This window comes from Rana temporaria, chromosome 7 (assembly GCF_905171775.1).
Source record: "Rana temporaria chromosome 7, aRanTem1.1, whole genome shotgun sequence".
Classification (NCBI taxonomy): Eukaryota; Metazoa; Chordata; class Amphibia; order Anura; family Ranidae; genus Rana; species Rana temporaria.
The window spans coordinates 66,711,132-66,999,489 of record NC_053495.1 but is presented as its reverse complement, the minus strand read 5'-3'; the positions used below and the strand labels follow the sequence as shown (position 1 = coordinate 66,999,489).

The 288,358-nt window shown below is 44.3% G+C and overlaps 2 protein-coding genes across 2 annotated transcripts; both read right to left on the bottom strand.

The window, feature by feature from the left end:
• Positions 1-54,084: 54,084 nt before the first annotated feature.
• LOC120945398 (proteasome subunit beta type-1-A-like) lies at positions 54,085-54,926 on the bottom strand. The gene has a single exon (XM_040359542.1). It carries the CDS (start codon positions 54,846-54,848, stop codon positions 54,126-54,128), a length of 723 nt encoding a protein of 240 aa, XP_040215476.1. The 5' UTR covers positions 54,849-54,926; the 3' UTR covers positions 54,085-54,125.
• Positions 54,927-157,773: 102,847 nt separating this feature from the next.
• BAIAP2L2 (BAR/IMD domain containing adaptor protein 2 like 2) lies at positions 157,774-282,579 on the bottom strand. The gene is made up of 14 exons (XM_040359541.1): positions 282,442-282,579; positions 281,990-282,065; positions 247,489-247,575; positions 215,983-216,044; positions 210,222-210,293; positions 197,332-197,448; positions 192,283-192,429; positions 189,619-189,753; positions 185,305-185,416; positions 171,362-171,590; positions 168,045-168,101; positions 165,324-165,459; positions 159,474-159,511; positions 157,774-158,316 (listed from the first exon to the last, which is right to left on the bottom strand). The coding sequence occupies exons 1-14, from the start codon at positions 282,490-282,492 to the stop codon at positions 158,241-158,243; spliced, it is 1,395 nt and encodes a 464-aa protein (XP_040215475.1). The 5' UTR covers positions 282,493-282,579; the 3' UTR covers positions 157,774-158,240.
• Between the last annotated feature and the right edge of the window lie 5,779 nt (positions 282,580-288,358).

The following is a 288,358-nucleotide window of genomic DNA, read 5'->3' as shown; positions in this document are numbered from 1 at the left end:
CTGCATTTGATGGGCACAGTGGCTATGTTTGAGGGCACAGTGGCTGCGGTTGAGGGCACAGTGCCTGCGGTTGAGGGCACAGTGGCTGTGGTTGATGGGCACAGTGGCTGTGTTTGAGGGCACAGTGGCTGCGTTTGAGGGCACAGTGGCTTCATTTGAGGGCACAGTGGCTGCGTTTGAAGGCACAGTGGCTGCTTTTGATGGGCACAGTGGCTGCGTTTGATGGGCACAGTGGCTGCGTTTGAGGGCACAGTGGCTGCGTTTGAAGGCACAGTGGCTGCTTTTGATGGGCACAGTGGCTGCGTTTGAGGGCACAGTGGCTGCGTTTGATGGGCACAGTGGCTGCGTTTGATGGGCACAGTGGCTGCGTTTGATGGGCACAGTGGCAGCTTTTGATGGGCACAGTGAGACTGCAATTGTTTTTCAGTTTCAGTTTCCGAATTTTTCAGTTTGCTTGCACCCCCCCAAAAATTTTGAGCACCAGCCACCACTGGTATATATGTGTGTGTGTATGTATGTTTACATGACCCCCTATTTGTGTACAATCAGAACCGATTTTTTTTTTTTTTTTTGCTTGTTCATAGTACCAGCAAAAAAATGCTTTTCCACTGAAAAGCGATCCATGCTCAGAACGCTTTTCAGAGGCATTTGACAGCCGGTAAAGAGTCAATATGTTGCCTTCTGACCGCCTGTTTTAACCCCTTAAATGCATCATCTCTATGCTGCAACTGCATGCAATGCACACACTTGCAGGGTGGTTGCAGTGCAGCCGCATTCACCTAGGGCAGTGATGGCAAACCTTGGCACCCCAGATGTTACATCTGGGGTGCCAAGGTTAACCATCACTGACCTAGGAGTATACTTCAAGAGTGCCCTGGCGTGAAAAATATTGAGAAACACTTGCATAGAGGAACCAATCTCTCCATTTTCCTCCTACAGCAGCTGAATGCCTGCGGGAGGGAGAGGAGGAGAAGCAGGGGGAATGGAGAAATCGGTTCCTTTATAAGCAGCCACCATCAGCTGGGCCAACAGTTCCTATCAGATCTGACTCCACACTATTTACCTAGACGCTGTCTCCGCTCAGCCGACAAAGCCCTAATCATGGGCAACACCGACAGGCTAATTTCTATAGGAGGATAACGGATTGGCTCCGCGGGGGCTACTCTCTGGAACCAAACCCCTCTTAACATTCGTATCTCCCCAAGCCTTTTTATGTTTAGGAAGAAGCTGAAGACTTGGTTATTCTGCCAAGCATTTCAATCATAGGTCTATTTTTCTACGCTCATCCACTCACTGATCTCTGTCTCTTTCTCACTCCTCTTTTTCCTTTTTGCCTCCTCTCTTTTCTCCTTCATCTCACCTCCTGCTCCTCCGCAGTTTCTTTTATTTATACTACCCTCGCCAGAACATCTGGGCTATCTGTCACAAAGCGCTTTGGCACCACCGAATGGTGGTATATGTGCGCTTCACAAACAAATGGGAATAAATAAATAAACCAATGCTAACCATAGCACAACATTCGCAGAAGTTGCCCAAAAGGTGGCGTTTAAGAGCTGAAAAAACATGTAGTTTCGTGTATGTTGGCTGATAAAGTTTTGCCATCTGTATGCATACCAACTTCACGGCCAACGCACTTTGCACAAAATTCCACGCATTTGTCCGATGGAAATCCGATCATGTGTACGAGGCTTCAGAGGAGAAGGGGGCTGTGATGTGAAGGACTTGAGTCTTCGTAAAACATGCAATTCGAGCCTTTGCTGGGAGAAAATTTTACTGACTGAGCCTCTGTGAATTTTAATTCAATACCTCTGTTGTAGGCTAATAGGCAAGAGATTTTCAAACAAATGGCATTGGGTGGTTGGCTGGGCACTGCTCTGGGGAATATGAACAAAAGCAAAAAAATGATGTACTCCAAGAAAAGGATTTTACAGATAAGCTGTTTAAAAAATCCTATTTTCTTTTTTGTACATCACGGGACACAGAGCTCTGTTAATTACTTAGTGGGAAGTCCCAGATCAATGCATAACTTGAGGAGAGGGAGACACAGATCAAAAGCAGACCGCCATAGGATATGAGGACCTATACTGCTGCCTGCAGTACACTGCACCATAAGGCGGTATCCTCATGCCCCCTTGCATTCACTTGGTAGAACTTTGTGAACGTATGGATCAGTGGCGGCTGGTGAAGTTTTAGGATGGGGGGGGGCGCAAGACCCCGCCCCTCCATGTTTGGCCCCTCCCACTTCTTATAAGAAACATCCCTTATAAAATCCACCTACTCCGTCCCCTGTATTCCACTTGCTTCCACTCATAGTTTCAGGAGTATACAGCTCAGCATCACAGGACAGAGTATATAGTCCCAGCATCACAGGACAGAGTATATAGCCCCAGCATCACAGATCATGGTATATAGCGCAGCCTTACAGATCGGCGCAAACAAACTAAAAAAATTACACTGTTAGTAATGAGGGGTTCCCTCCATAATGAGGGGTTCCCACCTGTAAATCGCACATATCTGCATTCTGCACCCTGTAAATCGCACGTATCTGCATTCTGCAACCTGTAAATAGCACATATCTGCATTCTGCACCCTGTAAATAGCACATATCTGCATTCTGCACCCTGTAAATCGCACGTATCTGCATTCTGCACCCTGTAAATAGCACATATCTGCATTTTGCACCCTGTAAATAGCACATATCTGCATTTTGCACCCTGTAAATAGCACATATCTGCATTCGACAGAATCTTTAAAAAAAAAATCAATTGTTTTTTCGACTCTTCATGTCTCTCTATGTCGAATCTTCATGTCTCTCTATGTCGAATCTTCATGTCTCTCTATGTCGAATCTTTTCTCTTTATGTAGAATAATATTGGACTAATAGAATTAAGGTTAGGCACATTCGACCGCAACGAAAACGAAAGCATTTGTTTATGTCGGATCTTTTGGTTTTCGTTCTCTGTGCTTTCGTTATCGTTTGTTAAAAACGATAACGAAAATACCTGAAATTCGGACGAAAATGCATTCGGACAAAAACGAATGCACGTGTCTAGTAAATAGCACATATCTGCATTCTGCAACCTGTAAATAGCACATATCTGCATTCTGCACCCTGTAAATCGCACATATCTTCATTCTGCAATCTGTAAACAGCACTTATCTGAATTCTGCACCCTGTAAATAGCACATATCTGCATTCGGCAACCTGTAAATAGCACGTATCTGCATTCTGCAACCTTTAAATAGCATATATCTGCATTCTGCACCCTGTAAATAGCACATATCTGCATTCTGCAACCCCCCCAATCAGGTCAGCTACAGTGCTACACTTTACACATGGCAGGGGGGTGGTGGACACAGCAATCACCCCCCCCCTTCCCAGACTAACACAGGGTGGCAGGGCAGACAGACACACTCCTCCAGGCTCCAGCCTCTTCTTCTTACAAGTACAACATTACTACAAGTCCCAGCATTAAAAATAAAAAAGGCATGACCACTCATCCTCCTTGTAGTTCTCCATCGTCTCCTGGGGCTCAGGTGCATGCTTTTTCCCGCCGCAGCGGGAAAAAAGGACAAGCGAGTGCCCCCCTCCTGAGCTGTACCAGACCACATGCCCTCAACATGGGGGGGTGGGTGCTTTGGGGCAGGGGGGCGCCCCCACCCCAAAGCACCTTGTCACCATGTTGATAAGGACAGGGCCTCTGCCCGACAACCCTGGCCGTTGGTTGTCGGGGTCTGCGGGCGGGGGGTTTATTGGAATCTGGGAGCTCCCTTTAATAAGGGGGCCCATCATACCCCTACCCATTTACCTGGAGGAAAAGTGTCAATAAAATAAACACACAACACTGGTTTTTAAACTAATTTATTAGTCAGCACCGGAGGTCTTCTCCGCCCTCCGGGGGTCTTCTTCTGACTTTGGGGGTCTTCTTTCGTCTTCTCCGCTCTCTGGTGTTGTCTCGGCGCTCCCCGGTTCTTCTCCCGCTCGCTCTCCGGTGCTTTCTTCGAGGCTGGCCGCCGCTATCTTCTTTGAAGCTCTTATACTAGCAGCGACCAGCCCGGCCTTCTTTGTCACCTTCTGCCTTCTTCTTTTCTTCCGATGTTGACTCGACGCTCCCTCCCCCGTAATGTCGGGTGTGCGGTGCACAGCGATTTATATAGGCCTCTTATGATGTCACAGTCCCAGCATGCTTTGTGGGTCCCGACATTACAGCTGGAGGGAGCCTTGAGTCAACATAGGAAGAAAAGAAGAAGGCAGAAGGCGACAAATAAGACCGGGCTGGCCGCCGCTAGTAAGAGAGCTTCAAAGAAGATAGCGACGGCCAGACCCGAAGAAGGCACCGGAGAGCGAGCAGGAGAAGAACCGGGGAGCGGAGAAGACGAAAGAAGACCCCCGAAGTCAGAAGAAGAGAGCGGAGAAGACCCCCGGAGAGCAGAGAAGACCCCCGGAGCTGACTAATAAATTGTTTTAAAAACCTGTGTTGTGTGTTTATTTTATTGACACTTTTCCTTCAGGTGAATAGGTAGGGGTACGATGTACCCCATACTCACTCACCTAGGGTGTGGGACCCGTATCTGGGGGCCCCCTTATTAAAGGGGGCTCCCAGATTCCAATAAGCCTCCCGCCGGCAGTCCCCGACAAACAACGGCCAGGGTTGTCGGGAAGAGGCCCTGTCCTTATCAGCATGGTGACAGGGTGCTTTGGGGTGGGGGGAGGCGCAGGGCCCCCCCCTGCCCCATAGCACCCACCCACCCCATGTTGAGGGCATGCGGCCTGGTACGGCTCAGGGGGGCAGTCGCTCGTCCCTACTCCTTTCCTGACCGGCCGGGCGGCGTGCTCGGATACGGGTCTGGTATGGATTGTAGGGGAACCCCCTTGCCGTTTTTTCGGTGTAGCGGGGGGTTCTCCTTACAATCCATACCAGACCTAAGGGCCTGGTATGCTCCTAGAGGGGAACCCATGCCAGTTTTTTATTTAAAATTTAGCGTGGAGTTCCCCCTCATGATTCATACCAACCACCGCGTCTAGAATTGGCGGGAATCCAAGTCGGATCCCCATCGCTTCTATGTCGAGCTCACTGGAATGTGCTTTTCCTATTCCAGCGAGTGTGAGATGTTGGCACCCTGTTGCCGGGAATCAGCGCGATGCCGTCGTGCTGGAAACACATTCTCGCAGACAGGTACTGTAAGGGTTAAACAGCAGCGTGGTCAGTAAACAAGCCAAAGGATCAATCACGAGTGGCTACAGGTTGGGAATCGAGCAGTAGAGTAGTCCAGGAACAGGCAGAGGGTCAGACATGGTTGGGTGCAGGTACAGATGGAAGCAGGAAAGACAACAGCAAGGCACTGGCAGGGAAGGCACAATAACCTGGCAAAGAGGAAGTGCTGAGACAAGGCTTTTATAGGAAGTTCATGGGAGGAGCAAGAGGTTCAAGGTTCAACAGCAATCAAGACACCAAGCAGAGTAGTCTAATGGATCAGATAGGGAACTATCCAGCATCCCGGATAGCTCAAGGGGTGGGAAGAGTCAATGCCAGACACAGAAGAGGTCCCAGGTTCAAGCCCAGGTCCTGACACACTTACAGTTCTGGTCGAGTTTGCTTTCACATGTAAAGGAGGAATTTTCTTCTTCAAATCATAGGCCTGAACAATAACTTGCCGAATCCACCTATAAATAGTAGATTTTGACGCTGCCTGGCCCTTTCTTGGACCTTCTGGCAGAACAAACAAAACATCAGTTTTCCTATCTGAGATGTTGCTTTCAGATAGAACTTGAGAACCCTTACTACATCCAGAGAATGCAACAATCTTTCTTCCGCAGAATGCGGATCTGGATAAAAGGAAGGTAGGACCACATCTTGATTCAGATGAAATCCTCAAACCACTTTAGGCAGAAAAGATGGATGAGGTCGCAATACCACCCTATCCTTGTGAACAACTTAAGGACCCGCGCACGACTATTATTTTTGAAGAAGGATATCTTGGTAACGACAGCAGCTGCTGCCACAACCGAGATATCCATCTCTTCACACGCCGGTCCTTTAAACGGTAATGGTGGTCTGCGCAGCGTATTTGCCACAAGATCACCATTATCGGCGGCGGGAGAGGGGCTTCTGCCCCCTCCCACGCCCTATGCCGCTTACCGGAGCCGTCGGCAGCGGCGGAGGGGATTGTTAGCTCTTGTGGCAGATGCGTTTTCATGTAGTGAGTCCACACCTGTCAGAACCTGTACTCACCGAGACCGAGATGCTGAGGGCGGCTCACCTTTGCGACCCTGTGCAGACCACTCCCTGGAGTTGGGACAGAGGAGGGACGGCACAAGGAGGCACCGGCGCCGGGAGCTGGCAGGAAGACTTGGTGCAGCTGACAGAAGCAGGGCAGGTGCAGAAGACTGGAGACAAGTGTTGGTCAGGCAGGAACTGGTAGGTGAGTCTGGTAGGGTCCACAGGAGATGAGGGCAAATCCGAGTCACAAGCCGAGGGTCAAGGGCAGGAGAGTTCAGAGGGAGTCCATGAGAGCAAGCCAAGGTCAAGGGGCAGGAGACAACAGCAATCCAGGTAACGTTAGCCAAAGGGTCAGAGGTTCCAGGTGAGAGGAGAGTCGTCAGGAATTCCGGGTCAAAACAGGCAGGTACGGCAACAGGTAAACACATAGGAGCTGAAGACAAACCAGCAACCTGTTCAGGGAAGGCTGCTGGTTTAAATAGGAATGTCCGGCCTCTGATTGGCCCCAGGGTTGCCGCATACGTGCACGTGCGCGCTTCCACGCACACGGCGCGCTGCCGTACCGCGCGTGCGTGCGCGCAAACCACGCACAGGCATGCGCCGAAATGTCATTCTACTGGGCATGTGCGGGAATCTGTCAGAGATGGAGCTAGTACCCTGACAGTGCCCCCCCCCCCCCAAGGGGCGGACTCCGGACGCCCAAACTGGTCATTAACTCCGGGTGTTCCAGGTGAAAGGCCCGAATCAGGCGAGGGGCATGGAGATTCCGGGAAGGCTCCCAAGAGTTATCTTCAGGGGGATATCCCTTCCACTTTATAAGGTATTGCAACTGCCTTCCTCTTTTCCTGCAGCTCAAGATAGCCTCCACCTCAAATTCTTTTTCACCCTCAATCTCCACTGGTGGAGGTGGCAGTTCTTCTCTACCGTTGAAGGGGTCAGACACAACGGGCTTCAGCAGAGAGGCGTGAAACACAGGGTGGATCTTGTAGGACCTGGGTAAAGCCAACTCAAAAGCTACTGGGTTGATTTCTCGCCTGATCTCAAATGGCCCGATGAACCTTGGACCCAGCTTCCGAGAGGGAATAGGTAACTTGAGGTTGATGGCGGATAGCCAGACCTTCTCACCCACTTTGAAGACAGGGCAATCCTTCCTCCCCTTGTCATGGAACCTCTTATAGTCCTGCTGAGCTTGCTGCATGCTTTCCTGTAACTTCTGAAAGTTTTGCTGGATGCAGGTCACACGTTCCTGGACCGCTGGCACAGATGTTTCCGGGATGGAGTCCGGCAAAAAGGAAGGGTGGTAACCGAAGTTAGCCCAGAACGGGGTTTGGTTTGTGGAAGAATGTATGGAATTATTGTAAGCGAACTCGGCTGTAGATAACAAGGAGGACCAATCGTCTTAGGAGACTGAGCAAAAGCATCGTAGATACTGTTCTAGCGTTTGATTAGTGCGCTCTGTCTGGCCATTACTTTGAGGGTGATAGGCCGAGGACAGACAGATCTTCACTTCCAAAGCTCTGCAAAGTTCCTTCCAAAATTTGGATGTGAATTGAGTACCTCTGTCAGATACTATGCTTTTGGGCACTCCATGGAGCTTGATAATCTCTTTAAAAAAGATTTTGGCTGTGTCTGCCGCGGAGGGCGTACCCACCATGGGCAAAAAATGCGCCATCTTGGACAGACGGTCCACCACGACTAGGATCGTGGTAAACCCGGCTGAAGGAGGCAAATCGACAATAAAGTCCATGGAGATGTCAATCCAGGGCCGTTCTGGGATAGGAAGGGGTTTCAGCAGCCCCCAGGTCTTCGTGTTTGGCCCCTTACTCCGCTGGCAGCGAATGCAGGAAGAGACATAATCCTTGCAGTCGGACCTCCATTTAGGCCACCAGAAGGAGCGAGAGATCAGTTCGGAAGTTTTACGGGTACCAAAATGGCCAGCCAATTTACGATCATGGAAGGTGCTGAGGATTAACTGTCTTGCCTCTGTTGGAACAAAAATCTTCCCACGAGACCACAGCAGGTCGTCCTTTTTCTCCAAGGAGGAAACCTCATGATCAGGGCACCGTTGGCATGCGGTCTTTAGAGCAGTCAACAAATCTGTTTGAGGGAGAAGCAAAAAATGTTGAGGTGACAGGATCGTGCTGGGCTCGGAAGTATCGGGCGTCTCTGGAAACATCCTGGAGAGGGCATCAGCTTTTCCATTTTTTGCGCCAGGACGATAGGTAATATGGAAATTGAAGCGAGCAAAAAAAAGAGCCCAACGGGCTTGTCTGGGCCTAAGGCGTTTTGCAGACCGTAAGTATTCCAGGTTCCTGTGGTCAGTGAAAATGATAATGGGATGCGCTGCCCCCTCCAGCAGGTACCTCCACTCCTCCAGTGCAAATTTTATGGCCAGTAGTTCTCTATCGCCTACATCGTAATTGCGCTCAGGAGGACTTAGTTTCCGAGAGGCGTAGGCTACTGGGTGAAGAAGCGACTTCGGTCCCTGTCTCTGGGAAAGAATAGCGCCTGTAGCAGATTCCGAGGCGTCCACTTCTAGAACAAAAGGTAACGTAGAATCCGGATGACAAAGTACAGTTGCCGAGGTAAAGGCCGTTTTGAGTTTGATAAAGGCCTCCTGAGCCTCTTGTGGCCACTGGAAGCGGTGCCCCTGGCGGGTCAACTTGGTGATGGGAGAAACAATTGATGAAAAACCGATGATGAATCGTCTATAAAAATTGGCGAAGCCAATGAAGCGCTGAACGCCCTTTTTGTCTGTTGGAGGTGCCCACTCCTGAATAGCACTGATTTTCTGGGGATCCATGGCTACCCCATGCACAGAAATGATAAATCCTAAAAATTGCACTGATGTCTTTTCGAACTCGCATTTTTCTGATTTGAGATAAAGCCGGTGTTGTCTCAAGATGGTGAGAACCTGCCTGACATGTTGCCGATGTAATTCTTTTGTGGCTGAAAAGATGAGAATATCGTCCAAGTAGACTACGAGGAAGTCATCTAAAAATTGTCGAAAAATGTCATTGACTAGATGCTAGAAGGTGGCGGGCGCATTACAGAGCCCAAAGGGCATGACCAGATACTCGAAGTGCCCGAATCTGGACCTGAACGCAGTCTTCCACTCATCTCCTGCCCTTATTCGGACCAAATTGTAGGCGCCCCGGAGGTCCAATTTAGAAAAAACCTGAGCTGATCGGAACCTTTGAAAGAGCTCGGGGATTAGAGGCAGCGGGTACCGGTTCTTGATGGTAATTTTGTTTAACTCCCTATAATCAATGCAGGGTCTAAGCGATCCATCTTTTTTCTCGACAAAGAAGATCCCCGCCCCCGCTGGCGAGGAGGAGGGACGGATGAACTTCTTACTTAAATTTTCTTCAATATAGACCTTGAGGGTCTTCAACTCAGTCTCTGACAAGGGGAATATGCGCCCAAAGGGAATTTCAGATCCGGGCAAGAGGTCAATGGGGCAGTCATATGACTGATGTGGTGGGAGACAATCGGCTTGTTTTTTGTCAAAGACATCCTTGAAGTCTAGGTAGGCTGGAGGAACATGCTGTAGGTCTTCAGGTGGAGTAGCTAGCGTGGAGCAGGCGACTGGAGCGGGTGCGAGACAGTGCTGGGAACAGTAGGTGGAAGAGAAGCTGACTTCTTTCTTGAGCCAATCAATGCAGGGCAGATGAACTTGTAGCCAAGGGAGACCCAGAATGATAGGGAACATGGGGGACGGGATCAAGTCCAAACAGAGGAACTCCCGGTGCCCAGAATCTGAGATGGCACAAAGAGGAAGGGTTTCCTTGGTAATCAATCCGGAACGGGGAAGAGAGCCATCAGCCAGATGAACTTGCAGCTGAAAATCCTTGGTACGGCAGGGGATACGCAGCTTTTGGGCCAAGGATGAGTCCAAGAAGCAGCTGCAGGCCCCGGAATCAATTATCGCCGGCAGACGTGTTGCCCCTTCCGGGAGCTGTAGGGAAAGAAAGAGGATAACATAAGTCTGAGGCAAACTGGTAACAGGGAAATTGATAGCAGATGGAGGTTTCGACTTACAAGGCCTTACTGGGCAAGTGCGCAAAAAGTGTCCGGCGGCTCCGCAGTACAGACAGAGGTTAGATTGACGCCTCCGGAGTCTTTCTTCTGGAGTCAGAGGGGCCCGTACTATACCAAGCTGCATCGGCTCTGGGTCGGGTAATGAGGTGTTTGGTGGAGCTGGGTGAGGCGGAGGTACTGGAGCATATCTTGGTGGAACCCAGTTAGGCCGGTTGGACTGGAACCTCTCCGAACGACGTTCTCGAAGGCGCCTATCCAGCTGAGTGGCGGTTTGGATTAAATCCTCCAGAGAGGCAGGGGGTGCCGACCTTGCAAGCTCATCCTTTAGGTTCTCAGAGAGGCCCTGGCGGTATTGGTACCTGAGGGCCAACTCATTCCAGCCTGTGTCAGCAGACCACTTTCTAAATTCGGCGGTGTAGTCTTCCACCGGCCGTCTCCCTTGATTTAAGCTGTGCAGAGTACCCTCTGCGGTGGCTGCACGTAGGGGGTCGTCGTATAATTTCCCCATGTGGGTGAAGAAGGTGTCCATAGAGTCAAGTATTGGACTGCGTTGTTCCATTAAGGAGTGTGCCCATGCTTGAGGCTCCTCAGAAAGGAGAGAGATTACGAATCCAACCTTAACAGCTTCGGTCGCAAAAGTTCTAGGTTGCAAGGCCAGGTAAAGGGAACAGGCATTCTTGAAAGCCCGATATTTCCGGCGGTCGCCTGAGAATCGCTCGGGCATGGAGACCCGGGGTTCGGGATTACTCCCCATCATGGCAGGGCTTGCAGGAGCTTGGGCAGCAGAAGGTCCGGGTGAAGAGGCTAGGGCCGCAGTGGATGGACCTGGGGAACCGGCCAGTTGTTGGAGGCGGCCATCAATCTGGAGGTAGCCTTCCTGAAGCTTCTGGACTGCCTCTGTTAAGGCGGAGACCTGTTGGCACAGCGTCTCAAAGGGTGAGCGCGCCCTGTCGGTCTCAGACATCTGGCTGGTTTGTACTGTCAGAACCTGTACTCACCGAGACCGAGATGCTGAGGGCGGCTCACCTTTGCGACCCTGTGCAGACCACTCCCTGGAGTTGGGACAGAGGAGGAACGGCACAAGGAGGCACCGGCGCCGGGAGCTGGCAGGAAGACTTGGTGCAGCTGACAGAAGCAGGGCAGGTGCAGAAGACTGGAGACAAGTGTTGGTCAGGCAGGAACTGGTAGGTGAGTCTGGTAGGGTCCACAGGAGATGAGGGCAAATCTGAGTCACAAGCCGAGGGTCAAGGGCAGGAGAGTTCAGAGGGAGTCCATGAGAGCAAGCCAAGGTCAAGGGGCAGGAGACAACAGCAATCCAGGTAACGTTAGCCAAAGGGTCAGAGGTTCCAGGTGAGAGGAGAGTCATCAGGAATTCCGGGTCAAAACAGGCAGGTACGGCAACAGGTAAACACATAGGAGCTGAAGACAAACCAGCAACCTGTTCAGGGAAGGCTGCTGGTTTAAATAGGAATGTCCGGCCTCTGATTGGCCCCAGGGTTGCCGCATACGTGCACGTGCGCGCTTCCATGCACACGGCGCGCTGCCGTACCGCGCGTGCGTGCGCGCAAACCACGCACAGGCATGCGCCGAAATGTCATTCTACTGGGCATGTGCGGGAATCTGTCAGAGATGGAGCTAGTACCCTGACAACACCAAACAGGTATATATTGTTACGGCCTGGTAGCCCAGGTTTATTAAATGAGGAAAAACAAAAGTCCACTCAGGAATCCCACGCAGGGGTTTAAACGACATTTAGAGATAACTGAAAATACCAACCCACCTGGCTACTCTTCAACAGCACTGCTGCCATAGGTATTGGTCCCTCAAACCACCAGCTCCTCCAGGTCCCCAGTCTTGGTTGCACACGGCTTTGAAGTCCTTCAACGCACACAGCGTCTATCCTCACACAGAGACACTAGCAGCCACTGCTCCAACTCAACCTTCCTCCACACTGTTCAAAAACAAAAGAAAGAAAGCACCACCAGGTCAGGAACAATGTGATTTTAAAGTGGAGTTCCACCCATAAATATAACATTACATCAGTAGTTTTAAAAAAATGTCATTAGTCCTTTACGAAATTTTTTTTTTTTTTAGATGCCTTCAAAGTGTTGTTGCTAGGCAGAATAGTTAATCTTCCCACTTCCTGCACCTAGGTGCTTAATGCTTCCTAACCTACACCGCACAGACTCCTGGGAATGTAGTGAGTGTAACTTTCCAGGAGTCTGTGCATTCTCCAGTCTCAAAGAATCATGTGACTTGGACAGCACAGGTGCTGAAACCTGATCTGACACTGCTTGTGCAGCACTGAGCATGTGCGAGATTTGCAAGGCTGAAATCCAGGAAGTCATACAGTCTGGCTTCATGATGCCCACACTTAAGATGGCCCCAGTCAATTTCTATTTTATAAAGTGTCTAAATGCTGTAACAACCTAACAAAACGGACCTTAGTTTACAGACTAACTTTACTAGAATACATTAAGCTTGTGTATTACAGGGGTATTTATATTTAAAAAGTAAAATTGTGGCCGGAACTCCGCTTTAATTTTACAATAGGTACATTATCCACTTACATTTAAAATTAGAGAATTTGGCATACAAGTCCTTGCTGGCCCATAGGTGGCGATCCTCCGCTGCAGATGTAAGCTGTGATGTTACTCTATCCCCTGGGATCTTCGTCAGCTGGGAAACCAGGAAGTCCGAGCGATGTGTGCACCAAGAGTGAGGCTTGAGACACAGACACAAACAGCGTGTGAGTGCGATGATGTCACACTGTTCTATCCAGTCCCTCATTATATGGGCTGTGTGCACCTGGGAACACAACCTGCTGTCTACAAGATCCGGACACAGGGTTGGAGATCCCGTCTGTAGGGGTGCAGACTGGCGCTGATTAGGCAGTCTCAGTGTGTTTGATTCGGGTGGCCACCCTTTGAGAGAGACTTCAGTACAGGAATAATAAGACACAGACACCATGTATCTAAAATCATTCTCTGACTTTAGTGATAATACTAAGGCTAGGGGCGTGTACGCTGATTTACGCCTAGAAATATGTAAATCAGCTAGATACGCAAATTCACAAACTGTACGCCCGGCCGACGCAGTACAGATACGCCGTTTACGTTATGCATTTCCCGGCGTAAAGTTACCCCTGCTATATGGTGGCGTACATGCGGCGTACCAATGTTAAGTATGGACGTCATTCCCAAGTTGAATTTTGAATTTTTTACGTCGTTTGCGTAAGTCGTCCGTGAATGGGGCTGGACGTCATTTACGTTCACGTCGAAACCTATACGTCCTTGCGGCGTACTTTGGAGCAATTCACGTCAATCACGTCGGGTCACAAGTTATTTACATAAAACACGCCCCCTGTTCCAAATTTGAATTAGGCGGGCTTACGCCGGCCTATTTACGCTACGCCGCCGCAACTTACGGAGCAAGTGCTTTGAGAATACAGCACTTGCCCGTCTAAGTTGCGGAGGCATAACGTAAATAGGATACGTTACGCCCGCACAAAAATACGCCGATCTACGAGAATCTGGCCCTCTGTGTACAAGGCCATTTAGAATTCTACTAAAATGAGTGAAATATTATTCACTCTGAAAACCTCTTAACCCCTTACAACATATGTAACAGTTAAGGAAGCACCCTAGCTTCAGAACCTTAACCCCTTACAGTTCCCCTCTTAAATCACAAATGTAATTTCTCTTGAAGAAGTGGGATCAGGGTTACTGAGGGCCTTTTCCACCCACCTTAGATAATGGGATTCTTCTCCCTTCGTTGTCTGTATCTCTTAATATATTCAGCGTAGATTGATGGAGTGGGATCAAAAGGGGATATTTGATCAGGGAGTAAGGAGGGGTACATGGAGAGATTATCAATTCCTTTGCTGAGCATCTTCCTTAGACAAGGGAAAAGGCAGCACACTACGATACCTATAACTATAAGTATGATCACTATAATGATCCCTAGCTGGATAAGAGCTTATTTCCAGCTTGTGACCCACCCAAAGTATTGGTCCCAGGGGTTGTCTATACCAGAGTTGTTTTTTAACTCAACTGACAGATCTTCCAGTTTTTTTATGGCTAATGTAACCTTACCCTTATGCCGCGTACACACCATCGTTTTCTGCGATGGAAAAAAGCGACGCTTTATGTGCTTTAAAAAAACGTCATTTTTCAAACTTCAATTTGAACAACGACGTAGCATACACACCATCGCTTTTTCACAACGCTCTAGCACAGCGCAGTTCCGTCAATCACGCACTACGTCACTATAAAGGGTCGTTTCCATGCGGAAGACGGCCTCTTTTGCTGATATCGTGTTGCTGCGTGTTAGTAAAAGTTTGGTGAGATACGATTCGTGATTTTCAGTGACTGTGCTTTAAATTTCGTTTTCTGTCGTACAGTTTGTCTATTTGTTGTCGGATCTGTGATACAGTGCTTGTACTAAGGACGTATTTGTTTAGGCATTACGTTTGGTGTGCACGGTGCTGTTTAGCAGGTCGTTCTTCAAAGGCCATTCTTTACTTCAGGGCGTAATTTTTAGTCTGATCTGATTTGACGACCGTTTTCTAGCCATGTTGCGGGTACGAACTCGTCGCCGAGATCGTGCTGTGCTTGTTGTTAGGATGTGTGCTGCATCCCAGCGACGGTCCATGAACAGGGTGAGGAGGAGGTTGTGGACCAAGAACTGGTTGCTACGCAGGGACCAGTTCTCTCATATGCCTCTGCTGCGGGAGATCCGAGAAAATAACCCTGATGATTTCAGGAATTTTCTTAGGATGTCTGACCCCGTATTTCAGCAGCTTTTGGCTTTGGTGTCGCCATATATCACCAGGCAGGACACCGTTATGCGGGAAGCCATCACTGCTGAGCAGAGGCTAGTTGCTACGTTGCGCTACCTTGCAACAGGGAGAAGTCTGCAGGACTTGAAGTTCTCGACGGGCATCTCCCCCCAGGCTCTGGGCCTCATAATCCCTGAGACCTGTTCGGCCATCATTCAGGTTCTTCAGGAGGACTATGTTAAGGTAAGTGGTGTTCTTTCAATGGTCAAACTAATTCCCAAAAAAAAAAAAAAAAAAGTAATAATTTTCTAATATGCTCAGAATGCTCACTTTGTCTCTATGTATGCTGTTCTACACAATTAGTAAAGCCCTACATGTTTATTTAATTTAGCCAACCTGTCCATCATTCTATGTTGTGGGCAAACCCACCTAGCATAGTCCCTATCTTCCCGTTTATTTGTGGCCTCCATTGTAGTGCTGCATTTTGTGTGTCCCTATATCCCCGTTTATTTGTGGCCTCCATTGTAGTGCTGCATTTTGTGTGTCCCTATATCCCCGTTTATTTGTGGCCTCCATTGTAGTGCTGCATTTTGTGTGTCCCTATATCCCCGTTTATTTGTGGCCTCCATTGTAGTGCTGCATTTTGTGTGTCCCTATATCCCCGTTTATTTGTGGCCTCCATTGTAGTGCTGCATTTTGTGTGTCCCTATATCCCCGTTTATTTGTGGCCTCCATTGTCCAAACCCCCCCCCCTAGATTTTTGAAATACATACTAATAATTATTTTTCTTATTTAGATATTTTTTGGGGGGTTGTTTCTCATCTCATCTTGAGCCCCACTCCCCCTAAATATATTTTTTAAACATCAGAGGGGGGTGATTAATATGCTTAATTGTTCACATTTTTTTTTTTAATACTAACCTTTTTTGTTGAATTGTTGGTGGGATCCCTTGTAATTTTAGCTATATTCTGTTTAAAATCTTTGTTCTAATGTTTTTTATTTTTTCTTTCTATCCAGTTCCCCACCACGCCACAGGAATGGCAGACTGTGGCAGCGGACTTCTCCCAGCGTTGGAACTTTCCGAACTGTGGAGGAGCCATTGATGGCAAGCACATCCGCATTGTGCCCCCACCCCATAGTGGATCCCATTTCTTCAATTATAAGGGATTCCACAGTGTTGTTTTGATGGCGGTGGTCTCAGCAAATTACGAGTTTTTGTACGTGGATGTTGGGAAAAATGGCCGGATGTCGGACGGCGGTGTCTTTGCGGAGACGGAGTTCGCACAACGGCTTCGGTTGGAGGACCTAGGATTGCCACCTGCGGAGGAGAACGAAGAGGGTCTGCCCTTCGTGTTTGTAGCAGATGAGGCTTTTGGTTTGGGTCCCCACCTCATGAGGCCATTTCCCGTACGCACCCTCACCCATGAGAGGAGGGTTTTTAATTATCGGCTGGCCAGGGCAAGACGTGTGGTAGAGAATGCCTTTGGAATCATGGCCAGCCGATTCAGATTGTTTTTAACAGCAATAAACATGGCGGAATACAAGTGGAATTATATTATACTATCTTGTTGCATTTTGCACAATTTTTTGAAAAGAAATTCTCAAACGTACCTGACGGTATTGCCTGATGAGGCTGATCTTGTGGCTCCGGAGCCGGGACATCAGGCTAGCCATAGAGGCTTGGCCCCCCAAACCGCACGTGCAGTGCGTCAATCCTATGTGGACTATTTTATGGGGAGGGGGGCCATTGCAATGCCTGATCTTGTTTAAAAAAATAAATTTACTTTTTGTTTGATGAAACAGTGTTTATTTGTTTGATTTTAGTTATTTGTAAGTTTTGGGGGGTAATGTTTCTTTTTCGTAGGTTCTCATCCAGCCATGTGTTTGGGATGTAATAAATTCCCATGAGTGTTAAATCTTAATAACTCTACAAATATGCCTGATTAATTTAATGAGTCTGCATTGATACCAATAACTACACACAAATTGTTTGGAGTCCAAAATGTTATTTATTTGTTACTTTTTTAGTTTTGATTAGTACAACAAATCATTTTTTTTTTTTTTTTTCGTCTTTTTTGATTATTTCAAAATATAAAATATTTTTTTTTTTTTTTGGTCTTTTTTGATGATTTAAAAATATAATATATTTTCTTAATTTTTTTGGTCTTTTTTGATTATTACAAAATATAATTTTTTTTTTTTTTTTTTTGGTCTTTTTTGATTATTTCAAAATATAATATATTTTCTTTATTTTTTTGGTCTTTTTTGATTATTACAAAATATAATATTTTTTTTATTTTTTTTGGTCTTTTTTGATTATTTCAAAATATAATATATTTTCTTTATTTTTTTGGTCTTTTTTGATTATTACAAAATATAATATTTTTTTTATTTTTGTTGGTCTTTTTTGATTATTAGAAAATATAATTTTTTTTTTTTTTTTTTTTTTTTTTTAAATTCAAGGAAAAAAGAAAATACACCAAAAATTAAACCCTCCCCAAAACATTAATAAAATTTTTTAGCTGCCGTTCCAGCGTCTTGGCTTTGTGGCGTATTTCACGGCAGGCCAGACGTATGTCCTCAACTTGGGCCCTGCAGGTGAGAACCTCGCCGATGAGGAGCTGGGCACTATACGTGTCCAGTCCCTGACCAGCCCGATTTCCTCCTGAAATGTGGAACCAAAACATGTGTTAAAAGATTGTATGCCTATATCTATATTCACAGAAAATGTGGTAGATGTTACTTTACCGGATGTTGAGGCAGGTTCCTCTTCCTCTACATCCCTCGGGGGTGTGGCTTGATTGGCTTGTGCCTCCTGCCTTTGTGCTTCATTGTGCCCTACAAGATTGAAGAAAGGGAAAACATGAGGTTCAACCATTAAGAGCGGCCTGAAATGACACCCAAAAATTAAAAAATGATAAACAAAAGGTCACTATTGTTGATTTTTAAACAATTATCAATAAAATAGACCAATATTTAATCCATTCACAAAGTAATCTCAAATCAGTTAACACAATTTTTACGTTTAGATATGTAAGCTAAACAAGTCTCCCCTGGATCTGCTCACCCCTGTGTGTGACCCAACATAGGTTGTGATTGTGACAAACAATTGTGCTACTGAGTACACATGTTCAATAAAAAAAGGAGTAGCAAACGCTCCTTTTTGTGAATCTCAAGGTATTTACGTTTCTTCTAAAATAAGCTGAAACACATTTCCATCTAGTCCAGAATTGAATACACCTTTTTTTTAAGCCCCAAAAATGTCACAACTTTCATATTTGTGTCGACTAATTGGTCATAGGAGTCGTCGTTCATTCGCCCACAATTCCTCAATTTACGATTTTTGATCAGATACAGTGCTTCAACTCCCCTTTGCACATGCCAACTAGGCATGATGCCATTTCTCGTTAATATGGTCTTGGATTATTGAAAGTCACCGAATGAACGACGACTACGACGACTGCATCATGCGTCCACATTCATAATATTCATTTTATGGTCAACCTGGCACAAAAAAAAAAGGGCACAAAGAACACACAAAAATAATTAAATACACATGGAAAAAACTTACTTCTTCTTCGAATCACCTTATTAATTCGGTAAAGTTGGTGGGGTTCCCTTTTTTTCAAATCCGACCACCTTTTGCGCAGGTGCTCTCTGCTCCTGGTTTTACCAAACTTCCGCTGGAGCCTACGGATGACCTTCTCCATAATTTGTGCTTTTACTTTATTGGGATGCATGTAGGGGCCATGCTTGGCATCATAGTCCTCCCTCCTCAATATGGTGACCATCTCCACCATTTCATTAAATGACATGTTGGAGGCTCTGCAGCGGAATCTGCGGCGTGGTTGGGCCTGGCCTGCCTCCTGGCTTGAGCTGGAATACACCTCCATGTTGTCCATCTTTTCTCCCTCACCAAACGACAGAGAAGGGGCGTGGAAAGGACGATACCGAACGTCAGGGGCGGGGTGTCGTGCGGAGCGTCACGCGTGCGTAGTGTAAAAGGGATGGGACGTGTTTGGAAACGGCCTGCATAGTCTGTGGAAGAAGTCGTAATTCCCGATCTTTCCTAATAACGACGAGACGTAAGTTTTTAATTCCGACTTTATTATAGTGAATAGGGAATGAGTTTGTGGGCTAGTTAGGGGAAGTAAGCTAGTGCCTTTAATTACATTATGTTTTGGCTTCTGTTTCATGTGCAGAAAGAATGGATGCCTTCAAGGATGCGGACTTCCTGACAGACTTCATCCAAAAATGGAAGGAACATCCAGTTCTGTGGCAAACCAAAAGCACACTAAATAAAAACAAAGATGCCAGGGAGAAAGCTAGACAGAGCATGCTTGTTTTTGTGAAAACAAGGGTCCCCAACGCCACAACAGCCACTGTGAAAAATAAAATCAATTCCATCAGGGGCACCTACAGGGCCCAACGGGTCCAAGTCCTGGCCTCAATGAGGTCTGGGGCTGCAGCTGACTCCATCTACAAACCAACCCTGTGGTACTACAGTCAGCTGCAGTTCCTGGACGACCACATAGAGACCAGGCCATCCCTGTCTACCCTTCCCCCAAGAGGTAGCTCCCAGCTTCCCAGCAGCCAATCCTCCAGTCTTCCCTGCAGACAAGAGCAGACAAGCTCGGAGGAAGAGGAAGAGTTCCTGGAGGACCCCAATTGTGAGCCGTGGAGAATGGTATGTGTTTTTTGTTTGAATTTAGTTAGTATATGACAAGTATAGTAATAATGGTAAATGTATGTTACTATTGTTCTAAATTCTATGTGAATCTTGTAAAGTTTAGGGATAGGATCAATAGTCAGTAGTGGGAAAACATGATGGGGTCAAAATGGGCAAATTAATAATGTTGATGAAGGAGTGGGTGGCATTTTCAGATAGGCCAGTAGGGGGGGAGTAACGCAATACACCTGCAAGGGGTCCCAGATGGAAGACACCCTTTTTGAGTACTATCTAGTTGACACTAAATTGATTAACCTAATTTTTGGGTAAAAGGCCACTTATTTACTAAATTAGGCATGCAACAACCCACATAATTCCAGGGGGACCATGTCTGAAGGTGTTTAAGGGGCCACATAATTAAGGATGGCGACCCTGTGTGTAATATATATTGACATTCAATTTGCATCACTCATGATTGTAAAAATGTGTGTGATTAATGACAAACACAAATAACATATGTTCCTTTTTTTCATACACAGGCAGACCCAAGCCAGGAACAGCCAGGGCACACAGGGAGCCAGGAACAGCCAGGGCCCACAGTGAGCCAGGAAGAGACAGGGCCCACAGGGAGCCAGGAGGAGCCAGGGCCAACTGCAAGGCAGGAGGTGGCAGAGCCCACTGGGAGCCAGGAGGTGGCAGGCCCCAGTGGGACCCAGGAGGCACGCCGGCGGGATACCATCTCCCGGATCCCTCCATTCCGCAATCCCAATAAACGGCTCAGGAGTATGCGACAGATGGAGGAGGAGACCCAGGGCCTGCTTCGCCAAGCTACTGCAGCCATCCGAGAGCCACCCAGTGAAGTTGAGGGGTTCGCAGCGCTCATTGCAGCCAAGCTGTACAATCTGGAGCAGAGCCAGCGTGTGCGCTGCGAACTCCTCATGTTCGAAGCCATAACCATGGCATCCCTGGGGCAGCTCGATGACGACACCCACATTGTGCGGATTGCTCCTCCTGTCCTTGCTGCTCCTCCTGCTCCTGCTCCTGCTCCTGCTCCTGCTCCTGCTCCTGCTCCTGCACCTGCTCCTGCTCCTGCTTCTCCACCTCATGAGGCTGCTATGGCTCCTGCCACCTCATCTCCTCCAGGAACCCAGCCCCCAAGGACTCGGGCTTCCGGGAAGGCTGCAGGGAAGACTGCAGGGAAGGCTGCTGGGAAGAAAAGGGCGAAGAAATAATACGGTGCCCCTGATGGAATTTTTATGTGGACTCACAGGCTGTATTTGTGGCTTCGGGGACCCTTGTTTTCAGAAAAAAACAAGCATGCTCTAAAGTGCTGCCTACCCTGGCATCTTTGTTTTTATTATGTTGTGTTTTTGGTTTGCCACTTTTTTTTTTTCTAAATTTTTATGAAGACTAAAATAAAAATTTAATTTTCAGCCAAATTTAAACATGTTTCTTTATTGTAGATTTGAGAGATCAGTATTGAGTGGGCAGACCCATGACAAAAAAAATAATGAAAACATTAACAAGGTAAAAAAACATGCTTGTGGGTGAGTAAACTAAAAAATTAGGTTGTTGCATACACTTCACACACTCCTAAATAAAAAAATAATAGAGATTACTAATCAAATTGGTGAGAAAAATTTTTAAAAAAAATAAAAGGTGGACCAATATATATATTTAAAATGTTTAAGATGGAAGATACAACTAAATAACAGAACACAAACATAAACATTATCAAACAAGAAAGAAACTAATTAAAAGCTTGTCATAACTATGCAACAAGATCAGCCGCAACAAACGTCCATTTCTGGGTAGCAGTTAAAAGCAGGGGTTAAAGATGCGGTTTATTTTCTTGTCTATAAGCTGAAAAACACCTTAACGAATGTGCTGATTCCATTCTGAACAGTCGTTTTACATGAATGAGCGCTGCCGTCTCCTAACTTGCTTCTGAGCATGCGCGGGCTTAAATCGACGTTTTTACGTACACACGGTCAATGTTTAGAACACAGAAAACGACGTCGGCCAAAAACGACACATAAAATTGAAGCATGCTTCAATTTTTTTCTGTCGTTTTTTAGAAGACATAAAACGACGTTTTTGCCCACACACGGTCAATTAAATTGACGTTTTTGAAAATGACGTTTTTTTCCATCGCAGAAAACGATGGTGTGTACGCGGCATTAGGGCCAGTATTGTCCGGGATGTAAGTGCAACAGCCTTCTACCCGGTCAATGAATTTACATGCTCCCCCTTTTTCAGCAAGGATCATATCTAGGGCCATTCTATCCTGGAATGTCATCTGAGAGGTGGCCTCTTACTGTTCTGCCATTCACTTTAGAGCATCCCTTGTGTAACCACTTCCAGACCTTAGGTGTTTTTCAGATTTGGTGTTTGCTAGACTAAAACAGTTTTTTCTGCTAGAAAATTACTTAAAACCCCCAAACATTATATATATTTTTTTCCTAACACCCTAGAGAATAAAATAGTGGTAATTGCTAGGCATGTGCATTTCGTTTCTTTCCGAAACGAAATTCGTACGAATTTTTCATTATTCGGACATTCGGATGCATACGAATTCCCGAATTGCAATATTAACGAATTTACCGAATCCGAACAAACGTTTATGATTCCAAATCGAAAACCCGAGGACGAAATTCGATCGGAATTCGAAAAAAAAAAAAAAAAAATATTCGAATTGAATTCGAAAAAAATTCTATTGGAAAAGAGACTATTTGTTTTCTAATCCGGTCTAAATATTTTCGATTTCGACCGGATTTTTCGAAATTCGGTCGAAAACGAACGAATTCAGAAAACGGTCAAAATATTTTAGAGTTCGACCGGATTTTTCGAAATTCGGTCGAAAACGAACGAATTCCAAAAACGAATTCAACACATGTAACGAACCTAACTTAACTAAATTAATTAAATGACGAATTAAAATGAAAACGAAACGAAACTAAACTATATAAAAAAATTTCACTTTTGCACATGCCTAGTAATTGCAATACTTTTTGTCACACCGTATTTGCGCAGCGGTCTTACAAGCGCACTTTTTTGGGGAAAAATTCACTTTTTTGAATTAAAAAATAATGTTGTTTTTGATTACAATTGCCCTAGGGTGGTAATCAAACACCCACTAGTAGATATGTGCCACATCCTTAAATATATGGATTTATAGAGAAAGACAAAAATGTCTTACACTAGGAGAAAATGGACTTTGTAGGCACAACCCAATAAAATTATTAATATTTTAATCAGAAAATACAAAAATACAAAATACATAGCAATTGCACTTGATACAAAAGGGAGAAAGAAAAAAACAAATAATGATAACAGAACCCAAATCCTATCACTCTCTGAAAAGAACCGCTTAATAGCCACAGGGCTGGATGTAATTGATACACTGAAAGCGCTGGGTGGCGTTATAGTTTCAAAGGATGATGTTGGATGAGTTCTTGAGTGTTAAAAAAGATTCAGCTCGACATGTTTCGCGACTTCGTCGCTTCTTCGGGAGCTTCTGAATATTAAAAGACAATATATAATGTTGCCATTAGATATACATATACACAAAATACATATATACTACTACTAAAGAATGCCTGTACATATAGGCCTCCAAGCGACTAAAAAATGCATGTATCCACTATAGTCACAGACACTCGCGTATGCGTTCGCTTCTGCGCGCGAGCTCGTCGGGACGGGGCGCTTTAAAAAAATGTTTTGTTTGTTTTCTTATTTATTTTTATTTATTTTATTACTTTTTACACTGAAAAAAAAATTTATCACTTTTATTCCTATTATAATGAATGTAAACATCCCTTGTAATAGAAAAAAGCATGACAGGTCCTCTTAAATATGAGATCTGGGGTCAAAAAGACCTCAGATCTCATATTTAGACTAAAATGCAAAAAAAAAAAAAAAAAAAATTGAAACTGTCATTTTTTCAAATGACAAACAAAAAAAAAATGTTTCTTTAAGACGCTGGGCGGGACTGACGTTTTGACGTCACTTCCGCCCAACAGAGCTATGGGGACGGGTGAAGGAAATTTTTCCGATGGCAACGGTAAGCGGCAGAGGGCGCGGGAGAGCGGCGGGAGGGGGGGGCCCTCTCCCGCCACCGATAACGGCGATCTCGCGGTGAATCCGCTGCAGAGACCGCCGTTATCGTTTACAGGACCCTTAGCACTAAAGATGGATACCTCGGTTGTGGCAGCAGCTGCTGCCGTTACCGAGATATCCATCTTTAAAATTAGGACGTATATATACAGTGCAGGGTCTGGAAGTGGGTAATTGACAAATCTCTGTTGATTGTAATAAATGTAGTTAATCCAGTCTACTTTTTAATCTATAGTTACCAGGGGAAACAGGGATTCAAAGCCTGCCACAACTTGGTCTCTGGCTTTGAATTCATCTGGGACCCCTCTTGGCACCCCTATTGCATCTATGTATATATGTGGGTCAAAGACACACGTGATGAGGACGTGACGTGTGTGTGAGGGTGGGAGGTGCGGAGCGCTCCATGGCTCGTAGCGGCGGGCGGTGAGGATTCGACGAATCCGGCATCGGACCGGTGGATGTCAGCGTGAGAGGCTGGCCCCCTGAAGACCGCGAGGAGACTCAGCTCCGCTCAGCCCGGTGCAAGACCCGACGTACGGAGGGGACTCAGGACGCAAGGAAGTCCTCAGGCACCTGACCGAAGGAAGCCTCACGATCCCCCTGCTTTAAGATAGATGCTGGCGGGGAGCGGTGGCCACATAGCCGTGCAGCAGAGAGAGCAGCGGGTCACACAAAGGGATGTCCCATGGAGCTTAAGCAAGCAGCTGCAGTGGGACGAAGAGAGGGTCCCAAGGATTGGTGAGACGCTCAGTTGAGCCGAGTCGGGTCGGCGCCGTCCTGCCCCCCCCCCCCCCCCCTTCCACCGGACTCCCCCCCCCCTTTTTTTTTTTCCCCTTGTATATTCTATATGGGTGTACTTTAGATGCTCGGCTCTGGGAAGAAAGCTGGGGCAATGAACTACAGCGGAAGCTGTTAAACTAATCCAGAAGTGTCAAACTATAGAGAAGGAAGTGCACTATCATATTTGGTTGTCTGCTTGAATCAATCTCTTCTGGTATTTCTGATTTAAGTTCTGCAATGTACTGAGAAACCTGTGGAAAAACCCGGGGCTTATGACATAAGGGCCAGTGAAGTGGACTATCAGATTTCCATACACATTAACATACCTTTTGCTCTATGATTTTCAGAGGAGGCGGGCCCCCTATCTTATGTGTATTGAGTTGATCTGATGATACACAGGAATGCCTATGCATACCTCGCTGGGCAATAAGGTTAAATAGAACAGATGCGCCGCAGAAATGTATTTATTTATTTTCTCCGGGTATATGAACGCCCTTTATACTTGATAAATCTACATATACTGTGGGCATTTCCTATTGTATTGATAACTAGTGTTGAGCAGAATATGCCATATTCGATTTCGCGATATATCTCGAATATATATTCGAATATTCGAGATATATTCGCTAAATTCGAATATTCGTGATATTTTATCGAAATTAATTGATTGCGATTTTTCGCTATTGCGAATGCGAAAATAATTGCGATTTTTTTAATAACTGCGGTAGGAGCGCTCTGATTGGCTTAGAATATTCGTGATATTTTATCGAAATATCGCAACATGCGAATGTGATATTTATTGCGGAATTTCGAGATATGCTGGAGGAGCGCTCTGATTAGCTCAGAATATTCGTGATATTTTATCGAAATATCGCAACATGCGAATGCGATATTTATTGCGGAATTTCGAGATATGCTGGAGGAGCGCTCTGATTGGCTCAGAATATTCGTGATATTTTATCGAAATATCGCAACATGCGAATGCGATATTTATTGCGGAATTTCGAGATATGCTGGAGGAGCGCTCTGATTGGCTCAGAATATTCGTGATATTTTATCGAAATATCGCAACATGCGAATGCGATATTTATTGCGCAATTTCGAGATATGCTGGAGGAGCGCTCTGATTGGCTCAGAATATTCCTGATATTTTATCGAAATATCGCAACATGCGAATGCGAAATTGATTGCAGATATTTCGAAAACTGCTGTAGCAGCACTCTGAAATCGAATATGTATGATATTTTAACCAAAATACATATTGCGATTGCGATTTTTCGATCGCGCATGCGCAATTGCGCGAACAACACGCGACCATTTCCTGGAGCCTTGCCAGTTTCCAACTTATGATCGCAGCGCAATCACACAGCAACATGGTTGGAAGCAATTTCACTAAGTCTGAGGAAAAGTTGCTGATTTGTGTAAGTATTTTGACCACTGTTATTTCATCATCTTCAACTGCATTTTAGTCTAGTTTAAAAGTTAGTATATATGATCAGATATTAGTATTTCACAAAAAATGTGTCTCCTGCTTTTACAAAACTACAAGTCCCAGCCCAGCCCAGCATTTTAGTCTAGTTTAAAAGTTAGTATATATGATCAGATATTAGTATTTCACAAAAAATGTGTCTCCTGCTTTTACAAAACTACAAGTCCCAGCATGCCTGGACAGCTGCAGACACCCTGGTTGGCAAATGTGTATTTAGGCACTTTTCCTTGTTATTTAGCATAATGAATTTAAAAATTTTTTGGACATAGGACGTATGCGAACGTCCTGACTTCAGTGTCCTCAAGGCCCAAGGACGTTCGAATACATATTGCCCTTTAGATGTTGCAGAACTACAACTTCCAGCATGCCTGGGAATGCTGGCACTTCTAGTATTGTAAGTTCTGCAGGCCCCCATTTTTCAGGTCTTTATGCACGGGTCTCTAAACTGTGGCACCCTAGATGCAGCAAAAGTAAAATTCTTAGCATGCACTGACAGACCGTGGCTGATGGGAGTAGTAGTTTTGCAACAGCTGGAGGTGGACTGGTCTTGAAACCCAGAGTTAGGTAACAAACCCGTAGTGTTTTGCAACCATTCTGCCTCCAGCTGTTTTTTTCCTGTTGAAAAGCCTGTGGCGTGCAAAACACAACCCAAAAACTCCACCCGGATGCAGTGAAAAATGTGCACACACCTAAAGAGTGACATCACAAAAAACTGCGACGGGTACATACGTCAGTGGCCCTCCGAAAAGGTCCCGTCTCTGACCCCCGGGGCGTTAGGCTCCTGACAGGGAAAAGAGTTAGCAACGCATATCTCCCCTATACGTGTATCCTGTGTTGTTAATAATATATTCATAATTATGCAAATGATAATGGCTGCTATATTTATGCAAAAAAGGTGGCGACCGAAATGGCAGGATATAAAATCTTTCATGTTACCCCTGTCATTGATTAATAAGGCGAGAATGCTTCCAATTGTTGAATAGCATACATTTACGTCATATATCCATAAGGCTGTCAACAGAAGTATTACAATATACTTTGTTCTTCATCTTGCAGAAGTTCCTGGAAACAGGATACGATAAGCTGCGGAGGCAGCCAGAGAAAAGGGCTGTGGTCAGCGCCCTAATCGCTGACTTTGGCGGCCAACACGACCACAATGCAATTGTCAAGAAGTGGTCTGACCTGAAGAGGCGCCAAATGGATCAGGTCAGACGTCTTCGGGCTAAATATCATCCAGGTAAGTTATTGTTGACAGTTATGTTTTTTTTTTAAAAAGTGTATTTTGTGCGTGAACTCGAAAGAGAGAGGAGCCGGCCTGCAGGAGTTGGGAGGCCTCCCCCAGAGGCAATCTGCCACCTTTCTCCATGCCCCGGTTGGCAATGGCGGGTGTGAGGGGGTCCTCCCAACCCAACCTCGCATAGCACACCCACCAGGGGCGGGGCTGAGACCACCAAACGCAATTCACAGGTAGCCGAGAGCGGGATCCGAACCCCTAGCTGCAGAGGTGAATCACTTGTCAGTGCAGTGGCAATCGCGTGGAGCCACCGCAGCTCCTTTGGTGACAGTTATGTAAGGTCATATGTAATTCATGTAAGGTCAGATGTTGTTAACCAAGATGCCATGTTGTGCTAACATATATCAGCACCAGCCAAGGTATTCATAGTACTGTTGAAAAAAGACATGGGACAGCAGACAGGAACACAGAAGTTATGTGGGAACATAATTTTCCCATTGCTTTGCATGGGACTTTAAAGAAAAACCCCGACCATGGCAAGTGGGGGTGGGTAAGGTTTAAACCACCTATCCTATGTTTGTGGCTGACATATAAGTAACCTGTGTGCCAAGTTTCATATAAATATCTTTAGCCGTTTGTACGTGATGCTGGAACATACATACATACATACATACATACATACATACATTTATGCACACACACACGTTGAGTTTTATATATATAGATTACCACTAAATTCCTGTGTTAGGAGTGGGGTTGTTATAGTAATCCCGTGTGCTCCATCAGGCCCTTTTTTTAACATGAGATGGTCTGAACAAAACAAAGGAGACAAAAACAGCTCATTTTAACATGGTTGCATCCCAGCTCACGCTCAGTCCCCTGTAGTGCCCACAAGACCCTTTAATATAACATTGTCCCATTGGTTAACTGTCTATATAAATCAATTTGTATTCATATACAATACAGCAGAGTACACAGAATTTGCATACGTCATTAGAAAACATTTTTATAATATATGAACATTGTGTTATTATAGGAGCTCCAATGCCAGTTGTCCGCGCCAAGCGCAGAAGGCGCCAGGCCGATGAGGAGGAGGAGGAGGATGCGGCAGAGGAGGATGCGGCAGAGGAGGAGATGGATGAAGAGGAGCAGCCAGGGCCCTCCCACTCCCCAACCCCAGCTCCTGCTGAGGAGCAAGCTGAGGAGCTTCCCCCCCCCACCACCCCAACTTCTCAAGCAGAAGAGCAGGAGGAAGAGAGCGGTCCTGTGAGCCTCGTTCAGGAAGGTAAATATGTGCACAATGATTAATAACATTTCAACAATAAAATGTAGATATAAAAATGGACAACATATAAAGCGCACCTGTCAGATTGTAGAACCATAATATGGTATTGATGCTAGAAGTATACAGGTAGTGCATAATTATTAGGCAAGTTGTATTTTTGAGGATTCATTTTATTATTGAACAACAACCATGTTCTCAATGAACCCCAAAAACTCATTAATATCAAAGCTGAATTTTTTTGGAAGTAGTTTTTAGTTTGTTTTTAGTGTTAGTTATTTTCGGGGGATATCTGTGTGTGCAGGTGACTACTATTACTGTGCAGAATTTTTAGGCAACTTAACCAAAAAATAAATATATACCCATTTCAATGATTTATTTTTAAAAGTGAAACCAATATAACATCTCAACATTCACAAATACACATTTCTGACATTTAAAAACAAAACAAAAACAAATCAGTGACCAATATAGCCACCTTTCTTTGCAAGGACACTCAAAAGCCTGACATCCATGGATTCTGTCAGTGTTTTGATCTGTTCACCATCAACATTGCGTGCAGCAGCAACCACAGCCTCCCAGACACTGTTCAGAGAGGTGTACTGTTTTCCCTCCTTGTAAATCCCACATTTGATGATGGACCACAGGTTCTCAATGGGGTTCAGATCAGGTGAACAAGGAGGCCATGTCATTACTTTTTTTTATTTAATACCCTTTCTTGCCAGCCACGCTGTGGAGTACTTTGACACGTGTGATGGAGCATTGTCCTGCATGAAAATCATGTTTTTCTTGAAGGATGGTGACTTTTTCCTGTACCACTGCTTGAAGAAGGTCTCTTCCATAATCTGGCAGTAGGACTGGGAGTTGAGCTTGACTCCATCCTCAATCCGAAAAGGCCCCACAAGCTCATCTTTGATGATACCAGCCCAAACCAGTACTCCACCACCACCTTGCTGGCGTCTGAGTCGGACTGGAGCTCCCTGCCCTTTACCAATCCAGCCACGGGCTCTTCCATCTGGCCCATCAAGACTCACTCACTCATTTCAGCAGTCCATAAAACCTTAGAAAAATCTTTCTTGAGATATTTATTGGCACAGTCTTGACGTTGCAGCTTGTGTGTCTTGTTCAGTGGTCATCGTCTTTCAGCCTTTCTTACCTTGGCCATGTCTCTGGGTATTGCACACCTTGTGCTTTTGGGCACCCCAGTGATGTTGCAGCTCTGAAATATGGCCAATCTTGTGGCAAGTGGCATCTTGGCAGCTGCACGCTTAACTTTTCTCAGTTCATGGGCAGTTATTTTGCACCTTTGTTTTTCCACACGCTTCTTTTGTTTGATGATCACGCTTCAGAAGCTTTGCAACTTTAAGAGTGCTGCATCCCTCTGCTAGATATCTCTCTATTTTGGACTTTTCAGAGTCTGTCAAATCCTTCTTTTGGCCCATTTTGACAAAGAAAAGGAAATTGACTAATAATTATGCACACCTGATATAGAGTGTTGATGTCATTAGACCACACACCTTCTCATTACAGAGATGTACATTACCTAATATGCCTAATCTGTAGTAGGCTTTCGAGCCTATACAACTTGGAGTAAGACAACATGCATAAAGAGGATGATGTGGTCCAAATACTCATTTGCCTAATAATTCTGCACTCCCGGGATGTGTTAGACACATAACAAGTGTATACACATGATAATGATTGATTAATAAGCAAAAAAAAGAGTATGCTGACTTCCTGGTCGCCCCTCCCCCCTCAATAGGTTTCCCCTCCCCCCCAGGTCAGTGAGGAGGAATATTGCACTGAGGTCAGGAAAGTGATTTATGGAAAGAAATAACATTACAAACGCTTTTAATTCACATATCTAATACATGATTTAAGCCTCCAAACAAAGCTTAATAAATCCTCAAACGTACATGCAATTGATACAACGACTACACCGTTTGAAATACACGGCCCTTGTAAACGCATCGATATGAAATTTATGTAGATAAACTTAAAAATGTGGCCATGTCTGCGATTTAGAAAAGAGCGTCTTTGTGAGTTCTGCAGCAACATTTTTTAGATAATTTAACATGAGAGTCTATGAGACATAATTTCTGGCTGTTGCTCCAATAACTAAAACTAAAATACGTATCGCAGAATTGATCACATTGCCATAAACCAGACAAGCATAGCTACGTTTTGATATAAAAGTTGTGTATGAAAAGTAGATCTTGTGGGCGTGAGACCAATTTGTTTCCCCTTTTTGTAAAGATATTTTTAATTACAAAGATCTCCAATGTTAAGGTCACATGACAGACTCTAAATCCCCTCCATAGGATTACATTATAACCGATCGCATTTTTGTGAAAAATTCGCAAAACGTAAATTGCGTTTTCACCAAAAAATTGTAAACGATAACGATCTGAAAAGTCATAGCCGGATAGCTAAATATTTTGTGACCGCTTTACAGTTTTTTCAGTGTCTGTAAGTGAAAGTATGAAGTAGCTGAAACTTTTGGCAGGGCATGTGAATTCAAAGGGGAAAAGGATGTTCTCATTGACTTCAATGTTAAAAAAAGGGTCTAAAAGCTTAAAATTTATAAAAGTGTAAAAAGTAGGAAAAAACTTGAAGAAGTCCCATCATTTGCTGAAAGAGACGAACATTTTTACAGTTGAATGGTCTCAATAGCTGAAAGTATGCCGAAGTTACGCAGAACCAAAAAACGTAAGGAATAATAAGATTACTAAATTTACGGATATCAATACTGGAAATGTTTATTAAAGCATTCACACTAATTAAGATTAATACATTTACGGGTATCCATACTAGGAATGCTTATTAAAGCATTCCCACTAAGTATCACACAGGCACGATTTACAAGCAGTAGTGGTAATAGTAATACATAGCATAAAAACACTTGGGGAATACTTTACAGCATCAGTAGTGGTCATAGTAGTCAATAGTGTACCAAAAAATTGGGACACAGGTGTCTTGACTGAGCTGTAATAGTAGTAGTAGACATTGACAATACAGTGTCAAATCACTCGGGCAAGAGGTGCCATGATGAACAGCAGTCTTAATAAGAGTATATAGGGTGTGAAATAACTGCTGACATAGGTGTCTTGACTGGGCAGCAGAAGCAGCAGTAGTAGTATTAACAGTAGTAGTTGATACAGAGTCATATCACATGGGCAGGAGGTGCCATGATGAACAGCAGTAGGAATAGGAGTATATAGAGTGTCAAATAACTGCTGACATAGGTGTCTAGACTGGGCAGCAACAGCAGCAGAAGCAGCAGTAGTAGTATTAACAGTAGTAGTTGATACAGAGTCATATCACATGGGCAGGAGGTGCCATGATGTACAGCAGTCTTAATAAGAGTATATAGGGTGTGAAATAACTGCTGACATAGGTGTCCTGAATGGGCAGCAGAAGCAGCAGTAGTAGTATTAACAGTAGTAGTTGATACAGAGTCATATCACATGGGCAGGAGGTGCCATGATGAACAGCAGTAGGAATAGGAGTATATAGAGTGTCAAATAACTGCTGACATAGGTGTCTTGACTGGGCAGCAGCAGCAGCAGTAGTAGTATTAACAGTAGTAGTTGATACAGAGTCATATCACATGGGCAGGAGTTGCCATGATGTACAGCAGTCTTAATAAGAGTATATAGAGTGTGAAATAACTGCTGACATAGGTGTATTGACTGGGCGGCAGCAGCAGCAGAAGCAGCAGTAGTAGTATTAACAGTAGTAGTTGATACAGAGTCATATCACATGGGCAGGAGGTGCCATGATGAACAGCAGTAGGAATAAGAGTATATAGAGTGTTAAACAACTGCTGACATAGGTGTATTGACTGGGCGGCAGCAGCAGCAGAAGCAGCAGTAGTAGTATTAACAGTAGTAGTTGATACAGAGTCATATCACATGGGCAGGAGGTGCCATGATGTACAGCAGTCTTAATAAGAGTATATAGGGTGTGAAATAACTGCTGACATAGGTGTCTTGACTGGGCAGCAGCAGCAGCAGCAGAAGCAGCAGTAGTAGTATTAACAGTAGTACTTGATACAGAGTCATATCACATGGGCAGGAGGTGCCATGATGAACAGCAGTAGGAATAGGAGTATATAGAGTGTCAAATAACTGCTGACATAGGTGTCTTGACTGGGCAGCAGCAGCAGAAGCAGCAGTAGTAGTATTAACAGTAGTAGTTGATACAGAGTCATATCACATGGGCAGGAGGTGCCATGATGAACAGCAGTAGGAATAAGAGTATATAGAGTGTTAAACAACTGCTGACATAGGTGTATTGACTGGGCGGCAGCAGCAGCAGAAGCAGCAGTAGTAGTATTAACAGTAGTAGTTGATACAGAGTCATATCACATGGGCAGGAGGTGCCATGATGTACAGCAGTCTTAATAAGAGTATATAGGGTGTGAAATAACTGCTGACATAGGTGTCTTGACTGGGCAGCAGCAGCAGCAGAAGCAGCAGTAGTAGTATTAACAGTAGTACTTGATACAGAGTCATATCACATGGGCAGGAGGTGCCATGATGAACAGCAGTAGGAATAGGAGTATATAGAGTGTCAAATAACTGCTGACATAGGTGTCTTGACTGGGCAGCAGCAGCAGAAGCAGCAGTAGTAGTATTAACAGTAGTAGTTGATACAGAGTCATATCACATGGGCAGGAGGTGCCATGATGAACAGCAGTAGGAATAAGAGTATATAGAGTGTTAAACAACTGCTGACATAGGTGTATTGACTGGGCGGCAGCAGCAGCAGAAGCAGCAGTAGTAGTATTAACAGTAGTAGTTGATACAGAGTCATATCACATGGGCAGGAGGTGCCATGATGTACAGCAGTCTTAATAAGAGTATATAGGGTGTGAAATAACTGCTGACACAGGTGTCTTGACTGGGCAGCAGAAGCAGCAGTAGTAGTATTAACAGTAGTAGTTGATACAGAGTCATATCACATGGGCAGGAGGTGCCATGATGAACAGCAGTAGGAATAGGAGTATATAGAGTGTCAAATAACTGCTGACATAGGTGTCTTGACTGGGCAGCAGCAGCAGAAGCAGCAGTAGTAGTATTAACAGTAGTAGTTGATACAGAGTCATATCACATGGGCAGGAGTTGCCATGATGTACAGCAGTCTTAATAAGAGTATATAGAGTGTGAAATAACTGCTGACATAGGTGTATTGACTGGGCGGCAGCAGCAGCAGAAGCAGCAGTAGTAGTATTAACAGTAGTAGTTGATACAGAGTCATATCACATGGGCAGGAGGTGCCATGATGAACAGCAGTAGGAATAAGAGTATATAGAGTGTTAAACAACTGCTGACATAGGTGTATTGACTGGGCGGCAGCAGCAGCAGAAGCAGCAGTAGTAGTATTAACAGTAGTAGTTGATACAGAGTCATATCACATGGGCAGGAGTTGCCATGATGTACAGCAGTCTTAATAAGAGTATATAGAGTGTGAAATAACTGCTGACATAGGTGTATTGACTGGGCGGCAGCAGCAGCAGAAGCAGCAGTAGTAGTATTAACAGTAGTAGTTGATACAGAGTCATATCACATGGGCAGGAGGTGCCATGATGAACAGCAGTAGGAATAAGAGTATATAGAGTGTTAAACAACTGCTGACATAGGTGTATTGACTGGGCGGCAGCAGCAGCAGAAGCAGCAGTAGTAGTATTAACAGTAGTAGTTGATACAGAGTCATATCACATGGGCAGGAGTTGCCATGATGTACAGCAGTCTTAATAAGAGTATATAGAGTGTGAAATAACTGCTGACATAGGTGTATTGACTGGGCGGCAGCAGCAGCAGAAGCAGCAGTAGTAGTATTAACAGTAGTAGTTGATACAGAGTCATATCACATGGGCAGGAGGTGCCATGATGAACAGCAGTAGGAATAAGAGTATATAGAGTGTTAAACAACTGCTGACATAGGTGTATTGACTGGGCGGCAGCAGCAGCAGAAGCAGCAGTAGTAGTATTAACAGTAGTAGTTGATACAGAGTCATATCACATGGGCAGGAGGTGCCATGATGTACAGCAGTCTTAATAAGAGTATATAGGGTGTGAAATAACTGCTGACATAGGTGTCTTGACTGGGCAGCAGAAGCAGCAGTAGTAGTATTAACAGTAGTAGTTGATACAGAGTCATATCACATGGGCAGGAGGTGCCATGATGAACAGCAGTAGGAATAGGAGTATATAGAGTGTCAAATAACTGCTGACATAGGTGTCTTGACTGGGCAGCAGCAGCAGAAGCAGCAGTAGTAGTATTAACAGTAGTAGTTGATACAGAGTCATATCACATGGGCAGGAGTTGCCATGATGTACAGCAGTCTTAATAAGAGTATATAGAGTGTGAAATAACTGCTGACATAGGTGTATTGACTGGGCGGCAGCAGCAGCAGAAGCAGCAGTAGTAGTATTAACAGTAGTAGTTGATACAGAGTCATATCACATGGGCAGGAGGTGCCATGATGAACAGCAGTAGGAATAAGAGTATATAGAGTGTTAAACAACTGCTGACATAGGTGTATTGACTGGGCGGCAGCAGCAGCAGAAGCAGCAGTAGTAGTATTAACAGTAGTAGTTGATACAGAGTCATATCACATGGGCAGGAGGTGCCATGATGTACAGCAGTCTTAATAAGAGTATATAGGGTGTGAAATAACTGCTGACATAGGTGTCTTGACTGGGCAGCAGCAGCAGCAGAAGCAGCAGTAGTAGTATTAACAGTAGTACTTGATACAGAGTCATATCACATGGACAGGAGGTGCCATGATAAACAGCAGTAGGAATAAGAGTATATAGAGTGTGAAACAACTGCTGACATAGGTGTATTGACTGGGCGGCAGCAGCAGCAGAAGCAGCAGTAGTAGTATTAACAGTAGTAGTTGATACAGAGTCATATCACATGGGCAGGAGTTGCCATGATGTACAGCAGTCTTAATAAGAGTATATAGAGTGTGAAATAACTGCTGACATAGGTGTATTGACTGGGCGGCAGCAGCAGCAGAAGCAGCAGTAGTAGTATTAACAGTAGTAGTTGATACAGAGTCATATCACATGGGCAGGAATTGCCATGATGTACAGCAGTCTTAATAAGAGTATATAGAGTGTGAAATAACTGCTGACATAGGTGTATTGACTGGGCGGCAGCAGCAGCAGAAGCAGCAGTAGTAGTATTAACAGTAGTAGTTGATACAGAGTCATATCACATGGGCAGGAGGTGCCATGATGAACAGCAGTAGGAATAAGAGTATATAGAGTGTTAAACAACTGCTGACATAGGTGTATTGACTGGGCGGCAGCAGCAGCAGCAGAAGCAGCAGTAGTAGTATTAACAGTAGTACTTGATACAGAGTCATATCACATGGGCAGGAGGTGCCATGATGAACAGCAGTAGGAATAGGAGTATATAGAGTGTCAAATAACTGCTGACATAGGTGTATTGACTGGGCGGCAGCAGCAGCAGCAGTAGTAGTATTAACAGTAGTAGTTGATACAGAGTCATATCACATGGGCAGGAGGTGCCATGATGAACAGCATTATTAATAAGAGTATATAGGGTGTGAAATAACTGCTGACATAATTGTCTTGACTGATCCAGAGGAGTCATGGGAGAAAATCATGTGGTCAGATGAGACTATAATATAACTTTTTGATCATAATTTCACTAACCGTGTTCGGAGGAAGAATAATGATGAGTACCATGCCAAGAACGCCATCCCTAATGTGAAGCATGGGGGTGGTAGAATCATGCTTTGGTGGTGTTTTTCTGCACATGGGACAGGGTGACTGCACTGTATTAAGGAGAGGATGACCGTGGCCATGTATTGCAAGATTTTGGGCAACAACCTCCTTCCCTGAGTTAGAGCTTTGAAGATGGGTCGAGGCTGGGTCTTCCAACATGACAATGACCCAAAGCACACAGCCAGGATAACCAAGGATTGGCTCTGTAAGGAGCATATCAAGGTTCTGGCGTGGCCTAGCCAGTCTCCAGACCTAGACCCAATAGAGAATCTTTGGAGGGAGCTCAAACTCCGTGTTTCTCAGCGAGAGCCCAGAAACATGACTGATGTAGAGAAGATCTGTGTGGAGGAGTGGGCCAAAATCCCTCCTCCAGTGTGTGCAAAGCTGGTGTAAAACTACAAGAAAGGTTTGACCGCTGTAATTGCAAAGAAAGCCTACTGTACCAAATATTAACATTGATTTTCTCTGATGTTAAAATAGTTATATTCAGCACTGTAAATACATCAGGTCCGGGGCTTCATCAGGGAATGCATGGCAAGGGACCCTTCAGCGCCCTGAACCGACGACGGGTGCCAGAAAGTCACCGCCGATCCAGGACTCATTCATCTTTATGAATGTGAGTCTGTCCACGGAGTCTGTGGACAGACGGGTCCTCTTGTCCGTGACCACCCCACCTGCCGCGCTGAATGTCCGCTCAGATAGTACGCTGGAGGGGGGGCAAGACAATAACTCCAGCGCATACTGAGCGAGCTCGCGGCAGGTGTCCAATCTGGCAACCCAGTACTCCATGGGGTCGTCGGTGCTCATACTGTCAGAAGCACCGACGGACGCCATGTAGTCTGCCACCATGTGGGCCAGCCGCTGGTGGTGACTGCTGCTGCTGCTGGTGCTGGTACTGGGTCGCTCGGTTTGGAAGAACATCCTCATCTCTTCCATTAGGTCCCCTGCTCGGCTGCAGCTGGGTGCAGCCACCTGCTGGGTGAGATGAGGGGGGACAACTGGAGGCCGGGGAGTTGCCTGCTCCAACCGTCTGACAATGGCTGCCTGCAGTTCCTCCATCCGGTGCTGCCTCCGGCTGGCTGGGATGAACTGCTCCAGTTTCCCCTTGCACCTGGGATCCAAAAGGGTGGCCATCCAGAAATCATCCCTCGTCTTGATGGTCTTAACCCGGGGGTCCCTCCTGAGGCATCTCAGCATGTGGGCAGCCATGGGGAAGAGCACAGCCCGCTGTGACTCCTCAATGCTGGCCAGGTGAATGAGGTGCGACTCTTCATCCCTGAGGCGCTGCTGGTCAAACTCAGACATGCCCAACCCCCGGACTATCGGTGCCCCCAACACCGGCTCTCCCTCCTGACCAGGCCCTGACTCCGGGACGACACCAGCAACCACCTCCTCCTCCTCTTCATCATCATCCTCCTCCTCCTCCTCCTCGTCCTGGCCCTGGTCTCGGTGGAGCATTGCTGACTCCTCCTGCTCCACCAAGGCACTCTCCCCAGCCTCGAGCAGGCGATCTAGTGTCCTCTCCAGCATGAACAGTATTGGCAGCACGCTATTGAGGCCGATTTGCTCACTGCTGACCATCTTGGTCGCCTGCTCGAAGGAGGACAACACTTGGCAGACCTGGTTTATCTGCCCCCACTGCGCACAGGCGATGAAAGGGAGTTGTGGTGAAGCCCTCTCAGTGCCTAGTTCCATCAGGTACTCCCTCACCGCCCTTTGCTGCTCCCACAACCTCTTCAGCATGTGGAGGGTGGAGTTCCACCGCGTCACACTGTCCACAATCAGCCTGTGAAGGGGCAGATTGTACTTCCGCTGCAATTTGGACAGGGACGCGGTAGCGGTTGGGGAGCGCCTGAAGTGGCTGGCAATCCTACGCGCCTTTGCCACAATGTCACTCAACCCTGGATAAGTGCGCAGGAACTTCTGCACCACCAGGTTGAGGACATGTGCCAGACAGGGCACGTGGGTCAGACTGCCAGCACTAAGGGCGGCGAGTAGGTTGCTGCCGTTATCGCAGACAACCATACCTGCCTGGAGCCTTCGGGGTGTCAGCCACTTCTGGACCTGAGCCTGAAGTGCTTTCAGCACTTCTTCTCCAGTGTGTCTCCGGTCCCCTAAACTAACAAGCTGGAGCACGGCCTGACAGCGCACGTGCCCCACACTTGAGTAGCTACGGGGGCGCTTGCTGGGAGGCTCAGCAGCTGCGGAGACAGTGGCTTGAGGGAGACCAGCAGTTCTCCCCTGGACACCCCGGGGCGGCACCACAAGATCGGTTGCCGCCGATCCCTCACCGACGCCTCGGAGGGAAACCCAATGGGCCGTGAAGCTGATGTAGCGCCCCTGCCCATGCCTGCTGGTCCAGCCATCCATTGTCAGATGAACCCTGTCGCTGACAGCGTGATCCAGCGACAGGGTTACATTCTGCACAATGTGCTGGTGTAGGGCAGGGACACCAGTCCTGGCAAAGAAATGGCGGCTGGGGACACGCCATTGGGGTTGGGCCTGCTCCAACATCTGCCTGAAGGGGTTGCTGTCAACTATGTTGAAGGGCAGCAGATGTTGGGCAATAACCCTTGCCAGGAGCCCATTGAGGGAACGCACACGTCGGTCTCCAGGGGGGAAGGGAGTGGTGCGGTCAAAGGCGTCTGAAATCGACGCCTGGCGCCGGACGGCAGTGCGGGACACAGACGCGGAGGGTGCTGTGGAAGTAGAGGTCTGGCTGCCGGTACCAGTACCTCTACTAGAGGGAGCGGGGGGGCATGACCTGCTGGAAAGAGATGAAGATGTGGCAGGGGCTGCTGTACCCTGCTCACTTGTGGTGGTGGCGCTGCTACCACCACCACGCTTCATCTCGTCATACACCGCCCAGTGGTTTATCCTCAGGTGCTGGTTCAGGGCTGTGGTACCCACCCGAGCCAAACACTTCCCTCTCTTCACCCTCACTTTACAAATCCGGCAGATGGCCACGGTAGGGTTGTCTGCCACCAGGGTAAAGTAATTCCAGACAGGTGACTTCAGCACCGCCCTCCTGTCAGATGGGGTGACGCTTACTTGCACCTGCTGGGACTCGGTGCGCACAGGTGGAGCTGCCTGCTGCTGCTGCTGCTGCTGCTGCTCCTCCTCCTGACACCTCCTGCTGCCATCACCAGTGGAGACCCTGACGATGGTCTCCCTGGTGGTGACCTGGCGCACCGTTTCACCAGGGTGCCTACCTTCCCCGTCGTCACTGACGTAGTGAGCCGACGCGTCAGATGGCAACCATGATGGGTCACCCTCTTCGCCCCCAGAGATGTCAGACCAAGGGCTGAAATGTGTTGGTCTGAGGGAACCACCTGACATGGAGCCTCTAGCCTGGCTCCGCTGTCCCCTCACCCACGCCTGGGTCTGACTAGGTGCTGCTGTTTCCTGCACCAAAACAGCAGCACCAGTTTGAAGGGATGTCTCTGGGATACTGCCAGCAGGTATCCCATCCTCCTCATCCATCCCTTCAAAAAGGTCCTGACCATCAGGACAGAGCTGGAGGTCTGCCTGATGCATGGCCTCCCCCAAGAGATCCCTCTCACTGTCGCTGTCGAACAGTAAGATGCTGGACTCTTGGGGGCTGGGGGGGGGTAGTACAGGCACCGGTGTAATGGTGGTACTACTGTGAGTCGGGACCGACGACTCAGTGGCACTGCTGTGCCCCATGTAGTCCACCACTACTTGAGCCTGAGATGGCAATATCGGGCGGCTGCCCGATGGGAAGAACTCCCGGATCAGGCGTACTCCCCTTGCACCCGATCCTCTACCACTAGTAGGGGCACGAGAGGTACCCCGTGCTGGCAGCGATCCAGCACTGGGAGTAACTCCCCTACCCCTGCTGCCACGGCCACGGATGCCGCTCATTATTGCTGATATGTGTGTGGGGGGGGTAAACTTTATTGGGGGGGGGGAAATGTGAACAAAATGTGTTTTTGTGTATTTTTTACAAGACAGGCACGCAGACAAAGACGTACACAGACAGCTACTAAACTATAAGAAAAGTAGTACACCAGACAAGGACTACAAAATTAAAGAAAAAAAAAAAGCACTAAACAAACACTAACTTTTTTTTTTTTTTTTTTAAAACACAAAACACAGACACTAAACACACACTAAGCTAAGCTAGATGAAATAAATGTACACTAACAGTGTGTACACTTACTACACAAAATTTAACTAAACTGAACACAAAACTTAGCTTTTATAAAAGCTCTTTAGGAAAAACTAAACAAAATGTGAACTGAGATGCCTATCAAATATCACTGAACAGCGAACCTGCAAGATCTAACAGTAACACAAGATGAACAAAACTTAGCTTTTAGAAAAGCTCTTTTAGAAAGCTCAGCAAAATGTGTTCTGAAATCTCTAGCAAATATCACTGAACAGCGAGGATTGCAGGATCAAACAGTAACACAAATGAAAAAAACAGCACAAAACAGCACAAAACGTAGCTTTGAAAAAAGCTCTTGGGTCTATTGCTTTGAAAAAAGCAGTTGATATACTGGAAAAGATCCACTGGAATCACTAAATAGCAATGCTGGTGATGATCTAAATCAATCAAGAACAAAGACACAGGAAACCAGGAACACAGAAACAGCCTCCACACTCTATAGCCAGCTTCTGAATCTGCAATGAAATGGTGCTGGGAGTGAGCTTATATAATGTCCATGCAGGCAGGTTCCTATTGGTTGCTAACCTCTGACGAGTGTGGAAGGAGAACTCTGATTGGCTCTGATGCAAAAGGGCGGAGCAAATAATCGCGCAATATTCCTATTGCCGAATATTCGCATTGCGAATATTCGGCAATATAAAATGATCGCTTCAGCTACTCGGCCCAATGGCTCTAATCATACCAGCAATGCTTTCATACGTCTATGGAGATCACTAGGATGTGATCTGTTTTAAAAATGAAACTGTAAAAATCGCTCTGATGCGGAAGATCGGGGCGAGGAAAGTAATCGCGCGATATTGCGTTTGCCGAATAATCGCATTGCGATCTTTCTGGAAAATTCAATGAACGCTTCAGCTACTCGGCCCAGGGTCTCTAATGATACCAGCAATGCTTTTAGACGTCGATGGAGATATCTAGGATGTGATCTGGTTCAAAAAAAAAATTGTAAAAAATCGAATATTCGGAATTGCGAATATTCACCGCGAATTTCGAAATATAGCGCGATTTCTCGAATATGCTATATTCGAGTCGAATATTCGCAATGCGAATATTCGTGAGCAACACTATTGATAACTCTGTAGTCACAGCATATCTGTTTAAAACTAGAAGATGCGCCGTGGAATAGAGGGGAATTGAATAAGCTATTCCAGGAAAACAGGATTAAACGGCCATGAGGTAGAGGTGTGCCCTTTTTTCTTTCTTGTTCCCCACTCAGTAGGGTCAGTACGCTTGGTATTGGGTGCTCTGAACGCTGTTATCGGCACAGAGCGTAAGACAGCCAATACGGTCTGACTGCCTGGGGTGCAGAGGGGAAAAAGGAAAAAAAAAGAAAAAGGAAAAAAAAAAAAAAACAATAAGAAAGAGAAAAATTCACACAGGCCCTTGCCCAGTGGCTTGAGCAAAGACGTTACAAAGAAACACAAATTTTATTCAAATATTCTCAAACTGGGGAAGAGAATTAGACTCACAAACAAAAACAAGATGAATAGATCAACGAGGGGCGTCGCCTCAAAAGTATCTAAAAGCAATGCTGGGACTAGCTCAATACAGCAGTATATGACCCAAGAAGGGAACCCCAAAAGCCCAGGACTCGTAAAAAAAAACGAAAAAAAAGAAAATTGAGGCAAAAAAGGGAGAAGGTAGTTCAGATGGCTCTAAAGGAGAAACGACAATAGAAAGTGAATACGAGCACAGTAAATTTGAAGAGCATGTGCAAGACACACAACCTCCCATGAAGGCAGAGATGAACGCTATGTTACTGAGGATGGAAAATTTCATAAAAACAGAAATTAACAGGATAAGAACAGGACCATGAATTAAATAAACTGAAAATGCAAGTCAAGGTCATGGGCGATAATCAAAGAATGACAGCATATCGGATTGAAGATCAGGAAAATCGCAACAGGCGACAGAACCTCAGAATCCGTGCGATAGTGGAAGAAAAGGGTGAAGACCTTAGAGCAATTATGAATATAATATTCAACCCCCTGCTAGAGAAAACAGCAGAGGTGAAGCCCCTCAAAATTGAAAGAGTACATCGCGTGGGTAACCCCAAACAGACAGAAAGATACGGCCCAAGACATGTCATTGTTCGTTTCAGGAACTATGAAGATAAGGCGGAAATCTGGGGAAGGCTTAGGGGGAAATCTCCCTTGAGATATAGAGAGACTGAGATACAAATATTCTCCGATCTATCGAAAGAAACATTAGCAAGGAGAAGACATTTGAAACCTTTATTAGAGCTGATGCGTGCACAAAACATAAAATACCAATGGGGTTTTCCTGCATGCCTTATAGGCCTAAAGGGGGGTAAAACTGCATGATTAAGACACCCAGAAGAGCTAACGGAATTTTGCCATAAAATGGACTTGACAATACCTGAACTGCCGGACTGGGTAGATTAATCTAGTCTAGAATTGGTCTAGTCAAGTCGGGCCTAGTAGGGGGGGGACTGGGGAGGGAGGGGGGTGGGGGGGTAGCCAGAGGAGCGTCCTGGAGTACCACCACTAGGGAGGAGCCGATGGTGAAGGCGAGGAGGCTACCAATAGCGGCTCCTAGGCCAAGAGTGGGCCAGGGGAAGGGAGGGGGAGGTGGGGAGAAGATTGGGGGGGTGGGGGGGGGTATTAGGAGAGGTGGGAGGTGTGGGGGGGAGGGGGGAGGGGACCATCTCGGAGACTCCACAAAAAAGAGGTAAATTCACTTGAATTTCCCGTAGATGACTGACATTAGATTTCTCTCATACAACGTAAGAGGGTTGAACTCTTATGGTAAGAGACTCAAAATTCTTAAGGAAGTGGAGCACTATAAGGCGGACGTTGTCTTCGTACAGGAGACCCACTTAACGTCAGAGTCCAACATTAAGATGTTCTCCCCCAATTACCCCACATGGTTCTATAGGGATACAATATCAAAGAGGTCACGGGGGGTTGCTATAGGATTTGCTAGGGATGTACGGTTTACACTGGGTGATAGACTGACTGACCCCGAAGGAAGATTTTTATTTTTGAAAGTTAAAATAGGAGGAGTGGATTTCACCCTGGCAAACATCTATGCCCCCAATGTGAATTCAGTTAAATACATAAATAAAATCATTAGGAAATTAAAAGATTTCGAGGAAGGACATGTGGTACTAATGGGGGACCTCAATTGCTGTATGGACCCTATACTCGATAGTACGTCCCGGGCACAGGGGACCAATGGTGAACACTTAAAAGAACTGAAACAACGAATGTCACATAATCAACTGATAGATGTATGGCGAATTCTACATCCCAAAACCCGTGACTACACTTTTTATTCACCTGTGCACGGGACGTACTCGAGGATAGATTATATCCTCATAGACCATAGATTACTTGATAGGGTAATCGATGCAGGGATTGAGATCACGACAATCTCTGATCATGCCCCTATAACTATAAAAATTAGTACATCACTAAATAAATCAAATCAACCGGTGTGGAGATTGGATGAAAGCTTACTTGAAGATGAAGAGGTTGCAGGGAGAGTCCAAAAGGAACTGGAGTTTTATTTTAGGGACAACGATACGGAGGAGATCTCGGGGGCATCACTATGGGACGCTCACAAAGCGTACGTAAGAGGGATCTTTATTGCGAAGGGAGCAAGGAAAAAGAAAGAAAGTACCAGGAAATTAAAATCTTTAACAGAAGAAATTTATAAGTTAGAACAAGATCATAAAACACAGGGCCAAAAGAGAGAAACTCTCCATGCTCTGACCCTAAAAAGGGATGAATATAGAGCTCTCTCTGAGCAAGAAACAAGGAGACTATTAAATAGAAGGGATAGAGAAAAATACATTTGGGGGAACAAACCCAGTAAGCACTTAGCTCGAATGGTACAAAAAAAGAAAACCAGAAACTTTATTGAAAAGATCCAAAAAAAGAATGGGGAATTAGCTAACTCAACTAGGGATATAGCCAAAGTTTTCAGAAACTACTACGAAGGCCTATATGCTGTACAACAAAAGAAGTGGAACCCCGGAGAGAAAGAGGCAAAAATAAGAACTGTGCTACAGAAAGCAAACTTACCTAAGATAGATGCTCAAACAACCGCTAAAATGGAGGAGCCCATAACTGAGGAGGAGGTTACCCTAGCCCTAAAAAACTCAGCTAAGGGGAAAAGCCCAGGCCCAGACGGTTTTACGACCTTTTATTTGCAAAAGTTTGGTACCATTTTGATACCTAGACTCTGCCACTACTTTAATGGGTTGGGGGCTGAATATGAGATGAGTCGGGAGGCACTGGAAGCAACAATTACTGTTATAAAAAAAGAGGGAAAAGACAATACACTTTGCTCAGGCTTCCGGCCCATCTCATTACTAAATGCAGATACAAAATTGTATGGCCGAACGCATGAAGGGGCTAATGACAACTATAGTGCATCCTGACCAGGTGGGCTTTATACCTGGCAGAGAGGGTAAGGACAATGGGGTTAGGGCTCTCCTCCTCCTTCAGCAAATTAAAGATAGCGGATCCCCCGGTCTACTCCTGTCAGTGGACGCTGAAAAAGCGTTTGACAGGGTAGACTGGGGGCTCATGATTCAAACGTTAGAAAATATAGGCATAGGCCCGAGGATGGTGAGGCGGATTAAATCTCTGTACCACCACCCATGCTCCAGGATTAAAATCAATGGGTCCTTATCCACTCCCCTAGAGATGAGGAATGGGACCAGGCAGGGGTGCCCCCTGTCCCCTCTCCTCTTCGTTCTTTCGCTGAAACCCCTTCTGGCAATGATACGTAATAACTCTGAGATTTTGGGAGCCAAAGTTGGAGGAGAAGAGCATAAATTGGCCGCCTTCGCGGACGATATCCTATTCTTCATAAGTAGCCCCAGAAACACACTCCTGACTCTAATGGCAAATATTATACAGTATGGTGAGGTCTCAAATTTTAAAATGAATGTATCCAAGACGGAGATCCTGAATGTCAATATTTCTAAGGTGGAAAAACGACACCTTCAAATGGCATTCAATTTTTCCTGGAAAAAAGAAATAAATTATCTCGGCATAAAACTGGTAAACTCTCTAAAGAAAATGTATAGAGTCAACTATATCCCCTTGTTAAATGAAATTAAACGAGAAATTAAAACTATTCATGGTTCGGTAGGATAAATGTCGTAAAAATGGTCTTAATTCCAAAAATAATCTATAAGTTTCAAATGGTCCCAGTAGCATTGCCACAGACGTACATCAAAATATTAAACTCCCTCCTGATGAATTACATTTGGAAAAATAAAAAACAGAGGATTTCTGCTCAAGTTTTAAAACAGAGTAAGAAAATGGGTGGACTGGCGGTTCCAGACATCAGCAAATATTACGTTGCAACGGTGCTCGCACAGGTAATAGAGTGGGCCAAAGAAAACCCAGACAAAAGATGGATTAATATTGAATGCGCACTTGCAAGGGCACAATTGGGGCGAATAGTTTGGAATCCACCACAACATAGAACCTTAGATACTTCTGCACACTAAATAACATTTAATGCACTGCGGGTATGGGATAGATTACACAAACAATTGAAATCAAAATTTAATTCCCCACTAATGGACCTTAAAGATAATGAATATTTTGCACCTGGGACTGAAGGGGTGGGAGGGAATTGGATTATAAATAGAATCCAGGTTAGGGATATAATACAAAGGGGTAAGATATTGACACTTCACGAGATTAAAGCAAAGATAGAATCCATGAGGCTGGATGAATGGCGATATATGCAGTTGGCGCTTTTTATTAAGCACCTACCGCTACCTCTTTGACCAGGTGAGGATTATACACCGATTGAAAAACTCTGCATTACCGATAGCTCAAAAGGCAACATCTCCAAAATTTACAGGTTTCTGTTTAAAAGGGAAGAGTTAGAGATCCCAAAATACATCCTAAAATGGGAAAGAGAATTGGAAGTACCCAGAGGAAAAACGTCGGTAACAAGATTAATAAAAATGATCCATACCTCTGCAATAGACGTAAGGACTGCCGAGATGAATTTTAAATGCTTAACGGGGTGGTATGCTACCCCAGACAAAATCAGCAAATATAAAGAAGGGCAGTCGGCAGACTGTTGGAGAGGGTGTAAAGTAAGGGGGACAATGGCTCACCTATTGGAAAATAATTTTGCCACTGATTAAGGTAATAACCAAGAAAGTGATAATAGAAGACACATGGGTAGTTCTGTTCCATGGGGGGGGAGAGAGTATAAAAGCATATAAAAGATCTCTGACGCCCCATCTACTTAATGCAGCCAAACGTCTGATACCAAAAAAGTGGAGGGAAGCAGAAAGCCCACAAGTGTGGGAGTGGATGGAGTCTGTGGAGGATACTTACAGGAGGGAGGAGTGGAAGGATGGGGCGAACGAGGAAAACGTTGACCACAGGGGCAAATGGGCAAATTGGATCGAGTTCAAAAAAACTAGGGGATATATGGAAAACCTGAGGGAGATATAGAAAGTTCAAGTAGCATCTGGGATAAATTAGTAAAGTGGAGTCACGAGATGGTGGGGTGGGGGGGACTAGGAGGTAGGGAGGGGGGGTAGGTTGGGCTTAATTTATGTAATCCCTTATTCTCTTGTTTGGTTGTAAAATGTATTCTTTATAAAAATAGATAATATATATTTAAAAATAAAAAAAGAATAGCATGAAAAACTTATAAAAAGGAATCATATATCCGCAGATGATGCTAAAACTTCTTCGGAGACGATGGGGGACCATCTTCCATGAGAAAGTCACCAAGAAAGTTATTGACTGAGCGAAAAAAAAAAAAAAAGTAAAAAAAAATATATATATATGTGGGTCAAAGCTACCTATAGGGACTCCTCTTTTCCTTCTTGAATGGGAGTCTGGATGAGACTCAGCCTGTCCTTCAGAAAGGATGTGTAGGGGCATAATAATTTTAGCCAATGCACACTCTCCCTTCCAAGGAGTATCTAGCCTAGTTCGGATTTTCATATCACCACATATCCAGTAAATGTCTCCCAATGATCGGGTCTCATTGGCTATGATTGTTTTTCTATATTCGAAGCAGAACCCTGAAGGAAAAGACTTAAAGGGTCACTAAAGGAAAAATTTTTTTTTGCTGAAATGACTGTTTACAGGGTATAGAGACATAAAAGTTAACTGATTCCTTTTAAAAATGATTAAAAATAGATTAAATTCTATCATATAATGTGTCTCTAGTTTCACTTTCGGTTTTAAACTGGTTTCATGTTTATGTGAAGTAAAGAGTCCCACAGAACAAAAACAAACAAATCCAGGGCAGTGTTTTGTTTTTTAAAATTAATCTGATTGGTTCTGAGGAGTTTTAGACACACAGCTTAGACCACAGTGAGAAGCTCCCATGAGTTTTTTCATAAGGAGCCAGACAAGCAGGAAGTGTGGAGATCACAGCAGAATTACAGCAACTTCAAAGCAAAAACGAACAATGAGGACATGAAACCAGTACTGCAGTAAGGTAAAGGAAGCTATTTAGCTAAAAAAAAAATCCTTTAGTGATCCTTTAAGGTCTCTGCCCCTCCTTGTGTTACTCACGTAGCAGGTGTAATTTCCTGGATATCTTTCTTGACTCTGGTTCCTCTGACTTAGGGCCCCTGCATACCAGTTTCACTCGAGCAGCATAAATCCAGGTGAGACTGTGTTCAGTTAGGATTGCAGTTCGGGTTGTTGCTACCACAACGGTTTCTGGACCATAAGCGAAATCCTGTTGTTTCTTTCCCTTCTTCAGCTGTTTTATCACCACTACATCTCCTTCCTTGAAAGGGTGAGTGTTGCCCTGTGGAAGAGACCGAAGCTTGCGAGTAACATTGTCTTCGGTTTCAATTAAAATTTCAATCAACTTTCTCACATATTCATCCATAATGTTGTCAAGATTGTCTTGTGTCATGAATGTGCGTCTGGCCCAAGGAGTTGGGAAAGGCCTACCCATCAGGATTTCAAAAGGAGAATATCCTAGGGTTGCATTTGGTGTCATTCTTATCTCAGCAAGGCTAGCTGGGAGGTATCTTTTCCAGTTTTTAAACGTACCTCCTGTAGCTTTCCTCAGCTTGTCTTTGACTGTTCTGTTCACCCTTTCCACTATACCTGAACTCTGTGGATGGTATGGGATGTGAAACTTCCACACAATCTGCAAGGCCTTTGAAAGTTCCTTTCAGATTTGGAAAGTAAATGCTGGGCCTTGGTTTGAATTTATTTGCAGTGGTATTCCCCACCTGGGGATGATTTCCCTTGTGAGGATTCCCACTACCGTTTTAGCATCTTCCCTTTTAGTGGGAAACATTTCAGGCCAGCGGGAGAACACGTCTGTAATCATACAGACTGGTTGATGTTGCCCTCCTTTTGGCTGTGAAATGTGGGTGAAATCAATTTGAAGGTGTGTGAACGGGGTTGTGGGGTAGAGTAAATGTTGGTGTGCAATCCGATGTGGGTTGTTGGGATTACTCCTGATGCATGTAATGCACCTTTTGACATAACTTTCTACCAATTGCCTGGCATCTGTAACAAAAAAATATTTTAGTAGTTGTTTTAGAGTATGTTTCCAACCTAGGTGTCCTATCCCATGATGGTGTTCAATGTATATTGGGGCACTACACTTTGGGATGCATGGTCTCCCCTCTTTGCAGATCAATCCGGTTTTAGGAGTTTTCTGCAAAACAGGATAACACCAGTCCTTTAGTTCTGCATGGGACGCTGAGCGCTGGAGATCAGCGACCAGTTGGGCTTCTTCTGGGAGAATAGGGACCAGGATGGGCATTTGCAACAAGGTCTCCCTTCTTTGGGCCGCTCGCTTTGCCTCCTGGTCAGCCAAGGCATTCCCTTTGCTGATCTCATCAGTACCCCTAGTGTGTGCTCTGCAGTGTATAACGGCAAGTTCACTGGGAAGGGTGATGGCTCTGAGAAGTTTGTCAATGAGCTGTGAGTGGGAAATTCTTTTCCCATCAGCTCCTACGTATCCCCTTAGGGACCACAGTACCCCATGATCAAAGACGACCCCATGCGCGTATTTCGAGTCAGTGTAAATAGTCACTGGTTGGTCTGTGTAAATTTCACATGCTCTGGTGAGAGCAATGAGTTCAGCTGCTTGAGCCGACTGGTAAGGGATGGACTTGGCTTCTAGAACCACATCAGGTAATTTAACTACTGCATACCCTGCCAGGTAGGTGTTGTCATTGGGCCTGGTACATGAACCATCCACAAAGACAACATCTGCCCCAGGGATGGGTGTGTTCATCATGTCCAGTCTGGGGGAGGTCACCATTTCAATTGCCTCCATGCAGTCATGACAGTCGGGTCCTTTATCCTCAGATGACTTCATGCCTAGAAGTGCATTTAGGATCATGGCCGGGCCCGAGTTACTGGCACTATACCTAATGTACAGCTGTGGATTACTGAGGAGAATAACCTCATACCCACTTAGTCTCTGACACTTAGACACTTTATGACCACACTTGCATAACCATAACATCAGTGATTCACTGTCTGTCTGACAGGCCTCCCTAGACTTAGTACAGACCATCAAATCATTGACATACTGTAGTACTACCGAACCTTGGGGGGTTGCCATGGCCTGAGTGTGGACTGAAAAACAATACTGTATACCACGGGGGAGTCCACAAATCCTTGAGGCATTTTCATCCAGGTTAACTGGCGTGTGCCATCAAAGGAAAAATAAAAAAAAGAAAGGTCTGGTCTCCTTGTCAACAGGGACACTAAGAAAACATTCTTTAAATCTATAACAGTGAAATGTGTGGCATCATGTGGTATGTTGGTGAGCATGGCATGGAGGTCAGGAACCAAGGGTGCGATAGGTATTACTAAATCATTAACCGCCCTCAGGTCTTGTACAAATCGGTAGGTCCCATTAGGTTTTTTAACGGGATTCACCGGTGTGTCGTAAGGGGAAATTATTTCTTCCAGGATTCCTTCCTGGAGGAATTTTTCCACCATTGGCTTGATTCCCTCTATCTTTTCTTTAGAGAGGGGATACTGTTTGTGAAAAACAGGAGATGCGTCAGGTTTCAGAGTGACCCTGTAAGGGGTACAGGAGATTAGGCCAGTATCATATTCTCCTGTGGCCCAAACATCTTCAGGCAGGTCCGGAAGATCCAGATATGCCTGTATGTTATACATGGTCACAATGTGTGATTCAGTGAAAGCTTCAATGGGTAATACTGAGGATTCAACAATTAATCCCCCTCCCTCCTTTCTGGGGAACGGGTTACAACTGCCCATATTTTTTGGTCCATCCACTTAAATTGTCTATGAATGGGTTAATTAAATAATAATCGGTCCCACAAATGCGGGCCACATAATCTTTACAATTTTCACCCGGTTGGGGTGGACTAAGCTTAGATTTTTTAGCGCCCATTATTGGGACATAAAACCGCTAAAACAATCAATGAACAGTTGTAAGTGAACCAGAGTCTGTCCAATGTAATCTTTTGGTACAGGGAAATGGCAATTAAGTTTATATAATACTTGGTTTTTGCAATAGCGTTTTGGGTGGTCTATTGTAGCAGAAAATTGGTGTAAGTTATATGGTCTCTCACTAATATGTCTAATAATGTGTAAGTTATTGTCAGAACCTGTATGTAGCGCTACCCCCGAAGGAGCCATTGATTTGTTGTTGGGATCGGCATATTAAGTTACCTTGATGTGGTCTAGGGGTGTAGTTGGAGAACAAAGTAATGAGCGAAGGTCCAGACAGTGAATAAAGGTTTTTTTCAATGCTTTATTTCCAGGCCAACACGGCCAACATCAAATTCAAATGGAAAGAAAAGGTTGATGAGGAGAAAAGGGAGAACTTTGCAGTATCAGGCCTGGATATGAACCGAGCAATCCTGCTCACAGTAGCATCAAAATATTGTTCGTCGCCACTCCAGCCAGAGTGGGTGAAGTGCCCCCGGACAGACCCCTATCTCAAGCCTGACAGCCGAGGTGTCACTTTAGGTTACTGGGAGGAACAGGTCTCTCTCACAGGCCTGGCTCTAGGGCCTCTGCCACAGGCCTATTATTTTAAGCGAACTGAATAGATGAATGGAGCGAATCCTCCCAGTAGATTTCAACAAAGGTCACCGGATGACAGCAAAACGTACCTGTCAGCATTCCGGTCACCAGATCCCCGATTGGTTCATTCAAGCCCTGTTGGACAACCTGCCTCCGGGTTCTCCTCAAGCCGACCCCCCAATTGAACGGCACCCAGCCTGGGATCCTCTCAATAGAACTGGGGATCCAGTAAGTCACTGTAGTCCCCTTTTACCTCCGGATGAGGTTCTGTGTAGCTTTAAATTTTGGCCAGGTGGGCCACGCCGGCGGGGTCCATGGATGCGCGCACCCTGAAGAGCAGCCCTGGGGTATTCACTTACACGGCGCAGCATGGCCGTGTGACGTCAATTATTGTAACAACCTGGCTGCCATGGAGACGGCGGAGTCCACAGTAACCGGACCGCCGGTACTATAAAAGAATGCAGAGCTGCGCCGCCAGGGTGGAGAAGATGAGGACAACACAAATGACGGGGGGACGGGTGCCTCGCCACGGACACAGACAAATAGAGGAGGGAGAGGAGCACTCTGGCGCTTGAGCGCCTCCACGCCTGTGGCGCCTGGGTGAACTGCACCCTGCGCACTCTGCTGCTGAAGTGCTGATTTTCCACCCTGTTCCCTGGCTGACGCTGGCACCGTAAGGCAAGTGCCCGACTTGCCTTGCGCTAGCGCCGGCCCTGCCCAACAGAGAGCTGGGAATTAGAATTGAATCAACCATTACCAGAAACCATGAGAAGTAAAGTTTTAGAATATGTTCACTCTACATCTGTAGATACACGGATAAAAGAAATTAACTTTAGATTTTTAATTAAGTGGTGTTATGTTCCAGCAAAATTACACATGATAAACCCCCAAGTGTCACCTTTATGTTGGAAGGAGTGTGGAGGAGTGGGAACCCATGCCCATATTTGGTGGCAGTGTCCTAAGATCCAGTTATATTGGATACAAATATTAGAATTAATTAAGGAGATCAGTGGAATCGAGATCGGTCTGGACCCCTGCAAAGTGTCTGGTCCATGCAATAGCTATCCCTAGGAAGAAATACAAAACAGCAATTATCCCAATCCTATTAAATGCAGCGACGATAGTGATCCCGAAAAGGTGGAAGGAAAAGCAAGCCCCGTCGATACAGGAATGGTTGAGGGAGGTAGAAAGGACACGAAACATGGAGGAGGAAATATCCCAACATAAGGAACCTAACCAGGAAGAGGTCGGGACTTGGAGGGGTTGGGCGGAGTTTAGACAATCCCTGGTCTATGTAGATTACATGAGTAGGGAAGATAATATTTAGGGAATTTGGGCTTTTCCAGTTTAACTCAGGAATAGTGGGTTCCCCCTTCCCCGGGGGGAGGGGGGGTTAGAGAGGAGGAGAAAGGAGAGGGGCAGGGGGGGTTTGGGGGGGGGTTTCACATGGAGATTTTGAGGCAAAAAGGGGATATTTTATGCCCCCCTAAAACAGAAACAATTAAAGGATAAGACATGGGAAAATGTGCACAAAACACTTTAAATAATATAGTAGGGGAGGGAGGGCTTAGTCCCCCCCCTTCCTTCAGTGGGGTCTTTTTTTTTTCCTCTTCTCACAAGAAGATTTTGAGGTAAAATGGGATATCTCTCTGTCCCCCTAAAATAGTAACACTTAGAAGTCACAGGGAATATTTAAAAGATAAGACATGGGGTAAACGCGCACGGAGCACTTTAAATAATATAGCAGGGGAGGGGTGGTGGGTTTAGTTACCTCCCCCCCACCCTTCCTTTTGGTTTTTTTTTTTCCTCTTTTCTTCTCTCTCTTGCTTCCTCTCTCTCTCCGGGGGGAAAGGTGGGGGTCAGAGGATAAAGCAAGGGAGGGGTAACCACACGAGATAAAGGGAAAGGAAAAGGAAAAAGAGAGGAAAGATCAGGAGGTATAGGATAGACCCATGTTGTTAATGTTATTTTTGTTATTTATGTATATGTAATGTTTGTATTTTAAATGTGATCCTTTTTTATGTATGTTTTTTGGAAATGTAATGTAAAGTATATCTGTGTTTCTTAAAAAAACTTTGAATAAAAACAAATGAAAACAGATAAAGTAATTTCTATAAACTTACTGTCTCTTAAAGGGTCACTAAAGGATTTTTTTGTTAGCTAAATAGCTTTCTTTACCTTACTGCAGTACTGGTTTCATGTCCTCATTGCTCATTTTTGCTTTGATGTTGCTGTAAAACTGCTCTGATCTCCACACTTCCTGGTTGTCTGGCTCCTTATAACCATCATACTGGGAGCTTTTCATGATGGTCTAAGCTGTCATTACTGTGTGTCTAAAACTTAACAAAACCAATCAGATTCATTTTAAAAACAAAACACTGCCTTGGATTTGTTTGTGTTGTGTTCTGTGTGTCTCTTTACTTCACATAAACATGAAACCAGTTTAAAAACTTTCACATTTTTGTTTATTTTATTTTATATAAATCAAAAGGGGAAAAAAAGACCAGCGTACAAGTTTAATAGACTTATTAAAAAGACACAATCTAATCTTTTCTCAGTGGAATCGACTCTTCTTTTATGCCATCCTTGGTGACAATGGAAATTTTCAGTGCATCTCCTGTGTACACATCTCTCTCAGCTGCAGAAATAAATACATCTTTGACAAGCTGCAGAGCCTTCTCCAGTGTCAAGGGAAGGTGCTCCACATTCTGCATGTTCTTGTAGCCAATCTGATTGTCCAGAAGGGGCTGGAGTATGGCACTTGCAGAGCCACCAGCTTTGTATGCATCTCTCTGATAGGATCCTACTGGATCAAAACTGTACACAGCACCTTTGCCTTCTTCATCGAGGCCTCCAATGATATTGTATACATAATATGGAAAGAAGCGTCTTGAGTAGAGAATTGTGGAGAGCATTGCTGCAATTGCATTACTGGTCATGGTCTTGTTGTTTGAATGCTTATACATCTTTAATCTGGCTTCAATTATTTTGGTGAGGGTAAGGCAGTCTCCATGGAATCCACTACATCCAAGAACGGTTTTGTCTGTCAATTTGTAGCATTTTGGTGTGTTTCTGCTGTGGATTGAATAATCCTCACTGAGTCGAGTATCTGAAGCAACAAGTGCAAAATCTTCACCAGCAAGAGCCAATACGGTACCTCCGTTGAAGGTGTAAGGGCTGAACCTCTGCTGCACCGGCCCCGTGTAATGGTAATCCATCCCCCTGTACATTTGCTCTCCAGCCCGGGACTCTGCAGACATATACATCCTGATACACGAACTCAACAAACGATCTAACACCCGGCAATCCGCTCTGCTGTCTCACTGCCAAGATGATTATTTTTAATCATTTTTAAAAGGAATCAGTTAACTTGTATGTCTCTATACCCTGTAAACAGTCATTTCAGCAAAAACATTTTTTTCCTTTAGTGATCCTTTAAGCCGTGTACACACGATCGGTTTGTCCGATAAAAACAGACCGTTGGACTGTTTTCATCGGACAAACCGATCGTGTGTGGGCCCCATCGTTTTTTTTCCATCTGTGTTAAAAAATAGAACATGTTTTACATTTTTCCTATGGAGAATGGGACCAGGAGATGAAATGGTGGCGACTGCTAGTACCACCTGAACCAATAACTATCACCCAGAAAAAACTTTTTTTGATGGACTTTCTCGGTACTGATGACAAACAATGAATTGAGTAAAAAATAATTTATTATACATAAAATGATACATGTTTAAAACATATAAATCAACTTCACAATAAATACAGCAGTGTGTTATTAACGGGTTACCCCGTACAGTGTCTGTTGTTGTGAGGAATGATCAAAGAGACCTCTACCGGTTTTGCGGGGAAAACCGCTTCTTCAGGAGGTATATCTGTGTGGTGAATAACATCATAAAATAACTAGCAGAACATAAGTATGACATTACATACATAGAGATACAGTATTAATACAAAGATTGCAGAGGATCATTGTAAAGGAATCATACAGGTCTGCTTACCAAGGCACGGCCAAAGACCACCCTAGGGCTCACTAGAAGACCCCCCCCCCGCGGAGAACAAGGGTGAGGTATGCCGCTCTCTAATGAAATAATAATGTATATAGTGTTTAGAATGGTTATTCATAATAGGGCAAGGACACCATGTGGGGATACAGATTGGAGTTGTGAGGGAAAGTGTACAGAGACGGGGAAGGAGTGAGGGGGGGAGGAAGGAGAGGAGGGGGTGAATAAGGGTGTTTCTGTGAATTTGGGATGAATTTAATTCATATAATTTAATATCTTTCCCTCCCTCTAATTGGGATCACCATCTGGTCCCCAAATCACAGAAATCAGGAGCAGCAGCAGAAGACATACATGTCCCTAAGCTGTGATACTCCAACAAACTGCATCTTCTGGCCGAGCAGCTTGAAGCCAGGGAATCACTTTCTGGTCTTCCTTGTAGCCTTCCTTCCACTGCTCCCTGCAATGTTCCCTCCACGCTTCCCTGCAGTGTTCCTTCCACGGCTCCCTCCACGCCCCCTTGCAGGCTGAGGCTCTGGTGGTGGGAATGTGGCAGGAGGAGGAGAAGGATGGGCCATATCACACAGATGTGTGGCCTCTGTCAGCTGGCCCCTCCCCGCCCTGTGAAGCACCGTAGAAATAAGCTACTCAGAGAGGGCACGTTGTCCCTCCTCCACTTTATGGAGCTTATCGGCCAGGTAGCAGCCATAGGCCTCTACAGGGTTGAGGGGGTCCCTCATTTTGGCAGCTGCGTCCCTGATGATTTTCAGCGGATCCTCCTCCACCTGCATCATCCTCCTTGGTCTTTTGGGTCTGACGTGGAGGGGAGGCACCTGGGAATGGGTGTTGCCACTTGGCCTGGGCACCTGCTGACTGCTACTTTGTCCTGCCTCCTCCTGGCTGCCACTCACCCCTGCCTCCTCCTGGCTGCCACATTCCGGAGCCTCGTCCTCCTGGCTGAGCTCATCCTGCTTATAAAAAAGGGACATAGTTTTAGTTTTTGGTTTATCAATCACACACATTTTTCAGCTCATGACTGTTGCAATTTGAATGTTAAGTAATAGAAAAGACTCTCATTCTGGCCCCAGCAGTTTTCATTCTTTTCCCAATCATTTCTGGCCACTACTGTCTTTTTTTCAGTTTTTTTGTAATTATTTAATTTGGGAATAACAACATCTACTGTAGTTCCCAACAATAATTCTAGGCCAATAAATATGTTGTAAGATTGTATACCTGGCTATAGATGTGCAGATCCGGCTCTTCCAGCTCAGGTTGCTCTTCGTCACCCTCTGCAGGGGTGGAAGGAACGCTGGAGGGAAGGGTGGAAGGAACGCTGGAGGGAAGGGTGGAGGAAAGGCTGGAAAGAGATTCCCTGGCTTCAATCTGGTCATCCATAAAACGCAGGTGTTTGTAGTACCACAGCTTGGGCACATGTACTTGGTCTGCTGCTGCTCCTGATCTCTGGGAAGCGCGGACCTCTTTGTACCGCTTCTTGTAACTATTCCTCATGTTATTAATTTTATTGTTCATCATGGTATCTGGGATCCAGGTCTTCATATTCAGCTAATTTCTCAATTGTTGCCCTTCACACCACACTGTTGTGGTATAAACTGTTTTTGACCTCCCATAAGTTTTTCATCTCTCTATATTTTTAGATAAAAGCAAGCATTATATCTGGTTCCCTTAATTTATGCATTATTTCTGCAAGATAAAGCACAAGACATAACCACTAGCTTAGCTTAAATTGTCCTAATCTTATACCAATATAGGCCTTTATAATCATGAATCAGTATAGGCCACTGATGGCCCAAGTTTAATTTTTACCTTCGTTTGAGTAGTTTGGCACTTCCGGTCATTCTTACTCCACGCACACAACGTAGTTATGTCATTATCATTATATACCCTTTGCATGCGTGAAACTCCGCCCACGTCGCCTGCCCATGACGGTCTTTTTTGAATATTCCCCGTCCCTTCTCGTTTGGCGCGCAGTGGGAGACGACGACATGGCGGTGACACAGGTGCATGTTATACAAAGTACCGACGAAGAATGCCCGTAGGCGGGAACATCCCGATCCAGGAGAAAAAGATACAAAGCGACTAATATGTAATTTGCTGAGATGGTGGAGATGGTGGACATCCTGCGGAGAAAAGATTACGATAGGAAGCATGGGCCATACAACACCCCTAATCTCAGGAAGTCACAAATAATGGACAAAGTGGCAAGGAGTCTGTACCATAAATTTGGGGTCAAGAGATCCAAGAAGCTGCTCCGTAAAAGGTGGTCTGACCTAAAACTGAGGGAGCCGGAGCAGTATAGGAAGATCAAAAAAATGCTGGAAAAAAGTAAGTATTTTTCCTGTGTTATTACTAATTTGATTATTATACTTGCATGTTTTGCTCCATGTGCTTGGATTGACTGGTTGTACATTTGATAATGGCAACTTTCAGGTTAGTGGCCCAAGTTTATAATCATTCGTAGTAAACATCGATCGTCAAAAATACGTTGTTTTCCGCAGATCCAGGTAAACCACATGTGGTCATGCCTATTTGTATTAAAACAATGTTTATAAACATTGTTGTCTAGATGATGTGTTTGTTACTAGAATGTGAAATACAAACTTGATTCAGTGTAAAGGAGAGGACACTCAGCAGCTGGTTACACATCTGGACTCAGGAGCACTAGTGTGGGCCACCAAAAGAACCTTTTTAGGGTGTCCCACAAAGGTGCTACAGTGTATACTTTGGGGTGTCTCCATGTGTGTAACTTTGAAAAAAAGGTAAGTATTCCAGCTTTGTTAAAATCAAAAAATCTTGTGTTCGTTTTGGAACTCTGCCAAAACAGACAATTGTACCCGACTTCCAAGCAATGCCGAGTATACCTTTTGTTTCATTTTCGTATGGTATAGAAGATTGGGAGGACACCAATCTGAGGAGGCTAGGAACCCCACACCTCAGCATGTGGAGGAAGCAGAGATGGAGAAAGGAGAGGTGGAGATTATCACCACAACAGGTCAGTGTCTGTCACCATAGCTTCAGGTAAAGCGATGTAGGCCTGCATATTTATATATTTTTTTAGGGGATGAACATGGTGATGTTGCAGAAACTACTACTACTCCTTTCTCAAGTGCTAGTGCACAAATCTTGATTCAAGAAATAATGGAATGTAGTAGTGACATTATGAGAAATAGGATGAATGTGATTTTTGCACTTGATATTCCACAAGCCAAAATTTGAAGATGCACACAGTGTGTTAATATGTGCCATCTGCCATCACAGGATATCTATGTCCGTGTTTTTGGGGTGCAACCCCTTCCTCGCTGCTGATGGCAGATAGCACATGTTGACATTTGGCATGGGATCAGGATAAAAATACTCATTTTGCCACACAAAACTGTGTGCATCTTCAAATTTTGGCTTGTTCAGGGGTGACATCACCCCATCTCATGTTTTTCAAAGGTTAAACTTTGTAAGTTCCATTGTTTTTATATATTTTCTTGTTTAAACCATGCCTGTTTATGCAAATCCCCCCAAAAAATCTAATAAAATAATGGTTATATTTTTCTAAAATAAATGTTATAACGCACAAGTTGTGCACAGAGTAAAAATACATTTCTACTCAACAATGTGTGGCTTGTTCTTTCTATGCTCAATACCAGTTTGTAAATTTAAAAGTTCTTGTTTACTGGGACAATTGTGGTTATTTACTAAAGACAAATCCACTTGGCACTACAAGTGCATTAGAAGAAACTGGGAGACAGATAAAAGAAACACAAGCAATAATGACAAAACAAGTTTTTAAAAGGTACATTTTTGGGGTTTATTTAAAAAAAAAGAATCAGAGATTGCTTGGCATAGCGATGGCCCCCTACCCGTAAAGTACTCCACGTATTTATCACGTACTTCACAGACACTTTGGGGGGCCAAGCCAGTATGGCCAGTGTCCAGGCCCGTCAATGTATTGTCCGAAATTCCGGCCTCAGGTAGATAATTCGTTGCATTTTGGCGAAGAAAGTTATGCAGGATGCAACAACTGAACACAATATGGCTGAGTTTGTATTCCGCATTGTGCATGGATGTCAGGAACAGGCGGAACCGGCTGGCCATTATCCCAAAGGCATTCTCAACAACCCTCCGGGCTCTGGCCAGCCGGTAATTAAAAACCCTCCTCTCCGGGGTGAGGGTCCTCTGGGGGAACAGCCGTATCAGGTGTGGTCCCAGCCCGAAAGCTTCATCCGCAATAAAAACAAATGGAAGTCCCTCCACGTTATCTGCATCAGGTGGCAGTGCCAGGCCACAAGTCCACAGACGTTGGGCAAATTCCGTCTGTGCAAAGACTCCCCCATCTGACATACGGCCATTCTTTCCGACGTCCACATACATAAAATCATAGGCCCGGATTCAGATAGACTCGTCTATTTGCGGGCGTAACGTATCTCAGATACGTTACGCCGCCGTAACTTTGGGCGCAAGTTCCGTATGCAGAAAGAACTTGCGCCCTTAGTTACAGCGGCGTAACGTATGTGTTGCAGCGTAAGCCTAATTCAAATGGGGATGTTATGGGTGTGTTTTATTTAAATTTAAGATGACCCCACGTATTTTACGTTTTTTGTGAACGGCACATGCGCCGTTCGTGAAAGAATCCCAGTGCGCATGCTCGAAATTACACCGCAAAGCCTCATTGGTTTCGACGTGAACGTAACTTACGCAAAGCCCTATTCGCGAATGACTTACACAAACAACGTAAAATTTTCAAAACTCGGCGCGGGAACGACGTCCATACTTAACATTAGCTACGTCTCATATAGCAGGGGTAACTTTACGCCGGAAAAAGCCTAACGTAAACAACGTAAAAAAATGCGCCGGCCGGACGTACGTTTCTGAATCGGCGTAAATACCTAATTAGCATATTCCTTGCGTAACTATACGGAAGTGCCACCTAGCGGCCAGCGTAAATATGCAGCCTAAAATACGACGGTATAAGACACTTATGCCGGTCGGATCTTAGGGAAATCTATGCGTAACTGATTCTCTGAATCAGGCGCATAGATACGACGGCCCGCACTCAGAGATATAATGGCGTATCTGGAGATATGTCGTCGTATCTCGTATCTGAATCTGGCCTAGTGTGTGCTGACACCACCGCCATCAACACGATACTATTAAATCCTTTGTAATTATAATAGTATGACCCCGAACGAGGTGGTGGCACTATGCGGACGTGTTTCCCATCTATTGCGCCGCCGCAGTTGGGAAAGTCCCACCGCTCGGCAAACTGGAATGCCACAGTCTGCCATTCCTGTGGCGATGAAGGAAACTGTGGAGTCAAACAAGAAAAATAAATTAGTACTTTTGCACATAACATTGCAAGCAGATTACACAAAAACATTCTTGGCCAACATCAGTATAACATTAATTTGACGGAGTATTTAAAGACAAAAATAGAAGGGCCACTTATCAGATTCCTCACCCCCTCTGATGGCCCATTGGAACAATTTAAGGTGGGGGGGGGGTTCTAGCTGAGTTTGGGCCCTCCAAAAAAAGCAGCTACCACTCTGCCTAAATTGAATGAGAAAAAACACATTTGTACACATTTGGGGGGGGGGGGGGGTCTAGCTGAGTTTGGGCCCTCCAAAAAAATCAGCCACCACTCTGCTTAAATTGAATGAGAAAAAATACATTTGTACACATTTTTTGGGGGGAGGTTCAGAACTAAAATGGAGCTGACAAAATACATTGTTAACAGACTAGGCTAGGTGTGTTTGGGCCCAGGATAGCATGCTGGAGACGTTAGTGAAGGTACATATGCAGGCCAAAAAAGGAGCATTAAAAGCTTACAGCATGCATGGGGATAAATGGGACATTCACAGCATATTACAATCATGGTAATTAAGGAAGGATGAAATAAATACAATACATTAGCATACATTAAATACCATATTCTGCTCCAATATGTAGTCTCCTCAAAAGGGTATGGGGGGAGACTTGGAAAGCCCTGGGGATAACCGGTTGTTGCCCTTTACGCCGATATAGCATAACCCGACATAACCCGAGATACCCGGAACTAAGGGGATTTCCACTATGGAAAGAGAAAGGGATTTTTTTTTTGTCAGGAATTCCAGTTAAACCCAAGGGTTTTTTTTTGAATACCTCCAAATCCGACACGCTTTGCAGGCACAACAAATAACAGAACTATTAGCAATAGTGTCATCACCCCTGATAGAGGAAGTCCTCAGAGTGGATGACCAGAGAGGACTTATATCAAAAATCTATATGAAACTGCTATCTACAGTGCAGGATCATACCTCTCTGAGATGCCGTAGTAAATGGGTAGAAGATATGGGGGATATAGATCAGAACTAGTGTGACAGAGCCTTATGCCGCGTACAGACGGTTGTTTTTTGTGATGAAAAAAAACGACGTTTTTGAAAACGTCATTTAAAATGACCGTGTGTGGGGAAAACTTTGTTTTATGTCTTCTGAAAAACGACAAAAAAAAATTCGAACGTGATCGAATTTTTTGTGTCGTTTTTCAAAACGTCGTTTTTTGTGTCAATGAAAATGATAGTGTGTGGGCAAAACAACGTTTTTAAACCCGCGAATGCTCAGAAGCAAGTTATGAAGCTAGCTTCAATGGTAAAGAGTGCCGTCGTACGTTCTGAACGTAACCGCGCTTTGCTAGAGCATTTTAAAAAACGATGGTGTGTAGGCAATGTCGTTTTTGAAAATGAAGTTTCAAAAACGTCGTTTTATTTCATGATTCAAAACGTCATTTTTTTTTATCACAAAAAACGACCGTCTGTACGCGGCATAAGAATCCATTCTTGTAGTATCGGTATCTGCGTCTCATAGACTGTCACAATAATTTTTTTTTTTTTTTTTTTTAACATTCAAAGTTTATTGAAACAAAAGATAATCATAGTACATATCAGGGCAAACATGTAGTAATATGAAGTTTCACATTTACATAACAGATCTCCGTGTGTCTAATCAGTAGAGGTATTTATATTGCATAGGGCATATAGAACATCACTACAGATGCACAGGTGGGGGGGGAAGAGACTCCCCCGAATGCCCAAAGTGTAAAGTACATGGAGATGTCCAAAATTACATCGGTATTGGGAGGAAATCTCTCAGTGTATAATTAAACTGGCTCAGGTACCAGTCCCCTTTGATCCCTTGGTGTACTTACTTGCTATAGATGTCTGGCTGTTTTCAAAAGGAATGTATCTCATGATAACCAGACTACTATATCTGGCGAGAAAACGTAACGCACGATATTGGATGGCACCAGGGGTACCCACAGGGAGGCAGTGGATCCAATACGTAAACTCCCTACTTCTAAGGGAAAGATTGTCATATAGTCGTAGGAGGGGAAACAAACAAATTTGAACTTATATGGCAACCATGGCTGGAGGATGCCAGTTCCGCGCCACCACAACTGGTAATGGATAGACTCTGTAGATAGGGAGCCTAGCGGGGTACAGGGGGGGGGGGAGGTGGAAAGGAGTAAAAAAGCATAATCCAAAGGAGAAAAAGCACACTCACTAGACCCTAGAGAAGCCTGGGGGGGGGTAGAAGAAGAATTATACTTAGTCACAATAGGGTACAAATTAGGTGATGGTGGAGGGGGTGGGGGTGGAGAAGGGGTGAGGGTGGAGAAGGGGTGAGGGGGGAGGGAAGAAGGAAAAAGAAAAATAGAAATAATACACAAAAGGTTACGATAAAAAAATGTCTTATGGAAATATAACTAAATGTTTTTAATGTATATTTTTTGTATATGACTGAAAGCACAGAGTGTACCATAAGAGCAAATTTCTAAATAAAAAAGAATTTAAATAAAAAAAAAATACATAGCATGTGATGTTAAAGGAGAAAACTTACCTTAATATAGTCTTTCTGCATGACTTGTATTATGGCAGAACAGGTTTCTGAAATTATGATCCCCCAGAGCCTGGGGGGAGATGCCTGTTGTGAACTTGAGGTCCTGCAGGCTTCTCCCAGATGCCAGGTATCTCAACGTGGCAACTAGCCTCTGTTCGGCAGTGATGGCTTGGCGCATCACAGTGTCCTGCCTCGTGATATAGGGGGACAGGAAATCCAACAGACGGTGAAAAACGGGGTCCGTCATCCTGAGTTAATTCCTGAAGTCATCAGGGTTATTCTCCTGGATTTCCCGCTGCAGAGGCATATGAGAGAATTGGTCCCGCTGGAGCAACAAATTCTTGGTCCATGAACTCCTCCTCGCCCCGTTCATGGACTGAGCTTGGGTTACAGTATTAACTGCAACACCAAGCCCATACGCAGCACAAACTCGACAACGAGAACGTACTTCCAACATGGCTTTCGTCAGAACGAATTTTAAACAGAACGCACCGAGGAACAGCAAGGCCTATAAAGAACGACCTGAAAACCAGAAAACGAGCGGACAAGAATGCACTGAAAAACATATACGACTTGACTACACGCATTGAAAGACAGATACAAGCCCACAAGCACAAACTGAACACCAGAAAATGAACTGAAAAGCACGGAGACTGACAAGCGCGAATGGGCTCTCACCAAACTTTTACTAACACGCTGTAACGCGAAATCAGCAAAAGCAGCCCAAAGGGTGGCGCCGTTGGATTTGAACTTCCCCTTTATAGTGCCGTCGTACGTGTTGTACGTCACCGTGACTGATGGTGTGTAGGCAAGACTGATGAAAGTCAGCTTCATCGGATATCCGACGAAAAAATCCATCGGATTAGATTCCATCAGATATCCGATCGTGCGTACAGGGCTTTATAGTAACAATCAAAAAATGTTTTGTTTATGAGTAATTACAAACAGACCTTTATATCTGCATAATAACCTTTTTAGGTCCTTTCTGTATACATATGAACAAACAGAACGACTGGTTATTACATTTCAAAGTGGACCTTCTTGAAGCAGATGACTTCTTCCATGGTCAGCTTCTTTACACTGTTTCACCAGCAGGCATTGTCCAGCCTTCATGTTCTGGCAAATATAAATTAATGCACAGCAAGTCAAATTTGTTGAACACAGAACTCTTTGAAGATACAGTTAGGAGTAGTGTTACTTCTGTGACCTCTGATCCCAAAGGTTCTATGGCTAATTACATTTAAAGATTTAATCCCTTTAGTGTCAAGCACGACCATTGTTTAACACCATTTACAACCAATTAAGCCTAAGCAATTAGTATAATTAGAGATTAAAGCATGACTGATAAGATGTATTTAACCTATTCATACAGCTATTCAAACTTCTTTTTCAAATAATCAAGTCCTGTTAATGGTCAGTTCCAGGGCTTTTTTTCTAAGAGAATAGGTGCAGGAACTCAACCACGAACCTCACGGGGTGCTACCTCAAAGGGTGGGTATGACCAAATAGGTAAGTGGGAGGACCTTAAAGTAATGCACAGTAAAGGACAATGCAGAGAATGCAGGGATCAGAAGTACATAATGCACAGAATGCAGGGGTAAATAATGTAGAGAGTGCAGGGATTAGGAGTAAGTAATGCAGAATGTGCAGTACGTGATGCCCAGGCCACTCTACAGAATACAGCCAAAAATGAACCCCTCTAGCCAGTACAAACCCCTCTCCTCAAGCCCATATCCACCCCAGCTTAGATCTTACTTAGCAGCCCCAATCCCCTCTCCACCTCCAGTAAAGCTTACCCACCTCCCAAAGCCTGATTCACACGGGATTTGATCTCTACCCTGTTCACCCACACAGGGTGCATTCCCATACAAGCAGTCCAATTGGTGGCTGCATGAACACAGCCGCTGTGTCTCAATATAACATCCATGTGGGTGCTTGTCCCAGGAATCAGCCCAAGTGCTGCGGGTTTGTACACCTTGCACCAATGTCACATTGAGAACAGCAGCAGTACAGTCCCTTTGTCCCAATAGATAACAATGGAACTTCCAGCAAAGGGATGTATGGAACACCTGTACATCCTTGTTTCAATAAAACATTGCCCTTTCTTCTCTTTTCTGTTCCACCCCCTTTTCCTGCAGCAGGTCATTCCCCACTGGGAGAACACTTTGATTACTGTTGTGGCTATAATAGCCACTAGCAATAATCACATGTTAAATCCAACAGGCTGGTTGTACCCAAGTTGATGGATCGATAAACTTGGGCAGATTCAGCCTAACCAAACGTGGTTCAAATCTCGGTGGTTCTTGCTGAACTGGTCGAGATTCGAACCGCCTGTGGCCGTCTTTATTGTTCATTAACTATAATTGGTTGCATAATCTAAGCAATCCCGGCTGGATCTCATATGCAGAAACAATATATGACATCCTCTCACTACACTTATTTATCTTTCATATCCAGATGAGATCTGAATGTGAAAAAATAGTTTTGCCTGTAGATTGTGCAAACCCATGAAACCAGTTCAGCAACAAATTGTTGTAAGATAGCCCTGACCAAACAAGAATGTAAGCATGCTAACCAGATACTCATGATACACATGGATCAAAATTGTAACAATACTCTTTCTAGATCGCAGGCTGCCTCTAAGTATTCATGTGATCTGGTTTATACAGTGTTAAAGTCATTTAACCTCCTGTGATAAAAGATCTGCAATGCATGCTATTGTAAGATTTAGGAAGAGATATTTACAATATTAAAAGAGTCAGATTAGATCACTAGTAAGAGGAAAACAAATCTTTGCCCCTTTCTGAGGTGGTCCATATAATGTCCAGTTCACTTATGAAAGACTTCTTGCCTGTTCGAAGCAACCAACCACTTTACTACATTAAATGGGATGCATGGTTGCAGACATATCATGTGACAGAATTATGGTAAATGATAGAATTTAATGAATGTTTTTATACTGGGTATGGTCCTCTGGCATATGTTGGTATAAGTGCTGTCTTTAATATTGATTGGACCCTGGGCAAACTTTTTCTTGGGCCCCCCTCAATGCAATTTCGATTTCACCTGCCTGCACACCATGGAGTGGGGTGGTGAGGGGACCCATAAATAGATAGAAAACTCCTAAATATCCTAAAACTCCTGGGATCAGTGGCAGTGCTGGGGGAGGGTGTGATCAATGGCAATGCTGATTTTTTTTTTACTGACTACCAATATAAAGAGTAGTTTCAATACTGGCAACCCATGTAATAGGGGTTTACACTGACCACTAATGTAACAGAGGCATTCACAATATCCACCAATGTAAGGAGGGGGACCTTCACACTGTCCAGTATTGTGAATAAAAGGATTGTACACCAAGTTCCAATGTAAGGAGAAGATTTACCTTGACTACCAATGTAAAGAGGAATGACACTGACCACTAATGTAATAGGAGCATTCATAGTAACCACCAATGTAAGAAAGGGATTTACACTGACCACTAATGTAATAGGAGCATTCATAGTAACCACCAATGTAAGAAAGGGATTTACACTGACCACTAATGTAAGGGGGGCCTTCACAGTGGATACTAGTGTGAATGAAAGGATTCTACACCAAGCTCCAATGTAAGGAGAAGATTTACCTTGACTACCAATGTAAAGGGGATTAACACTGACCACTAATGTAATAGGAGCATTCACAGTAACCACCAATGTAAGTGTAGCGCTACCCCCGGAGGAGCCGCTGATCAGATTTGGGATTGGCGTATTTAAGTTACCTCTATGTTGTGTCTAGGGGTGATGGTAGTGAAAAGAGCAGTAATAGAATGTCCAGAACGTCGGTTGACGTTTTCAATGCTTTATTTTCCGGTCAAACACGACCAACATGTAAACTTGAGGTAGACAGGATAGGTTGGTGAAGGAAGAGCAACTTCACAGAATCAGGCTGTGGATAATAAAGGCAATCCTGCCCTCTGTAATTGTATTCGTCTCGTCGCCACTCCAGCCGGAGTGGGTAAAGTGTCCCTGGACAGACCTCTCTCACAGGCCTGGCAGCCAGAGCGCCACTTAAAGCTTCTGGGAAGGAACAGGTTTCTGCCACCGACTTGGCTCTAATTAAATTGAGGTGTTAAGGTGAGACCTCTGCCACAGGCCTAGTACTTGAAAGTTTGACTGATAGAGCGAATCCTCCCAGTATGTCTCTTGGGGTCACCGACTGACAGTCTGAATGTAACCTGTCAGTGTCCGGTCACCCAGATCCCCGGTGGTTCGTTCAAGCCCTGTTGGATCACCTGCCTCTGGGTTCTCCTCAGACCGATCCCCCACCGAACAGCACCCAGCTTGGGATCTTCTCAATAGAAGTGGGAACCCAGTAAGTCACTGGGGCCCCTTTGCAGCATCAGTTGCTCCGGGCTATGAGAGCCCAGAGTCAGGAACTCCGCGTAGCACGTGACACCGGCCTGGTAGGCCATAGTGGTGGGGCCCGTGATGTGCGCACACCCTAAAGGTGGGTGCTGCACCTGGAACCAGGAACCCGTGAAGAACCCCGAACCACGGCCTCCGCCACATAAATACCCCTCCCCAGCATGCCCCGCGAGGGAAAAACTCCTCCAATTGGCTGCTGGGAAGAAGCGGCTCCGCCTGGACCCCTCTGGCGCCACCTGCCGCCCAGAGATGAGACTGCATCTCTGGAGCACAGACTGACCCACAGGACAATCTAGATTTGGCGACAGCCAAATCTAACAAATCAAAGAATGAGAGCAACATAACTCTCTCATTCTCCCTCTAAATCTAAATATAGCACCTGTACGAAAGTACACAGGCGCTACATAAGAAAGGGATTTGCACTGACCACTAATGTAAGGGGGACCGTCACACTGGATACTAGTGTGAATGAAAGGATTCTACACCAAGCTCCAATGTAATGAGAAGATTTACACTGACCACCAATGTAACTGAGACATTTAGCCTGCGTTCACATTTGTGTGTGTTGGGAACGCATGCAAAAATTGCTTTCCTGACACCACAGAAACGTGCTGCCCTTTAGCAGATACACAGCAGTGCCATTAATTGTTAATGACACCCTCACACATCTGCTGACATGTTCTGTGCAACTGTGTGATTTTGAAAAAGATATAGGGACTTTCTTCAGACTTTCTAGCGCATAGAGCAGTTGGCAAGTATGGGGTAGCTGCTTTGGGCCTCACAACAATGACAGGGCCCATGGCAGCTGTTCCTTTTGCTCTGCCTTAAAGATGACCCTGGTTGGTATGGTTCATTGTTTTCATTTATGTTTATTTTTTTTATCAATTCAATTTGTCTCTTTTGAACACACTTCATTTAACCACTTCCATACAGGGCACTTATACACCTTCCCGCCCAGACCAATTTTTAGCTTTCAGCGCTGTTGCACTTTGAATGACAATTGCGCGGTCATGCTACACTGTACCCAAACTAAATTTTTATCATTTTGTACCCACAAATAGAGCTTTCTTTTGGTGGTATTTGATCACCTCTGGGATATTTATTTTCTGCAAAAAAAATGACCAAAAATTTAGAATTTTTTTTTTCTGTTTCTGTTATAAAAACATTGTAAATAAGTACGTGTTCTCCTTCACTGATGGGCACTGATGGTACTGCACTGACGGGCACTGATAAGGCGGCACTGATGGGCACCGATGAGGTGGCACTAATGTGGTGGCATTGATGGGCACTAATATGCGGCACTGATGGGTGGCATGGATGGGCACTGATAGGCAGCACGGATAGGCTTGGATAGGCGGCACGGATGGGCACGGATAGGTGGCACAGATAGGCGGCATGGCTGGGCATGGATAGGCGGCACGGACGGGCACGGATAGGTGGCACGGACGGGCACGGATAGGCGGCACGGATGGGCACTGATAGGTGGCACGGATGGGCATAGATGGGCACTTGTGTTGTACTAATGGATGCCAATCAGTGCCAAACAATGCCTGCCAATCAGTGATGCCCATTGTGGGCACTGATTGGCATCCATTGCGGCACTGATTGGCATCCATTTTGTGTGTCCTCCTCATCCCTGGTGGTCTAGGGTGGCATCCTTTTTTTTTATCCCTGGTGGTCTATATGGCTATCCCTGGTGGTCCAGTGGGCATCCCTGTTGGTCCAGTGGGCATCCTCGGGGGGGGGGGGGTTGTGCTGATAATCGATCAGCACAAACCCCCCCCCTGTCACAGGAGCAGCCGATCGGCTCTCCTCTACTTGCGTCTGACAGACGCGAGTGAGGAAAAGCCGATTACCGGCTTTTCCTATTTACATCGTGATCAGCCGTGATTGGACACGGCTGATCACGTGGTAAAGAGTCTCCGTGAGAGACTCTTTACCTTGATCGGTGTTGCGGGGTGTCAGACTGACACCCTGCAACAACGATCGCCGCGATGCGCGCGGGCGGCAAGTGGTTAAAGATGATGTAAATCTAACATTTCATTTTCCTGATACGTCTATGTTGTCCCATGTACTTGTATGGAAACGTGTCTGTGGTCACTGTGGTCAGTTTTCTAGCTATGCTGGGAACTCAGCCTGCTCTCATCCAATGATCAGAGTTGTCCTGACAAACCCCGTCCCCTCCAGCACAGCCTTTTACTGGGGAGATTAGTGTGATGCTGTCCCTCCCCCCCCCCCCCCCCAGCTCTTATGCAGCTGAGAACAGAGGGAATGTGATCTCTTATTTAAAAAAATGTATTTATAATGTTTGTTTACATCTATGCACAAAAGTTTTGCCTTTTATTTCTATTTTATACTAAATGGGTTGTTTTACAAGGTAATTGTTTACAATCACTTTAACTCAACTGTATCTTTGTACCTGGACTAATGACCATATACACTTATTAGGCCTCATGCACACTGGACGTTAAAAAAAGGTTATAAAAACGCCAGTAGTTTTGCAGTGAGTTGAGAAATTAAGGGTTAGTTAATTTTTACCAAAAAACTGCCTAGGCAGATAATTGGCGTCTGTAGAAAAAAACGAATCCTGCAGCCCTGACTTAAAGGGGTTGTGAGGCTCCATGCACACTGGAATAAAAAACGTTGCTACTACATTCGTTTTGTGTTCTGCCTGTAGAAGCAACTCAGTGTTATCCGTTGTGTCCATATACATTAGGACGTTTACAGGCATATTTTTGAGAATAACGTTTAGTGGCAGAAAAAGAAAACCCTTCTTATTCGCGTTTCTGATTGGAGCTCATTTGCATAAAAAACGTAAAACTCTCCTAAACTTGTCTAAACTTTGTACAAAAAATGCTCTATATGGACGTTTTTTTACTCCAAAAAGAAAAGACGTTTTTTTTAAGCCCAGTGTGCATGGAGCTTAAAGGTAATGCAAGGCTTTCTCCCTGGTGTGGAGTGTCGTCCTCGCCCCCTCCCTTGGACTACAGGAGAGTCAGGACGCCCACTAACACACAGCTCCTTTCTCTATCTGCAACGTAGAGAGCGTCCTGACTCTCCTGTAGTCCAAGGGAGGGGGCAAACACGACACTCCACACCAGGGAGAAAGCCTTGCATCACTGTGTGGAGTTAGAGACAGAAGAACCGAAAGTGAGGATTTCTCAGAAGAAATGAGGACATTTAAAAGCAAAATGGAAGGATGAGGTAAGTGAAGGAGGACTGCACTAGGGTAAAGGAAGCTATTTAGGGAAAAAAAATTGTACCTTTACAACCCCTTTAAGTTGAATAATGCCCTTTCTATAGGTGTAGCCTATTTACTTACCTTCTGAAGCCTGACCTGAACTAACCCTTTAAAATCCAACAATACATTCTTCGTATTTGCTCCCTTTTGGTCTGTTAAATACACCGTCAGAACATTTTATTATTTGTTTGACAAGTGCAAAAAAAAAAATTTGTTCATCTAGCCAGAAATCTTGTGGGCTGGTAACGCTCTGTGCTCTCTGCCTCTGGACTGTTATCAGTTAGCATGGCTGACTGCTAGCTCCTTGGACTACAAAACAATAGCACCAACAGATTGCGTAGTGCTTTACAATATAAAGGGAGACCGTATGATTACAATACAGCTCAATACAGAAAGAATAGCAGAGCCCTATTCTTGAAACATACAATCTAAAGGGAGGGGGAGGTGGTACAAAAGGTAATACCTAAGGGAGATAATCTAATAGAGGTGGTCAAAGTACAGTTTGACCACCTCTATTAGAGGGCAGCACAGTGGTGCAGTGAGTTATCACTTTCGCCTAGCAGCAAAAGGGTTGCTGGTTCGAATCCCAACCATGACACCATCTGCCTGGAGTTTGCATGTTCTCTCTGTGCATGCGTGGGTTTCCTCCGGGTACTCCGGTTTCCTCCCACACTCCAAAGACATGCTGGTAGGTAAATTGGATCTTGTCCAAATTGGCCCAGTATATATATGTATATCTGTGTGTATGACTGTGTGTCCCAAGCGTGTCACGATCCTACGGGGTAAAATGACCGCACCAGCCAAGCAGACTCTGGCTGGAAAAAGCGCCCAGAGGCGATTCAGTTCGCATGAGTTGCGCTATACAAGTCATTCATTCATTCATTCAGAGGTGGGATAGACTTTCCTGAATAAATTTGCTTTCATGGATTGCCTAAAGGCAGAGAGGGTAGGTACTAACTGGACATACCAGAGTAGGGAGTTCCAGAGGATGGGAGAGGTTTTGGAGAAGTCCTAGATGCGAGCATGGGAGGAGGTAACAAGGGAGCTAGAGAGCAAGATGTCTTGGGAGGAGCGGAGTGGATGATTCGGTCAATACCTTCAGTTGAGGTTAGTGATGTAGCTGGGGAGAGTGTTGTGGTTAGTATTTTGAATTTTATGTTGGGATAATGGAAGCCAGTGATGGAAATGGTAGGGAGGGGCAGCAGCTACGGATCAATTAGTAAGGTTTATAAGCCTAAAAGCATGTAATCGCAGTTCGAATGCATTTGCCATAGCTCCCAACCATCCCTGATTTTGAGGGACTGTGCCTGATTTGGAACAAAGTCCCTCTGTCCCTCTTGCCTGCTCATTTGTATATTTTTTCTTTAAGCGGGCGTGGCAGGGGTGTGTGTCCTATGCCTACATACATTTGCTAACCTAATTGAGCCACAAAGATGTGGCTGTGAAGACTTTGTTGCTCTGCAATTTCCATAGTCTGTTTTGTTTTATTCTGCAGTGTATGCTTGTTCTCTGCCTTTCTGACCCTAATTTGCATGAATTATTCTAACTTTGCACCTGTTTAGTAAACTACACATTACAATCACTATCTGTGTGTTCATTTTGCCAGAAACAATCCTGTTCAAACATATAAAAAAATATTAAAAAAAGTATACTTTGATTTTGCTGCATCCACATACATGAAGTAAAGCAGCAGACCCACAATTAGTGTTTCCATGATAATTGCTGCGGTCCAAAGCTTTTCTCAGGCAATGTCCATACTTTGTTCTCCAGCTGCTTAATGCTAGAATCCACAAAGTGGAATGGCACAGGGTAAATACTGTGGGCCAGATTGACAAAAAACTCCGGCGGCGTAACGTATCATCTTTACGTTACACCGCCGCAAGTTTTCAGCGTAAGTGCCTGATCCTCAAAGCACTTACCTGTAAACTTGCGGCTGTCTAACGTAAAGCCGTCCGTTTAAATTAGGTGCGCTCCCGCGCCGGACGTTCTGCGCATGCTCCGTTCGCAATTTTCCCGACGTGCTTTGCGCGAAATTACAGCGGCCCGACGTGTTTGTGAGTCGCGACGTGCGTAACGTACTTACGCCGGAAAAAAAAAAATTCTAATTCGACGCGGGAACGACGGCCATACTTTAACATGGGCTGTGTAAAGTTAAGGCATGAAAAAACATGACTAACTTTGCGACGGGAAAAAAAGACTTGCGACGACATAACGAACGCGAAAACCTTCGTGGATCGCCGTAAAACCTCATTTGCATACCCGACGCTGGAAAACGACGCAAACTCCACCCAGCGGCGGCCGAAGTATTGCATCCTAAAATCCGACGGTGTAAGTCAATTACACCTGTCGGATCTTAGGGCTAGCTATGCGGAACTGATTCTATGAATCAGCCGCATAGATACGACAAGAGATACGACGGTGTATCAGGAGATACGCCGTCGTATCTCTTCTGTGAATCTGGCCCTGTGTCCCTAGTGCCCATACTAGCAAACTCCAATACAAAGGATGGTGCTTAACTGCTTGCCGACCAGCGCACGACGATATATGTTGACAGCACGGCACGGACAGGCAGAAGGACGTATATATATGTGCCCTTTAAGAATTTGGCATTGTGGATGCGCGCGCGCACGCCGGGGACTCCGTGACTCCGACCTCGGGTCCTGTGGACTCGATGTTTGCAAGCATACCCGCGATCGTGTCACGGTGAGAAAGAAGGGGGAAATGCTTATGTAAACAAGCATTTCCCCAGTCTTTCTAGTGACAGGACAGTGATCACAGCTTCCTGTAATTGGAAGCTGTGATCACTGTCGTGTCACACATAGCCCATCCCCTCTACAGTTAGAACACATCCCTAGGCACACTTAACCCCTTCAGCGCCACGTAGTGGTTAACCCCTTCACTGCCAGTGCATTCAGTGCATTTTTATAGCACTGATCGGTGTAAAAATGACAATGGTCCCAAAAATGTGTCAAAAGTGTCCGCCATAAAGTCACAGTGACGATAAAAATCGCAGATCACCACCATTACTAGTAAAAAAAAGATAAAAAAAAGGACATAATTCTATCGCCTATTTTGTAGACGCTATAACTTGCGCAAACCAATCAATATACGCTTATTGCGATTTTTTTTTTTACCAAAAATATGTAAAAGAATACGTATTGGCCTAAACTGAGGGAAAAAAAATGTTTGATATTTTTTGGGGATATTTATTATAACAAAAAGTAAAAAATATTGCATTTTTTTCAAAATTGTCGCTCTATTTTTGTTTATAGCGCAAAAAATAAAACCCACAGAGGTGATCAAATACCACCAAAAGAAATCTCTATTTGTGGGGAAAAAAATGACGTCAATTTTGTTTGAGAGCCACGTCGCACGACTGCGCAATCGTCAATTAAAGCGACGCAGTGCTGAATCGCAAAAAGTGGCCTGGTCTTTGACCAGCAAAATGGTCCGGGGCTTAAAGCGGGGGTTCACCCTAAAAAAAAAATTCTAACATAACATTGAGCTGACTTCTGACACTAACAGTACGCTGATCTTTTTTTTTTTTTTTCGTACATACCGTTTTATCGCTATTTTACCCCCCGGCTTCCGGGTAGTGAATCCCGCGGGAGTGGGCGTCCCTTTTCACAGGCTAAGTGATTGACGTATGACAAAAGCTTCCCCTCGGCGCATACGGCCGCGTCACGAGTTGGCGAAAGAAGCCGGACTGCGAGTCGGCTCTATACGGCGCCTGCGCACCTACGTTCGGCTTCTTTCGGCAACTCGTGACGCGGCCGTATGCGCAGAGGGGAAGCTTTTGTCCCGCGGGATTCACTTCCAGAAAGCCGGGGGGGGGGGGTAAAATAGCGATAAAACGGTATGTACGAAAAAAAAAAAAAGATCAGCGTACTGTCAGTGTCAGAAGTCAGCTCAATGTAATGTTAGAATTTTTTTCAGGGTGAACCCCCGCTTTAAGTGGTTAATAGAAGAGTTTAACACTGATAGGGACAGAGATGCATCATCCTTGATGAATAATCTACCTGTATAAGTTTAGCAAGAACATATAAGTCCTAACAGATGGTCAAACACTGTATATCAGTAACCACTTTCCCCCAACAGGCACATGTAACCTTTCATGCCTGTGCACACAATAAATAATACTCAGTAACCACTTAGCTAGATTCAGGTAGAGTTAGGTCGGTGTATCAGTAGATACGCCGACCTAACTCGGAATCTGTGCCGACCTAAGTTTAAGTGTATTCTCAAACAGAGATACACTTAAACCTATCTAAGATACGACGGCTTGCGCCGTCCTATGTTAGGGTGCAATATTTAGGCTGGCCGCTAGGTGGCGCTTCCATTGCGGTCGGCGTAGAATATGTAAATCACTAGATACGCCTATTCACGAACGTACGCCCGGCCGACGCATTACAGATACGCCGTTTACGTAACGCTTTATCAGGCCTAAAGTTAGTCCATAAAATAGTTGGAATAGTAATGTTAAAGTATGGCCGCCGTTCCCGCTTTGAAGTTCGAAAATTTTACGTCGTTTGCGTAAGTCGTCCGTGAATAGGGATTTACGTCATTTACGTCCACGTCGAAATCAATAGGACCGTGCGGCGTACTTAGCCACAATGCACACTGGGAAATGTAGGCGGACGGCGCATGCGCCGTTCCAAAAAAACGTCAATCACGTCAGGTCAAAGCATATTATCATTAACACGCCCCCTCAGCCTATTTTGAATTAGGCGCGCTTGCGCCCGCGGCATTTACGCTACGCCGCCGTAAGTTAGGAGGCAAGTACTTTGAGAATACAGGGCCAGATTCACTTAGATTTACGTTACTCCACGGCAGCGTAACGTATCCCATTTACGTTACACCGCCGCAGGTTTACAGTGTAAGTGCCTGATTCTCAGAACTCTTACCTGTAAACTTGCGGCGGTGTAACGTAAATGCGCTCGGCGCAAGCCCGCCCAATTCAAATGGGGAGGGCACCATTTAAATTAGGCGTGTTCCCGCGCCGAACGTACTGCGCATGCTCCGTCAGGAAAATTACCCGACGTGCATTGCGCTAAATGACGTCGCACGGACGTCATTTGTTTAGACGTTAACGTAAATGGCGTCCAGCGCCATTCACGGACGACTTGCGCAAACGACGTGATTTTTTAAATTTCGACGCGGGAACGATGGCCATACTTAATATGGCTTAGAACACAATTTTACGCGGCGTATTTCGACGGAAACGACGTAAAGTTAGATCGATGGGCAGCATGGACATTCGGGAATCGCCGTAACTAGTCATTTGCATATTCTACGCCGACTGCAATGGCCTCGCCACCTAGCGGCCGGCCTAGAATTGCATCCTTAAGATCCGACAGTGTAATTCAATTACACCTGTCGGATCTTAGGGCTATCTATGCGTAACTGATTCTATGAATCAGTCGCATAGTTAGGACGGCCGGAACACAGAGATACGACGGCGTATCAGGAGATACGCCATCGTATCTCTTCTGTGAATCTGGCCCACAGTACTTGCCTCTCTGACTTAAGGCGGCGTAGCATAAATACGATACGCTACGCCGCCTTAAAGTTGCGCGGGGCTACCTGAATCTAGCTAACTGTTACATTGGAGAACAGCAGAGTATAAGCCAAAAAACTCCATCACTGCAAACAGTCTTTTTCCCAGGACTGTCCAGTCAGATCTGTTGTACCACGTACACATCCGTGTAATGGCTTGGTAAAGTTTATTAGAACTGATGCTATTGATCTCCATACAGGAAGATTAGAGAACATATAATGAGTGTGTGATAACAATCTCATTGGATAAAACAAGAGAACATGGCTTGTATATGGTTGGTTGGCTGGCGTTGCTAAGTTTGAACAATGGGCATCTGTACACAAGCAACAATAGGAGCTCACAAGTACCAACAGAGGAGGGGGTGTGTGGACCCTGAGTTCTCTTTCATCCCTTGTCCTTTTTATCACCCATAAACCCTAAGGCAGGCTATGGATGGGGGTTACAGGGTCAGCTCAGCATGGTAAATCCCACCCCCTGAACTCTGTGCCAGTGACGCATGGCGATGTGTGACGTCTGATGTATATTGCCTTTACAGAACAGAGGGCAAAGGTGCACAGTGATAGCAGTTAATTACAAAGCATGACTGCCTTTAAACTGATGCATAAACCTTACACTATCAGCAAATTACAATTTTTGTTTTAATCTGAAGGCATAATTTCCAGATACTTTGAACTATGAAGAGACGCTTACCTATTCGCGGCAGTCTGTCTTCAAAAATTGTCTGATTCAAAATCCTTTTTTGCAGATTTACATTTATCTTTTTTGGGGTATTCTGCAATTTCAGCACATTTTAATAACTTAGAACTGAACATTATTCCTGTCAGTAGGGCATTGTAGTATATTAATTGAGAGTATATTGGGCTTTCCCTTAAAGGAACACTAAAGGTACAATTATTATTTTTTTTAAATAACATACATGTTATACTTACCTCCGCTGTGCAGTTCGTTATGCACAGAGTGACCCGGATCCGTGTCTTCTGGGGTCCCTCGGCGGCTGTCTCGGCTCCTCCTCGCAAAAGCTTTCCACGTTCATGCGAGCTCCCTCGCATGGTGGAAAGCTTTTGCGAGCGCGCTCCCGTGATACAGCAGCGGCCATAGCCGCCGACTGTATCACTCGGCCCCGCCCCCCGGCGCGCCGCGTCATCCGCTGTGATTGACAGCAGCGCCAGCCAATGGCTGCGCTGCTATCAATCCGCCCAGCCTAGCCAATCAACGGCCAGGCTGGGAACCGAGCAGGATGACAAGCACGCGCCCGGGACTTTCGAACGGTAAGGTAAGTAAAACGGGGGCTCGGGGGGGGGGGGCGGTGCTGTCAGATGTTTTTTTACCTTAATGCATAGGATGCATTAAGGTAAAAAAACTTTTACCTTTACAACTCCTTTAATCAAATGTTTGAATTTACATTGGCCTGGATTCAGGTAGAATTGTGCATTATTTACGGAGGCGCAGGGCAACGTTTTTGCCCTGCGCCCCCGCAAATTTGCTGCGCTGCCCTTGATTCACGGAGCAGAAGCTCCGTAAATTGCGCGGGCGCGACGGCAAAATGCCCGGCGCAAGCGCGCGCAATTTAAATGATCCCGTAGGGGGCGGGAATCATTTAAATTAGGTGCGTTCCCGCGCCGATCGTAGAGCGCATGCTCCGTCGGGAAACTTTCCTGATGTGCATTGCAGCAAATGACGTCGCAAGGACGTCATTTGCTTCAAAGTGAACGTGAATGGCGTCCAGCGCCATTCACGAATCACTTGTGCAAACTACGTAAAATTCTAATTTCGCAACGCGGGAATGACGGGTATACGTAACATTGGCTGCCCCTGCTAATAGCAGGGGCAGCCTTACGCAAAAACCGCCGTACGGAAACGACGTAAATTGCGTACGCAGGGCTCGCGCAATGTTGTGAATCGGTGTTAGTATGCAATTTGCATGCTATACGCTGAGCACAACGGGAACGCCACCTAGCGGCCATCGCAAGAATGCAGCCTAAGATATGCGGGCATAAGAGCCTTATGCCGCGCAGATCTTAGGCTGCAGTCGGCGTAACGAGGTTCCTGAATCAGGAGCATTCGTTACCCCGGGGCAAGTAAGCAATTGCGCTGTGTAACCTTGAATCCAGGCCATTGTCTCTTCCACTTAGATAACTTGGTGTCCTGTTTTGAATTTAGAACCGATTTCTTTTTATTACCGCAATGACAGTAGTGGTGTATTGTACCATGTTAGCCATTGAATAATGACATTTATAAAGACTGAACAAGGGATTGAGGTTATCCCGAAAACTTGCATCTTTAAAAAATTAAGTTGGCCAATAAAGGACATCAAGTAAATGTCAAACTTTCTGTATTTGCCACCATGACTAACGTTGGCCTCTGAGTGATCATCCAACAAGTAAAAGGCAGGATTAACCCCTTCTCTGCCACACAGTTATGGTAGGGCAGTGGAAGGCTTAAAACAAACTCCTGGTCACAGCAGATTTCTTTTATTCATGCTGCTTGTGAGTTTTGTGTTGGATTATTTGAGTGGCTGTAAAGCCATCTGATCATTTCTACATGCCAGCAGTGCAGGGCTATAAAGGGCCATCTGTCAGGAAGGGCATACCCAGGGGCTGACTGACAATTCGGGCACTGCCCGAGGGCCCCATGCCCCATCAGGGTTACCAGCCGCAGTAAAACCAGGGACAGTATGTAAAAATCTGTGTTTTTTTTTAAATCCCAAGATTATAGCTGCCCTGCCTCTCCGGTACCTTTTTAGTGTGTGTATGTGTATTCTGTGTGTGTATACTGTGTATGTATACTGTGTGTGTATACTTTGTGGCCCCATAATCTATTGCCTGGGGGCCCCATGAGCTGTCAGTCCGCCCCTGGGCATACCAGCAGACATTATCGCTCTTCTGCATGGCATCCTGTGCGTAGGCACAGGCCAATCCATGCTCCTTTGCATGCACTTAGGAAATGTAGACAAGATAGCACTGAAGTAGCCAGATGCAGAGTAATAGGTTGCAGGCAGGGGCATTGCTGGGGCTAGAGCCCATAGCAGCAGCCACCAACCTTTTTTCAGGCCTGAGGGAGGTAAGCTAATTTTTGCAGGCAATTTGTCGGGGCAATGGCTGGTGTTGATGCTTCAATCATCACGGCACCATGATTGATATGGTGTCAGGGTGATTGAAGCGCATTATTTCGATTTTTACATTGTAATATACAGTATCTCACAAAAGTACACCCCTCACATTTTTTGTAAATATTTTATTTTATCTTTTCAAGTAACAACACTGTAGAAATGACACATTGCTACAAAGTAAAGTAGTGAGTGTACAACTTGTATAACAGTGTAAATTTGCTGTCCCCTCAAAATAACTCACACAGTCATTAATGTCTAAACCGCTGGCAACAAAAGTGAGTACACCCCCAAGTGAAAATTTCCAAATTGGGCCCAAAGTATCAATATTTTGTGTGGCTACCATTATTTTCCAACACTGCCATAACCCTCCTGAGCATGGAGTTCACCAGAGCTCCGCAGGTTGCCACTGGAGTCCTCTTTCACTCCTCCATGATAACATAACGGAGCTGGTGGATCTTAGAGACCTTGCGCTCCTCCACCTTCCGTTTGAGGATGCCCCACAGATGCTCAATAGGGTGTAGGTCTGGAAACATGCTTGGCCAGTGGTCATCTTAAAGGTGTGTTTGGGGTTGTTATATTGGAATACTGCCCTGCGGCCCAGTCTCCGACGGTCACAGTACATGTTGGCATTTATGGTTCCCTCAATGAACTTTAGCTCCCCAGTGCCGGCAGCACTCACGCAGCCCCAGACCATGCTTGACTGTAGGCAAGACACACTTGTCTTTGCACTCCTCACCTGGTTGCCGCCATACACGCTTGACACCATCTGAACCAAACAAATTTATCTTGGTCTCATCAGACCACACAGGACATGGTTCCAATAATCCATGTCCTTAGTCTGCTTGTCTTCAGCAAACTGTTTGTGGGCTTTCTTGTGTCATCATCTTTAGAAGAGGCTTCCTTCTGGGACGACAGCCATGCAGACCAATTTGATGCAGTGTGCGGCATATGGTCTGAGCACTGACCCCCCCCACCCCTTCAACCTCTGCAGTAGGGATGAGCCTGCGGTTCGAATCGAACTTAAGTTAGACTCAAACATCGGGGGTTTGCTTGCTCTCAAACTAACCAAACATATGGTGCGTTTGCTGGAAATTTGAGCGCTGTGGATTGCCCCATAATGCATAGCGAGATCGGAGTGCATTGACATCTAATTATTGGCCAAAGCATGTATCTGACCTGCATGCTTTGGCCAATCACAGCACGCTATGCTGCGAGAGCCATAATTGGCCAAAAGCAGGGTGCCTTTGGTCAATCATGGCTCAGAGGAACTAAGTCCACGCCAGTGGCGTACTAAGTCAGGGGCGGGCCACCCCGGCTGCTACACACTGGGGGAAGTCAGGCTAGCGGCTCCCTCCGCGACTGAAGCGGAGACAGCGCTGCAGGTTTAGGCAGTGGCACCGTGCGGCGACAGAACACACACAAAGAGCCCAAAGTAGTGGCTTTGCAGGGGGGTGCGAGCCGCACCTGAGCCCGTCGGCACACTAGGGATCCCCTTCTCTCTGTGGTCGCGGCTCTGATCAGTCTCGGCAGCGGCTGTCACAGTCGAGCAGAGTGAAGCCGCCTCCCCCTCCTCCTTTATGTCTACACAGTGCAGCGCGACCACGGAGAGAAGGGGAATGTTGCGCCAGGTCCTGGGTGTGCCGTTGGGCTTGGGTGCGTCTCGAACCCCCCTGCAACCTGCAAAGCCACTTCCTCTGGCTCTCCATGTGTGTTCTGAGGTACATTATGGGTCTGTACTGTAGGGGGGTCTGTACTGTGAGGGGGTCTGTGCTGTAGGGAGGGGGTCTGCACTGTAGGGAGGGGGTCTGCACTGTAGGGGGTCTCGGTACCATGCAGGGGTTCAGAACTGTTAGGGTGGTGTCTGTGTAACATACAGGCATCCAGAGCTGTAGGGGGCTGTGTAACGTAAAGGAGTCCAGAGGTGCAGGGTGCTGTGTAATATAAAGGGGTCCAGAGGTGCAGGGGGCTGTGTAATGTAAAGGGGTCCAGAGGTGCAGGGGGCTGTGTAATGTAAAGGGGTACAGAGGTGCAGGGTACTGTGTAATGTAAAGGGATTCAGAGGTGCAGCGTGCTGTGTAATGTAAAGGGGTCCAGAGGTGCAGTTGTGGAGAGGGGGTACACAGTAGTGACAAAAAGATATTGAAGGATGCAGAGGTATGCAGGGGGCACAGTGGGGTGTTTATACATTTTAAGGTGGGGGTGCCAGATATAGGAACGGCCGCGGGTGCCAAATGCTCTATGTACGCCCCTGGTTCACGCCCCACACTATATAAGGCTGTTTCCAGCAGGAAGGTTATTTAGTGCAGGCAGTGTATTTAATATATATATATATATATATACTCTGCATTCAGTGTAGACTCTATATTCAGTCAGTGCAGACAGTGTAGCATATACAACAGTGTATTGAAGTGGTTAAGGGGAACCCTGCACCAAAATAAAAAAAATCCATACCAGACCCTTATCTGAGCATGCAGCCTGGCAGGTCAGGATAGGGGGGATGAGAAAGCACCCCCCTCCTCAACCATACCAGGCCGCTTGCCCTCAACATGGGGAGGGTGCTTTGGGGTCCCTTGCCCGGTAGGTGGTTGTGGGGGTCTGCAGGCGCGGGCTTATCATAATCTGGAAGCCCCCTTTAACAAGGGGCCCCCCAGATCCAAGGGGCCCCCCCACAGGTGAGGATGGTTATCTTTAATAGACAAAGACGAACCAGGCACCCATATACCGCCAGGCTCTTGTGGTCACTGTTGCAACATCGGTGGCCCCTGAGCCGGGGTTGTACGAGAAAGCCTTCCCACTGCACGTCAGGCTCATCCGGCAGGTACGTAACAGTATCAGACAGCCATGTCTGAGCCTGTAAGTGGGAAGTCGGCCATGGAAGTCGACGAATCTCTACAGAAGGGTTATGCGCAACTGGAACAACATGTACAGACTCTAGCTACACTATCAAGCACTGCTGCGCCTTTTGCCTCAGGGACTGCCACTGCAGCAACCTCAGTGGTGATGATGCCCCCTGAACCCAGAGTTCCAGCACCAGAGAGATTTTCAGGTGACCGGGGGAAAACTGTACTTCGCCCTGCAACCTTGAACTTTCTCCCTTGAAACCACCAAAGTAGGATTCATCATATCACTGCTTCAGGGTGAGCCTCAGTCCTGGGCTCATCGGATGTTGGAAAGGGACGATGTATTGTTACAGTCCATGTCCGCCTTCTTCGGTATGATGGTCGAATTATACGACGACCCACAACGAACCACCACAGTAGAGGCTGCCCTTCATGCACTCCAGCAAGGCCACAGAACAGCCGAAAATTATGTTACAGACTTTAGACGCTGGAGTGAAGACACACAGTGGAATGACGCAGCCCTGCGACATCAGTTCCGCTTGGGGTTATCAGAAGGTCTGAAAGACGAATTGGCACGTGTCGGAGTCCCAAATACCCTGGAGGCCCTTATCACACTGGCCATTTAAATTGACTATCGGATCCGTGAGCGATGATCCGAAAGATCAGCCCAGCAGCCACGTCCAGTCTGGATGATGCCCCGGATCCCAGCTCCTACTCACTCTGCACCTGTTATCTTCACTCCAGTTCAGCCCGCTCCTATTACTACTGCCACCAAAGCACCGGAGCCTATGCAAATCGGCCTAATACGCCCCTCTCTGTCTCCAGAGGAACACCTGCACCGACGACAGAAAAACATCTGCCTATACTGTGGGGAAGCGGGCCACTATGTACGTTCCTGTCCAACCAAGACACGTAAGTGGCGGATGATTTCTTCAGTTAATAACTTTTCTTTATCTACCAATGCCACCAACCTAACCCTTCCCATCTCTTTCCAGCTGCTAGAAAGGGAAGTGTTAGTTACCGCGATCATTGATTCCAGGGGCCTGCAGTTGCTTCATCGATCTAACCTTGCAACACAACAACGCATCCCCTTGAGAACTAAAGCACAAGGACTTCCTGTTTTTCTAACTGACGGGTCATGTATCAAGTCCAGACCTGTGACCCAAGAGACATTTCCCTTACCCGTGTTGACTTCCTCCCAACATAAGGAAATCCTAAGCCTTGATGTCATCTCCTTCCCGCTATTCCCTGTTATTGTGGGCCTACCCTGGCTGCAGGAGCATAATCCACAAGTTGACTGGGCCACAGGGAGAATTAACTTCCACTCAGCCTATTGCCAGGAGCACTGCCTGCCAAGGTCCCCAGATTTTTCTACAACACTGTTTTGTGTGGACTCTGAGTCTGAGGTGCGACAAGTCGTACCTAAACCCTACCATGAGTTCCTGGATGTCTTTAGTAAGCGAGGGGCTGACACTCTTCCCCCGCATCGGCCATACGACTGCCCAATTTAACTGCTTCCAGGGTCTGAAATCCCTTTCGGTAGAATCTTTCCCCCTCACTGAACAAGAACAGAAGGCACTAAAAGAGTATATCCAAGAAAACTTGAAAAAGGGGTTCATCTGACCCTCTACCTCCCCAGCAGGAGCAGGAATATTTTTGTTGAGAAAAAGAACCACTCCCTACGACCTTGTGTGGACTATCGGGAGCTCAACAAAATTAAATTTCACCAAACTAGATCTACGGGGGCCTACAATTTAGTCCGAATCCATCAAGAGCAGACCTGGGCAAACTACGGCCCGCGGGCCGTATACGGCCCGGCGGACCTTTTAATCCGGCCCACCCCCGCCGCCGAAACCGCCGCCGCTGCCACGTTAATCACCGCGGCGGGGAACATTAGACAGCGTTCGTTTGAACAGCTGTTTTCCCCGCCGCGCATAGACACTCCCCCTTGGACGGATCTGTCCAATCGCGAGCAAGGGGGAGTCACATAGACACTCCCCCTTGCTCGCGATTGGACAAATCCGTCCAAGGGGGAGTGTCTATGGCATAGACACTCGCCCTTGGACGGATCTGTCCAATCGCGAGCAAGGGGGAGTCACATAGACACTCCCCCTTGCTCGCGACTGGACAGATCCGTCCAAGGGGGAGTGTCTATGCGCAGCGGGGAAAACAGCTGTTCAAACGAACGCTGTCTAATGTTCCCCGCCGCGGTGATAACAGTAGGCAGGGCCGGGAGGGGTCACACGCAGCCACTTGTGCCAACACACGCAGCCACTTGTGCCAACACATGCAGCCACTTGTGCCAACACATGCAGCCACTTGTGCCAACACACGCAGCCACTGTGCCACCATAAATTGTCGCCACTGTGCCAATCACACACAGCCACTGTTCCCAAACACAGCCACTGTGCCAATCACACGCAGCCACTGTGCCAATCACACGCAGCCACTGTTCCCAAACACAGCCACTGTGCCAATCACACGCAGCCACTGTGCCAATCACACGCAGCCACTGTGCCAATCACATGCAGCCACTGTGCCCATCAAACGCAGCCACTGTGCCAATAACACGCAGCCACTGTTCCCATCACACGCAGCCACTGTTCCCATCAAACGCAGCCACTGTTCCCATCAAACGCAGCCACTGTGCCAATCACACGCAGCCACTGTGCCAATCACACGCAGCCACTGTTCCCATCAAACGCAGCCACTGTTCCCATCAAACGCAGCCACTGTGCCAATCACACGCAGCCACTGTGCCAATCACACGCAGCCACTGTGCAATCAATTGTTGCCACTGTTCCCAAACACAGCCACTGTGCCAATCACACGCAGCCACTGTGCCAATCACACGCAGCCACTGTGCCAATCACACGCAGCCACTGTGCCAATCACACGCAGCCACTGTTCCCAAACACAGCCACTGTGCCAATCACATGCAGCCACTGTGCCAATCACACGCAGCCACTGTGCCAATCACACGCAGCCACTGTGCCAATCACATGCAGCCACTGTGCCCATCAAACGCAGCCACTGTGCCAATAACACGCAGCCACTGTGCCAATCACACGCAGCCACTGTTCCCATCAAACGCAGCCACTGTGCCAATCACACGCAGCCAATGTGCCAATCACACGCAGCCACTGTGCCAATCACACGCAGCCACTGTTCCCAAACACAGCCACTGTGCCAATCACACGCAGCCACTGTGCCAATCACACGCAGCCACTGTGCCAATCACACGCAGCCACTGTGCCCATCACAAGCAGCCACTGTGCCCATCACACGCAGCCACTCTGCCCATCACACGCAGCCACTCTGCCCATCACACGCAGCCACTCTGCCCATCACACGCAGCCACTCTGCCCATCACACGCAGCCACTCTGCCCATCACACGCAGCCACTCTGCCCATCACACGCAGCCACTCTGCCCATCAAACGCAGCCACTGTGCCCATCAAACGCAGCCACTGTGCCCATCAAACGCATCCACTGTGCCATCACATGCAGCCACTGTGCCAACACAAGCAGCCACTGTGCCAACACACGCAGTCACTGTGCCATCAATTGTTGCCACTGTGCCCATCACACGCAGCCACTGTGCCATCAATTGTCGCCACTGTGCCCATCAAATGCAACCACTGTGCCATCACACGCAGCCACTGTGCCATCACATGCAGCCACTGTTTAATCAATTGTTATTGATTAAACAGTGGCTGCCTGTCCCCAGCCTCTGTCCCCCTCCTGTGTCATGTCCCCAGCGTCTGTCCCCCTCCTGTGTCATGTCCCCAGCGTCTGTCCCCCTCCTGTGTCATGTCCCCAGCGTCTGTCCCCCTCCTGTGTCATGTCCCCAGCGTCTGTCCCCCTCTGTGTCATGTCCCCAGCCTCTGTCCCCCTCCTGTGTCATGTCCCCAGCCTCTGTCCCCCTCCTGTGTCATGTCCCCAGCGTCTGTCCCCCTCTGTGTCATGTCCCCAGCCTCTGTCCCCCTCCTGTGTCATGTCCCCAGCCTCTGTCCCCCTCCTGTGTCATGTCCCCAGCCTCTGTCCCCCTCCTGTGCCATGTCCCCAGCCTCTGTCCCCCTCCTGTGCCATGTCCCCAGCCTCTGTCCCCCTCCTGTGCCATGTCCCCAGCCTCTGTCCCCCTCCTGTGCCATGTCCCCAGCCTCTGTCCCCCTCCTGTGTCATGTCCCCAGCCTCTGTCCCCCTCCTGTGTCATGTCCCCAGCCTCTGTCCCCCTCCTGTGTCATGTCCCCAGCCTCTGTCCCCCTCCTGTGTCATGTCCCCAGCCTCTGTCCCCCTCCTGTGTCATGTCCCCAGCGTCTGTCCCCCTCCTGTGTCATGTCCCCAGCGTCTGTCCCCCTCCTGTGTCATGTCCCCAGCCTCTGTCCCCCTCCTGTGTCATGTCCCCAGCCTCTGTCCCCCTCCTGTGCCATGTCCCCAGCCTCTGTCCCCCTCCTGTGCCATGTCTATAACAAGTACTCGTACCAGTTTTCCAACAATGATATTTACTGCTTTTTATAAAGAAATACAATTGATTTTATGCAGTATTGAGTTTAGCCTTTTGGCCCGGCCCTCCAAAATATTTTTAGTTTCTCATGTGGCCCCATCGAAAAAATAATTGCCCACCCCTGATCAAGAGGATGAGTGGAAGATGGCCTTTCCCACCTGATTCAGCGACTATGAATACCTATTGATGCCCTTTGGACTATGCAATGCCCTGGCTACTTTCCAACACTTTGTCAATGATATATTCTGAGACTTCCTGGATATATTTTTGATTGTTTACCTAGATGATATCCTGATTTTCTCCATTTCTCTAGACTCTCATCGAGATCATGTCAAAAGGGTGCTAAACCGACTCCATCAACACAGACTATATGCTAAGGGTGAAAAATGCGAGTTTGAACAAAGCAGCATCCAATTTCTGGGACTGATAATCTCACCTGAAGGGACCAAATGGACTCTGAAAAGGTCTCTGCTATCTTAGACTGGCCTGCACCTACCGACAAGAAGGGGGTGCAGCGCTTCATAGGATTTGCCAACTTTTACAGGAGGTTCATTAAGGGCTCCGCTATCATAACCCCTATCATACAGCTGACTAGACAGAACCTCTGCTTCCATTGGAAACCCGAGGCACAAGCCGCATTTGATAACTTGATGGGACTGTTTACTTTAGCACCTGTTCTTGGTCACCCAGACCCGTCTCTACCGTATACACTAGAAGTAGACGCATCTGAAGTCGCTATTGGAGCAGTGTTCTCCCAACACCAAGGCTCTAAGGATCTGATGCATCCAGTAGCCTTTTTCTCCCGCAGGCTCTCTCCAGCAGAAAGAAACTATGACGTTGGGGACCGAGAATTACTGGCCATTAAGGTCGGTTTTAGAAGAGTGGAGATACCTCCTAGAGGGAGCATCCCATATTGGTCTATACTGACCACAAAAAATCTTGAGTATCTGAGGACTGCTAAACATCTGAAGCCACGTCAAGCATGTTGGGCCCTGTTTTTTTCCCGATTTGTGTTCCACATTACCTACCGGCCGGGCTTGAAGAATGTCAAACCAGATGCACTGTCCCGTATGTTTGATGACCCCAAGGAACCACCAGTGGTACATACCATCTTGTTTGAAAATAACTTCTTACTAGGGCAACCACCTCAACCGAATGAAGCAAGCTTCGACAGACATTTCTAGCCCTCCAGGGGTCACGCTGACACTCCGGGAAGGATTGCTGTTTAACGGAAGCAAGGTATTTGTGCTTGGATGTTTACGCATAACCATTTTGGGTCTGTGTCATGATCATCCCCTAGCAGGTCATTTCAGGGTCCACAAGATGCTTGATCTCCTGAAACGCACATTCTGGTGGCCGGACATGGAAGAAACCTGTAAGAGGTACGTGAATTCCTGTGCAATATGCAACCGCAGCAAGGGTACAAAGAACCGAGCTTGGGGTCTACTTCAGCCACTGCCAGTCCCTGACAGACCATGGAGAATGATAGCCATGGATTTTGTTGTGGAACTTCCCCCATCGGAAGGATGCACAGCCATCTTCGTGGTAGTGGACCGACTGTCCAAAATGGCCCATTTCTTGCCTCTGAAGAGTACTCCCTCGGCCATGGAGACAGCTCAAGTGTTTATCAGAGAGATTGTGAGGCTTCATGGAGTCGTCCCTCTGAACATTGTCTCCGATCGGGGGGTTCAGTTCACTTCCAGATTCTGGAAAACTCTGTGTGAAGCCCTTATAATCGAAAGATCCTTGTCCTTCGCCTACAATCCCCAGACAAATGGACAGACAGAGAGGACCAATCAGATGTTGGAACAGTATATCCGATGCTTCACCACTTTTGTCCAGAATGACTGGGTATCGCTGCTGCCACTGGCAGAGTTCGCCTATAATAATGCCACTCACTCTGCCACAGGTCAGTCACCCTTCTTTGCAAATATTGGTTTTCACCCATCCTTCTTGCCCGACTTTATTCCAGAGACCACAGTTCCTGCTGCTCAAGACACAGTGGACTTCCTAAACCGCAACAATAAGTTTCTTCAAGAAGCGGTTACCAAGGCACAAGCAGCAAGCAAGATGGCTTTTGACAGGAAAAGGAGGGGCGAACTGATTCTCCACCCGGGAGACCAGGTATGGTTGTCTACTATGAATCTCAGGTTGGCATGTCCCTCAAAGAAACTGGCACCTAAATTTGTGGGACCATTCCCAGTCAAGAGGAAACCTAATGAGGTTGCTTATGATTTATCTTTACCTGATTCACTTAATATACATCCTGTCTTCCATGTTTCTCTCTTGAAACCCACAGTCCCTGACTCTTTTCCAGATAGAGTATCCAGGCCACCAGAAAATGTGACCATCAATGGCGAAGAGGAGTATGAGGTGGAGGCTATCATAGACTGTAGGAGAAGAAGGAATCAGGTACGGTACCTGGTCAGGTGGAAAGGTTATGGCCCGGAGGATAACTCTTGGGAGGTTGAACAGGATGTGCATGACAGAGACTTGGCTAATGCCTTTTTTCGCAGAAATCCACAGAAGAGAGACCTGTTGGGCACCCGGAGGTTGCCCGTAAGAGGAGGGGGGGGGGGCAATGTCATGATCTGCCACCTAAGGGTTAATAGTGCAGACTGATTTCAGTGATTGACAACAGGCTGCCTTATTTAAACACCTCAGCAGCACTGTGTCTTCGCTGTCTGATCTTCAGTTCATACCTGTTCCCGTGACTTTCTGTTTCTGTGATCTGATCTGTTTCCTATGTTTGACCCAGCTTGTTTGACTGCTATTAATGTTATCCTAATCCTGGCCTGCCTTGTAACCATGCCCAGCGCCAAACTGCTTGATATCCTATTGCCGAACTTTGCCTGAATCCTTCCTGACCATTCTCTGCCTGTCGTCTATACCTACATCTGATCACCTGTTACCAAATCTGGCTTGTCTGACTACGTATTCAGTGTCTCCCCAGCCAGTGCACCTACCAGCCTGCTTCCTGTTTCCTGCTGCACCAGCTGAACTGACAAGACCAAAGATGAACCAGGCACCCATACACCACCAGGCTCTTGTGGCCACTGTTGCAACATCGGTGGCCCTTGAGCCGGGGTTGTACAAGAAAGACTGGCCACTGCACGTCAGACTCATCCGGGAGGTACGTAACAAACTTTTGATCAGGGTCATTTGGGTAGTTTCTGTTGTGATTATGATTTAAAAAGAGTAAACACAGTTGATTGATAATAAATGGCTTCAGACAAACACTAACCACGAGTGAAAGAAATGTATTTGTGTCATCATTCATATTCTCTGAAAAATGGCCAAGAAATCATAAATTCTGTCAGGGTATCTAAACTTATGAGCACAACTGTGTGTATATATATATATATATATATATATATATACAGCCCTCAAAATTTACACTCGTCTCTCGCATTTTGCGAGTAAATTTTGAGGGCTGGCGAGTGTCTGGCTGGCTGCTTGGGAGCAGGGGGGGCGAGCGAGGAGAGGAGAGGAGGAGCCGCCACGGCGTTCAAACCGCGGGGAACACAACAGCTTTCAATTCAATAGCTGTGTGTTCCCCGCAGCGCGCGTCTTATACAGCCCCTCCCCTCCGGGAAACTGATAGGCAGATCACCCTTCCCAGGATTGGATGGGTGATCTGTCTATCAAAGTTTCCCGGAAAAGAGGGGAGGGGCTGTATAAAACGCGCGCTGCGGGGAACACACAGCTATTGAATTGAAAGCTGTAATGTTCCTCGCGGTTTCAACCATTCGGCGGCGGCTCCTCCTCTCCTACCCAGCACAGGTAGGATGCGGGGGAAGAACTCTGGCTAATATGTGTGTGTGGGGGGGGGATCTCTGGCTAATATGTGTGTGTGGGGGGGGAAGATCTCTGGCTAATATGTGTGTGGGGGGGGGGGGAAGAACTCTGGCTAATATGTGTGTGTGGGGGGGGGGAAGAACTCTGGCTAATATGTGTGTGTGGGGGGGGGGGGGGAGAACTCTGGCTAATATGTGTGTGGGGGGCTACAATGTGGGTGAGGGGGGGGACTCTGGCTGCAATGTGGGTGAGGGTACTCTGGCTGGAAAATGGTGACATTTTGCTGCATTGGTAGACATGGGCAGGCTGCATTTTTGGGCACGGATTAAGTTGTCAATATTTATTACTTAATTCTACATAAAACATTTAAGTGTAATTTCATGAGATTTATAAAGGACGTGTCTAGGGTCGGGATTAGGGGCGGGACATGGTAGGGGTTGGGCGGGGCAACTGGTGGCGAGTATGCCTTGAGGCCTGGCTAGTAGCTCAGGACTTGAAATTTTGAGCTATATATATATATATATATATATATATATATATATATATATATATATATATATGCAATATTTCATAATAACCTGGCTAAAAATTTATATATATATTTTTAATAAAAAGTAATGTCTTAGTCCTGATCATAATAGCCAAGACAAACAAAAAACAACACTAGGATATCCTGTTAATATCCCAGGAAGGAGAGCAAAACTGAAGCTCTGGGAAATGATCTGTACTATCGATCCATCAAAAATAACAGCTCTGGGAAATGATCTGTACTATCGATCCATCAAAAATAACAGCTCTGGGAAATGATCTGTACTATTGATCCATCAACTTGGGTACAACCAGCCTGTTGGATTTTACATGTAATTATTGCTAGCGGCTATTATAGCCACAACAGTAATCAATGTGTTCTCCCAGTGGGGACTGACCCTGTCGCCGCAGGAAAGAAAATTGCTCTGTCTATGGTCGGCTTAAAGCCTCGTACACACGATCGGACTTCCATCGGACAAATACGTGAATTTTTGTCTGAAGGCCGTTGTCAATGAACTTTTTCTGCATACAGACGGCAGAATATTTTCAGCCAACATACACCAAACCAACGTGTTTTTCAGCTCTTTACCGCCACCCTTTGGGCAACTTCTGCTATTGTTGCCTGATGTTTAGCATTGGTTCGGAGCATGCGTGTTTGGATTTTAGTCCAACGGATTTGTGTACACACGATCAGATAATCTGACAGAACTTGTTGTCGGACAATTTCAGAGCATGCACAGCCAACGTTTGTTGTCGGAAATTCCAAAAACAATTGTCCGATGGAGCATACAGACTGTTGGATTATCCGAAAAAACACTGTAGAATATGTATGTGTTGCAGATTTATATAGTCTGAGTGCCTCGGAGTGGGAACAGGAAGTAGGAAGTTATGAAGTGAAACTAAAAAAGGGCTCACACGCAGCACACTGTTAGCTGGAAACAAACAAATTCTTTACAATGTTCATCTGACGATTCATCACTGCTTCCACAAAATCTACAGTAATATATGCATGTATATTGGTCCATATATACAGTATGTATGAAGATATCTTTATTGCTGTTGTAAGAGAGCTACCATGTAAAATTTAGTTGCAATAAATACAATGAATCTAATCTAAGGATGTGATAATGACTACATTTGGTATTAGTTTTCTTTGCTCTAAAAAGTAGGTCACATGCTTAAAAGGGATGTAAACCCAAATTTTTTGTTTTAATGAAGACTTCTACCTGGTAGAGTGGAGGATGTCATCCCTAGTCTGCATGCTTGAATAAGGGTTTGGTATGGGATTTCAGGACACACTTTTTTTTCTCTTTTTTGAGTGGGGTTTCCTTTAAAATCCATACTAGACCCAAAGGTCTAGCAAAAAAAAAAACATGGGGTGCCCCGTGACATCATCAAGGATATAGGTCAAATATGTCTTTTTAGGGGACCTGACTTTTTTTTTTTTTAGGGGTGTCCCCTATTAACACTTATAGCAAACCCACTTTTAGGGCTCTTTCACACGGGAGGCCCGTTCAGGTCTGCCAGTTTTTTAGGCGGACCTGAACGGGCGCTCCGTGCTCCTCTATGGAGCCGCGGATGTCAGCGGTGACATGCCCGCTGACATCCGACCCGCTCTGATCCGCCACAGTGTGACGGAGGAAAAACCTACTTTTCCATCCTTCTGGCGGATCGGGTGAACACGGACAGACGGTCCATGTTCATCCGATCCCCCCATAGGGGATAGCGGAGAAAAGACAGGGTGGTCCCTGCACAGAGTGCAGGGACCGCCCTGTCATCCGCCGGCTCAGCGGGGATCAACGGAGCGATCTCCGCTGAGCAAGCGGAGGTGCACATGGTGGATCATTACTCATCTGCCCCGTGTGAAAGGGGCCTAAGGATAATGGGTCTGGTAAAAATGAAGGAAATACCCAACTGTTTGTTGACAAACAGTAGTAAATCAATCAAAGCTGTCATTTACGGGCATTTTTATCTTTCTAAGATGGCAGTCTGGCTGTAGTAGGTTGTATACTTTATACAGATTTGCCACTTCACAGGCAGGTTGGGGAAATCCCCCAGGCAAGTTATTAGGAAGAAAAATTGCTGCTCCCATCAAATTACATTTTTACATTTTCTTTTGTCTTGGTACATTGCCCTCTATGCCATTTGTCAATCCCTTGTCCATTAGCCTAGAAAATGGCCATTACTGTTTTTTGACATTTGGCTCTCATTGACTTCAACGGGGTTTAAATTTGCACTTGAATTTTAGTCATGTTCTGTGTACCTGCCTCAAAACAAACTCAGGTATGTTTGGCTCAGCCCTAGTCATAAGCATCTCTGCCCCATTGTGTATGTGCGGCTGGAGGGCAGGGAATGCCCTGGCTGCAGCTGACTGGACAGCAGTGGGTGGGAGTGAGGACTTTCTACAGGACTGGGTCCAACCCCATGTTCAGACCCAACCCAAGCTCATTCTTAGTCTGCAAAGGCCAAGTAACCTTTTTGATTCTGTTTGAAACCTACAACAAGAGAAATAAGAGTGATGCTATTGCATAGTTGGTTAGGTGGAAAAGAGACACCAATCCATCCAGCTTGTGTGTGTCACTTCCATTTTCCCGTACATTGCATTCGCTAAGAAAAACATCTACGTTTTTTTATTCATCTACACTCCCCACTGACACCATCAACTATGGAAGGGATTTCCACATTCTTACTGCTCCTGATGATGTCATTTATGACAAAACATGTAGGGTGGAGAAAAGGGCTGCATGACATATTACTGACTTCAGCACTCTGTGCATTACATACTCGTGACCCTTGAACTCTTTGCATTATACACCCTGACCCCTGCATTCTGCATTATGTATTCCTAAACCCAATACTGACTATTTCTTCTTTAAGGTAGGCTGATAAAATCCTAACACTTGATATGGTCCAGAAATATTTAGACAGAATAAAAAGTAGATAAAGCACCTGGGCTGGATAGCATACACCCACATATCCTATAAGAATTAAGCTCTGTCATTTTTCATTGTTTCTCATTTTTAGGGACACTATAATGACTGGATAAGTACCACTAAATTGGTGTAGGGCCAATGTGGTGCCTATATTTAAAAAGGGAACAAAGTCTTTATCAAGTATCTATAAACCTGTTCATTTAACTTCTATAGTCGGGAAGATACTGAAGAGTTTAATAAAATAACATAGATAAGTTCTTGCTGGAAAAAAATATTTTAAGCAACAGACAGCATGGATTCATGAAAGACAGAAGTAAGTACCGTATTTATCGGCGTTGAACACGCACTTTTTCCCCCATAAAATCAGGGGAAAATCGTGGGTGCGTGTTATACGCCGATAGCATACCTCGGAGGGGGACGAGCGCCCGCCGGAAATCACCGAGCCGTCATCTCCTCTCGGCTCTCACTTGGCTGTCACGTCACACACGCACAGTCCCGCCTCCGCCATTGGCATTGGACCATCTCCTGTAAAGGAGGGGGACGAGCGCCCGCCGGAAATCACTGAGCCGTCATCTCCTCTGGGCTCTCACTCGGCTGTCACGTCACACACGCACAGTCCCGCCTCCCCCATCGGCATTGGACCAGTGTTCTGTCTATCACAGGAGATGGTCCAATGCCGATGGCGGAGGAGGGACTGTGCGTGTGTGACGTGACAGCCGAGTGAGAGCCGAGTGGAGAGGAGATGGCGGCTCATGATTTCCGGCGGGCGCTCGTCCCCCTCCTTCCCCTCCGAGGAATGTGTGAGAGGTAAGTGTAGATGTTATAAAAATGGACCCTGAACTGTACTCCCTCCTGAATAATATTGAATGGATCAGCAGCAACCTTTCTCTTTGTAGGAGCTCCATGTCCCCTTGTGAAACACACAAACTCCCCAAACTTCCAGAAAATATCAGCCCACCTGGCTGTCTTGAAAAGTGTTCCAGAGCAAGGAATTTATGTTAGCTATGACACTGTCCACAAGATGATTATGGCTGCAGTTGAGCTATGAATATAACTATGAAAAATATCTTAAGGTATTCCACACCACGAAGGACAAATATCCCCTATGGGCAGCTAAGGTCTATAATGTTATATCTGTCAGGAAAGTCTGAGGGACACCCCAGAGTCGGGCTTAGATTGCTTCAAAGTTGTTTATTAAAAAAAAAATGTTTTTCCAGAAAATTCCCTCTTAAAATTGGGGTGCATGTTATACGCCGGCGCGTGTTATACGCCGATAAATAGGGTAAGTAAAACCTTGGACAGAGGGGTGGCAGTGGACGTGGTATACTTGGATTTTGCAAAAGCATTTCACACAGTTCCCCACACACGGCTCATATGTAAGGTGAAGGTCTACAGGCTTTGAAAGCACATTCGATTCCGTTGCCTCCATCTTGCTACACCCCAGACTAAGGTTGTATGCTACCGCGCATGCTCGATAACACTTTGATGCATGCTCAGTTTTTCTACCCTGCAGGTAAGCATACAGGCGACCGGTTTTCTCGGCAGGAAACACTCTGTCGGGAATCCCGATGGGAAAAGAGAGAGCAGGTTCTCTATTTTCCCGTCGGGATTCCTAGCTGTTTTCCTGGCGGAAAACTGCCAGGGAGCATACACACGGCCGGGATTCCTGGCCAAATGCTCTCCTGGCAGTTTTCCTTGCAGGAAAACCGGTCGTGTGTACGAGGCTTCACTCTGAATGCTCTAAGGTTATTAGTGCAAACAACAAAAGATTCCTCTTAATTCAGCGCTGGGGAGTGATAACCAGGGCCGGCATTTGGGTTGTGCGAGCTGTGCGGCCGCACAGGGCGCCATGGGCAACAGGGGCGCCATGCGGCCATCACAGCTCGCAGAATGTGAGTCGCAGTGAGTTACTAACATGATCATCACAGGGGTCCGACTCCTACGAGTCACAGCAGCCGCTGCCAGGTACCCCTGCCCTGGGAATGGGTGAAGAGCAATGCATCGGCTGCGGCACCTGAAAAAAAACGGCTGCTGTTGGCCCCGACAGGCACACTGCGCATGCGCCGCCGCTGCTCGGGAAAGCCTGAAAACGCTTGGCTATTCTCGGGCAGACAGCGCATGCGCAGTGGCATCTAAGCGCCGGGCGGCGCCATTTTTAAATGCAAAGCCGCACCGTCCACCGAAAGGTAAGCCACACTGAGCCCCTGGCCCTGCATGCATCTACTTTTTCAGATAAAAATAAAAAGTATTTACTTTATATAGCCAGCCTACACACAGAAGGGGAGGAGGATGTAAGGGACCTCTTTGGGTATGTATAGGTGACCAGGGGGCGAGGGGTGAAGATGGGGGGGGGGGGCGCCACAGGACTAGCTCGCACAGGGCGCTTGAACACCTAAGGCCGCCCCTGGTGATAGCTATAAACCACTTGAGGCATACCTCCTTAAAGTCATAAACCTGTCTATGCCACGGTTTGTGAGAAAAATTATTTTTTAAACCTAAAAGACTGCACCGATATCTACGGTGCATGCGCGCCATAGACAACGGCGCAGGCACACTGAGTGTGCCGCTAGTGAATGCGATCATGCCGTCACTGCCAGCTCGTGCGCGCATGCGCGCGAGTGACGTCATCGCTGCTCCGGCCACTCACAGCACCGGAGCAGCGATACCTGGATGTCGCTCCGGGTATCATGGCGGCGACGGAGGAGGTGAGCGAGGGCTTTGATCTCAGGTAAGCAATTCATAATGAGCTAGTATGCTATGCCATTCTCTTGCAGGGTTTTTTTTTGCTTTTGTTTTTTGTGGGTTTACTTCCTCTTTAAGTTCATCACAAATTGGGCACTCTTTACGTCTAGAGAAAAATAACATTTCCAAATATGGAAAGGTTTCTTCACAGTAAGAGCTGTGAAAATGTGGAATAGAAGTGGTTCTGGCCAGCTCAGTATATTGCTTTAGAAAAGGCCTGGATTCTTTCCTAAATGTACATAATATAACTGGATACTAACATTTATAGGTAAAGTTGATCCAGGGAATATCCAATTGCCTCTCAGGGGATAAGGAAAGTTTTTTTTTTCCTGCTGTAGCAAATTGGATCATGCTGTGCTGGGGTTTTTCACTTTCCTCTGGATTAACCCTGGGTATAGGATTGAGTATATGAGATTGTATGATTTTTTAATGTCTATTTTTTGTGTCCACAGAAGCATATTTGCTGAAAGTTTTTTTGTTTTTTTGTTTAAATGACTGGGCTGGGGTTCATATGTGTGTAGCGCCTGTGTACTTCCAAGTACCGGTGCTGTTGAAAGTTAAGGGATAATCATAGTGTAATTGACTCTTAGCCAGATTCAGGTAGAGTTACGCTGGCGTATCAGTAGATACGCCGTTGTAACTCCGAATCTGCGCCGTCGTATATTTAAGCATATTCTCAAATTGAGATACGCTTAAATGTTGCTAAGATACGACCGCCTGCGCCATCGTATCTTAGCTGTCTATTTACGCTGGCCGCTAGGGGCGCCGTAACTTAGGACGCAAGTGCTTTGTGAATACAGCACTTGCCTCTCTAACTTACGGTGGCGTAGCGTATATGAGATACGCTACGCCTGCCTAACGTTAGGCACGTCTACCTGAATCTGGCTATTTGACTCTAATTGTAATTATTTGTTAGGAAAAATTGTGGTGAAAGCTGCGCTAATATAACAAGACCGTAAAAACGGATAAATGAACGTTTGCTGTGATGCAAAAATGTTAAGCTGCGATTCGCTGCGTAATATAAACAGTGAACAAATGGAAAAAAGAAAGAAAGAATCGCGCTAAACCTCATAAACGCTGGGCATAAATGATATGACAATTGACAAATAAACATTCACATATGTAAATAAGGAATAAACAGTGATTGTTTCCCAAAAACATGTAAAGGTCCTTGTGTCACGTGATATATTGTATAATGTTAAATGAGTCCTCATGAATTAGAAGCCAGATACTTTCCAAAAAAGAGGGCCCATAAATCAAACAATCAAAAAAAAGCAGAAAATATAAATAAAAAGAAACAAAATTGTCTATAGAAAAAGAGGAAGAAAAACAAATCCTCCTCCACCCATGTGAAAAAAATCTTAAATGATGAAAGCTTGAGTGATGTACAACTATGGCATTGGTATCCAACAGAAAGAGACCTCCACCGAAAGAGCACACCGATCTGCTTACCAGATCTCGTTGGTCCCTAGGGATGAGCTTTGTGTTCGACTCGAACGTATGTTTGACTCAAACATCGTCTGTTTGTACGTTCGACGAAATTCGAACAAAATGGGTCGTTCGCGCAAAAATTTGAGTGACGCGCAACGGCCCATAATTCACTGCGGCATTGTGCGCTGATGATTGGTCAAGCATGCACTATGACCCTGCATGCTTGGCCAATCACAGCGCGCAAAAAAAACGGAGAGCCATAATTGGCCAAAGCCAGGGTGGCTTTGGCCAATTATGGCTCAGGGGGTTTAGTACACGCCCCACACTATATAAGGCCGCCTGCAAGTCGGCCGCGTGTAGTGTGTTGCGGCGTTGTTAAAGAACAGATCAGACAGTCAGTCAGTTAGAGAGAGAGAGAGAGAGTGTGTCTTTTCTACCAGATAGATAGATAGATAGATAGATAGATAGAGCAGGCAGGCTAGTCAGTTTAGTTAAATTGACAGTGTGTAGAGGATATATATACATCCTAGAAGTTGTACATATATTTATACACTGTATAGCTTAGCTAGATCAGCTATTCCTATATGGCAGGCAGTAGATTGTGCTAGCTGCAGTGCTCTAACGTGTTGTATTGCCTGTGTGCTGTTCATTTGCACCTAAACACAGTTGCTGTTACTGCAACCGTGCTGTTCATTTGAGTGAGTACGTCGTTCACAGTCGGTAGAAAACTTCGGAAAAACGATCGTGCAGTACGACGATACAAAACTTGATTTTGGACTTTATGATCAGTGGATGAGTTTGTGGGTTAGATATGGGGAGAAAGCTAAGGCTTGACTGACATTAGCTTTTTTTGCTTACTTTTGACTTGCAGAAATAATGGAGGCCTTCAGAGAACAGGAGTTCTTCACAGAATTTGTTCAAAAGGGGGCCTCGGATGGCAACCCCCCTTTTTACTAGAATTTTTTCTTTCCCCCCAAAAAATTTTATTGAGCCAAGATCTGGCATTGTAATGCCCCCCCCAACCCTAAAATAATCGACATATTGTTGCCACACAGCACGTGCGCTTTGGGGGGCCAAGCCTGCATTGACAATCTCACGGGCCACCACCACTGGAACATCAGTGGCCTCACCAGGCACAAGTGTCATGTAGTTTGTTGAGGGTCTCTTTAGGAAATTGTGCAATATGCAGCAGCAAAGTCTGACATGGTTCAGATTCTACTTAACAAACCTACAGTCCTTATCTTGTTTGCACCGCCTGTATACTGCTGTTCAAAGTATATAGGGCCAAAAGGTCTTGTCAGGGCCGATCCTCCCTATAGGCTCACTATGCAAGCCGCTTAGGGCCCCGCAAAGCTGCAAAGGGCCCCCCAAATTACTAGAGGCCCCGCCTGGTGAGAAGTCATTTTCGCCCCCTCACCCCGCTTCTAAACTCGCTGGCTGAGTCATTTCCGACAGCAGAACACCCCCTTCCCCCGCTTCTCAACTTTCTTTAATGCGACATGTCACTGTCGTCAGCGCCCTCCGCTTCTCATTTTTAATGTGCCATTACATTACATTAAAGCCGCAAGCAGTATTAAATTTATTTTTTCTTATAGTAATCTCATGTTGTGCAGGGACATTTCTAAACACATGCCACTACTATAGACACCCAGCAGGTACGATATTTAAAGGAATTTTTCATTTTTGTTTTTCACTTTAAGCATCATTAAAATCGCTGCTCCAGAAAAAACTACAGTTTTAAAAACTTTTTTTTCCATTGATACATGTTCCCTGGGGCAAGACCCGGGTTCTCAAAGACGTTTTCCAACAATAACTTGTATATTGGGCTTTAAAATGAGCACTTTTGAATTCGAACGTTCGAGTCCCATAGACTTTAATGGGGTTCTAAATGTTCGCGCGAACGTTCGGTCCGTTCGAAAGTGCTGGTGCGAACCGAACGCGGGTATGTTCGGCTCATCCCTATTGGTCCCTTATTACAGGGGACCCCAGGTCGCATGTATGGTGATACAAACAGCTGGGCTTAGCGAGACATAGGCAGCCTGATAAGGGTCATCTCCACAATCCAATTCTCCAATGATGATGATCACATATACATGAAAAGAGACAAAGGGATGCCTCGATCGTGTAAAACCTTTTAAAATGTTATTGCAGAGTAATTATATGTATAAAAATTCACACTTTTGCAGTAAAAAAGAAGCCTTGAGTCTGCTGTACCGGCCGGATACAGACAGACAGACCCGTCAGTTGGGAAATCTTTGAGCAGTCCAGGGGGCGATGCCAGTGTGCCGCTCGTTCCGCCCGACTTGTTTCGTGAAAAAAGACTCACTTCATCAAGGGGCACGGGCGGCCACTGCATCACTCCCCTAACTTATACTGAAGCGTCTGCCCCGGGAATCGCTCTCCCTGCGTGCACGTGAAGCGTATCACCACGCGCAACGTCATCACGGGGACCCAAGCCTCGTTTTGAAATTGACACGCGGCTGAGGCGCACGCGCAAATTGACGCCAGAGGAACCAAGCCTCGGTCCGAACTGCTAATCCCCTTACAGCCACGACAGGGTAGGAGGGCCGGACCGGGTGACGCAAACGATTATATTAAAACCAAAAACAAAACGGACCCGTCTTACAAACAAGAACGAGCCACGCTTGCTGTATAACATAAACATTAAACAAAAAACAGCACAAATGAATTGCATGGGGACTGCACACAGCCCCGAAGATGACATTCAGGTACTTGTTCCCTGGTCACTAACGCAATACGATAAAAAACAATTGTAAACCTATATTGCAAAAAACAAAACAAATGGGCATGATTGCAAATAGTGTGCAAGCACGCCGTGTTGGTGCGGGCATCTACCCCACTCACCCAAACCGTGACATGCATGCAAACACATATTAAACAGCAATAATTTAAATCAACTAAATTAAAATCAGTATATACATATGAGAATATACATCAAATTGATAAAATTCCATCAAAGGTACATGTTAATGGCTAGTGAGTTATATTAACCACTTAAGGACCGCCTAACGCCGATATATGTCGGCAGAATGGCACGACTGGGCACAATCACATACCTGTACGTGATTGTATAATGCCCAGCCGTGGGTCGCAAGCGCGCGCCCGCGACCCGGTCCGAAGCTCCGTGACCTCGGCCTCGGGACTCGCGGACCCGATCGCCGCTGGAGTCCCGCGATCGGTCCCCGGAGCTGAAGAACGGGGACAGCTGTGTGTAAACACAGCTTCCCCGTTCTTCACTGTGGCGGCGTCATCGATCGTGTGATCCCTTTTATAGGGGGACACAATCGATGATGTCACACCTACAGCCACACCACCCTACAGTTGTAAACACACTTGAGGTCACACATAACCCCATCAGTGCCCCCTGTGGTTAACTCCCAAACTGCAATTGTCATTTTCACAATAAACAATGCATTTTAAATGCATTTTTTGTTGTGAAAATGACAATGGTCCCAAAAATTTTCCGAAGTGTCCTCCATAATGTCGCAGTCACGAAAAAAATCGCTGATCGCCACCATTAGTAGTAGTAAAAAAATAAATAATAAAAATGCAATAAAACTATACCCTATTTTGTAAAAGCTATAAATTTTGCGCAAACGCTTATTGCGATTTTTTTTACCAAAAATAGGTAGAAGAATACGTATCGGCCTAAACTGAGGAAAAAAATAGTTTTTTTATATTATTTTGGGGGATATTTATTATAGCAACAAGTAAAAAATATTGCATTTTTTTCAAAATTGTCGCTCTATTTTTGTTTATAGCGCAAAAAATGAAAACCGCAGTGATCAAATACTACCAAAAGAAAGCTCTATTTGTGGGAAAAAAAGGACGCCAATTTTGTTTGGGAGCCACGTCGTACAACCGCGCAATTGTCAGTTAAAGCGACGCAGTGCCGAATCGCAAAAAGTGATTCTTTCACAAAACTAGTCATGCGGAACGAGCGGCACACTGGCATCACCCCCTGGACTGCTCAAAGATTTCCCAACTGACGGGTCTGTCTGTCTGTATCCGGGCCGGTACAGCAGACTCAAGGCTTCTTTTTTACTGCAAAAGTGTGAGTTTTTATACATATGATTACTCTACAATAAAATTTTAAAAGGTTTTACACAATCGAGGCATCCCTTTGTCTCTTTTCATGTATATGTGATCATCATCATTGGAGAATTGGATTGTGGAGATGACCCTTATCAGGCTGCCTATGTCTCGCTAAGCCCAGCTTTTTGTATCACCATACATGCGACCTGGGGTCCCCTGTAATAAGGGACCAACGAGATCTGGTAAGCAGATCTGTGTGCTCTTTCGGTGGAGGTCTCTTTCTGTTGGATTATCACCCCATACCAATGCCATAGTTGTACATCACTCAAGCTTTGACCATTTAAGATTTTTTTCACATGGGTGGAGGAAGATTTGTTTTTCTTCCTCTTTTTCTATAGACAATTTTGTTTTTATTTTTTATTTATTTTTTCTGTTTTTTTTTGATTGTTTGATTTATGGGCCCTCTTTTTTGGAAAGTATCTGGCTTCTAATTCATGAGGACTCATTTAACATTATACAATATATCACGTGACACAAGGACTTTTACATGTTTTTGGCAAACAATCACTGTTTATTCCTTATTTACATATGTGAATGTTTATTTGTCAATTGTCATATCATTTATGCACAGCGTTTATGAGGTATAGCGCAATTCTTTCTTCTTTTTTCTAATTTTTTGTTAGGGCCTCTGTTTCAGCTGGGCTGTGCTGTGGGCTCATTCTGTTGTTGCCGGGGTGCTGTACTACCCCGGGGCGACAGGTGGCGCCAGTGGAGTCTCTTGCCTCTTGCCAGCAGCCAATCAGGAGGGAGTTTCTCTCATGGGGCATGCTGGGAGAGGGTATTTTTGGGACAGAAGCCATTAAGCCGGGGTCTTTTCCTGGTGTGGTGCCCACCTTTAGGGTGACCACACAACAGCTCCCCGGCGAGATGGCCTACCAGGCCGGGGTGCGCGTGCCACGCGGTGTTCCTGGTTCCGGGACCATGTTGCCCCGGAACATTTAAAGCTGTGGCGGGGCCCCAGTGTTCGACTGGGTCCCCAATTCTGAGAAGATCCCAAGCAAAATAGCTGTTCGGTGGGGAGTCCGCCTGAGGGGAGAGGCTGGCGACCCAACAGGGCCTCGACAATCCATCTGGGATCAAGGTAACCGGATACTGAAAGGTTGGAGGTTAGCCACCTGTCAGTAGGTAACCTAACTATAGACTACGTGAGGGAGATTCAGGTGCAAATTCCACCAAGGAGGATTGTCTCCATGATCTAAGTTCTAGGGAGGGTCTGTGGCAGAGATCTTTTCCCTCAAAGTTCCGAGTGATATTCTGGCTGCCAGGTCAGTGTGAGAGGCCTGTCCAGGTACACTATACCCACTCCGGCTGGAGTGGTGACGAAAGTAAAGTATCGTTGGAAGCAGAACTGTTTCCGTATTGTTAGGCCTGCATCTGATATTTCTCCTCCTCATACATCTCTACTTTCTACCTCCAGTTTTATTTGTTTACCGTGTTTGGTAAAATAAAAGCACAAGAAAAAGACACCTGCTGTGTGGACATTCCATTGCTTTGGCTCTCATCAACTACCCTAGACGGCGGAGTCACAGAGGTAACATGCCACCCAATCTATAACCAGCGGCTCCTTCGGGGGTAAGCGCTACATGTGTCTGTGACACAACAATCAAAGCATATTTTATAGTACATGGAGTCTCAGGTTTTGTTTAACCATGCCCTCTAAGCCCCTCCCATTGGTAACAGCTTGGTCACATCATCATCCATTGCAGTGTGCACAGCGCATCGCATTACTGTGCTCCTTGGGGGTCGTTCAAAGGTGCTCCAGAGTTTATACAATCCCAGCAATGCCCCTGGGGATGCACTGAGAGCTCCTCCTGTGCCCCCACTTAACTGACAGAAGAGACTGCTCTCCTTCCTCCAATTTCAGCCAACTGTGTGTGTGGAATAGAGCGGTGCTGCATTAACATGGCGCAGCCAGGAAGTGAGGTCAGACTGGCCATCTTCCTGTCTCCTTGTCATGTGACATATTACATGACCCATGACCAGAAGAAGGAGAAGCTGCATTAATTTCCAGCGGGTGCCACAAAAAGACTGGGGTGTAAACTGAGTTCATAAGGGATGGGGCAATAACTCAGCCCTAGACCTCCCCCCACTCCTCTCCTCCTCATAACTTCCCCAAGAGCCCCGTTGCTTCCTTCTTCCTAGCACCTATATGACCAGTCCCCACCTAGATTCATTTCCTAGTCCATGTGAGTTCCTGATTTCTTGTTTACTGACTTTAGTTTGTATCCGACTATACTTTTCTGCTGGTGGTCCTGATTTTCCACTCTCTGTTGTTGATATTGCCTGTCAAATGTGTGCCATGTTCTGGTTTAGTGTACATGCTCTCAACAAGTGAGGGCCACAACTTGGCACACCCTCCGGGAAAGTCCATCACTTTTTGTGGACTGCTCTGGTGAAGATCTGGAAGGTGTTCTTAGACTATTTGCTTTGGCCCTTTTAAGGCTCTCATCCTCTACAGTGTGCAGATAGCACAGATGACCTACCATGCGGTTTGTCTGTGACAACTTAATTCTCTCTGTGATTAAGAAACAGCATATTAACCCATTAGACACATTCCTCTGTCTACCCTAACCAAGGTGGTATAACTATTACCTCTGTAAAACAGTGTCTGAGGCCTTATCTTGCAAGAAACTCATCTTTAATAGAGACACAATGGTGTTGAGGCTTAGGACTTTCTTCTTGCCTAAGATAATAGTGTAGTGACGTCACTCTTAAAGGATTTGTAAAGGAAATTTTTTTGTTATCTTAAAGAGGGATTCCACCCGCAATTTTTTTTTTCAAAAGTCAGCAGCTACTAACAGTGTAGCTGCTGACTTTTAATAAGGACACTTACCTGTCCTACTTGCCCGCGCTGATGGCCCCCCCGATGCCGATCCCACGATCGATGCAGGTCCCGCGCCGCCATTCACACTAGGGGAAACAGGCAGTAAAGCCTTACAGCTTCACTGCCCATTTCCTACTGCGCATGCGCGAGTCTCGTGCCGACTTGTAAATGGGCGGCTGCTCTCTGAGAACACACACAGTTCCCAGAAAGCAGCGCGCTCCATTCACTAGGAGAAGATGAAGAAGAGGCAGATTACGAACTTCCGCATTGCAACAGGTATTTCGGGTGAGTATAAATTATTATTTTTTTGCACATTTTTTTTTATTTTTTATATGATTTTTGGGCAAATGTTTTTTTTCCTGAGTGGAACTCCACTTTAATAGCTTCCTTTACCTTAATGAAGTGCTGTTTTCATGTCCTCATTATTCGTTTTTGCTCTCAAGTTGCTATAATTCTTCTCTGATCTCCACACTACCTGGTTGTCTGTTTCCTGATGACCACAGTACTGTGAGCTTTCTCTCTGTGGTCACTAATCAAGGAGGTGTGATTACTGTGTGTCTAAAACCCCACAGCACCAATCAGTTTAGTTTTCCAATTCATCACTGCCCTGTATTGGCTCTGTACATCACAGAAGCAGGAAACTAGAATCTGCAGGCACATTATATGATTGATTTTCATCTATTTATAATAATTTTTAAAAGGAATCGGTTAACTATTATGTCTCTATAATTTTTTTTCCTTTACTCCTTTAACCCACCTTGTCTAGCAGTGGGTGCATGTCCCTATATTCCTTTTCCCACAATCCCCAGGACTCCTGGACTCACCCAGAGAATATAAATGCCACTGCTTCCTGTCCTCCGGGGCTTAGAGGGACCATGCCTGATGGGACAACAGTGACTTGGCACATAAGCTGCCCTGAGGTTCTGGCCCTTCCGATGTTGTATCTGGCGCACAGGCTGCCAATAAGCCACAGTGGTCCAGAAGACTGTCCTTCCAGTGGGGTGGCATTACCTTCATCTCACCAAAGACCAACGATTTCTCCAGCCTTACATTTCTGGAGCTTGCCATTGGATCCCAATGACCTGCTACCTGAAATAACATCCACAGTCAACCTCCTAGTGAGAAATGTGTAGAATTCCCTTCCCATGGAACTGAAAGTGTTTTCTAGTTTGAGCCAGAGCATTTGTTTGCAAATTAACTCTTCTGATTCTCTGTTATACTGTATTGTGCTGCCACCTTGTGGTCAAGTAAGTAAACTGTTCCTAAGCATACCTGTTTCTTAGACGACTTATTGGGCTCAATTCACAAAACTATCTACCACTTTAAGATCAGCGGTAAAGTAGCTGATAGCCTTTTTTTAAAAAAATCTTTTTGCAGTTCACTTAAATACTTTAGTAAAATATCAAAAGTGATGTGGGGCTCCATTCACAAACCGGCATCTACCACTTTAAGAAATGTGGTAAAATACTGCATAGCTTTTTTTTTTTTTTTATTGGCATTCACTAAGAAACACTTTTAAACTATCACATATTTTTCTGAAACATGCAATATTTATCTCATGAAACCATGAAGTATTTTATCTCTCCAGTTGAATGGTTAAAGTAGAGAAGAATTAGAACCTCTGGCAGTTTTTACTGCAAAATAAATAGGTAAAATGGTTTAAACGTAGAAATACTCACTAATTCAGCGTGGCTCCTGCAGCATATGTATTAGGAAAATATATATATATATATATATATATATATATATATATATATATATATATATATATAAAAGAAGGTGACTAGAATACCAGACAAAGGGAAGCTGATTTCACAGGACACACGTGCTGTATCAAAAGCAACTAAGTTAAATCAACACCTTCCTGCCCGACGATAAAACAAATCTTAAAGGGGCTGAAAAGGTTCGTTCTTTATTTTCTAAATATGTTCCTTTAAGCTAGTGCATTGTTGGTGCACTAACCTTTTCCTTCCATTTCCCTTCTAAATGTTTTTTTTCTTTGTCTGAATTTCTCACTTCCTGTTTCTTCTCCCCCCCTTTAATGCCTAAGCACAATTTTACATGTTAGTAAAACCATACATATGATCACAATTACTGTTGTGCATCCAGTTGGATTATACTTTTTTTTTTTTTTTATGTAGCTGTATATTTCTTGCCACTACCATAACCTTCCATCAAAGCACAACCCAAAATACATTTTCCTGCTCCTGAGGATCACAGCGATACCACATATGTGTATGTTAGATGTTTGTACACATTGAGAATGTCACATTGAGAACGCCACATGACGAAACACGTCAGCTGACCTAGCAGCACGAGACATCTTACGTCCCATCCAGTTAAGGGGAGTGTGACTGTGGAGCGCACGCAGACGGCACATACTATCCACAGTGCGGAACTTTACATCCAGTTCCTTTATTTTGTTTTTAATACACCCTTTTTTATCTTTCTTGTAAGCAATCATTTTTAGTAATTAAAAAGAATTTAAACTTTAATACAATAAGCGGCCCTCTGTTTTTTTCTGATTGGCCACACGTGACTTTGACTCCCGTTCTGGAAGTATACCCCCGATGCATGCTGACTGGTGGAGGATTGAAGAAAAAGCAGAGGCAGACCATCGGATCACCCGACACTTTTGAGCGCAACACCCCCATCTGGGGGACATCGTTCTGGTGATTGGGGAACCCTAAGGGGGAGTACGGAAGTCACGGAAGTCACCACTATTGAAGATTGAAGACCAGGAAACTAAAACATCTCACCACAGTCACATTACATATGAATGCAATTTGTGTATGGACTTACTGCCTATATCTTGTATCAGTACAAGTAACCTTATTAGTTGGTTCAAGGTTAAGCAGCAACTTTTCACCAAAACAATCTGCATGTAAACACTATTTCTACCAAAGGGATTATAGGTATCCCATTTCATATATACATATCATTTTTATTGAACACGGCACTGCAACTATTATCATCTGAGCACATCAGAGTACAGGGTCACTCTCCTTCATTTGGAGATTCATATCAGCACATACACCCACGCTGGAATACATGATAAAGGGAGAGGTATGATTACCTCTACATCCCTTTAACACACTTTTTTACTCATTATTTTCACCTATTCCCACAGGAAGGAATTATTCATTATTTATTCACTCTGAACAGCACAGGGCTCACGGGAAAGGCCATTAACTTCTTGCTGACCAGCAATAGGGTTTACCATTTGACGGCTATAAAGGGTAGCACATATACCATATGACAGGCATGTCCAAAGTCAAGCCCGCGGGCCAGATGCGGCCCCCCTGTTGATTTAATATGCCCCCCCTGGGGATTTGGATATATATATTGTTTGTGGCCCCCAGGGCCACAAAAGATATATACCGCATTTATCTGCGCTGCCTTGGAGGGGACAGGGAGGGGGATCTCCTGTTCACTCAGCAGCGTCTGTATTGGAAGTCCCGTCTCCTGGGATGCCATTGGACGACTGTTCTGTCTATCATAGAAGGCGGGGCTTTGTATTAAAGAGGCCACAGAGTAAACAAGAGATTCTCCTGTTTGTAATCTGTTGGCACTCGTCCCCCCCCCCCCCTCCCTCTGCCCTCCGAGGCTGCATATGGGCATTGATCAGGCTGCACTGATGGCAATGGTAAGGCTGCATTCATGGCACATGTGAGGCTGCATTTATGGCACATGTGAGGCTGCATTGGTTGCAAAGGTAAGACTGCATTGATTGCAATGGCAAGGCTGCATTCATGGCACATGTAAGGCTGCAATTATGGAACATGTAAGGCTGCAATTATGGCACATGTGAGGCTGCATTCATGGCACATGTGAGGCTGCATTTATGGCACATGTGAGGCTGCATTTATAGCACATGTGAGGCTGCATTTGTTGCAATGGTGAGGCAGCATTGGTTGCAATGGTAAGGCTTCATTCATAGCAATGGTATGGCTGCATTCATGGCAATGGTGAGGCTGCATTCGTGGCAATGGTGAGGCTGCATTCAAGGCAATGGTAATGCTGTGCGTGTTATATGCCGATAAATACGGTATATCCAAATAACACGCCCAAGCTCATCCTTAGTCCTGAGCAGCGCTCTGGGATTCGTTGGGGCCACAAAAGAAATATATACAGTATATCCAAATAACACTTCACCACACACAGCCACAAAGGCAAGAGAATTCTTGTTGGGCCATGTATTAGTTGCTCAGACGAACACACTTAGACCGAATTTTAATGGTTCAAAGAATGTCAGGCAAAATAGTCGGCCCTCACACATGTTCACTTTATCAAATCTGGCCCTCTTTGAAAAAAGTTTGGACACCCCTGCCTTATGAGCATACCTACCAAAGGTCACCCGACATTCATCTACTGCACCATCAATACATAGGGCAGTGGAATCACCATTTACTAGTGCCTGGTTATATTACTCACCGTGAATCGGAACCCTATTGGGCAGTGCCACCACCCCTCATTATTTACCACATCTATTTTACATTCCTCTCCTTGGGGGCATCTTAGGGGGGCAGCAGCCTATTCCTCCCCACACCTTAGCGCGGATTACATTTATCGATTGGATGTTTGTACAGTGCCTTGAAATTTTGCACATTTTGACACGTTTCATCCAAAAATGTAAATATATGATTTATTGGGCTTTTATGTGATAGACCAACACAAAGAGCAACATAATTATGAAGTGGAAGGAAAATAATAAATGTTTTTCCCGATTTTTTTACAATTAAATATGTGAAATATGTGGCGTGCATTTGTATTCAGCCCCCTTTAGGGCTCTTTCACACGGAGCGGATCCGTATTGATCCCCCCCACTGTGTGTCCGTCGGCTCAGCGGGGATCATCGGCGGACAGGGCGGCCCCTGCACACTGTGCAGAGACCACCCTGTCTTTCCTCCGCTCTCCCCTATGGGGAATCGGATGAATACGGACCGTGTGTCCGTATTCATCCGATCCGTTCCACCAGACGGAAGAAAAATAGGGTTTTCTTCCGTCTGAAAAAGCGGATCTTTGCGGAGGCGGATCTTTACGGACGTTAACGGATGCATCATCCGCTAACGTCCACAATCCCATAGGGATGCATTACAAGTCCGTAAACGAACTTGTAAAAAATGGTCCGTTCGTCCGCCCGTGTGAAAGGGCCCTTACTCTGATAACCCCAACTAAAGTCTAGTGGAGCCAATTGCCTTCAGAAGTCCCTCAATTAGTAAATAGAGTCCCCTGTGTGTAATTTAATCTCAGTATGAATACAGATGTTCTGTGAAGCCCTCAAAGGTTTGTTAGAGAACCTTAGTGAAACAGCATCATGAAAGCCAAGGAACACACCAGACGGGTCAGAGATAAAGATGCAGAGATGTTTAACCACTTCAATACAGGGCATTTTCACCCCCTTCCTGCCCAGGCCAATTTTCAGCTTTCAGGGCTGTAACATTTTGAATGACAATTGTGCGGTCATACAACACTGTACCCATATGACATTTTTATATTTTTTTCCCCCACAAATAGAGCTTTCTTTTGGTGGTATTTGATCACCTCTGTGTTTTTTTATTTTTTGCGCTATAAACAAAAAAAAGAGCAACAATTTTGAAAAAAAAAACACAATATTTTTTACGTTTTGCTATAATAAATATCCCATAAAAAAAAAAAGTCTTCCTCAGTTTAGACCGATATGTATATAGGTGGGAAATCTGTCCACAGGACAATTATTAGTCGTGCATTTTACAAATCTGGCCTTTATAGAAGAGTGACAAGAAAGCCATAAGATGTCCCGCCTGCAGTTTGCAAGAAGCCATGTGGGGGACACAGCAAATATGTGAAAGAAGGTGTTCTGGTCAGATGAGACCAAACTTTACCTTTTTGGCTTAAAAGCAAACGCAATGGGGACGGAGGCCAGAACTACAATGGAACGGTTTAGATCAAAGCATATTCATGTGTAATGCCGCGTACACACCATCACTTTATGTGATGAAAAAAAATGACGTTTTTAAAAACGTCACTTTAATTGACTGTGTGTGGGGGAAAACGTCGTTTTATGTCTTGTAAAAAACGACCAAAAAAAATTGAAGCATGCTTCAATTTTATGTGTCGTTTTTCAAAAGTGCACTTTTTACTTCACAGAAATTGACCGTGTGTAGCAAAAAACGTCGTTTTCTAAGACGTTTTTTCATCCACGCATGCCCAGAAGCTACTTATGAAGCAAGCTTCAATGGTAAAATGTGGTGGAACGTAACCTCACTTTGCAAGAACATTGTGAGAAAAACGATGGTGTGTAGGCAACTTCGTCTTTGAAAATTGAAGTTTCAAAAACGTCATTTTTTACTTCACAGAAAGTGTCGTTTTTTTTCATCACATAAAGTGATGGTGTGTATGCGGCATTAGAATGGTCCAGACAAAGTCCAGACCTAAATCCAATTGAGAATCTGTGGCAAGATTTGAAAATTGCTGTTCACAGATGCTCTCTATACAATCAGGCAGAGCTTGAGCTATTTTGCAAAGAAGAATGGGCAAAAATGTCCTCTCTAGATGTGCAAAGCTGGTAGAGACATACCCAAAAAGACTTGCAGCTGTAATTTCAGCAAAAGGTGGTTCTACAAAGTGTTAGGGGGGGGGGGGGTCTGAATACAAATGCACAACACACTTTTCACATATTTATTTGAAGATTTTCTTTAAAACCATTTCTCATTTTCCCTCCACCTCACAATTATGTGGCACTTTGTGTTGATCCATCACATAAAATCCCAGTAAATCATATATTTACATTTTTGGATGTAACATGACAAAATGTGGAAAATTTCAAGGGGTATGAATACTTTTTCAAGGCACCATATTTGTAATATAGCCTAGAAACAATAGTGCGCATTTTGTTTTGTTTTTATGCTACCTAAAACACACTAGCTGACACTGATCCTAATTAAAAAAGAAATCCTCACCAAAAAAAACTGACCTTGACCCAAACATTAACCCTAGCACTGACCAAGATCAAACCTCAATCTAGGTTTTTTTTTTTTTTTTTTTACATTTATTTACACACAAACTTTTTTTTTTCTCTCTCTCTCTCTGCAAGGAAAGAGAAGGATACGATGCATCTCTCTCATCCATTCACAGAGAGAGAAAATATGGGGGCGGGCTTCACAGTGACTGATCACTGTGGTAGCCAATCAGAGGCTATCACAGCGATCAGGTGACCTGGAATCGTGCGTTTGGCACTCTCCCAGCAAAAAAGAAGATACACAAATATGCGGCCCCATGGAAAAAAGTCCAGTCTAATGGGGCCACATATTTGTGTGAGATGCCGTGTATACACGACCGTTTTTCGGGATGTAAAAAATGAAATTTTTAATGGTCTAGAAAAAACAACGTTTTTTTCAACCCGACTGTTAAACCGGCCTTGCCTACACACGATTGTGAAAAGAAAATGCTCTAGCAAAGTGCGGTAACGTACAACACGTACAATGGCACTGTAAAGGGGAAGTTCCATTCGGATGGCGCCACCCTTGGGGCTGCTTTTGCGATTTCGTGTTAGTAAAAGTTTGGTGAGAGACGATTCGTGCTTTTCAGTCTGTTACAGCGTGATGAATGTGCTATCTCCATTACGAACGCTAGTTTTACCAGAACGAGCGCTCCCGTCTAATAAATTGCTTTTGAGCATGCGTGTTTTTTTCACGTTGTTAAAGCCCACACACGACCATTTTTTACAACGTTAAAAATTACAAAGTTAAAAACTACGTGAAAAATTAGAGCATGTTCTAAATTTTTAATGGACATTTTTTACATCGTGAAAAATGCTCTGGAGCCCGCACAAAAAAAACGTAATTTTTTTACATCCCGAAAAACGGTGTGTACCCGGCATTAGTCTCAAAAAGATTTCAACTATTATAAATCTGCTCTCCAAAATTACAATTCCTGCCTCCTCACTGCCAAGCAGACCTATTTTATCACTCTTATTAACGACTTATTATCCCGTCCCCGTCAACTCTTTACTTCGTCCTCCACCCACAAACTCACTCACTGCCCAGCGGCGCTATACCGCCGAGACTCACTCACTCACTGCCCAGGAGATCGCCAATCTCTTCAAACATAAGATTGATGCAATTCGTGAGGAGATCTCCACTGTACAGATGCCCTCTCTACCTAACACTCCATGTCCACAGGTACAATCATTACTTCCTTCATTCAACCCTGACACTATAAATGAGGTTGCTAATTTTTTCTCCAACATTCGCCTTACCACCTGCCCCTGGGACCTTGTTCCCTCACAATTGCTACATTCCCACTGTGGCTCTATTCTACATTCCCTAATTCACATCTTTAATCTTTCCCACTCTTCAGGCAGCTTCCCAAACTCTCTAAAACAGGGATCCTCTAACTATGGCCCTCCAGCTTTTGCAGAACTACACATCCCATGAGGCATTGTAACACACTGACATTCACAGACATGGCTAGGCATGATGGGAATTGTAGTTCCTGAACAACTGGAGGGCCGTAGTTTGAAGACCCATGCTCTAAAACATTCATTAGTCATCACCATTCTTAAAAAGCCCTCAAAGATCCCACAAGGAAACTGCTCCCCTAAAACTCACTAACGATCTAACAGTTAAATCCAATGGACTCTATTCTGTACTACTACTCTTAGACCTCTCTGCTGAATTTCACACAGTGGACCACTTCATCCTCCTCAAAAAACTCCACGCCTTTGGTCTCCATGACTGTACTCTTTGCTGGTTCTCATCCTACTTATCCAAGTGCATCTTTAGTGTCACTTACAACCAGTGGCGGCTGGTGCTCAAAATTTTTTGGGGGGGGGGGGGTGCAAAAAAAATTGCAGCCTCACTGTGACCATCAAATGCAGCCACTGTGCCATCAATTGTCACCACTGTGCCATGCCATCAAACGCAGCCACTGTGCCATCAATTGTCACCACTGTGCCATGCCATCAAACGCAGCCACTGTGCCATCAATTGTCACCACTGTGCCATGCCATCAAACGCAGCCACTGTGCCATCAATTGTCACCACTGTGCCATGCCATCAAATGCAGCCACTGTGCCATCAATTATCACTACTGTGCCATGCCATCAAATGCAGTCACTATGCCATCAATTCGCACCACTGTGCCATGCCATCAAACGCAGTCACTGTACCATGCTATCAAACGCAGCCACTGTGCCATGCCAAACGCAGTCACTGTGCCATGCCATCAAACACAGCCACTGTGCCATCAATTGTCACCACTGTGCCATGCCATCAAACGCAGCCACTGTGCCCCTCAATTGTCGCCACTGTGCCAATTGTCACCACTGTGCCCTTTAAATGTCGCCACTGTGCCCATTGTCACCACTGTGCATGTCACTGTGCCCTTTAATTGATGCCACTGTGCCCTTTGTCACCACTGTACCCATTGATGCCACTGTGCCCTTTGTCGCTTCTGTGCCCATTGTCGCCGCTGTGCCCTGTAAAATGCACTTACCTTTCTGCTTCCATGTCCCTCGATGTCCTCTCTCACCCTCGATGACGCTTCAGCCAATCAGGTTACCGATAACCAGAATCGGTGAACCTGATTGGCTCAGACAGCCGTCAGTCTTATCCAAGGGACGCATCCCCCGTACATTCCGAGGATAAGACATCCGGGAGCCGCTGGCTCTGATAGGCACTTCCGCACAGCCAACCAGCTGTTGTTATTCAGGTAGCCGGCGCCCTATGTCGGGCTATCTGAATAGACCAGCGGCAGCTGGCCACAATAACATACAACAGCCCGTCCATAGGGGCACCCCCTATGGACGGGCCGCCACTGCTTACAACTCTACTGCCTCCTCCTCTCTCTTTCTCTGTCTTGGGTCCCCCAAGGTTCTGTTCTTGAACCTCTCTTATTCTCCATCTACACCTCCTCCCTGGGTCAGGTAATTGCCTCCCATGGCTTCCAATACCATTTCTATACTGATGACACCCAAATCTATCTCTCGACCCCTACGCTCACTCCCTCAGTCACCTCACATATCACTAACTTACTAATTGACATATCAGCCTGGATGTCACAACACTTCCTCAAACTCAATCTATCCAAAACTTAACTCATAATTTTTCCTCCTCCACGTGCCTCTGATCTCTCTGTCAAAATCAATTAGATTGGCTCTCCTGATGAAGCGGTATTTCCCGTGAAACTAGTCGACCTTGACCAATCGTTGATTTGTACAATTGTTTGTTTTGCAATTTTATATACAAATAAACTTTTTATACTATTGTGTTTATTGTATTTCATCAGTACCGAGATAGTCCCTCAAACCAACTGAGTGGGTAGTTTTGGTTTTTAGCCCCAGCTACTATTCCCTTCCCCCACTCTCCCCTTTTCTCTACTATAACTGGGATGATGGTACGTTATTATTGTTTATTATTAATTTTTACATGAGGCTATACTCCCCTTTTTGTTCATAATTACTGAGTGGATAACACACCCCTTTCTTTTTCTCCCCTGAGTGCCTCTAACTTGTAATTTCCTTTTCTATTATATTATCAATTATCCTATTGATTGCTTGGTGATTCTAGTATTGATATTGTCCTCATGACCGATTGGATAATGGACATTCTCGGTATTGAATTGGTAGACTTTACCTGCGCTATGTAACTTATACATTTTTTATTAATTAATTAATTTTTTATTTTCATATGTTATAAATATACATTCTTTATGTACTCCATAATTAGACTGATTATTTCCCACTAGGGTGGATTCATCTAAGACCCATTGACCCTTATCAAAGGCCAATGTGTTAATGCGGACTGAATATTCCCCAGCCATATAGGAATTATTATGTGTTACCTACACTCCTAATCCGATTACTGTAGATTAAAGGAACACTAAAGGTTTGTTTTTTATTAGATCAATTGATTGCTGTAAGCTAGAGCATTTAAATATCACTTACATCGTTTTTCCTTTTGACCTCCAAAACACAGTAATCCAGGTTTGAAAATTACATTTCCTGTCTCTCCTCTTCTTGCTTTCCACCAGCATCTGAGCCGTTTTGCATGGTGGAAAGCAGAATGTGCTCACCCCCTCCCCATGACTACAGCCCTGCGTGAAGATGCTCTCTTATCCCTCACAGGCATGGAGGCTAAGCCTAATGGGAACTGTAGTTCCCATTAGGCCGTGATGTAGCAAGAATGAATGCGCACCGCAAACCAGGAAGTCAGTGAGAATAATGATTCAGGAGTGACGGAGGTGAATAAAACCGCTCGATTTCAACAGGTATCAAACTAGTTATAATGCAAAACATTACTTTTAACTTTATCAGCTACTGTCAGACTTTAATTTAAGAGGAAAATATTTTTGTCTTTACAACCCCTTTAATCCTTGTTTTGTTACATCTTCTTTTACTCCCTACTGCTTTGGGAATACCAGTTCCATTTTATGGGTACATCTGTATGGCAACTTTTACCATACTTTCTTACCTTGTTTACTTTGTTACTTATTCTAATATAGCTACCTTTCTTCCTTTACTATTTGCGGGCACTATGGCCCGGATTCACAAAGCACTTACGCCAGCGTATCTACAGATACGCTGCGTAAGTGCAAATATGCGCCATCGTATCTATGCGTGGGCGCATATTTACGCTGGACGTATTTGGCGCTCCCATTGATTTTCTATTCACATATGCAAATGAGGGAGACACGGCGATTCACGAACGTACATGCGCCCGGCGCTGGCTACGCGATGTGCGCGTAAGTTGTACGTCCGGCCTAAAGTTATTCCTCATAAAGCAGGTGTAACTCAGCAACAGACGTGCACAGGTCAGCTGGAGAGCAGCTGCAGCAGCACCGTTACAGATGAGCTGAGCAACCACACTTGCAGGACAACACATCTGTATGCCAACATGCCAGGGGCAGCCATGGTCATAGCACTACTGCGTCCACAGGCACGGAGGAGGGCACGGGAGAGGATATACCGAACGAGCATGAACGTCTTTGGCATGGGGGAATCAGAGGTGTATCGCATCTTCAGATTCAGCCCTGATGCCATCCTGGAATTAGCCACAGCCCTGCATGATGAAATCACCAGCCAGACACAATGCTCACATGCAGTGCAGCCACTGGTCAAGGTACTGGCAACACTCCATTTCCTTGCCAGTGGATCGTTCCAACGTACAAGTGGAGTTGTGTCTGGGGTGTCACAATCCACCATGAGCAGATGCGTGCACCAGGTTGTCCCCGCAATCTTTACACGCATGTCCCACCACATCATCAAACCCACCCATGAGCATCTGCGGCAGAAGGCAATGCAGGATTTCTACAGAATTGCGGATTCCCACGCACCGTCGGGGGCTATTGATTGCACCCATGTGGCACTACGGCCCCCCGGTACCACAGAGCACATATACCGCAATCGTAAGCAGTGGCATTCCATCAACGTACAGGTGATAGCTGATGCCCAATGCCTCATATGGCACGTCAGTGCCAAACACCCCGGGGCCAGCCACGACAGCTACATATACCGTCAAAGCAACATCCCAACAGAATTCAAACAGAACGTGTACAGGGACAGCTGGCTGGTTGGTGAGTGACATGGGAGTCAGGCATGACTGTCCGACCCCATGATGCAGACATCACGAGGGGCACATGCACGACTAACATCCTCCTGTCTTTTCCCTTCCAGGTGACTCTGCATATGCACTTGGGCCCCATCTCCTGACTCCATACCGGAATCCCCAAACCAGAGGAGAGCGAAGATACAATGCTGCACACATACGCACCCGTGCAGTGGTGGAGCGCACATTTGGCATCCTGGAGTCCCGTTTCCGATGCCTGGATACGTCCGGGGGGGGGGCCTGTTGTATTCCCCAAACTTTGTGTGCTAGATCATCGGTGCATTTTGCGTGCTGCACAACTACGCCATGAGAAAGGGCCTGGATATTGACATATGTGATGACCTTACCCCCGAACCAGACAGTCCCCCCCTGCCTGAGGCTACCCCGTCTGCTGAGGGAACAGCAGTCAGGAGTTGCCTCGTGGAACGCATCTTTGCACGTTAAAAACACACACATTCATCATGGCACAATGCACACCACTGTGGTCCCTAGCTCACACACACCACATCCACCTCACATTGGTTTAGCCCAAGTCCACCATGCAGGACTTGGGAGCAGCAACGCCACGCCAAGGCCCAATGATGTTGCTGTCCATTCATACCACATTCACACGGTCGTGGGGATAACCTCTCCCTGACGAACCAAGGTGACACGCCTTGCTGGCAGGAATGTCACCCACCCACACACACATACACACACTCACACACCAATCACACTGTAGCAGCACCGGGCAAACCCTGCCCCTGCAAACAAGTGTCCGGGCACCACTTCTGCACTCCTCACAGTGTGCAGTAAAAAAAAAAAAAAAAAAAAAAAGAGATCATGCCCTTACAGAAGGACGGCACATACCTCTGTGCACGTCCAACAAAAACAAAAAAAAAGCTCATACTCTGAGCAAAAATAAATCAAAGAGCAGTCATTTGCCCTCTGGTGCCACGGGTCCGGCTCCTCAATTGCCTGGGGGGAGACTCGGGTGGGGGGCGGGTCTGATGGCACATAAAGCCTGCTGGTGATTGACGTTTTGACAAAAAACGAGCTCCCCCCTGTCGCGTAAGCCGCGTCACGATTGGCGAAAGGAGCCGAACGGCGAGTCGGCGCTATACTGCGCCTGCGCATCGCCGTTCGGCTCCTCTCGGCAATCGTGACGCGGCTTACGCGACGGGGGGAGCTCGTTTTTTGTCAAAACGTCAATCACCAGCATGATAGGAACGCCCACTCTCGCGGGACTCGCAACCCCGAAGCCACGGGTGAATATGCTGTATCAAGGTATGTACAGCATCAAAAAAAAAACTAACAGGCATAATCGTATTGTAATGTGGGGGGCCAGTGTAATAAGAAAAAGTTGTTTTTAGGGTGAACCTCCCCTTTAACACCACACGTCTCTTTCACGTATTTCTTTACACCATTGCCCTGGCACTTTATTGTCTTTGCGTCCATCAATTCCTTCACCCCTTCATTTACATTACCCCTTGGCTGTATTATATCGCAGCTTCTTATTCACCGCGTTCTTACTGACCTCGAGCTTGGGTCCAGGGCTGTAGGGTACGCCATATTGGTGGTCCCCTGACACACTATTACCCCAGCCCTTCAATTATATATTTCTAATTTTTTCCCCCACTCTCACTTCCTCGGCTTAATTTAATGCCCACTCAATCACTGGTTTGTGTTTTCTATATGTTGCTGTTCTCCAACTCTGCCTTGCTCCGTAGGTTTCCTTTTTGTACTGCAGCTGTCAGTGAGGTGACAATATTCTAGGTCACCACTAATTAGCATTCAACTCTGTGGGACCTACACTCCCACTTATTATCATTACCTTTTATACCTTATCATGTTATTATTGATGTTTATTTTCCTTTGTATTTTGGTGCGGTTCCTGGCTGCTTGTACCTCCCATCTGCGGCGGACTTGTTTTTCCCCTGGTGGGGGTGTCATTCCGCTTCACCCCCTCTTGCTCCTCCCTGGCTCGGGGCTTTCCGCCCTCTGGCTCAGGCTGATCGCACATGCGTAGTAGCGCGGTCCGCGCACTTGCGTTGTGGGGGGAGACTGACCCGGTGACGTCACAACGCCACAGCCTGGCGGCGTCTACAGCGTCTCTGGGTTGGGATAGCTTATTTAATGACCGTTGGGCCCTTAGATCAGCAGCCTGGATCTGTCCATCGGCGGTCCTGTGGCAAGGCAGTGACAGTTCAGGACGTGATCGGCAGCACATTGGGGATCCCTATGGATGCAGCCTATCTTATACCCTAGTCCAGGGGTCTCCAAACTTTTTAAACAAAGGGCCAGTTTATTGTCCTTTAGACTTTAGGAGGGCCGGATTGTGGCCAGCAGGGGCAAAAAAAATTGGCATCATTGAAAATAAATATGGCCTCAGGATTGGTGGTCAATAGGAGGGGTAGTGCCACTATTAATAGGAGGAATAGTATCCCATCATTGGTATCAGTGAGAAAGAGTGCCCCATTGTAGCTGTCAGTTGGAGGAATAGTGCCTCATATCAGTGGAAGGAATAGTGCCCCAAGGGCCGGACAGAAGCTAGCAAAGGGCCACATCTGGCCCTCGGGCCGCAGTTTGGAGACCCCTGCCCTAGTCCATGCATTACCATGCAATTTGTTACCAATACGGACACCTCCCTTTGATGACACAATACTGGCTATTACCAGCATTATCGGACCTCAATTTTATCAATGCACCCTATTTGACTCCCCACATGACTGCACTAGCTCACGTTTTCTTTCCTGTCCATCTGTCTGTATACCACTATGATTCTCCCTCTCATCATGGCCTGGCCTCATCTCTCACGGATTTATTGCCGTGGTAAGTTCAACCCCCAATTTGACACCACTCCATTGGCCCCCCCTCCCCCCAATTCCCCTCCCCTTTCTTTCCTACCCCCTTCCTATGTCCCTTACCCCCCATACCTTCCCTCCCCTTTCTCTCCCTTCCCCTTCCCTCTTTTTTACGTTCCCCCCCCTTCCCTTATCCTGCCATGCTATGGGTCCTATGGGGTTATATATTTTCTGTTCATACCCGGATTTCCACGATAAAATATCCCCCTGTCCGCCGCTGGGGGAACCTCCTGGGCCACCCTGCTCTGTGCCTTATCAATTGACTCATCGGGTAAGTTATTATTGGCCCAGATTCAGGTAGATTTGCCCTTTAGTTACACCTGTGAAGAGCAGCTGATTTGCTCTGCGCTGGGGCAAATTGGAAAGATTGCCACCTGATTCAGGATTCCTTTTGTCTGCTAATTTGCTCCTTTGTAAGGCAAAAATCAGGGCGTAAGGCAGCGCAAGTGAAAGTGGGTGTGCCCTATGCAAATTATCTTTTTTCCACTCAGCAGTGGTTTGCGCCTATTTTCAGGGCAAATTTTGCCCACCTGCTTGCACTGAGCAAATAAATAGGGGCAGACCTGCGCAGGTCCTGTGCAAAATTACATCCTGCTTGTTCCACCCCCCCCCCCCCCCCCCCGAGCAAGGTAATTTTGCCCTTTGCTGCGAGATGGCACCTCCCGGCCCAAAAAAAAAGAGGAAGGCTAATTTTGTGGCAGCGGAGATGGAGATCATGCTGGAGGCACTGACGCGCCATACTGCTGTTCTGTATGGCGCTGAATGCCAAAATACTACCGTAGCCCAAAGGAGGGCAATATTTGAGGCGATAACCTTAGACATCAATGCCCTGGGCTTTGAGGACCGGACTTGGATGGACATCCAGAAAAAGTTCACGGACATGCGGTGTCGCGTCCGGGACAAAATTGTCCTCATTAAAAAGCACAGCAGGGGCACCGGAGGAGGACCAGCCTGTTCTGTGCGACTCAATCCGGAGGAGGAGGTCATCTCTCAGAGTCTAGCGCTGGAGCAGGTGGAGGGACTGCCAGGCTATGACTCCACTGTTGGGGACTTGGGGACTGGTAAGTTTTTTGTTTCTCATATCTCCTGTGTATCATGGGAGGGGGTAGAAGTGAACATATGAGGGGGTAGAAGGAAACATGTAACACGTTTTTGTTTCTCATATCTGCTGTGTATCATGGGAGGGAGTAGAAGTGAACATATGAGGGGGTAGAAGGGAACATGTAACAAGTTTTTGTTTCTCATATCTGCTGTGTATCATGGGAGGGGGTAGAAGTGAACATATGAGGGGGTAGAAGGGAACATGTAACAAGTTTTTGTTTCTCATATCTGCTGTGTATCATGGGAGGGGGTAGAAGTGAACATATGAGGGGGTAGAAGGGAACATGTAACAAGTTTTTGTTTCTCATATCTGCTGTGTATCATGGGAGGGGGTAGAAGGGAACATATGATAAGTGTGTTGCTCCAGCAACATTTTTGTTTTGTGTCATCCACAGATGTTGATGATGAGGCTGGGCCATCGTCGGCTGTAGGGCGACCCACGCCATCCCCAGAACATCATGGGGTGCAGTCAGGCCCTCTGCAGATCCTGGGCATGTTGGTGGAGGAGGATATCGGCCAGAGTCCATCTAGGGAGGAGGACGTGGTGGAGGAGGCCGTTATCCTCAATCTGGAGGAAGCAGTGTCCCTCCAGGAGGACCCCACTATCCCTGACCGACCCACCACCCCCCGACCATAACATCATCCCCCTCCAGGGCAAGCCCCTCCAGTGTCCCTCCCTCCAGTGTCCCTCCCTCCAGTGTCCCCCCCCTCCAGTGTCACTCCCTCCTGTGTGACCCCCTCCCCTTCTGCTCCCTCAGTTCGTGCCCCAGCCTCTCCTCCAAGGAAGGCTCTTTCTAAAACTAGGGGTGTACCCTCCAGCCTCCGTGAGGGTCTGCAGGAGGAGCAGGCCCGGCAGACCCACCATATAGGGGAGATGGTGGGAGAACTGAGGCGGGTGGTGGACAGCCTGGCATCCTCCTCCTCCTCTGTCCAGCAGGCCCTCACCCACCATGCTGACCAGGGGGACCGACAGAATGAGACCCTGGAGGATGTTAGTGGCAACTGCGCATCCATTGTGACCTGTCTGGTTGAACAGCAGGATGCCACTGCATTATTAACTTCGGAGGTGAGCAGGTTGGCAGGTGCGGTGGAGGCCAACACTGCTGCTGTGCGGGAGGAGGGGAGACTTACCCGACGGCAGTTGAGGATCACCACCACATGGCAGATGAGGATGTTGGGACAGACCAACACCGTCCTCAACCGCCTGGCCAACGCCATGGAGGGCTTGCAGGCACCACCTGCCAGGAGAGATGAAGTAGGGGTTGATGCTCCCCCCCCTCCATCCCCACTCCATGCTCCACCACGGCGTCTGAGGAGCCAGAGCCGGGGCACCCTTGGGCCAAGGATGTCCAAAAGAAAAAAATAATTTATGACCATTTTTTTTTTTTTTGGTGGCTCAGATTATGAGCTTGTTTTTTGGTTATGCTCAGATTTTGAGTTTTTTTTTTTTATTGATGCTCAGATTATGAGCTTTTTTTTATTTTGTAGCTGCCCCTGGCATGTTGGCACACAGATGTGAGATCCAGAAAGTGTGGGTGCTCTGCTTGTTCAGCTTGTCCGTCTTGGTGCTGCTGTAGAGAGGAGGAGAGTTGTGACACTGATAGTGCACTGAGATAAGTAGGAGGAGAACCAGGATAAAGCATAATGACGGAGGCCAAGGGAGTGTAGTTTGTTGAGGAGGAGCAGGTGGTCAACTGTCAAAGGCAGCAGAGAGGTCTAAGAGTATGGAGTAATGGCCATTGGTTTTAGCAGTCAGTAGATCATCGGTGAGTGTTAGAAGGGCAGTTTCGGTAGAATGTTGTGGGCAGAAGCCGGACTGTAGGGTTGTTGTCCGTGAGTTAGAGACTCATTCAGTCATGGACAATGCGTTTGATGAGCTTGGAGGCAAACTGGAGCAGGGAGATGGGTCTTAAGTTATTAAAACAGGTGGGGTCTAGTTTGGGTTTTTTAAGTATGGGGGTAACCAGTGCACAATTGATTGGGGAAGTAAAGGTGCCGGAGGAGAAAGAGAGGTTGAAGATGTGGGTTAGGGAATTGAGGATAGAGCGGGAAGGTGGTCGCAGTAATTGAGAGGGGCAGGGTTCAGGGGATAGGTAGTTAGGTGGGCCATGGAGAGAAGTTCATCAACTTCATCAGTGGTAACTGGGCAGAAGGAAGAGGAGAGTATTGAGTGTGGTATTGGACCTTATGTGTTGGGTAGGGGAGGAATTTGAATGCTGGATATCTCCTTGCGAATTGAGTCGATTTTGCTTTTGAAATGGTTTGCAATCTGTTAAGTGGTAAGCAAGGTGGTGGGTGGGGGCAGTGGTGGGTGAAGTAAGGAATTATGGGTAGACAAGAGTTGACGAGGTTTGGATCAGAGGGTTTTGATGAGAGTGTTGTAGTAGGTTTGTTTAGCAGTGTGGAGGCAGGAGAAGTGTGGAGAAGGGCCGATTTGTAGAGGGTAAAGTCTTGCAGGGATTTAGATTTATGTCATGCTCAAAAGCATGGCTGCGTCTCTTGAGACTTCTTGTGTTGTCTGTTTGCCAGGGTTGTGGCAGATGGGGCCTGGTCCTGAAGGTAGAAAAAGGAGCAAGAATGTTTATGGAGGATGACAACGTGTTGTTGTAGATGGAAGTGGTTAGGTCTGTGCAGGACGGGGAATGATTTTGTTGTAAAGGCCATCAGTAGCAGAGTGAAGAAGGGAAGGGTTGAGGTTGCAAAGGTTTCTGCGGGTAGTGGTTTGTGGGTTGGCAGCATGGGAGGTAGGAGACAAAGAGAGTGTGAAACGGATAAGGTTATGATCAGAGAGAGGAAAGGGGGTGTTAGGTTGCAGGAAGTGCAGTGATGGGAGAATACAAGGTTGAGAGTATTGCCGTTGGAGTGAGTGGTGGTTTGTCACATGAAGCAATAAAGTAACACAGAAATAGAAATTAACGAAGACAATCCAAATTCTGTAAATGAAGAAACCAGTCCACAAGAGGCTTCAATCAGGAAATCCACAAGAAACAATAAAGGCATCCCAGCCAAACGTCTGTCCTATGTTGCTTGCATAGCAATAAAACCTGAGCCAGATTCATGGGATGAGATGAGAAACAAAAGTGGATCAGAGCTGCTAAACAAGCAATAACATCCGTTAGCAAACTGAAAAAGATTTATAGAACTCAGATCCGAAATGGGACTAATATAAGGAGTAGTTGTTGAGTGGGGGTGTTGGAATACTTTCATGTATTTTTGTACAACAACTACAGATATGTTCTTTAGCCAGAAGATGGTGATGTTTATAAGCTTTTAGCTGCATCTATGGTTAAACTCTATGTTTTTTCTCTATAATAAAAGTTTCCTTTCCTGCCTACAGTTAAGCAGCAAAGCCCAGGTGGTCTGTTTGTTCTGTAGGGCTATATACAGAATTTCTAACAGCTGAACCAGAACCTGTATTGACACACAAACCTGCTGAAACATGCCCCTGTAGTTAGGCATAATGCTTAAGGGCTTGAAGAGACTGCTGGTGCTGGAGAGTAGCAAGGGAAAGAACAGGCACCAGAGAAATCCATAAAGAGACAGAAGGAGAAGCAAGTGAAATGATTCCACAGCCAACCACCTAACTTTTGATTGCAAGCAGTATATTCCTGATGGATCACAAACTTGATCAGCACATGTCTGTGCTTCAGAACTGTGTCTTTTATGGTTGTTTATTTTTAAAGCGCAACTCAGGAATTGAGGTTTATCCCTTTCCTGACATTGCACACCACGCTAAAGTATTTTCTTTTTAAATCACACTTTAACCAAAATGTAGGCATATTCATTTTGTAGCACATTTAGTAACTGGGCAGTTATGAATCACATATGAATAACACTTATGGCTTCATGTTACTAACAATATAAATCATTTCCACCAGGTGGCAATATAACAACAATATTACAAAAGTAACACAAGCGTTTTATAGTATGACATAGCTAATTAGAATTAATTCATAAATCCTGTATGTTCAATTTACTTTCACGCCGCGTACACACGATCAGTCCATCCGATGAGAACAGACCAATGGACCGTTTTCATCGGTTAACCGATGAAGTTGACTGATGGTCCGTCGCGCCTACACACCATCGGTTAAAAAAACGATCGTGTCAGAAAGCGGTGACGTAAAACACAAGGACGTGCTGAAAAAAACAAAGTTCAATGCTTCCAAGCATGCGTCGACTTGATTCTGAGCATGCATGGATTTTTAACCGATGGTTGTGCCTACTAATTATTGTTTTTTTCCCATCGGTTAGGAATCCATCAGTTTTTTAACCGATGGTTAAATAACCTATGGGGCCCACACACGATCGGTTTTGACCGATGAAAACGGTCTATCAGATCGTTGTCCTCTGTTTAACCTATCGTGTGTACGAGGCCTCACAGTTACAGTCAAGTTTTCTACATCCTAAAAATGCGCTATAGATAATGCCAGTTGATTTTGTATGTTCCGCTCTTCATGTCTGTATATAACACTCTGTATTTTGAACCCTTCCATTTTAAGTACAAATCCCATACCCCAAAAAAAAAAAACACATACAGAAAAAAAAGGGAAACCTCTGGACACCGACCACCCAACTCCACCAAACGATTCTAAGACCTTGCTCTAAGACCCCTTTCACACTGGGCCGCTTATAGCGTCGGCGGTAAAACTCCGCTATTTTTCCCGCCAACGCTATGGGCAAATTTGCGGCGCATTTTGGCCGCTAGCGGGGCAGTTTCACCCCCCCCCCCCCGGTAGCGTCCGTGAAAAGGTTAAAACTGCCTGCAATGCGCTGCCAGCCATATAGCCGCGCTGTCCCATTAATTTCAATAGGTAGCAGCGGTGAAGGAGCGGTAAACACACCGCTTCTTCACCGCTCCAAAGATGTGGCTAGCAGGACTTTATTTACCGTCCTGCTAGCGCAACGCTCCAGTGTGAAAGTGACAGCCATTTAAGGACGGATTGCAGCAGTGGCATCTCTAGCTTTCATATTTAGGGGGGCACATGGGGGGACAGGGACAAAAGTAGGGGAGCCAACTATAAAATGCAATTTTATATATATATATATATATATATATATATATATATATATATCCTGGGGCCCTTTACTACGATCCCACAACGATCCTGTTCACATGTTCTGCAGTGAGCTCCCTTCCTACTATACTGGGGCCCCCAAGGGTGGCAGAAAACAGATATATGTCACCAGCACACCAAGAAAATATAAGGGTCCAAAGCAGTGGGAGAACTATCGGGGTTGCAAAGGTTGTCTTGCCACCAGGCCCTGGTGTTCTGCCACTGTGGGGTTCCCCAGCTGTCCTGTCCCTGCTATTGACAGCACTGGTCTGGCATCTGTCTCCTTGGCAGCTGTGGCAGTCTATTAGGACCTAGTGCTGGTGACATGCAGGGGAAGGCTGGCACTATTGGTTGTAGAGAGCCGAGCCCCCAGCTGGTCACCTATCAGCAGTATTGCTGTATAACCTTCTCTGTTGACATGCTGATCGGTATGTGATCCAGGTGATGCTCCCAGTCAGATCTAATAAAACACAGTATTTATTAGCATTAAGAGTACAACCACATGTATACAATCAACCGTATGTTCTGAAGCCATGTGGGCTCTATGCCTGTAAAGTGTGGGCTTTGAACAATAAAATCACTGATATTTAACTAGGAGCATCACCTGGATTGCATCCCGATCAGCATGTCAGAGAGCTCCACTGCTGCTAATCAACCTGTAGGGAGCTCAACTGTCTAAAACCAATAGAGATGGGCTTGGGTGTGTTTGAAATCCCACATGCCTGATCCCTCCAGAAAGCCGACACTCCACAGTGCTAATCAGAGCCAGTGAGACATTTCCTGATCTGTGCAGCTGCGGACCGGGAAATGTCTCACTGCCTGTGATTAGCGCTGTGCAGTGTGGGCTTCCTGGCAGGCTCTGGCAGGTGGAATTTTAAACATGCCCAGCCCATCTCTAACAACAAATTGTGCTGGCCCTCCTGTACATCAGCCCCATGAAGTAACCAGCACTGGGTTCCAATGTGCTGCTGCCACTGCCATGGAGACAGAGACCAGCGCTGTGAATAGCCGGGACAGGACAGAAAATCTGGTTGTTCCAGAACTGGTCCACACTGGGAGGATTCCCCCATCCACCTATAATGTGTAGATGGGGGAATTGGATCATTTTTTTTGTTGAATTTTTAGTTGAATGAAAAAAAGTGATCAATGTATGGGCTGCCTAAGAGCAAAGACCAGCTATAGACAGTTTAAATCCCAGCTGGTTCAGCAGGAATTGGCTGAGATTTGAACCATTAATGAGCAGATTCTCTTATGATTATCAGGTTTGTCAGGAGAATACAATTGCTGGGCAGGAGGGATATTCCCTTGTCACCACTGTCTGTGTTGATGGGGGAATTATGCAAGTTTCTTTCCTGCAATCTGTGGATGCAGGGAAGAAATTTGCACCGTATATTATCTGCCTAACTGAAAGTAAAAGTAAATTGTGAATGTCTTGAAAGAACAGGAGAGGGGGAGGGAGACAGATGGGGGAGAGAAGGGATGGAGATAATGCAGTTCAGTGATTACAGTGTACTGCAGTCTGCAGTGCACACGCTTACCCACGGTTCAGGCTAGACTCTCAGGCATCATTCACACAGCCAGGAATGCTGCTGATTTTCATATTTCCCACCCACACATCCCCTCTCTTCAGATACAGCATGCCGGGATAGTGTGGGTGGGACTGGAAGGAGGAGGAGGAGCGGTATTCCTCCCTGCTCATATGTGAGGAGAGTGTGTGGGGGGCTGGACTCGCTGGGCTGTGAAAGAGTGTCATAGACCGACACTCGGCTCAGCTTGTAGTCCCCAATCTTGGAATTTACAGGCTGGTTATCCTGTCCTAAGGACGGGAGAAATCAGTCTGTTTTTAGTAACTGAGATGAAGGCTTGGGCCCCCCTCCCCCCACAGTGCTCATGGAGTCCTTTCTGCAACTCGCTCTTCTCCATGCCAATGAGGATGCAGGGGAAGGAGCAGATTGGGCGGCTGTGGTTGTGTGAGCGCTCGCATTATGCAGTGTCAGCGAGCAGAGGGAGGGGGGAGAAAGCCCTGCAGAGCTGACTGGGGACGCTCTCCCTCTCAGGAGAGACTGTTACTCCAGCGGCGGCCTGAGCAAAATACAAAAAATGTGTGGGGGGGCACAGCATAATGTTGGGGGGGTCAGGGCCCGCTCTGGCCGCCCCCCTAGGGTCGCCATTGGATTGCAGGTGCTATTTTTAACTCTATACTGCCTGCAATACGGTCCAGTGTGAAAGGGGTCTAAGAGTACCAGGGATTATTGTCTAAGAAAAGACTGCAGTCTCTCTGATCTAGAGAATTCCATCTAAGTATACCATAAAGTTTTAAAAACTTTGGTTACCTTTCCTGTAGGCTAGCTGTCAATTCTTCCATCCATATTACTTTATTAAACTCAATTATTTACACCCTGACACTGGGGACTTCAGATGTTTTTTAACCACTTGCTTACTGGGCACATAAACCCCCTTCGTTCCCAGGCGAAATCTCAGCGTCCGGCACTGCGTCGCTTTAACTGACAATTGCGCGGTCGTGCGACATGGCTCCCAAACAAAATTGGCGTCCTTTTTTCCCCACAAATAGAGCTTTCTTTTGGTGGTATTTGATCACCTCTGCGGTTTTTATTTTTTGCGCTATAAACAAAAAAAGAGCAACAATTTTTACTTGTTGCTATAATAAATATCCCAATTTTTTTTTAAAAAACTATTTTTTTTCTCAGTTAAGGCCGATACGTATTTTTCGACGTATTTTTGTAAAAAAAAAAAAAAAAAAACGCAATAAGCGACTGGTTTGCGCAAAAGTTATAGCGCCTACAAAATGGGGAACAGAATTATGATTTTTTTTATGATTTTTTTTTTTACTAGTAATGGCGGCGATCTGCGATTTTTATTGGGACTGGGATATTGCGGCGGACGTATCGGACACTTTTGACACAAATTTGGCGCCATTCACATTTATACGGCGATCAGTGCTATAAAAATGCACGAATTACTGTATAAATGTGACTGGCAGTGAAGGGGTTAACACTAGGGGGTGAGGAAGGGGTTAAATGTGTAGCCTGGGTGTGTTATAACTGTGTGGGGGGAGGGGGGTGACTGGGGGAGGGGACCGATGCTGTGTCTCTATGTACAAGAGACACAGATCGGTCTCCTCTCCTCTGAACAGCACGTGGAGCTCTGTGTTTACACACAGAGCTCCGCGTCCCTGCTGTTACCGGCTGTGTCACCGACGATCGCGTGTACCCGGCGGACATCGCGGCCGCCAGGTACACGCATCGGGTCTTCGGCGATGCGTCGGGACAGTTTTTACCCGCCGCGCGCCACCCAGTGGCGCGCGCGGGTAATGCACATAAAGGCCGTTTTTAAACGGCCACTTGGCACTTGAGAGCCGCGCTGCGGACGTATTTCGTCTATAGCGCGGATCTCAAGTGGTTAATGTCTAGGGATCAGTGCTTTGCCAGTTACAATTAAAAAGCATTGCAGCCCCTTTAGAAGACACCACTGATGCTGGGAACTTGAAAAGTAGTTCCTGCTGCAATAAAGTTAAGCACAAAACTTATCAAACAATATTCTCAAAACATAAAGTCCATATATCCATTAACACAGTCTAACACCCAGTGCTCTGTGCCTTGCAGCAAAATGATATGCAATTTGTGACAATTGTTCATCCACCACCAGAAGCAATGCCTGCTTATCTTCCACCGATTGATCAATCGCTCATCTGAAACATCAGATTGATGTTACACTCACCAAGAAAGGATCTCCTCTCTTCTCTTGCAGGGAAGATGAGAGCAGTGGAGCTCAAAGGGAAAGACCGGCAAAGCAGGTTGACAGGTAGATTGCGATCGACGGCTTGCCGACCCGGCTCTAGGGGTTACTATTTTAGGTCTTTCCTACTCCAATCTCTAGAATCACTTTCTTTTTGTCCGAACCTTGCTTTTCCATTCACCTCCAGACCTTTATTATGGCTCACCCCTTATTCTCTTTCCTGAATTGAGTTCTGTGGTACTATTGCCTTTTATTCCAATTTACTCTACCACTTATAGATTTTATTCTCCCTATAGTCAGTGAAGATATTTTTTCTTCTTTTTATTTTTAACCTCTATGTTTACTTTTTCCAAAGAGGATTTAAAATCCTTAGAGAGAGCAATAAACTCAACTGAATCTTACTCAAGGTCCATTGCTCATTTTAAATCCAAAATTTGTGTTTTCACCATTCTGTTTTCTTAATTAGTAGTTGCAATAACTCCCTCTCTTTTATTTAGGAAACTCAAGTGTGGCTAAATCCCACCAAAGATGGATCTTTTTCTCCATATGTTTTAACTTCCGAAAGTTACTCCTAAGATCTCTGGTGAAATTATTGCTATTGCCTTTATTGAATACATCTTCCACATCAATGTTTCTGGGATTCAACAAAAGCAAAAATGTCCATAGTTGCTGCAGAGCATCAAGTGATATTTAAAAAAAGAACCAAATAATAAGTGTATCTGCGCAAATACAATCAAGTGTATATCACTCTCGGTCAGAAACATAAAATATAAAAATATGTGCAGCAATAGTATTTTAACTCTCAAAATCAAGTATTTTACATAATCATCGTAAAACTCAGTGAACATAGATGTGCAAACATAAAAAAATTGAAAGTTCCTAGTTTCCTATAGTAGAAAAGTCTGTTCTGTATCATCCAAATGCTAAAGTAAATTCAGTAACCACTTTCTCTCCAACACCTCATGCTCAGATAATACTTCCACTCACTTTGGTATTGCCCCTTAACTGATACAGGGTCAAAAGTCACATTATCTGTTGTGACCAGAAGATGGCCCCACCACAGCACTGCATTGGGTCAGCAGCTATAAATACACCTCATCAATAAATCTTCATATGTACCTCAAAATAATAAGCCATATCTAGTGCTCACTGTGTAAATTAATTAAATGCCTAAAAATGTTACAAGTACGGTACATATCAAATATAAATCACATTGTGTCCTGTAGAGTGGGTTAGGTTCCAAACATCCACAGACAAGACAGCACCGCCGCTTGCTTCCTCGTCTAAGACGGCGGGCGTGATGTCACTACATAAACTCCGCCCTTGTTCAAGACCTTCAATACCTCCTTCTCTAAAACATGACCACTCAAATTAAAAATAACTTCACCTAATGTGATCTTTTTTTATGTTCTTTTTTCTCCCAGTGCCAATAATGCGTAAACTGTTCATAATTGTTTAATGACATATATGTTTCTGTCCTCTAGGAGAATATGATGAGACCCATTTTTGTCAGATATCTTGACTGTACTTGGAAGGAAAGCAAGGATTTTTGAAAAGAAAGAGAAACAGAGAGCCCTGAATTCAACATCATTGAGTTTTTCTGCGATCACACAAAGAGAGAAGGATTTGAGGCAGCCTACATCCAGAGAAAATCTGTGATCCGCTCTCCAAGATGTTTGGAACAACCTACCTGCCGAGTTCCTTTAAAAACTGTGTGAAAGCATTGTTATCTTACAGCATTTATTCCCACCTGCCTAAAACTTTTTCACAATACTGTATGAGCTCCAGAGGCACATACAACATTCTGGCAAATATAAAGCATAAGAGAGGAATAAGGCCCTTTAGATACAGTATTGTGAGAATTAACAACGTCCAGCCCAAGCCAGTTCTGGCACTCCTCTTATTCATGTAAAACACATATTTTTTTTGCTAGAAAATTACTCAAAACCCCCAAGCACTTTATATATATACAGTACAGACCAAAAGTTTGGACACACCTTCTCATTCAAAGAGTTTTCTTTATTTTCATGACTATGAAAATTGTAGATATACGCTGAAGGCATCAAAACTATGAATTAACACATGTGGAATTATACATAACAAAAAAGTGTGAAACAACTGAAAATATATTTCATATTCTAGGTTCTTCAAAGTAGCCACCTTGTGCAGCAGACACATCTCTAGAACTGTTAAGAGGAGACTGTGTGAATCAGGCCTTCATGGTAGAATATCTGCTAGGAAACCACTGCTAAAGAAAGGCAACAAGCAGAAGAGACTTGTTTGCGCTAAAGAACACAAGGAATGGACATTAGACAAATGTAGATTTGTTCAAACATATTGGGGGGAGGTACTAGGCCTAATAAAACAGATAGAAGGGAAAGAGATAGGACTGGATCCCTGGAAATGTTTATTTCATGCTCTGGAAGGTCAGAGGAAAGAATATAGAACATCCCTCACATCATTTCTTTTAAATGCAGCAAAAGCATTAATCCCGAAAAAAATGGAGAATTAAGTATCCACCAAGGATAAAAGAATGGCTTAGTGAGGTAGATAAAATAAGAGTAATGGAGGAGTTAATACGCCATCAAGAAGAGGCAGAAATAAAATTCCAAGAAATCTGGGGGAAATGGACACACTTTAAGCAGTCCCAGATGTATCTGAAGATTATGGGGAGAGAAGAAGGCTGATAACTAGAAAGGGATCCGTTTTCTCTCTCCACCCCCCCCCCTTTTTTTTTCCCCCTTTCACATAATATGAAGTGACATGGTGGACAGAAGGTCCACCATCTCACTTACTTAAAAATAATGACACATTTTTGGACACCTGGGTATATAAAGGAATGAGTTGGGTGCAGGGGGAGAAGCAGGTATAGACTATATGGAAGTACTTGGAAAAAATCCCTTGGTCCCTGCTTCCTCCTCTTCAATTTTTTCAATTTTTACAAAGGAAAAAAGGAAAATAATTTTTTTTTTTCCCCTTTCTCAATTCTTAATCTTTTCACTTCTTCACTTTCCCTTCTAATTTTTTCAATTTTAAATTTTTTCACTTTTTCACTTCTCCCCCCTTTTTTTTCCTTCCTCAATTCTTAATCTTTTCACTTGTTCACTTTCCCTTCTAATTTTTAAATTTTTTAATTTTTTTACTTTTTCACCCCCCTCCCTTTTTTTTCCCCCTTTCTCGGTGACTTATGGGGTTCACTGGGGAGGAGGGGAGAGGGGAATGTATCCCTAGGTTAAAGGACATCACTATAGAGGTAGTATCATAAGGCTGGACCTAGCCTTGTACCCGCACAAATGTTTTTTGTAATGTTGTAATATGTAGTTTGTATATGTTAAAGGGGTGGTTCACCCTAAAAACTACTTTTTCTTATTCCACTGCCCCCCCACATTACAATCCGATTAAGGCTCTTATTATTTTTTTCATGCTGTACATACCTTAGTACAGCATATTCACCCGTGCATCCGGGTTGCGAGTCCCGCGGGAGTGGGCGTTCCTCACATGCTTGTGATTGACGTTTTGCCCAAAAACGAGCTCCCCCCGTCGCGCAAGCCGCGCCACGGTTGGCGAAAGGAGCCGAACGGCGAGTCGGCGCTATACTGCGCATGCGCATCGCCGTTCGGCTCCTTTCGCCAATCGTGACGCGGCTTACGCGACGGGGGGGAGCTCGTTTTTGGGCAAAACGTCAATCACACACATGTGAGGAACGCCCACTCCCGCGGGACTCGCAACCCGGATGCACGGGTGAATATGCTGTACTAAGGTATGTACAGCATGAAAAAAAGAATAAGAGCCTTAATCGGATTGTAATGTGGGGGGGCAGTGGAATAAGAAAAAGTCGTTTTTAGGGTGAACCACCGCTTTAATGTTATATGTATGAAGAACTTGTGAATTTTTATGATTGGTGATTTTAAAAATGTCTTCAAAGAAAGTATGTAAAGTTTTTCTATTTTATGTGAAAACAATAAAAATAATTTAAACACCATAACACATGTGGAATTATACATAACACAAAAGTGTGAAACAACTGAAAATATATTTCATATTCTAGATTCTTCAAAGTAGCCACCTTTTGCAGCAGACACATCTCTAGAACTGTTAAGAGGAGACTGTGAATCAGGCCTTCATGGTAGAATATCTGCTAGGAAACCACTGCTAAAGAAAGGCAACAAGCAGAAGATACTTGTTTGCGCTAAAGAACACAAGGAATGGACATTAGACCAGTGGAAATCTGTGCTTTGGTCTGATGAGTCCAAACTTGAGATCTTTGGTTCCAACCCCCGTGTCTTTGTGCGACGCAGAAAAGGTGAACGGATGGACTCTACATGCCTGGTTCCCACCGTGAAGCATGGAGGAGGAGGTGTGATGGTGTGGGGGTGCTTTTTCATCACAAAAAACAACCGTGTGTTCACGGCATTAGACTGGGAGAGAATATTGGCATCAATGGGCACAGAACAGAAATGGGAATTCCTCAAAAAGACTGTTTGTGAACTCACTGCAAAGTATATTCCCATGGGCAATAAGTTCAAAAGGCTAAAAATAAAACCTTTATGGCTCACGGAGACGAAGACGCCGGAGGAAACCCGCCGGGGGGGGGGCTTTTTTAAAAGCGACCCCCCCCCGGCGGTGGAAGAGAACCAGACGGCGGCCCCCACCCACCCGAAGACGTCAAAGAAGAAGCCCCCCCTGGTAAACAGAGCTAATAAAGAAGACAGGGGGAGCCTCCGGAGCAGAAAAATAAATTATTTTAAAAACCCTTGTGTGGTGTGTTTATTAATTTTGACATTTTTCCTACAGGTGAATGGTTAGGGGTACGATGTACCCCATATCCATTCACTTAGGGTGGGGGGCCGGTATCTGGGGGCCCCCTTATTAAAGGGGGCTCCCAGATTCCGATAAGCCTCCCGCCCGCAGACCCCGACAACCAACGGCCAGGGTTGTCGGGAAGGGGCCCTGTCCTCATCAACATGGGGACAGGGTGCTCTGAGGTGGGGGGGCCGCAGTGCGCCCCCCTGCCCCAGAGCACCCAACCCCCCATGTTGAGGGCATGCAGCCTGGTACGGTTTAGGAGGGGGGGGCGCACCTACTGTCGTGCTAAAAACACAATATCACAAACACCTACTGTAGGCCCCTTACAAAATAATCTAGAGTGGGTGACTGGGGACAAAGAGAAGGCAAATTTACCAAATGCTTTCTTCAGCTCTGTGTATACAATGGAGCATGGGGGAGCTCATGTCCATAATGGGGGTGGTAGTGACAAAGCCCCAAATGATACACAATGGCTCAAAAGTGATATGGTCCAGAAATATTTAGACAGAATAAAGGTGGATAAAGCACCTGGACCAGATGGCATCCACCCACGGATCCTAAAAGAATTGAGCTCTGTCATTTCAAAGCCACTGTATCTAATTTTTAGGGACTCATTAATGACGGGAATAGTACCACTGGATTGGCGCAGGGCCAATGTAGTGCCTATATTTAAAAAGGGAACAAAGTCTTTACCAGGTAACTATAGACCTGTTAGTTTAACTTCTATAGCTAGGAAGATACTGGAGAGATTAATAAAAGACCACATAGATGAGTTCTTGCTGGAAAAAAACGATTTAGGCAACAGACAGCATGGATTCATGAAAGACAGAAGTTGTCAGACAAACCTGATTTCTTTTTATAAAGAGGCAAGTATAACCTTGGACAGAGGCGTGGCTGTGGATGTGGTATACCTGGATTTTGCAAAAGCATTAGATACAGTTCCGCACACACGGTTCATGTGTAAGGTAAGGTCTACAGGATTGGAAATATCAGTTTGTAAATGGATAGAAAACTGGCTAAAAGACAGAATTCAGAGAGTAGTGGTTAATGATTCTTACTGTGAATGGTCTAAGGTTATCAGTGGTGTACCCCAAGGTTCAGTGTTGGGACCCTTACTTTTTAATATCTTTATGAATGATATTGGGTCTGAGATCAAAAGTAACATTTCTCTCTTTGCAGATGACACCAAGCTATGCAGTGGAATAACGTCCTTACAGGATGTCGCCAATTTACAAGCCGACCTCAATGCTCTGTCTAATTGGGCGACTAAGTGGTGGATAAGGTTTAATGTTGATAAATGTAAAGTTATGCACTTGGGGGCTAAGAATCTGCCCCGTGAAACTCCGCTTGGGGATCGCTCCGTTGATCCCCGTTGAGCCAGCGGATGACAGGGCGGTCCCCGCACACTGTGATGATCGGAAAGAAAGACATTTGCGGTTTCTTTTTTAACTTCTTTTTACAATTTTTATGGAACAAAAAAGATCAATGTTGTCAATTTATTTACTTATCTAAGAGGCTCAAGGAACCCCTAAGAACCTCTATAGGATCCTTAGCATTACACAGACCTGTCGTTGAGAAGGGATTCTATCTGGTAAATTTGGATTAGGGGAGACCTAACTAGTATGTTTTTGGATTGTGGAAGGACACTGGATGATCCAGAGGAAACATGGGGAAATGCCGACAATCTGGAGAAAGTTACACTAAGGTATCAATGAAAGGGGAAACACACAGCGCTATATTTATCAAAAATTATGTTTACCATTTTTTTTAACCACTTAAAGACCAGCCTATTAGACTCTGTGGCCCGGATTCAGATAGGAGATACGACGGCGTATCTCCTGATACGCCGTCGTATCTGAGTGCAGGCCGTCGTATCTATGCGCCTGATTCAGAGAATGAGTTACGCATAGATTTCCCTAAGATCGTATCTTAGGCTGCATATTTACGCTGGCCGCTAGGTGGCGCTTCCGTATAGTTACGCAAGGAATATGCTAATTAGGTATTTACGCCGATTCAGAAACGTATGTCCCGCCGGCGCATTTTTTTACGTCGTTTACGTTAGGCTTTTTTCGGCGTATAGTTACCCCTGCTATATGAGGCGTAGCTAATGTTAAGTATGGACGACGTTCCCGCACCGAGTTTTTTAAATTTTACGTCGTTTGCGCAAGTCGTTCGCGAATAGGGCTGAACGTCATTTACGTTCACGTCAAATCCAATACAGCCTTGCGGCATACTTTGGAGCAATGCACACTGGGATATTTTACGGACGGCGCATGCGCCATTCAAAAAGAACGTCAAAAACGCGGGGTTAAGTGAAATTTAAATAAAACACTCCCCCAACATCCCCATTTGAATTAGGCGGGCTTGCGCCGCAACACATACGTTACCTCGCCGTAACTAAGGGCGCAAGTTCTTTCTGCATACGGAACTTGCGCCCAAAGTTACGGCGGCATAACGTATCTGATATACGTTACGCCGGAATAAAGATAGAGCATTCTATCTGAATCCAGCCCTGTGTTTACAAGTTAAAATAGATTTTTTGCTAGATAATTACTTGGAACCCTCAAATATTATATATATTTTTCAGACATCCTAGAAAATAAAATGACGATCGTTGCAATACTTTATGTCACACCGTATTTGCGCAGTGGTCTTACAATGGCACTTTTTTTGGAAAAAATTTACTTTTTTGAATAAAAAAATAATACAACAGTAAAGTTAGCCTAATAATTTTTTTATTGTGAAAGATAATGTTATGCCAAGTAAATTGATACCCAGCATATCACGCTTCATAATTGCGCCCGCTCGTGGAATGGCGACAAATTTGTATCCTTAAAAATCTCCATAGGCGACGTATAAAAATTTCTACAGGTTGCATGTTTCGAGTTACCGAGGAGGTCCAGGGATAGAATTATTGCTCTTGCTCCAATGATCAAGGCGATTCCTCATGTGTTATTTGAACACCGTTTTCATATGCGGGCGCAACTTACGCATGCAGTTGCTTCTGCATACAAGCTCAGGGGGATGGTGCGCTTTATTTTTAAAAAGTTTTATTTTAGTATTTTTTATTTTGACACTGTCCTTTTAAAAAAAAATCCCTTGTAATAGAAAAGAAAGCATGGCAGGACCTCTTGATGTGGCTACCAGATGTGAGATGTTGGGTGAAAAAGACCTCCCTCCAATGCAATGGAGCTGAGCGGGGTCCATCTTCTCCCTCCCTCACTCTGCAGTGAGGGGAGAGGAACCGATCGGCTCTGCCGCTACCAAGGCTCCAGTAAGCGGTGGAGACGACCATAGGTGCTCCTAGTCTGCTGGAAATTTATTCCAGAAAACTGGAAACAGTAATGCCGCGTACACACGACCATTTTTCATGACGTGAAAAATTATATTTTTTAATTGGTATTTAAAAACAATCGTGTGTAGGCTTCAGAGCATTTTTGTCGATGTGAAAAATGGGCATTAAAAAATTAGAACATGCTCTATTTTTTCTCACCGTTTTTCACGTAGTGAAAAACAGTCGTGTGTAGGCTTTAATGACGGGAAAAAAACGTGCATGCTCAGAAGCAAGTAATGAGACAAGAGCACTCGTTCTGGTAAAACTAGCGTTTGTAATGGAGATAGCACATTTGTCACTCTGTAACAGACTGAAAAGCGCAAATAGTCTCTCACCAAACTTTTACTAACACAAAATCACACAAAAGTGGCGCCATCCAAATGGAACTTCCCCTTTATAGTCCCTTCGTACGTGTTGTACGTCACCGCGCTTTGCTCAAGCATTTTTTTTTTTTCACAATCGTGTGTATGCAAGGCAGGCTTGACAAGAATCACGTCGAGAAAAACTTTGTTTTTTCCCATGACATTAAAAACGGTCGTGTGTATGCGGCATAAGAGCAAAGTCAAGCAGCTCCCAAATGAATTAATTTTGCAAACCCATAGTGGAATATTTTTTCTCCAAAAAGAGAGCTACCTTGGTCAGACCACTTTGGTGGGGGATGGAGGTGTAAAGCACAGGTTTCAAACACAAGGCCCGCGGGCCGAATCCGGCCCTTCAGGTCATTTCATGTGGCCATCGCACCTCTTCTGTAGCTGCAGGAGAGCTCCAGCACTCCTCTGGTCCTCCTCCAGACCCCTACTTTCTGCTTTTAAGCAATGTATCTAGCTTCTTCCCAGCAGCAGCATAAGGAAAGGGGGATGCACGGTGGTGTAAGGGAGAGTGGGGGACTCAACTTCTGATGGTGGGTTGGCTCTTAACATCTAATGTACAGGGAGGGGATGCGCTGGAGAATCTAATCTTACAGATACAACTGGCCCTTTTGAGGGCAATCATAATGCTGATGCGGCTCATGATGAAAATGTGGCCCTCCGATGGCTGAAATTATCAGTCTTCCTGGTGGTCTAGTTAAACTTTTATAGACCTTTGGAATCACATACAATGCTGTGAAAAAGTATTTGCCCCCTTCTTTTTTCTTTTGCATATTTGTCACACTTAACCACTTGCTTACTGGGCACTTAAATCCCCCCCCCCCTCCTTCCCAGTTTCAGCTTTCAGTGCTCTCACACTTTTTTTTTTTTTTCAAATTGTTTTTATTAAAGTTTTTCAGATAGTACAGAAAAAAGAACAAAAAAGATAGGACATAAAGTTACACAGCTCAAATATGCATACAGTGTAAAAGCGAATACGCGTTATAGTTCATCGTTACAGTGCGCTTCAATAACCAAAGTAAGGACTGCTGGGGAGCGGAGGGTGCACCCAGTCACTGACTTGTCACAATCACCGCGTGCCGACACAGTAGCTCGACCCATGTCAACAATGGGACCCAGGCTAAATAAGAGAGGTAAGGTCTACATGAGAAGTCTAGCCGGCAGTTTCGGACTCCGCCAACCAGGCCCTCCAAACCTTGTCATACTTCTGCGGGCATCCTCTATTGAAGTATGTAGCTTTGTACAGGGGGAGGCTGGCGTTGACCAGACGTCTCCACTGTACCAGGCAGGGGGGCGAGGGTTTCTTCCAGTGCATAGCAATGTTCTTACGTGCATAAAAGAGGAGCAAGCTGATCAGTGTACGCTTGGCGGAGGATGTAACAACGTTTTCAATGATACCCAAGAGGCAGACCTCCATTGCTAAGGGCAGCTGAGCCGCCGCCACTTTGTTAGTCAATTCTAGCACCTCCTCCCAATACTGTTTCACTGCAGGGCATGTCCAAAAAATGTGGGAGAAGTCGCCGGGAGAGGCGCTACACCTCCAGCACTCTGGGGAATGCGCAGGGTTCATCTTGTGAAGCCTGTGTGGGGTGAAATATGCCCTGTGAACAATTTTAAATTGCACCAGTCTATCCCGAACCGAAACCAGGGTGCTAAAGGGAAGATCCCATACATCATCCCAATCGTCAGTATCCAACGCGGGAATATCTCTCCGCCACCTGGATCGCAGCCCGTCCAGGGGGGGGAGAGATACGAAGATCAAATAGGAGTACAGGTGTGAGGTGGGCTTTGTATCACAGCTAAACCTAAGTGTCCTCTCCAACTCCGACTGAGCCACAATGCATGAGGACCGCGGGAACTGCGCTGCGAATGCATGTGACAATTGGCGATATCTGAAAGTATAGTGTGGGGGTAGATTAAATGTGGACATGAGCTCCTCAAAGGGTATTAACTTATTTTGCGAGACAATGTGCGACATCAATTTGATGCCGCGTCTTGACCACGCCGCGGGGTCTAGAAGCTTATAGAGGTGGTCCAGGGTGGGGTTCAGCTAGAGGGGGGCATTAGGGGAAACCTCAGAGGGTTTACATTTTTCAATAGCTAGTCCCGTCCGCCACGCCCGTAGTGTGGTAAGCATGGAAGGGGTCAGGGGGTGCGGCGCGCGGGGGCCCCGGAACAGCAATAACCGAAGGGCCTCCAGCGAACCGACCACCGAGGCCTCCAGGGCAGTGGAGGTGTTGGTCCCGTCCGGCCGCAGCCACCAGGCTGCGGTCACCAGCTGGGTGGCCAGAAAGTACTTGTAGCAATCAGGGAACGCCATTCCCCCCTGTGTTCGCGGCCTCATTAACGTTGTCAGTTTGTACCTTGGCGGGGAGGTGCCCCAAATGAAAGAGGAGAAGATCTGATTTAATTTACGGAAGAAGGACTTGGGCACCCACTGAGGGGAGTGGCGAAAGAGGTATACCAGTTTTGGGACAATTTTCATCTTGAGGAGATTAACCCGTCCCCAGACAGATAAAGGCAGGTTATCCCATGCCTTGAGCCTTGACTGAGCCTCTAGTAAAACTGGGGATAGATTAAGCGAGATAAAGTCTGTGGCCACGGCAGAGACCTGCACCCCTAGGTATTTAAATGAACTAACCCAACATAGTGGGTTATCGGGCATGGAGGAGTGCTCTCACACTTTGAATGACAATTACTCAGTTATGCAACACTGTACCCAAATGATTTTTTTGTACTTTTTTTCATACAAATAGAGATGTATTTTGGTGGTATTTGATCACCTGTTTTTTTTTTTTTTTTTTGCGCTATAAATGAAAAAAGACCGAACATTTTGAAAAAAAAACATTTTCTTATATTCTGTGATAAAATTTTGAAAATTTGTAATTTTTTTTCATCAATTTTGGCCACAATATATACTGCTACATATCTTTGGTAAAAATAACCCAAAATGTGTGGAAATTATTTGTGTGAAAGTTTTAGAGTCTACAAGCTATGGTGCAAATCATAAAAAAATTATCACATCTGATGTACTGGCGGCCTATCTCATTTCTTGAGACCCTAACAAGCCAGGAAAATACAAATGCCCCCCAAATGACCCCTTTTTGGAAAGTAGACATTCAAAGGTATTTAGTAAGAAGCATGGTGAGTTATTTGAAGTTGTAATTTTCCCCCACAATTCTTTGCAAAATTAAGATTTTTATTTTATTTTTTTCTCAAAATTGTCATTGTAATAGCTTATTTCTCTCACATGGCAAGTGCATACCACAAATGACACCCCAAAATACATTCTGGTACTCCTCCTGAGTATTACGATACCCCATGCCTGGCCACATACATAGGCCTAACATGCAGGGAGCACCATCAGGTGTTCTAGGAGCATAAATTGCACATCTAATTTGTTGAATACCTATTACACTTTTGAAGGCCCTGGAGCACCAGGACAATTGAAACACCCACAAAATGACACCATTTTGGAAAGCCAACACCCCAACGTATAATCTATGAGGCATAATGAGTCTTTTGAACGGTTCATTTATTTTCCAAACGTTTTTGGAAAATGTGGAAAAAAAATGAACACTCATTTTTTTTTACACAAAGTTGTCCGTTTATAAGATATCTCCAACACATAGCATTTACATAGCAAAAATGATACCCCAAAATACATTCTGCCACTCCTTCTGAGTATGGCGATACCACATGTGTGAGACTTCTACACAGCCTGGCCACATACAGAGATCCAACATGCAAGGAACACATAGCATGCACATACCAAGAATTACACCCCAAAATACATTATGCTGAGCAAAGCGTAAACAAAAGATTACCTGTGGGTTTAGTAGCGCAGTTGTACACAGGAGGATAGCACTGGTGCAGGCAGCAGGCAGGGACTTGGTGAGCAACAGCATACACAATTGTCCAGGCAGCAGACAGGGATACTGTCCATATACAGTCCAGGAACAAGTGATGTGGTCAGTGCGACAGGCAGAGGCATAATGGCAGTAAGTCCTACAGGCAGCAGGCAGAAGTAGGAATGCATTCAGGACAGAATGGGGACAGGGGTAGAGGCTCCCCCCACCCAAATCTGTTTGAAGCCTCTGAGTCTCCAGACCCTAATCTAGGAATTAGAAAACAAAACAAAATTGTTTTCTTCATCCAGAAAAACAATTCTGGAGCTCCTCACATATGTGAGACTCCTGTGTTGAATCCCACTAGTCCAGTAGAAGGGTAAAAGATCAGTCCACGAGGCTGGCAAAAAACATGGTCAAACAGTCCAAGGTCAGTTTCAGATCAGGCATAGATAGGTATGTACAGGATTGTTAGGCAGAAGCATGGCTGAATAACAGTCCAGGGTCAGTTCCAGATCAGGCAGAAGTATGAACAGAATCAGTAGACAGAATCGGGGTCAAATAACAGTCCAGGGTCAGTTCCAGATCAGGCAGAGGTATGTACAGGATTGTCAGACAGAAGCGTGGTCAAATAACAAGCCTGGGTCAGTTACAGAGCAGGCAGTGGCATAAGGGGTGTGAAGGCAGGAACTGAGGATTACCATACTTCATTAATAGTTTACTGAACTACGGTAACGGTGAAAACAGTCACCTATGCAGAGGCCTGGTTGGGAAGGACATTGGGCACAATAATAAGATGTGTCTCTTCTGAGTCCTCCACTGGTACACACCTTACATTTTTTTTTATGTCGTTGGCCTGTTGGTCTGGGAGGGATTTTTTCGGGAAAGTGGCATTCGAAGAGTCAACTAAGAACATCTGATCAGATATTTTCTGGTGGGCCATTCGAGAATATAAGGGCAGTGAGAACGTCCTCCTGGCAAGCCAAGGAAGCTTTTAGGGTTTTGGGTGGAGTTGCGGTAAATTATATAGGAGTTGTATATGGCCAATTGAAACAAATAAATTGCAATTTTTTTATACCAATGGTATGACCGTCTTGTGGCAAGATAGGGTTCGAGCATTTGGTCATTGAAGTCCCCCCATGAACAAATTCCTGGATGCATGTGGGCTTTTGGATGTGGCCATTCCTGGGGATTTCCACAAAGTTATCATTGTGGATCGAAGACAACATGTAGACATCCCTTCTATCCCTCCACTTCACTAGCAAAATCTCCTTGTTTCGTAGACTTGCAGATTCTCATTTTCTCAACTTCTTATTGACAAGACTTTGAGGAAAGCCCTTCCGGTTCTTTCTTACTGTGCCACATGCTGGCCTCTTTTTCCAGTAAAGGTTGTGGAACAGGGGCAGAGATGTGTAGAAGTTGTCCACATACAAATGGTAGCCTTTCTCCAGTAGGAGGTATATGAGGTCCCAAACAACTTTCCCACTTGATCCCAAGTAGTCTGGGCAATTAGGAGGATGCAGCTGGATGTCCTTCCCTTCGTACACTATGAAGGCATATGTGTACCCTGTGGCTCGGGTACATCATTTGTATACCTTTACCCCATAGCGGGCCCTTTTGGTGGGAATATATTGCTTTATTTTAAGCCTGGCGCTAAATTTAAGACGGGACTCATCCACACATATGTGTTGGTCTGGGGTAAACAGCTGGGGGAATATTTCTGAAAAATAATTTAGTAGTGGCCGTATTTTGAAAAGCCTGTCATAATTTGGGTCATTTCGGGGAGGGCACTGGATATTATCATTGAAATGGAGGAACCCCATGATCATAAGGTATCTGGTTCTGGGCATTACCTTGGAGAAGATTGGCATGTGGTAGATGGGGCGGGTTGACCAATAGGAACGCAAAGTGTTTTTTCTGTTGAGTCCCAAAAAAAACTTCAACTCCTCCACCATTAGGGCACTCCACTCGAAGGGATAATAGGATGTTGGATTATTCAAAATAAATGGCTGTGCATACAGGTTGCATTGAGCCACGATTGTTAATAGCATGTGCTCTGTAAAAATGAAGTAAAAAAAATTGATTGGGGAAAAATTCTCTGTATCCACCTGGACTCCTGGCTGGGCAGTGAAAGGGGGAATGTTGGCTTCTCCTTTATTAGGAGGAAGCCACAAGGGGTTCTGGAGGGCATAGGGAAGGCTGGCATAGGTCCTTGGCCTTTCTTGCCGAGGTACTGCGGTGCTGGTGGATGGTGCTGCGGTGCTGGTGGATGGCACTGCCTCCTCACCAGAACGCCTTTGTTTGGTGGGCAGAATATCTTCCTCCTCTGAGTTGGTCAGTGTTTCACTACTGAGGACTGGCTCATAATTTATGTCCGATTCAGAATCCGAATTTGAAAGGGAATCCGAAAAAGAGAGCTCCCCGTTGCTCTCGTTGGCCGTGAAAAGTATCTGGTACGCCTCCTCGGCGGAAAAGCATCTTTTGGATATGGTTGCTGGTGGTGATGCGACTACACAGGTGTGTACTAAGCCTGCACTGATGAGGCGGCATTGATGAGCACTTATGAAGCGGCACAGATGTGCACTGATGAGGCGGAACATATAGGGCACTGTATGGTTGTTTTATAGCACAGTTAACTCACAGGTCGCTCTTCCTCCTCACACACGGTCTCTGTGTGAGGAGGGAGAGCCGGCAATGAGAGATGATGTCATATGTTTACATTTGATATCATCTCTCATTGGCCACGCTGATCGCATAGTCACTGGCCGCTGTGATTGGCAATTTACAGCAATCTGCGATTGGCTGTGTCCAAGGGACATGGCCAGCACAAAAGTTCCCAATGCATGCTCGGGAGCGCGCAGGGGAACGGGGAAAGAGGAAGACGTTTATTGGCGGCCTCCCAGCATTTCAGGTACGTGCTGTAGCCGTCATTCGGCTATACAGGGGGCCCCTAGTGATTAAATGATTATCAAACAAATGTTATTATTACACAACGATAACCTGAGTAAATACAAAATGCAGTTTTAAAATGATGGTTTCATTTATTAAGGCAAAAATGCTGTCCAAATCTGCATGGCTTTAGGTGAAAAGGTAATTGCCTCCTAAACCTCGATTTATGTTATTTCTTGATTCAACAGGTCTGGCAGTAATCAGGCCTGGGTGTGGCAAGTGAAACTTAAAGCGGAGGTTCACCCTAAAAACGATTTTCTAACATTACATCCAGCTCACTCTCTACATTGACAGTATGCCGTTAGTTATTTTTTTTTTGCTGTACATACCTCGCACAGCTATTTTCTTCCCCGGCTTCCAGGTAGGGCCTCCCGCGGGAGTGGGCATTCCTATCCAGCAGGTGATTGACGTGATGACAAAACGACCTCCACCCGTCGCATAAGGAGTGCCACGGGTTGCCGAAAGAAGCCGAACGTCGGTGCGCAGGCGCCGTATAGCGCCGACTCGCCGTTCGGGAGTCCCGACCCGGAAGCCGGGGAAGAAAATAGCTGTACGAGGTATGTACAGCAACAAAAAAAAAAAAAAACACAGCATACTGTCAATGTAGAGAGTGAGCTGGATGTAATGTTAGAAAATCGTTTTTAGGGTGAACCCCCGCTTTAACTCAACTTTCCAAAAAAATTGTGGTTAATCACAGTTGATTCATGATTCAGCATGGGAGGGGGCAATTACTTTTTCACAGAGGGCCAGGCAGGTGTGAACAGCTTTTTTTCCCTTAATAAATTAAATAATTTAAAAACTACATCTTGGATTTACTGTGTGGTATTGGAATTAGTTTGATGATCTGAATCATTTACAGGTGAAACTTGAAAAATTTAAATATCGTGCAAAAGTTCATTTATTTCACTAATGCAACCTAAAAGGTGAAACTAATATATGAGATAGACTCATTACATGCAAATAAAGATAGTTCAAGCCGTGATTTGTCACATTTGTGATGATTATGGCTTACAGCTCATGAAAACCCCATATCTACAATCTCAGAAAATTTGAATATTGTGAAAAGGTGAAATATTCTAGGCTCAAAGTGTCCCACTCTAATTAGCTAATTAAGCCATTCCTGAGCCTTTAAATGGTCTCTCAGTATGGTTCAGTAGGAATCACAATCACGGGAAAGACTGCTGACCTGACAGTTGTGCAGAAAACCATCACTGACACCCTCCATAAGGAGGGAAAGCCTCAAAAAGGTAATTGCAAAAGAAGTTGGATGTTCCCAAAGTGCTGTTATTAGAACGTTATGTGGAAGGGAAAGGTGTGGAAGAAAAGGTGCACAAGAAGCAGGGATGACCGCAGCCTGGAAAGGATTGTCAGGAAAAGGCTATTCAAAAGTGTTGGAGACTTTCACAAGGAGTGGACTGAGGCTGAAGTCAGTGCATCAAGAGCCACCACACACAGACGGATCCTGGGCATGGGCTTCAAATGTCGTATTTCTCTTGTCAAGCCACTCCTGAACAAACAACATCAGAAGCGTCTTACCTGGGCTAAAGAAAAACAGACCTGGTCTGTTGCTCAGTGGTCCAAAGTCCTCTTTTCTGATGAGAGTACATTTTGCATCTCATTTGGAAACCAAGGAGCCAAAGTATGGAGGAAGAATGGAGAGGCACACACTGCAAGATGCTTGAAGTCCAGTGTAAAGTTTCCACAGTCTGTGTTGATTTGGGGAGCCATGTCATCTGCGTGTCTTGGTCCACTGTGCTTGTCCGCGGTCAACGCAGGCGTCTACCAGGAGATTTTGGAGCACTTCATGCTTCCTTCCGCAGACGAGCTCTATGGGGATGCTGACTTCATTTTCCAGCAGGACTTGGCCCCTGCCCACACTGCCAAAAGCACCAAAACCTGGTTCAATGACTGTGGAATTACTGTGCTTGATTGGCCAGCAAACTCACCTGACCTGAATCCCATAGAGAATCTATGAGGCATTGCCAAGAGAAAGATGAGAGAGATGAGACCTGAACAATGCAGAAGAGCTGAAGGCCACTATTGAAGCATCCTGGTCTTCCATAACACCTCAGCAGTGCCACAGGCTGATAAGCTTCCATTCTACGACGCATTGAGGCAGTAATTGCTGCAAAAGGAGCCCAAACCAAGTACATATGCATGCTTATGCTTTTCAGAGGTCCGATATTGTTCTGTAAGCCATAATCATCACAATTATGACAAATCACGGCTTGAACTATCTTGCTTTGCATGTAATGAATCTATCTCATATATTAGTTTCACCATTTAAGTGAAATAAATGAACTTTTGCAAGATATTCAAATTTTTCGAGTTTCACCTGTAAGTGTGAGAAATATGCAAACAAATAAAAAGTCAGGAAGGGGCAAATACTTTTTCACAGCACTGTATATAATGGGGATATTAAAATCCTTTATTGTAAGAAAATTAAACTCCTTTTTAGTGAGTAGTTGGGATTCAAAGGCCAGTTGAAGTTTAAAGTTTAACAAGCTAACTATCCCTGGAATTTTTTTTTTGAAACACCAACAATGCATTCAGATGATGTGGTGGAAAATAAACCCTGGAGTTTTGAACATCAAAGTAACAGTGCAAATCAATGAACCTTAAAAAAATCTGAATAATCATTACAGCAAAACAAAAAAAAATTCCCGGTTTTATAATTAAAGGTTCACTAAAGGAATTTTTTTGTTGTTGCTGAAATGACTGTTTACAGGGTATAGAGACATAGGGGTAGATTCAGGTAGATTTGGGCGGGCGTAGTGTATCTCAGATACACTACGCCGCCGTAAGTTAGAGCAGCAGGTCCTGTATTCACAAATAACTTGCGATGTAATTTACGGCGCCGCAGTGTACCTGGGCCGGCGTAAGCCCGCCTAATTCAAAATAGGCTGGTTGGGGGCGTGTTCTATGCAAAATACTAGTGACCCCACGTATTTGACGTTTCTAACGAATGGCGAATGTTCCGTCCGTGGACGTATCCCAGTGCGCATGCTCCAAATGACGTCGGCAAATCGTCAATGCTCCGACGTGAACATAAATTACGGCCAGCCCCATTCACGAACGAGTTACGCAAACGACGTAAAATTTGAAAAATTTGACGCGGTTCCGACGTCTATACTTAACATTGGCTGCGCCATCTTTTTGGTGGTTTAGCTTTACGCCTGAAAACCCCTTACGTAAACGGCTACTCTTTACTGCGACGGCCGGGCGTACGTTCGTGAATAGGTGTATCTAGCTGATTTACATATTCTAGGCGTAAATCGGGGTACACGCCCCTAGCGGCCAGCGTAAATATGCAGTTAAGATACGACGGCGTAGGAGACTTACGCCGGTCGTATCTTAGCAACATTTAAGCGTATCTCAGTTTGAGAATACGCTTAAAGTTGCGACGGCGCAGATTCGGACTTACGACGGCGTATCTACTGATACGCCCGTCGTAAGTCTTTCAGAATCTACCCCATAATAGTTAACTGATTCCTTTTAAAAACGATTAAAAATAGATAAAGATCAATCATATAATGTACCTGTAGTTTTTTAGTTTCGTTTTTGCATTTAGTTTCGTTTTAGCATGTTATGCTGTATCTGTGCTGGACAGTGCCATAGAGCAGTATTGGTTTGAAAACGAAACTAAAATCTCCCAGTACTGTGGTGATCAGGAAACAGACAACCAGGAAGTGTCCAAAACTGAGGAGAATTACAGCAACATCAGAGCAAAAACGAACAATGAGGAATTGAAACCAGGACTGCAGTAAGGTAAGGAAGCTATTTAGCTAAAAAAAAAAAAACCTTTAGTGACCCTTTAAGGCTCTCTGTATGCTTGTAGATTAGACCAGTTTACCTAAAATAAAAATATAGAAGCAATAATATTTAATTTACATAAATAAGGAAGAATAATCAATTATCATTAGAACGCATTGCTACAGTAGATATATTTAAATAACTGCTCCTAATATTCTAACAATGCTCAGTAAAACTATATATATATATATATTCATGACAAACAAGAAACAATGATGAGTGTAATGCAGTCAGTCCTCTGTTTATTATCATTTATTCAGAAGTGCGTTCTTTTAAAAAGAAATGTAGCAATCAAAATTCTATTCAACATGTTTTATGTACAAATAATTTTATTACATGCTACTTGCACATTTCTAGTATACACAGTGCTTTGCAAAAATCTTTAGACCCTTAATCAGTTCTCTCATTATGCTGAATAACAAACCCCACAATGAAAATGTGTGCTTAGTGCCTTTTCCTATCGCATCTTATGCTAGAAAAAAACAGAAAAATAAACAACTGAAATGTGTATTTACTTTAGTGCAGATTTGGAATTGCAGGCAGAATCGCACATCATTCTGCCTGCAATTCCAGATCACTAGATGTGAATGGGGCCTAATTAATCCAAATTGAGGCTTCCGACACAAAGGTTAAGCACATCTAAACCCAAGCACTAACGTTTTATATATTGCATCTTACCAGTCCTTCGATGCAGTCGCTACATTATTTTCAGGTGCTTTTTTTCATTCATTTTCACATTATGATCCTGCCAGTAACACACTTCCTGCCATAGGGTGGCAACGCTCATTTACTGTAGTATATCTACCATAAGCAGAGTTGTCACCCTAGGACAGGAAGTGTTTAGGACTACAAAAAACATTCCCCTCACCTCCATAGTGGGGAGGTGTTTTTTAGTTTACAGAGATAGCTAGGAACGATATTAACTGATAATGCAGGGAACAACCACAGGAAATTATCAACTCAAGAGATTTCTGTCAGGATCAAAAGATATTTTTTACACGTATGAAAAAGATATTAAATATTTTCAAAGGTATATTTACCAGAACAAAAGGGAGCAAATAAAGAAAGTTCAATATTAGAGTTTACATATGCTTAATTAAGTAGGTGTGTCTATAACAGCCAGATTGCTGTTACGAGACTTAAAGGGGTTGTAAAGGAATTTTTTTCCCCTAAATAGCTTGCTTTACCTTAGTGCAGTCCTCCTTGACTTACCTCATCCTTCGATTTTGCTTTTAAATGTCGTTATTTCTTCTGAGAAATCCTCACTGTAACTCCACACAGCAATGTGAGGCTTTCTTCTTGGTGTGGAGAAAGCCTCTTGAGGGGGGAGGGGGCGAGCAGGATAGTCAGGACACCCACTAACACACAGCTCCTTTCTCTATCTGCAAATAAGAAAGTGTCCTGACTTGCCTGCTCACCCCCTCCCCCCTCAAGATGCTTTCTCCACACCAGGGAGAAAGCCTTGCATTACAGTGTGTAGTTACAGACAGAAGAACAGAAAGTGAGGATTTCTCAGAAGAAATAAGGACATTTAAAAGCAAAATCAAAGAATGAGGTAAGTGAAGGAGGACTGCACTAAGGTAAAGGAAGCTATTTAGGGATTTTTTTTTTTTCCTTTACAACCCCTTTAAATGATGCACGGCATCACACAAACATGAAGAGCAACAGCAATCATTCTTTTCTATTGCCAGTATAGTTCCTTGTGAGAAAAAAACTGCCACCTCAGGTGGCAATTAACCTAGGCATCCTTCTGTCTGTTGTGCAAATAAAAGGAGAAGAAAAGCTAAACCGGAAAATAAAATTGTAGGTACCAGCTCTCCCACTGTCCATGCTGCTGAACACCATTACATGAAGTCTGTGTAAAAACCAATAGTTTCAAGAGTATCATTCAGTCCCCTGTGTTGTGCTTAGTGGTATCTCTCACTGACCTCCAAGTCACTACTTTGTCTGTTAGTCGGCAGTAGGAGCATTGCAGGGGACACAGCAGATCAACACTCCCGAAATTGTTGCTTTGTGCACACACTTTAAGGCTAGCTTTACACTTGAGCTTTAGTTACTTCATGCATTTTTTTTAGGCTTAGGCCTTTTTGCCCTAGTCAATAAAAAGATCTCCTATTGGGGTCTACAAGGAAAAATATTTCATGATGGCCCCAAAGAAGTTGATGTACTTTTTGAGCTTCAAGCGACAATGTTCAAGTGTGATCTGGCATAATAGGTAACAGTAGAAATCCCCATGTCAAGTATTGAAGCACTTCTAGAAAAGCAATATACAATATAGAAAAAAGTAAATAAAATCTGTTCTAATTTAAATAGGTAGCAAACTATCCAAGCAGAAACGTTTCTGTGAGATATAGACACAGTCCCAAAAATAATGCAATTAAAGATGCACCATTATAATGAATTAACAGTGACAAAAGTCAAGGAGGTATGAAAGTGTAGAAAACTTCTTATTGCTCGTCACCAACCGCCACCTGGAAAGTGTAACCTCTTGAAATACCACCACTAACTCAAATAAAAGTGCTTGCTTACCAGCTCACACAGACCTCCAGTTACGAGAGGTCAGGGACACTTGTGGCTCTATACCTAGCCTGGGTCTTTGCTATCATAAAAGGGATCCCTCGTACCATCCGTCCGAGCATCAGGGAAGTGGTACCGTAAACCAAAAATACAGAAGGCTCCACATAGTGTAAAATCCTTAAAAGCTTTATTTCCGAAGCTTACAAATTGCATAAGTAGAAGTAAAATTCACCAAATTCAACAAACATGCAGACTGGCAAATCAGCAACAAACCATCCTTCTAGGACTTGTGGACAGCTATGATGTAAGCACGTCGCTCCTCCCTATGTGTTTCGTCATCCGATGACTTTTATAAAAACGATTCAAACTGTTCAGGTATAAACTGAGCCTAATGGAGGATTTCTGATCAATAAGTGGCATTAGTGGCGTAGGTAGAGGAAGAGGCAAAATGTTCAAATCTTTTTTCCAGGTACACTTTTTAATTTAACTTTTATTTCAGCAACAGGTTTATTTTCAATTCTTTGACAGGTACTGCTTGCACTGTAACATTTTGTAGATAATCTATGAATATAGGAGTGGGACCTTTCATTTAATCTCCTGTCCTCCATTCATAGATCATTTTTTATTCATGGAAACCAGAGTGCAGCTTCTGTGAATAAAGGAGGAGTGCAGAAAGTGCAAGCATAGTTGGCACTCCTGATGAGTGCAAATGGCAGGTCTCTGCACTTATATTAACCCCTGTCACCAGAGGCGGCTCTAGGCTTTGTGAGGCCTGAGGCAAAATTTAGACACAAGGCCCCACTCACACCCATAATGGATAAAGTTTCCACCACCTGGCCCGACTCCTGACCCGAATAGGCAGCTGACCAGACACAGACAGGCCAGGTGAGCGGTGCGGGCTGAGGGAGCAGCTCAGCTGCTTTAGGGCCCCACATAGACTTGCGGCCCGCCTGGTGTGTCCTATGATTGATTGATTGATTGATTTTAATATTTCTTTACAGCGCCACATACACCCTGAAGGGTGTGTCTAAGCGCTGGAAGGAGGTTCGCTGGTCTATTCTGGACCAAAAAGCAATCCAAGAGAAAAAAGAAAAAAGACTTCGTAGACGAACAGATGGCACCTGGAGACTGTTGGTCAGTCCAGTGATCGAGGCAAATTAGGCAGTCGCGAGGCCCCTGTAAGTGCGAGGTCTTAGGCGACCGCCTAATTTGCCCAATTAGAGAAAATTACCACTGTGGGGGTAGGGGAAAATCAGTCAGAAAGAGCAAGCGCAGGCTCAGATATTTGTTATAGTCACAAACTGTGATAATCTGCAAATATCTACACTTGCACTGACTAAACAAGTCTAAAGTGTGCTTAAGACATGCTAAAATGGGCTCTCAGATAATCCAGTGTGCTTCCAACTTCCTCTTTGGGCTGACAACGCAGTGTCTTTGCGGTTTAAAAATTCCAACCAGCATTGTCAGCTCTGTCTGCTAAAAAAAAAACTGTTCTATCCCACTTCTCTCAATCCCACTCGATATGGATGAATAGATTATTTTTCTAGCAAAACAATGGTTCTGCATTAATTTGCAAGAACCTGCACACAGACTGTACGTAATGAATTAGCGCTTGCTAGATATAGTTCTGGGGGCATGGCAACATCATTAGTAACTGAGCTCCCAGAATCTGCCCCTGAAAAAAAACTACAAGCCTGGTAATGATGTAACAAGTAAAAATATCCTGGGATGAGCTCTGTAGGGGGAGAGGGAGGTCTGAGAATAAATGTGGGTAAAGTGTGGACTTAAACTTTAAGGGGTGTATTTAAAACAAATTACAGAGTTATTCTTCCTGTAAAAGTGCATGTACTGGATACTTGGAAAACATAGGGCCAGATCCACAACCAGCGGGCGCAACTTAAATGTTCCAATTTAAGTTACACCGCCGCAAAATTTCAACCCAAGTGCCCGATCCACAAAGCACCTACCTAGAAATTTGCAGCGGTGTAACTTAAATCTGTCCGGCGCAAGGCGTGCCCAATCTAATGGGGCGAGTCCCATTTAAATTAGGCGCGCTCCCGCGCCGGACGTACTGCGCATGCTCCCGACGCTATTTTCCCGACGTGCTTTGCGTTACGTTACGCCGAGTTTTGTGAATCGCGACGGATAAAAAAAGAGATGCGGCGGAAAAAAAAAAAATGACAGCGACGTGGGAAAGAAGGGTATACTTTTACATGGTGTACTAAGTTTACACTTTGTAAAAGCAGCCCTAATTTTGCGACGGCAAACTAACACTTACGGAGAAATAATGAAGGGAAAAAGCTTTGTGGATCTCCGTAAGTGCTAATTTGCATACCCGACGCTGGATTTCGACGAGAAATGCCCCCAGCGGCGGCCGCGGTACTGCATCCTAAGATCCGACAGTGTAAGTCCATTACACATGTCGGATCTTAGGGATATCTATGCGTAACTGATTCTATGAATCAGCCACATAGATAGAAACAGGGATACGACGGCGTATCAGCAGATACGCCTGCGTATCCCTTTTGTGGATCTGGCCCCTAGGACCTGGATTTGCACAGAACAAATATACATGCAGTTTCACAGGACGCATATCTCTGCAAACTTTTAGTGTCAAATGTGACTTGATTAATCAGGACAACAGCTCTAATAATCCACAAAGGAAGCTCAGATCAATAAGCTGTGTTTTTAAGAAGTAGATCATTGCTTTCTGAACAAGTTGTGATGTACAGCTTTTGCACAGCACCAGCGAGCAAGGTTGTTGAAATATTAACGAAAGTTTAGATTGTAAGCTCTAACAAGCAAGGCCCTCTGATTCCTTTTGCACTGAATTCTAACTGCACTGTCTCCCTTTACTTTGTCTGTGTATTATGTTGGCGCTATATCAATTCTGTATAATAATACTGATCACTATTTACATTCGGTTTATCACATTTGCATGTATCTAGTAATAATGAAATAAAATTAAAAATGTGTGTGTGTGTGTGTGTGTGTGTGTGTGTGTGTGTGTGTGTGTGTGTGTGTGTGTGTGTGTGTGTGTGTATATAATGAGTACACCCCTCACATTTTTGTAAATATTTTATTATATCTTTTCACTTGACAACACTTGAAGAAATGACACTTTGCTACAATGTAAAGTACAGCGTGGCAAAATTTCAAACCACAAGGAGCCCCTTATGTCCCAGGTGCGCAGCTGAGGAGGGATCATTTTATCATTTGATATGGCACTGTTCGGATGTACAGGCATACTGGCTGCAGGTGACTCAATTTATGCATGATAATATGGGAACCCCGGTGGGCATGGACCCAAAGTTGTGTCTGTTGGGACTGCTGCCCGATGCAGAGATAGAAAAGTATCAAGCAATCTTTATGAGTGAAACGTTATTCCTGGCTAGGAAGGCAGTGGCCAAGGTATGGATGCAAACTGAGGCGCCGACACTGAGGGACTGGAAAAAGGAAGTGAATGCTATTCTCCCTTACAGGAAAATTATATACACACATAGAGGGAGACCACAAAAATTCTCTCAGGTATGGGATAGATGGCTAGAAGATGGTGAAACGTGTACAGTTTGAGTATGGTGGTGTCAAAGCTAGGGGAGGGACGGAGAGGGATTGGACGGGGGAGAGTCACTTTGAACCCAGCAGGCAGTATGGTAGATGAATATGTTTCCCTTTTTTTTTTTTGGTATACAGGGCAGGGATGTACGTATTTATATGCTTAGGCCAGGGGATACACCGGGGGAAGGGAATGGAGTAGATTTGGATAACCGTAATTGTTTTTGCCAATGAATATATGGGGAATGTTGACCCATTGTTATAAATGTTTGTACACCTGTTTATACATTGTAATAAACTTGGATTTTTTGGGGGGAAAAAAAAGTACAGCGTAAATTTGCTGTCCCTTCAAAATAACTCAACACACTGCCATTAATGTCTAAACCGCTGGCAACAAAAGTGTGTACACCCCTAAGTAAAAATGCCCAAATTGGACCCAATTAGCCATTTTCCCTCCCTGATGTCATGTGACTCGTTAGTGTTACAAGGTCTCAGGTGTGAATGGGGAACAGGTGTGTTAAATTTGGTGTTATCACTCTCTCATACTGGTCACTGGAAGATCAACATGACACCTCATGGCAAAGAACTCTGAGGATCTGAAAAAAAGAATTGTTGCTCTACATAAAGATGGCCTAGGCTAGAAGAAGATTGCCAAGACCCTGAAACTGAGCTGCAGCTCAGTGGCCAAGACCATACAGCAGTTTAACAGGACAGGTTCCACTCAGAAACAGGCCCTGCCATGGTCGACCAAAGAAGTTGAGTGCACATGCTCAGCGTCATATCCAGAGATTGTCTCTGGGAAATAGACATATGAGTTCTGTCAGCATTGCTGCAGCGGCTGAAGGGGTGGGGGTCAGCCTGTCAGTGCTCAGACCATAACATGCATCACACACTGCATCAAATTGGTCTGCATGCCTGTCGTCCCAGAAGGAAGCCTCTTCTAAAGATGATGCACAAGAAAGCCCGCAAACAGTTTGCTGAAGACAAGCATACTAAGGACATAGATTACTGGAACCATGAGCTGTGTTCTGATGAGACCAAAATAAACTTATCTGGTTCAGATGGTGTCAAGGAGTACAAAGACAAGTGTGTCTTGCCTACATTAGAGCATGGTGGTGGGAGTGTCATGGTCTTGGGCTGCGCGAGTGCTGCCAGCACTGGGGAGCTACAGTTCACTGAGGGGACCATGAATGTTAACATGTACTGTGACATACTGAAGCAGAGCACGATCCCCCTCCCTTTGGAGACTGGGCTGCAGGGCAGTATTCCAACATTATAACGACCTCAAAATACACCTTCAAGAAGACCACTGCCTTGCTAAAGAAGCTGAGGATAAAGGTGATGGACTAGCCAAGCATGTCTTCATACCTAAAACCTATTGAGAATCTGTGGGGCATTTTAAAATGAAAGGTAGAGGAGCGCAAGGTCTCTCACATCCACCAGCTCTGTGATGTCATCATGGAGGAGTGGAAGAGGACTCCAGTGGCAACCTGTGAAGCTTGCGCTGGAAAATAATGGTGGCCCCACAAAATATTGACACTTTGGGCCCAATTTAGACTTTTTACTTAGGAGTGTACTCACTTTTGTTGCCAGTGGTTTAGACATTAATGGCTTTGTGTTGAGTTATTTTGAGGGGACAGAAAATTTACACTGTTATACAAGCGATACACTCACCACTTTACATTGTAGAAAAGTGTCATATCTTCAGTGTTGTCACATGAAAAGACATAATAAAATATTTACAAAAATATGAGGGGTGTACTCACTTTTGTGAAATACTGTGTACATTTTTTTTGTTACATACTATTTATCAGTAATAGTGTTTTCAGATTGGTTACATCGTTCAAAATTATTCAGAAAAATTTAAGTACTGGACAGGGGTCTGAAAAAATTTCCAAGCCACTGTATATTTTCTGCTGACACCAACACAAAAGAGATGTTTTTTTACAGTGTTGATGACATCACTCATAATAAAGCAACACTGACATTAAGCTTCATAGAGAGTATTTACAATCACTGGGTTAGTTCAAACAAATTTACAATATGTGCAATATCTGCTTTGTAGAACTTTCTAGATTTAGATATTTTGACATGTCATCCCAATGGCTTTGTTCAAGGCAGTAGACTTGCTGTCCTCACATGAACCTACTGGTTTTCATACAATGCAGGAATGGCTCACAGTTCAAGCCATGGTCACATCTTAGAACTCATCGGATGATGGGAGCAGAGCGATCATTGGTTACTGTAGGACGAAGCTTAACAGTTGCAAATGGATTTGTTCCCCTAAAAAAAAAAAAAATAGGACAATGAAAATGTCATATTATTATTGCTGTCAATTTAGGATGTTTTTATTTCCATTAGGACTTATGGAAGTTTGTCCATCTATGAAAACAGTGATGTGAGATCTCCCCATCTGATTTCCTATCTCTGTCCCATTTAAGCCATTATGAAGTGTCACTTTTCCTGCTCAATTCTGTACAATTAGAAATAAGAAAACAGGCAAATCATAGCATTTATTGGGAATTAATGCACCAGAGATAGTTTACCAGAGTGCCAAAAGGACATACAAATTCAATGGAGATTCAATCCATCTTCCAAATACTAAAATGTCTTATAGGCAGACTGGTCCTTGAAATTTCATGGTAAGTCCTAGTGTGCCCAAAGATTTTCCATGTTACAGTTGACATCATCATTACAGTCTACTGTTCAGGTACAGATGCAGCCTACACCAAAGGCTTGGGTGCTCAATTTGTGCAACTACCACTATGATTTTTTGAGTATTGGATACCCAGTAGTCTTGTTGGGTGTAAAACCAACTTAAACAAGACCATTAGTCTAGGTCTGTTCCTTTTTGAGCAAATAAAAAAACAAAAAAACAAACATGTCATACCTCAACTGTATAGTTTGTTTTGCACAGAGTGGTCCCGATCCTCGTCTTCTGGGGTCCAATGGTGGCTCGTGCGTCTCCTCCCTGCAAAAGCTAACCCCCTCTGGGAAGCGCTCTCCCAAGGGGGTCAGCTTGCGGGCACGCTCCCATGCCATACAATTGGCCAATTGTATGACTCGGCCCTGCCCCCCGGCGGTCGCATAATTGAATGCGATTGACAGCAGTGGGAGCCAATGGCCGTGCTATCAATCATCCAATAAATAGCCGACAAGACAAGGGGAAAAGCAACGTGGGATCGCGCACACACGGATTCGGGGCTCAGGTTAGTAAAACGGGGGGGGGGGGGGGGGCTTGACTGCAAGGTGTTTTTTCACCTTCATGCATAGGATAATTTTCTTTTTCATGATCTTAATAAACTTTGATTCTATGTAAAAAAAAAAAAAACATGAAAGTTGAGATCGTTACTATCATAAAGCAAGGAAAAACAAATATATCTTGAATAACTGGAAAGGGTTCAATCACATTAATATGGGAAGATGATATTGACTCTTACCTAGGGAAGAGGTCTCCACGCAACCCTCCTGGACCCTTCTGTAAACACAAAATGGGTAAATGGATAAACAGGCAGAGGAAAAGAAAAAAAAAAAGAAAAAATATAAAAAAAAAACACATGCAAATAACTGGGTGGTAAAAAGTAGGATTGTACCACAAACCTAGTAATACTCTTCTGTTGGCAAGAATAAAAAAAAGTACATTGCTTTGTCTATATGGTGCTAAGGTGGAAAGTAGGAAAATCTAATCTCACTGTCGGACAAAATGTCTGAGATGATTGGAAGTTTAGATTCTATCCAGTCTGGATAGCTAATATCGTGTAATTTAATAGGTTAGGCCAGCATGCACAGAACTGAGTTGATATGCTAAAGAAGTTGAGAATCTTCACTCAGAAAATTGTGTGTGAATATTCACTTCAATTTTTCATCCATTTAAAAAGCATCTTTACATTATTCGGTTTCAAGGTGAACAGGAATTTGCTTTTCACATAATTGCATACATGAAGTGAATGTTCACACAATTTTTAGGGCGAAGATCTACAACAACTCCCCAATGTATCAATGCTTAAAGTAAATCTGTCAAATGTGGGGGCTGACATTGTTTTCAGGTTTAAAAAATGCAGGTTAACTGGCTGTGATGCTGGCTTCAATGAAAAGGAGCATGTAGATCAGTAAATACCAAATAAAAGTCAGATGTACTTATCTGCATAATTGTTCTAGATCACTAAATCAAGTAAGCAGGAGGCAAGAAGATCAGCATTAAAGCCAGGGAACTGGCATTTTCTGAGAGCGAGGTCAGCAATATCAGTCTCCAAATATAAATATAGTCAGTGGACATATAATATTCATTGTCCCTGCATATCCATGTGTTGAATAACTACATTTATTTGAGGCCTTTCATTAAAAACACACAGCACAGCTTACACTCGCACTCTGCAGTGAGTTTTTCCACACACTGTGGTCTGGTTTAGTGGTGTGCAATCTGTTAGTCCTAATCCTGAGTGGGGTCCGAAAATCTGTTTTAGGGATCCAATACTAGTAAGCTAGCTATTCGACAGAAGCTACCACAGCTGCTTATTTTTTGGAATCAGATTAATAAACTGTTTGGTGTTTGGAGGCATAACATTGTGTCGTGATTTGGGGGGTTTAGAACAATGCTACAATACTTCTTGCCTCAGCTTGCTTGGACAATATGGTCCAATTTACAGATTTCCCTCGCACATCCCTAACTTTCCCTGCTTCCACAGTGTGGGGATCCCCCATGCAGGGATTGACAGTAGGAACACTGATCATACTGTTTAACAGTCAGAGCTGTCATTCTGCATCCACCAGAAGGTTGGCTCTGGGGTCATAGTCGTGAGGATGGAGCTAAAGGGACCCTGCTGGGGAAAGAGGAGTAAAAGCTACATGTAAAGCTGAAAGGGTTATTCTTTGCCAGTGCAGATAGAACTGTATTTTCAATGGTTTATCAGGATTTGACTATAAAGGAAATGTTTTCACCATATAAACATCCGTGGATATTACAACTACCCTGTGGGCCTGAGGATAAACGTTAGCTCACAAGCTCCCCACAACATTGTTTTTTCATTCTCAACTTCTGCTTTTCTAATTTTCACGCTTGTAATACAAAGCACTTGTATATCAAAGTGAATTTCCCCATAAGAAATAATGGAAACTCTGATGATTCATTCCACAACCATTTATTCATAAGTCTTTGGCCCCGTACACACGATAGAATCCATCCGCAGATAAATCCCAGCAAATGGGTTTCTGCGGATAGATCCTATGGTGTGTACACGCCAGCGGATCTGTTTCCGCGGAGAAATCTCCTCTGGGATGGATTCCAGCAGATCGAATATTTGTTGTGCTGCACAACATATCCATCTGCTGGAATCCATTCCAACGGATGGATCCGCTCGTCTGTACAGACTTACCGGATCCATTCGTCCAAAGGGATTCCCCGCACGCGTCGTAATGATTTGACGCATGCGTGGAATTCCTTATATGACAGCGTCGCGCCCGTCGCCGCGTCATAATCGCGGCGACGGCGCGACACGTCATCGGCAGAGGATTTCCGCGCGGATTTCAATGCGATGGTGTGTACACTCCATCCCATCGAAATCAGCGGATATCTTTGAGAGGATTTATCCGTGGAAACGGTCCGCTGGACCGTATCTGCGGATAAATCCTCTCGTGTGTATGGGGCCTTTCAGTTTATAGTCCATATAAAAAGATTATAGCAATGTGACCAGTAGGGATGAGCCCAACCCCCCCCCCCCCCCCCCCAGTTCGGTTCGCAGCAAAACATGCAAACAGGCAAAAAATTTGTTGGAACAAGCGAACACCGTTAAAGTCTATGGGACACGATCATGAAAAATCAAAAGTGCTAATTTTAAAGGTTAATATGCAAGTTATTGTCATAAAAGTGTTTGGGGACCCGGGTCCTGCCCGTTTAAAAAAATGGCCATTTTTTCAGGAGCAGTGATTTTAATAATGCTTAAAGTGAAACAATAAAAGTGAAATATTCCTTTAAATTTCATACGTGGGGGGTATCTATAGTATGCCTGTAAAGTAGTGCATTTTTCTCGTGTTTAGAAACTACTCACGGCTATAATGAATTGTCGGGTCCCAGCAATACAGATAAAAGTTATTGAAAAAAAAACGGCATGGGTCCCCCCCAGTCCATTACCAGGCACTTTGGGTCTGGTATGAATATTAAGGGAAATCCCGAACCAAAATTAAAAAAAAAATGCGTGGGGGACCGCCCAAATTCCAAATTCTAGGCCCTTCAGGTCTAATATGGATATTAAGGGGAAACCTGCGCCAATTTATTTTTAAATGGCGTAGGGGTCCCCTCAAAATCCATACCAAATCCTTCAGGTCTTCAACCCCACACCAAAATAAAAATAAAAATGGCGTGGGGTTCCCCCCAAAAATCTATACCAGCCCCTTATCCGAGCACGCAACCTAGCATGCTGCAGGAAAAGAGGAAGGGATGAGAGAGCGCCCCCCCTCCTGAACCGTACCAGGCCGGTGCCTCCCATGGAGGCAGGATCAAGTCTGCATTTTTTTTTCTCCGTATCCTCGCTCGAGAATGGATTTACATTGCTGGAATTTTTTTTTCTTTTTAATAAAGGACTTGTCCCAAGCTGTCTACTGTGGTTTTAACATTTTTGACACAAGGGGGCTTCCAAATTCCGATAAACCCCCCGCCCACAGACCCCCACAACCACCGAGCAAGGGTTGTGGGGATGAGGCCCTTGTCCCCATCAACATGGGGACATCCTCCCCATGTTGAGGGCATGTGGTCTGGTACGGTTCAGGAGGTGGGGCGCTCTCTCGCCCCCCCCCCTCTTTTCCTGCGGCCTGCCAGGTTGTGTGCTCGGATAAGGGTCTGGTACTTCAATACTTCAAAATATTGATTTTATAAAGCAGGTCCCAATATCAATGTACAGTGCCACATCCCATATATTCTAGACACATGGACATAAATGGAATAATCCTATTATTTTATAAGAACTACTTAAAAGCTGTTTGTTTGCTTTTAACATTTAATTTTGTAATATTTAAATGAAAATCACATACGCCATTAGAAATGTGTTCATTCAAGAAATAATTTCCATTCCATCTTATAACTTGGAATTTTCATACTACCGTGGTTGAAAATGAATGTCGCTTTGTCTCTACTATTGATTAGAAGATTGAATGAACATTCTTCTACACAATTCTACTACAAGGCTCTTCATGGCATGGCACCCCATTATCTCTCTGAACTTTTCCAACTTACTCCCCCCTTGTAACCTCCGCTCCTCAAATTCTGGTTTATTGTGTGTCCCCCCTACACACAATCGGGGACAGAGCCTTCTCCTTCTATGCCCCAAAACTCTCGAATTCACTTCTCTAAACTCATTCAGATCAAATCGAAAAACGTTATTTTATCCAAGCGTTCACTTAATTGTCCCTTTCCCTTATGTTATGTTAACCTGTGTATTTCTTGTACGTTTTCCTTGTAAAGTGCTTTAAGAAGCCACCTTTACACTGGGTTGACACTGATGCGATGCAGGAACTAGCACGATTACAGCGCCGGTTCACGGAATTGCTTATCTCCCACAGACAGTTCACACTGCCTTGTGCGAACCACTGTGGGTGTCATTAACTAACTTAATGACACCCCCACTTTAGTTCACAGATCACAGTTTGAAATGTGAACTCGTACAGGAATCGGATCGCATAGGTGAGAACACCCATGCGATCTGATTCTGTGCGAATCCAATGCGAGTTCAGCCATACAACTGTATGGCTGAACTCGCTTTGCATTAGAGATCGAATGTGATCGGCACCTGCAGTGCGGGTGCGAATCACATGCGATCTATGAGATCACACTAGTGTGAACCTGGGCTTAAAGGTGTTATATAAATTAAAGTTTGTCTATAGCTAGCTTCAGGCTAGGTTCACAGATCTACAGATGGGAAATGCGCGCATAATTCCTCAGAAAAATGTGCTGCACTTTAGCAGATGCATAGGGGTGGCAGTAACTCTTAATGGAGCCCCCATGCATCGAAAACCGTGGCGTGTTCTCACACACACTAAACTGCATGGTACCTCAGCATCATGCAATTTGGCGTTGTGCAATTAACAAAAGGGTCAGGGACCTTCTTCCCACGTTTCTGCGGGTAGGGCAACCCACTGAAGTTAAAGGGCAGCCTACATGTTAAATATAGACCCGCACAGATCTAAAATGATAAGACTGCACAGTTATCACTTATGGTCTTTATAACAAAAGTATATTCTCTGGAGAGAATCCTTATCTTTTGTGGAAACAAGTTACATTTCTGTTTCATCAATGAACAAAACAAAATCAGTTTTGGGACAATTTATTTTTTTATGGGTTAAAAAGTACTTTATTATTATTAACATATTAATATAAAAAGCTTTATATTAAAAATATGTAATACAAATTGCACCAATGACACTGATTTTGCAGAGCATTCATTTTTTTTTTTTTAAAGAGAAAGAGAGCGCTGAAGTAAATATTTTCTTTGACTGTATATGCTAATTAAAGCTTCATACAGCTCTAAATGAATAGAGAAGGGAAGGGGAGTTACTCAGTTGTGTATAATTTAAACTGCAGCTATTCAGCTTTGTAAACAGGTTTTTCAATAAATAAATATGAAAATATAGTATATGAACGGGCCCCTATAACTCCAAACAGTTGCTTGAAATTGTTAATATGAACTGTACATGTGCAATATTATTGTTTTAAAACTAAAGATAGTAAAGCCAATAGATGCCAAAATACAATTAGGGAGGTTTACTAAAGAAGTTGGAGAATCTTCATTAAAAAAAATGTGAACACAGTATTCACTTCAGCTATCTAATCATGTGAAAATCAGCTGCACATGAGTAGGTATTTAAAGTGAACAGGAATTTGTTTTTCACACAACCTGATAATTAAAGTGTATATTCACATGATTGTTTGAGTAAAGTTTCTGAACACCTTTAGTTAATCATCCTCTTTATAGAACAAAGGGAATTAGTCTATTTCTATACAAGAGATTATTTGCAGATTTGTGTTTGGTTGAATAAGGGCAATCATATGTGGTTGTGGAACCAGTAAATTGTAATGGTTCGAACTAAAAGTCTATAAAATATTCGGACTATGATTTGTGGTTTACAGTATATCAGTACAATACAAATGGTAGGATTGAAAATTACAGATAGCATATCATTACCATGTGTGGTTTAGTTAAACTGTGACGCTCAACAATTTTGTTTTAGTATAATAACATGCTGCTATAAGCAAAACAAAGAAGACAAAGTCAACTATCAGGGCATTTTATTGGCATTGTTACCTTTATGCTGTTGTTGTTGGATGGCGGAGAGGCTGCATTTGCCACATTTCCTTTTTGGCTGTTTATGTTGGCAGGTTGCCGGACATTTTCATCCAGGAGATCGTTAGCACTATGAGCACTGCGCAATGGTGGAGACCTATTTGGAAGGAAAAACATTTAGAACACTTTCAAACTGCTTTGAATTACGAAAAGCACTGATAGAACCTTAGGCCCCTTTCACATTGAGGAGTTTTTCAGGCGGTAAAGCGCTAAAAATAGCGCTGCTATCCCGCCTGAAAAACTCCTGCACTGCAGACTCAATGTGAAAGCCCGAGGGCTTTCACACTGAGGCGATGCGCTGGCGGGAGACAAAAAAATCTCCTGTCAGCAGCATCTTTGGAGCGGTGAGAGAAGCGGCATGTATACCGCTCCTTCACCGCTCCTTCCCATTGAAAACAATGGGAACCGCGGCAATACCGCCCGCAATGCGCCTCTATAGAGGCGCATTGCGGGCGGTATTAACTCTTTATCGGCCGCTAGCGGGGGTTAATACCGCACCGCTAGCGGCTGATACCCGCGGCAATTCCGGCGGTATAGCGCCGCTATTTTTAGCGGCGTTATACCGCCACCGCAGCTCCCGCCCCAGTCTGAAAGGGGCCTAAAGGAAAGTCAACTGGAGTGCCTGTACAAAGCCACAGATGCTTTCCCTTTTTTTAACCTTGTTGCTATTGGAAATGCCAGCATTTTCTTATTTGATCAAGAATGAAGACATCATTTATATAAAGAACATATCCAGCTAAGAAGCTCTGGAGATCAATACATACAAGTAATTAACACTGTCACTTATCCCCTCAAATTCCAGTGATGCTTTGCGCCTTTAGAAGGGCTTCCTTCTGGTATTTTATTTGAAATCTAGTATTAATCCCAAAACCATGTTTTGTCAGAAAAAATACCCAGTGATTCATTGGGTCTGCCCCATTTTTTGTTTATTTATATATATATATATATATATTTTTTTTAAATCACATATTTTTTTTACCTATAGATCTATGTTTTCATGCATTTTTAAACCAACTTACTGTTGACTGACTCACTACCCCTGCTAGATGTCTACTCCAAGCATCAATAACTCTTTCTGTAAAGTAATACTTTCTAGGTTCAGTTTTGAACTTTCCTCCCATTAGTTTAGGTCATGTTAGCGATTTACTGGAAAATACTGCCCACCAGAATCTTATTCACACCCTTATTCCGTATACACACGATCGGACATTCCGACAACAGAACAGAAATGTTTAAGCCAACATTTCCGACGGAATGTTGGCTTAAACTTGTGTCACACACCGGTCACACAAATGTTGTCGGAAATTCCGAACATCAAGAACGTGGTCACATACAACACTACGACGAGCCGAGAAAAATTGAGTTCAATCATTCCGAGCATGCGCAGGATTTTTGTGCGTTGGAATTGCTTACAGTATTTCCGACAAGAACTTTTGTTGTCGGAAAAATTGAGAGCCAGCTCTCAAACATTTGTTGTCGGAAATTCTGACAGCAAATGTCCGATGGAGCATACACACTGTCGGAATATCCGACCAAAAGCTCACATCGAGCATTTGTTGGTCAGAAATTCCAATCGTGTGTACGCAGCATTAATGTATTAAAACGTTTCAGTGATGTCTACTCTTTCCCTTTTTCCTCCAGACTGTATATATTACATTCCTGAGGTCTCTCTTGATTTACTTTATCCCCCAAACCTTTCACAATTTTTGTTTCCTGTCTTTGGACTCATTCTAGCTTATTAATATATTTTGTAAGTGAGGTCTCCAGAAGCAGACACTTCATTTTTAATGGGGTCTAACTAAACATCTATATAGGGGAATCAGAGCCCCCCCTCCCCTGATTGTGATCCCTCTAGTGTAGTGGTTTTCAACTCCTTTCATCAGGACCCACTAACAGGTCAGCTTTGAAAGATAACTGAAATACATCACAGGTGATGTAATATGCTGCTCGGTGATTGAGGTAATCTAGTCTGCATCTCCTCAAGGTAATACTTAAAATCTGGCCTGTTGGGTCCTAAGGACATGAGTTGGGCACTACTGCTCTAGTGACAACCAAAGATCTATATAGGGGAATTAGCTGTTGGTGTTACCGCAGCTTCCTGTACAGCACCCATTTTTCCCTCCCACTAGCTATGATCTGCCTGAATTACATAGAGAATCAAAGAAACCTAGTGACGATGACACTGGCTCTAAAAAAGATATAAAATGATAGCAAATAGTGAAGTGGGAAAGGAGAAACCAACGAAGAGAAAATATTAGCAGATTACACTTCTGCTTTAACTGATGCTCTTATTGTAAATTATTTAGAATTGCTACAATTTTATTACCCTCATATTGTGTGTGTCTTTGTCTGCTGCCCCTCTTTATCACTCTGGAAACACAGCTTATATGTGGATATGAAAAGATTCCATTGCAGCCATGACTAGAAGAGGAGGAGCCAGCACACAAAAGAATAACAATTTCTGCAATAGCATTTACTATAATAACATTGGAATTACCTGCCTGGAATGTTGTTTATGTTTTATTCGGTATATAATTATTTTATATATTTTGAAAGTAGGTAATATAGATTAATTTACACAGAGAAAAAGAACACAATATGACCCTTTACAAACTGCTGTAGTACAAGAAGCATAGACTAGATCCTTCATCCTCCTCTATAAATAAATAATTGCATTCTTGCCTTGAATCTTGGCGTGCATCCAGTGATTTTACGTAAGCCTCGGGGAACCAGCCAGTCCTATGTAGACAACAAAGAAGGAACAATTGAGGATTCTTTTCCATCTATCAGCTATTCTTCCCAAATCTTTATTTATATTTTAGAGCTACAGAGTACTTTCCACCCAGGCCAAAGATCCTGTGTGTTTTTAGTGACTTTCCGCTTTACAGAGACTTAATTATATCTTTAATAAATGGCCAGACATAATTAAAAGTTCCTGTGAATGCTTCTGGATTTAGAAGTTAAATAGTCTGTAACTGCTGCAATTTTAAACCAGGTTAATAAAACGTAATCAATCGAAAATGCAAGTATACCCATGGAAATTTTTGACTTTTCCAACATATTTAAACAGGTAACCATTAGCTCATTAATTAAGCAATGCCTACGGGTTAAGGTAATATTCTTGAATAAACAACCAAGGAAAATTTGCCTTTTCAATCATTTATTCAACAAAAATATAAATAAATGTAATGCTGTACTGTGAAAAAAGTAGGTATACCCTTGGCCTTGAAGTTAGCATTGCCCTCTTTAGCAGAAATGACTTCTATTATATTATATTTTGTATAACTGCCCTCCCGTCTCTTCGACTTGTTGAACATTTTGACCACTCCTTCATGCAAAATTCCTTCAGTTTTTGCTCTGGGTTCCCTGCATGAATTGCCAGTTTCAAATCCCCCACAACATTTCAATGGTGTGCTTCAGCTCATTATTGTGTTGAGATATCCATTTTCATAATTTTTTTTGGACATATGGCCTTACATTCAAAGTGAACTTTGATATAATGCAGAGTTCATAGTTTACTCTAAAACTTCAAGCTGTCCTGGCCCTGAAGCAGCATCACAGACGGTATGAGGTTCTGAAATGCTGTCTTTGGCTTGTATTAAACTTGTATACTGAGACCAAACAACTCTAACTTCAGATCAATATGTTGTGCACTAATGAATCAAAGGGCCTGGTCTTTGTCTGTATGATAAATTGCAAACTTAAATTTTGCACTTGGACACCAACTATTGCAATTGTTACCTACAGATCGCACAGTGGGAATTGAATGTTCTTGGTGAGTTCTTTTGGCATCATTTTGTTACAGTGGAATTATTGATTACAAAACATCTGTATTAAACAAAAACAAACCCCTCGTCTGGCCCATAACCATCCATAATCTTTCTGAAGCCTTGGAGAGCTCTTTTGCTCATGCCATAATGAGACCATACACATCAATAGGAAAGAGAACACCAGACCCAATAATCACTTCTATATTTGAGGTTTAAATAGGACAGGTTTTAAATTTTTGGTAATCTATGTTTGTAAATGTAACAAATCTGAATTTTCATTATTCAGATTATGAAAATGAATACACCTTTATGTTTCATTTGTTCAAGTATGGTCAAAGGAAGAGCATTTACTTCCTGAAATCCATCTGCCCTTAGCTCAGATAGGCAGGAGCCTGTGCTTAGCTGAGAAAGACCCTCCTTCCCTCCCCCAAATGGGAAGGAAAACAAATTGCCCACGGAGACTCCTGGGGTGTATGACTGGCCTAGGCCAGGAACCAGAAATGTAAAAAGAAAGGTTAAAACAAGAAAATATTATACATCTTCCAATCTATTTACTAATGTTAGCAACATTAGAATTAAATATATAGTTAATATTGATTGAGAGAGTTTAATTCCAATTTAATGTTTACTTCTTCAAATTTGTAAAAAATGCATCAATTTCCATGGAGCGTACTTACTTTTTCACATAACTGTACATTTACACTGACTCCTTCGCTCACATTGAAATATATGCAAACAAAGGGGTGTGGGCTGTCTCATTGTAAGCATTCCTTCCTTTAAAACAGTTATTTAGTCATGCACAGCCCTCTAAAGTCTTTTAGTATGTAGCAGATGATTAGATGATATGATCTTTTGTTTCTGCTGGAATCATCAGAGCAGAGTCCTATCCTTAGCAAACATATGCCGAGGAGCAGGAGCAGCTTCACACACAGGAACACTGGACTTATTTCTATAATAATATGGCAGTTATAGTCATTAATTTCCAATTTATAGTAAGTGTTTTAAAAAAGGAGCTTAAAATTGTTCATAAATTTATCAGGGAACTCGCACTATGAGCATGTTCGAGTTTGTTGGGAAGAATCAAAAAGTAATTTTGGCCAAATATATATATATATATATATATATATTATATATATATATATATATATATATATATATATATATATATATATATAGGGTGTTTTACGTTGTACATACTAAAATATATGCAAATCAATGCAGCAAGTCTAATATCCATGCCAGGTTGATAACCATGTTTTTTTCCCATCATGTTGGGCAACACTGCTTGCTCGCCCTAACCTGATGTCTGATGTCTGAACAAAAAAGGACACCTTCTGAAAGCAACTCTCACTGTAGACCGATTGAAGAGGTAGTAAATGCCCCTATCATTTTCAGCCAAGGAAGCTGCCATCTTTGCCCCTGTTTAATCTACAACTGCCACTGTTGACACCAGACATTGGATGGTTTGATAGTTTGGTTGAGAGCACAACCAATGGAAGTGTTACATTTCCGGCACGTGCCGGAAAGGTAACTGTTTTATGGATGGGTTTACTTCTGCTTTAACTCACACTACGTTTCTAGCATGTAGAGGAGTATGGAGAGCCACTATCCAGGCAGATTTTAGGTACATAAACTAGCAGTTTTAATGAGATAGTGATAATTCTTATCAATATATAACTAGAAAAAAGGGTTCAAATTATGAATGACACTATGACAATGTAATTATAGCAAAATCGTTGATTTTACTTAAAATGTATGTCCAGCCAAAATATTTTTTCTTCGTTTTGGATAGAGTGAGGGAGGATTAGAACCTTTGTAAGGAAGTTACTGCTATTCAGGGCTTTTTTTTTAGAGAGATTTAACCTTAATTCCTGCCTCGATGACAATTTTGGACCAGACAGGAAGTGAAAGAACCACTTTAACAGAAACAAAGGCAAAAGTAAATATGGCTTTCTTTAGTAGACTGTGGAGGGTTAAATCCTCCGATTTGTAGTTCTGTCTGTGTCTCTGTTGCAGATTTTCCTTCACTTAATCTTTTGGCAAAACTGTTGAAAGCATGATACAAGGTGAGGTGAAAACTCTCTAACCGAGCCCCAGAAAGCAGTAAAAACTTGACACAGGTTCTAATTTATTCTTACTCTTTAGAAAACTAGAACAAAAAGTTTAGCTTGACATACACTTTAATCCGTTTGGAACCAATTACAAAGGATTTCCTAAATAAAAACTCACATGGATAGAGAGTCCAGTCTTCCATATAGCCAACCATTTCGGGCTTCTGGTACCATGACGGTGATCATATCTCCTTTAGAAAACTGTAACAAGGTGCGGTTTCCTTTTGTGTTGTGATCGACAATAGCTTGAACCTTTATATTCCCTGTACTGGAAGCAGCTGCTGCCACAGCTGCTACTGCCACCTCACCAAAGGAGTTAGAACGACTACGAAAATTGCCAGAGGATCCTGAGAGATAAGAAAAATACAATGACAGATAAACACAGAGAATATCAAGATTATATTCATGATGTAATGTTGGTAGCAAAATGAAATGAGAGAGTGGGTAACCGCTCAAAGAGAACCAGGTAATCCGATTCCTATGGTCCGAGCCAAGGGTGCAGGCAGTGCAATCAAAATGCAGGTTAGGATGAAGGAAAAAAGCTGGGACAGCCGCACTCCAAAAAAACTCCTCCTTTAATTAAAAATCACAAAATACATGCCACAGCAAAAAACAGCACAACAAAAGAAAAGCTGACGTTTCGCACTATGCCTTAGTGCTTCTTCATAGCTAGTGTGTAAACAGTAAAATGAGTGAATATATACCTTACAACCCAATGAGTGGGAGGGGGCTCTGGAAACAATTAAGTTAAACAGGGTCCCCTGTGAAGTTTGGGTGTGTCTCGACAGACAATCAGAGAGTGTCTCATGTGGACTATGTCTCATGCAAATTCATAGTGAATAGTGAACATTGGATAAAATGATGTGTTGACCCAATAGAGAAGTGGGGTGCAGAAAAATGTGAAAGAGAGTGTAGGAGTATGTGTAAGTGTGAAGAAATATATTTGAGTGTAAGAGAAGTGAATTAAGGTGGACAGGAAATGGAATGATATGTGTAAAACATGTATAACTTGTATAAGTAACAAATAAAATAAAATTAAGAAAACAAAAAATGTGATATAAATTGAAGTGCGATAAAGTAAAGTGAAATTAATTAAAAAAGAAGAAAGAAAAAGAAATAAAAAGTGAAATGGCAAAAAAAGGGAAAAAAAAAAAAGGGGAAAAAATAGGGGTGAATATGACGGTGAACCATATAAAGGACGATGCATAAGCCATAAAATAATATGGTGTAATGTAGTGAACAAAAAATGCCTAAAGATTGAGCATAGTGTAAAGGTGCACCTTAATTCTAATGGTCTTATTTGTTTTATAGTATATTAACTTGTGTTTTTTATTATTTTTATGATTATTATTATATTATTTTTGTTTTTTGTATTTTTGTTGCCTGTATGTGTTTGTGTACTTACTCATTATTGAAATAATAACTGAGACACCGGGGCATCTATCTGGACTGGTTAAACATTCATTGTGAGCTGAACCATTAATACAAAGACAAAAACAAAAGCAAAAAGATGTGAACATGTGTGGCCGTTTATAGAAGAGTTCTAAAATATCCTAAAAATCAGTAAATGAGTAAACATGCAGAGTAGTATGGAATGATAGTAAAAAAGAGGCACTTGAAATGTCGGGAAGTGTCAATGTGGCTATATGAGGCTAATGAAAAATAACCGCTATTAGCGGACAATTGCCAACATGTGAACCTCAATCTAAATAGAGAAACTCTCTAGAGAATGATAGCGATCAGGGTATGGGCATGGAGTGTGTGTCAGGTTGCATAGCGGAATCGATATATTGGTATTACAATATTTTAATACTTTAATTTTAGACTGGAAAGGGAAAAGTAAAACCAAAAGGAAACCAAAAGGTTAGTGAAGGGTTAATGAAAAACTCCCTAGGCAGTAGATAAACATGTGTTGAAATCGAAAATACGCTATCTGATTCTCTGTCTTGACACATCCAATTACAGAAAAAGCCACATTTGAGGCCACCACATCTCGCCGACAACAAAGACATCGCCATACATGTCGCGATGACTGTGCGATCTACATGAATTAAATACTTAAATGTGTATTTACAAGGAACAAATAAAATTTGATAAAACGGAGAAGCCGAACATGGCTGTTGACAGCTGTATATACAAAAAACAGTTAATACAGTAATAAGAACAAAAAACACACAATATGCATATGAAATGTCCCGATAAACATATTAAGATAACAAGCAATATCGTATGAATGGCTGGGATGGCTTATGCATCGTCCTTTATATGGTTCGCCGTCATATTCACCCCTATTTTTTCCCCTTTTTTTTTTTTTTTTTTTCCCTTTTATCCCCATTTCACTTTTTCTTTCTTTTTCTTTCTTCTTTTTTAATTAATTTCACTTTACTTTATCGCACTTCAATTTATATCACATTTTTTGTTTTCTTAATTTTATTTTATTTGTTACTTATACAAGTTATACATGTTTTACACATATCATTCCATTTCCTGTCCACCTTAATTCACTTCTCTTAGGCCTCGTACACACGGCCGAGGAACTCGACGTGCCAAACACATCGAGTTCCTCGGCCAGTTCAGCCCTGAAGCCGCCGAGGAGCTCGGCGGGACGAGAGCTCCCATAGAACAACGAGGAAATAGAGAACATGTTCTCTATTTCCTCGCCGAGCTCCTCGTCGGCTTCCTCGGCCGAAAGTGTACACACGACCAGTTTCCTCGGCAGAATTCAGCCAGAAACTCGGTCGGAAGCTGAATTCTGCCGAGGAAACTGGTCGTGTGTACGGGGCCTTACACTCAAATATATTTCTTCACACTTACACATACTCCTACACTCTCTCACATTTTTCTGCACCCCACTTCTCTATTGGGTCAACACATCATTTTATCCAATGTTCACTATTCACTATGAATTTGCATGAGACATAGTCCACATGAGACACTCTCTGATTGTCGAGACACACCCAAACTTCACAGGGGACCCTGTTTAACTTAATTGTTTCCAGAGCCCCCTCCCACTCATTGGGTTGTAAGGTATATATTCACTCATTTTACTGTTTACACACTATCTATGAAGAAGCACTAAGGCATAGTGCGAAACGTCAGCTTTTCTTTTGTTGTGCTGTTTTTTGCTGTGGCATGTATTTTGTGATTTTTAATTAAAGGAGGAGTTTTTTTGGAGTGCGGCTGTCCCAGCTTTTTTCCTTCATCCTAACCTTGGTAGCAAAATGCTTGTCATTACAGTACAGCTATGAACATAAACATAAACATGTAATCTGTCATTGCTGACTTCCTTCTGAAAATGTTTGTTGCTTTGCTGTTTCTGGCGCTGGCTTGGCTATCATTAATCTCAGTGGCCTGGATTCAGCTAGGAGATACGACGGCGTATCTCCTGATACGCCGTCGTATCTCTGAGTCCGGCCGTCGTATCTATGCGCCTAATTCATAGAATCAGTTACGCATAGATATCCCTAAGATCCGACAGGTGTAAGTGTCTTACACCGTCGTATCTTAGGCTGCAATTTCACGCTGGCCGTTAGGTGGCGCTTCCGTTTGTTTTCTGCGAGGAATATGCAAACTACTATTTACGTCGATTCAGAAATGAACGACCGCCTGGCGCTTTTTTTTTACGTCGTTTGCGTTCAGCTTTTTCCGGCGTATAGTTACCCCTACTATATGAGGCGTAGCTAATGTTAAGTATGGCCGTCGTTCCCGCGACTAAATTTGAATTTTTTACGTCGTTTGCGTAAGTCGTTCGCGAATACGGCTGGACGTAATTTACGTTCACGTCGAAAGCATGACGATTTGCTCAGTGGTGGCCGGCGCATGCACAGTTCGTTCGGCGCGGGGACGCGCTTGATTTAAATGATACACGCCCCCTACCCGCCGAATTTGAATTCCGCTGGGTGATTTACGCTACGCCGCCTCAACTTTACAGGCAAGTGCTTTGTGAATAAAGCACTTGCCTGAAAAACTTGCGGCGGCGTAACGTAAATTACATACATTACGCCAACAGAAAGATCCGCTGATCTTTCTGAATCCGGACCAGTGTGTTTATAGCCACCAAAAACTAGGAGGGGGGATTCAGAAGGGGCAGGGGGGTATCTGTGTGTTTTCACTAAAGGCGCAAAGGCAGGAAAAGCACAATTAACTAATTATTCTGGTTATCGTTTTTGGAAAATTGGACAATTTGAAGCCCTACCACCTTTTAAAACAAAAGCCTAGTATACACTTTTTTTTAGTCCAAACCGCTATACTAACAATCTGATGTTAGTTCAGAAATCTACCCCACTGAGCTATTGTGTGCTGACAGGGGGACACCCTACCGCTAGAACACTCCAGTCAGCGCTCTCAGCTATTAGCTAAGAGTGCCAATCAGGAGTCGGTGGGCTGCTGCTTTTTCAGCATGCTCGTCTGTCAGAGTTCGGCTTCTGTTGGGCCGGCTGCCATACACACAGGCCGTATGTCGGCCTGTTTTTATTGAACAGGCCGATGTCATCCAGCATTTGGCCCGTGTATACTAGGCTAAAGACACAGGGCCAGATCCACATACAAATGGACAGGCGCAGCGTATCAGAGATACGCTACGTCGCCGTATCTTACCTGGCTTAAAGTCGAATCCAGGAAGAATTCACGGCGTAGTGTATTTCTGGCGGCGGAATTCAAATCGGCGGGTAGGGGGCGTGATTCATTTAAATAAAGCGCGTCCCCGCGCCGATTGAACTGCGCATGCTCCGTTTCGAAATTTCCCGCTGTGGTTTGCGCGAAATGACGTTGCAACAACATAATTTTTTTAACTTAGACGTGACTTACAGTACGTCCATACCTATTCACGGACGACTTACGCAAAAAAAAAAAATTCTAAATTTTGGAGCGGGAACGACGGCCATACTTTAACACGGCAAGTCTATCTATACGCCGCAAAATAGCAGCTTTAACTATACGCCGCAAAAAGCCGACTAAAGACGACATAAGATAATGCGACGGCCGCGCGTACGTTCGTGGATCGTCGGAAAAAGCTAATTTGCATACCCGACGCAGAAAACTCTGCGAACTCCACCCAGCGGACGCCAAAGTATTGCATCTGCGATCCGAAGGCGTACGAAGCCGTACGCCTGTCGGATCGAACCCAGATGCCGTCGTATCTTGGTTTGAGGATTCAAACTAAAGATACGACGCGGGAAATTTGAAAGTACGCCGGCGTATCAGTAGATACGCCGGCGTACTCTCTCTCTGGATCTGGCCCACAGCTTTTAACAGGCTATATCTGGAGAGTTACACAGTTCTCTAATTAGAAACTATGGGCCAGATTCTGGTAGAATCCGCGGCGGCGTAGCGCAAGGCATTTACACTACGCCGCCGCAAATTACTGGAGCAAGTACCGTATTCTCCAAGCACTTGCTCCTTAACTTGCGGCGGCGTTGTGTAAATGGCCCTGCGTAGGGCCGCGTAATTCAAAGGGGACGGCTTGTATTTAAATTAAGCGCGCCCCCGCGACGATCGAACTGCGCATGCGCCGGGCATAAAAATAGCCCAGTGCGCATGCTCCAGCTCACGACGGAAAACGGCAATGACGCCGACGTGAGCATCATTGACGTAAAGTCGTATTCGCGAATGACTTACGGAAATGACGGAAAAAGACGACGCTGACCCGACGCCATACTTAACATGGCATACGACGGACCTACGTAAACTTGCCCCTCATATAGCAGGGGCAAGTTTACGCTTACGGAAACGTCGTAAATTCACTGCGTCGTCCGCTCGTACGTTCGGGAATCGTCGTAAAAAGCTAATTTGCATAGACGACGGGGAAAACGACGAGGCGACACCTAGCGGCGGAAAAAATTAGCCTTTAATTTAAGATCCGACAGCGTAAGAGCCTTGCGCCTGTCAGATCTAAGGGATATCTATGCGTAACTGATTCTAAGAATCAGTCGCATAGATAGGCCGGGCCAGATTAGGACTTACGACGGCGCAAATGGCGTTGCGCCGTCGTAAGCCTTTTAAGAATCTGGCCCTATGTAAACTAGCATTTTATAGACCAGAGTTTTATTATAGTCATGCGAAAAACATGAGGATCTTATTCAAAACAAGAATGATCCAGGTGTCAATCACCTTTATTTGAAGAGACACATTTGTTGTCCAGAACAACTAGATTGAAGCCATCATCATTCTAAATCAAATTATAAAATGAAAGACCATCCCTAAAGACAATTCATCATTACATACAATCTTTCTGCCATTGAATATAAATGTATAAATATAAATATAATATATATATATATATATATATATATATATATATATATATAGCATCCGGAAAGTATTTACAGCGCTTCACTTTTTTCACATTTTATGCTACAGCCTTATTCCAAAATGGATTAAATTCATTATTTTCCTCAAAATTCTACAAACAATACCCCATAATGACAACATAAAAAAAGTTTGTTTGAAATCTTTGCAGAATTATTAAAAAAGTACATGTACATAGGTAGTGTAATTTAATACATTTTGGAATAAGGCTGTAACACAACAAATTCTGGAAAAAGTGAAGCGCTGTGTGTGTGTGTGAATGTGTGTGTGTGTGTGTGTGTGTGTATATATATTATTATATGCGATTTATATAGCGCCAACAGTTTACACAGCACTTTACAATGTAGAGGGGGACAGCACAATTATAGTACAGTTTGATACAGTAGGGACAGGATGGCCCTGCTTTTAGAGCCTACATTCTAAAGGGAGGGGGGTGGTGGTACAAAAGGTAATAGATGCAGGGAATGATTTGATAAGGGTTTGATAACAGTTGTTAGGTGGGTGTGGGATAGGCTTCCCTGAATATGTGAGCTTTCAGGGATCTCCCAACGGTGGACATACCAGGGCAGGGAGTTCCAGAGGATGGGAGAGGCTCTGGAGAAGTCCTGAAGGCGAGCATGGGAGCTAGAGAGCTGGAGGTCCTAGGAGGAGCAGAGGGGATGATTTAGCCAGTGATTGAATGTGGGGGCTGAAGGAGAGGTTAGAGTCAAGGATTACACCCAGCTCCCTGGCATGAGTGGAGGGACCAATGGTCATGCTGTTGAGTCATGGGTGGGGGGACCGGGAAGGAGGAAATATAATAAGCTCAGTTTTAGAAAGATTGAGTTTTAGAAAGTGGTGCGACATCCATAACGATATGTCATTCAGTAAGTTTGAGATCCGCAAGGAGATCGAGGGGGTGAGGTGAGGAGTGGAGAGAAAGATCTGGGTGTTGTCGGCATATAGGTGGTATTAGAAGCCATGGGAGGTTATCTACTGGCCCAGGGAAGAGGTATAGAGCGAGAATAGAAGGGGCCCAAGGACAGAGCCCCAACAGAAAGAGGAAGAGGAGATGGAGTTGTAAGTGACACTGAAAGTGTGCCGAGATAGGTAGGAGAAGAACCAGGATAAAGCAGAATCACAGAGGACAAGGGAGTGTAGTTTGCCGAGGAGGAGCAGGTGGTCAACTTTTTTTAAAGGCAGCAGAGAGGTCTAAGAATATGAGTATGGAGTAATGGCCATTGGTTTTAGCAGTTAGTAGGTCATTGGTGAGTTTTAGTAGGGCAGTTACAGTGGAAAGTTGTGGACGGAAGCGGGACTGTAGGTGGTCGAGAAGGTCATGGACAACTCATTTGGTCATGGACAAGGCGTTCGATGAGCTTGGAGGAAAACGGGAGCAGGTAGATGGGTCTTAAGTTATTCAAACATGTGGGGTCTAGTGAGGGTTTTTTATATATGGGGGTAACCAGTGCATGTTTGAACAGGGAATGAAAGGTGCCGGAGGAGAGGGTGAGGTTGTTTAGGGATTTTAGGATAGAGCGGGAAGGTTAATCGCAGTAATTGTGAGAAGACAGGTGGTGAGGTGGGCCATGGAGAGGAGTTTATCAACTTCATTGGCGGTAACTGGGCAGAAGGAGGAGAGTATTGAGTGTTGGACCCGATGTGTTGGGTAGGGGAGGAAGTTGAATGCTGGATATCTCCTCGCAAATTTTGTCGATTTTGCTTTTGAAATGGTTGGCAATCTGTTGAGCGGTAAGCAAGATGGTGGGTGGGGGCAGTGGGGGGTGAAGTAAGGAGTTAAGGGTAGAAAAGAGTTGACAAGGTTTGGATAAGAGGGTTTTGATGAAAGTTTTATGCCATGCTCGCTCAAGAGCGTGGCTGCGTCTCTTGAGACTTCTGATGTCGTCTGTTTGCCAGTGTTGTAGCAGATGGGGCCTGGTTCTGTGTGTAGAAAGAGGAGCAAGTACATCTAGGGAGGAGGACAGTGTGTTGTTGTAGATGGAAGTTGTTAGGTCTGAGCAGGATAGAGGTGCGATTTTGTGATAAAGGCCATCAGTAGCAGAATGAAGAAGAGAATAGTTGAGGTTGCAAAGGTTTCTGCGGGTAGTGGTTCGTGGCATTGGAGTTAGGAGACAAGGAGAGTGTGAAACGCATAAGGTTGCGATCAGAGAGAGGAAAGGGGTTGTTAAAGAGGTTGCAGGGAGTGTAGCAATGTGAGAATACGAGGTCGAGTGTATTGCTGTTGGAGTGAGTGGTGGTTTGTGTCCATTGTGTTAAGTTAAAAGAAAAGGTTAGGTTGAGTAGTTGAGAAGTGATTGCAGTTTTAACATTGATTTGAATGTTTAAGTCACCTAGGATGATGGCAGGTATTTCAGAGGAGAGAAAGTAGGGTAGCCATGCAGAGAAGTCATCCAAAAAGTGCTACACTAGTCCAGGAGGACGATAAATAATTGCGACCCTCAGACAAGCTGGAGAGAAAAGACAAATGCAGTGCACTTCAAAAGAGCAGGGGAAAAGAGAAGGAGTTGTGGGAAGAACCTGGAAGGTGCATTGTGGGGAGAAGGGAAGTCCGACGCCACCTCCTTTTCGTCCACTGGGTCTGATGGAGTGAGTACATAGAAGGCCGCTGTGGGACAGGGCAGCTGGAGAGGTAGTGTTGAATTCCTGGAGCCAGGTTTTGGTAATGGCAAATGGATTAAGGGATTTGGAGAGGAAAAGGTAATGACAGAAGCTTTTTTGTTGAAGACGGCATTCCAGGGGGCACATGAAAGAGGGAGGTTGACTTTTGAAAACAGGGAAGATTATACACACACAATATATACACTATGGGCCAGATTCACAAAGCACTTACGCCGGCGTATCTGGAGATGCGTGGCGTAATTGAAAAATGCGCCGTGCGTATCTATGCGCCGTATCCTCAAAACGAGATACGCCTGAAAAACAGTTTTTTCCGTCCGACGTAAAACGATTACACCGGCGCATCTTGGAGCGCAAAATACGCTAGACGCACCATTGTTTTGCTAGGCAAAGATGCAAATGAGGGAGATACGGCGATCCACAAAAGTACGCTTGTGCAGCGCAGGCTACGCCGCGTGCGCATCTGCTGTTTTCCCGGCGGAAAGTTACACCTTATAAAAGCTGCCTTAACTTTACACCAGACGTGTGCAGGTCAGCTAAAGCAACACCGTTAGGGACGAGCAGAGCACACAAACTTGCAGGACAACAATCTGTATGCCAACATGCCTGGGGCATCCATGCTCATAGCTATACTAGTGACTTTAGAGGCACGCAGAAGGAGGAGAGAACGGAGGAGGAGGAGGAGAGAACGGAGGAGGAGGAGGAGGAGGAGGGCACAGGAGAGGATATACCGCACACGCCTAGATGTCTTTGGCATGCCTGCTTCTGAGGTGTATCGCAACTTCAGATTCAGCCCTGAAGCCATCATGGAATTAACCACAACCCTGAAAGATGACATCACCAGCCCAACACACCGCTCACATGCACTGGAGCCACTGGTCAAGGTGATAGCAACACTCCATTTCCTTGCCACTGGCTCTTTTCAGCGCACAAGTGGAGTGGTGGGGCTGGGATGGCACAATCCTCCATTAGCAGATGTGTGCACCAGGTTGTTCCTGCAATCCTGAGACGCATGACCAACCAAATCATCAAACCCACCCAGGAGGACCTGCGGATGAAGGCAATGACAGATTTCTATAGAATTGCCAGATTCCCATGCACCGTGTGGGCCATTGATTGCACACATGTGGCACTACAGCCCCCCCATGAGACAGAGCACATGTACCGCAATCGGAAGCATTGGCATTCAATCAATGTACAGGTGATAGCCGATGCCCAATACCTCATATGGCATGTCCGTGCCAAACACCCAGGATACAGCCATGACAGCTACATATTCCGTCAAAGCAACATCCCAAGAGAATTTGAACAGAATGTGTATGGGGACAGCTGGCTGGTTGGTGAGTGACATGGGTGTCAGGCATGACTGTATGACATCATGAGGGGCACATGCACGACTAACATCCTCCTGTCTTTTCCCTTCCAGGTGACTCTGCATATGCACTTGGACCCCATCTCATGACTCCATTCCGGAACCCCCAAACCCCAGGAGAGGAAAACTACAATGCTGCACACACACGTACCCGTGCAGTGGTGGAGCGCACCTTTGGCCTCCTGAAGTCCCGTTTCCGATGCCTGGATAAGTCTGGGGGTACCTTGTTGTATTCCCCAAACGTTGTGTGCCAGATCATCGGTGCATGTTGCATGCTGCACAACTTCGCCGTGAGAAGGGGCCTGGAGATTGACATACGTGAGGACCTGACCCCCGAACCAGACATTCCCCCCCTGACCAACTCTACCCGGTCTACTGAGGGAAGAGCAGCCAGGAGATGCCTCGCAGAAGGCATCTTTGCACAGTAAACACACACATTAATCATGGCACAATGAGAATGCATGCATGCACACCCACTGTGGTCCCTAGCACACACACCCCACATCCTCATCGAATTGGATTAGACCGAAGTTCACCGCACGGTACTAGGGAGCAGCAACGCCCCGCCAAGGCTCCAGTTATGTCACTGTACATTCATACACCATTCACATGGACCTGGGATCACTTCTCCCTGGTCCTGGGGATCCCTACTCCACCAAAAATGAGGGTGACACCCCTTTTCTGGCAGGAATGTCACCCCCACATTCATACATCATTCACACACATAAAACAAATCATAATCACAGTACAAATCCCAAAAAAATAATAAAAAAATAAAATAAAAAGAACATCCAAATTTACCGACGGCGTGAGCTACGCCTGGGCCGGCCACTGCCATGGTCCCTCAGGGGAGACTCATGGGGGGGGAAGCAGGGGAAGGAGGAGCCTCCCCTGGTGTCTGTCCACCTGCTGGCCTGCCCTCCAAGGCCACGGCTATTCTGTTCAGGCCCACAGTGAGGGCTGCCGTATTGGCCTGGACAGCCTGGGTATTTGCCTGGACAGCCTGGGTCAGGGCATTCACCTCCAGGGCCACGCCTGCTGTGGCGGTCTGCAGGTCGCAAAGGCAAGTTATGTACACCAATGAGTTGGTGCCCACATCATTGACGGAGTCTTTTTTTGGAGACCAGGCTGTCCTCCATCTGGGCCAAAATCCGGGTGACCTGACCCAGATGGTGGGTCTGACGGGCCTGGTCCCTCCTAAGATTTGCAGGCAGAAACTCGGCCACCCCCCTGGTCTTCTGGGTGGCCTTCCTGCCTGCAGATGAGGCTTGTGGCCTGGGAGGAGGGGAGAGAGAGACCCTTGGGGGGAGCCCTGTTGGGGGAGGAGTGGGAGGGGCTACCTCTGATGGAGGCCTGACTGCTGCCAGCCACAGTGGGAGCATCATCCAAAAGCCGAAGTATCTCACTGGCAATGTCCATCTCATCCTCCTCAACCTCCCCCCTCATCCTCCTCCCCCTCAACCTCCTCATGAGGCGAGTTGTGGCCACTCCCCTGCCCTGAGGACTCCTGCCTTTCTTGGGGCTCTTCAGCAGCCTGATGTCTGGGGGATGGAGCAGACTGGCCAGATGGCCCAGCACTCTCCTGGCCATCTGTGCAAGACACAAAACATACACAGGTTGGAGGATCCACACACTTCCCTTCCACCCCCACACATGCTACTCGCCAGATAGAAAAAAAAAATAACTTACCTGTTCTCACGGCCTCATCGGAGTCAAAGCCAGGCAGGCCCACCACTTGCTGGCTGTGGAAGCACTGGGCCACTGCACGCTCCTCATCAGTCCACCTGATGGTGCAAGGTGGTCCCCCGCCAGTGCCCCTGGCATGTGCAGTAATCTTGGCCAGCTTATCACGGACCAGGCTCCTCAGATCATTGATCTTCTTTGCGATCCCATTGGCGGTCCTCGTCCCCCCCCCCCCCGCATTGATCTCATCAGTAATCTGCTGGAGGATCGCCTTCTTCCTGGCCGGGGTGATGTCCCGGCTGTCAGGGCCATGCAAAAATCGCCCATGTCGGGTGATTGCCCTAGCAAGTATTTGCTTCTCCCGAACCGAGAAGTTGAGCTTTCTCCTCTTTGGTGCCGTATCTCCAAACAACACTCAGCACCAAACAGACACAAAAATCAGACAAAACAAACGGACACAAAAAGACACAGAACAAACAGACACAAAAATCACACAGCAAAAACCAGACACCAAAATCTAACAGCACAAACAAGACACCAAAATCAAACAACACAAAGAAACAGCTAATACAGACTCCAAAAAACACACAGAAAAAACAGACACAAAAAACACTCAGAAACAACAAACAGCTAATACAATCTCCTACTCCAATAAATCTTTACTATAACACTACTACACTAACCAACAAACAGCCACAAACAACAGAACAAAAGCACCTTGCTTCAGGAAGGGAAACACATGGATGTACTTTTGCAATGGAAGGGCGTTTGTCTGGGCCTATTTATACACAGGGCGTATCTCACTAAGTACGCCGGGCCTAGTTCCTATCTCATTGATTGCGCCGGGCCGAGTTCTGAGCATGCCCAGTGAGGTGCATCATCATGCGCGCATGCGCAGTACGGCCGGCCCTTCATTTTCATGGGGTCACGGCTCATTTCAATGGAGCACGCCCACTTCCTTCCCACTTTCAATTACCCCACCTTACGCCTCGGAATTTACGTTACGCTGGCACAAATTTGGGCGCAAATACTCTGTGGATACGGGACTTACGTCACAAAATTGAGCCGCCGTAACGTAACAGACATGCGTTACGCCAATCTAAATATGCGCCGCTCTACGTGAATATCTGGCCCTATATATATATATATATATATATATATATATATATATTGTGAGAGTGAGAATCCCTGTCTCTGTGAAAATGAGGGTAAAATGGACACAGGACTCTCAAAGAGGCAGTTTGAGAATTTCCAGCAGAAGGTTTGAGCAGAGAAAGCTATGCTTCAAGTTTTCTTTGAATTTTGTAAGTCTGGATTGGGGCTGGAAACTTGAAGAATTCAAAAAGCAATGGGAGGGATGGAGTCTTCAGTCTTGTGTCCAGGCTTTCCAAAAATTCTGCAGGTTGTGTGTGTGTCCAGGTGCACACACCCATTATAAGGCAGAGCTGAGCATAGCTCAGAGAAGGTGGCAAAGGAGTTGGTGTCGGAGCGGTTGCTGGAGGGAGGTGTGCTACTTTGTAAGAACCCAGGCAATATCCTTAAGACGACGCTCCATGTGGGAGAGGTTCCAGGTCAGTGGAATGAGAGAGTTGGGCCAGCTGAGAGAGTTGGGAGACCATAGCTGAGACAACTGGAAGAGAGAGTCCTGGGGACCAGAGGGGACTGTAAGTCTTGGAGGAGTGTGGAAGCCTAGCGTGTCATGAGAGCCCCTTCCTAGAGGCCAGGAGTGGGCCTGTGCAGCAAGGTACTGCACCCAAGGCTGAGTGAGCCTTGAGAGCCAGGTGGCTTGGCATTTTTCATTTATTGTATTTCTTGATGAACTTTCATCTTTGTTACCTTCAATAAAAGTTGGCTACCACGCCCTTAAACTGAAGTTCTTGTTGGCTGTGAACTCACTAAAAACGCATCTATCACTGAGCTAGACATCCCCGATTTCACAATATATATATATATATATATATATATATACATACATATACACTGTGTGTGTGTATATATACATATATAAAATATATCTCTAACCTAAACAAACTGTATAATGTGCTTTCACAGTAAAGTTAAAGTTTGGCAGAGTTTCTGCTCACCATTCGATGTCGTCCTTTGTAAATCTCTTCTGCCCATGTCAACTGGAGCTCTGACTTCATTCTGTTCTGATCGGTTCACCATAGAAAGGACATCCGCCACAGTTCTAGGTGTCTAAGAGGCATATACCAAGGAATTCAATAACATATCTCTGTTGGTATCTACAATTTCTTCTTATGAAAAGGTTTCAATGTAAAATCAGGGAAAATCACTAAAGTATGAGACACTATACCAATAAAACCATACTTCACCTGTGCTTTCAGAAAGTCCAAGGTATATGTACACCAGATTATGTGCATGATAGGTAAATAGGCAGATTTGTTGAGAATAACGCAGAACATTTACTAATGTGTAAAAAAAAAAGCCTATAACCTTCATTACACACTGTATATAAAATATCAATACACCCACACGTATTACCTGATACACACATTCCCTTGCGCAGCGAAGTTGTCCCTCATTTTGTTCTGATGTGCAAAGCTCTATACAAAATGTACTATTTTATTTCCAAAAGTGTTGTGCCACACTAAACTTTTTATTCAGCCTCTATATTACTGCATTTGTTAATTTAAAGAGCCAATATAAAGGAAAAATAGAGGTAAAAAAAAAAAAAGAACTTGTGTGGTTTAACCAATCATTTACTGCATATTAGATTTTTGTGGTCTCTGTAACCAGGGCCATGGCAGGGTCTTGTCCTTCTTGTACATAATGTGTGATAAAAGGTGTTCCTCTTTATCATTTCAGAAAGTAAAGAGGTATGCGTATTACTTCTGTAACCTGCCTCTTATAATCATTAAAAAATGTCTATTACAGTCACACACTCATATTTGAACAGTAGATGCAAAGAATGCCTTCAGTGATGTCATGACTTCCAGCAGAGCCAGAAGCCTTGATGGGTATTGTAGTTTGGAGGCCATTTTACAAGCCATATTTATGTAAGTGTTTTTAACCGTTTTTTTAATAAAGATACTCATTGGATTTAAACCATGTGGAGCCATGCCATCTATTATCATTACTGGAGTGATGGAGCGTGGATGCTGATACCATCGGAGGAGCATGTTAACGCTCCCCGTCCTGCCGAGCTTGCGTACAGAAGCAAACACATATGTGAGTAGCTCCCGCATATGAAAACGGTGTTCAAACCATGTGAGGTATTACTGCGATTGTTAGAGCATGAGCAATAATTCTAGCCCTAGACCTCCTCTGTAACTCAAAACATGCAACCTGTAGAATTTTTTAAACGTTGCATATGGAGATTTTTAAGGATAAAAGTTTGTCGCCATTCCACGAGTGGGCGCAATTTTGAAGCGTAACATGTTGAGAGGTACTGGTTCGGAAACACATGGTGGGTGTCAAGACCATATGGACTGTTCAATGAGACCCATGTCTGAGGAAGGATGATATGCGCCTGTTAGGCACAAAGCGGCATATGTTGGGGGCAACCTGATGTATTACTAATATTTGTTTTTACAACCAAGGTTAACCGTACTGACATGTGCAGTGAAGTTACAGAGAAATTTGGCCCCAGGCAGTTTGCATAGCAAAAGGGCTCGTTTCCCAACCTGTGCTATAAGCTTCAAAGAAGTTTTGTGACAATGGACTGCAATACCTCCCCCATAGAGAGGTCTTGGAAGTGCAACTATTGGCACAGAAGTCATAGGGGGTTGGCAAATGGGAGGTAGTGTGAATGAGTGAGGTTTGTAAAAAGGAGTGTTTGAAAGAGAGCTCTCTCTATTCTCTTGGGAACAAGCTAGCAGTGAGGTTGGGACTCTGCTATCTGAATGTCTATGCTGAAACCACATGGACTAGGCCTTATGGAAGCCTGGCTTGTAGTTTGGGCCTAACCATGTGGCCAAGGCCAAAGCCTTCTCTCTCTCTCTTCCCATCCTGAGCTCGACCATGAGGTTGCACAGCTGTTGAGTGTTGAGTATAATTCCATCTTATTTGCCAGTATTATATTAGGTCATAGACATTTTTGTTAGAGTATTGTTCTTTATGCAATAGACATTTTCTGTTAAAGCATTGTTTATTATGCAATAGACATTTTCTGTTAGAATAAATATAACTGTTTGACTGTTTGTCATTTATATACTCGCAAGCAAAGGACTCATATACAGTAATACAGATGCAATAGTTATATATATATATATATATATATATATTATAGGTTACAGTACACATATGATTAGTAGTAATTATTGCAAGTTTATTATTTTACAATTATCAAGTTAGTTTTAGCTATTTTACTGCTCCTCCTCTTTGGTTACAATCAGCCAATAACATTCATCATAATCATTATTTTTATTTCACCCAATTCCAGCAGAGATCTTTTCTCTCTATAATGTCGAATCTTTTCTCTCTATAATGTCGAATCTTTCCTTTCTATGTAGAATAGTCTTGGACTAATAGAGTTAAGGTTAGGCACATTCGACCACAGGTTTGATAGACACAGAATGTTATTGTCAGCGTCATGTCGAATCTCCCATCTATATCGAACTGTTGTTGCAACGAAAACGAAAATAAAGCATTTATTTATGTTGGATCTTTTCTTTTTCGTATTCTTCGCTTTCGTTTTCGTTTATTAAAACGATAACGAAAATACATGAAATTCGGACGAAAATGCATTCGGATGAAAACGAATGCACATGTCTAGAAAGAACTAGCCAGGCCACACGGGAGGGTATGTTAAACAAAATGTTTTTAGTTTTCCCCCATCAACTCTCAGAATTCTTAAACCAAAGTTTTACAGAGGAAAGAGAAGCAGGTTCTATGCAATAATGTGACATAAAGGTATTGATTAAGGCCCACGAGGCAGATGCCTTCAAGAGCCACATGTCGAGCTGCTGCCCATGAGGCTGCCATGCCCCTGGTGGAATGTGCTGTCACCGTCACTGGGAGGAGCCAAGCCCTTAGCCCTGTAGGCCTGCTGAATGGATTGGACGATCCACGCCACAATTGTTCTGGATGAAGCTCGCTTCCCTCTGTTAATGCCGGAGTGCAGGATGAACAGGTGATCCGAACGTGTAAAAGACGAGGTAACTTGTAGGTATTCCTTCAGTATTTCGCCTACATCCAGTGGATGCACTTCGGTAGACTCCGGGGACCTGAATGTGGGTAGGACAATTTCTTGGTTCTCATGAAACACAAGGTGACTTTCGGGTTTGAGCCAAGCATTGGCATAAGGACCACACGGTCCGGGAAGAAAGTCAGAAAAGGCTCTTGACAGCCCAGAGAACTAATCTCGAAAACCTATTTGGCTGAAGTGATAGCAACTAGAAAAGCCACCTTTATAGACAAATCTTTGATAGAGAGTGGAGTAAGTCCTGTGGCACTGAGACCAGTCAGTGAGTCAAGAACAAGAGGAAGATCCAATTTGGGGAATCTTGGTTTTCTTTGGGGCCTAAGTCTCGTTGCCCCACGAAAAAACTGCCGGATTAACGGGTGAATGGCCCATGACAATTCGGAGAAGGCCGACAGGGCTGAGACTTGAACCCTAAGGGAGTTGATGGCTAGAGATGGATCTAGTCTGGACTGAAGGAAGCTGAGGATATCCTGGATTTCAGTTAGTATTACTGTAACCAACACCTACAATAGGGCTCATTTTACTCCCACTTTCTCTACAGAGTGTGTACAAAACAAAAACATACTAGGGCTGGAATTTTCAAGCACTGAGGTACATTAGAGCCTATCCATTTTGAAAATTAGTTGCTGTTGTGTGGCCCTCAGTGAGTGTTAGGGGCTCTTCTTGGGGTCTTAAAATCTAAAGAGATAAAATCCTTCTATGTTAAAGAATCAATGTCCAAGCCCCTTTCAAGTCTGTATACATTTTTCTTACCTAAGATTATTCCTAGGTAAGTCTTTAACAATAACAGACCAACATACCAGAGTTTACAGAGAAGGCATGGCAGGAAACCTTGGAGGAGCTTAGTTGACTTGTGACATTGGCTAGGGGTTCCTGCATAAAATATATATAACACCAGCCAGAATGTTAGAAATAAATCACACTAACTCATGCCCCAGATGAAATGCAGAGAGGAGTTGCTAAGCTCTGCATTTGGTCACGTGTCACCTTGGAGCCAAAGAGAAAGTTCTGGAGGACTTTTTTCTGCTAGACGCTGTGATTGTGGGTTTAAAGCAGGAGCAGATAAATATATATGTTTAGTACACATCACTGACTGCAACTCCCTCTCTGACAGGGATACCAGTCTAACATAACTTATTAGTACTGCCCAGGAAGCAAATGTCCTGCAGCCCAGTCTTTCTGTGGTATCCCTAAATGCATACCACAAGAGAGTATATTATTGGTATTTTCTTACCATGTTCATGGAATCCCTTTGGCTTGGGGCTGAACGAGCAGATGTATAGTTCTGAGCCACTGGGCCTGTCTGTGCTCTGCTGGCATCAATCTGCTCCTTCCACGTGGATACTCGTACATTCAACAATCCCTGTGCCTGCATGTGCAAAATAAAATATCGGCTAATGGAGATTAATGTGGTTCTAAGGATAGAAGGATTTTTTACCTTATTGCATTCTCTGTATTAGGGTAAAATTCTTATGTGCTCCGTGCCCCTGCCAGCCCTACCTTATGCATACCTGAGCCCAATCTCGATCCAGTGCTGTGCCTGAGAGCAGTGGCTCTCTCCTTCCTTACAGGGCAGATTGATAGCAGCGGGAGCCATTGGGTCCTGCTGCTGTCAATCAAATCCTGTTAAGAGGAAGCAGGGGGTGGGGCCAAGCTGCGCTGTCTGTGTCTATGGAAGCAGACAGTTTGGCTCGAGATTGAGCACGCAGGTGTTCCACAATAAGAAGTGGCTTCCTATGGTGGCACACCAAGAAGAGAAGAAGCCAAGAGCGCTGGCGGGGATCCCCCAAAAGAGGAGGATCAGAGCTGCTCTGGGCAAAACCAAAGTACAGAGCAGGCAAGTATAACACATGTTTTATTTTAAAAAAAAGACCCTTTAAAATCACTTCAAGGTATTAGCTGGCTTGCTGTTTGTTGCATAGATAGACAATACATTAGATTATTATCAATGTTATTTCTCACAACTGTAAATAAAAGAACATTTTAAACTCATCATGCTAGCAGCTGTGAATATATAAAAGTACATTAGCTACTGTTTGTAAAACAGCGCACAGTGCAATTCAGAAAACACACTGTTCAAAGTGCTAATAAATCAATGAATGAATAAAAGTTTGGTGCAAAGTGCATCATGTGATAAACAAGGTCAGTAAAGTGCAATTACTTCATCCCATCATTCCAGACTAATGTAAACCAGTTAACTAAGCTGGCCATACACTGATCAATGGACAATTTCTGATGTGTCTGGCCATCCCTTGACTGAAGAAAGTCGATCTTTTGATACACTTCTATTGAAGAGACATGCTAGAAAACTTGATCATCAGTGTATTCAGAAAGCAGTGGGAGTGGAGCTGCTTAGCGGCGCAGTAAGAACGTTATTGCAAGGAGAGCAGGACCAGGAATACGTAAAGAGACCTGCTGGTAAGCTTCCATTTAGGGACAATTGCGCAATTGTCAGTTAAAGCAACGCAGTGCCAGGTCGCAAAAAATGGCGTGATATGATCAACGTGTGTACATATATTTATATATATAGTCCATATAGTGAGCATGGTGTAGAGATATTGACTTTAAGGTCACTAGAATTGGATTCAGTATATAGGATTGTATGATTCTTTTTTTTTTATTAGAATATTTTTTCCTCCCTTTATTGGCTCAACAAATGGACTTGTCTTTTTTCAACCAGACTAACTATGTAATAGTAAGCAAGGTTTAGAGGACAAGAAGGCACTCTTTATGTCTAGAGGAAAAGAGATCTGATTTCCAAATACAGAAAGGCTTCTTCACAGTAATGTCGCGTACACACGCTCGTAATTTCCGACAACAAATGTTTCAATGGGAGCTTGTTGTCGGAAATTCCGACTGTGTGTAGGCTTCATCTGACATTTTCTGTCTGTATTTCCGACAACAAAAATTTAAGAGCGGTTTCTCGTAAATTCCGATCGTGTGTGGACAATTCCGACACACAAAATTCCGCGCATGTTCTGAATCAAGTACGAGACGGAAGTACTCGGTCTGGTAAAACTTGCATTCGTAATGGAGATAGAACATTCGTCATGCTGTAACAAACTGAAAAGCACAAGGCTGAAAAGCACGAATCGCCTCTCACCAAACTTCTAACACGACTGGTATTGAACTTCCCTTTAATAGTGCCATCGTACGAGTTGTACGTGACCGCGTTCTTGGCATTCAGAATTTCCGACAACATTTGTGCGACCGTGTGTGTGCAAGACAAGTTTGAGCCAACATCTGTCGAAAAAAAATCCATGGTTTTGTTGTCGGAAAGTCCGATCGTCTGTACGTGGCATTAGAGTTGTGAAAATGTGCAATAGACTCCCTCAAGACTTGCCTCTGGCCAGCTCAGTAGGTTGTTTTAAGAAAGGCACATAATATAACTGGATACTAATATTTATAGGTAAAGTTGCCAGGGAATATCCAATTGCCTCTTGGGCGATCAGGGAGGAATGTCTTTCCCTCACTGGAGCAAATTGGATGATGCTTTTTTGTTATTTTGACTAGTGTATATGGAGGTTTTCGATTTTTGTGTGTTTGGTTTTTAGTTAGTTTTTCTCTGTTGGTTGAACTGGATTGACTTGTGTCTCTTTTTCAACCAGATTAGCTATGTAACACTTCTCTTGAGGGTTTAATCTTATTTACCTGTATGTGGGCTGCCTATTGTTACTATTCCATGTATTGTCATTGCCAGTCTAGACACTACCTCAAAGTGTATTACTATTGTGGCAGAAAATTGTGAAATAATTTATTAGAATGAAGATAGAGCTGTGCTCTATGAGCATCGCTTTATATACAGGTGCAAGCTTTGACCCACCCAGCAATGGGAAAGTGACACAGGGACAAATTCAACATAAAATGTCAAAAAGGCTGTGTGACTGTTATAACTTACCCGACTGTGGTACTGCATAAGGGAGTTGCAAAGTTGTAAGTGCTTCTCTGCCAGAAATCGATACCTTCGCTTCTCTTCCAGCTCTGCTGCTCGTTGGCTCTCTTTTACAAAGGACAACATGTCTGTATGCAACATGTTTACTTTCTCCTGGAAAAATCCATGGAGAATGGTTTAAATGACAGGGTAAAAAAAGAAATGAAAGACACAAGAAATAAAAAACAACAGTTTAGGGCAAGTTTTCTCAACTAGGGTTCCTCTAGAGCAGGGGTTCTCAACCTGGGGGTCAAATGGCGATTTGCCATGGGTCACCGAATCCTGGGCTGTTCCTGAAGCCTGCACCACTCTCCTAGCCTTTTTGCGACTGAGCCAGAAACACAGTGAGTAAGACTACCTGTGATTATAGTTGCCATTAAAAGTCCCCACTACAATTCTCAGATCAGCAGATGACCTTGATCAAGAGCACCTAAGTTGGCTGATCAGAACTCCCCTCAGCATTTACACTTATCCCAACTCCCCGCCAGCACTGCCACTGATCCCAACTCCCTGCCAGCACTGCCACTGATCCCACCCCTCACCACCACTCTCACTGATCCCACCCCTCACCAGCACTCTCACTGATCCCACCCCTCACCATCACTGCCACTGATCCCACCCCTCACCATCACTGCCACTGATCCCACCCCCCACCAGCACTGCCACTGATCCCACTCTCCCACCAGCACTGCTACTGATCCCACCCCTCACCAGCACTGCCACTGATCCCACCCCCCACCAGTACTGCCGTTCATCTCATTCCCTCCACCAAGGAGTAAAGAGAAGGAATATAGGATATAGAGAGATAAAAGGGAAAGAAAGGAAAACAAAAAGAAAGAGTGGAACCGCCTAAAATGTATCATAAGGGGTTATAATACTGTACGAGTGGAAGGGACCCAGGGAGCGCTAAATGTCCGTGGGTTAGGGGCCTGCCTTGGGTGGTGACAACTCACGATACAAAAAAAATAGCTGTTAGGGGTCCCCACAACTTTGGAAAATGTATGAAGGGGTCACGGCACTAGCACGGTTGAGAACCACTGCTCTAGAGGTTGCTTGGGTTTCCTTGAGCAATGAGCAATTTCTGCCTGTCAGATAAGTTTCCACTGACACCATTGTTCTTCCCATTGACCATCACACTTACGTATCATGGGTGGTAGATGTAGTACTTTTTATTAGGGTTCCCCGAGACCAGAAAATTGGTTTCAAGGGTTCCTCTGTGTTGAAAAGGTTGAGAAAGGCTGGTTTAGAAAGATACATGACAGAAATCTAATTAAGCAGATATGTTTACAATAGGAAACTCACATTGGAGGAATGAAAGGTGGAGAACCATTTTTGCATAATTACAAATAGGGTTTTATGAGCCTGGCATGGACACATTGGCCCAGATTCAGAAAGACTTACGCCGACGTATCTACTGATACGCCGCGTAAGTCCACGGATGCGACGTCGTATATATGCGCCTAATTCTCAATACAAGATACGCCTTAGTTTTGGCTTGATCCGACCGACGCAAGTCTCATACGCTGTCGTATCTTGGGCGCATATTTACGATGGCCGCAAGGGGCGCTTCCATTGATTTACGCGTCGAATATGTAAATGAGCAAGATACGCCGATTCACGGACGTACTTACGCCCGTCGCAGTAATCTACGCCGTTTACGTAAGGCGTACGTCCGGCGTAAAGTTAAACCACCAAATAGCAGGTGTAAGTCATGTTAGGGTATGGACGTCGGAACAGCCGTCGTATTTTACGTCGTTTACGTAAGTCGTACGTGAATGGGCCTGGGCGTAGTTTACTTAGGGAGTAAATTCAACGTGATTCTAAGCATGCGCGCACATGCGCCGTTCCTTCGGCGCTTCATTTACATGGGTTCACGCTTCATTTTAATAGATCACGCCCACTACCTTCCTACTTTGAATTAGGCGGGCTTACGCCGGCCAATTTACGCTACGCCGCCGAAACTTACAGAGCAAGTGCTCTGTGAATACTGGTCTTGCCTCTCTATGTTACGTCGGCGTAGCGCATATGAGATGCGCTACGCCGGCCAAAAGATGCGCCGCTCTATGTGAATCCGGCCCATTATATACTCAATTGCTTTCTCCAAATTTTAAGCACCAGGCCTGTAACACCCATAAATTTGAAAATTAACACAGTAATACTTGGTTACATCGTTGAGCAGTACTTTGGAGTTTGTTCACGCTAATATCCGCATTGATGTGAGCTTAATACACATTGTGATGCATTTTGTAAAGTCTCTATCGGTACTGATTTAAATGATAAAATGCAGTTTTGTGTAATCTCAACAAACTGATACATATTAAGGGATGAAACTACACAATGAAGAGAGAGTGCGGAGATCCTGAACTGTCACAAACAGTAAGGCTTGGTTTGCATATGTCCGGTGCGGTTTCCCTGCATTTTTTAAAAGGAGTCCGGTGCAGTTTTCAGGGGAAAATATTTACTTGAAATCGCACCTGAGCCAGACTGTAAAATGCACGGGAATCTTTTTAAAGACAGGCTGCGGCCGGCTCGCAGATATATGAACCAGATCCATAGAGAAGGTTGCCAGTTCACATGTCATGCAAATTGGATGCAGTTCAAAACACTTCTAATTTATATATACAGTATCTCACAAAAGTGAGTACACCCCTCACATTTTTGTATATATTTTGTTATATCTTTTCATGTGACAAGACTGAAGAAATTACACTTTGCTACAATGTAAAGTAGTGAGTGTACAGCTTGTATAACAGTGTAAGTTTGCTGTTCCATCAAAATAACTCAACACACAGCCATTAACTACTTCAGCCCCGGAAGGATTTACCCACTTCCTGACTAGGCCATTTTTTGCAATACGGAACTGCGTCGCTTTAACCAACAATTGCACGGTTGTGCGACGCTGTACCAAAACAAAATTGACGTCCTTTTTTCAGAGCTTTCTTTTGGTGGTATTTGATCCCCAATGCAGGTTTTATTTTTTGCACTATAAACAAAAAAAGAGCGACAATTATGCTATAATAAATACCCCCCCCCCCCCCAAAAAAAAATTCTTCATCAGTTTAGGCCAATATGTACTCTTCTACATATTTTTAAAAAAAAATAAAAATAAAAGTTGCAATAGGCATATATGGATTGGTTATTATAATTGTTTTACAATAATGCCAGTGATCAGCAATTTTTAGTGGGACTGCGACATTCCGGCGGACAGATCGGACACTTTTGACACTTTTTGGGGACGATTGACATTTATACAGCGATCTGAGCTAAAAAGTGAGTACACACCTAAGTGAAAATTTCCAAATTGGACCTAAAGTGTCAATATTTTGTGTGGCCACCATTATTTTTCAGCTGGTCTTAACACTCTTGGGCATGGAGTTTACCAGAGCTTTACAGATTGCCACCGGAGTCTTCTTCCACTCCTCCATGATGACATCACAAAGCTGGTGGATGTTAGAGACCTTGAACTCCCTCCACCTTCCATTTGAGGATGCTCAACAGATGCTCAATAGGGTTTAGTTTTACCCTCTGCTTCTTTAGCAAGGCAGTGGTTGTCTAGGAGGTGTGTTTGGGTTCGTTATGTTGGAATACTGCCCTGCGGCCCAGTATCCAAAGGGAGAGGATCATGCTCTGCTTCAATATGTCACAGTACTTGTTGGCAATTATGGTTCCCTCAATAAACTTTAGCTCCCCAGTGCCGGCAGCACTCATGCAGCCTCAGACCATGACACTCCCACCACCATGCTTTACTGTAGGCAAGGCACACTTGTCTTTGTACTCCTCACCTGGTTGCTGTGACATACACATCTGAACCAAATACGTTTATTTTGGTCTCATAAGACCACAGGACATGGTTCCAGTAATCCACGTCCTTAGTCTGTTTGGCTTCAAACTGTGGGCTTTCTTGTGCATCATCTTTTGAAGAGGCTTCCTTCTGGGACGACAGCCATGCAGACCAATTTGATGCAGTGTGTGGCGTATGGTCTGAGCACTGACAGGCTAACCTCCCACCCTTTTAACCTCTGCAGTTGTGCTGGCAGCACTCGTACGTCAATTTCCCAAAGACAACCTCTGGATATGATGCATAGCATGTGCACTCAACTTTTTTGGTCGACCATGGCAAGGCCTGTTCTGAGTGGAACCTGTCCTGTTAAACCGCTGTATGGTCTTGGCCACCATTCTGGGGCTCAATTTCAGGGTCTTGGCAATCTTCTTTTAGCCTAGGCCAGTGATGGCAAACCTTGGCACCCCAGATGTTTTGGAACTACATATCCCATGATGCTCATGCACTCTGCAGTGTAGTTGAGCATCCTGAGAAATGTAGTTCCAAAACATCTGGTGTGCCAAGGTTCGTCATCACTCTTTATGTAGAGCAACATTTTTTTTTAAGCTCCTCAGAGAGAGTTCTTTGTCATGAAGGGCAATGTTGAACTTCCAGTGACCAGTATGAGAGAGCGATAACACCAAATTTAACACACCTGGTCCCCTTTCACACCTGAGACCTTGTAACACTAATGAGTCACACGACACGGGGAGAGAAAATGGACAATTGGACAGCAAATTTACACTGTTATACAAGCTGTACACTCACTACTTTACATTGTAGCAAAGTGTCATTTCTTCAGTGTTGTCACATGAAAAGATATAATAAAATATTTACACAAATGTGAGATACTGTATGTGAATCAATTCTAAAAGGTACAGTGACCAAAAGCAATAAAGCAGGAATCATTTTCATTCAGAAATCAGACTTTTAATTGGTTCTATTTTTAATAAATCTTTGTATTTACCTATGTTGCTAGGTATATGGAGTTTTAGAATACTTTTTATTGCTATTTTAAATGGTGGTTTTGTTTCTATATGGTATAATGCAGAAAAAATGCTGGTATACTGCTATGCTGCAGAAAAAAAAAAAATCTAAAAGTGCAAGAAACAAAGTATGCTTTACTCTGAGCTAAAATATGTGTCAGAGTTTATTCAAAAGAATAAAAAATGTGGATTTTGCATTCTGTACTTTACCTTCATATTTTGTAAATTTCGATCCCTTTGCCTCTCCATCTTCCAAACTTCTGACATGCACTTATCAAGAGTGGTTGCCCTCTGGCGATACTCCATTTCATATCGATTTTGGCTGTCCTATTTAGAAAGAGAAACTATAAGTAAATGAAATTGTTATGTTTGATATTTTATTCATTTTGCTAATGGAATTTTAAACAAATAAATATATATAAAAATAATACCGTATATACTCGACTCGGCTGAAAATACCCCCCTCGGCTTATACTCGAGTCAGTGTACCTGGCGATTGAGAGGCTGCGGGCTTCCATTATTTAAAACTTGCGGTCTCCACTTGTCCCTTCCGTGATAGGCAGAACTCTGTCTGCTGAGAAACGCCTATTAGGAAGGTTCTCTCATCCTCACCCATCCCAGCAGACACTGTGTTCAGTGTTCCGCCAATCACGGATGCCTTTTCATCCTCGGACGTTCGTGATTGGCAGAACACTGAACACAGTGGGCCAGATTCATGTAGATCAGCGGATCTTTAGATTCGCTCGATCTACGTGTTTTACGATCCGCCGGTGCAATTTAGCGAGGCTAGTGCAGTATTCATCAAGCACTTACCTCGTAAATTGCATCGTTGGATCGTAACTCCCCCGGCGGAATGCAAATTCCGCGGCTAGGGGGAGTGTACAATTTAAATCAGGCGCGTTCCCCTGCCGATTTAACTGCGCATGCGCCGCCGGCGTAATTTCCCAGTGCGCATGCTCCAAATGACGTCGCTAGGACGTCATTGTTTGCGGCGGCTACGTCAATTGTGGCCATCCGTATTCCCGATCGACTTACGTAAACGACGTAAAAATTTGAATCTCGGCGCGGAAACGACAGCCATACTTAACATTAGCTACCCTTCATATAGCAGGGGTAGCTATCCGCCGGAAAAAGCCGAACGCAAACGACGTTAAAAAAAAACGACGGGCGGGTGTACGGACTTGAATCGGCGGTTCTCCTCATTTGCATATCCGACGCGTAAAAAAAAAAGCGACGACACCTAGCGGCCGGCGGTAGATTGCAGCCTAAGATTCGACTGGTGTAAGTCACTTACACCAGTCGGATCTAAGGGAGATCTATGAGGAATCTGATTCTATGAATCAGCCTCATAGATCCGACCGGCTGGACTCAGAGGTACGACGGCGGATCAGGAGATCCGCCGTCGTATCTCTTTGATGAATCTGCCCCAGTGTCTGCTAGGAAACTGAGTCCAAGGATTAGAGAACGTCCGTGATAGGTGGAACTGTGTCAGCTGCCTATCACGGAAGGGACCAGGAGGAGACTGCGAGTTTTAAACATGGATGCCCGCAGCCTCTCAATTTTTTGTGGTACAGTGATGACAATATCAGGTACAATGGACACAGTGACAACAATGGGCAAAGTGACGACAATGGGCACAGTGACGACAATGGGCACAGTGACGACAATGGGCACAGTGACGACAATGGGCACAGTGACGACAATGGGCACAGTGACGACAATTGGCAGAGTAAGGTTGGCACAGTGAGGTTGCAATGGGCATAGTGAGGCGTGCAAATGGGCTGTTGACCCTCTTTTCCGCTTACAGTAGCTCGAGTCAATACGTTTTCCCAGTTTTTTGTGGTAAAATTAGGTACCTCAGCTTATACTCGGGTCGGCTTATACTCCAGTATATACGGTAAATGTTTTACATGGAATACTTGTGGCACTCTCCTGACAAACGGTCATGCACAGATACATGTTTAATCACACCATTTTGGTAGATCAGTAACTGCTTATCCTTCTTAGACACAGTACTGGAAAATAAATTCTGAACAAATCATTCTCGCTCTCTCTCTCTCTCTCTCTCTCTCTCTCTCTCTCTCTATCTATCTATCTATCTATCTATCTATCTATCTATCTATCTATCTATATATATATATATATATATATATATATATAAAAACCTTCACTATTTTTTTAATCATAAGTTTGAGAAAGATTTTATATATCTTCTGGCCATGTCAGATATCAGATAATGACATTATTACCATTGCCAACTTTATCTGTGCTGAACACCAGAGTGGAAATGTGGGAGAGGTCAACCCAAGTAAGATGGCGGCATAAAGTATAGGTGGAACTTAAGGCATAACACAGATGTGTGGTTCAGTTTCAATCTTAGCCAGAGCAACCATCCATCCTGGTTACTAAGGATGGAGAGATGGTGAAGGTATTGAATTTATTCTTCTCCTCAGTCTTCATGAGAGAAATAGGGGGCTTCAGTAACAAAAACTGCAATGTTTATCCTCATGACACGTCACAGGAAGCACCCTCATGGCTAACAGAGGATAGAATTAGAAATAGACTTAAAAACGTAACAATAATAAGTAACCGGGACCAGATGGCTTGCAACCAAAGGATCCTTAAGGAAAAGCCAATATGTAAAAAAGGTCCAAGATACATCCCTGGGAATTACAGACCAGTTAGCCCAACATCAATAGTATTGAATCTCTTATAGGGGATGATAAGGGACCATATACAAGATTTTAGTAGTGAAACCTGTATCATAAGCAGTAATCAGTATGGACTTATGAAGAATCGTACTTGCCAAACCAATAGTGAAACCTGTATCATAAGCAGTAATCAGTATGGACTTATGAAGAATCGTACTTGCCAAACCAATCTATTAACCAGTGGTGGCTGGTGCTCAAATTTTTTGGGGGTGCACAAACAAACGAAAAAAAAAAACATCAATTGCAGCCTCACTGTGCCCGTCAAACGCAGCCACTGTGCCCATCAAACTAAGCCACTGTGCCATAAAATTGACGCCACTGTGCCATGCCAAACGCAGCCACTGTGCCCATCAATTGTCGCCACTGTGCCATGCCATCAAACGCAGCCACTGTGCCATCAATTGTTGCCACTGTGCCATGCCATCAATTGTCGCCACTGTGCCATGCCATTGTCGCCACTGTGCCATGCCATTATCGCCACTGTGCCATGCCATTGTCGCCACTGTGCAATGCCATTGTCGCCACTGTGCCATGCCATTGTCGCCACTGTGCCCATCAATTGTTGCCACTGTGTCATGCCAAACGCAGCCACTGTGCCATCAATTGTCGCCACTGTGCAATGCCAAACACAGCCACTGTGCCATGCCATTGTCGCCACTGTGCCATGCCATTGTCGCCACTGTGCCCATCAATTGTCGCCACTGTGCCATGCCATTGTCGCCACTGTGCCCATCAATTGTTGCCACTGTGCCATGCCAAACGCAGCCACTGTGCCATGCCATTGTCGCCACTGTGCCCATCAATTGTCGCCACTGTGCCATGCCATTGTCGCCACTGTGCCCATCAATTGTTGCCACTGTGCCATGCCAAACGCAGCCACTGTGCCATGCCATTGTCACCACTGTGCCCATCAATTGTCGCCACTGTGCCATGTCAAACGCAGCCACTGTGCCATCAATTGTTGACACTGTGCCATGCCAAACGCAGCCACTGTGCCATGCCATTGTCGCCGCTGTGCCATGCCATTGTCGCCACTGTGCCCATCAATTGCCCCTAAAATGCCGCCAGATTGCCCCCCCCACCCCGCCTGGCACTGACCTTTCTCGGCCAGCCATCCTCGGATCGATCCCTCAAAGTAGTCCCACCCTCGATGTTGCTTCAGCCAAACCAGAACCAGTGAACCTGATTGGCTGAGACGCCTGTCAGTGTTAACCAGGGAACGCACACCCCCTGCATCCCCTGGTTAACTATTTGGAAGCCGATTACAGCCCTCTGGCTCTGATAGACACTTCCAAAGCCAACCAGCTGCCATTATTCATATAGCCGACACTCACCAGGGGGCCGGCCATCTGAATAGTGGGCGGCAGCGACAATACATAGATTCATACAATGCATGCATCTATGTATTGTTATTCAGTGGCGGTGCAGGAGCGAGAGGGGGCAGCGCTCCTGCACCCTCTATGGATGCACCGCCACTGCTATTAACCTTCTATAAGGAGGTGAACTACCATCTAGATAAAGGAAGGCTCGTAGACGTGTGTATCTGGATTTTGCAAAGGCATTTGATACAGTTCCCAATAAACTTTTACTGCACAAACTAAAGTCTGTCGGCATGGACCATAGGGTGAGTACATGGATTGAAAAATGGCCACAGGGGTGAGTTCAGAGGGTAGTGATAAATGGGGAGTACTCAGAGTGGTCCGGTGTGGAAAGCGGTGTCCACCCAGGATTCTGTCCTGGGACCAATCCTATTTAATTTATTCATAAAGGACCTGATGGAATAAACAGCTCAATCTCAGCATTTGTGGACAATACCAAGCTAAGCAGGGCAATAATTTCTCCGCAGAATGTGGAAACCTTGCAAGAAGATCTCAAAAAATTTAGGTGGTGGGCAACTACATGGCAAATGAGGTTTAATGTAGAAAAAAATTAAAATAATGCATTTGGGTGGCAAAAATATGAATGCAATCTACTCCCTAGGGGGAGAACCTCTGGGGGAATCTAGGATGGAAAAGGATCTGGGGGTCCTATTATATGACAGGCTCAGCAATGGCATGCAATGCCAAGCTGCTGCAAGCAAAGCCGACAGAATGTTGGCATGCATTAAAAAGGGGATTAACTCCACAGAAAAATGTATAATTCTCCCACTCTGGTCCAGCCGCACTTGGAGTATGCCATCCAGTTCTGGGCATACTCAGAAGGGTGTGATGGAATGGGAGAGAGTCCAGAGAAGGGCAACAAAGCTAATAAAGGGACTGCAGGACCTTAGTTATGAGGAAAGATTACGAGCATTGAACTTATTCTCTCTGGAGAAGAGACGCTTGAGAGGGGATATGATTTCAATGTACAAATACCGTACTGGTGGGCACACAATAGGGATAAAACTTTTCCGCCAAAGGGAATTTAAAAAGACACATGGCCATTCACTAAAATTAGCAAAGTGGTTTAACCTTAAACTGTGTAGAGGGTTCTTCACTGCAAAAGCGGTAAGGATGTGGAATTCTCTTCCACATGCAGTGCTTTCAGTGGGTGGGGAGCATCGATAATTATAAAAAAAAAAAATACTAGATAGGCACCTGAACGACCAGAACATACAGGGATATACAGTGTAATACTGACATAAAAGCACACACACACACACACAGTTTGGACTTGATGGACTGGTGTCTTTTTTCCAACCTCACCAACCATGTAACGAGAAGTGAAAATCTTTGTTGCGGTCTTACAGGACAGAAGGTAAAATAGTAATGATGATTGTCCTAGTTCTTTTTTCTTTTTTTTTTTTAAAGCTGACCCACGTGGCTATCTATAACACTCTTTTGCCACCCATATCTTAAGGTGGTTGTAAACCTCTGACATGAAATATGAACAACGCATATCTCTCTAGAGCAGTGGTTCTCAACTTGGGGGTCAAATGATAATTTGCCAGGGGGTCACCAAATCATGGGCTGTTCCTGAAGCCCGCAGCCGCCCACTCAGCTGCCCATTCAGTTCACGGCATGGCAGGGGGGCAGAGACTAGAAGTCAGTGAAGTGGGAGAGGCTGGAGGAGACCCTATCTCCTGATTTCAGCATAGGTGTCACTGCTACGAGACACCACAAAGTCTGAGACACCGTGAATGCGGAGACACAGTGAGTAACACTACCTGTGATTATAATTGCCATTAAAAGTCTCCACTACAGTTCTCAGATCAGCAGATGACCTTGATTAAGAGCACCTAAGTTGACTGATCAGAACTCCCCGCCAGTACCGCCACTGATCCTGCTAACCCCACCCCCCACCAAGAAATAAGAGAAGAAATAAAAATAGAGAATGTATGGAAGGGAGGGAAAAAGAGGGGAAGGAACAAAGAAAAAGGGAGCGAAAGATGGCTAGAGAGAGGGATGTGGGAGGGGAAAGGGAAAGAAAGGAGAACAAAGAGATAGAGGGGTACATCCTCAAACGTACCATAAGGGGTTTTAATATTGTACGAGTGGAAGGGACTCAGGGAGCGCTAAATGTCCGTGGGTTAGGGGCACAAATTACCTGTCTTGACTTGGATGCTGACAAACCACACTACGAAAATAATTTTAGGGGTCCCCGCAACTTGGGAAATTTTATCAAGGGGTCACGGCACTAGTAAGGTTGAGAACCACTGCTCTAGAGTGTGCTTTGTCTAAAGCACCAAGTCTCATTTCTGTCTGCTGCCTCATTCCTCTACTATCTGCATAAGTCAGTTCTGACAAGTTTTCCTGATACCAAGACGTAAAAAGGTGTCAGGGGAGGGAACTGCAGGATTGCATCTCCTACTTTAGGTGCATTACAAACCAGTCTTATCAGTACACTGATAGAACACAGCAGAGTCTGGCAAATCAGATAACCCTTCGATTTAGTCCATTGACTTAAGCAATTAAAGTGGGGGTTCCGGGCATAATTTTTTTTTTGCAAGCTAAAATGAATCACATTAAATGGTCCCTAAAACATATTAATAGCTCCCCAATCGTTCCAGAAATCATTGCAAACACTTGCCTTATATCCTCCAGCTCATGTTGTGGCCGTATCCATCATATGTGTGGGCATGTAAAGCCCAGTTCCTTTTTCTTCCTGGTTTTCAAGGAGAGGTGCATGCTGGGCGATTTTTAGGCACAGTAATGCCCATAGACTCCTGGGAAATTAGTGTCATCATTTCCCAGGAGACAATGGGGTCTAAGGACAGTAAGTTGAACCACCTAGGACCAGGAACTAGGCAGATTACGAAATCTGCCTAGTAACAGCCAGATAGAAGTATGTAAAAAAAAAAAAAATGTTAATTAATTTTTTTACATTAAAGGCAAGCTGTTAATAGAAAGTTCATTTTTAGGGTGGAACTCCGCTTTAGGGTAGTACACATCCAAGTCTGGATGATATCATAAGATGTTCCAGTTTCCAGACTTAAGTAATTACAACCCTTAAACAAATATCCACCCTGTCTAATTATTGCCCTATCATAAAGTAGTTTAGCTTGCAGACCAGTAAAGTACATATCCCTGACTGGCTATTCCTACCCGTAGAATCCAAATTTAAACAAGAACTTCAGGATCCTGCTAACTGTGCATTTCCAAAACCTTAAAAAAATACATTTTTGCCCTTCATTTTTTTAGGGTTTTCTCCCCTTGACTCTGCTATGTCTCCTGGCCCTGGGCTTGCTCCCCGCCATCAGCTCCCGGTTGGAACCGATTATGTGGAGGTCACTCCCCATTGATGGGACCCTTGACCTACTTTCCCTTATTGGGTGTGCGTATTGTGCATCTATATTTTTGAGTTTCAACTGGTGTGTATGTTTTTTTACATATTGGGGACCTACCCCCATCCTATTTTTGGTAGCCTTATATATATATGTATATTTAATTTTATGTTTTTTATATATTAGGTTTTGCTCATGTACGGTCTTCCCACAGATATACACAAATCAAATCCTGGCTGTCTCCTGAGGTAGTGGACGCTGTTCCACAAAATGCCTAGAGACTACAGGTTTAAGAATACACCAATCTAAGTGCTTTTGAGTCTTGTTTGTATACCGCCCAGAGGCGATTCAGTTGGCATGTGTTTCGCTATATAAGTTTCTCACTCATTCACTCAATACCTATGTGGCTCAAGGCCAATGTTAAAATGGCTATAAATATTTAGAAATTTAAAAAAATATAAAAACGAAGGAATGTTATCATCATTTAAACGTTACAAAGAATATAACAGAATATGTAAAAAGAAAATCAAGGACACAAAAATTCCAAATAAACGGCAGATTGCAAAAGATAGTAGGTCAAACCCAACAAAAATTCTTCAAATATATTAACCACTTCCGGACCGCCTCCTGCACATATACGTCGGCAGAATGGCACGGCTGGGCACAAGCACGTATATATACGTCCTGTACTTGAACCCAGCCGTGGGTCGCGGGCGCGCGCCCGCAGCGCGCTCCCGCGACCCGGTCCGAAGCTCCGGTCCCGCGGACCCGATCGCCGCTCGAGTGCGGCGATCGGTCCCCGGAGCTGAAGAACGGGGAGAGCCGTGTGTAAACACGGCTTCCCCGTGCTTCACTGTGGCGGCGTATCGATCGCGTCATCCCCTTTATAGGGGAGACACGATCGATGACGTCACACCTACAGCCACACCCCCCTACAGTTGTAAACACTCACAAAGTGAACCCTAACTCCTACAGCGCCCCCTGTGGTTAACTCCCAAACTGCAACTGACATTTTCACAATAAAGAATGCAATTTAAATGCATTTTTTGCTGTGAAAATGACAATGGTCCCAAAAATGTGTCAAAATTGTCCGAAGTGTCCGCCATAATGTCGCAGTCACGAAAAAAAATCGCTGATCGATGCCATTATTAGTAAAAAAAAAAAAAAAAAAAATGCAATAAAACTATCCCCTATTTTGTAAACGCTATAAATTTTGCGCAAACCAACCGATAAACGATTATTGAGATTTTTTTTACCAAAAATAGGTAGAAGAATACGTATCGGCCTAAACTGAGGGAAAAAAAAATTATATATGTTTTTGGGGGATATTTATTATAGCAAAAAGTAAAAAATATTGCATTTTTTTCAAAATTGTCGCTCTATTTTTGTTTATAGCACAAAAACTAAAAACCGCAGATGTGATCAAATACCACCAAAAGAAAGCTCTATTTGTGGGGAAAAAAGGACGCCAATTTTGTTTGGGAGCCACGTCGCACGACCGCGCAATTGTCTGTTAAAGCGACGAAGTCCCGAACTGTAAAAACACCTTGGGTCTTTAGCCAGCATATTGGTCCGGGGCTTAAGTGGTTAATAGCAAAAAGGTCAGGCCTGAGCATGTAGGCCCTTTGCTAAATAATCTAGAGTGAGTAACTGAGGACAAAGAGAAGGCAAAATGTATTAAATACTTTCTTCAGCTCTGTTTATACAATGGAGCATGACAGAGCTTATGTCCATAATGGGGGAGGTAGTGACACAGCCCCAAATGATCCACAATGGCTCAAAAGTGATATGGTGCAGAAATATTTAGACAGAATAAAGGTGGATAAAGCACCTGGACCAAATGGCATCCACCCATGGACCTAAAAGAATTGAGCTCTGTCATCTCAAAGCCATTTTTTCTAATATTTAGGGACTCGTTAATGACTGGAATGGTACCACTAGATTGGCACAGGGCCAATGTGGTGCCCATATTTAAAAAGGGATCAAAGTCTTTACCAAGTAACTATAGACCTATTAGTTTAACTTCTATAGTCGGGACGATATTGGAGATTTTACTAAAAGACCACTTAGACGAGTTCCTGCCGAAAAAAAATTCACACACTCGTCTCCATACCCAGCCAAGGAAAGGACCACTGATTGTGGTATTGCAAGCTGGAAAATCTTTGTGCAGGGTGAGGCTGAGGATTGTCATTGTCACATATTGATGAAAGTGCAGTGTGAGTTTAACCAGTCATTTGTTACTTGTTGGGAGTACCCGACAAATGAAGTTTACTTATATCATTCAATGTAACTAAGGCAGGGCCGGTGCCGCAGTTTGTCTACATAGGCGAATATGCATTTTGCCCCGTCCTCCAGCTACCCCACACTGGTACTTCTAGCCCACTCCACCCACCGCAGCTCTCTTGCCCACCCTCCCCTTCGAGTCACCCCATGCTGGTACTACTAGCCCACCACCTGCTCGGAACACCCCACACTGATACTGCTGTAGCCCCCCACCCCCTCCGGCCTCCAGTCACCCCACCGCCGATCTCCTACCACCCCACGCTGGTACTGCTAGCACACCCCCCCTGCTCCAGGCACCCCAGACTTGTACTGTTTTCGCCCCCCATTCTCCAGCCACCCCAAGCTGCTACTTCTCTACACCCCCATCCTCCAGTCACCCCACGCTGGTACTGCTAGCCCACCTCCCCCACCACCATTCTCCTACTACCCCAAGCTGGTATTGCTAGCACACCCCGTCTTCCAGCCACCCCCTGCTGGTACTGCTAGCCCACCCAGCATTGGTACTGTTGTAGGGCTGCACCAGTGTGTGGGAAGTGTGTTGTGTGCAGGGCTGCCATTAGGGGGGTACAGGCAGTACACCTATAAGGGGCCCGGAGGTCCCCAGGGCCCCCGGATGGCAACCCCCCCTTCCTTTTTTTTTATTTCTTTTTTATAACTTTTTTTTTATATATTTCTTTATATATTTTTTTCTTTTTTATATATATATTTTTTTTATTAAAGGGCCCAGAGGTCCCAAGGGGCCCGGAGGTCCCCAGGGCCCCATGTGGCAACCCCCCTTTTTTTATTTATTTTTTATAAATGTTTATTTTTTTTATTTTTTGCCCCGGATGGCAAACCCCCTTTTTTATATAAAAAATACATTTTTTTTTTTTTATGTATTTTTTTTTTTAAGGGCCCAGAGGTCCCCAGGGTCCCGGATGGCAACCCCCCTTTTTTTATTTATTTATTATAAATTTAATTTTTTTTATATATTTTATTTATTTTTTATTAACCACTTGCCGACCGCGCCATAGCAAAAATACTGCTACAGCGCGGTCGAGTTACTGTGACAGGAGGTCCCTGGGACGTCCTCGTGCACTTCCGCGTTTGCGCGTCCCCTGGGGCGCGCTCGCGGAAGTGTCCGTGCTCGCCGGGTCTAGAAGACCCGGCGCATCACGGATCACGGTAAATTGCCGCGAATCGCGGCTGTTTACCACGTGATCGCTCCGTCAAATGACGGAGCGATCACTTGTAAACAAACCGGCGTCATTTGATGACGCCGGTTCCTCCCTCTCCTCTCTGTACCGTTCGGTACAGTGTGAGAGGAGAGGAGGGGGGGGGAGCGCGGGGTGTCAGCAGTGCTGTGGCTGGATCTGTGACAACTGCAGTCACAGATCCAGCCATCCCTCCCAGCTCAGCAATACTCTGCCATACCCCCCATACTTACTCTGCCATACCCCCCATACTTACTCTGCCATACCCCCCATACTTACTCTGCCATACCCCCCATACTTACTCTGCCATACCCCCCATACTTACTCTACCATACCCCCCATACTTACTCTGCCATACCCCCCCATACATACTCTGCCATACCCCCCCATACATACTCTGCCATACCCCCCCATACATACTCTGCCATACCCCCCCATACATACTCTGCATACCCCCCCATACATACTCTGCCATACCCCCCCATACATACTCTGCCATACCCCCCCATACATACTCTGCCATACCCCCCCATACTCTGCCATACCCCCCCATACTCTGCCATACCCCCCCATACTCTGCCATACCCCCCCATACTCTGCCATACCCCCCGATACTCTGCCATACCCCCCGATACTCTGCAATACCCCGATACTCTGCAATACCCCGATACTCTGCAATACCCCGATACTCTGCAATACCCTGCGCGATACTCTGCAATACCCTGCGCGATACTCTGCAATACCCTGCGCGATACTCTGCAATACCCTGCGCGATACTCTGCAATACCCAAATACTCTGCAATACCCCAATACTCTGCAATACCCCAATACTCTGCAATACCCCAATACTCCGCAATACCCCCAATACTCTGCAATACCCCAATACTCCGCAATACCCCAATACTCCGCAATACCCCAATACTCCGCAATACCCCAATACTCCGCAATACCCCAATACTCCGCAATACCCCAATACTCCGCAATACCCCAATACTCCGCAATACCCCAATACTCCGCAATACCCCAATACTCCGCAATACCCCAATACTCCGCAATACCCCAATACTCCGCAATACCCCAATACTCCGCATATATAATGTTTTGGGGTTCTATGTAATTTTCTAGCAAATAAATTGTGATTTTTCCATGTAGGAGAGAAATGTCAGAATTGGCCTGGGTGTTCCAGAACGCCTGATGGCGCTCCCTGCATGTTGGGCCTCTGTATGTGGCCACGCCGTGTAAAAGTTGCACACATGGGGTATCGCCATACTCGGGAGGAATAGCAGAATGTGTTTTGGGGTGTTATTCGTGGTATGCATATGCTGTGTGTGAGAAATAACCTGCGAATATGACAGAAACAAGTTTTTTTTTTTTTTTTTTTACAGAATTTTCGGTCGTTTTTCTTTTATAGCGCAAAAAATAAAAAACCCAGAGGTGATCTAATACCACCAAAAGAAAGCTCTATTTGTGTGAAAAAAAGGACAACAATTTCAAATGGGTACAATGTTGTATGACGGAGTAATTGTCATTCAAATTGTGAGAGCACCGAAAGCTGAAAATTGGTCTGGTCAGGAAGGGGGTTTAAGTGCCCAGTGGTCAAGAGGTTAAACGGCGGTTAAGAGGTTTATTTTTTCTTTGTATTATTATATATATATATATATATATATATTTTTTTTTTTTTTTTTATATATATATATATTTTCCCTTATTTATTTTTTTGTAAAGGGCCCCCCCCCCCGCTTCTCAATTTTCGCAATTAGCGGCAGCACCCCACCCGCTTCTCAATTTCAGGCGGAAAGGAAGCACGGTTCTCTGCTCCAGGGGGCTCAAGCTGTGTAAGGGGCCCCATAATTCCTGATGGCGGCCCTGGTTGTGTGCACCAGAGGGCTCTGCTTTATGGGACAGGAGAGAGGGGACGGCCGAGGATATGATGTGGGGAATGTGAGACCACAAAGCAGGTTGGAAAGGCCTGCGTAGCTGAGGGTTTGAATTTTACCACTCCCCTCCCCTATCATGGTGCCCCAAGGCAGCTGCCTAAGCTGCCTTTATACCGACGCTGGCCCTGTATCTAGGGCAGATTGGATTGTTCAAAAACCCAGGTTATTCAGATCTGGATTGCTTAATAGATAGATATCCTTTATAGTGTTTGTTTATGAAAAGAACAGAAATAAAAAGGTGCAGTAATTAAAGATGCTGGTATAGGAAACTTACATGAATAAATTGCATGTCCAACTTGGTGTTCTTATCTATTTGTTGCACAATTTCACCATGTAATGTTTGGAACTAAAAAAAAAAGAAAAAAATAAACATTTTAATTTCAATCAAAAAAAAGCACTCATCGTATACTTATCAGATACCTGTAAAATGTGCATTTAATACATGTAGTGTATGAGCTATATGTAAGCCATTACTGATACTAGTGTGTTCCTCCAAAACAGCAGGGACACACTAGTGACAAAGCTGTCAAGGACCGAGAAAGCAGACTCAGACATTCGACACATCTAAAAAATGTTGTACCAAAGATTCTACTGGTATGTGCAAGAGAGTGAACAGAAATTTTTATATTTATATATATATATATATATATATATATATATATACAGTATATATACATACATATACATATACACACACACACACACACACACACAGTATCTGACAAAAGTGAGTACACCCTTCACATTTTTGTAAATATTTTATTATATATTTTCAGGTGACAACACTGAAGAAATAAAATATTGCTACAATGTAAAGTAGTGAGTGTACAGCTTGTATAACAGAGTCAATTTGCTGTCCCCTCAAAATAACTCAACATACAGCCATTAATGTCTAAACTGCTGGCAACAAAAGTGAGTACACCCCTAAGTGAAAATGTCCGAAATGGGCCCAAAGTGAGTATTTTGTGTGGCCACCATTAGTTTTCAGCACTGCCTTAACCCTCTTGGGCATGAAGTTCAACCAGAGCTTCACAGGTTGCCACTGGAGTCCTCTTCCACTCCTCTATGATGACATCTTGGAACTTATGAATATGTTAGAGACCTTGCACTTGTTGCCAGCAGTTTAGACATTAATGGCTGTGTGTTGAGTTATTTTGAGGGGACAGCAAATTTACACTGTTATACAAGCTGTACACTCACTACTTTAAATTGTAGCAAAGTGTTATTTCTTCAGTGTTGTGGTATGAAAAGGTATAATAAAATATTTACAAAAAATGTGAAGGGTGTACTCACTTTTGTGAGATACTGTGTATTTTATATTATATTATATATATATCTATCTATCTATATCTATATATACATACATACATACATACACACACTCACCGGACACTTTATTAGGTACACCTGTTCAATTGCTTGGCATGGTAACACATATTGCTAATCAGCCAATCACATAGCAGGAACTCAATGCATTTAGGCTTCTAGATGTGGTGAAAATTATTTGCTGAAGTTAAAACTGAGCATGGGGACAAGGTGATTTGGGGTGGGGGGGGGGGCATTCTTTTATTTACATTTGAAGCCTGCTGACAACTGATTATTCATCAGCTAAGGATGCAGCGGCCGGCTTCCCATACAGTGAGCCATAGTTGTCTTGTGGGGACGAAATTGCCTTGTTGATGTCAGAGGAGAATGGGCAGATGATAGACAGGCAACAGTAACTCAAATAACCACGTATTACAACTAAGGTATCAGGTGTCCACACCTGATGCCACTCCTGTGAGCTAAGAACAGGAAAGAGGCTACAATTCACACAGGCTCACCAAAATTGGACAATAGAAGATTGGGAAAACGTTGCCTGGCCTGATGTCGATTTCAGCTGCGACATTCAGATGGTAGGGTTAGAATCTGGTGTAAACATTAAAGCATGGATCCATCCAGGGCCAGCCCTACCATGGGACCTGATTGTACCATTGTACCAGGCAGCACTTTCAGGGGGGCAGCAAATTTGCCGCCCGCACGCCATCCCATTCCGCCAGCTCCGCTCTCCACTCCACTGTGGGGCTAATTGCCACCCGACCGCTCCTCTCGTTCCGCTCTCCACTCCACTGTGGGGTTAATTGCATGAATGGTGCAGAAAAAATATTGCGCTTGTTTAACAGAAAAAAGCAGCGAACTAAAAGTGTTATACCACACAAGAACAAAATGAAAAATGGAAGAGATCGCGCTAAAAATATTGAACAGTGAATAATCAATGAGTAAAAGTTCAAATGAAGAATCAGTCCCGCCACACAGGCAAATTCATATGAACAATCTCCTGAGTGTAACACCGAATCCACCTAAGAAGAGTGCTTGAAAGGAAAGAGACCTCCACCAAGGTTATAAAAGCCTCTTACCGGATGGAAATGATCTCCAAATTATAAGAGATCAAATATAGCGTGATAAGAGACAAGGATGGATGATGTCCCATAGGAAGCCACAGCGCTGATATCCTGATAGACTGTATCCTAACGTTAGATAGGTACTCCCGATAAACCATCCAAGGGTATGCAAAAACAGAAGGGGCTCACATAGTGTAAAACCTTCTTTAATTGATAAAAATAAGTGAAAATGCACTTACAAATTAACAGCAAACATGGAGCATAAAATCAAGCCGGCCAGCTTAACACACAGCCCGTATCCGGGTAGAAGGACCGCACATCTTCTACCCGGATACGGGCTGTGTGTTAAGCTGGCCGGCTTGATTTTATGCTCCATGTTTGCTGTTAATTTGTAAGTGCATTTTCACTTATTTTTATCAATTAAAGAAGGTTTTACACTATGTGAGTCCCTTCTGTTTTTGCATACCCTTGGATGGTTTATCGGGAGTACCTATCTAACGTAAGGATACAGTCTATCAGGATATCAGCGCTGTGGCTTCCTATGGGACATCATCCATCCTTTTCTCTTATCACGCTATATTTGATCTCTTATAATTTGGAGATCATTTCCATCCGGTAAGAGGCTTTTATAACCTTGGTGGAGGTCTCTTTCCTTTCAAGCACTCTTCTTAGGTGGATTTGGTGTTACACTCGGGAGATTGTTCATATGAATTTGCCTGTGTGGCGGGACTGATTCTTCATTCGAACTTTTACTCATTGATTATTCACTGTTCAATATTTTTAGCGCGATCTCTTCCATTTTTCTCTTAATTGCATGAATAGAGCCATAACAGGTCCTTTTTATACTCCTATATACATGTATAGAGCCATGATAGGTCCACTTTAGTTACCATGATAAAAAATAATGAATGTGGGGGCATTTTGGTGGGTGTAATTTTTTTTTGGGGGGGGCAGCATTTCATTCTTGGTACCAGGCAGCACAATGTCTTGGGCCGGCACTGGATCCATCCTGCCTTGTATCAACAGTTCAGGCTGGTGGTGGTGTGGGGGATATTTTCTTGGCAGACTTTTGGCCCCTTAGTACTAATTGAGCATTGTTTAAACACCACAGCCTACCTGTGATTTTTGTTGATGACCATGTCCATCCCTTTATGACTACAGTGCACCTATCTTCTGATGGCTACTTCCAGCAAGATAATGCATAATGTCACAAAGCTCAAATCAGCTCAAACTGGTTTCTTGAACATGACAATGAGTTCACTGTACTCCACAGTCACCAGATCTCAATCCAATGCAGTGGAACAGGAGATTCACATTATGGATGTGCAGCCAACAAATCTTCAGAAACTGCGTGTTGCTATCATGACAAAAAAATGGCGTCTGCAAAAGTTTGGGCACCCTGCAGAGTTAATATCTTGTACTGCCCCCTTTGGCAAGTATCACAGCTTGTAAACGCTTTTTGTAGCCAGCCAAGAGTCTTTCAATTCTTGTTTGAGGTATTTTTGCCCATTCTTCCTTACAAAAGTCTTCCAGTTCTTTGAGATTTCTGGGCTGTCTGTCACTCACTGCTCTTTTAAGGTCTATCCATAGATTTTCAATTATGTTGAGGTCAGGAGATTGTGAAGGCCATGGCAAAAACTTCAATTTATGCCTCTTGATGTAATCCCCCAGTGGATTTTGAGGTGTGTTTAGGATCATTATCCATTTGTAGAAGGCATCCTCTCTTTAACTTCAGCTTTTTCACAGATGGCATCAAGTTACCATCCAAAATTTGCTGAAATGTTATTGAATCCATTTTTCCTTCTACTCGTGAAATGTTCCCTGTGCCACTGGCTGCAATACAACCCCAAAGCATGATTGATCCACCCCCATGCCTAACAGTTGGACAGAGGTTCTTTTCATGAAATTCTGTGCCCTTTTTTCTCCAAACGTACCTTTGCTCATTCCGGCCAAAAAGTTATATTTTAAACTCATCGGTCCACAGAACTTGTTTCCAAAATGCATCAGGTTTGTCTATATGTTCATTTGCAAAGTTCAAACGCTGATTTTTGTGGTGAGGACGTAGAAGAGGTTTTCTTCTGATAACTCTTCCATGAAGACCATATTTGTACAAGTATCTCTTTATAGTGGAATAGTGTACCACAACTCCAGTGTCTGCCAGATCTTTCTGGAGGGATCGTGCAGTCAAACGTGGGTTTTGAATTGCTTTTCTCACAATCCTGCAAGCTGTTCTGTCTGATATTTTTCTTGGGCTTCCAGATCTTGCTTTAACTTCCACTGTTCCTGATGACTGCCATTTCTTAATTACATTCCGAACAGAGGATATTGACATCTGAAAACGCTTTGCTATCTTCTTAAAGCCTTCTCCAGCTTTGTGAGTGTCAACTATTTTCAGTTTCAGTTTTCTAGACAACTGCTTAGAAGAACCCATGGTGCTGATTGTTGGGGCAAGGTCAGATGAGTCTGGGCATTTAAAACCTTTGAGATTGACATCACCTGGTCTTCCCAGACGATGATTGAGAACAATCCATGACACTGGCAGGTCTTAGCTTTGCAAAGGGGGCAGTGCATGCTATAAATTCTGCAGGGTGCCCAAACTTTTGCAGACACCATTTTTTTGTTTTCTGTAATTTTGAAAGTGTAAATGATGGAAATAAAATCTAACTTTTTTTGACATATTATAGGAATGTCTAATCTGTAATTTGATGCCTTTTGGAGATATTTCCATCTTTCCTTGGCTTCGTTATGCACATTAATACAAATTTTTACCTGGGGTGCCCAAACTTTTGATCCCAACTGTATATGTATATATATATATATATATATATATATATATATATATATATATATATATATATATATATATATATATATATATAAATGTAAAAATACGTACTTTCAAAATGTGCATACTGCCATTGTTGACCTTCTGGAAATGCTTGTTATCTGGCTGTCTGCCTTCTGGAAACAGACAAGCATATCAGGAAGGTCACAGTAAAATCAGAACTGCCAGCCTGTACACTTGATCTCAGTCAGCCAGGGAACTAGCATTTACATAAAGAAAGGTTAGCAATGGACATTTGTCTTAGTACAAGTTATTTAAGGAATAATACCTAGCATAAAAATCTAATTTCAACTAACAACTGAATTACTGCCTTTTACATATAATCCTATTATAAACTATTATACTAAGAGTACGCAGAGAATCAGTTTGCATATATGTTTGCACCACAAGTGTGAATTACTGTTACTGATGACAGGCGATTCATGCTTAAAGCCGAGTTCCACCCAAAAATGGAACTTTCGCTTTAAGTTCTGGTGTCACCAAGCAGCAGTCTCAGGGTTTTGAACATCAACACAAAGGAGGCTTATACAGCTATACATGCATAAAAGAGATTTTAACATTGGATTTTGGAGTGAATGAATCTTCCTTAAAACGAAAATCACATTCACTGTTAGAAATTTGTTAAAAAAGAAATTAAAAAAATTCCATTCTGCTCCATTTCCTGTCTTTGCAGTTGAAATTAAATGCTGATTTGACCCCTCTAACAATTAGAAAATCAAAAGGACATTGTTAAAATAAGTTAATGGGGGTGTTTTTTTTATATAGAAACAATGATCTACAAATACTTTCTGCAATTAAATACCTCTTACCACTACATTAAGTCCGGCACTTGCACTTTTGCAGCTTTCAGCCATCTGGATGAGCACCTGTCCTGAAGAATTAAAAGAACAATCATTAACATAAAATATATGCCCAGACAAACAGCCCATTTGGCTCCAGAGCGGCATCATGGTTGGGGTCATAAATTAGGTTTTAACTGGGATAGTCAGTGCAAGTAGTGTGTGTGTGTTGGAGAGGGAGGCTGTATGCTGGCTGTACTGAAACAGCCTGCAGGTCTAATTATGACCCAAAAAGTTTCACAACTAGCCAAGAGGCTGAATATTTTGTTGTTATAGTGGACACTGACCCCTGCAAGGTAAACTTGTCATTGTATTCATTGCAACATTGACAAATTAACACAAGCAAAACGCCCTTAGGCCCCTTTCACACGTGCGGACCGTGGGGCAGATTCAGATAGAGATACGACGGTGTATCTCCTGATATGCCGTCGTATCTCCTGATATGCCGTCGTATCTCTGAGATCCGACGGTCGGATCTATGCGTCCGATTCATAGAATCAGGTTCCGCATAGATCCCCCTAAGATCCGACAGGTGTAAGTGACTTACACCGTCGGATCTTAGGCTGCAATTCCCGGCCGGCCGCTAGGTGGCGCTTCGGTTTGTATACGCAACGAATATGCAAATGAGGAGAACCGCCGATTCAGAAACGAACGCCCGCCCGTCGCTTTTTTTTTACGTCGCTTGCGTTCGGCTTTTTCCGGCGTATAGTTACCCCTGCTATGTGAGGGGTATCCTATGTTAAGTATGGCCGTCGTTCCAGCGCCGAGTTTTGAATTTTTACGTCGTTTGCGCAAGTCGATTCTGAATACAACCGGACGCAAGTTACGCTCACGCCGAAACCAATGACGGCCTTGCGGCGGAAATTCGAGCATGCGCACTGGGAAAAATCGGGGACGCGCCTGATTTAAATATTGCACTCCCCCTAGCCGCGGAATTTGAATTCCGCCAGGGGATTTACGATACGCCGCCGCAAGTTTTAAGGTAAGTGCTTTCTGAATTTAGCACTAGCCTCAAAAACGTGCTTTGGCGGATCGTAAATAATATAGATTACGCGGATCTAAAGATCCGCTGATCTATCTGAATCTACCCCCGTATGTCCGCTTTTTCATCCATCTGTTTGTGGATGAAAAAGGGACATACATTGGTCCCAATGAGATTGCGGGTGTCAGCGGATGAACATCCGCTGACACTCGTAATCGTCCGCCTCCGCAAAGATCCAATTTTGCAGACGGAAGAAAACCCTATTTTTTCTTCCGTCTGCAGAGCGGATCGGATGAACACAGACATACGGTCCCCATAGGGGAGAGCGGAGAAAAGACAGGGCGGTCCCTACACAGTGTGCAGGGACCGCCCTGTCATCCGTTGGCTCAGCGGGGATCAACGGAGCGATCCCCGCTGAGCAAACGGAGCATACAGAGGAGGATCATTACTGATCCGCCCCGTGTGAAAGGGGCCTAAAAGTAATATTAAAAGTTTGTATTTTTATTTTTGCTAAAAAAAAGAAAAGCAAACCTGTCATACTTACCTGCTCTATGCAATGGTTTTGCACAGAGCAGCTCTGACCCTCCTCTTCTCGGGTCCCCTGCCGCCGCTCCAGGCTTCTATCCCTCCCACCACCACACCGAATGCCCCTCATAGCAAGCAGCTTTCTATGGGGGCACTCATGGGTGCTCCCTCCCAAGCCATGATCTGTGTGTTCATAAGACACACAGAGTGGGGCTTGGCCATGTCGCCGGCTCCCTAATCACTGGCTCTGATTGAGAGCAGAAGGAACCAGTGAGAGAGCCAAGGGAGCCTCGACTCTCCTGCACATCGCTGGTTTAAGATCAGGCCCGGTTAAGCATTTAGGTGGGGCTGTGGGGAACGCTGCATGCAGACAATTGTTTACCTTATTGCATAAAAGGCAGTAAGATAAAAAAAACTTCTGCCTTTACAATCGCTTTAAAGTAGTGTTAAAAACAAAACTGTAATATATAGCAGCTTGCCAGCATCAGATGTAATGGCTGTATTCGTTTTCTTTTTTTTTATTCTTTTGCTTTCTGTTTTCCCCTGGTGACCTGACCTAGCCAGTAAAGAAACGGAGAAAGTTTGGTCGGCCGGACTTTAAATGAGGCCAATCACTTTATTGAGTAAGAATGTGGGATATAAAACACAGTATTGCCTATATGGGTTCCGACAAAAAAGGAGGGAGAGTTTGTTGGGGACTTTGAATGAGAGATGTATACCAAAAAGCAGTCTTAGCAAAGAACATTTTATTATATCTTGTGAGATCATGTTAAATGATAAATAAATGCATACACTAAATTGCATAAATGCAGGACATGCTAAAAATCACATATACATATTGATGCCATAGTACTTGGCAAAACATGGAGTAAATAAAAGTCCTGCACAACATGTGCCACTGGAAGGGTTGGATGGTGTTGGGAAATCTGGAGTAAAACAATCTAAAAGACAAAGTCATCTGTATTGACATCATGCACCTATGTAAGCCCGACGTGTTTTGTTGGGGTATACCAACTCTTCAGGGGTGAATGCAATGGTGATCTATAAAGAAACATAACCATGTGGTATAATATTGTAACTGAATAATAGGAATAAGTAATGGGTGTAAGGGACAAGATGGACATTCCTATAAATACTCACATCAACTGCATACATGTGAACAGAGGATAGGAGCTGTTTAAAGATGTCTGGCATGGGAGCTGAGGTAGACACACACGTGGACAAGCAGGGAGCACTGTGGTTTCCCCAAGACATTTGTGCACATGTAGATGACAGTGAGTCAACACTTCTGTGTATTGAGATCAGCAGTATATATTGAATGTATAATATTATTGATGAGAAGTGTGAAAAGTCCATACATCAGGTCAGATGAAGGGTGCATGTCGCCTCCATTGCAAGTAAGAGAACCCGGCAGTGTAGCCTTTTGGCTTAATGCAGGGAACCTGCTCCTCTCTCCTACTGGTCTGGCGACAGGGTGAGGAGGGAGCCCCAGCCGTGACGTTAATACACGCAGCTAAGGCTCCAGTAAGTGGGGAAAGCATACCTGTTAAAGACAGGCATGCTGTTCCCCCTCCCCCCGAAAGGTGCCAAATGTGGCACCAGAGGGGGGAGGAGTACAATGAGCAGAAGTTCCACTTTTGGGTGGAACTCCACTTTAATACAAACAGGCTGGGACCTGGCAACCAGCATGTATGCAGTAGTGAAAAACAGATGACTTTGCACACTTCACAGCAATGACCATGTACTGGTGAAGTCACCTCCTGCCTATAATGACATATTTCGTTTAGATACCGCCAATCTGGTATCCCTTTGTAGATAAATAAAAGCTGATCATTTTAAGCACCATTCCTGTAACAGCAAGATAGCTTTTCTGTTAAAAAACAAAAGATTTACTAGCTGAATCATCACATGAAAATAGAAGAAAGCATAAAAAGGAAACTACTACAGTCATCACATTTAAGAATTGGTAGGCTGCAATATAATAAATGTTTGCTTTTGGGTTTAACACTACTTTAATTGCACTTTGGATCTGAATCGTCCTTAGGATTTTGACAGACAAATTTGTGTCTGAGGATTCTTTAAACAGAAGGCCATCCCAAGTACACTGTGACATGACTATCCTGTGCCTCCAAAAGAGTAAGGCTGGGTTCACACTATGTGTGGCCACGGGGCACAGCAGGGGGTCCATTGCATCCCCATTCACCATTTCAGGTCCGAATTTTTGCCTGAATTCGGACCTGAAACTAAGCCAAAGACACACAGGACTCTTCTGCTGTGGGCTCTGTAGCCACCCTGGAGATGTGTGAACCGGGTCCATTGAGAGCTGGTCACACGTTCCTGTCATGTGAATTGGATGTGGGGAAACCAGTACCAGAGGATGTGTGTGCCCGCCCGGTTGTGCTGTGATTCGTCACAGCACATGCAGATCACTGGGTCATTTCCAGTAATTGACCACCGGCACCCGGCGATCGGGTCTGAGTCTCACGGAACACAGCTTTGTGAGTGTAAACAGCACAGAGCTGTGTTCAGTGACGGGGATCGAGTTGTTTTTTCATTCCCTGTTAAGCAACCAAGCTGGACACAGTACACGCAAACACTTGTTAGGCACATATTTATCCTCTTGATCGCCCTAGATGTTACAGTGCCTTGAAAAATATTCATACCCCTTGAAATTTTCCACATTTTGTCATGTTACAACCAAAAACATAAATGTATTTATGTATTACAGAGTAATGTATACTCTGACCAGCTTCCCTGTCCCTCCTGAAGAAAAGCGACATGATGCTGCCACCACCATGTTCTTCGGTGGAGATGGTATGTTCAGGGTGATGTGCTATGTTTATTTTCCGCCACACAAAGCATTTTGCTTTTGGTCCAAAAAGTCAAAATTTGGTCTCATCTGACCAGAGCACCTACTTCTGCATGTTTGCTGTGTCCCCCACATGGCTTCTCGCAAAATGCAAACAGGACTTCCTATGGCTTTCTTTCAACAATGGCTTTCTTCTTGCCACTCTTCCATAAAGGTCAGATTTGTGAAGTGCACAACTAATAGTTGTCCTGTGAACAGATTCTCCCACCTGAGCTGTATATCTCTGCAGCTCCCCCAGAATTAACATAGGCATCTTGGCTGCTTCTCTAATTAATGCTCTCCTTGCTTGGCCGATCAGTTTAGGTGGATGGCCATGTGTAAGAGAACTAGTAGAGCTGTCCCCGCGAATTCGCAAGAAGCGCCCGCGTGTCCCTTGGCGCCAGACAGCTTATTTAAAGGGTGCACTGACCCCAGCCTAGTGCTGACGGATCTCAGCGGTTCCGGTCCCTGTTTCCTGTGCCTGTTCCTGTGCTCCTGATCCCGGTTACTGAACCTTGGCTTCCTTGATCTTGCTATTGGACTCGCTTCACCTCTGACTCTTGGTTCCTGATCTCAGCTTCCCACGTGACCCTGCTTCCTGCCTGATGACTTTGTGCCTTGCTGCCCGCTCGCTGCTGAACCCGGCTTCCCATGTGACCACGCTACTGTCTCCTGTTTTGCTCCGCCCAACTTCCTGGGTACCTGCGACTTTGTCCCTGCAACCTGCTGTGACTTCATCCCTGCAACCTGCTGCGACTTCGTCCCTGCAACCTGCTGCGACTTCCTGCCTTTCAAGATTCGCATTACCTGCTGCGGGCTCCCGGAGTTACATCTGCAGGCACTCATGTCTCCTCTGGCCCTTGGTTTCCCCTGTCTCCACTCTCAGCGGGACCAGGGCCGGAGATTCAAGAGAGGCTGACCTCGTCACTTCAGACTTCACCCAAGTACCTGACACCATGTCTTGGTATGTTTGCAGTTGTGCCATTTTCGGATGATGGATTGAACAGTGGTCCGTGAGATGTGCAAAGCTGGGGATATTTCTACATAACCTAACCCTGCTTTAAAATTCTCCACAACTGTATTACTAACCTGTCTGGTGTGTTCCTTGGCCTTCATGATGCCATTTGTTCACTAAGGTTCTCTAACAAACTTCCGAGGGCTTCACAGAACAGCTGTATTTACACTGAGATTAAATTACACACAGGTTAACTATTTACTAATTAGATGACTTCTGAAAGCAATTGGCTCCACAAGATTTTAGTTAGGGGTATCGGAGGAAAGGGGGCTTAATACAAATGCACACCACACTTTTCAGATATTTATTTGTTAAAAAGTTTGAAAACCATTTATCATTTTCCTTCAACTTCACAATTATGAGCCACTTTGTGTTGGTCTATCACATAAAATCCCATTAAAATATATTTACGTTTTTGGTTGCAACATGAAAAAATTTGGAAAAATGTAAGCGGTATGAATAATTTTTCAAGGCACTGTAACTAATAATGTTACTGGTGATGTCAGTGGCAGTTAGATAGTCCCTATGAAATGTCCCACTATAAGTCGCTGATCGCTGCCATTACTAGTAAAAAATGTATAAAAATTCCAGTATATTTCCAATAGTTTGTAGACGCTATATCTTTCACACAAACCAATCAATATACACCTATAGGGATTTTGTTTACCAAAGACGTAGCAGAATACATTTAGATAGGGTTTTTCCCGATACCACTTTTTTAAAACCGAGTACAGGTACCGATACCGATACTTTTTTTAATGTCATGTGACAGTGGCACAAGTGTCAGTATTTGTTTTACAATTTTTTTTATATTTTTGTTATTTTTTTTTTTTAAATGCTTTCTTGTTTTTTAGGGGGGGGGAGTGTATGGTGTCAGTGTGTCAGATTGAGGACAGAGGGGGCAGAGGAGGACATGGATGGGGACACGGAGCACGGAGGGGAAGAGCAACACACACAACGGAGGGGGACACGGATCGCGTACAGGGAGAGCAGCACAACGGAGGGGGGACACGGAGCGAAGCACGGACGGGGAGAGTAGCACAACGGAGGGGGACACGAAGCACAGAGGGGGGACACGAAACGGAGCGTGGACAGGGAGGAGAGCAGCGTTTTTTTTTTTTTACCAAAAATATGTCGAAGAATATATATCGGCCTAAACTGAGGGGAAATATATATATATATATATATTTATATATTTATATATTTTTTTAAATGCAACAATCCTGCGAGCCACCACTCCTATCAGCTACGGTGTAGAAATAAAGCTGCTAGCGTAAAACACGTCTCATAAATCGTGCCAAAGACTAAATAAAATTAACAAAATGCAGCGCTAATGAAATGATAGTGCGCACACCACTATACAAAGTAAGGGGGATTATGTGTCCAGTAAGTGGGGTAGATATGTGAAAACAAATAGTACAAGTAAATATATATATATATATATATATATATATATATATATATATATATATATATATATATATATATATATATATATATATATATATTGCATCAAAAAAAATCGCATGATAATAAAAAAGGTGCATAAGTGCATACACATGCATAATAAATAATAGTGGTAAACAGTCCAATCCTTAAAAATGACACACAAGTCCATATAAAAGTATTCTAAGGTGCTTCAGTGTGGATAAAAAAATTATGAAAAATTCCACAGTGCTTTAGTGCATGCAATTACTATGTACATAATATAACTGAGTACTAAGATTTGTAGGTAAAGTTGATCCGGGGTAAATTGCCTCTCGGGGGATCAGGAAGGAATTTTTTCCCTTGCTGTAGCAAATTGGATCATGCTCTGCTGGTTTTTTTTTGCCTTCCTCTGGATCAACTGTGGGTATGGAGTTGGATGTATGGGATTGTACTATGTTTTTTATTTTGTTTGTTTATTTTTTTGTGGTTGAACTGGATGGACTTGTGTCTTTTTTCAACCTGACCAACTATGTAACTATGCAAGTAGCAGCAATCCAAGGGTGATGTATAATACAGTTCATACAACAACACACACGGCCCAGTGAGTGATCCAAAAGCCATGCCAAGGTGTAGTCACACAGGTGCTCCTCTATGGTAATGGCCGCTCACCTTCCAGAGCGTGCGACCTTGCAACTAAGCTTGGTCTGTGCACGCTTATGAACCACACCTGGGTTCTAATGGAAAAATGTAACAGTGCTGAAAACTGAAAATTGATCTGGGCAGGAAGGGGGTGAAAATGCCCTGTACTGAAGTGGTTAAGAGATTAGATTTTTTTTATTGTGTTATGTTTTGGCGATTTATCTTTGGGATATGTTTTAAAGCAGAAAGTAAAAAGTATTTTTTTTTTTTTTTATTATTTTTTCATTCATAGCACAACAAGTAAAAAACCCAGTGGTGATCAAATACCACCAAAAGAAAGCTCTATTTATGGGGGAAAAAAATGATATACATTTCTTTGGGTACAGCATTACATGACTGCCCAATTGTTGGTTGAAGTAACGCAGTGCCATAAAGCAAAAAATGGCCTGGTCATGAACGGGAGTAAATCTTCCAAAGGTCAAGTGGTTACAGGTCAGCCCCACCCAGTGGAGTCCGGATACAGTCCCCCAGGTACAGCACCAAGGGTTGCTAGTCCAGAAACTGCTAGATACACTAGGGTAATAAGTACTTGGATCTATTATTATTATTATTATTATTATACAGGATTTATATAGGGCCAATATCGAAGGTTCAGTGAGGGAGCGGTAATGGAGGAATTCGAAGAAAGGTGGAAAGAATGGACAGGTTATAAGCATACAACGGGATACGCAGAAGTGATGCGAGTATAATATAACATAATAAAACACAAACACATTATATAAAAATTTAAATAATCTGAATTACAGAAGGGAGAAGAGGGGAAAAGTACATAACAAAGAGAGAGTATGGAAGTTGGAGATATTTTAGATGGAAGAGGTCGGGGAACTAGGGTGGGGGGGTAGGGGGTGATAGGGTATATTTATATTAATAATTCTCTTTTCGAAATGTAATATATTAATGTTGTGTTGAAATTGAAAACAAATAAAGAGATTAAAAAAAATATATATAAATATATATATATATAGCGCCAACAGTTTGCTCAGCAGCACTTTACAAAATGAAGGCACACAGTACAGTTACAATACAATTTGGTACAAGAGAAATCAGAGGGCCCTGCTCATTGGAACTTACAATCTAAGAGGGAGGGTCAAGTGAGGCAAAAGGTAATAACTGTGGGTAATAAGCTGATGGAGAAAGTAAAAACACAGTATTACTTAGAAGCAGGATAGGCTTTAAAGAGAAAGAATTTCAGGGAATGTCTAAAGATGGATAGATTAGGAGATAGTCGAACAGATTGGGGTAGGGAGTTCCAAAGAATGGGACAGGCTCAGGAGAAGTCCTGGAGGTGAGCATGGGAGGAGGTGACAGGGGAGCTAGAGAGCAGGAGGTCTTGGGAGGATCGAAGAGAAAGTTTGGATGATATTTAGAGACCAGGTTAGTAATGTAGCTGGGGGCAGAGTTGTCTCCCTCTGCCTTTCTGGTGTGGCTCGAGGCCCCGGGATGTAATCCTGAGAATACTACTTTTGAAGTCCCTTTCCTCAATTTAGCCCCTAAAATCATTCTTTAGGACACTCCATCTGCCTTTGACTTTGTCATTGGTGCCAACGTGCAAAATATATACATTTTTCCTTCTATTGGTTAAACTACAGTGCCCGATTTCCATGTGCAAGTGAAAGGCCGCGGCTGGGTTACAGCCGACTGCTTTTTGGACTTGCCTTCCGGTAAGCGGACATCTTAATACAGTGGTGGGCACCGATCCGTGTTTTTGATTTACCGGGTGATGTGCATGGAATTGGACTTACCATTTGACACTTTTTCTACATGTAACTTTGCCACTTATATCACTGTTGTGGACTATGTCGTTATTAACCTTTGAGATAAACTTATAACGGTCTAGACATTTGATTATTAGGGTGTGTGCACTCCTTTTCTGGATGCCAGTCTTATTGGAAATCATTATCAGGAAATTTCATTAATATTACCAACCCAGGTGATCAGCTGTGCTAATTCAACCTGGACACTTTTTGTTTGTTTTGTTAATTGTGTACTGTATTAGGCATACAAGCCCCTGGATGTCATTGTAACCACTGGAATTTCTTATTGGCGCAGCTCTTCATTTTTTAGTTTACCTATTTGTGTGTTATCCTACTAGTGCTGCTGCCTTTTTTATTTTTCTTCCTTTTTTTTTTATTTCTGTGCAGTTTTTCCCTTGTTTATTGTCTCCTTTCCTGGTTGTTCTGCAGTGCCAATGAGGCCCCCCAATTTGCAGTCTAATTTAGCAGGGGGGAGTACGTCTGGGACAACATGATGCGCCCCTGATGGGGGGCCAGCGCACCGCTTCCCACTCCCTACCCCCAACCCTCTACCTCCTCCTTCCCCTTTTCCCTTCCCCCCTCTCTCCTCCCCCGTTTCCCTTCTCTTTCTACTTCCTTCTTCTCATTTCCTTCTCTGGCTGACTTTTCGGCCACATCATGGTTTCATTATTGCACGATCCGATTGCTACATAAGATTGCTTACTTGCACATTCCATTTTAGCACTCTACACCTACTCGCTCATTGTACTATTGTATAAGGGTACTCTGGTCAACTGCCTTCACCGGATAACTTTACTCCCCACGCTCCCCTGGGTCCTGGACGCAGATGGATCCCATAGGGGCGTCCGGGCAGGGGGAGACCAATGTAAACCAAGGCCGTGCCCCGGGTGAAGTGCAGTTTTCTGTGTCTATATCTTGCTGCAGTGACTTCTTGTTTTGTTTTGTTTTTTTGCCTTCCACGACAAGGATTGTTTCTGTTTTATGTTTCGTGATTTTGTGTCCGAGCCGCCCTGTGTCGGGCTCTTGGTCACACCATGGTATATTTCTGTTTATGCTGTCTTAAAAACTCAATAAACTTTTATTGAACCTAATTTAGCAGGGGGAACATGGGGAGCAAGGAATAACCAAGGGGGCCAATTACCTCCCCCCCCCCATATTGCCACCCTGTAGCACTGCCACTGAAGCAGAGATGTGGTAGCAGGATACAGAGGACTGCATATAGGCAGGAGCAGGCAGGAATTAGGATAATTCAGCAAGCAGGTATCTGGTTACCAGGCAAAACACTGAAGTAAGATGGAATAGTAGTGGTGGGACTAAATACTCTCCCAGCAGCCAGAATCAGGTGAAAACTAATTGCTGGGATCGGTTGACTGCTGGGAGATACCCGCTGGTGGACTCTGGAACTTCAACCTTCTGGTCCAGGAACCACAATCGTAATCTCAAATCTGCTAATTGTGGTAGAAAGTAATATAAAGAAGCCATTTTTCACTGTTGCTGATAGAAATAAACACGTTAACGTGTTGACTTGCAGTTAGAGATTATACTAATGTTAATGAGTAAGCCACACACATTATATCATTATAGTTAAATTACAGATATAGTAAAGTATTATCTAGCCATAGGTTTAGCCTTGGACTTATAGTATTTTTTTTTTCTTTGCAATCTTAGTTACCATCCACTCATGACTAGTGTTGAGCAGAATACGCCATATTCGATTTCGCGATATATCTCGAATATATAGTCGAATATTCGAGATATATTCGCTAAATTCGAATATTCGTGATATTTTATCGAAATGAAATGATTGCGAATTTTCGCTATTGCGAATGCGAAAATAATTGCGAATTTTCGATAACTGCGGTAGGAGCACTCTGATTGGCTCAGAATATTCTTGATATTTTTTCGAAATTTCGCAAAATGCGAATGCGACATTTACTGCGCAATTTCGACAAATGCTGTAGGAGCACTCTGATTGGCTCAGAATATTCGTGATATTTTACAATACAAAATAATTGCGAATATTCGGCAAATGCGGAAGGAGCACTCTGATTGGCTCAGAATATTCTTGATATTTTACAATACAAAATAATTGCGAATATTCGGCAAATGCGGAAGGAGCACTCTGGCTCAGAATATTCTTGATATTTTACAATACAAAATAATTGCGAATATTCGGCAAATGCGGAAGGAGCACTCTGATTGGCTCAGAATATTCGTGATATATTACAATAGAAAATAAAAAGTGTTTTGCATTGGTGGTGATTCTTTACTCTATCCATCTGTCACAGCCGTTTGTCAATCAAACACCTTGAAGATTGAACACGTTCATGCTGCATGCTTTGGACTTTTTTTCACTTTACATATCAAAGACATTTTTATGAAAGATTATTTTTCTATTATTGGGACTATATTTCTTTATATATATGTCTTTTGCTTCAAAGTGAACGTGAATGGTGTCCAGCGCCATTCACGATTCACTTACGCAAACGACGTAGATTTTAAATATCGCGACACGGGAACGTGGGTATCCTATAGCATTGGCTGCGCTTGCTATTAGGATGTGTAACCTTACGCAACGTTGTGAATCGGTGTTAGTATGCAATTTGCATACTATACACAGATCACAATGGGAGCGCCCCCTAGCGGCCAACGCAAGAATGCAGCCTAAAATCTGCGTGGCATAAGAGCCTTATGCCACGCAGATTTTAGGCTGCAGTCGGCGTAGCGATGTTCCTGAATCAGGAGCATTCGCTACGCCGGAGCAAGTAAGCAATTGCGCTGTGTAACCTATGGTTACACAGGCGCAATTTCTTCTTGAATCTGGCCCATTGATTTCAATGGAAGTTGCCTCAGAAGTTGGATCACTGTCTTAACTGAAGCAACAATACAGGAAGAGAACATATATTTCTCAGGCAAACCCCTCCCCCTCCCTCCCACAGAGCTGATTGTTGTTTGATTGGCCACTGGAAAGCCTCCTGTCCTGGAGGTGACTTGAAGTTGCCTTGTACTGTCCTGGAGGCAACTTGAAGTTGCCTTGTAAGTTGCCTGATGATTCATACTCAAGTCGTGTCCAAGTTGCCTCCCCCCACCAGTGTCTTCTACTCCTCCTCCATCTGGGTGCCCCCTTCGCAAACCCTGTGCTATGACAAGGTATGAAGGCCCGATCTGGGCTGTGTGCATCCATAGACACAAATAGTACCGTAAGCAATGCTTCCTCCTCCTACTGTAGGAGTTTGACTGGTAGCAGCGGGAGCCATAGGCTCAGTTTCTCCTGTGGGACCAGGAAATGAGAGAGTGTTGCTGCAGTCGGGACAGCTTTAGATCGGTGAGAGGAGTCAGTTAAGTGTTTAAGAATGAAGGAGTAAAACAAGTAGTGGGTGTTTTTCACATTAATGCAGGGAATGCATTAAAAATGTTTTGAGTTTACAACCACTATCATCCATGGATGAACTATTACTTGCCATTTAGTGTTCTAAATAAAAGCCATACGGGAAAGTAAAGCAGGTAGTGGAGAGGGCTTCACCTTAATGTAGGAAACGCATTCAAAATTATTATGAAGCTGCTCAGTTTCCTAAATTTCATGCTAATCCCATATTTGGGTATCCTTGGAGGCCATGGAATGTGACCCGATTAGAATTTTACCATGGATTGATCTGGCAGATAGGCCACCCCATCTCTAATATAATGCAGATTTGTGAAGGCCCATAAATATTTACCAGGGTTACAATGACCAAGAAAACCTCTTTTGTCCTTTGTTTATAATCCAGCATTTGGCCCCGCTTTCCACTACCCATCTTTTTTTCAGGCATGGTACCAGTTGGGGTCCACTCAGGCTTCCTATTTTGCCACCCATAACAAAGTTCTCCCATTTTCCTCACTACAACAGACTTTAAAATTGCCTTCAGCTGAATCCTATCACCATCTTCAAATTAAACACTTTCAGAGCATTATTTTAAGTTCTCAGATGGATCTTTGCACCTGTACCCATACAAAAGCAGACAGGTAGGGACCCATGCTCCCCATGGATTATTTTGCTTATATACACCATGCTACTTGCCCAACTTATGTCCCGACTCCTTACTTACATGCCACTGGGCAAAAGACCCTGGGCTTGATTTAGATATTGACAAGTGGTCCCATATTTGGAACACAATAAAAACTTGCTTGCATACTTTCAGTGGAAGCCATTTACAAGATTTTGACACATTGGTATATGGTGTTCAAATCACTAAATATGTGCCAGGTTATCCTTCTACATTTTTAAAGGCGTGTGGACCTGACTGGTGTGGTGGTCTAGCAATTTTGGTTGGCAGTATTTTTTATCTTGACTACATTGATTCGACAGCATATTCCCCTCAAAGCTGAATACGCCCTTCTCTGTATAAACCCTCCTGAACTGTTTAGGGTGCAATTTAAGCTAATGTCTTTTGTTCTCATGGCTGATAAACAAACAACTGGTAAAATGTGAAGCAAAGTCTCAGATCACAAAAACGATGCTACATGAGAAAGTAGAGACAAGGATAACCTTTACAACTCAAATACTCAGCCCTGTGGTACCTGTTGTACATTTTCCTGCAGCTGGAATGGATTTTAGTCTATTTGGCTTGGAGGTGGGCTAGGCTGTCACCCCTCAGTTCTTTCCCTCTTCCCTGGTCTTCTTTTCATTCTATTACAGATTGTTTCCTTCTTGCTTACCCTCACTGCCTGACTACTACATGTATTGAGATCGTGTTTAAGCCACTGCGTATCTGTATATCTTTATCTGGCACGTTTTAGTTTAAAGCGCAACTCCACTTTTGTTGAGAAAAAAACATTCCTCCCTGGGTGATATATGTACAGTTGTGTGAAAAAGTATTTGCCCCCTACCTGATTTTTTATTTATTTTTTGCATATTTCTCACACAATGATTCAGATCATCAAACAAATTGTAAAATACACAAACATAACCCAAGTAAATCCAAGATGCAGGTTTTCTTTTTTTATTATCAGAAAAAGAGTTTCTTAAAGAATATAGTCAATGTACAGCCACACATGTTGAACAGTGAGTAATATATGGTACATCAATATAGGCTTATCCTTAATATAGCATCAAAGCGCACAGTTAACAACGATTTTACCGAGGATATTCATAGATCCATTTAGAGATCTGTAAGCCATCTAGATTGTCGTGCATTATAATGTAGCTAATTCAGTATAAGTAAAACAAAAAAAGAAAAAAACAGAGGGGGGGAGGGGGGGACCGGAACATTAGTTACCATGGCCTAGTTACCTTTATCATTCATAGAATACATTTGGTTAGCTAGTTACCACAAATCTATCTTTTTGGCAAGACTCTTTCTTTCACCAGTTGGTGGGGAGCTATTCTAGAAGTATCTATCCATGGTTGCCAGATTGAGTAGAATTTTTTACTAACATTCCTATGTTGGTAGGTACGTTTTTCATGTATTAAAGTCGCATTAACTGCATCCACCCACTGCCCCCCACCTGCAAACAATGGTATCATGCGCCAATGGAATTTGAAAAATTTGGGAGATGGTGGAAAGAACGTAATGCCAGTACATTTCCACATCATGTGTAAAAGGTCCCCGTTGGTTCTATTGCACTTGGGACAGAGGTGAGTCTTTGTTTCCCCATTTATGGGGATTAACTGGTGTTCTGTATGCTCTATGTAATAGGAATAGATGAAAAAGCTTGTGAGATGCCGAAACCGATACCAAGGTGGCAGAAGTCAGACATAGTTCCCAAGCTTCCCCATCCATGTGGCCCGGTCTTTTTCCCAACCCTTTTTACAGGGGAGTGTGGAAGCATCATGTGTAGAGTGCAATAGCATGGATTATACCCTTGAGATCATCCCTTTCTTGTTCTCTGTTAGGAGAACAAGATTGTAAAGGGTAGACCATAAGAGTAGGCAGGGAGACTGTAGCCTTGCATTGAATAACGTTTCTGAGTTGTAAGTATTTGAAAAAATTACTTCTAGGTAGTTCAAACTCTGATTTCATCTCCGTGAAAGACTTGAGTACAGTACCAGTATATAGTTATATAGATATGTATAGAATTTAGAATATAAAATAGAATAGCCCTTTCACAAAGATGGAAATCTAGGAGTTTTAGCAGTTCTTTGTAATGCAGGTTACGCTATATGGGAGTGTATGAATGAAAGCCTCGAATATGTAAAATATTTCTGATAAATGCCCACAAGGTTTTTATGAGCACAATCGTGGGAAGGGTTTGGGGTAGGTTTGAGAAGCCCCCTTTCAAATGAGATAGGGCCGTGGATGTGGAGTCCCTTGGTATCAGTAGTGTTTTAAATTGGGTCTAATAAGTCTTTGTTGCCCCAGTCCCCAAATTATAGTACCTGGGAAGCTATAAAGTAAAGCCTAGCGTGGGGGATTGCAAGGCCGCCCTGGTCTTTTTCTAATTGTAACGTAGATAATCCGGTTCTTGCCCTTTTATTGCGTCATATCAGATTTCTAAACCGAGAGTCTATTTGAGAGAACCATTTATGTGGGATTCAAAAGGGGACATTATGGAAAATGTACAGGAGTTGTGGGGGCCATGCCATTTTTATTAGATTGGCTTTACCTGCTACAGACAGTGGAAGCTTAGTCCAAGCTGCGCATTTGGACCAAAATGTACGCAATAGTGGGACTAGGTTGAGCTGTATGTATTGTTGGAATCTTGGGTTACCTGAATCCCGAGATATCTGAATTCATTGACCGTTTGAACGTCACTCGCGCAGTCTGGCAAGGGACGCAAGAGTGAATCTAAGGGCATGAGTATGAGTACCGATTTATTCCAGTTCTTGAAGCCGATAGGGCATCACGTTTTTCATGGCACTGTCTGTGTCCCCTGGGTAGTTCAAGGTATCGTCCGCATATAAAGATATAGTATGCACATGGGGACCTCTGATGAAAGCTTCAATGTTCTGCAAAGCCCAGACATGGATGGCCAGCGGTTCCAGAGCCATGGCGAACAACAGGGGCAAAAGTGGGTACCCCTGCCACGTGCCCCTGAAAAAACAGAATGTATCCGAATGGTCCTCATTAATCCGTATCCTCACAGATGGAGATGCATATAGCAATTGTACCCATTTGAAAAATGTGATGCCCACTCTAAATTTAGCCATTACCTCTTATAAGTAGGGTCATTCAACGCTGTTGAACACTTTTGCAGCATCAAGGGAGAAGATGGCCCTATTACCAGAGTTATCAGTAAGGAGTTGTAGGTTTAGGAACAATCTGCATAAGTTTTGCACAGTTGATCTGGTCGGTATGAATACTGACTGATCTCTATGTATTAAATTCTGAATACAGTTAGCTAGACTATTAGCTAGTACCCTGGCCAACAGTTTAATATCAGAGGTGAGTAAGGATATAGGTCTATAAGAATCTGGTGACCTTTCATCTTTTTCTCGTTTCAAAAGTACCATGAAAATCGCCTCATTCATAGAGGAGGGGAGCTTCCCGGCAGCCATCGCCTTATTAAATACTTTGAGAAGGGCTGGTATCAACGATATGATATAATGTTTGTAAACTGGCGACTGTCCGTTATGCCCAAAGCTTCCACCTGCAGATTAGCAGGGTACAGCATAGCATATTTTAAGTCCAGATTCCTGAGAAGGTGTTTCACATCAGTGAATTTAGCTCTTTGTTTCTGCAATTCAGCAGAGAAATCGCGGAAGAAGGAGGCTTTGGTGTTGTCTATCCTCAGGGGTTCAGGCCGAATTCTAGCATTATGAACAATCGCATCCCTGTCCTTATAGTTAAGGAGCTTTAATAAAAATGGCCGTGGGAAGCTTCAGGTGGGGGTGGCCTACCAAGGACTCTGTGAACCCTTTCAACCGAGAACATGGGGGAAAATACCTCTTTTCCAAATGTGGTAATGAGCCATTTTTCAATTAAATCGACTGGGTTCTTTCCTTCTACTTTTTCTGGTAATCCTTTGGCTCTTATGTCATTGCATCTCAGCCTGTTCTCTAAATCTTCCAGGTGGGATGCATGTTGCACGATAAGGTGAGAGTTGTATGTGTGGTCCCTTTGCATGGGCGCCATGTCGTCTTCTAAAGAGTCACTTTGCCCTCTAAAGTAGATGTTTGTTCTCTCCCTCAGTTTCTGTGGATCCTGTTGCAGAAACGTGATCTCTGATTTAACCCCCTTAATCTTGGCCGTGAGTGCAGCTATGAAGGTGTTACAGGATGTGACCGCGGTAAAGATATCCTGCAACGTGGGCTCTCTCATGGCATCAGAAGTGGCAGAATCATGGGGTCAGCAAAGATATCCCCCTGGGTACTGAATGCTTCCCAAACAAAGCCGGTGCTGTTAGCTTCCTTCAGGGGTACGGTGTTATTCAGCTTCTAAAGTGCCACCCGAGGAGTCCTCTGGGATGTTGGTATAGGCCAGGTGATCTTTGGGCTGTGGTTTAGTGAACAGGTTCTGCACTGCCTCTTTATATTTGTCCTTTGCAGATCTTTGGGACAGGGTGCCATTTTGGGGCATGAGGTCCGAGGTCTGGGTAACGTTCAGCTTCTTGGTCATGGCCATCTGGGTTGGAGAGATCAGGGAAGGATAAAGCCAGGATGTTTGAAACCTCCCCTGCCGTGGATGGGGTAACCAGAGCAGTATACATTTGTTTTCTCAGGTTAATAGAACAGAATCCCAGGCGGAGCGAGCTGAAGGTGCGTCCGGCTTCATCCGCTGCCTGGTCACGCAGGCCAAGTCCCTGCCAGCCATGCTCTTCTCCAGAGGGACCCAAAGTCTAGAGCGGGTGTGGAACCTCCAGTTCAAAATCCTCTTGAGGACAATGGCCCTATAATACCGTATGTGAAGGATGCTTCAGTTTAATTCTCCCTGCTCGTTATGCTGTGGGTGTGTTAGAGGATTTCAAGTGTAACTCATTCCTCGGCTAACAGGCTGTTGATATGGTAATGACCTTTCCTCAGCCAGTCCTAGTTCAAAGGGTAAATGGTCTAGTGTGTCGTGTGAAGAAGCCCTGTGGTTACGGTTTACTGTTATTAGAAGGGGCTCATGTTAATTATTCTGATTGCTTCATTGTGGTCAGGCTGTCTAGATAATGTATTCTGTTACACTTAGTAATTAACTCCACTGATGTCATTATCTAAAGAAAATGTGTTTTCAGAATCGGCTCCGAAATGTCTGCCCATGATCTGTATGGAAGCCCCAGTGTGAGGGGGGCGGAGATTTGTCATTGTAACAGTTTTGGAAATTACATATAAGCTGTGTGTTATACTATTAAAGTCTGTCTGGTTCCAGCATTCAGCCTTGGCTCATGTGTGGATGATTCTGTGATGTTCTATTATGGTAGGAAGGGACTGTTTGACGGGGATATCATACCAATACCGTCACAATTGGTTGGCAGCAGTGGGATGTTCCCTTCTATTCCCCTTTACACCCGGATTCCAAGCAGACACTGGAAGAACTACTGGAAGTTCGTGGAAGGATTGCTAGCAACAAAACCAAGCGGGTCATCATAGCAGAATTAATGGAGCTAGACCAGGAGGATGGGATTGCAGCAACGCCAGCAGTACAAGAGATGGAGACACCAGTGATTCAGGAAGAGGAATCACCAGCCAACAAGCTAATGAGAGAGAAGCTAGCATGGTTCGGTCCGAACCCAATGGCGGATGTGGTGCTGAAAGTGATGGACCTGTTAGCGGAGGAGGCTAAACAAATAAGAGACGCAGAGCTACAGAAGGCTAAACAAATAAGAGACGCAGAACTACAGAAGGATAAACAAATAAGAGACGCAGAACTACAGTTAAAACTGGCAGCAGTCCAACAAGCAGCCGCACATTCTCCAAACAGTGAGTACAGCACAGCAGACACAAGGAAGATTCCGTTTAGCGCTTTTAAAGCTTTTGATGAAAAAGACTGTGAAATTGATAACTACTACCTGGCAGATTTTGAGCGACAATGTAACCTGCACCAAATAGCTAGAGGAGAGTGGGTTGCAATATTGTCAGGCAAACTGTCAGGCAAAGCTTCTGATGCTTTCCGGACCGTGCCAGATCAGGATATCCATAGCTACGCCAGGGTTAAAGAAGTGCTCCTGGCTCGTTATGCAGTAACCCCAGAGTCCCACCGACAGAAGTTCAGGGACTCACGCAAAACCACGAAAGACTCTTACGCGGAATGGGCATGCCAGTTATCCCTGTCGGCCTCTAACTGGGTTAACAGCAGCCAGGCCACCACCGCAGAGGACATTTTGCAACTAATGCTCCTGGAGCAATTTTACAATCACATCCAGACGGACGTCAAAGACTGGGTGAGAGATCGCAGGCCCATGACTCTACCAGAGGCCGCTAAGTTGGCGGATGAATATGCGAAAACTCGCAAGACGAACCAGGTCACACCACAGGTACAACCTCCACGACCAACGGTGCCCTCACACCCACCAGCCGCTAGATACCAACCTCCTAACAGACCGGTGACATCTAGCCCTCGCTATCCACGCCAGGAGGACAACGAACAACGCTGCTTCCGATGCAAACAGCTGGGTCACTTCAAGCAGAATTGCCCCATGAATGACAACACCAGGTCAAATTGGTCTCAACCTGGGTACCGCCCACCAGCAGCAGCCTATTGTGTAGACTCGGCTTGGGATCCCCAGGAGCTGGGTCAGGAGGAACCATTGGGCACCCCTTACGAAGCCCTCATGGTACAATCTGTTATTACGGACAACAGGGAACACCATTGTCAGCTGGTCATGGGCGACAGCCATGAGCCGGAGGGGCCCTGGAGGGAGCTGGGCAGAAAGAGGCACCGCCGGCCACCCTCCAAGAAGAAGAGGTCCTGGAAGCCGTATCACAAGCTGACCTGGGAGGAGAAGAAGCGACTGGAGGAGAGGGAGTCGCAGCGGGCGTCCCAGATGCGGGCCGAGATGTTCGCCAAGGGCCCACCGGTGGCCCCTTACACCACCACCCAGTTCCTGATGATGAAGGACCACGTGGAGAGCCTGCAGGACGTGAGCAAGCAGGAGCTGATCCGTGAGTACATGGAGCTGGAGGAGTGCATAAGCCGCATGGAGGAGGAGAACAACCACCTGAGGTCACAGCAGGCTGACCCCCCCAGGCTCCATGAACTGGAGATGGAGCTGGAGAAGCTCAAAGAGGAGAACCGGCGGCTGCGGAGGGAGCAGGGGGTGGCTGACCCTATGGGGGACTGCCCCCCCCCCCCCCCGGGACTCTGAGCACCAGTGCTACAGCATTTCAACAAATATAACTTTTTCTTTTTTTTATGAATCTCCTGTGATTGTCACTTCAGAGCCATAACCTACCCCCTCCCATAGCGGGACACCTAGACGGCGGCGCACAGACCCATTCTCCGTCTTCACACTGACTTCTGGTGACTCTGCAGATCGCATCAAAGACTTGGGGACTGACCGGCGGGTGATCTGACGACCCGGTGGCATACCTGAGTCTGAAGCAGTTGCCAAGGGAGGTCAGTCACGCCAAACGGAGTTAACCTCGGACTAAAAGCTCTGAACCCGTCAACCCTACTGGACCAGGGAAGGTCCAACCGGGTTGCCGGAGCAGGGAGAAAAATGGGTGCCATTGTGAAGGATGCTTCAGTTTAATTCTCCCTGCTCGTTATGCTGTGTGTGTGTTAGAGGATTTCAGGTGTGACTCATTCCTAGGCTAACAGGCTGTTGATATGGTAATGACCTTTCCTCAGCCAGTCCTAGTTCAAAGGGTAAATGGTCTAGTGTGTCGTGTGAAGAAGCCCTGTGGTTACTGTTTACTGTTATTAGAAGGGGCTCATGTTAATTATTCTGATTGCTTCATTGTGGTCAGGCTGTCTAGATAATGTATTATGTTACACTTAGTAATTAACTCCACTGATGTCATTATCTAAAGAAAATGTGTTTTCAGAATCGGCTCCGAAATGTCTGCCCATGATCTGTATGGAAGCCCCAGTGTGAGGGGGGCGGAGATTTGTCATTGTAACAGTTTTGGAAATTACATATAATCTGTGTGTTATACTATTAAAGTCTGTCTGGTTCCAGCATTCAGCCTTGGCTCATGTGTGGATGATTCTGTGATGTTCTGTTATGGGGATATCATACCAATACCGTCACACCGTAGAATGTCCGAAATCCCCAGACCCCCAGCCCTTTTAGCTCGCTTCAACACCCAGCCAGGGTGTTCGACACCTCCCCTGCCGTGGATGGGGTAACCAGAGCAGAATAAATTTGTTTTCTCAGGTTAATAGAACAGAATCCCAGGCGGAGCGAGCTGAAGGTGCATCCCGCTTCATCCGCTGCCTGGTCACGCCCCCTTAAGATGCCGTTTTTAAATTATTATTTCGTTTATTAAGGTAAAAAGTCTGTTCAAACCTGCCTGGCCCTATGTGAAGAAGTATTTTCCCCCTCCCATGCTGAATCATGAATGAACTGTGAATGAACCACAATTTTTTGAAAAACTGAGTTAAATTTCACTTTCCACACCCAGGCCTGATTACTGCCAGATTTGTTGAATCAAGAAATCACAATTGGAATCTGTCTGATAATGAAGCATGCTAACAGATCACAAAAAGCCACACATCATGCCACAATCTAAAAAAAATCAAGAACAGAGTAGAAACAAAGTAATGTACATGTATCGGTCTAGGAAGGGTTTCAAAGACATTTTTAAGGCTTTGGAACTCCAATGAACCACGGGGAGACTTGGAACAGTGCTGAACCTTCCTAGGAGTGGCCAGCCTACAAAAATTACTCCAAGAGCATGACGACAACTCATCCAGGAGGTCATAAAAGAACCTAGAACAACATCTAAAGAACTGCAGTCTTCATTTTCCTCAGGTAAGATCAGTGTTCATGATTCAATAATAAGAAAGACTGGGCAAAAATGGCATCCGTGGGAGAGTTCCAAGGTCAAAGGCCACTGCTGACCAAAAAGAAAACAAAGGCTCGTCTCACATTTGACAAAAAACATCTTGATTATCCCCAAGACTTTTAGGCAAATATTCTGTGGATTGATGCGACAAAAATGTTACTTTTTGGAAGGTGTGCTTCCCGTTACATTTGGCATAAAACTAATATAGCATTTCGTAACAAGAACATCATACCAACAGTCAGACATGGTGGTGGTAGCATGATGGTCTGGGGCTGCTTTGCAGCTTCAGGACCTGGACGACTTACCATAATTGATGGAACCATGAATTCTGAGCTCTACCAGAAAATCCTAAAGGAGAAAGTCCAGCCATCAGTTTGTGACTTCAAGCTCAAGTGCAGTTGGGTTATGCAGCAAGACAATTATTCGAAACACAACAGCAAGTCCACCTCCAAATGGTTCAAACAAAGCAACATTTAGGTTTTGGAGAGGCCTAGTCAAAGCCCAGACGTAAATCCAATTAAGATGCTGTATCATGACCTTATAAAGGCTTTTCATGCTGGAAAACCCTCCAATGTGGCTGAATTAAAACAATTCTGCAAAGAAGAGTGGGCCAAAATTTCTCCACAGCAATGGGAAAGACTCATTGCCAGTTATTGCAAACACTTGATTGCAGTTGTTGCAGCCAAGGGTGGCACAACCAGTTATTAGGTTTAGGGGGCAATTACTTTTCCACATAAAGACAGGCAGGTTTGGACAGCTTTTTTGCCTTAATAAATTAAACCATCATTTTAAAAACTGCATTTTGTATTTACTCGGGTTATCTTTGTGTAATAATCAAATTTGTTTGATGATCAGAGTCATTTTAGTGTGACAAATATTCAAAACAAATAAAAAATCAGAAAAAGGGGGCAAATACTTTTTCACACCACTGTATATTACAAGGATTGCAGCGCAAAATAAATATAACAAAGGCCACAAATTAGCGAACTAAAAGTCCCAGAAGATGAATGTCAAATCCACCAGTGAAAATCTATAGCAGCAAGTACAGGGAGTGCAGAATTATTAGGCAAATGAGTATTTTGACCACATCATCCTCTTTATGCATGTTGTCTTACTCCAAGCTGTATAGGCTCGAAAGCCTACTACCAATTAAGCATATTAGGTGATGTGCATCTCTGTAATGAGAAGGGGTGTGGTCTAATGACATCAACACCCTATATCAGGTGTGCATAATTATTAGGCAACTTCCTTTCCTTTGGCAAAATGGGTCAAAAGAAGGACTTGACAGGCTCAGAAAAGTCAAAAATAGTGAGATATCTTGCAGAGGGATGCAGCACTCTTAAAATTGCAAAGCTTCTGAAGCGTGATCATCGAACAATCAAGCGTTTCATTCAAAATAGTCAACAGGGTCGCAAGAAGCGTGTGGAAAAACCAAGGCGCAAAATAACTGCCCATGAACTGAGAAAAGTCAAGCGTGCAGCTGCCAAGATGCCACTTGCCACCAGTTTGGCCATATTTCAGAGCTGCAACATCACTGGAGTGCCCAAAAGCACAAGGTGTGCAATACTCAGAGACATGGCCAAGGTAAGAAAGGCTGAAAGACGACCACCACTGAACAAGACACACAAGCTGCAACGTCAAGACTGGGCCAAGAAATATCTCAAGACTGATTTTTCTACGGTTTTATGGACTGATGAAATGAGAGCGAGTCTTGATGGGCCAGATGGATAGGCCCGTGGCTGGATTGGTAAAGGGCAGAGAGCTCCAGTCCGACTCAGACGCCAGCAAGGTGGAGGTGAAGTACTGGTTTGGGCTGGTATCATCAAAGATGAGCTTGTGGGGCCTTTTCGGGTTGAGGATGGAGTCAAGCTCAACTCCCAGTCCTACTGCCAGTTTCTGGAAGACACCTTCTTCAAGCAGTGGTACAGGAAGAAGTCTGCATCCTTCAAGAAAAACATGATTTTCATGAAGGACAATGCTCCATCACACGCGTCCAAGTACTCCACAGCGTGGCTGGCAAGAAAGGGTATAAAAGAAGAAAAACTAATGACATGGCCTCCTTGTTCACCTGATCTGAACCCCATTGAGAACCTGTGGTCCATCATCAAATGTGAGATTTACAAGGAGGGAAAACAGTACACCTCTCTGAACAGTGTGTGGGAGGCTGCGGTTGCTGCTGCACGCAATGTTGATGGTGAACAGATCAAAACACTGACATAATCCATGGATGGCAGGCTTTTGAGTGTCCTTGCAAAGAAAGGTGGCTATATTGGTCACTGATTTGTTTTTGTTTTGTTTTGTTTTTGAATGTCAGAAATGTATATTTGTGAATGTTGAGATGTTATATTGGTTTCACTGGTAAAAATAAATAATTGAAATGGGTATATATTTTTTTTTTGTTAAGTTGCCTAATAATTATGCACAGTAATAGTCACCTGCACACACAGATATCCCCCTAAAATAGCTAAAACTAAAAACAAACTAAAAACGACTTCCAAAAATATTCAGCTTTGATATTAATGCGTTTTTTGGGTTCATTGAGAACATGGTTGTTGTTCAATAATAAAATTAATCCTCAAAAATACAACTTGCCTAATAATTCTGCACTCCCTGTAATATGGTGACTGTCCCTCCACCTCAAATCTCATATCTACGCTCACCTCACCAAATGGACAACTGAATCAACAGATAGTCGTAAATGCGAATCCCGCACTGCAGGTATATCACTAAGGCGGCTTGTTCTCTAAAACGACACCAACAACGAAAACAATAGATCACATATAAAAGAGAGGGGAGGAGATCTAAGTGCTCACTGTATGATTCAATTTTATTTAAAAACTGATAAGAACTACTCACATGAACCAGGGAAGTAAACTCGTATAATAACTCATATCGTGTGATTACAAGGGATGGCAGTGGGTGACTTAATCCAAAACCTAGCTCCCCCGTATGCGTTACGTTCGATCGAACTTCCTCAGCGGGGCAGGGCCTTGACATCACCCAACATATATTTAAATAGCTTAGTTGTCATGCCAACCGGCAGCACTGTTTGCGAGCCATGATCACCGATCAGCTGATTGGCACACCAGGCATCAGATCCAGTGGACAATTACGCAGACACAACGCATAGGTTAGACTACCCGCATTGAATGGGAAAAAAATACGCTAAAAGACCAAGGAACAGCCCAAATGCTGCCACCTAATGGTTGAAAAATAGCATATCTAAACTTCCAACAAATCATTTTAAAACCAATAGACTCACCCGATGCCATCCTCAGATATCACATATATTAAACAAAAATAATCATAAAACACTTTATGTATAATCTGTATTTATTAAAAAAAAAACATGTATACACAAACAGAAGTGCAGCTTACGTTAAACATGGTCCACAATGAACATACATATCAGTACAGTGCAAAAGGTACAACAGAGCAACTGAAAAACAAGGTACCATTTCCCAGATAGTAAAACTAATCCGTCGAGGAGGGCCCACCCTCCCCAACTTGCTTACTCGTTCTCCATCAAAACCCGGGATCTTGGACCCGACTAAAGGAGCCCCCACATCCCAGCGCCCAATATGGGGAGGGGGGGACCAAACGGCCTCCATCAGACCCTCCCCGACCGAAATCCGGCCCATAGGCACATAGAAAATAGGGGCCCCGCTCAACTAGGAATCTCCCTATCCAAGCTGAAGGAGAAGAGACTACAGCTGCACAATGAGATCCGGCCCAGTCAAGGGGCCAACCCCAGCAGCGGAAAAAACAACCTGAGCTGAACAGGTGCGCGGGGATCCATGTATTAATTCCCAAAAGAAAAACAAGGGAATAAAAACTGAATAAAAAAAAAACAAAGAAACACACAAAATACAGACAGACAAACAGACAACAACGGGGGATAGTAAAGTAGAAAGTCCAGAAAAAGAAGGAAGAGGAAAAGAAATAGGGGGATATGACTACCTCCACCAGGCACGGTCTACAGCGTCACATGGCTCTGCCAATCAAAGAAAGGCTGTTAGGGCTCAGCAAAGCATTCAAACTCCTGCATCTCCTGTCTCCGCCTCTAGGGCCTGCAACACATCACCCCTTCCCCCCCTAAGTGAGGGCTCCGCAAGTTCTAATAAAGCGATGTCTAGACTAGAGGGGACAAACCCAGCCCCTAGAGTATGCTGCAGCCAAGCAGCCCAAATGGACTTAAAGCGCTCACCCGTGCCATTGCAGTTCGCCACCCACTCCTCTGCCACCTTGATCTCACGCACCTTCTTGAACCAGTCTTCGAGGCCAGGAACAGAAGCTTGCTTCCAATAAATGGGGATCATAAAGTGATAAGTTCGATTTTAAGTTGATTTAAGATTTTTGATTTTTATAACATACAACATAAACAATTCGAAAGGATAGTGAACATTGGGAGGTGCCGAGGTAGGATAAAATTCTTTGAGCAGTCCTTTTCTCTTTTCTTTCTGGTTTTTATGCCTGTGGTCAGTGTCAGTCATGTAAACAATGTAAATTCAATATAAAAAAACAGAAAGAGATTTCTCCTCATTCTCTACTAATAAGACTTATCAGATCAAGCATCTCATCACTTGTAGTACTCGAGGTGTAGTTTACATGTTGTAGTGTAGTTGTGGGCTTCAGTATATAGGCCGCACCTCATGCCCTCTTAGTGTGTGTAGCGGGGAACATGTAAACAACATTAAAAAGGGTCTGAGGACCCATAGTGTTTCTAGACATTTTAGACAACACCCTAATAGGGACCCCAAATGCCTCAAATTTGGGGGCATTGAGAGGGTAGATAGACATTGGAGGGGGGGGTAATTACTATCATTTTATCAGTCAGCGAGAATCTTTTTGGATAGTGGAGGCAAAGGTTTTAACACCCGAAGAGTTGAACGTTGATTTTGATCTTAATTGTTTTATTTCCAATACATTTATTTTTATTTTGAATTTGTATTTGATTAATATTTTCTTTGATGTATTTATCAATTTTTTTATTTGATCCTTTGATATGTATTATTATTATTTTTTTTTTTACCAATACGTTTTTATTAAAGCTTTTCAATTTACAATCAAAATCGCTCAATTCAAGCATTGGGCAACAAGAAAAGATACAAGATAAGACAATAGCGTTTAGTGGTGGTAAAACAACTCCACATAAATTACACAAACATTTTTAAATTTCTGAGTTTATAGTAGTTAACCTCTTTTGCGAACAGTAGCGTAGTTCAAAAATGCTTTCGAGAGGGAGAGAGAGGAGGGGCTGTCCCCAGCCCCGGGCACCTCCACCTGGCTTCAAGACTGCGCCCAAGACCCGAGCCAGCCCCTCCCCGCCTTAATCCAGTCATCACATTAGAGCAGTGGCAGTTCGTCCATAGAGGGTGCTGGAGCGCCGCCCCCTCTGGCTCTCACCGCCACCGAGTCTAATAACATAGATTCATGCATTGCATGAATCTATGTTATTATCGCCGCTGCCGCTGTTCTATTCAGATGGTCGGCGCTCATGTCCGGCCATCTGAATAACGGCAGCTGGTTGGCTGTACGGAAGTGCCTATCAGAGCCAACGGCTCTGATAGGCTTTTCCGAGTACAGCCCTCGGGTCCCGGAAGCTTATACAAGGAACGCACTAGGGATGCGCTCCTTGTATAAGACTGACAGGCGTCTCAGCCAATCAGGTTCACCGGTTCTGGTAACCTGATTGGCTGAAGCGTCATCGAGGGTGGGAGAAGACATCGAGGGACGGTGGAAGCAGGATGGCCGACCCCAAAAAGGTAAGTGCCGGGCTGAAATTGGGAGGGGGCATTTTACAGGGCACAGTGGCAGAATTTAACAGGGCACAGTGGCGAGTACAATTGATGGGCACAGTGGCGAGTACAATTGATGGGCACAGTGGCGAGTACAATTGATGGGCACAGTGGTGACAACAATTCATGGGCACAGTGGTGACAACAATTCATGGGCACAGTGGTGACAACAATTCATGGGCACAGTGGTGACAACAATTGATGGGCACAATGGTGACAACAATTGATGGGCACAGTGGTAACGTTTGATGGCATGGCACAGCACAGTGGCTGCATTTGGCATGGCACAGTGGTGACAATAATTGATGGGCACAGTGGTGACAATTGATGGGCACAGTGGTGACAATTGATAGCACAGTGGCTGCGTGTAATGGCATGGCACAGTGGTGACAATTGATTGGCACAGTGGCTGCGTTTGATGGCATGGCACAGTGGTGACAATTGATGGCATGGCACAGTGGCTGCAATTGATGGGCACAGTAGCTGTGTATGATGGGCACAGTGGCTGCCTTTGATGGGCACAGTGACTGCAATTGATGGGCACAGTAGCTGTGTATAATGGGCACAGTGAGACTGCAATTGTTTTTTTTTTTGTTTGTGCCCCCCCAAAAATTTGGAGCACCAGCCGCCACTGCATTAGAGTCGGTATATACCTTACGGTAAAGCTAGGGGAGACATATAGTTCTTATTGTACCAAGTTAACCATGTGTACCACTTTCGGGCGGCGCTTTCCCTACTCACATCTCTGAGTGCCAAAGTTCTGTCATATGTGAAATGCAATTTGGTAGTTTGAATTACTTCTCCAATAGTGGGGGGTAGGTTTTTTTTTTCATCTTCTGGTGATCAGTGGTGTATTAAGGTTTTGTGCTGCCCTAGGCCTGATTAATCTCATGCACCCCCTAATTGAAATATGACCCACCCATTCCTGTCAAGGCCACACCCCTTGTTGTTTAAGACCCGCCCTGACATTTTTGAGTGGGGAAACTAGTTCTGAGGGCCTGGGGGGCAATGGATTCCCCTAATTTGCATAGATTTCCTCTCACTTCCTGTTTGGCTATGGTGGAGGAAGGGAAGGTGAAATCTCTGCAATGGGACAGGGATGGTAAAAAATAAACTGACAGGGGCTATAACCCTCCCTTACTCTATCCAAAATGAAAAAAGTGTTGCCTATAGTTCTACTTTAAGCACAAATTTCTGATAATTTTATGGAGAGTACTAAGAAGATATAACCATGCCAATGGTTCAGCAGAAAACATATAGCACAGTGAGGAAGGTCTGTGGTCCAGGATGATAGGACATACCGGAAGCAGTGAGGCCACTTTATTGGGGAGCTAGACTAATTTGCCAAAAAGTGTAGTGCAAGCCGGCGGGGACTCTTTTTGTGCTGCCCCCCTGCAAAGTGCTGGCCTGGGCCTTGTTGGCCTAAGGCTGGGTTCACACTACTACACTACTTTCATCCTACTTTGCTCTGTGTTCAATGTTTCCCTATGAGAGTGTCTTGTAGCGTCCTACACAAGTCGGTCCGACTTTGAAAATGCTCCCTGTACTACTTTTGGTCCTACATTGATCCTACTTTAGGCCCATTGAATATCATTGAAGTCGGACCAAAGTAGTATCCTGTTCATGAAAGTAGGATGGATGTAGGACCAATGTAGGATAAATGTAGGACCAATGTAGCAGAGCAAAGTAGGATGAAAGTAGTGTAGTAGTGTGAACCCAGCCTCAGCCAGGATACAGCGTTGCATGGCATTACTCTTCCTCCTCCGGTTTCACATCTTATGTACTGAGAAATAAAACAAGGAATCTCACTGGTTGCTATAATACGAATGCTCCATTTTCTTAAGATTTTAAAAGGCAGTCCCTACCACAACATGGCATATCTAATAAACTGGATTATAAAATGCTTATTCTTTCATTTGAATATTCATTGTTAGAACATTTTAAATCCTAGTTGATTAAAGTTCAAAACATGATACGTTTCTAGGGATTGCATTTCTAAAACCTGGGACTATGTCTGGAAATGAGGGACAATCTGTAACTGTACAAATGAATGACACAGCTGCTGTTCACTTCGTATAGAAGATTTACACATGTGTGCTAAATGAGTTCAAAGTCCAACCCTCCCCAAGATAATGTACTCGAAATCTATGTCACACTGTAATCTGCAGGCTGTCACACCCACCTCTGCAAATCTCAGATCTAGACATTTACAAATATGCCATTGCCATAGCAACATGACACTACTTTATGCCAGAAATCACACTGGGCCAGATCCACAACCAGCGGGCGCAACGTAACTTTTGTGATTTAAGTTACACCACCGCAAATTACACAAGTTAGTGCCCGATCCACAAAGCACTTCCCTGGAAATTTGCAGCGGTGTAACTTAAATCCGTCCGGCGCAAGGCGGGCCAATTCAAATGGGGCGAGTCCCATTTAAATTAGGCGCGCTCCCGCGCCGGACGTACTGCGTATGCTCCCGACGCTATTTTCCCGACGTGCTTTGCATTACGTTACGTTGCGCCGAGTTTTGTGAATCGCGACGGGTAAAAAAGAGATGCGGCGGGAAAAAAAAAATTTTCAAAACAAAGTTGACAGCGACGCGGGAAAGACAGGTATACTTTTACATGGTGTACTAACTAAAATCTGCAGTGAGTTAAAGGCTACGTTCACCTTTAGGGAAAAAATAATAATTAACATGTTTTTGCAGAAAAAAAGCTCAGGCTCTTGCACACACATCCTCCATATGGGCTTTCAGTTAGAAACCTGGAGGAAGTGTCAATTGACTACGAGTGTGATGATCAACACTCATATTCCATTGCAATCTACAAGTCACTGTGGCAGACAGGATTTGTAGTCTCTTCAATTCACAGATCCAGTGGCAGGTGGTGCTCAATATTTTTTTGTGGGGGCAAACAAAACCCCCACCCACGCCAGCCCTGCTTGCAAGCCCGCTTGTCAGCCCTGCTTGCTAGTTGCCAGCCCCACACTTACCCCATCCAGGTCCTGGGCACTTTTGGTGGCTTCCCTGGCTTCTACTCCCGCCCAATCCGGAAGACAATAGCGAATGTTAATTCGCTATTGTCACAAGTGGATGGGCTCAGGGCGCAGTGCTATGCTCCCCGAGCCCACCTATTTTGAAGTCAATTAGAGCCTCTGGCTCTAATCATGTGCTTCACAAAAAAAAAAACTTAGAACTCTATGCATCAGGCACCCTGCATGAAGATTAGGGGCTGGGAACACAGAGATTAGGGAAGCAGCGCACCTGACCCCCTTATAGACAGGCCACCACTGCACAGATCCCTGCGAATGAATGATGCAGCTGTGCGGGCAGAGGTCTGTACAGCCATAGGATTATAAATGTGACAGTAGCTGCAGGAGGAAGAAACTCCAGCCTGCTGTCACAGGGTGGAATCTCAAGGGGTAAGGGAGGGGATGGAAACATTAAAACATTAAAAAATGTTACAACCTAAATATGAGTGTAACACATAACATGCTCTAAAGGTGAACTTATGTTTTTTTAAAAATTCATTTTTACTGGTGGCTGCATTTGGTCCTGGCTGCTTCCTGTACTTACCCAGTCCATGGCATGTGGAGTTCTGTAGTGCCTGTTCACCTATCTTTTTAATGGCAATATAGTAATTCTCAGCAACTTCGGACAGAGCTGGGAAAAGAGAACAGCAGTTAGTTCACATCTAACATGTATATTCAACACTAGCATTAACATTGTAGTTTTTAGAACTAAAATAACTATTGATTGCACAGTTGTAAATGTGTGGACATTTAGGGTCCTTTCATATGGGCAATCCAAGCAGGTCCACCTGTCAGTCTTTCAGACGGCCCTGATCGGATAGACTATGCATTCCTATGTGTAAATGGACTTGTGTCCGTTTTTTACTGGCCAACCTCCAGGTCTGATCAAAAATGGGAGGAAGACTGAGTCCTCTTCCGTTTGGCCAGACCGAAACTGAGGCAGCCGGGTGTAAACGGACAGCAGAAGGCAGTTAATCCCAGCCGCTCATAGAGAAGAGAGGGGTCTGTCCATGTCCACTCAACATAAACATGGACATGTCATCCACCCTGCTCTGTTCCAATCAGCAGGGGGTCTGTGAGTGAATGCCCTGCTGAATGCCGCCCCTCCCCCCACCACCACTGCTGGAAGAAGAGGAACCTCCTGTGACACCACTGGACCAGTTAAAAGACTTTAAGAAAAAAAGTATGCATAGGTTTTTAAAAAGTAAAAAATATCAGGGGGAAGGGGGATGAGGAGGCAGAGGGTTATCAGGTGTTCCACTATATATTTATATGTGTAAATGCTGGAATTTCCATAGCCTTGCCACAGGTTCGCTTTAACATATAATTGCAGCCATAATGAACCTCTGAACCTTAGATTATTTTTACTGAAATATGTGTCACTATTGGAAGATTTTCTCTTTACTTCTGATGACATTTTAAATTTCCCCTCACTCTTTGTCACATTTACTAGTTTAATAATTACCAAGACAAATACTGAGGGTGGTTCTCTACAAAGAGAACACAGACAATTAAAACGCCCTCTGTTGAAGTCAGGAAATGACGCAACGCGTCAGGGAGTGACCCACATGACCTTACACTGGAAGTGACATGTGCGCTCCACCGCCGTAGGATCCAGAATCAGGAAGTGATCTAGGTCGCTCCTCGGCAATACCGTACAGAGGTCGGAATACTGATATGGTGAAGTGCACCCGGTTTACACTTTAATGTTTCATTAACTGTTTTTGAATGTACGCATATTTTATGAGGGGATATTTTGATGTGAGGGCTCATTGTTTCTTTATAAACGAGATTACGCTATGTGCGCTCTCTTTTGTTTCATGATTTTTTAGAGCTTTTAACATTCCTTGTTCTCCTGGAATGGTGGTGTCTACAAGTGCTGGTTCAGAGGAGTACTTCTCTTAGAGGCTGGTTTTGATCTTAGCCCCCTGAGGGGAGTGTTTATCACATGGTGGAATTGGAGTGATCAGTGGAAGGTGCACACTACTTTGATCTCTATACTCACCTATGGACATTACTCTGAATCACTATATTAAGCGTCACCTTTTCTAAAATATTTTTTGTGTGGAGTTGGCCACATTTACTCAACAAGTAGCGCTGTTTTATAGTATCTGATTGATACAGTTTTTATACTGTTTATACAGCTGCTTAGATAGTTCTCGATCACGGATTATTTGACAAAATACCGGTGTCTTTCTTATTAATATACACATTTACAGATACCCTTGGGTTATTTTAGGAGCAGTAATATTTTCCTTTGGCGCCAAGTGGTGTAAAATAGGCCTTATACATACACCCTTTTCAACAATTAAAATATGGCAGTGGTTCTACTCTACCCTATTCTATCCAATCTAGAAAAAGTTTTGGCTGGAGTCTTACTTAAAGTGGTTGAAAACCTCAGACATGAAATATGAACAAAGCATACTGTGTACTTGTCTCAATCCAAAGGACTAAGTTTAATTTCTGTCTGCTGCCTCATTCCTCTGCTATCTGAATGGGTCCCTTTTGACAGGTTTTCCGGACACTAAAAGAAAATGGTGAGAGGGTAGGGAGCTCCAGCACACAGCCTATGATTAACAGCCTCAGCTCTATTCCTATGTGCTGCAATATGGGGGTGTGTCCCTCCAAACAGCTCTCAGCTCTCCACATTAAGCTCTGCTCCCCGTCCTTTGCTTTCTGGAAGCTCAGGCAAGCTGTATAAATCCTGCACCTTGAATAACTGTAGAGAAGAGAAGACTACATATATACAGGTGCAACTTAAGTAGTAGGATTTGTTTAATCTCTGTGTATCACCGGAGGTCAATCACTTCACTGGTTATATGTGAGGGTTTCCAACCAGGGTGTTATGATTAGGGGTCAGGCTCAAAGACCAGTTGCTATAGCAGTGGGAAGCCCACACAGAAATCAGCAGGATAAGTACACAGGCGGGTCACCCTGGTGGATGATGCCGGCTCACCTGGTGCAGAATCTAAGTACTAACCCGGTGTTCACCAGAGCTCCTAATAGTGGAGATGGAATTTTCTGTGTGTTAGCACCAGGTCACAGACCTCAGGTTCACCCCACCAGGAGATGAGCAAGCCAGGGCGCCCAGTAGCATATTAAGCAGGTAAGGATCAAACAGAAGCATAGTCAGTAAACAAGCCAAAAAGTCAGTAACAAGTTTTTGCTGGTTGGGATCAGGTAGAAGCGTAGTTGAGAAACAAGCCAGAGTCGATAATGAGTGGTAGCAAAATATGGACGGCAGCAAGGAAGACAAGAGTAAGATACTGGCTGAGATAGCGCAATAATCTGGCAAACAGGAAGTGCAGAGACATGGCTTAAATCAGAATGTTTATGGGAGGAGCAAAGCGTTCAGAGTTCAAGATAAACATGAGTTCAAGACCGGATCATTCAAGGAATTGTCCAGGGAACTGTTCAGCATTCCAGGTACCTCAGCAAGAAGAGACATTGCCTGACACAGCAGAAGTTCCAGGTTTAAATCCAGGCCCTGACACAGGGTTATATAATCAAGCCAAACTGCCAATACCTGTGAGGATCTAAAGGTACAGAACACTACTGAATGGATGTGCACATCAATGGTTAAATTCATGTTTTTTGATATTCCCATTACTTCCTATGAAGCAGTACAACACAGTAGTAGTTTGTCCTCATTCAATACTGCTATATCAGCAGAGGTGAAAAGAAAAGTGATATTTTCATATCTTTAAGAATGTACATGCTGATCCTCAATGTATGGTGGGAAAGTCTCAAGACTGCCCAGAGATATACTATTATTATTATTATTATCATACAGGATTTATATAGAGCCAACAGTTTGCGCAGTGCTTTACAATGTAGAGTGTGAACATCACAATTACAATATAGGTCAAAGCAGAAATACTGGGAGGGCCCAGATCGCGAAGCTTGCAATCTAAAAAAGAGAGGGAGGTGGTACAAAAGGGAATAGCTGCAGGGGTTGATCTGATGGAGGTGGATAGCGTACAGTTCTTTGGTGTAGGTGGGGGTAGGCTTTTCTGAATAAGCAAGGAATAAATAAGTTGTGTTCTGGTGTTGTTAGTCAGAAAGGGGCCAATTCTTCAAATGTTGCGAAGGTTAAGGTGGCAAGATGTAGCCAGCAATTTGATGTGGGGGCTGAAGGAGAGATCAGAGTCCAGAATTACACACAGCACCTTGGCGTGCGAAAAGCGACCAATGATTGTGACGTTGATCTTAATGATGAATTCATAAGGGGGGGGGGGGTCAGAGAGGAAGAAATATTACAAGTCCAGTTTTAGAAAGACTGAGTTTGAGGAAGTGGTGTGACATCCATACTGATATGTCAATCAGTAAGTTTGTGATACATGAGGAGATTGAGGGGGTAGGTTGAGAAGTGGAGAGATAGATCTGGGTGTCATCAGCATAAAGGTGGTATTGGAAGATATGGGAGGTTATTAACTGGCCCAGGGAAGAGGTATAGAGAAAGAATAAGAGGGGCCCAAGGACAGAGCCTTGAGGTACACCAACAGAAAGAGGAGCAGAGCATATGGTGTTGTATGCGACACTGAAAGTGCGTTGAGATAAACAGACAAACTGTACAAAAAAGACAAATACAGTGCACTTCAAAAGAGTAAAGGGAAAAAGAGGGAGGTGTAGGAAGAACCTGGAAGGTGCATTGTGGGGAGAGGAGAAGTCCGACACCACCTCCTTTTCATCTGCTGGATCTGGATTAACGAGTCCAGAGGAGGCCATCATGGGATAGGGCAGCAGGAGAGTGTCGGATTCCTGGAGCCAGGTTTCACTAATAGCAAGTAGATTGAGTGAGCTGAAGAGGAAAAGGTAACTGACAGAGGCAAGTTTGTTGGAGACTGAGTGGGCATTCTGAGGGCACACATAAAGGGGGGGCTGACTTGTGGAATTAGGGGGAATTGGAAAAGGGGATTGGAAGTTATAGCTACTGTAAGAGGAGGTAGTCTACCTCCTCTTACAGTAGCTGTAACTCCCACTGCCAGAATTGTCAGTCTACCAATTCTGGGGTTGAGAGTTGGCTGGAGGAGGGACAGGGTTGGCAGGATATACCCAGGCATTAGAAGTAGGAGGGCGAGGGCGGTAAGGTGGGAGTGGGATTTATACGAGGGCAGGTGCTGCAGTGAAGTGGAAGTGTTGACATTATGTGGGCTCAGAATGAGTCGGAGGTGATACGTACAGTAATATTGAGAGGGCAAATGTGAGGGAGATATGTACAGGTTGTGGACTGGAGGGGGGGGGGGTAAATAAAATACAGTTTGAGGAGAGAGGACATTATTGCAAAGAAAAAGATAAGTATGAGCATGTTGAAGGGTGGAGAGAGGGGAAAAAGGCCGAAGGAAAGGGAAAAGATGAAAGGTAATTTCTAGACAACTTGGTATGGAGCACTTATCGCCCAAGTGGCACTTTGCGCAAAAAGTGGTCAGCCTACCGTCACAAGCTGTCCAAAGAGTTGAACTAAATTTATACTAAGATGGAGTAGGGGAAGGTTACTACACTATAATTCTATTCTGATAAGGATTCAAGATAAAAAGGTATGAAAATTGATGATCAGTCACAAGATCGGAAAAATAAGGAAGAGGAAGCAAAAAAGAAAGGTAAAGCAGTGCAAAAAGCAGTGATAATATGCAAAGTACAATTATCGTTATTAACCGATTATATTCCAGGTTAGAGTAATCAGAACATTGGAAAATGTTGTGTTTTGCTGTTATTTGCATATGGTTTTGGCCTTATAAACTATAAGATCTTTTACAAGGATATAGGAACAGTATACTAGTTTATATTTTTCATAGATTTTTGTCCTAATAGCTGTTATGTCCAGCAAAGACAGCCAGGAGAGGGAGCTTAAAAACAGTGTTATGGATGATTAGTTTAACACAAATATTAGTTTAAAATGTATGTATAGTTCAAACTGCTTTAAATTTGAGTATTAAACCTCAAGTCCTGTCCTGATGACATAAAGACAAATACTGAAGGTGGATTGGGACCTAGTGGGGACAGACAGCAATAAAACATTTGACAAGGGTTCAAATCCTCTCCTACTCTATTCAAAGCTAAATATGTTTGGGCTATACATACACTTTAACCACTTAAGGACCGTCTCCTGTACATATACGTCGGCAGAATGGCACGGCTGGGCACAGGCGCGTACAGGTAAGTCGCCTTTAAGAGCCCAGCCGTGGGGCATGCGCACGCGACCCGGTCCAAAGCTCCCTGACCGCGGGACCCGTGGACCAGATCGCCGCCGGTGTCCCGCGATCAGTCACAGGAGCTGAAGAACGGGGAGAGGTGTGTGTAAACACACCTTCCCCGTTCTTCACAGTGGCACTGTCATTGATCGTCTGTTCCCTGATATAGGGAAAGACGATCAATGACGTCACACGTCCAGCCCCACCCCCTACAGTTAGAAACACATATGAGGTCACACTTAACCACTAGGGGGCGCTGTAGGGGTTAACTCCTAAACTGCAATTGTCATTTTCACAGTAATCAATGCATTTGTATAGCAATTTTGCTGTGAAAATGACAATGGTCCCAAAAATGTGTCAAAATTGTCCGATGTGTCCGCCATAATGTCACAGTCACGAAAAAAATCGATGATCGCCGCCATTAGTAGTAAAAATAAATTATTTATAAAAATGCAATAAAACTATCCCTTATTTTGTAAACGTTATAAATTTTGTGCAAACCAATCGTTAAACGCTTATTGCGATTTTTTTACAAGAATTTTTTTTTTTTTATATCTTTTTTGGGGATATTTCTTATAGCCCTATTTTTGTTTATAGCGCACACAATAAAAAACGCAGAGGTGATCAAATACCACCAAAAGTAAGCTCTATTTGTGGGAAAAAAAGGACGCCAATTTTGTTTGGGAGCCATGTCGCACGACTGCGCAATTGTCAGTTAAAGTGACGCAGTGCCAAATCGCAAAAAGGGGCAAGGTCCTTAACCTGCATATTGGTCCAGGTCTTAAGTGGTTAATGCCCAAATAAATTAGATACTGTATATAGTCAGATAAACACTGTACTAACAAACTCAATTTTAATAGTGAAGATGAGCCAAATGCACTCGGGTTTAGCGAATGGTATCAAAGTTCAGATCCAAAATCTGAACCCCAATAAATAAATCAACAAATAAAATAAACAGGAGCCAAATGTTTGTTTTCGGTAATCTCCAAGTTAAAAAGTAAAGAGAATGACAAATAAAGGCATTGGGGGGGGGGGGGGGGGGGGAACATGTACCAGGATTTTTCTTTTTTCTTTTTTAAAGATTGATCTTCAATGGGGAGAGGCCATTTTAAAGCAGCTGAAAGGGCAACATAAAAAGATGCAGCTCCTTTACATAACATGATTGGGGTATGCCTAATGCCTCATCGTAATGTTGTACGTCACCGTGTTTTGGACAGTCAGAATTTGGTGTGACAGTGTGTATGCAAGACAGCTTGAACGAAATTCCATCAGAAAGAACCGGAGGAGTTTATCCCAACAGAAATTCCGATTGTGTGTACGGGGTATTACACGCAAATACAGAATGTTATGACTTTCAAGAACAGCATCATTGACACATATTCTGGCATTGTTTAAATTACATATGCAATCATTTATTTTACCATTTTACCAGAAGCAACATATCAAGGAACTATTACAAGGTACTATACTTAAGCACTGCAGCTCTGGAAGTTTTTACCCCTTTCGTGACCAGGCATAATGCTACATTATTTTAACTGGAAATTTCACGGTCATACAAGCGGTACCAAAACAAAATTTATATAATTTTTTTCACACAAATAGAGCTTTCTTTTGGAGGTATTTGATCACCGCTGTTTTTTTATTTTTTATAATATAAACCAAAAAAAAAAAGAAAAACACAGAAAATTTTGAAAAACGATAAATCATAACTAATAAAAAGAATTATAAATAAATCGAATTTCTTCATAAATTTAGGCCAAAATGTATTCTGCTACATGTCTTTGGTAAAAAGAAATCCCAATAAGGATTTTTTTCTTTATTTATACTAGTAATGGCGGTGATCAGCAATCTATAGTGGGACTGTGATTGTGTGGTGGGAAATCTGATACTAACTGACGCTGGGGGGAACTGACTGACAAAGATATCACCAGTGACACTAATACTGTGATCAGTGCTAATATTAAACACGCTCAATGTACTAATGACACTGACTGGGAAGGAGTTAACATTTAGGGGCAATCAAGGGGTTAACTGGTGTGTGTAACAATGTTTACTACGTGTGTGTTTTTACCAACCAACGTGACTGTTTTTACTCGCTGCTTTGCAGGGAGAAAAAAAATGACACATCGCTGCTGCTTGTTAAGATCCCTGTGTTGTTTACCAACACAGGGCTCTCATCTGTCATTTGTTCAGCTGATCAGCGGGTCCCAGCCATAAATCATTGGTTGGAACCCACTGATCGGCTTGTACTGCAGTAAATAACAGCTTGGGTCTCTGGGTCAGCGTGTGCATGCATGGGAACAGGGCCGTCTTAATGAGAGGGCACACCTGGGCACTGCCCAGGGGCCCCAGCTGCATGGGGGGGGTCTGCACTTTCCCCAAAGCTGCTGATCCTTGAGCCCATGATGGCACTGAGAGTGATAGATACACAGGGGAGGCAGTCTGCCTCCTACCTACTTGATGTCTGTTTACCTGCACTGATGCTATTAAGATGGCCCTGCATGGGAAGTCCCAAGATAGGTGCATTATGGAATGCTATCAACCTCATCTAAATTTCCCAACACTGGCAAAATAAGACACAGAACATAGCTTGTTGTGATCTTCTATTAAAGGGTCACTAAAGGAAAAAAATTGTTTTGCTGAAATGACTGTTTATTGGGTATAGAGACATAAAAGTTAACTGATTACTTTTAAAAATGATTAAAAATTGAATTTAATCTATCATATAATGTGCCTCTAGTTTCACTTTTGGTTTTAAAGGTACATACATGAAGTTCCGGGTGAGAGGTGAGTCGGGAAGACTCACAGAACAAAAACAAACAAATCCAGGGCAGTGTTTTGTTTTTAAAATGAATCCGATTGGTTCTGAGGAGTTTTAGACACACAGTAATGACAGCTTAGACCACCGTGAAAATCTCCCAGTACCATGGTTATAAGGAAACAGGCAACCAGGAAGTGTGGAGATCACAGCAGAATTACAGCTACTTCAAAGCCAAAACGAACAATGAGGACATGAAACCAGTACTGCAGTAAGGTAAAGGAAGCTATTTAGCTAAAAAAAAAAAAAAAATTCCTTTAGTGACCCTTTAAGTAACATACTTACGGTGTACAAACCACAAACCTACTATAAGGAGCTGAGGCAGTTGTTATGCCAAACAAGAAAAAAAGAAATCACAATGTAATTTTTCAGAATCAAAAGCAAACATTTTAACACAGGAGCTGGAGAGCAAGAGCAGTAATGTAAATGGGAAAGGCGAGTCATTTTTTGTCAAGAAAAAACAATCAGAGTTTGATATTTCAAACATGGCAACCCTAACATATTGCATAGAGTCACTGCCCATTAAATAATCATTTACACTTGCCCACTGTGTCAGAGAAAGATGAGGCATATTTTAAAAAATATTTATGTTTATTATGTCACAGTCAAGAGCCAAAAATATTGTATGGAAATGCAGCACACTGTTTTTACCAGAAAAACTGAACAGATTAGCTGGACTGTATGTACTCCTTATTTCCTAAGATTTTATGTCAAAGAGAGATCTGGCAGACCTGATTTGGGATAAACATCTCACCAAGTCTTTTTCCCAGACCTAAATAATGGTAAAAATGTGACACAGCCTATTTTGCCATTCCACTATTCCAGAGTGAGAGGGCAGGCAGATTACATGAAGCTATTTTTATAAAAAGCCTGTATTGAGTGATTTAACTACTTGCCGACCTGCCGCCATCATTCTACGGCGGCAGGTTGGCTCTCCTGCGCGAGAGCCTGTAGCTCTACGTCGGCTCTCTCGCAGGTAACCAGGGGCGCAGGCACGCCCCCCGCTCGCCCCCGACCCAGTGCGCGTACCCGGTGGGCGCGATCTCCGCCGGGCACACGCGATCGCTCGTTACAGAGCGGGGACCGGGAGCTGTGTGTGTAAACACACAGCTCCCGGTCCTGTCAGGGGGGAAATGCTGATCCTCTGTTCATACAATGTATGAACAGAAGATCAGTGATTTCCCCTAGTGAGGCCACCCCCCCCCACAGTAAGAACACACCCAGGGACATACTTAACCCCTTCCCCGCCCCCTAGTGTTAACCCCTTCACTGCCAGTGGCATTTTTATAGTAATCCAATGCATTTTTATAGCACTGATCGCTATAAAAATGCCAATAGTCCCAAAAATGTGTCAAAAGTGTCCGCCATAATGTCGCAGTACCAAAAAAAATCGCTGATCGCCGCCATTACTAGTAAAAAAAAATTATTAATAAAAATGCCATTAAAATACCCCCTATTTTGTAAACGCTATAACTTTTGCGCAAACCAATCAATAAACGCTTATTGTGATTTTTTTTTACGAAAAATATGTAGAAGAATACGTATCGGCCTAAACTGAGGAAATTTTTTTTTTATATATATATATTTTTGGGGGATATTTATTACAGCAAAAAGTAAAAAATATTCATTTTTTATTAAAATTGTTGCTCTATTTTTGTTTATAGCGCAAAAACTAAAAACCACAGAGGTGATCAAATACCACCAAAAGAAAGCTCTATTTGTGGGGAAAAAAGGACACTAATTTTGTTTGGGAGCCATGTCGTACGACCGCGCAATTGTCAGTTAAAGCGGCGCAGTGCCAAATCGCAAAAAGTACTCTGGTCTTTGACCAGCAATATGGTCCGGGGGTTAAGTGGTTAACAAGCATTTAACATCGAAAAAATAAATTGTCTAATGTTTTTCACCGACAATGCCCACAGGTTTGCACCCTAGTATAAAAAAAAATGCAATTTCTGAGAGATTGAGCAGGCATGTAGCATCAGAAATAAATAAAAATGTGTCTTTGACAGTTTGCTTCACAGCTAAAAAGCTAAAAAGTCTGCTGGAACAGGCTATGTTTTCTAAAAAGACTTAGCAGGTATTTAACATACATTAAAAAAGGCCTAGTTAGACATACCGGTGACGGTGTTTCAGGACAACCCTGGAGAGAGCGCAGCTCCGCCTCTTTTTCAGAAAACACATGTGATCCTTTAAAATCCCTCCTCTTCCACCATGGCCTCAGTTATTGTGTGGTCTCCGACAAACTGGAAAACAAAGCACAGAAGAACCACAACAAACCATGATAGACATTTAAAAACACACTCCTAATCAAATACCTAGGGAGGGAAAATATCGGTTGTCCTGAAAGGCTCTTAGAAATACTGTCACCGGTAAGTCTAACTAGGCCTTTCTCAAATCGCCTTTCAGGACAACCCTGGAGAGGATAACCGAGTAACTTACCCTAGGGTGGGACCACTGCCTGCAATACCTTCCTGCCGAAGGCTTGCTCTGCAGCGGACAGTAAGTCTAATCTGTAATGCCAAAAAAAAGTTGAATAGCTGGACCATGTGGCAGCCTTACAAATCTGGTCAGGCGTGGCACCGGCCCTTTCGGCCCAGGAAACTGCCGTTGATCTCGTTGAATGGGCAACAACACCTGAAGGAGGCACTTTTCCTTTAGCTTGATAGTTTTCTATAATGGCTTGTCTAAGCCATCTACCTAATGTACTCTTGGAAGCCTTCTCCCCCTTATGGGGCCCTGAGAATACTATGAACAGGGCGTTCGATTTCCTAAATTCTTTAGTGACTGAAAGGAAATGAAGTAAACATCTTCTCACATCCAAAGTATGGAAGGCTCCCTCTCCTGCGTTAGAAGGCATTGATGAAAAGGTAGCAAGAATTATCTCCTGAGACCTATGAAAAGTCGAAGAAACTTTTGATAAAAAGGCTGGATCCGTATGGAGAATTATCCTGTCTGGAAAAATTCTCAGAAAAGGCTCTGTGATTGCCAGTGCTTGAAGCTCGCTGACTCTTCTTGCCGTTGTGATAGCCACTAAGAAAATTGTTTTGAGCACCACATTTTTTGAAGAAATGTCTTGTAAGGGTTCAAACGGAGCTCCCGTGAGACCCTGTAACACAATGGATAAGTCCCAACTGGGAAAAACTTTAAGGGCTACAGGTCTACTTCGAACAAGTGCCCTAAAAAAACTAGAAATTAAATCTTCTCTGGATAGAGGTTTTTCCAAGTAAACTGAAAGAGCCGCCACCTGTGTTTTCAGGGTGCTGGCTGCCAACCCTTTCTCCATTCCTGCATGGAGAAATTCTAAAACGGAAATGAAATTTTTAACCTGAAGACTTTTGGAAGAGCACCAGGAGTTGTATTTTTTCCAAACCTTGAGGTAAATGGGACTAGTTTCCCCTTTTCTGCTAGATAGCAGGGTCTTTACCACCTTATCAGAAAGTCCTTTGGATTTTAAGAGATCCTTTTCAGAAACCAGGCTGTTAAGTGTAACCTGTCTGCTTCCGGATGGTTCACAGGACCCTGAGAAAGAAGGTTTTTCCTGAAAGGTAGTTTCCACAGTGGTTTTGTGGCTAAATTTAGAAGTATCGCAAACCAAGGTCTTTTTGGCCAGTAGGGAGTGACTAGGATCAGGTTGGTTCTTTCTTCTCTGAACTTCCTCAGAACTAATGGGATTAGTGGAAAGGGGGGCTTAGGAGGTCTGCCAATAGGTTCTGAGATCCTTTCAGATGGACTGCTGACAGAGATGCCACGTTCAGTTCTGCCCAGGACAACAGGTGGTTGGCTAACTCCATGAGGCCTTTGCTCCTGGTTCCCCCTTGTTTGAGAACATACGCCACTGCTGTCGTGTTGTCTGTCAGGATTAGTATGTGGCGACCCCTTACTGCTTTTTGGAAAGCAAGGAGACCCAGGAAGATGGCTTTTAATTCCCTCCAGTTCGATGACTTCCTGGCTTCTGATTTGGACCAGGTGCCCTGCGTGGTCTGACCGTCTAGATGGGCTCCCCAGCCCCAAGAGCTTGCATCTGTTGTTAGATGTTTGTCTATAGGAAAGACCCAGGGTAGACCTTTTGTCAGGTTGTTTGAGTTTCTCCACCACCAGAGTGCCCTTTTTACATTTGAGGTTAGTCTGAAGCCTTTTTCTAGCGACTCTTGGTGCGACCAGGTCTGAAGGATGTTTATCTGAAGGGGACGGAAATGCAACCTTGCCCATTGGACTGCTGGGATCGAGGCCGTGACCTAACACTGCCATAGCTGACCTGACTGAAATCCAGAGATTTGTCTGAACCTGAGCTACAGCAGAGACTACCTTCTCTATTTTTTCCTGAGGAAGAAACACTGCCTGAAGAACCGAGTTTATGGTGTAACCCAGAAACTTAGTTTCCTGTGTTGGATCCAGATTTGATTTTTCCAGATTTAACAACCAGCCTAGATTCCTGAGATGAGCCTGCGATACTTAAAGGTTCATCGCAACCTGCTCCCTGGAATCTGCAAAAAACAGCAGGTCGTCCAAATATGGAATGACCGAGATCCCCTTCAGTTTCAGAGGTTCCAATGCCTCCGCCATGATCTTTGTAAAGATCCTGGGAAAGGATGACAGACCGAAAGGGAGGGCCTTGAACTGGAGATGCCAAACAGTGGACCCTAGGTTTATGGCCAGTCGCAGAAACCGCTGGGATGCTGGTGCTATCGGTACATGCAAGTACACATCCCTCAGATCCAGGGATGCCATGAAGCAGTTTGGGGTTAACAGTTTCGTTATGGAATATATGGTGTCCATACGAAAATGTTTGTACCGAATTGATTTGTTTAAAATCTTCAAGTTCAGAATCAGACGATATTTGCCTGAAGGTTTCTTCACCAAAAATATGTGGGAATAAAAACCCCGATCCTCCTGATGTTTTGGGACTTTGACTATCACTTCCTGTTTTATCAGATCCTGCAATAGGTTCATCATTGCGGAAGATTTTTCTGGATCCCGTGGGAGGGCTGTGACAAAGAATCTGCTCGGGGGACATTCTGAAAACTCCAGACTGTATCCCTCTGCAATGATCCTTTCCATGAAGGGACTTATGGGCATCTGAACCCACTGTGGAAGGAAGGCAGACAATCTTCCTCCCACTGGGGTCAGATCGTCACTTACTTTTGGGTGTTTGGTCTGGGGGAGATTTGAAAAGAACTCCCTACTCTACCTCTGCCTTTTTGGGGAACCCAACACTTTTTATTTTCTTCCTTATTTTTGTAGGACTGCTGAAAAGAACGAAAATTATTTGTTGGATTCGGACTCTTTTTAACAGGGAAAGCTTTCTTTTTATCAGTTGTTCTGTCTAACACCTTCTCTAGATCTTGACCGAACAGAAAATCGCCCGAAAATGGTAAGCCACATAACTTGATCTTAGAGGGTGTATCTCCTGACCAGGTTTTTAGACAGACTGCGTGTCTGGCTGAATTTACTAAAGCTGCTGATCTCGCCGCCATCTTAATAGACTCGGCTGACGCATCCGCCATATACTTGACCGCTTTCAAAATCAAAGGAAAGGACTCCAAGAGATCCTTTCTTGCCGTACCTGCTTCTACGTGACTCATTAGTTTCTCTACCCAACATTCTAAGCTACGGGCAACCACCGTGGCAGCCATAGCAGGTTTAAAACTGGCTGACGTGGAATCCCATGCCTTTTTTAAAAGAGAATCCGCTCTTTTGTCCATTCCGTCCTTCAAGACCCCCATATCTTCAAAGGCAAGGTCTGTGCGACGTGACACCTGTGAGAAGGCCGCATCCACTTTTGGTTTCTTGTTCCACACTTCCGTATCTTTATCTTCAAAAGAAAACCTCCTTTTAAGGGTTTTGTAAAAGAAGGGACCCCTTTCAGGGTCTTTCCACTCCTTTTTAATCGTGTCCGACAGGACTCTATGAACTGGGAACACTCGCCGCTTAGAGTCGTCCAGACCCTGGTACATCTTATAATGCGTGGACAATTGTACCTTTTCCTCCTGGATATCCAGGGTAGTGTATATTGCTTTCAGTAAATCATCTACTTCATCTAAAGATAATTTATATCTGGAGCTTCTTCTAAGATTTTCTTCCTCTTCCTCCTCCTCATCCGAATCTCTGATAGAGGGGAGAGTGCTAGCCCCTTCAATCCCAGAGTCCCCTTCTGTTTGTCTGTATACGGAGACTTTGGGGCTGGATGGTGGTTGCTGAGGCTCCGCCTGACTTACAGGACCTTGTGTCAAAAAAGTTTTAACTGAACTTAAAGAATTTGTGAGTTCCTGTACTGAGGAAAATAAATCCTTGCAGGATGGACATTTTCTCTGTGGATCCAAGTGCCTAGTTTTGCCTACAGATTTTTCCTACAACGAGATAAATAATAAAAAATACCTTTCTCTCTTCCTTTTTTTTTTAAAACTAAAAACACCCTTTATCACCACCACCAAAAAAAGTGTCCACAGTGTTAATGCAACCACCCCCTTTCAGTTACCAGGACCGAGAAAATAAACCTCTGTCCGGTAACCACAGGCTCCCTCAGGGAGGAGAAATAACAATAAACAACAAAAGCCCATAAGGTAAAGAATAAAGGCACCATTGTACCCCTCTTACCTGGGCCTGACCGGTGCTTGCGGCGCCTGTATCCGCCGACGCTGACTGTCTCTCCTCCATATTGCAGAGATTGCAGCGGAGCTCCAAAGAAAAGCTGGGTTTTTAACTTTTCCCAGCTTCCGCGTCATTCGACAAGGGCCGGAAACGGAAGCACCGGTCGAAAGACCCGCCCCCTGGTCGCTGCGTTCCAGGCGCTGGAAAACCACAAGCGCCACGCCCCCACAGGAAGCCGCGTCATCGTGCCTGACGTCACCCGCCAGCCGGGACCTGGAAGCTGACATGCGGACGCTGACCTGCAACGAACACCGCCCGACCACCGGAGTCATACCGCAGCCTCCAGGCACCTTGACGCCGCCGCCTGAGGAACCAACGCTCCACTGAGCAGGAACGACTGGGGACTCCTGAACACCCCCTACACAGTTGAGGGGGGCTGGGATGGTCGCTGCACTCCAAGCAGCACAAAAGAAAAAAAGGTATGCCTACCCCCTCCACCCTGGAGAGAGCTCAGCTCCCTGGTTCCCCATGATGCTTCCACCATGGCGGAGGAAACACAATAACTGAGGCCATGGTGGAAGAGGAGGGATTTTAAAGGATCACATGTGTTTCCTGAAAAGAGGCGGAGCTGCGCTCTCTCCAGGGTTGTCCTGAAAGGCGATTTGAGAAAAAGTGTTTTTCTTGGACGCCGATGATGGAAGTAGCATACAGGTTTGCATCACAGCTAGAAAGCCTGTCCGACCAAGCTGCAATTTCAGAGACATTGAGCAGGTACTTGGCATCCAAAAAAAAATATTATTAATGTGTGTGGATTTTTCCCCAGACCTGCAGAGACGAAGAGGAGAATTCATTCCTGTCAAACGAATGCTTCAACAACATAAATTAGACTATGCGTTACTTTACCCTGCACGCCTGCGAGTAATGGTGAAAGATGGTACCAAATTTTTTGATACTCCAAAGAGTGTGGAAAGGTGGCTCGAAGAAAACAAGAAAAACCTTTAAAACCATCTTCTTTCTTTGGGACATAAGCCAAGAGTAGAACAGGACTGGCTTTGAGAACCTCCTAATTTTTTTATTTTTTTTTACAAAATGCACAAAATTTGCACAATTTAGTAGTAGCATAAGAGTACGGTTTTCTTTTTTGTTTAGCTACAATGAAAAATGCACAAAATGCACAGAATGTATAGATTTGTATAATATAGCAGTAGGGCGAGAGTATGGAGGGTGTAAGAAAACTGCTGCTAATATAAAGTGGTGTGGGAGTTTAGGGGAAGAAGGAAATAACTATAATTTAATTCTGGGTATGCATGTTAAATTAACCGAACAAATTAACCGAAGCATGGAAGAGGCACGGAAGCACTAAAGTAAATTATAATGGGGGGGGGGGGTGGGGGGGAGGGAAAGGTATAAAAGGAGTATAGATTTATAGTAGAAGGAAGGAGCGAACGGGTATGGGTGAGGCGGATGTAGGGAGGTATGCGAGAGAAGAGTGGAGGAGTGTGAGTTGTAGTGAGGCCATAGGTACAACCCTGGGGGTAGGCCTAGATGGACCAGGGGGGGGTCAGGGTAGGAAGGGGGGGGGAGAAATCACTAAACACTAATCTACAAATACAATCACAAACAGTAAGGTGGCGAGATATGAGTTATGCACGCACTAGACGGTATAGGACTATTGATAGAGAAACACGACTACTGTCAGATTTATTGTTTTTACATACCATAGCAGAGGGAAATCCTGTAAGTCTTTCTTCCTTTGTTGTTTTAGTAATTTTAAGTATAACTTGTTTTTGTAAGTCTCAATGAATAAGGTAACAAAGAAGGGAGTACTACTTATGACATGGAATATCAGGGGTTTAGGGAATAGAGATAAAAGGAACGCAATGTTTAGATATTTTGATAGCCTGCAGTCTCAGATAATATGCTTACAGGAGACGTATCTGCGGTCTGACTCTATCCACCGGCTAAGTTCACGCAAGTATTCGAGGCAGTACCACTCCACATACTCTTCCTATTCTAGGGGGGTCAGTGTAATGGTGTCTGCAAATGTTTTGTTTGAATGTATTCAACAACACGTGGACAAAGAGGGCAGATACGTTTTCCTGTTATGCAAACTCAATAAGTTAACATGTATTATTGCTGCAATCTATATTCCCCCCCCCCCCGTTTTCTGCGGTACCACGGAGAAGGTTGGCACAATTCATGGCTCTATACCCAGATACCCCTGTGCTAGCATTGGGGGATTTCAATAATATTTTGGATCGGGGATTAGATAGAATGTCTTTGATACCTAAGGCGACAGGACAGATGGTTGGAAAAACTACGTTTGCTCTGTTGCTTTCAGAAGTGGGACTCCGTAATGTGTGGAGGGATAGACATGGTGATGGGAGAAGTTACTCGTGTCACTCGGCCTTGCATGGCGGACTCTCTCGAATAGACCTGGGGCTGGGAAACGAAACATTAATGCAAAGGGTAAGGGACTCGGCCTATGAGCCAAGATTATTGTCGGATCACTCCCCATTTTGGGTTAGACTGGATGCTACGGTTGCAACGGACCGCCCATTGTGGAAAGTAAACCCATTTTGGTTGACCTTACTCCCATCCCCAGACGGGACGGTAGGCCTGCTACAGGAGTATTGGCAACTTAATAGGGGTACTGCAAATGCAGGGGTGGTATGGGATACATTAAAAGCATTTTTGAGGGGGTGCCTGATTAAGGAAATATCGGGCATTAAGACCCGCTCTAGGGAATGGGAGGATAAAGTCCGGGATGAAATGAAAACCAGAGAACAAGCGCTGGTAGTAGATCCCTCTCAGGGTAATCAGGATTCCTGGGTTGAGGCGCAATCTTTGTACAACTCGGTACTGCTGACGGCAGCGGAGATAAGGATGTTATTTTCACCAACAGAGCCACTTTGAGGAAGGGGAAAATATGGGACACATCCTAGCACTGGTAAGGGAGCAAAGGGTTTCCTCAAACATTTTGGCTATAAGAGTGGAGTCCGGGGAGACGCACACTCTTAGCTCTGACATCTTGGATGATTTTTATGAGTTTTATAGGGAGTTATATTCCTCCAGAACCAAGACTGTAGATTCAAAGATGGCTTTGTTTTTGCAGGGCTGCCCCATCCCCCAACTGGCTGAGGAGGATAGGGAGATGTTAAATCTCCCTATCACACTGGCAGAAATGAAGGAAGCCCTGGAAGGGGCTGCGCAACACAAATCCCCAGGTCCAGACGGACTACCAGTGGAGGTATACTCTCAATATGGAGAGGTTATATTGCAGCCCTTGCTGGAAGCATTATCTGAAGCAGTGGAAAAGGGAACTTTACCTGACAGTATGCATGAGGCTATAATTATATTACTTCCAAAACCAGGCAAAGATAAGTTGTCTCGAGACTCATATCGTCCAATTTCCTTACTAAATACGGATGTTAAACTTCTAGCTAAAATTCTGGCCAAAAGGTTATCGCAGGTTATAGACAGGCTGGTGCATCGAGATCAGTCTGGCTTTATACCTAACCGTTCAACGGCCGACAATATAAGAAGACTATATATGAATTTTCAGGTGCCGGTGGATAATCCAGGGGGTAGGGCTATTCTGTCACTGGATGCTACCAAAGCGTTCGATAGTGTGGAGTGGCCCTACCTCTTGGAAATATTAACTAGGTTTGGATTGGGAGACAGGTTTATAACATGGGTAAAGGTGCTTTACTCCAAACCTAGAGCTAGACTCCGAGTTAATAATAACCTTTCCCTCCCATTTGAGTTACATAGAGGCACCCGGCAGGGATGCCCACTATCCCCACTGCTGTTCGCCCTGGCAGTTGAGCCGTTGGCGATACTGCTTAGAAATACATCGGAGGTGGTCGGGTTTTGCAGGGACCAGAGGGAGGAAAACATTTCCTTATATGCAGATGATATTCTTATATATTTAGGTGATACGGCAGCGTCGCTGCGAACAGCAATGGGGATAATAGGAGAATTTGGAAGCTTCTCTGGGTTTAATATAAACTGGTCCAAATCAATATTAATGCCGATAGATCCATTGAGGGAGCAGTTGCCTGTAGGAACAGAGCAGATTACTATATCAAGTAGTTTTTGCTATCTGGGTGTGGTGGTTTCCCCGGATACGGCTGAATATCTTCAGCTGAACCTGGGTCCACTACTGGCAAAGCAAAGAGAGAAATGTGACAGCTGGTGCAAACTCCCCGTATCTGTGGTAGGGAGAGCTAACCTATAAAAATAGAGACGTACATTGGAATAGTATAGGAATGTAAAAATGTTGTATAATGTATGTCAATTGAAATGCAACGGATGCCGAATAGGCATATTTATGTATGAAATAAGGAAACATAACAATAAAAATAAAGTGGATTAAAAAAAAAAAAAAATGTGTGTGTGTGTGTGTTTAACATTGACAATGGAAATCGCATACTGGTTTAAACCACTGCTAAAGGTTGAACTGGAGCCCATGTGCCATCATACCCGCAGCCTCAGACATTCCCATGTGCCATCATGCCTGCAGTCTGACAATCCCATGTGCCAGCATGACCGCTGCCAGACATTCCCATGTAGAGGGCCAAAGTGCCAAAATGCACCTCTGCCTGTGTAGATAAAAATCCTTGCACCGGCCCCGACTGCAGTCATAGAGTCTGCTTAAAGCAGAGTTCCACCTAAAAGTGGAACTTCCGCTTAATCCACTCCTCACCCCCTTACATGCCACATTTGGCATGTAATTTTTTTTGGGGGGGGGAGTGGGGCTTCAGGAGGAGTGGAACTCACTGTCCCACTTCCTCCTTCAGCCCAGGGGCCGCTAAGGTGATATGTCATATCGCCTTTTGGCGGCCCCTCCCTGTAGGTCATCACCTGGGACACGTGACAGGTCCCAGGCGACTGTCTGTCCAATTGGGTAGCGCAGCGCCGCTCATGCATGCGCAGTGAGTGCCTGGCAGTGAAACCGAAAGCTGTCATGGTCGGGTGCCCACAGTTAGGATGGAGGCGCCGGTACATCACTATACTACACTACACTACACTACACTACACACTAAACTGCCCACTATACTGCACTGCACACTACACTACACACTAAACTGCTCACTACACACTATACTGCCCACTACAATACACACTAACTTGCCCATTACACACTAAACTGCACTGCACACTACACTACACTACACACTAAACTGCCCACTACACACTAACCTAAACTACATACTGCACACTACACTACACTACACCAGTGGTAGCTGGTGTTAAAAAAGTTGGGGGGGGGGGTGCAAACAAATTTTTTTTTTTTAAACCCCCATCAATTGCAGCCACTGTGCCATCAAACGCTGCCACTGTGCCCATCAAACGCTGCCACTGTGCCCATCAAACGCTGCCACTGTGCCCATCAAATACACTGCAACTGTGCCATCAAACGCTGCCACTGTGCCATCAAATTCTGCCATTGTGCCATCAAATACTGCAACTGCCATCAATTGCAGCCACTGTGCCATCACATGCTGCGACTGTGCCCATCAAACGCTACCACTGTGCCAAATGCTGCCAGTGTGCGTGTCCCCTGTCCGCTCGTCGTCTGCCTGGCACTTACCCTGTCTTGTGAGGCAGCCAGTGACGGCGACGAGCAGGGTCCTTCGTGTCTCCTGCACTTCTCCCGTCCTCATGTCCCGTCAGGCGTCCAATAGTGGCGCCTGTTTCAGGCAATCAGGTGACAGGTAACCAGACCTGAGCAACCTGATTGGCTGTGAGGCGGGTCAGTGTCAGGGAAGCGATGTATTCGGTTCCCTAACACACCACTGAGTAATCAGCGAACGCACAGCAGTGCGCCCACTGTATCCATTTGAAAGCCTATTAGATCCCACAGGCTCTAATCAGGCGCTTCCAAAACACACCCGCCACTATAATTCATATGCCCGGCACCTGACAAGGGGTCGGGCACATGAATAGGGAGTGGCAGCGGCGAAAATAGATAACTTCATGCATGAATCTATGGTGAGAAAGAGTGACAGGAGAGGGGGGGTGGCGCTCCTGCAACCTTCATGGACGCACCGCCACTGCACTACACACTACACTGCCTATACTACACACTACACTGCACACACTAAAACTATGCTGCATACTACGCACTACACTGCACACACTACATTACACACACACTACATTGCACACACTACATTGACTATCATGCACACACTACACACACACTACACTACACACATGACATTGCACACACTACACTACACTGTACACTACACTACACACTAAACTGACTTACTCTCCCCAGACTGTCCACTCCCCCGTCCAGCAACGCGACTCACGAGGGAGTCTCACTTACCTGCTTTTCTTCTATCTGCTCTGCCACTGCCTCTGCAGTCTGTCACACTAACAGACTGCCTGCCACAAGGGGGAAATGATCCGGTTCAGACTCCGGAGGAGAGAAGAGGAAGAGAGGGGGGAGACGGAGGGGCACACAGCTAAGCGAAGGCCAGCCCCACTTACCATCAGCGATCGAGGACAGGCCAGCCCCACTGCTGCACATGACCCCATTCGCCCAATCACAGGGCGCCAGGGTCCATCCTGTGACGGAACATGGTGGCCGAAGCGCTGAGGCACTGAAAATCAAAATGAGGAAGCAAGGAGCCGGGGACACACACACTGGTGCCCCTCAAATGTTGCACCCGGGGCCACAGCACCCCCTGCATCCCCCATGCTTCGCCACCGATTCTTACTGTTAGGGGGTGTGGCTACGAGTGACATGTCACTGATCGCTGCTCGCGATAAGAGGGAGCATACGATTAGTGACAGTGTCTCCCCGTTCTGCAGCTCTGTGACCTCGATCGCGGGACACCGGTGGACATCGAGTCCATGGGTCCCGCGGGCACGATTACGGAGCTCGCGGCAGGGGCGCGCAGGCGCCCGCACAGTGGGAATTTTAAAGTGACGTAAATATATGTTACTCTTCCCAGCCGTGCCATTCTGCCGACGTATATGTGCAGGAGCCGGTTGTTAACCGGTTTAATTAATGTTTCCACAGATCATTTTTAATCCTAAAGATATATGTATTTCAAATTAGGGTACTGTGTGACTCTGCCTAGCATTCATTCATTTATATATTTTAATTTGTCAGTTATATAAAGTATTGTAAATTATTGAAAGAACCATGTGATACAATTACAGTGGCGAAAATAATTATTTGATTCCTGCAGATTTTGTACTTTGCCCACTTAAAAAGAAATTAAGAATCTATTATTTTTTTTATCATAGGTGTATTTTAAATGATAGAGACACAATATCAACCAAAAATCCAGAAAAAACATGATACAAATGTTATAAATTAAGTTGCAGTTCAGTGAGTAAAATAGGTATTTGATCCCCAAGCAAAACATGACTTATGCCGCATACACACGATCTGAAATTCCGACAAGAAAACCATGGATTTTTTTCTGACTGAATTTTGGCTTAAACTTGTGTTGCATACACATGGTCACACCAAATTCAGACCGCCAAGAACGCGGTGACGTACAACACGTATGACAGCACTATAAAACATTCCCAGTGCGCCACCCTTTGGGCTCCTTCGGCTAATCTTGTGTTAATAGAAGTTTGGTGAGAGACGATTCGCGCTTTTCAGCCTTCATGCTTTTCAGTCCGTTTTTGCTGTTCAGTTTGTGCTTGTGGGTATGTATCCGTTTTTCAGTGCATGTAGTCAGTTCGTATCTGGTTATCAGTGCGTTCTTGTCTGCTCATTTCCGATTTTCAGCTCGTTATTTTCAGACCTTTCTGTTCTTCAGTGCGTTTTGTTAGTTCGTTCTGACCAGCTGACCGTTTTCTAGCCATGTTGCGGCCACCAGAGGGGGTGAGGAATCTGATAAGTGGACCTTATATTTTTGTCTTTAAATACTCCTTAAAATAAATGTTGTACTGGTGTTGGCCAAGAATGTTTGTGTCTAATCTGTTTGCAATGTTATGTGCAAAAGTAATTTATTTTTTCTGGTTTGACGCACAATTTCCTTTAATGCCACAGGAATGGCAGACTGTGGCTTTCCAATTTGCCCAATGGTGGGACTTTCCCAACTGTGGAGGGGCAATCGATAAAAAAACATGTCCACATCGTGCCACCCCCCCCCCCCCCACTCGAGGTCATACTATTATAACTATAAAGGGTTTCATAGTATTGGGACGGTGGCAGTGGTGTCTGCGACATATGAGTTCTTATATGTGGACGTGGGGAAAAATGGCTGGATGTCTGATAGTGGAGTCTTCGCCCAGACCGATTTTTCCAGACGGCTCCAGAGTGGTGGCTTGGGATTGCCACCTGCTGAGGATAATGCGGCTGGACTGCCGTTTGTCTTCGTCGCTGATGAAGCGTTTGGGCTGGGTGAACACATGATGCGGCCATTTCCCCTGAGGACACTCGCCCCAGAGAAGAGGGTTTTTAACTACCGTCTAATTCCTCACGGCAATCAACATGGCGGAGTATAAACATAATCACATTGTGCTATCATGCTGTGTTCTTCACAACTTTTTACGGAGAAATGCTCCAAATTATGTGGGTCTGAGGCAGGAATTCCAGAACAAAATTATCTGGCAGCTCTGGGAGCTGGCCGTCCTGGCTTGCCCCCACCCCCCAAAGCGCCTGTGAAGTCGGGGTTAAATATATGGAATATCCTACAGGTAAGAGGGCCATCGATATGCCAGCTAATTTGAAGATCATTTTTTAAATAAAAAAAATTTGGATCTGAAATAATCTTGAATTAGATTTATTGCTTGTGTTTCTTTTAGCTGTCTCCTAGGTTCTCCTAGTGCACTTGTAGTGCCAAGCGGATTTTCCTTTATTAAATAACCCTCATTGTCAATGTAAATACCAACTACAAAATCTGGTATTGAGCATTGAAAGAAGAAGCCACACATTGTCGAGTAGAAAACCTTTTATTCTGTGCACATTCACATGTGCATTATAAAATATTTGGGTAAAAAACATCTTTGTTTAAAAAGGTTTAACATAGATTTTTTTTTTTTTTTTTGCATAAACAGGCATGTTTCAAACCATAACATACACAACTCTGGAACTTACAAAGTTTAACATCAAAATCAAAATCAAAAATGTGTTGATCTTGCCTTCATCAGATGGGGTGATGTCACCCCTGTAAAAGCCAAATTTTGAAGATGCACACAAATTGGGAGTCCAAAAATGTGGATTTCCCTCCTGATCCCATGCCTCATGTCAACATGTGCTATCTCCCATCATGGGGGATCAATGGACGTGTTTTGGGGGTGCAACCCCTTCCTCTCACCTACTTGAGTTGCAAGGAAGGGGTTGCACCCACAAAACGTGTACATTGATATCCTGTGAGGGCATATAGCACATGTTGACACTGTGTGCATCTTCAAAATGTTGCTTTTAAAATGTGTTAAAGCTGAAGACGTGAACCAATCACGAAACGCATCAGGGCGTGGCTACACGACGGTCAAACTTGCACGGCGGCTAGCATCTACCAGGGACTCACGGAGGAGACAATTTGGTGAACAAAAACCTTATTTCTGAGTGAGCAGATGCAGCATCCTAAGTGACAAGCTTTTATTCTTTTTTATTGTGTAAGCATACACGGGTAGCAGGGGTTGTATTTCTTAAATAAAAGGGTTTTACACTATATGCAGTCTCCTTTTGCTTCCCTGCATGTCCGCTGTGCTGCACGTTTATACCCTATGAATATCACCATCATACACCTGAGGAGATCTGCCGAGACTGGTCGTATTGGTTGGATTCATACAATGCTCATAATTTCTACAATCTGTTGAGTACAACACCATAGGGGGAACACGACAGAGTGAATGTTGCAGGACCTGAGGGAATCAGAGATTGCACCCTGAGAATTCCACCAGAATTGTGCAAATTAGCATTCAAGGAGTCAATTGGACTTTACTTTTGGAATAGGACTCTGGGAGGTTGGAATTATTGGATGGCAATTACCTATTGGGGGGTTTTGGATTGTTAATCTACTCCTACTGTCTAATTTTCACCTTTATTATATGTTTGCAGATTATGAGGTTTTGACTCATGAGCCGGTTTCAAAGGCTTTTATCGCTGTTAATGTTTTATTGATAATTGTTTTAATAATACATATGCTTTTTAGTACTTTATTTTTATATAATAGCTGCTGTTTACTGCTCTAGAATATTCACGAGTATACCATTGAGCGCTAGGATCAAAGTAAAACGCTGATCACTTCTGATACTTTTCAACATAGACAACAATGTAATAAACTTATTTTAATACAAATAGGCATGACCAAATGTAGTTAACCTGTATCTGCCAAAAACATTGTATTTAGTGGGTGAACGAACAATGTTTACAATGACCGATTACTGTGCCCACAAACCTGAAAGTTGCCATTTTAAACTGTACAACAATAAAGAAAAGCACATGGAGCAACATGCAAGTAATAATAATAATAATAATAATAATAATAATAATAATAATAGGAACACAGGACAAATACTTACTTTTTAGAAGCAGTTTCCTTCTGTACTGATTGTATTCCCTCAATTTCAGGTCTGACCAGCGTTTCCTTAAATTGTTCCTTGGATCGTTTTACCCCAAAATTCCTGTGTAGACTCCTCACAACTTTAGACATGATCTTGGCCTTTCTCACATTTGGGTTGTGGTACGGTCCATACTTCCCATCATAGTCGGTCCTTTTCAAGATGTCCACCATCTCTGCCATCTCTACAAGGGACATATTTGAGGCCTTATATCTCCTCCTGGATAGGGACAATTCTGGCTCTGGGCTTTCCTCCTCGTTAGTCCTATTACACACCTGCGTTGTCTCTGCCATGTTCCTCTCCCACTGCGACGAAAGAGAAGCGGCGGGGAATATACTAAAAAGAATTCAGGGGTGGGCGACGTGTGCGGAGTTTCACGCATGCGCAGTGTATATAAAGCTAACACGCGTGTGGTACCTACGATCTGTGAGTGGAGTAACGGATGCGCTGATCATGATAACAAAGGTAACATTTTAACTTGGGGCATCAGTGGCCTATATTGGGATAAGATTAGGAGAGTTTAGCCTGACATTAGTGTTTTTGTCTTGTTTTATCTTGCAGAGAAAATGAATAAATTCAAGGACACAAATTTCATGGGCCAGTTTAAGTCAGGTCATCACTTTCAACTCTTCCTTCCACCCTTCCCTCAACCCTAGCTGAGACTTCCGACGACCAACCTGGGTCTTCCATCCAGGAAGAAGTGGAGGAGCCCAGCTTGAGCCAGGTATAGTATTTTTTCTACCAATTTATTGTCCTAAAATGAATGATGTTAACTAGATGTTATTATTGATAACAAATTTATGATTTAACAAAAAGTGTTTTACATATCAATAGACAGTAGTGGCCAAAAATGATTGGGACAAGAATGAAAAATGCTGGGGTCAGAATGAGAGTCGTTTCAATGTATTAACATTCACATTGCAACAGTCATGAGCTGAAAATTGTGTGTGATTGATGAACCAAAAAATAAAACTATGTTCCTTTTATATACACAGGAATACCTCAGCCAGGAGGAGGCTCTGGAATGTGGCAGCCAGGAGGAGGCTCTGAAATGTGGCAGCCAGGAGGTGGCAGGATAAAGTGGCAGCCAGGAGGTGGCCGGGCTCAGTAGCCTCACACAATCCCAGGTGCCTCCCCTCTGCCTTCCATCCAGAAGGCCCAGGAAGGGGAGGAAAGTGGAGGAGGCAGAACTCGGCCTCATTAGTTAGGCTAATGCGGCCCTAAGAACCCCCCAATGTTTAAGAGGCTACAGGCTGCTTGGTAGCATCTAAAATGCAGAACTTGGAGGAGGGCCAATGCCTCTTCTGTAAGGAACTTATTTTTATAGCCCTAAATAAGGGGTTAGGAAGCCAACCGACACAAAAAAAACACTTTTGTGATCTCGACTATCCTCCTCCTCCACCTCCCGCCACAAGTCCACCACCAGAGCCACAGCCTGAAAGGAAGCGTGGAGGGAAGCCTGGAGGGAAGTGTGTAAAGACAAGAAAGTGATGGCCTGGGTTCAGTCTGGTCTGACAGAAGACGCAGGCTGTTGAAGTACCATAGACTAGGGACATGTATGTCATTTGCTGCTGTTCTTGATCTCTCGAAGTCCTGGACCGGATTGTGCTCCCTATTATATGGTCTTCTCAGGCTACCAATTTTGGTTTGCAAATAGTTGATGTCTGCCCTGGGGTCCAAGGGCTTTGCAAACTCCAACAGTTTCTCCGGCATTGCCTTTCTCTTTATTTTGTTATGGTCAAGAATAATGGATATTTATTTTTCTGCAAATACTTGCCTATGTGTTTTTCTTAAAAAGGACAGTTTGTTTGTGAGTAGGCAGGTACATTTCAAAAATACAATATCAAATTAACAGGACACCAACCAACCTCCTTGAGGTTAAAAAATACAAGATAATAATGTTCTGGTAACTTGACACGCAAAAAATAAATACAATTATAGAGATCACTAGAAAATAATTAATATAATAAATATAAATATAATAATAAATCATAAAAAAACAGGAGATCTTGATTACAATAAAAAAAAAGGAAAAAAAGGACTATAAAATAAATTCTAAACATTATTATGGAGATCTGGCTTTAAAAAAGAAAAAGGTTATTCATGCGATCACGAGAAAAAAGAAAGAAATACGTTTGTCAGAACTGTGTGCGAATATCAGCAGCAAAACAACTTCATTATTCTAGCATTATAAAGAAGAAAATCGAATTTCCGGCAAGAACTTTTCCATCGGAAAATTTGAGAACCAGCTCTCAAATTTTTGCTGTCGGAAATTCCGACAGAATAAGTCAGATGGAGCCTACACACGGTCAGAATTTCCAACCAAAAGCTCACATCGAACTTTTCTTGTCGAACATTCTGACCGTGTGTACGCGGCATTGGTACAGTACTTGGTTGAGAAACTCTTGTTGGCAAGCAGAGAGGTAAGATGTTTCTTGTAGTTGGTTACCTGATTTGTACACAGATAAGGTGGGATTTTGGCCCACTCTTCTTTACTGATCTTTTCTAAATCGTTAAGGTTTTTTGTCTGTCGCAACTCAAAGTTTCAGCTACCTCTATACATTTTCTATAGGATTAAAGGGGTTGAAAAGGTACAATTTTTTTTTCCTAAATAGCTCCCTTTACCTTAGTGCAGTCCTCCTTCACTTACCTCATCCTTCAATTTTGCTTTTAAATGTCCTTATTTCTTCTGAGAAATCCTCACTTCCTGTTCTTCTGTCTATAACTCCACGCAGTAATGCAAGGCTTTCTCCCTGGTGTGGAGTGTCGTGCTCGCCCCCTCCCTTGGGCTACGGGAGAGTCAGGATGCCCACTAACACACAGCTCCTTTCTCTATCTGTGTTATGGACGTCCGTCCGTCGTCGATTGCGTTCCATGCTGGAACGCATTCGGCGACCTCGCACTGTCATTGCCCGGCACCGTATGCGTTCCAGCGTGGAACGCGAAAGTGCCGAGCACAACGTGGGCTCCTCATTAGCTAATTCCTGACACTATAAATTTACTACTGCTCTACAGAACAGCGTTCCTTTATTGTCGGACATAGCCAGCCTGAACCCCCCTGGTCCACGCTACCATCAAACTACTGCTTGCTACTGCTCCCATGAATTAACCATTCTCTACCTGGATCCACGCTACCATCATTACTTTATTTGCTGTGGGGACACCCAAACCAATCCACCTGCAGGAGACTCTCAATACCTAATTCCATTGCTGGCAACAATACTCTGCTACTACTGAGAAGGCTCATCCTCTGCAAAACGGATAAGTACCCTTGCTACCATACTTTAAATGCTTGTGAATTAGCCTGTTTTCAAATGGCACATACAATCTATATTATTTGAACGCTGCTCTGTTTCAGTTACCACTTTGCTTGGGATTAGCTACATATTACTATTGTGGGACTTTTTATACTAAATGTTCCTTGAGTATTCATGAAGATTACAGATTGACTAGATGTCTTAGTCTATATCTTAAACGGACATACAATCCTAAACCGTTCATATAATCACCAGCTGCCTCTCTCCAGCATATGTTATCCTGATACAGTATTTTCTTATGCTACGTGCAGGACATTTGTTATCTATAGAAAACGTGCTTCTGGCCTGTATATGAAACATGTTCACATATACCTTTTAAATTAGGGATTGTAGGTATGTAGTAATACCTGCTCCCTTATGCCGCATACACACGATCGGTTCGTCTAATGAAAATGGTCTGATGGACCGTTTTCATCAGACGAACCGATCGTGTGTGGGCCCCATCGGTTTTTTATCCATCGGTGAAAAAACTAGGAACTTGTTTTAAAATGATCTGATGGTTAAAAAAACGATAGAAAAAAACGATCGTCTGTGGGCACGTCCATCGGTTAAAAATCCACGCATGCTCAGAATCAAGTCGACGCATGCTTAGAAGCATTGAACTTCATTTTTCTCAGCACGTCGTTGTGTTTTACGTCACCGCGTTTTGACGCGATCAGTTTTTTAACTGATGGTGTGTAGGCAAGACTGATGAAAGTCAGCTTCATCGGATATCTGATGAAAAAAAACATCAGACCGTTTTCATCGGATGAACCGATCGTGTACAGGGCATTAGTTCAACGCATTACTTTCTGTGTGACAGATGATGTATGAACCCCAAACTCTTTTGCCTAAGCTTAGAGTGACCCCTGGGGTGTAGTACTGAATGTCATATTACATTGAGAAATGCATTGACCCCTTTAAAAATAATCTAACTGCAGTTGTGGTTCACTCTCGTTCACCGTAGTTTGTGACAATCTGCAACGTAGAGAGAGTCCTGACTCTCCTGTAGTCAGAATTTTTCTTACTCCAAACTTGGCGAATCAAGTTAATGCCAAAGAGCTCATTTTTGGTCTCATCTGACCACAGCGCTTTTTGCCAAACCTTCCCTGAATCATTTAGCTGTTCATTGGCTTCAGACGGACCTGTACATGTTCCTTCTTGAGGAGGGGGACCTTACGGGTGCTGCAGCATCTCAATCCATTGCGGCGTATTATGTTACCAATAGTTTGTTTGGTGACTGTGGTCCAAACTGCCTTGAGATCATTCACAAGCTCTTCCCGTGTAATTCTGGGCTGATCCCCGACTTTACTCATGATCATCTTTACACCATGAGGCAAAATCTTGTATGGGGCTCCAGACCGAGTGCGATTGATGGTTATTTTGTATTTCTTCCAGTTGCAAATAATCGCTCCAACAGTTGTCTCCTCCTCACCAAGCTTCTTGGTGGTGGTCTGGTAGCCCATTCCAGCCTTGTGCAGATCTAAAATCTTGTCAGTGACACCCTTTGACAGCGCTTTGGTCTTGCCCATGATGGGTAGGTTTGAATGGAAGAAAGACTCTGTGGACAGGTGTCTTTTATACACATAACGGGTTGTCGTTAAGAGCACCTTCCTAAATTGACAGGACTAATCTGTGTACCACATGAGCACATACTGTAGCCCGTCTGTGGAAGCCAGAATTATTGTTGGTTGTTAGGGGATCAAATACTTATTTTACTCACTGAACTGCAATTCAATTTATAACATTTGTATCATGTGCTTTTCTAGATTATTGGTCTCTATAATTTAAAATAAACCTATGATAAAAAATTATAGACCCTTCTTTTCTTTGTAAGTGGGCAGTCGTACAAAATCTGCAGGGGATCAAATAATACATTTTTCCCACTGTATCTACAGTATGTATACCTTTTGTATACCAGTATTTATACCGTTTTATGAATATTTTTTATTGTTTATTGTGATTTATCTGATGCAGAGAAATTAACATTTTGGGGACCATTTTGTTGTTAAAATGTTTTACACTTTTTCTTTTATATCAAGTTGTATAAGTGGTGATGAGGCTTACTTTCTCATCACTGACCACCAGATAACACACAAAATTTAATTGAGGATGCAGAGAGTGCAGAACATGGAGTAGTGGGGAATACAGAGTGTGGGGTAATGGGGGATGCAGGGACTTAAGAGAGTGGAGTAGTAGGGAGAGCATGGATACCAGTGAGGTGTAATGCAGGTTCAGATAGAGTAATGGGAGATACAGGGGTATAGAGTAAGATATTACTGTTAGCTGTGGAGGTCCCCCTGATTTCTAAGGCCCTACATGTCTTAGAATGCTAAGTACACACTATAAAAAAAATGTTGTTCAACCCAGCGAGCTAAACAAAAAAAAAAAAAAAATGAACAGCTCAGGGGGAGCCATTGTACTAACTATTAAATGGCTGCCAGCGCTAAACAGATGCCGATCGGATGCTGGTTTTCCAGCATGCCTGTTCAACAAGGACAGGCTGGTGTACACAGGGCCCGAATGTCAGACAGGCTTTGTTGAACTGGCCAATATTTGGCCCGTGTGTACCAGACTGAAGGGTATGCAAACAGTTAACTACACATTTACAAAACATATCTGTGCACTGTCTTACCTGACAAAAAAATGTACCGTAGTCCTGTTCAGTCAGTTTTCTGATCCAGACACCCCTATTATACACTACACAAAGTCCTGACTATTTATTTTTATTCAGGGCAGTCAAGGCAATACAAATTAGTCAAGTATGCGATTGGATAGTAAAAATCCCTGATGCAGTAATTTACATGTTTCATCCTCTAATCAGCAAGCTTTATTTGTTAGATTCACAGAACTGTGCACAACAGGCTTATAAGCTAAACGTGTAGCCCCTTCCTCTGTCTAAGGCCCCATTCACACTTGGCAATTTGGAATCACAACAGAATTGCTGTGATTCTGCCTGCAATTTCAAATCGCATGGCAAACACTGCAAATTGCGCAATGTGCGTTTGCGTGCCATTCATTCTAAATGGCACCCCAAATGTGGTGCAGATTTCTGCGATTGTCGCATCACAGAATCCAGCTGCAATGATGGCAAAATGCACCTTTAGCTTCTCTCCAAGAAAAAGAGTTCCCACTAAGCAAAATGTGAATGGGGACATATGTGCAGGAGATAAAGGTCAAGACAGATTGAAGTACTCTTAAAAAAAAAACAATTCAATACTTTTTAATCAATTTGTAACTAAATAAATGGGTGTCTTTTACTGTATATCTACATATGCTTACATAATAAACATCTGTGTATTGTACTGCATAGTTTGACATTTACCATTTAATCGTTTATTGGTTATAACTTTGATAAGAAGTAATCTTGGGTGTGTAGTTACTGTATACACAGTAGTTACAAGAACCTAACATTAATATATACTTTATCACTGAAGACTTGGGAATATAAAGCCTTTTTAGTTACTGTGTTATGAATTTTCATTTGCATAAAATGTTTGTTCATAACAGTGTTTAACCTTTTTTCAGTCAAGGCACCCCTTAAAATTATAGACAATCTCAATGCATCGTTTAAAATTATGGACAGTCTCAAGGCACCCCATTCTAAAATGTAAAAAACTATTCTAATAGTTTTACATAATGCAGCAACATCAATACTCCTAGGACACACAAAGTTAGAGGTGATTTATCTTCCAAAGCAAATATACTTTCGCACATTGGTACTGACTGGTATTCCAAGGTTTCTCTTCTCCCTCAATTTCTGTCTATCAAGTCAGTTAACGTCATCCCAGTGCTGAAGGAGAGGGGCACAGGAGGGTCAAACAAGGATGCTGTGGGGGGCAACAGACAACCTTCTTATGAACTGGTGACGTCATTGTTTTTTAAGCTGGATACACACTATACAACTTTTGTTGTTAAATTTGCCTTCAACTATGTAGTGCAAGGGCCTGCCTGATTGCATACAAATTGAAAGTGTTGAGGCAGGGTTCACACTGATACTGATACTACACGACAGTGATACAACTTTCATCCTACTTTGCTCTGCGACATCAGTCCTACATTGATCCTACATTGGTCCGACATCCATCCGACTTTCATGAACAGGAAACCACTTTGATCCGACTTTGTGATAGTCTGACTTGTTCTTTGACCAATCAAAACAATCACAGTGTGAGATAAATTTATATTACTGCTGCTGTATTCACCATGTCGGATGTCAAAAGTCGGATGGTTAGGACAAGGATCCTACTTTGATCAAACTTCAATGATATTCAATGGGCTGAAGTAGGACCAAACTAGTACAGGGAGCATTTTCAAAGTCGGACTGACTTGTGTCGGAAAAGTTAAGACAGCTCTCATAGGGAAACATTGATTTTCGCACGTCATGCAACATAAGCTCCCAATGTCGGAGCGTTTGTCGTACCAGTGTGAACCTAGTGTTAGGTTTGGCCTCATATTATATGGTTTTTGGAAATCTAAAGAAAATTGTGTGGATCCAGCTTTAGGATGCCAGTGTCTAGAAAGTCATAACGGTGCATAATGAAAACCAGTGGCTTTGTATAACTAAAAGCTAGGCTTGATCCACCCACTGGCTTGTACAGTAAAACCTTTGTTTGAGAAATTTGCAAGACAAGCACAATTTTTTAATAAATTCTGCCTTGATATACAAGCGATGTCTTGATATAAGAGTAGTGTCATGTCACAACTGAGTATAAAAAAAAAAAAAAAAGAGAGGAGCCTCTGAGGCCTTGTACACACGGTCGGACAAAACCGATGAGAATGGTCCGACGGACCGTTTTCATCAGTTCACCGCTGAAGTGGCCTGATGGTCTGATGTGCGTACACACCATCGTTCCAAAAACCGATCGGGTCAGAACGCGGTGACGTAAAACACACGACGTGCTGAATAAAACGAAGTTCAATACTTCCAAGCATGTGTCGACTTGATTCTGAGCCGATGCTTTTCTGTACTAACCATCGGTTTGGACCGATCAGGCAGCAGTCCATCGGTTCGGTTTGGACCGATGAAACTGAACCTCGGTCCATTCTCATCGGTTTTGTCCGACCGCGTGTACGGGGCCTCAGTGTAGCAATATGGTTACATTTAATGAAGGTACAACATTTAGCAACTTATTGCTACACTTAGAGGTGCCTCTCTTGCTTTGCTAAACAAGTGCTTTAGATTACAAGCATGTTTCTGGAACGATTTATGCTCGCAAACCAAGGTTTTACTGTATACCATTTTTGATAATTTTTTTTGCGATTTTGCCATGGCACCCCTGAAGAAACCTCAAGGCACCCTGGTTGAAAAAGGCTGGTTCATAAGACATAACAAGCTGTATGGAATGGATATCACAGTCTCTTACCGCATCCATTATCAATAAAAACAGACACCGATTATCACACAAACAGCACACAAGCATTTTAAATTCTTATGATGAATACAATTTTCAATCGAATAAACAAGAGACAGCTAACTTATTACTGGAGGATCTGCAAACATGGAAAGTATACACATATACAGTCGCATACGTCACATAGGTAAGGGCAAGTACATTTCAGTTACTTTCATTTTTAATTAATTACACAAAAGGGTAAACTCACCACCTAATGCTCTGAGATAATTATTGCCAAGATGTACCAGGTTCTCCAAGGATGGGTTAAACTGGCCTAAAATTTTCTGCAAGAAAAAAAAAAAACACAGTGTACTGACAAGTACTGGTGTGTGATGTACCGAATATCTACCTTGTTATCATACAAAATAGACTGATGTTCAGGCAACTGCATATACACAGAAACACAAGCTTTGTCTGCCACACCTTACCGGTAAAACAGCTGACTACTTATATTTTATAACTGTACATAAAAAATGAAACAAATATTACCACAATAAAAATTACAAAAATATTGTTTTGTATTCTTTATTTTATACTTAAGGTCGTCCATTTTTCTAATTCCATATTACATTCTAACAGATAATTTAGAAAATTCATCTATATTACAGGTAACATATTTACATGTTCCCTAATGTGGATATATTGGCATGGTGGGCTTACCTTATAAGATCCAATGGTTGATGTATAAATTGATTCCATTTCTCGAGCCATGGCTGCACTCCTAGAGCCAGCAAGGAAGTAGGGGTATCTCTGCCAATGGAGTTTGGACGTTGATCACAGGCTGCAGGGAAGAGAGGGATGGTTTAATAATTCACCAGGTACAATGATACCTGATCATTCAAGTAACAGAACACCCGAGAGCTTAGTAAGTGCTCTGCTAAAGAGTGCACCATTTGATTATCTGGGAATAACTGACAGGAGAGATGCAGTCTGTTCCTCAAACTATAGGATGACACATGAAAGCAGTTTTTAGTCCCTGTACCACGTATGGCAAACATAATAAGTGATCTAGCTATTGACCACTGTATTCTATGGGGCGAATTCAATAAAGCTGCTGCAGCTCTTTGCTAGCGTTAATGCCTCTTGTTAATGTATTGTGCCAAATTCACCAAGCATTTTCGCCACTTTTGGTTCTGACAGCAACTTGTGCACCAAATTCAGGTATTTCTAAAATGCGCCACTTTTATATTGGGGGTTATTTACTAAAGGCAAATCCACTTTGCACTACAAAGTGCAAAGTACAATTGAAAATGCACTGAAAGTGCAATCGCTGTAGATCTGAGAAGGAAAAAAAAACATTTTTAGCTTGCACATGATTGATAATAAAATCAGCAGAGCTTCCCCTAATTTCAGATCTACCCCTCAGATTTACAGCGACTGCACTTCCAAGTGCACTTTCAGTGCAATTTCAAATGCAGTTTGCACTTGTAGTGCAAAGTGGATTTGCCTTTCGTAAATAACCCCCATTGTGTTGCAATGAATGCGCCTAATTATAAAAAAAATTGCAGACATGTTGTATTTAACAAAAATGGAGTGAATTATGACCAACAATCTTTTGGTGAACAGGAAGAGAAACTAGCATAGATAGATTTTGCAAAAGTGTCTCACATGCTTTCTAAAAGTGGTGCAGGCTGTGCCAAAATGAAGTACAAGCTCTAGACAGGTACATGAATATGGTGCATTCTGCACCACTTTTAGAACACATGAGAGACACTTTTGCAAGACCTGTGTATGTAGACGCGAAAACATATTCCCTGGAATTCATAAAACTGAGGGAAACAGATTTTGCAAAAGTGTTTCTCATGCAGGGGCGTACCTAGAACACTTGGCATTCAGGGCGGATCCTATTTTTTTTTCTACACAGGTGAAAGTGCAATTTGCATTACATTATGCTCCACAAATATTACATAATGCTCCACCACTATTATTACATTATGCTCCACCACAAATATTACATTATGCGCCACCACAAATATTACATTATGCGCCACCACAAATATTACATTATGCTCCACTACTAATTTAGTACCACCTGAATTTAGTGCACAAGTCGCTGTCAGGACCAAAAGTGTCTCAAATGCTTCACGAATTGGGCACAATAAACAGTATCTCACAAAAGTGAGTACACCCCTAAATAATTTATTACATCTTTTCATGTGACAAGACTGAAGAAATTACACTTTGCTACGATGCAAAGTAGTGAGTGTACTCAACACACACCGCTGGCAACAAAAGTGAGTACACCCCTAAGTAAAAATTTCCAAATTGGGCCCAAAGTGTCAATATTTTGTGTGGTCACCATTATTTTCCAATACTGCCTTAACCTTCTTGGGCATAGAGTTCACCAGAGCTTCACAGGTTGCCACTGGAGTCCTCTTCCACTTCCCCATGATGTCATGGCGGAGCTGGTGGATGTTAGAGACATTGCACTCCTCCACCTTCTGTTTGAGGATGCCCCACAGATGCTCAAAAGGGTTTAGGTCTGAAGATATGCTTGGCCAGTCCACCACCGTTACCCTCTACCTGCTTCTTTAGCAAGGCAGTGGACATCTTGGAGGTGTGTTTGGGGTCGTTATGTTGAAATACTGCCCTGCGGCCCAGTCTCCGAAGAAAGGGGATCATTCTCTGCTTCAGTATGTCACAATAGATGTGGACATTCATGGTTCACTCAATGAACTGTAGCTCCCAGCACTCATGCAGCCCCAGACCATGACACTCCCACCACCATGCTTGGCTGTAGGCAAGACACGCTTGTCTTTGTACTCCTCACCTGGTTGCCGCCACACAAGCTTGACACCATCTGAAGAAAAAAAGTTTATCTTGAGCTCATCAGACCACAGGACATGGTTCCAGTAAACCATGTCCTTAGTCTGCTTGTCTTCAGTAAACGGTTTGCGAGCTTTCTTGTGCATCATCTTTAGAAGAGGCTTTCTTCTGGGACGACAGCCACGCAGACCAATTTTTTTTGAATATTCACTTTTTATTTTATTGTATAGACATAAACACAGTCACATCACCCACCTCAACCCTTCCCTCCTCGATTCCCTACGTCAATTCCTCCAGGTTCCCGACTCCCTCAACTCCCGCCATTTCCACCATATATTCTGGAATGTCTCCAGTGAGTATTCTTCTATGTGAATAGTTTCTTCTATAACTCTTATCGTTTCAACCCTTGCAACCCAGTCCTTCAAACTCTGAACTTTCTGGGACCTCCAGAGACTTGAGATCAAGCTTTTGGCCGCATTTAAAAGAAATGGAACCAAGGTATTCTTATATATTTAAGGGCCGTTTTCCTTGTATCATGAAATAGACAATCCCAAGGGTTCTTCTGACTCTGTTCTCCTGTGATTTGGTAGGTTGCTGACAAGATTCCCTCTCAATAGGGTTGGATCTTTATGCATTCCCTCAATCAAGTTGGGGGTCCCTCTGCCCCGATCCTGGGCGCCCTCTGGGGGGTCACATACCATCTCGCCAAGTGTTTATAACACATTTTAACTGTCTTTGTATCTCCTGAGACATAGCATGCCATTCTCAGAATTTTCCTTCTATGTTCCTCATCTCTGAGCGGGCCTATCTCCTCTTCCCATTTCATCAAATATGGAGGGAATTCCGGTTCTGTTTCTTGAATTAGTATCCTATGTTAACATTTTCGTTAACCTTAACAAAAATGTAAAAAAAGATGAGTATTGTCTTAGTCTTATTCAGAAAAAAATGGTAAACTGGAATGATACTTGTTTGATTATGGTAATGAGAAGGTGTTTGATTGGAAACGACCGGTGCATTCTAACACTTGCCCTGTGTCGTTGCTACCACCCACCCATCTGGTGAACAAGTCCAAAAATAAAAATAATAAGTCTATGAGAAATAAATCCAATACGTAAATCTAAACAACCTAACCCACCCCCGCCTAGGGTCACCGGTTCGAGGATCTACATCTAGATCAGTTTCCTCCCAGCCAGTTTCCTCACAGGCGGCCGCCCACCATGAGGAAACCATTATAGATTCTACTCCATCATTACTTTCCTCCCTTCCTCCTCCATTGGAACCACTCATCCCTATCATTTCGTCGAGTGTGACAGATTCCATACCTTCTCTGCTTACTTCCATTTCACTCCCTACATTTAATATTCCCATCCATAATAGTTTCAGTTCGTTAGCTTGTGACTTAGAGAGTTATATTCAATCAGGACCCAAAATGCTAGACTAGACCCAAAATGTTAGAGAATCAGGATGGTCCATCTTTACCTCTAGCTTCTGATAGTTCAGGCACATCTTCTGATAGTCAGGTTTTTTAGATATCTCCAAAGGGAGCACATGTTACAAAAAGAAAACTAGACGAGGACGAAGAGGAGGAACTTCTAGGAAGGAATCACAAAAAAGAAAGGACAGAGCTAATGGAACAGCTAGCACAATAAAAATGTATAACCTGTCCTCTCAGACCCTTACACCTGCAGATATTTTACTGCTTCAGAAAGGCCTGAGTTTCTCCCCTTCGGTAGGACCAAATAAGTTTGGTTTGTTTAAGGATCTCTATCGGTTTATCCGATCTTTAACTCTTAAACGCCACTATGCTCCCAATCCCCTTACCCATTTCCCAAATCATATTGGAAATAACATCCCACTAATGCCCATTGCAGATCCTCCTTCCCCCACAGCACTAGATGAGGAAGCATTACAAATACTGGAACAGCTGTGGCTAGAGGGAAATGCAGAAGGGTATGTCCCTATGTCTCAGCTAGAACCACCGGTCTCATCCCTTTAGGCCCAAGTCAACGTTTTTTCCGATGAATTCAAAAGGGCTGTATATAGAAACCTATCATCAGGCAGTGTATAAATATTTTATTACACTTTGTGTAAAATCTCAGAAATATAAACATCAACATGACCAAAGCAGAGAATCAGTCCCTAAAAGATTTTATGGCCAACACCAACATCACCATTAGACAAGCGATAAAGGGGGGGGTAAGTATAGTAATGCAAAATAAGGTAGATTATATGAAGGAGGCAGGTCGACTGTTAGCCGATACAGATACATATCTGAAATTACGTATTGACCCCCTTTCTTTCTTTTTTTTTCAAAAAGGATGTTTATTGGCACATATGATAATAAACAGAAGAGATACATACATACATACAGATGCTTAAAAATAGACATTCCGTCCAACATTGGAATAGCAGCCAAAACATATCAGAAAAAGAGCAAAAAAAAAAAAATTACAAACAATATAGTCCTCCCACATTTCACAATTCACAATTCAGCAGGGATCAAAGATACAACCAGACAACAACATTTCCACCCCCCTATTGTCCAAGACCAACCTCAGTTTTCACACAGTTTTGCCTTTCATCTGTGATTCCCCAGCACCCCCTTTAAAAGAGCAGTCTGTCCATTACCAGTTCAAGCGGGGCCAACCCCGGGGTTTTCAACCAAGGGGCCCACAGTAGCTCAAATTTCCCCTGCCGGCCTCTGTGCTGGTAAATTTATTTTTCCAAGCATAGAGTGGACCCCATCTGCGCTATCCATTCACTTAGCCTAGGAGGTTCACTTTCCTTCCAATGCTGAAGGATACGTTTACGAGCCTGAAAGAGGGCTCTACCAATGGCTTGTTTCAGGTTATCAACTATTAGATCGTCCAGTATACCTAAACCACAGGCTTTAGGGTCTTGCGGAATCGTGACCAAGAATACCTCATTTCGAGTTTTAAGAACCTCCACAGCAGATGGATAAGGTCCCCATGGTCTCGCACACATCTGGGGCAATTATCATCCCCAGCCAGACCCATCCTGAGCAATCTCGCAGGTGTAAAGTGTACTCTCATGAAGATGAACAACTGTGACAGGCATTGTGCAGTCTTGAATGCGCACCCCTGCACTGCAAGCAATGCCTCTTCCCACTGGTCCTCCTCAAATACTTCCACATCCCTCTCCCTAGAAGACAACACCCAGCGGGAAAATCTGGTAGAAATGAGGAGAGCAACATGGCATACGAGCTGGAAATAAAGCCCTTAAAACAGTTCACTTCAGACATATAATGAAAAATTGGAACGGGAGACAGAATCCATGGGTTGTCTCCCGCCTGAGCCCTGACTGCGTGACTTAACTGCAATTAATAAAAGTACATGGACTGGGGCAATCCGAACCTCTCCTGTAGCTCCACAAAAGGGCGCAGGCGGCCACCTGAAAAAATATGAACTAAATGGGTAACGTCATACCTCTTCCAGCGCTCCACACAAGTTAGAAGAAGCAGTTCCCCATAATACCGGTTGTTCCAGATTGGACTATGGCCTGTAAAGCCCTCTACATCTTGTAATTGACGCGTTTTATTCCAAATTTTTGGGATCAAGGCATATGTGGGAAAGAGCCTGTTCGACAAATTGTAATGCTTCTAAACCCGTGACTACAGCGTCCGAACCCGAAGTGTGTTGTAATAAGGCAGTTACTGGGTCCCCGCTAACCTGACGTGCATTCCTCCCCTTAGATATGGCCCTGGCTATGTGCTGTAATTGGGCAGCTAAATAGTAAAGCCATGGGTTAAGAAGGGCCAGCCCGCCCGCCTCCTTGGGTTTTTGTAGCTGTT

Excerpts from the sequence above, each read along its gene's own strand:
- BAIAP2L2 (XM_040359541.1), bottom strand. The coding sequence starts at position 282,492 with ATGGCTCGAGAAATGGAATCAATTTATACATCAACCATTGGATCTTAT. Across the intron at positions 282,066-282,441 it reads CAACCATTGGATCTTATAAG|AAAATTTTAGGCCAGTTTAA; the intron begins GTAAGCCCACCA and ends TTTTTCTTGCAG. Across the intron at positions 168,102-171,361 it reads AGACTGGACTCTCTATCCAT|GACTGGCTGGTTCCCCGAGG; the intron begins GTGAGTTTTTAT and ends TTGTCTACATAG.
- LOC120945398 (XM_040359542.1), bottom strand. The coding sequence starts at position 54,848 with ATGTATATGTCTGCAGAGTCCCGGGCTGGAGAGCAAATGTACAGGGGG.